This window comes from Telopea speciosissima, chromosome 1 (genome assembly GCF_018873765.1).
Source record: "Telopea speciosissima isolate NSW1024214 ecotype Mountain lineage chromosome 1, Tspe_v1, whole genome shotgun sequence".
In the NCBI taxonomy this organism is placed as follows: domain Eukaryota; kingdom Viridiplantae; phylum Streptophyta; class Magnoliopsida; order Proteales; family Proteaceae; genus Telopea; species Telopea speciosissima.
The window spans coordinates 32,709,117-32,968,525 of NC_057916.1; the positions used below are offsets into that span (position 1 = coordinate 32,709,117).

General features: G+C 40.9%; 10 protein-coding genes across 17 annotated transcripts in view; 1 reads left to right on the forward strand and 9 right to left on the reverse strand.

Moving 5' to 3' along the window:
• Window positions 1-30, reverse strand: part of LOC122669212 (protein OSB1, mitochondrial-like) — a 6,336-nt gene extending 6,306 nt beyond the window's left edge. Inside the window, exon 1 of the mRNA XM_043865917.1 lies at window positions 1-30. This exon is cut by the window's left edge and continues 371 nt beyond it. Coding sequence (XP_043721852.1) covers window positions 1-12 — 12 coding nt within the window. The 5' untranslated portion in view covers window positions 13-30.
• A 3,380-nt stretch (window positions 31-3,410) lies between these two features.
• Window positions 3,411-166,261, reverse strand: LOC122669976 (putative ion channel POLLUX-like 2). Of its 5 annotated transcripts, XM_043866903.1 has the most exons (25): window positions 166,117-166,261; window positions 150,502-150,578; window positions 133,402-133,571; window positions 131,658-131,660; window positions 128,240-128,535; window positions 120,631-120,702; window positions 111,426-111,501; window positions 111,201-111,299; window positions 110,949-111,103; window positions 110,724-110,828; window positions 109,057-109,143; window positions 101,059-101,143; window positions 100,815-100,962; window positions 64,471-64,547; window positions 64,300-64,380; window positions 23,559-23,750; window positions 23,353-23,466; window positions 10,512-10,604; window positions 10,295-10,415; window positions 10,156-10,232; window positions 5,774-5,821; window positions 5,580-5,649; window positions 5,420-5,493; window positions 3,797-3,907; window positions 3,411-3,727 (listed from the first exon to the last, which is right to left on the reverse strand). In XM_043866903.1, exons 1-25 carry the CDS (start codon window positions 166,206-166,208, stop codon window positions 3,626-3,628), a joined length of 2,625 nt encoding a protein of 874 aa, XP_043722838.1. In that variant the 5' UTR covers window positions 166,209-166,261; the 3' UTR covers window positions 3,411-3,625. The 5 variants fall into 5 exon arrangements, with proteins under 5 accessions (XP_043722838.1, XP_043722859.1, XP_043722853.1 ...); XM_043866924.1 differs by lacking the exon at window positions 131,658-131,660 and having other exon boundaries at window positions 128,240-128,526; XM_043866918.1 differs by lacking the exon at window positions 131,658-131,660.
• Window positions 166,262-176,072: 9,811 nt separating this feature from the next.
• Window positions 176,073-193,060, forward strand: LOC122662400 (NADH dehydrogenase [ubiquinone] flavoprotein 2, mitochondrial). Of its 3 annotated transcripts, none has more exons than XM_043858032.1 (10): window positions 176,075-176,247; window positions 176,336-176,364; window positions 176,465-176,530; window positions 184,744-184,860; window positions 191,698-191,775; window positions 191,941-192,046; window positions 192,209-192,255; window positions 192,470-192,547; window positions 192,644-192,709; window positions 192,793-193,060. In XM_043858032.1, the coding sequence occupies exons 1-10, from the start codon at window positions 176,172-176,174 to the stop codon at window positions 192,895-192,897; spliced, it is 768 nt and encodes a 255-aa protein (XP_043713967.1). In that variant the 5' UTR covers window positions 176,075-176,171; the 3' UTR covers window positions 192,898-193,060. The 3 variants fall into 3 exon arrangements, with proteins under 3 accessions (XP_043713975.1, XP_043713967.1, XP_043713962.1); XM_043858027.1 differs by having other exon boundaries at window positions 176,076-176,246; window positions 176,332-176,364; XM_043858040.1 differs by lacking the exon at window positions 191,698-191,775 and having other exon boundaries at window positions 176,073-176,246; window positions 176,332-176,364.
• A 1,830-nt stretch (window positions 193,061-194,890) lies between these two features.
• On the reverse strand, window positions 194,891-202,268 carry LOC122662392 (transcription factor UNE12). The gene is made up of 7 exons (XM_043858016.1): window positions 201,488-202,268; window positions 201,097-201,189; window positions 200,317-200,436; window positions 200,044-200,109; window positions 196,959-197,024; window positions 195,949-196,026; window positions 194,891-195,710 (listed from the first exon to the last, which is right to left on the reverse strand). The coding sequence occupies exons 1-7, from the start codon at window positions 201,827-201,829 to the stop codon at window positions 195,480-195,482; spliced, it is 996 nt and encodes a 331-aa protein (XP_043713951.1). The 5' UTR covers window positions 201,830-202,268; the 3' UTR covers window positions 194,891-195,479.
• Window positions 202,269-211,706: 9,438 nt separating this feature from the next.
• Window positions 211,707-223,936, reverse strand: LOC122648718 (sec-independent protein translocase protein TatB-like). Of its 2 annotated transcripts, none has more exons than XM_043841944.1 (9): window positions 223,903-223,936; window positions 223,807-223,868; window positions 223,479-223,600; window positions 222,423-222,558; window positions 222,216-222,274; window positions 221,927-222,125; window positions 218,699-218,810; window positions 211,863-211,872; window positions 211,707-211,814 (listed from the first exon to the last, which is right to left on the reverse strand). In XM_043841944.1, the coding sequence occupies exons 2-7, from the start codon at window positions 223,865-223,867 to the stop codon at window positions 218,701-218,703; spliced, it is 687 nt and encodes a 228-aa protein (XP_043697879.1). In that variant the 5' UTR covers window position 223,868; window positions 223,903-223,936; the 3' UTR covers window positions 211,707-211,814; window positions 211,863-211,872; window positions 218,699-218,700. The 2 variants fall into 2 exon arrangements, with proteins under 2 accessions (XP_043697879.1, XP_043697878.1); XM_043841943.1 differs by having other exon boundaries at window positions 222,210-222,274.
• A 9,846-nt stretch (window positions 223,937-233,782) lies between these two features.
• Window positions 233,783-235,706, reverse strand: LOC122648561 (serine/threonine receptor-like kinase NFP). Its single transcript, XM_043841776.1, has 2 exons — window positions 234,945-235,706; window positions 233,783-234,505 (listed from the first exon to the last, which is right to left on the reverse strand). The coding sequence occupies exons 1-2, from the start codon at window positions 235,704-235,706 to the stop codon at window positions 233,783-233,785; spliced, it is 1,485 nt and encodes a 494-aa protein (XP_043697711.1).
• A 415-nt stretch (window positions 235,707-236,121) lies between these two features.
• Window positions 236,122-237,954, reverse strand: LOC122648571 (putative pentatricopeptide repeat-containing protein At5g37570). The gene has a single exon (XM_043841789.1). It carries the CDS (start codon window positions 237,952-237,954, stop codon window positions 236,122-236,124), a length of 1,833 nt encoding a protein of 610 aa, XP_043697724.1.
• A 233-nt stretch (window positions 237,955-238,187) lies between these two features.
• Window positions 238,188-239,314, reverse strand: LOC122648719 (sec-independent protein translocase protein TatB-like). The gene is made up of 4 exons (XM_043841945.1): window positions 239,281-239,314; window positions 239,178-239,239; window positions 238,868-238,989; window positions 238,188-238,355 (listed from the first exon to the last, which is right to left on the reverse strand). The coding sequence occupies exons 2-4, from the start codon at window positions 239,236-239,238 to the stop codon at window positions 238,203-238,205; spliced, it is 336 nt and encodes a 111-aa protein (XP_043697880.1). The 5' UTR covers window position 239,239; window positions 239,281-239,314; the 3' UTR covers window positions 238,188-238,202.
• A 3,514-nt stretch (window positions 239,315-242,828) lies between these two features.
• On the reverse strand, window positions 242,829-245,238 carry LOC122648580 (serine/threonine receptor-like kinase NFP). Its single transcript, XM_043841800.1, has 2 exons — window positions 244,153-245,238; window positions 242,829-243,545 (listed from the first exon to the last, which is right to left on the reverse strand). Exons 1-2 carry the CDS (start codon window positions 245,236-245,238, stop codon window positions 242,829-242,831), a joined length of 1,803 nt encoding a protein of 600 aa, XP_043697735.1.
• Window positions 245,239-248,225: 2,987 nt separating this feature from the next.
• LOC122661230 (sec-independent protein translocase protein TATA, chloroplastic) lies at window positions 248,226-257,196 on the reverse strand. The gene is made up of 2 exons (XM_043856576.1): window positions 256,830-257,196; window positions 248,226-248,510 (listed from the first exon to the last, which is right to left on the reverse strand). Exons 1-2 carry the CDS (start codon window positions 257,139-257,141, stop codon window positions 248,370-248,372), a joined length of 453 nt encoding a protein of 150 aa, XP_043712511.1. The 5' UTR covers window positions 257,142-257,196; the 3' UTR covers window positions 248,226-248,369.
• Window positions 257,197-259,409: the final 2,213 nt, after the last annotated feature.

Sequence of the window (259,409 nt, forward strand, 5' to 3'; positions counted from 1 at the left end):
TAATACTTCCATCTTTTAGTTTCTCTCTGCGCTCCGGGAGTTACTAGCACCTCATCCGCTTCTCATCACAAAATTAAACAAAAATAGGTTTAAGTTTACCAAACTACCCATATTATCTTAGGTGTTACCTGAGCCGGAATTCGATGCCCCTTATGAGTCTGAGTTGTTTTTCCAGTCAAAGTCTGAGTCATCATCCCAATCTGTGTCCGAGTTAGAGTTAAGAGTCAGCATTTCCAATTTTTCCTGATTTACCTAAATCTAACCATCTAATGGCATCATGCCATGTCATCGGATCGTTATAATCTATTAATGACTAAAGGTCCATCGGGTCACACCCATACCCGCTTCAATGAGGAGTTCATTCATAAAACGGCGCAATCTGTCACGTCAGGGGATGGATCAATTCATGCTTGACACTAATTCACTCTTAAAAGGAAACTACAAGAGTATCGCCCACGGTCCCAACTAATTAAGGATCACTCTCCTACATGGATTCTACAATTGATTCTCCTATTATGAATAGAAAGTTGGTAGATTGGGACTCTCCTCCACTGCCTCTATTTGCTATGAACGCTATATATACTCAAGCATAATCCCTTGCAGAACCATCTTCACTATTCTTAACTGCTGTTACGGGAGATTTGACTTAAGCATCAGAGAGTCCCCTGTCGATTATCTTAGGTTTAACAAAATTATACAAAATAGATATCAGAATTACAAAAACTATCTAAACAGTGGACCAGAAGAGAGTGTAGCTGAGCCGGAATTCGATTCCCCTTATGAGTTATGAGTCTGAGTTGTTTTCCCAGTCAAAGTCTGAGTCATCATCCCAATCTGAGTCCGAGTCCGAGTTAGAGTTATATACAGAGTCAAGATTTCCAATTTCTTCCTAAGTTTTTGTTTCATTTCAGACGTCCATAAACAATTCAATTAATACAAGTGTTGATTCTACTAAAATTGACTATACTCTATCCCCTATCGATGAGGATGATTCCTTCAATGATCTTTCTCTAGATTACCTTATGGCCATTGAGCAATTAGAAGAAAAGAAAACTCAACTGACCAAACTTATAGGATCGAAAAAAACAGTCAGGGAGGTTAAAGCTTGGTTCAACCCTTACTCAAAAAGATGTGTTTGGTTGGTCATATGAGGACATGCCAAGTATAAGCATCGATATAGTGCAACATCGATTACCCTTGTATCAAGTACGAAATTGGTAAAACATAAGTTAAGGCAAATGATGTCTGAATGGATGTTAAAGATAAAAGAAGAAGTCACTAAGTAACTTAAAGTCGACTTCTTAGAAGTCACTAAATACCCCAAATGATTGTCCAAAATAGTGTCCGTCCCGAAGAAGGATGCACGAAAGAGAATATGTGTGAACTCTCTAAGAGGATTTGGATTGCAAGGCCATTGGGTCTTGCATTTAGTACCTGCGATATATCCTCTTCTATGAGAACTTTATTGCTTTCATTCCTTTTTTATCATATTTAACGAAGTATGAAAAGAAAGTTCTTTTTATTTCAGCGATTACATTTTATTTTATTTTATCAAAATCTCTATATATTTCCGCCATATTAATCATCAGCCCCTCAATATTGTTCTATTTATCCCAATTTGAGCTTAATGACTAATATTTTTATGATTGAACTTTCAGACAAAATGCCAAATTTTAATAGTACTCTTTCTTTAATTGATTACCAACAGTTATTATCTGTGGATTACCCAATTGTAATTTGTGTTGGCAGTCTTCATACTGAATTTTAAGTGGCTCCTTTATTCTGTAATCTACTTGTATAGTTTTTCAATGATGCTGATTTTTTGAAATATGATTTTAAAGTCTTTTTTAATGGGTTCTATCATTATGTTTTTCCTTCGGTTTGAAAGGAATTTAGTCCTTTTCCAATCCAAAAAACCTCCCCCTCACCATTTACTTTGGCTTATTTCAACTCGGATCCAGTCTCATTCTTTTCATGATATTGGGGAGAAGCATTGCGATTTACCTTTGCAAACCTCGGTCCATTTAACATCGACACCTAGTTATACTCTCTTGATTACTGATGGCAATTTTGTGAAGTCGATCCATGAAGCAGGTTGGACATCTTGTATATTCCTGGACAATGATCAAACTGTTGTGTTCTATAATTATGATCATCTAGGTTCAGCATCTGAAGCCGAAGGCAAAGCAATTGAGTAAGGTGTCAAAGCTACAACATCTAGAACTTTGGAGTGACTCGTAGGAAGTCCTGATTGGCTATTGGCCATCGTCTCTTTTCACCCCTTTATTTGATATTAAATCCTTACTTAATAGTTTCGATTTAATAATCATTAAGAAGGTTAGACACTCACATGTAAATAACTCATTACTATGCTGTCTCTGTTCTCTCAGATTGCTTTGTTGAGAGCAGTACTTCATGTACCTCTTAATTGCTCTTTAATGTTATGTTTTACTTCTTACCCTAAAAACAAAATATGTTACTACTGATGTACAAATGTTTTTATTTCCTTGAAGGGAATTTCATGCACAACTCATGAGAGGGAAAGGGTTTACAATGCGTAAATAGGGGTTTTGCCATTTCGACGGTCTCATGTGAGATGGAAGACAAGACCATGCACAAATGCCTTTTTCTTAACTTTTTTTCTTTTCCATAAAAGAAATATGGGAAAATGTTCTGGGGGGGGGGGGGGAGGGAAGCCCATGGGGGTGAAATAACCACTCCACCCCCTATAGAAGGTGGAATCCCACCCTTGAGATGCCAGTGTGAATGCTCTCATTGGTTGCTGCGTGGACGTGGTCCTTGCACTCCCCAATAGAGCACACTCCCCCAAGAAATATATATCAGGGAAGGGGAAAATAGCCGTTAAAATATAACCATTGGAAACGTCTTGAAATGAAAGCAATTGGAAAAAAAGAGTCATTACTTGAAAAATAAATTAGAAAAAAAGGGAGAATGTGGACTGAGCATTAAATGCTCATCATCATTATGGGTTTGTGTCTCTCTCTCTCTCTTCTTTTTAAAAAAATTTCAAATACTTAATTTCATTTCTTGCCAACCAAAAACACCTAGTGAAGGAAGTTTTTTCATTTTTTTTCTTTCATCTCAGGAAGCAACCAAGCCCTAAAGTTGCAACAGAAACAATATATATCATATAACAGAATTCTGTTGGATAAATAAGAAGGTCAGCAGTTAATTGTTAATGCGTAAAGAGATGAAGACCCAATCTGATTCCCAGTTTAGGTACATTCCCACAAACTTTTCCAGCAAAGCTCGCTGGCATATTTATCATACAACAATATTACTTTGGTTGACAGATATTCCCTATTGTCATCACCATTCCAATAATCACAAGGAAGCTATTCATTTCCTGAAATATTTCACAGGTTCAGACAGTTCCTAATGCTTGTTATAAAGCAACTTTACTTTGCTGAAAATTTTAGTAGTTGATTGGTTGACATCTCTGCAGATTTTATTAATAATCCTGGAAAAAACCTCTGTTTTTTAATCTAGGATCGTTCATGTGTTCACAAGAACACATCACCACACTGCCAAAAATGGAGAACAGGAAAAAGGCTTTTGAAAGTATGAAAAAGGAAAAGTGAACAATAATGAATAAAATGTATATCTATACAATTATGGGTTGTTCCCCCTCAAGTTCAGAGATTACAATTAGTGAGTCTGTCATTCCAAGAGAAAGAGGCTCTGATTTGGGATTTGGATTTATAACCTGCAATGAACAATGTATGGATGAGAAAAGAAACCATTTCAAAATGAGTTGAAAATGAAAATAGAATACCTTCTTATTATTTTTCACATAGCCAATTGCAACTTCTCGCCGCAAATTCGCTCTTTCAGAGAGTTCAGAAAATGATGGATTCTCCCCTTCTTTCATGTAAAGGCTAATATCCTAATCAGCAGAAACACGTATAAGGTTGTGCAGAGGTAAAACTTGTGGAAAATCCTGAGTTGCTTCTTATTTGGTTTAAAATGACATGCAAGTGATACAATGAAGTATTGATGATCATAATGACAACCATAGTAGCAATAGTAATAAGGGAGTGATTTCTTTGTCGGGTAGATAATGCACAATATAGCAGTTTGGTTTTTGTTGGAACTTCTTGGACACCTCGTCCATGTCATATTATAACCACATATCAGGTTTCTGCTTAGAGTCAAACTACATGTGGAAATGTTCGCAAAGGGGGTTGAAAAGTCAGTTTCGTCGAAGATATTTGGACCGCTGAGACACAAGTGGAAGAGCCCGACATAGTGTGGGCCATGCTATCGAGAGGGCCACTAAATTTGGCTAATGACCATATATATCCAATTGTCAAAATCACAAAATCAAGTCCCCACATGGCATCAGATAGCTGCTAGACAACCTTCCTCATTCAACGGAGAAAATAACCTTGTAGTAATTCAACAGCAAGATAACAACCAACGGATAAGACTGTAACCTAATAATTTGGTCATATGTGCTGAGAAGCAGAAGCAGGAGAAGCAATGGGATAATTCAGTTCCAAAGTAAGCCAGGGTATAGACTTCGGAGTGGCTCTAGGGTGCACGCATCAGAGGTGTATGTTGTACTTAGCATGAATGGAAAAATCTGAAATGGGGGGGGCAGCACCTTGTCATACACAATTAAAAGTGCTTCCCCATCACAATTATTGAAAGCATAATGATATGCTTTTTTATTTTTTCCAGCAACTATATAGTAGGAACAGATTATCTTACCTCTTTTTCCCCGTGTATATATATATATATAGGCCAAATTTACTATAACTGATCTGTACTAGTGATCTGAGTTTACTGGTTTCCTTATTCAAATAATGTTATATATTACACAAGGAATCCTTCTACTCCAACCCCCCCCCTCCCCAAACCGATGGTGATTTTGGATGGGAAAGGGACCAAAAGGTCTAACAGGTGAGAGGTCAGGATTCAAATCCCAGTCAGTCCATGAATCCTCAGCAGTCAGCACTGAAATTTCCTAAGCAGGGTAGGATGTTCTAGGAGATTGCAGTTTCAGATCGTATCTTATATCTTGCTTTAGGACTTCTCTAACATATTAATGAGAGATATATGGGGATTTCTTCTCCACTACAGAAACAAAGTGTCAGGAGATTGGAATGATACCCCCTCTTACATTGTGAAATCAAAATTTCAAGAGTAAGAGATGTGCTCAAATTCAGGGAAGTCCCCACACTATGACCAGATCAGGTTAATCTCTTTAAGATCATGCTTCTAAGTAAATCATATTTAATGTTGGGCCCAGGCCCCAGCATTTCTTCCTCCCATTTTCAACTGCAGTACAATTCTAAGTGGGTGAGAATATCGAAAATATCCTCAGCTATCATTTTCTTTACATCTTTCAGCACAGCAACAATCTGGAACAGTGAAATTATGGCAAGCCATTTACCTTTATATATATTTCATCTCCCTCTGCATTAAGAATGTCTTTCCATACTTCATTCAGTTCACCATTCTCTGCCACTGTCATTCACAAACTGACTCAATCAAAACTGATTTCTTCAGATATAAATTTTATAACAGCTAGCAGAAAGTATAAAACTCTAGACCTTGAGCAGTTACAAGGCTCATTACTTCCTCTGCTGCAATGTATGTTAGGGATGGCTTAATTCTTGCAATCTGTGAGCATAAAAAAATATTTATTACAATATTATCATAAAGGACAGATCCATTTAGCTAGTAAGTGTACACATTCACAATAAAAACAACATAGAAAAGTTCAGTCAGTGATAGGAAGCATTACTTGTTTGCCCAATTTCATGTCAACAATTTCTGCAACCAGGTTTTGCACCTGCAATTCATTTATTCTACAGCTTTTCAAAAAAAGGTTTGCTTAACAAAATAAAGAAGAATAATGAAGTCTCGGAGGTCTAAACAATAGGAAAAATGAAATATTCTAGTGGTTATAAACTTGGAGTTCTGAAATCTAATTTCTTCATCTTAATGACAAATCATAAATAAGATTACCAAGGAAAGACTATTTAAGAATATTAAAACTAGAGATGCTCCTGGGGTGAATAAAATTTCCCAAGCTGGTTGCCAGTTCTCAGGGATTACTATGGTTTAATTATCAGAAACTTGAACTCCAAGACTGTGTTTATGCACATGCTGCTGAATAATTGTGGAGAATATTGTACGAAGTATGAAGGGGTATTTCTGCCACATGTACAAGGGCACTTCTAAATCGATTTATTATATTAATAGGTGCAGTTAATTTTGGTGTGCGTCTTCCCCATTGATCTCCTTTTCCCCCATGATTGTTCTCTTCTCTTACTTTTCTCTTTCGCTTTTTTTTTCTTTCTTTATTTCAGGTTTTTGCTTGGAATGATCTGATTTAGTTACATGGGACCAGAGCCAAGATTTTGCAACTTTCCTTTTGCACAAAAGCAAACATGAAATACTTGTGGTCACAACGAATGGAACATATAATTAATGGAGGTGATTGAACATTAACATCGTCAGCTACAAGAACTTTTTTGTCTGACATTTTCAGACCAGCAAGATATCACCAAGAACAGGTAGACTGGTGTGGGCTGTGATAAGTCCAATGACTCTGAGGGCCAGAGACAGATATCAATTTACTTATCAGGCACAAAAAACCAATGGACAAACAATTAGCGCTAGGGAAGAAACTAAATGTAACAGCAGCACAGAGAGCACACTTCCACTTCAACACAACAATTCACGTCAAAAACAGCAGCAGAAAAGCATCACAGCCCACTAGAGCCAATTGTCACTGATCTGGAGAGACTGCTGAAAGACATTATTGTTGAATTATCCAACCCAAAAGCTTATGTGTTAGGTGGAGAGGCCCAACTTGTATATATATGAAGTCATCCCAAGGTCCCAGAGTTACTATGACCCTCTTTTTGGTGGCCGTACGGGCCTGGTGGCTTTGATACCATGTTGAGGTGTCCAACCCAAAAGCTTAAACTGTTTGGTGGAGAAGACAACTGATATATTAAGTAATGAAGGTCCTAGAGTTAGTCAATATGGGATTTTTCTCAACAATTATAAACCAAAGAATATCCTTCTATTCTTCAATCAACTTCAGCAGGTCAGGAAACCAGCTTGCGCAGTCAATTGTAACAGGCTAGCAGCACACAAGAACTCCACAGCATCTGATCCACCATCATTTCAAACTTCAGAATAACTAGGGAAGTAGTTTAGATGCTAACCACCACCACAAAAATTGCCACCAACATGGTTGCAACACTGAAACAATCAAATCATAGAGTTAAAAAGACCCTACTAATCAACAAGATTGAAGAACTTGATCTCTATTGGGAAAAATCAATAGCAGAAAATAAATGGGCAGAAAAATCATTGTTTGGAGAGTTCTGATACCATTCGAATATTGTATTAAGTACAGAGGAGTATTTCTGTCACTAATTGTCCGTACAAGGGTATCTCTGTAATCAATAGACTACATTGATTTATTATATTAATAGATGTGCAGAGTTGATTAGGTGTATCTTATCCCTATTGATCTCCTTTTTCCCTCCTCTTTCTTCTCTTCCTTCTCTTACTTTTCTGCTTCTCTTTTTAGTTCTTATTTCAAATTATTGTCAGGGATGTTCTGACTCCACAGTATAAGAATTAGACACCAAAATAGCAAAGAGTCACCGAAGGTGGTCAGGTCAATGCAATGCGGACTAGTGAGCAGTACAGAAGCACCTTTACTGGAGATCCGAAGCTCCTTAAGGAGTGGTGAAAGACTCAAAATGTGTAACAGAAAATATGCATAGATGTACTGGGAGAAATTTAAAAGCCAGACACTGTAGTGCAGGATATAAACATAAATATAATTGGATGAGGAAACGGGAACTATCTAGCTTAGCCTCAAGTAGTTGGGATGAAGCTCCTTTGATGATGATGGAGTTATCCTTTTTCCCTCTTTCATTCACCTTTTGATTATGAATATATGACCCAATCTCTAATAACAGATTATCTTTACTACCTCTAAACCTCAAATTTTTTTTTTCTTCCAAAGTTCAGTAAAATCCCACAGGAAAACATCTGGGTAATGCTTAAACTGGATCATATCTGTAGCCATGACAGGTCATATTACAGCAGGTAACATGGCGGGATCTTTAGGATCTGGATATGCATTTTTTTACATGCATTCCCACATCATTAATTCTTAAACAATTCATTGAGTTTTGAGGTCATTGAGAAATCCAGTTTAAAAAAATCATCCAGAACTCTCTTAAAGGTACACACTTCTTAATTGATCTTAATTTATACATTTGTTGAATTTCTTAAAGCCAAAGCATAGTTGTCACCTCAGCCAGGAACAGATAGATCACAAGTGTTGCTCGTTTTATTAATGCAATATTAGTGTTAAAAGCCATATGCATTGGATGTTGCAACCATAATCTGGGAATCATGCTTAGTTCAAAACTCTCGCCGAGATCTCAGTGAGATTTTGAATAATTCGAGGATCTCAAGCACCTTGAGATGAGATTATATACGAAACTTCAAACGTGCAGTGTTTCAAAAATTTCGGTACAAAATACCGCCTCACTGAAATATCAGAATACTGCTACATTCCACTATATAAAAGAGCCCCAACTCGAGCCAAGATTCAAAATTTCGAATTGTCTAGACAGAAAAAGGGTTTTTTGTGTAGAGAAGGGGGGAAACCCTTGTTTCTTGACTTTTTAGCCACATCATCACTCAATACAATTTATACACTATTGAGGGTTGCCTCATCACTACGAAGAGATCGATTGATTCCTATTGTGGAATATTTGGCTACATTAAGTTACTATTCACAAAAACTATTTTTTCGAAAAAAATATGATAAATACTTGCTGTATGGGAGTAGATTTTTTTATATGTTACACACCGGAGGCCGATCAATGAACTCACGGTGTCAAAAATTTTTTCTCTCTGTTTATAAATTTATTTTTTATTTTTCTGGTAAAATAATTGATTTTCCTAGGGTGTAAGACTAGGGTGTCCATCGGACCATGATAATCATAGTTCATATCAATAGGCAGTCACTTGTTGGGACTTGGGACTTGGGAGAATGGTGTCTACGACTTAGGTATTCACTATAGTTTGTAATAGAAACTTTAAGTCTTTAACTATTTCTTAGATAATTATTCAGTATTGTGTGTTCATCCATTATTGCATAATTTACTTATTTTACTTGCCAATTATGTCTCATATCACTCAAACAATGTGTAGAATACGCAAATATTGCATTAAGGGTTCGACGTTTACTGCCAATCACAGGTGCAAATCCAAAACACCAAATTCGGTGCTTTTTTTTTTTAATTTTGAAGATTCAAATATTTTATTAAGCCTAAAACAAGCTTCCCTTAAAGTTTCGGAGCCAACTATGGTCATTTGTCCTCCGAAACATCATTCCGAAACCCAAAAAAAAAAAATAAAAATGCACAAACTCGCGGAGATCTCGGCCTGGTCAAGACGAGTTTTTGAACCTTGGAATCATGACATATATATTTGCTACAGGTCATTTCCGATACTCATTTTGATCCCAAGTATACTAATATGTATAAAGTGTGAGACAGAAAGGTTGTAGGTTCTCCTATTATCCTCTAAATCCTCATTCTCTTCTTCTTCTTCTTCTCCCCCCAATAAAATCCTTAATAATTTTATGTTAAATAACTTGTTATCAGAGTTGATCTTGGAAGACCAGTTTCATCAACTCAAAATGTTATAGACCACTTCGGAGGTCTACATTACCAACCAACTGCAAAGCTGTGGTTCAAGGTCAATTGTATCATAAGTTGCCCAATACGGCAGTTATTCAACAAGATAATGATTTACTCATTGGATTTCCCATCATTATTCACTCAGAATAGAGGTCAGCCTCTATCATCTAGACTCTTCAAAATAGGATCTGTAACCGTGGAACACTACATTATTAAGTACCAAACACCATACACAAGTCATATCTCTTTGTTAACAAAAGAGATTGCCTCAAGATGACTACCTCATCTTGTTCAGTAGAACTGGAAGCATTTAATCCTTGTATCCTTTATACTTGTTTAATAAAAAATTGCATTGTATCAATTCAGATACTTAAAATGCTGTGTCCTTGCTGTATCTGGAAAACACAGCATGTCTTACTAATTCAAGAAAAATACTCACCTTAACACCATGTTTGTTGCAGATATTTTCAGCGAGAAGGAGAGAGTATGCAGACTGCTTGTCTGCTCTGGATGGATCTGCACGGAGAATAGTCAGTCAAAGGTAACTCTTAGACAACTCAATTGTCATACATTATTACCTCTAAGAAGCCACTCTCTATCTGATATTACAACAATTGAAAAATTCTCTCCATTTGGAAAAGAGTTTTGAATATTCAATATTTCTTCCTCCAAGGTTTCATAGTGCATGGGATTTCCCACCTGCAACATTAGAAATATATGGAATAATTAAAGAAACAAATCAGTTTTCTTGTAAGATAATATGAGATTATTCTAATAGAAAAAAGTATACATTACCCTATGAGAAACGCGGATGTGTTTCAGTTTACTGTAGCCAGAAACTTTAGGGGCCTTATTTCTCTCATCCAGAGGCACATCTGATAATATTTCCTGCAAAATTTAGTCAAACAAAATGAAGCATAAATTTATGACTCTGTATTTATGCAGGTTGAATATATATAACCATTCTGTGTAGTTTCCATAAATATGAAGATTTTAGTCTGATGCAAACAGTTAGAATTTAGGAGATGAATAAGAGAAAGGAAGAAGGAAGAAGGAAGAAGATGAGAGAAGAAGAGAGAGAAGTAGTAGAAGAAAAAGAACACAAAGAAATAGAGGAGACTGAGTTCAGTGGAATGTTGTGTGTTGGAGTATTGTCTCCACCACACCTATATTACTTCACTAATAATATGAAAGGAAATACATACACCTCCCTAGGGAGGTAAAAGGCCAAAAAGGAAAATTACAGTATAAGGCAACTAGACAACAATCTAGTTCCAAAAGTACCCTTATTACATAAACTCTAACACAAACATCTTGACAGTTATCTCAAAAATATCAGTTTCAACAAAATAGCTTAGGGTTGCGCCTACAAGTAAACCTGCAGCAGACCAAGCTCTTAAATTGTGAAATATAGTAGTTATCCTCAGGACAGCTTGGGCATTCAGGATTTTAAATTATCTTCTATTATCTCAACATTTGGTTGCCAACTCTGTACAGACACTGGTAAAGGAGTGGAGGACTGAAAGTGTGTGTGACATGAGACTGGAAGGTGGTGCTGCCATTATAGAAAAGACAATTCTTATATCCTCTGAAAGCTCTCAACACCATAATATGACAGTAGATATTTCTCACTTCTAACATTTATCAGTAAGGGAAGACACACTCAACTACACAATAGGACCGAACTAATTAAGGGTCTTTTTGGTATCATTTTTTATTTTAATTTTCTGACAATTTTTCTTTTTTTTCATGTGTTTGGAATCATTTTTGAAACTTGTTTTTATTTAAAATAAATGGAGACACCCCCAAAATGATAATGGACTCAAGAGTCTATTATGGATTATGGGCAAAAACCATTTTTTGTCAATTTTTCGGCAAACTTATGTGGGAGGTGCTTCTAATGGTACTTTTTTAGGGTAAAATGGTAAAACAACCTTTATTTTAGAAAACCTACTTGTTACCTCCCTCATCCTACAGTTTTTTGCCTCTCCAAGCTCATTCTACTGCTCTGTACTCACAAAACCTCATCCTGCGGCTCTCTCCCTCTCTTGTTCGCTCATTTCGCGACTCATTATTTCGTTGATCTGTAACTCCCTTCAGGTAACTCTCTCTCTCTCTCATTATTTCCTTTGGCTGTCGAAGGGAAAACACAGCAGATGCTTGATTTTCATTTGAAATGTTTCAAACTTCTCCACTTCTTGAGGCATAAGAATAGAGATAAGGAGGAGTGCTTACGGATGTCCCAAATCTTGTGGTAGTTTTTTTTTTTTAATATACTTTTTGTGCTTGTGCTCTCTCTCTCTCTCTCATTATTTCCTTTGGCTGTAGTAGGGAAAACACAGCAAATGGTGGCTGCAGTCCCAAATCCGATTTTCATTTGAAATGTTTCAAACTTTCTTCCTCTTTCCTGTTTGTTCGATCTTTCTAAGTTTATTTCTTTTGCTTTAGCTTTATTACCCCCTCAGATCATCATATATAATATGTAGTTTGGCGTTTAGATAGCTTTATTACCCCCTCAGATCATCATACAATGGTGGCTGCAGTGGCACAGATTGGTGGATTTTGCTTCAAAAATTGAATCTTAAATTGCCCTTTGAAATAGATAGTGTGAGGGGAAATGATTGAAAATGGGAGTACTCTCAAGAATGCCCCCTTGCAATATGATGCTTGTGCTCTCTCTTTCTCTCACTCATTAACCTTAGATTTCCGGTGAAGGTATTGCAGTTAGTTAATCAAACATACTAGTGACTTTTTGCGCCTTTTTCTTTCTCTTTTCCCAAGGATTTTATTTGGTTTTTGGTCTGATGTGTAGCTTTCTCTTTTTAATAAAAAATAGTTTACGTTTTTCTTATTGCATTTTGACTTTTTGCGCCTTTGTTTTTATTAGAATGTGTGTGGGTTTTTCTTTTATCATTTTGAATTTTAAAAGTTGAATTATTATGTATGATCAGTTGCTATGGATATTGACGACGAAATAATATTTCTCAATGAGGGCTCATTGTTGCCACTTATCATTGGTTGTGTACATCACCATTTGAAGCATAAGAAGAGAATTCATGACAACATTGATGACGACAATGCTGATGAGATCAGTTCCTGAATTACAAAACAACCAATGCACACACGGCAACTCACAGGACATGCTTAGATATTTGAAATGTTAAGCCTGGATAAACATCCTAAAAGGTTTCGAAGACTATTCCGTATCTCTAGGGAGCATTTCACTAGTTTGGTAAGTGCATTAAAAGAGAGGTGTTTAATGGCAAACACAAAGAACACCACAGTGAAGGAACAATTGTCACTCAATGGCAATATTTGTTATGGCTCAGAATATAAGAAATGATGTCATCCAAGAATGCTTTCAACATTCAGGTGAAACAGTGAGCCGTCACTTCCATAATGTATTGGCAGCACTACAAACATTTTCTAGAGAAATGGTACAACCACCCTCATTTGAGGAAACACCACCTCAAATCAAATCCAATCGAAAGTATTATCCATTTTTTGCCAATTGCATTGAAGTAATAGCTGGAACACACATAAGTGCAACAATTCCAGTTGCAAAACAAGTACCATATAGATCTGGTAGAAAAAATGAAGTTACCCAAAATGTATGTGCTGCATGTTCCTTTGATATGTGCTTCACCTTTCTTTGGGTTGGTTGGATGGGAACAATACATGACAATCGGATATTATGGGAAGCTATCTGCACTCCTCGTCTGAACTTCCCCCATCCGCCACCAGGTAACATTTCATATTTTTTATTGTATAGTTGTTATTAAGATTTTTAGTTCTAGGTGATTCGTTAAAATTTTAATTGTTAATCTTATTGTGTAGGAAAATACTATCTTGTTGATTCTGGATACACACATACGATTGGCTATATGGCTCCTATCAAGAATGTTCAATATCATCAACCAGATTTTAAGCGTAGACAACAAGGAGTAAATGAGCTATTTAATTTTACACATTCGTCATTAAGAACCGTTATTGAGAGATCATTTGGCGTCTTGAGGAAGCGCTTCCCTATTTTAAAGATAATGCCACCATATAAGTTCAAAACACAAGTTTTGATAGTGATTGCTTGTGTAGCTATACACAACTTTATTAGAAAGCAAGCGGCATCAGATTGGCTTTTTGAAAAAGTAGAGAGGGGAGAGTTTGATGATGAAAATGAAGACAGTGATAGTGATGGTGACGATGACGAGGTCTTGAACATTGCAAATGTGGAAGGTCACACGCAGCAACAACAATTGGTGACGATGACGAGGTCTTGGACATTGCAAATGTGGAAGATCACACGCAGCAACAACAATGGGAAGCATATCAGAAACACATTGCAAATCAGATCAAGGAAGCCTATCAGGATTGAAGATGAGCAGATTGTCTAATCCGTTATTTATTTTTCTAATAACTATTTGGTATGGTTTTATTAAATGTTATAATTGATAGAATTATATTTTTAATTTTTCATGCACTTTTCAGCATGACTTTATTAAAAACTATTATGGATGGAATATTTTATGCAATTTTTTGCTCACTTTAACAATCAGTAGGACCTGCTTTGTGTACTTTGGAGTATGTCCCAATCCGTGGTTTGTGTTCATTTCATTAAAAAAATGCTATAGATGGACGTCTTCTAAAAAAGTAATATATATCTGGGAAAAAGGTTGCTACATTGCCCTTGTACAGATTCCTTTGTACCCTCCTCATATAATAAACAATGGGACTCGCTATAACATTTCTCTCTCATATTCTGACCATGTGGGGCCCATGTAGGATCCATATAGATGATACCATTTTCCAACCTCTCATTGGTTGTAGTGTGCAGATTCCTTTCAAGAGAAGAATCCCCATCCCTTATGGTTTAGAGTTGATTTTGGGAAAGAAGATGGGTGATGGGCGAATTTCTTCACCTACCACTAAAATATATATGGGCTTTAGGCCAATTTCTCTAAAAAAAAAGCCTAATTTCAATGCTGAATTTCCATGACTTGGGTCCATTTGTTCAAAAATGTTATAAAAATTATTTACACCTAGGTAGTTACCAAACTTATTTTTCATTCTGCAATCTATTTTGTTTAGTAATTACCAAACAGTTTTTATTTTTTGATCAAAATGGTTTTCAGTAATGATTTTTTTAAAATATGCCAAAAACAAAATGAAAAATGATACCAAAAAGGCCCTAAGAGCAAACCAAAACACCCAATAATAGACTAATAGTACTAGTAAACTTACCAAACAGCAGAATGATCAGCTAAGAAAGAACTAAACACCAGGGAACCTAGCAAACTAATATCCTCCCATTATATGTAAGAAAACAAAATATCTGATCCCTCTAAATTACAAAAGGATTGCTGACCAAGCCAAAAGAAGATTTACATCCTCGTTCTCTTATGTTAAAATCAAGGCTACACTTATCCATCAAAATTTCTTGGTTTTTGAGAAACACTTAAAAATAGCCTGCCGCCCATTCTCAAAGAGTGACAGAGTAATATCTTGAATTTCTTTCAAAGCCTAACAATAGGAAATGAAGCATCTACATCTCTCTATAACATAAAATTCACCTAAATGTTAAATGTCCACTCAAGGTTTTGAGGATTGGGTACTAAATTGGCTCTAGATAATTGCAATTCAGATCAATCCCCCATGGTGCATGCCCTCTGGCAGAATCAAATGGAAGCAAATTCCAAACAAAACAGCATCTCCCATGAATGTTTTAAATGAAAACCTAGGAAATGGTTCAACAGTTTAGATGAGGAAAACCCAAGAGATATTCCAAATAAGAGGAAATGACTGCTTAAATATCTTGAGACAAAGGCTTTGTTTATCACACTCTCTAGCTGATGGTAGTGCCACTCTCTCCGGCCACCCCACCTCCCTCCACCACCTCTACCACCCCCTCCACTCAACCTCCCCCCGCCTCATCCACCATTACTACTGCCTCTCCTTCTGCCATTCCTTCTCATGCAAACAACTGGGCAAACCACCTCTTCCACCGTGACTCATCCTCCTCTGCAACTTCACTACACTTTGTCCCACCTTCTTCCGAGAATGGCGCCACTTTCGCCCACTGTCCAAACAGCCTGCTAGCCCCTGAAATCCACAAATGGAATGACTGTCTTGTAGGTCATTTCCTTGGGTCCAGACCCCCCTTCAATGTCGTCAAAGCTTCCCTCTCCAAGCAATGGAAAGCTCTTGGAGAATTAGTCCTCTTCCTTCTTGATAATGGAGTTTTCATCTTCAAACTTTACTCCTCCGATGTCAAAGCTCGAGCCCTTGCTGCTGCCCCTTGGATGGTTGGTCCTAAACCAATTTTCCTTCGCCAATGGACTCCTTTCATTCAGCTCCACAAGGTCGACCTCAGCACCATTCCCTTGTGGATCAGCTTCCCTGGTCTCCCGCTGCACTATTGGAGCCAAGAGTGTCTCAGCCAGCTTGGCTCGGTCATTGGTGTACCGCTTTATTCAGATGATCGCACTTCCAAGATGCTCCGACTATCATTCGCCCATATCTGCGTCGACATTTCTGCTGCTTGCCCCCCTCCCTCCTCCATCACCATCGTGGAGGATGATGGTTTCAGCTTCGAACAGCCTGTGAAATACGACTGGTTGCCGCCTCACTGCATTGATTGTAAAGTCATTGGCCACCTTTCCGTGCCCTGCTCAGGGAAAGCCCTTGAAGTTCCTCACGGTGATACCCCTGAAATTACTGTTCAGACTGAAGCTGCACCCACAGCTCCTGCTTTGACTGAAGTCTCGCACTCTCGCCTGATGATCCTACTGTCGTCTCGCACATCTCTGATGATCCCGCAATTCCGTAGCTTCCTCTTTCTGGAGACCATAATTCTCGGGGAAGATCCACCACCCGTCGATGCAAGTCCTCCCGCCGGCGCAAAAATTTTCGTCGACATGTAGCCCTGCCGGAGAAGACTACTGGAAGAGCTGACCTGACGTTAGCCTGCTCTGAGGAACCTGTTGCGCCCCTGAGCTCTATGTCGATCTGCGCTGCTTTCTCGAGAAAAAGAGCCGCTGCAGTCTGCTCCCCTGCCCTCTTTGCTGGCCTGCAAGCTATCCGGTCTGGCTAATTCCAGCTCTTCACCAACCCCTGCTAGCTCCTCGGCTGAAGCGATTTCCACTTTGATGTCTCTTGAGCCTGCCATGAGCTCCCAGGACTGTGAGGCCTTTTCTGTTGATCGTGGAAGATCTTCGTCAAGATCTGTCTCCATCACTAAACACCTGAACCAAGTCTTGCCGCTTCAAGCTTCCCCTGCTGCTGACGATGTCGCTGCCCTCGAAGTTTCGTTAAACGGTGCCTTCTTTGGAGCTGGAAGCTCGCCTCCAGAGCTTTCGTCAGGTTTGCTTTCCCCCCTACAACCCCTTTCCCCTTTTTGTAGATCCCCTCCCCTTCCACCTTTTCCTTATTCCCAATTACTCCCCTTGCTTCCTAATCCCCCTCCTTTCACCCCCCTGATCCCACTCTCTCATCCGCTGCCATGTGTCCTCTCAACTTAAGTTCCAGCCTTAAAACCACTTCCCCTTTGCTTCTTGGCCCACCAGCATCTGAGCCCTCAATTTCGTTGCAATCCCCTTTTTCACCCTTCGGGCCCATGCCCACTCAAGCCCATTCACCCTCTTCCACCATCCCCTCTCCTAGGCCCACCTGTCCCAAAGGCCTTTTATCCTCCACTAATACCTCCCCTTCTAGGCCCATCTGTCCCTATCCCCTCAAGCCCACCCGTTCCACCAAATCGACCAATCCCAAAGCCCTTAATACCTCCTCTAAACCCATACCTAGCAAGCCCAGCCTTTCGTCCAAAGCCAACTGTTCCAAAACCCTTAAAACCTCCTCTTACTCCTCTAAACCCATTCCCTTTAAGCCCACCCACTCCAACCTTCGTGCTTTCTTCCCTTCTCAACCGAACCCTTCTCCCCCCTTCAAATCCTATTTTGCCTACAATCTTCCCATCATTACCCCCTGCTCATCTCCTCTTAGCCCATCTCCTTGACTCAACTACCCGCCTCTCTTAACCCGGTCCACTTCTGACTCCCTCTTCCCCACCCTTCCTGATGACCCCCCTCTTGCTCCTCTAGTTATCTCGAAGCCTTTGCCTTTACCCGCTGCTCGCCCCCCAGCCCCTTGGTCTTTTTAGACCCTCCCCCCTTAGAGCCCTTATGTTCGTGACCCGGCTATTGTCTTCTCCTGTAGACAATACCGGAGTTTCCCCCCTAGGTCCTCCCTGCCCCCTACCCTTTAGTCATGTCCACTAGTTTCATTTGGAACGTTAGGGGCCTGAATTCCCTAGCCAAGCACCATGAAATTAGATCGCTCATCAATGCCTCTCACTCTTCTTTTTGCGCTCTCCTGGAAACCCGAGTCCTCCAAGAGAATTCCTCCCGTATAGCAGCTTCTATAGCCCCATCTTGGTCCTTGCTTTCTAACTACACCCACTCTCCTAATGGTCATATCTGGATTCTCCGGAATCCCTCCAAAATTCATATTTCCATCTCTCACTCCTCCTCCCAACTCCTTCACCTCCATCTCTCTTTCCCTAACTCCCCCTCCTCCATCTTCCTCACCGTGGTCTATGCTTGCAATTTGGCTGCTGATCGCTTAGCCCTTTGGAATGACCTCACTCTCCTCAAATCAGGGATTAACTCCCTCCCTTGGGGAGTGGGCGGTGATTTCAATGTGGTTAGATTCCAATCGGAAAAATTTGGAGGCCGCCCCATTGACCTCCCCTCTGTCAACTCCTTCAATGATTGCATTGAAGACCTCGGTCTTGACGACCTTCGGTGGTCAGGCTCTCCTCTTACTTGGCACAATAGAAGGATTGGCCCTGAGCGAGTTGCTTGTAAGCTTGACCGCCTCCTCATTAATGACGCCTGGCTCTCTACCTTTCCTCACTCCCATGCTACTTTCCACCCTCAGGGCTTATCCGACCACTGTCCTTGCCACATTCTCATCCAGCCCTATTCTTCTTTTGGCCCTAAGCCATTCAAATTTTTCGACATGTGGTCCTCCCATGCCGACTTCCATACCACCGTTCTTCAAGTCTGGCGCCCGCCCGTCCATTACCCCTCCCTTCCCCTCCTCGCCTTCTCCTTCACCTCCAAACTTCGTCGCACCAAAGCGGCCCTCAAGCGTTGGAATCTTGCCACTTTTGGCAACATTCCTTCCCGCCTCTCCTCCTGCCGATCAGAGTTAGCCCGTTTCCAGTCTTCCCTCCAACAAGATCCCTCTCTTCAGGATCTTGCTTTGGAGGAGAAAAAGCTTTCCGAGGAGCTCCCTTCTCTCTCCCTCCTCGAAGAAAGTTTTTTGCGCCAAAAATCCAGAATCAAGTGGCTCGAGTTGGGAGATTCGAACACTACCTTCTTCCATCGCTCTCTGCGAGCCAGGCTTAGCTCCAACTCTATGACCCAACTCATCTCTTCTGATGGGACCCCTATTTCATCCGTCTCCGGGATCAAGGCCGAAGCTATCTCCTTCTTCTCTTCTCTTTTTAATCCCTCTCCACACCCCGTCTCCACCCTTCCCCCTAATCTTATCAACAAATTTGTTCCCCCTTCTCTTTCTGATTTCCTTTTGTCTATCCCCTCGGATGACGAAATCTCCAATGCCATTCTCTCCCATAAAGCCAACAAAGCCCCTGGTCCTGATGGCTTTAGTATGGGTTTCTTTCTCAGTTGCTGGGACTCAATCAAAGGAGAACTCTTCAAAGCCATCCGCAGTTTCTTCTTCAAACCCAGTCAACTTGCTCAGATCAATCAAACTTTCCTCTGTCTCATCCCCAAGCTGGAAGGAGCCTCCTCCCTGTCTGATTTCCGTCCCATCTCATTGTGTAACCTTCTTTACAAGTTCATCGCCAATAGGATCCAGCGAGTCATCTCTGATCTGGTCAGCCCTAATCAATCCGCTTTCATCTCGGGCCAGAGCATCGCGGACAATATCATCCTCTGCTCTGAGATTGTTCATGGTTTTTATCGCAAATCCGATTCCCCTGCTGCTCTCATGAGGATTGACCTGGACAAAACTTTTGATTCCATCCGTTGGGACTTCATTTGCAACGTGCTCACCCATATGGAATTCCCTAATGCTTTTGTGCGCTGGATTCATGCCTACATCTCCTCCCCCTCCTACTCTGTTCTTGTCAACGGCTCCCCTACCGGGTACTTCAAGTCCTCGGTTGGCATCCACCAAGGATGCCCCCTCTCCCCCCTTCCTTTTTTCCCTCTCCCTTGAAGTCCTCTCTAGGAGCCTCCAATCCAAAACTGATCTCCATCTCATTTCCCCCATCCCCAAGTGTAAGCACATCAACCTTACCCACCTAGCCTTCGCTGATGATCTGATGATTTTCTCCAAGGCCACCCCCTCCTTAATTGCTGCCATCATGGCCTCTCTACGCCTTTTTGAGGACCTTTCTGGGCTCCGTATCAACCTCCTTAAATCCAAACTCTTCCTCGCTGGGATCCTTGAGACTGAGAGAGAAACCCTTCTCCGCCTCACTGGCTTCTCTCTCGGCTCCCTTCCTGTCAAATATCTTGGCCTGCCGCTCATCCCCGTCAGACTCTCCAACCATCATTGCACCCCCATGCTTGATAATATCCACAAGCGCCTCCAGCTCTGGAAAGGCAAACTCTTATCCTATGCGGGTAGGCTTGAATATATCAGATCGGTCCTCCAATCTTCCTACATTTACTGGTGTGGCATCTTCGCCATCCCTAAAGCCACCATCAAAGCTATTGAGAGCCTCTTCTGTGCTTTCCTTTGGAAAGGGAAAGAAACCTCTAAATTCTTGCATCCAATCAGCTGGAAATCCATCTGTCTTCCCAAGGCAGAAGGAGGCCTAGGCATTCACCGCATTCAGAACTCTAACATTGCCGAAATCCTCAAACTCATCTGGAAAATCTCTTCCAAGCACGACTCCATCTGGGTCAACTGAGTCTACTCCCATCTTCTTAAGAACGATTCTATTTGGACTGCTCCTCTTCGCCCTGATGCGTCTTGGGTTTGGCGTAAGATTCTCCTTCTCCGGCCTCTTGCTCTTACAGCCACCTCCACCACCATTGCTAATGGCTCCTCTACCTCTCTCTGGCTTGACCCCTGGCATCCCTTAGGCATCCTTTACAATGTCTTTGGCCCTAGAGCTGTCTACTCTTCTGGCATCCCCAAATCTGCCCCCTGTCCCTCATCATTTCGTTTGGTTCCTGGTCCCCTCCCTCTCCCCTACCCTCTATCCTTTCCCAAATTTGGCCTTCCCTCTATCCACCGCCATTGCTAATGGCTCCTCTACCTCTCTCTGGTTTGACCCTTGGCATCCCTTAGGCATCCTTTACAATGTCTTTGGCCCTAGAGCCGTCTACTCTTCTGGCATCCCCAAATCTGCCCCCTTGTCCCTCATCATTTCGTTTGGTTCCTGGTCCCCTCCCTCTCCCCTTCCCTCTATCCTTTCCCAAATTTGGCCTTCCCTCCCCGCCATTAACCTTCCCACTCCTGGCCTTAGGGACAAGAAAATTTGGCTTCCCTCCCCCTCTGGTCGCTTTACTACTAGATCAGCTTGGAACCTTGTCCGTAACCCTTCCGGTCCCGCCCCCTGGCATAACCTAGTCTGGTTCAAAGGCTCCATCCCTCGCCATAGCCTTACAACCTAGAGATCGCTTCACCTTTGCCTCCCTACTTAAGCCTTTCTCCTGCACCGTCACATCCCCGTCCATCTCTCTTGCACCTTTTGCTGGAACGGTTTTGAGGACACTACACATCTCTTCTTTGCTTGCCCCTTTTCTTCTACCATTTGGAAAAAAGCCCTTTCTTCCATCTAGTACCGTAGTAGGAGACACCTTCCATTTGACCAAGAATGCATCTGGTTGACCACAGCTTTTAAAGGCAGCACCATCTGTGACAGTATTGGCAAACTTGTTTTTGGCGCGATTGTTCATCATATTTGGATGGAGAGGAATCTTAGGAGATGGACTTCCAAATCTAGATCTTTCGACTTGATTTGGAAAGACATCTCCTTCGAAGTTTCCTCTAAGATCAGTACTATCCCTCACCGTTCCTTCATGGACACCCCAAGGAACAGGCACATTGTTGTTACCTAGGGTCTGGATAGCAGTTTGTTGCGGTCCCCTTCTAGTCTAAGGAGGACTTGACTTTTCTCTCCCCCCCCCCCCCCTTTTATCCCCTTGTACATCCCCCCCCCCCTTTCCCTTTTCCTCCTGCCCCCCTCCTGGGGTTTGGTAATATATACATATTCACCAAAAAAAAAATATCTTGAGAGGACGGAAAGATGAAAAGATCATCAGCCATCTCAGTGTTCTCTGCACCTGAACCTCCATTTTATGTTAATTTTATTCAAAGAGGCATATCATCCTAGCCTGTACCTACTATGTGGGCTTCACCACACTGAACTTGTTCAGCTTTTCCAATTCTATCAAGGTCTATCTCCTCATTAATGTGGATGGTTCCTCAATGATGTGATTACCATAGTTGTCACGGCATCACGGTGATCCAAGTCGGTGGAGGAGTGTCTGATCGATATATCGACACATCGCCCGCCATCGATCATGTCGACCATGGCAGAATTGTAATTGACTGGCAAACTAGTAGATAAATCAAGATTTATAAGAGCAATGGCAGAATTGTAATTAATCTGAAGTTGTAAAGGAGTGGCAGAACTGTAATTTAATGGAGTTAAAGAGAAAACTGAATGGGCTAAACAGAATAGCAATAGAGAATATAGGGGGTGTAAATAATATAAATTGTCGTTACTTGCAATTTTAAAGACTTAATATGCCTTCTTCAACCTTGCAATAACACGATAGAAAGAGAGGCGGTGAACTGGAGTAGTTCCAGCAGAGGAAAGGAAACTCCTTCTTTTGAAGATGATTCTCCCTGCAATTTCTGGAACAAAATCGCAGCGCCAAGGTCTGCCGATCCCAACAAGAAATAGCCCCAAAATTCTGCTGGCAACCGAATGGTGAGATCTGAAATCAGATCTGGCGGATGTCTTAGTTGCAGGTTATTTCGAAAATTTGAATCTCATAGAAAGAGAGACTTCTGGATATGAAACTTCCAGGTATGGATCGCCCAAGAGCAAAGAACTTATGGAACAAATCTCAGAACCAGTCGATGTGTGTGTAAGGATTCTATGATGGCTTTCCAGAATCTGGTAGTACCGCCCAGAAAGAAAAAACTCAAAAACCAAGGCTAAAATAGGAGATTTAGGGAAATAGGGACGCCATGGTGTTGGTTGATATGCACATTTCTCCAGCGCCAGGATGCCATGGCAGCGCCATGACAACTATGGTGATTACTAGCCTTTTCTACACGGCAAAACCATTCAAATGAACCCCTTTTACAGTCTATCAAATCCTTTCATGGATTCACTTGGATGTCCTAATATCTCACATTTCTTTCCCACTCTGTCTGCTGACCTGTCCCAATGTCCTCAACTTGGCACTCTACATGGTGCATCACCGGTGGAACAATTTAGAAGTTATATCTAGCAGATATGAAGAAACCGATTAATGGAAACCTCTAAAGTGAAAATGCATGCAGGGATGCACTAATACAATTGTGCTAAAAAATCACAAAGAAACAGTTTATGTGTCATTGCCAAAGAGATACTGCTGCATACCACTACGCTTCCAGGCCCAAGATAATTATCATATTCATGAATCATTTCACTAACATCTTGGCGCCACCCAAGCATTAGTATGCATTCTTTTGGTCCTAAACTCCAATCTGAAGCCTGCACGTGAAATGAAAACTTCGTATTCAGCGTGAAAAAATTCTTCCTAATTCTACTGGCATAGGAGTGATTATCACTGAGCAAAATCATACCTTGGAACCTGCTTTAGAAGGCCGCGGCACAGTATTCTCATGCCGTACCTTTTTTACTTCCAAGGCATAGTCTGTAGACTCACCAATGTTTACTGGAATTTCTAGTTTTTGAGGCGTCCGTTCTTCTTTGACAATATCTGAAAATACAGCCAGTGGTTTTCTTTTCCCATTGATAGGTGATATGAACAACACCTATATGAATAAAATGAAACCAAATTAGGAAGCATATGCATAAATCTAACATGGAGTGCATTTTTATGTTGTTTCACATCTAAGATTTTTCATAATTATAGAAAAGAGGCTCACATTTACACACACACACACACACACACACAACAAAAAAAAAGGAACTAATTAGTAGATATTTAAAACAGATACTTCAGAATTTAATGGTGACAATCTACCCTAATCACTGGAAAAATTTAACCTGATGATGATGCATTGAATGGTATTGACATCACAGCATTAGAATTCCAAATCACGAACTGGCCAAAATTAAACATTTGCGCTCATCGTATACAGTCTCTCCCTGCTAGCACAGCCTGTCTCCCAATTGGCAAACCCTAAAATGTACAGTACAGGCTCCTGATGGCTAGTGGCAACAATTTCCAGTGTAGGATGTTAGGATGTGATATTGTTGAAGCGTTGAAGATTGGTTGGTTTGGTTCTCTTCTGGTTTGTTTCTCTTGGTAAAGTGTGTAATGTAACTAGGTACATTGGAGTGTCTAAATTTATTATGCACATGTTTAATGTATTAATTGTGTGATTGTGCAATCATACCATATTTGTAATATTCTCAAGATTAGAAATAAAATGGAGGCCTCTGTCTCATCGACAAGCCAAATCATTTTCTCTTTTCTCTCTTTCTCTCAACTTGGTATCAGAGCGCAATCCCTTTAGAGAATTTTTTTTAGAGTCCGCCATTACCACCGCCGCCACCACCGCTGAGGCTTCGGCCTCTTGGTTCAGCATGGTTGACAGAACATGTGTTAATGCATGTTGCACCATGCTAACCATCACTGACCACTAACCACCATCATGCTACCCACCACTGCAGCCCTACCGTGTATCGTCGCTGCCACCACTGTGGCCCTTTTTGCCCTCCTTTAGGGCATCCTTTTTGTGCCGATCACGTCGGTCTGCCACTGCCACCGCCTGCCACCACCAGCCCCTCTGGCCATCTGCCAGCAGTCCTATGGCCATCGCCGACGGTTTCTATGGCCATCTTTCTGTGTCTGCTTATTATTCTTCTCTGGCGACATTATGGCGTCAATTGGACTTTTACCATCCTGTCACTATGACTAGCCCAGTTGATGCAGCTACATTTGCAGAGGAACGTGAAATGGAACGAGTTAATGCTTTCCTCACTAGCCTTAATCTAGAGTATGATCAGATACGCATTCAAGTTCTCAATAGGAGTACCTTTCCTACTTTACTTGAAGCCTATAATATGATTCAGCATGAGGATCACCGCCGTTCTGTCATGATGCCTCCTACTGCACCTCCTCGGTCTACTCTTGTTTCCACCATAGACTTCTGTACCTGTGGATAGTGCTGGTTCAGTCAGTAAGGCTAGTTCTACTCGTTCTCCAGTACAATGTGACTATTGTGGCCGTCCTCGTCATACTAGGGAGACTTACTGGAAATTACATGGCTGTCCCAAGGGGGGCGGAAAAGGAGGGAAAGCTGGTTCTGCTCGTCCTCAGGCTCAGCCTAATTTGACCAAAACTCCTGAGGTTACTGGTACTTCATCTATGTTTGCAGAACAACTTGTGACTCAGCTCCAACGTATGATGTCTCAAATGGATATTGCATCTTCTACCATGACACCTTCCACTTCACTTACCTCCCATCTTGCCCAGTCAGATATATTTCTGGCCTCCTCCCAATATAGCTCTTCATGGGTTCTTCATTCTGAAGCCTTCGACCATATGCCCGGCTCCTCGGACTTATATTCTTCTTATCTCCCTTGTTTGGGTAAGGACAAGGTCCGAGCGGCTGATGGTTCTCTCAGCTATTTCTGGTAAAGGCTCTATTTCTTGCACCCCAACCATTTCTCTATCCTCTGTTTTGCATGTCCCTAATCTCTATGCCAATTTACTTTCTATACATCATCTTACCACTGATCTTAATTGTTCTGTTAACTTTTTTTCTATCCATTGTGTTTTCAGGACCTAGCGACGGGAGCAACAATTGGATATGGTAGAGTGCGGGATGTTTTTACTATTTGAATCTTGGTCTCACTACAACTCCCTCACCAGTTTCAGCTCATATTACTCGAGAAGCCAATGCTTTCCGATGGTTGCATCATGAACACCGCCGTCTTGGTCATCCCTCTTTTATATTTTGTGTCGTTTGTTTCCTTCTTTGGTTAAACAATGTAACTTGGATCATTTTAATTGTGATTTTTGCGAACTTGCCAAGCATACACGCTCTTCCTATTTTCCAAGTAATAAGAAAAGTTTGATTCCATTTTCTATTATTCACTCTGACCTATAGGGTCCTTCTAGGACAATTGCTTGGGGTGGGTATAAATGGTTTATTACTTTTATTGATAATTGTACTAGACTAACCTGGGTCTACCTTCTTCGCACAAAGTCCGAGGCTTTCCTCCAGTACCTTGATATCCATGGCATCCACTCTCAGACCTCCTGTGTTCGCACACTGGAACAGAATGGTATTCTAGAATGCAAGAACCGCCATCTCCTAGAGGTCAAGCGCTCTCTAATGTTTACCATGCATGTCCTAAAGTATTGTTGGGGTGACATTGTTCTCATTGCTGTTTTTCTTATAAATCGGGTTCCTTCCAGTGTTCTGGACTTCAAGATTCCGGTGAGTCAGCATCCTGATCCCAATATTGCCTCTCACCTTCCTCCTTGTGTGTTTGGATGCGTTAGCTTTGCTCATAACTCAACTCCCTCCCGGTCAAAGCTTGACCCCCAGGCCTTCAAATGCATCTTCCTTGGGTATTCCACTTCTCCAAAGGGTTATAAGTGTTATCATCCTCCCTCTCGCAAGCTTTTTATTACCATAGATGTCACTTTCCACGAGGATGAACCTTATTACTAATCTTCCCTTCAGGGGGAGACTCTAGAAGAAGAGAATCCTTTATCTCTGTTCATTATAGACATTGTTTGACTTCAGGGGGAGCAAAAAGACACTGTTCAGGGGGAGCAAACTAATGAGATCGATGCTGCCACTAAACATAAGGATCTTATCACCTATCATAGAAAGGAAAAGACTATCCCTAACATACCATGTCCACCTATATTCCTTGAGCCGGTCCCACCAACTCAAGCACCAGGTAATAAATCTTCTTCCTCTAATGATCGTCCTATTGCCCTAGGAAAGGAGTCAGAACTTGCACCAAACGCCCTATTTCTAACTTTGTCTCTGTTGTAATATGGGTCCAGGGGTAAATCTGTCTATGGGGATATTCTTGTATGTGGGTTTTAGTCCCACATTGCTTAGTTGTAGTTTTGTCATATGATTTCAATATTATAAATAAAGGCTGGGCTATGATCACATTGATCAAGCCAGTATTCATGGAATTCCACATGGTATCAGAGCTAAAATTATTCCGGGGATATGGGAATTAGAATTTTTTTTCCTTTTTTTCTTTTTTCTCTCTCTTCTCCTTCGTGTTTCTGCCCTAAGGCCAGCAACCACCGCCAGCCCTCCGACCCCAACGGCAGCCTTCCGCCAGCCCTTCGCCATCACAGCAACCCTCTGCCACCTCCCGCCAGGCCCTCCCAACCCTTCTGCCACTACCGCCAGCCCTCCCAAGGCCTCCCCCCTTCTTCCGCCTCCACCGTAAGCCCCCCCACCTCTCGCCTTCCTTCCTTTCTCGTGAGAGGGTCTCCCTCACCTTGCCGTTAATTTTTTCCCACCCCTGGTGGTGAGTTGACTCTCGCTAAGGGTCCTTTTTTCTCTCCATATGTTTTAATTATTTTTGGAGGCCTTGTTTTTTGAGTTCTGTGATTTTTTTCCAGCAGCCATGCTTGACGCTTCGGAGTCTCGGAGATCACCTCTGCTTCTTCTGGTTTTGTTGGTTCGTCGCAACGTGATTTTGTTCCGTTTCCTGTGAACACCATTAAGTTGAATGGAAGCAATTATTTTATGTGGTTTCGTTCCTGTTTATTTGCGATTGGTTCCCGTGGCTTGTCTGGCTACATCACGGGCACCACGGTCAGGCCTACTGAGACTGGTTCTGCACAGGATCGCTGGATGAATTTTAATCTCTTGGTCATGTCATATCTGGTTAATTCAATGGACCACGACATTGCTGGGCGGTACCTTCGTCTTAACTCGGCTGCCAAAATATGAAAGAAAGCCAAAGATACTTATTCTCAAGTAGGGAAAGCTGCCTAATGCTATGAACTCCGTCAAAAAATTCATTCTACCAAACAGATGGAGTTAATACTTTCTCAGTATTACAATACCATGTGTATGATGTGGCAGCAGTCGGATTTTCTGGGCACCTTCACTGCCACCATTGATGTTGATGCCACGGCCTACCACAAGTGGGAAGATAGTTTACGCATCTTTGATTTCTTGGCAGGGCTGAATATTGAGTTTGATCATACCCGATCAAATATTTTGAATCGGGAACCTCTCCCAACTCTTGAACAGGCCTATGCGATCCTTTTGGCTGAGGACAGTCGACGAATGGCCATGGTTCACCCAGTTACTCAGGAGAGATCGGCTCTTATTTTTGGGTCACAGTCTGCCTGTGGGGGCTCTTCCCATTCTGCTAGCATTGATTGGTCATCTGGTGATCGCCCTCCCATTAAATGCGATCACTGTGGGAAGGAATGGCATACGAAGGACCGCTGTTGGGAACTTCATGGTCGCCCTGCAGATACTCGCGGGCATGTTAGGGGTGGTTCCAATCGGTCCAATAATACCCGTGCTCATCAGGCAACTACTGAGGATCAGCTTGATCATTCTCTGTCACAGGTTATGGCGGATTTGCAAAATTTGCGGGATATGGTGACTCGTTTGGACACGTCTTCTTTGACATCTGTATCTCCTTTCATGGCTGCCTCAGCTCTATCTTTGCCTACTAATCCCAATACACCTACCACAGGTATTTCATTTGGTGGGACTTAGATTCTTGGGTAATTGACTCAAGGGCAACCGACCATATGACCAGTTCATCTACTTTTTATTCCACTTATTTTCCTTTATCTGGTCATAGCAAGGTTTGTGTTGCTGATGGGTCTCTTTCTCCTATCTCGGGAAAGGGATCCGTGCAGTGTTCTTCATCTCTTACCCTTTCATCTGTGTTACATGTTCCGAAGTTCACTACTAATTTGCTTTCCATTAGTAGCAAAACTAAGGATTTAAACTGAGCATGTCGATTTGGTTCTGGTCAACTCATCAAGCATTCTCCCAACTACTTGAGGTCAACTACGTGAGATCACGATGGTCTTCTCCGAAGCCGGCTCCTCTGGTTGACTTAACCAATTTCAGCCCCTCTCCCCCCTTTTGCCATGTCCTCTCATTCCCCTCCTCCCTTATCTCCTTCTGCTCCCCTCCCTGATATCCCTGCTCAACCTTCACCTTCTTGAAAATCTCTCTTCTCCTCTGCTTCGGGCTCTCGCCCAGAGGGTCTCCCTCTCCACTTCGTTGCCCCTACTACTGTTGGTCCTTCCAAGGTAGCCCACTGCTCTCCGAAAATCCACAACGCTGAAGCCAAGCCGTGGGAGGACTGCCTTGTGGGTTACTTCTTGGGCTCTCGGCCCCCTTTCCATACTGTAAAAGCCTCCCTCTCCAAGCAGTGGCGTGCTCAGGGCTGTCTTGACATCTCCCTGCTCGACAATGGCTTCTTTAAGTTTAAGTTCTCCTCCTCCTCTAACAAAACTCGAGCCCTGGAGGGTGGACCATGGCTTGTGGGGAAAAAACCTATATTCCTGAGACAATGGCATCGCCATCTTCAGCTCTGGCGGGTCGACCCCTCATCAATTCCCCTCTGGATTTCCCTTCCAGGGTTGCCACTTCATTACTGGTGTTCGGAAGGTCTCAGCTCCGTCGGCTCTGTTCTTAGGCAGCCCCTGTTCTCTGATTTGCGCACCATGCGAAGGGACAGATTGGTTTACGCCAGAATCTGTGTCGAAGTCTCCGCCCATGATCCGTGAAGGAAGGGAATGACTACTTGTTTGAGCAGGAAGTGCACTACGAATGGTTGCCTCCACAGTGCTCTGTTTGCAAGACTTTTGGTCACAGCCTTTGCCTCTGCAAGTTGCTGGCTCAGCCGTCTGCTTCGCAAGAGATCCCTGCTGGCGATGTCATTGCTCCCTGCCGCAATGATCCTTCTTCTAGCCGCGATGTTGCTGCGCCTCTGCAACCCCAGATTGCTCGCTCTCTGTCTCGAGGCAGGACTCGCTCTCGGCTCCTTCACCGGAACCTTCGCCGGAACAAACCTCAACCGGCTTCGACCCTCTTGGACTTGCCTCGGTCGAATCAACCAGCTTTTTTTGGCGGACAGAACAGGTTCAGCCTCCTTGCAGCGTCTAATGACTCTGACCTCGAACCCTACCTCGAGAAGCTCCTCTTTTATATCCTTCCTCGTAGCAGGTCGAGGATGGCGGAACCTACTGCTATGGATCATTCCATTTTAAGCTCTCCTGGAGACCCACCTACTACCGAAGGCGCCCAGCAGAGGTTTGGCCAGGATACTGGCTCCCAGCTTTCGATTGAAGTGGTTTTTTTTTTTGGGTGAAAAATTCATTACTGTCTCTTCCCCTAGCTCCTTTTGAACAACGCTCATGTCCTTTTGCCCCTGTTGATGTGGCACCCCCCCTCTCCCTAGCCCCTTTGGACACTTCTACCCCTCACTTGTCCCCCTCTGTTCCCAACTCATCCATCCCTTTTCGTCCCTTGGGTACGTGGGCCTCCCCTCCAACCGGGTCCCCTTCTAACCCTACTGGCTCTCTTAACCCGCTTGACTCTTCTTCTCTACCCAATAATCTGACCCCTCTGGCTCTTAGCAAAGCTCGCCCATCACCTGCTATTCTCGGCCAGCCTTTTGATTGCCCCTACCATCGCAGGCACCCCAGCGTCCCTCACTCTAGGGCTGTTCTCTCCTGGCTCTGTGAGCCTTTGTTGCCCACCCCTTCCTTCACCAAATGAATCACGGCCTCATTTGGAACACTCGGGGCCTTAACTCCCCTTCCAAACATGCTGCTGTTCGCTTGCGCCTCCGTGACCTTCGTTTTAGCTTCTGTTGCCTTCTGGAGACTCACATCAAAGAGCCCAACTCTGCAAATATTATCCATTCCATTGCCCCAGGATAGTCTTTCCTCTCCAATTACCCCTTCCACCCAAATGGCCGCATCTGGTTTCTTTGGGACCAAGCAATCTTTTCAGTCTCTCTGATATCCTCCTCCTCTCAGTTTCTCCATCTCACCTTCTCCGATTGCTTGGGCCAATTCTCTTTCTTCCTCACTGTGATCTATGCCCACAACTGCCCTTCTCTTAGACTTTCCTTATGGGATGAGCTCCGTTCCATTGCTGCCCAAGTGGGGTCTTTGCCTTGGGGCTTGGCAGGAGATTTTAATGTAATCAGATACAGTCATGAGAAACAAGGAGGGGATCACTTTGATTTGGATGAAATTGCCTCTTTCAATGATTGCATAGAGGATATTGGAGCCAATGACCTTAGATGGACTGGCTTTCCTCTAACTTGGAGTAACAAAAGAGCTGCTGCCCAACGGATCTCTTGCAAGCTTGACAAAGTCCTTGTTAATGAAGCTTGGCTTTCATCTTTCCCAGCCTCCCATGCTACCTTCAATAATCCAGACATTTCTGACCACTCCCCCATCTCCCTTGCCATCCAACCTCTCACCTCCTTTGGCCCTAAGCCTTTCAAGTACTTTGACATGTGGTCCTCTCACCCCACTTTCCTCCCCACGGTTAAGGATGCTTGGGACAAGCCTGTTTACTCCTTCTCCACCCCTCTCGTTGCCTTCTCTAAAAAGCTTCGCAATGTCAAGGCTGCTCTTAAAACTTGGAACACCAATATCTTTGGCAATAGCACTGAGCAAGTTAAGGAATGCAAAGATAGGGTTTCCTCCATTCAGTTTCGGCTGTTGTCAGATAGCCTCAATGGCCCTTTTGCCGAAGAAGAGAAAGCTACTTCCCTTGAGCTCTCCACCCTACTCTCTCGGGAAGAAAGCTTCCTCAAGCAGAAATCCAGAATTAAATGGCTGGACTTGGGTGATTCAAATACAGCCTACTTTCATCGTTCAGTGAAAGCCAGAGTTAACTCCAACTCTATCCTCCAGCTCACATCTCATGATGGTTCTGTGGTCACCTCAGTTCAAGACATCAAAGGGTTGGTTGTCCAATACTTTAAGGACCTCTTCAGTGCTGTCCATACGGATACTTCTACAATCCCAGATTACTTACTCAACAAGGTCCTTCCTAATGATCACCTGGACTCTCTGCATTCCACCCTGAAGGAAGAGGAAATTTTGACTGCTATCCACTCCCTCAAGGTAAATGGTGCCCTGGGTCCTGATGGTTTTAGTATAGGATTCTTCCTAGTTGCTTGGGATATTATCAAAGTGGACCTAATTGCTGCCATTGAGAGCTTTTTCTTCAACCCTAGCCAGATCAAAAGTATCAACCACACCTTCCTTTGCGTAATCCCAAAAAAGGAGGGAGCTTCTTCTATGAAGGAATTCAGGCCTATTGCCCTCTGCAATCTGTTATACAAATTTATTGCCAAGATTCTTGCACGAAGGGTTAAAAGCGTTGTGGAGCTCCTGGTCAGTGACAACCAATCAGCTTTTATTCCTGGCAGGAACATTGCTGACAACATTCTTCTTTGCCATGATATTGTTAGAGGGTTTGACAGGAAGAACCACTCTCCCTCTCTTCTCCTGAAGATTGACCTACACAAGGCCTTTGACTCTCTCAGATGGGACTTTATAGTTCAAGTGATGATCAAGATGGGTTTCCCTTCGGCCTTTATCAACTGGATCCACTACTGCATTTCCTCCCCAATGTTCTCTGTTTTGGTTAATGGAAGCCCGACGGGGTATTTTGGGGCTTTGGTGGGCATTCGGCAAGGCTGCCCCCTATCTCCTTATTTGTTCGCTTTGGCTTTGGAGGTTCTCTCTTGGAAAATCCAACTGTGCACTGACCAACAGCTCATCTCTCCTATGCCAAAGTGCAGGGCTCTCAAGCTGACTCACTTGGCTTTTGCTGACAACCTTATGATCTTCTCTAAGGCCTCCATTAGTTCGCTTGAGTCTATATTGCTTTGCCTGCAACAATTTCATGAGCTTTCTGGCCTCTGCACCAATCTGGCCAAGTCTCTCTTATTTTTTGTTGGTGTCCCTGCATTGGATAAAGCAAATTTTCTTGACAAATCAGGCTTCCTTGAGGGTCATTTGCCAGTCAAATATCTGGGGCTGCCTTTGATTCCAGCCAGGCTTTCAGCTCACCATTGCACCCTAATGCTGGACCTTATCAGGAAAAGACTTCAGTTGTGGAAAGGCAAGTTACTCTCTTATGCAGGCAGGTTGGTTCTTATCAAATCAGTCTTGGAGGCCTCTTACATCTACTGGTCTGGTATCTATGGCCTCCCGCGCTCCACTATCAAGTCTTTGGAATCCCTCCTTGCCTCCTTTCTTTGGAAGGGCAACGACTCTTCTAGATTCCTCCATCCTCTAAGCTGGGCTTCGATTTGCTTACCCAAGAAGGAAGGTGGTTTGGGAATCAGAAGGATCAAAGATGTGAACACTGCAGGTATCATCAAGCTAATCTGGAAGCTAGTCACAAAAAAGAAGAGCATTTGGGTTGATTGGATTTACTCAGGGCCTCTCCGCCAAGATTCTATTTGGACTGCGTCAGCTCTGTCAGACTCCTCTTGGGTTTGGCGTAAGATCCTTGCCAATCGTCACTTGGTGATTCACTCCATTCGCTCTCAGATTGGCGACGGTCTCTCTTCTTTCCTTTGGTTGGATCACTGGCACCCAAGAGGGGTTCTCCTCCACTCTGTCACTCCCAGAATCATCTATGCATCAGGTCTCCACAGGCTCTCTCTGGTTGCTGAAATCATTGGTCAGGTTGGTTGGGCTCCTCCTTCTACATCCATTCCTGAGCTGAACCTCCTTTGGAATGGCCTTCATCTCATCTACAGAAGGCCTCCGAACAGAGGTGATTGCATTAGTTGGTCCTCAACCTCTTCCACTACCTTCTCTGCCAAAGCAGCCTGGAACTTAGCCCGTATGAGAGGCCCCTTCGCCCCTTGGAGGAAGCTTCTTTGGTTCAGACATCATATCCCCCGTCATTGCTTCACTGCCTGGAGGATCTTCTCGAATTACCTTCCCACTCAAGCCTTCCTCAGAAGCCGTTAGATTTCAGTTCCTCCCAACTGCTGCCTTTGTTGGAACAATCTGGAAGATCTGGATCACCTCTTCTTTGGTTGCCCTATAGCTTCTGCTATTTGGAAAGGCATCCTTGCCAAATGCTGGCCTTCTCCAAGAAGCATCCTCCCTTTTTCGCGTGAGTGGATATGGATTGATATGACTTTTGGAGGTTCCTCTATGTGTGACTCTATTGGCAAGATGGCTTTCTGTGCAGCCCTCAACCATATTCAAATGGAGCGTAATATCAGGAAATGGACCTCCAAATCTCGGTCCTACAACCAGATTTGGGAATCCATTTACTTCGAAATTAAAGCCAAGTTGTCTTTTGCTCCCCCTTCTTCTTGTATTGATTCCCCAAGGAACAGGCACATTGTTGTATCCTGGGGTCTCTCTTCTGTCTCTTTAGTTCCTTCTAGCCCTCCTTCTTGAGTAGACTGTTTTGTTTCTTCCCCTTTTAGGGGCCTTGTATATTCTTTCTCCTTCTTCAGTAATGAAATTTTTATTTACCCAAAAAAAGGATTTAAACTGCAAAGTAACATTTTTTCCAACCCATTGTTTATTTTAGGACTTGGAAACAGACAGTACGATTGCATGTGGTAAGGTGGTTGGTGGTCTGTACGTGTTTGACGGTTCCCGGGCAGCTTTGACATCTCAGCCTGCATCTTTTGATTTTGATTCTGCACTCTTTGAATTAAATAATTGGCATCGTCGTTTGGGCCATCCACCGTTTAGTGTTTTGTCTGCCTTATTTCCTAGTTTGGTGAAGAGATGTAATAAACATAATTTTTCTTATGATGCTTGCACTTTAGCTAAGCAAACTCGAAGCATTTTTCCAATTTTTGACAATAGAAGCTTGCATCCTTTTGGTTTGATACATTCTGATGTGTGGGGCCCTGCCCGTTGTGTGTCTAGCTCTGGATTTCGATAGTTTATCACTTTCATTGATTGTTTCAATCGGATGACTTGGGTATATTTGATGCATAGTAAGAGTGACGTTTTTACTTGTTTCACTTTATTTCATAAGATGGTTGAAACACAGTTCGATGCCAAGGTCAAGATTCTCAGGTCCGATAATGGGAAGGAGTATATGGACGGTGCCTTTCGGTCTTATTTGGACAGCCACGGGATCATTCACCAAACCTCTTGCGTTGACAATCCCGCTCAAAATGGGGTGGCTGAATGCAAGAACCGCCATCTTTTAGAGGTTGCTCATTCTCTTATGTTCACTATGGCTGTTCCTCCTCGCTTTTGGGGTGATGCTGTTCTTACAGCTACATATCTTATCAATCGGCTTCCCTATCGTGTTTTGGATGGTCGCTGCCCCTTGGATGAGCTCTGTGGGAAATCAACCTTTGTCGTGTTTGCTAGGAATCAACATGTACACGGAAAATTTGGTCCCAAGGGATTGCAATGCATATTTCTTGGTTATTTTGCTACCCAGAAAGGATATAAATGTTATCATCCTCCCACCCGGAAAGTGTTTGTCACTATGGATGTAGTGTTCCAAGAGTCTGAGGCTTACTTTAAACAGCCGGAACCTCTGCAGGGGGAGATTATAAGTGGTGAAGAGGTCCCGCTGATTGCTCCTCTAGACATTGAAATACCTACTATAGAGGATACCTCTGTTGAATTTGAAGAGGGGGTTACTAGTCAAGAACAAGAAGTGGGACAGCTACAACAAGAAAAAATTGTGTACACTCGGGGAACTGATTTTCCTCTGGACGGCCCTCTATACAAAGAGACCACCACCACTGATCCTACTCAATCGGCATCTGCTCCTGCGCCAAGTCTTGCTCCTAGTCAGATTTCTGGTAAGCCCCCTCTTGATCCCAGTCTTGATTTACCTATTGCTGTTCAAAAATCAAAGAGAAGTTGTACATTGCACCCTATTTCCAACTTTGTGTCATATAACTCACTAACTCCTGCTTTCCATGCCTTCATAGCTTCTTTATCCTCTATTTCCGTCCCTAACAACTGGCAGGAGGCTATAGCTGAACAAAAATGGAAGGATGCGATGAATGAAGAGATGCATGCCCTTGAAAAAAATCAGACCTGGGATTTGGTGAGTCCTCCACTTGGAAAAAGACCTGTTGGTTGCAAATGGGTCTTTGTAGTGAAGCACAAGGCTGATGGCTCAGTGGAGAGATACAAGGCGAGGCTTATTGCCAAAGGGTTTACTCAAATCCAAGGTATTGACTACCAAGAGACCTTTGCTCCTGTAGCAAAGATGAATACTAGACGGGTTATTATCTCTTGTGTTGTGAATCGAGGATGGGAACTCCAACAACTTGATGTGAAGAATGCCTTCTTGCATGAAGATCTGGAAGAAGATGTCTTCATGGAGATACCTCCTGGTTTTATTTCTTCAAAAGCTCAGGGAAAGGTATATAAACTGAAGAAGGCCCTGTATGGTCTGAAACAGTCACCGGTTCCATAAGGCTATGATTGCTTATGGGTACAAGCAGAGCAATGCTGATCATACATTGTTTGTGAAGAAGGTAGGATAGCAAGTGACAATGCTGATTGTCTATGTTGATGGCAAAGTGATCACAGGCAGTGATGCACAGGAAATACAGAAGTTGAAGACTTATTTGGGCACCGAGTTTGAAGTCAAGGAATTGAGTAGATTAAGGTATTTCTTAGGGATTGAGATTGCCTATTCAGCTAAGGGCATATCTCTCTCCCAAAGGAAATATACCTTAGATTTGTTACAAGAGACAGGGATGCTTGGGTGTAAACCAACAGATACCCCCTTGAGCCCAACACACATTTGAAGAGTACGGACGGCGACCCGGTGGACAAGGGCGTTATCAGAGGTTAGTTGGCCGATTGATCTACCTCTCACATACTCGGCCGGATATCACATTTGTTGTACCTTGTCAGTCAATACAGCATGATTCTCACTCTTCTCACTTGGAAGCAGCATATAGAATTCTCCGTTACCTTAAGTCATCTCCTGGAAAAGGAATCTTGTTCTCTCCTCATAGCCACCTCCGGATAGAAGCATACACTGATGCAAATTGGGCTGGCAATCCTGATGATAGGAAGTCCACATCCAGGTATTGCACATTTGTTGGAGGAAACCTAACTACTTGGAGAAGCAAAAAGCAAGCTGTTGTAGCTTGATCTAGTGCTGAAGTTGAGTTCCGAGCTATGGCCCAGGGTATTTATGAGCTTCTTTGGCTCAAAGGGCTTCTTCAAGATTTGGGGATGAGTGTTGATCTTCCTATGTGACTCTACTATGACAGCAAGTAAGCAATCAGCATTGCTCACAACCTGGTCCAACATGATCGGACCAAACATGTTGAGATTGATCGACACTTCATTAAAGAGAAGCTGGAACAAGGAATTATTTGTATTCCATTTATTCAGTCTAGTGAACAGTTGGCTGATATCCTTACCAAAGGAATCAATACAAAATTGTTCTTTCCTATTGTTAGCAAGTTTGGCATGTTTGATATGCATGCACCAACTTGAGGGGGAGTTTTTTTTTTTTGGGTGAATAAGAAATTCATTACCAAGGAGGAAAAAAGAATTACAGTGCCCTCAAAGGGGAGCAACAAAACAAAAAATAGTGACCCCAAGCCTCAGCTTTGCGGGCTAGGGGAAATAAGGGAGACAGAAGAGAGGCCCTAGGAGACAACAATGAGCCTGTTCCTTAGGGTGTCAGGGCAAAAAGGAGGAGCTAACGATAAATTTGCCTTTATATCAAAGGAAATGGAATCCTAAATCTACTAGTAAGATCTAGAATTGGGGGTCCATTTCCTAATATTGCGCTTCATCCAAATGTGGTTCACGGTGGCACAAAAAGCAAGCTTTCCAACAGTATCGCATAAAGAGTGGCCAGCAAAAGTCATGTCGATCCAAATCCATTCTCTGGGGAAAGGCAGAATTCTTCTCGAGGTAGGCCAACATTTAAGCAAGATGCCTTTCCAGATCGCTGCAGCAGTGGGGCACTCAAAGAAGAGGTGGTTAGTGTCTTCCCTATTGTTCCAGCAGAGGCAACAAGAGGGAGGGACAGGGATGTGGCGATGCAGAAGAAAGGCTTGAGTTGGGAGACAGTTGGTGAAGATCCTCCAAAGAGTGAAGCAGTGCCTAGGGATGTGATGCTTGAACCAAAGAAGTTTTCTCCACGAAGCTAAAGGACCCTTGTGTCGAATGATGTCCCAAGCCGATTTTGAGGAGAAGAGAGGAGGGTTGCTTGCTAGCCAGTTTACATAGTCTTGGCTGTCCAAAGGTCTTCTGGTGATGGAGGAGAGGTCATTCCAGATGATGGCAAGGTCCAGAGAGGAAGAAAGAGGGGGAGCCTAGCCAGGCTGATCTAAAATGTCAGCCACCAAAGAGAGCCTGTGGAGACCCGAAGCATAATGATCCGAGGGGTAATAAGGGGCAGAAGGATCCCCTTCGGATGCCAGTGATCCAGCCAAAGGTAGGAAGAGAGCCCATCTCCAATCTGAGATTTGATGACATGGATGACCAAGTGACGGGAATCTAAGATTTTGCTCCAAACCCAAGAAGAATCAGCCGACAGGGAAGTCGTCCAAATAGAATCATGCCGAAGAGGTCCTGAATATATCCAGTCAACCCAGATACTCTTTTGCTTTGAAGCAATCTTCCAAATCAACTTGCAGATACCAGCTAAGTTCATTTCTTTGATTCTTCTAATGCCCAAGCCGCCTTCATTTCGGCAGACACACAACAGACCAGGGAAGAGGGTGAAGAAATTTGGAGGTATCCTTACCCTTCCAAAGGAAAGAAGTCAAAAGAGATTCCAAGGACTTAATAGTATCTTGAGGCAGCCCGTAGATTCCAGACCAGTAGATATATGAAGATTCCAAAACAGATCTGATGAGAACCAACCTGCCAGCATAGGAGAGAAGCTTGCCATTCCATAATTGCAGCCTTTTCCTTATGAGATCAAGCATAGGGGTGCAGTGGTGAGGAGAAAGCCTGGTAGGTATCAAAGGAAGACTCAAATACTTGACCGGAAGGTGACCTTCAAAGGGGACTATTGTAATATGGGTCCAAGGGTAAATCTGTCCGTGGGGATATTCTTGTATGTGGGTTTTAGTCCCACATTGCTTAGTTGTAGTTTTGTCACATGATTTCAATATTATAAATAAAGGTTGGGCTATGATCACATTGATCTAGCCAGTATTCACGGAATTCCACAGTCTCCTATGAATCTTTATCTCTGTTGAATAATGTAAACCAGAATACCCCCACGGTATTCTGGTCTTTTGGGTGCTTTATTATTATGTTTTATAGTTGTTTAGGTACTGCCTAGCTATATCGGCTAGGCAGGGGTATTTTTGATCATGTAATTTCATATTCTAGCATTATAAATAAAGGTGCCTTGGTGATCACAATTGATCATTCAAGCTTTCTCAGTTCTGTTTTTAGTATTCTAGTTTTGAACATGGTATTAGAGCTAGGGTTTTAAGACCTGCTCGATTGTTCATAAAAAACCCTTCACCCCTTCCCTTGATTCCTCTCTTCTCTCCCTTCTCCTCTCCTTTCTCCCTTCTCTCTTCTCTTCCTTTGATCCATTCAACCCTTCTAGGGCAGCACCCATGAGGTGATCCATCTATGGTTCGAGTGCTGCCCTCCATCTCACCTCAATTTTAAAACCTAATTCAGATCGATAGCTGCTGCCATTATCTCTCTCTTTGACTCAGGATTGCTTCAGTTTTTTTGGAGATCGATCTCATAACAGTTGGGAGATCGATTGGTTTCTTTGGAGCATCAATGCAGGCCTACGACAGCATCTATCCTCTCTGATTTCACAGTGATTGAAGACCTCGAAGCAGCAGCCTCTTTCCCCTTCTTATCGATCTCAACCGTCAGGGTTTTGCAAAACCCTGACACTTTATTGATTTGGTTCTTCTAGGCTGCTGTTTGGGAAGATTTTTTGAGGGATTATTCCCTGGTTATATTGCTGTAATCGACACTGTTTCAACCTTGAATTCCTGCTGTTTTTTGAAGATCAGAATTCTGTCCAATTTTCAGATCGACTTCTGCAGAATTTTTGGAAATTCAGTTTTTTTCAAAAAAATCATTTTTTGCCTTGCTACATTATGGGTGACTCAGTGGTTACATCAGCTGCTACTGGAGGAGATCAGACTAGGAATGATTTCCTGCCCTATGCTGCTGCCATAAAACTAGATGATACCAATTATCTGATTTGGGCCAGATCCTTGTCTCTGACTGTGGCTGGCAGGGGACTCACTGGCCACCTTACTGGTACCACCAAACAGCCCACTGAAGAAGGGGCTGCCCGCACTAAATGGGCTGCCAATGATGCGATGGTGATGTCTTTTGTTCTGAATTCTATGACCACTGACATTTCTAGTCAATACCTTCTCCTTGACACTGCTACTCAGATATGGACTGTTGTCAAGGGTACTTATGGTCGTTCAGGGAGTGGGGCTCAGGTTTATGAGATCCGAAAGACTCTTCAAAACACTACCCAGAAGGAGATGACAGTCACCAAGTACTATGCTACCCTCAAGTGCTTATGGCAGCAATTGGATCACTATGCTCGATTCCAGCCTACTACTGCTGCAGATATTACAGCCTACCACACTTACGTGGATCAGTTTCGAGTCTATGACTTCCTAGCTGGACTTAATGATGATTATGACCCTATTCGGGTGCAGGTTCTTGGTCGGGTTCCTTTTCCCACTTTGGAGGAAACATTTTCATATGTTCACAGTGAAGAGAAGGAGGGCTGCTATAATGATTACTCCTAAGGTTGACAGATCAGCTTTACAGACTACTGGTTCCATCACTACTGACACTTCTGCTGATAATGTTGCTGCTACTGCTACTAGTAAAGAGCCTGTGAAGTGTGATTATTGCCACAAACCATATCACACTAAGGCTCAGTGTTGGAAACTTCATGGGAAGCCTGCTGATTTTGAGAGCAAACGTGGTCGTGCTAAATCTAAAAACAAGGCCAATCACACTGAAAGTGTAGCTCCAGCTCCCATTACTGACATTGGTTTCTCCCAGGAAGAAGTTCAAGCTCTCCGGCGTCTGTTGAACACATCTGCTTCCCCCACTACATCTGCTGCCAATTCAGGTTCCTTCTTTGCCCGTACAGGTATTTCCTTTGCTGGTCATTGTGCATCATTAGTCTCCATTCCTTGGATCATAGACTCTGGAGCTACTGATCACATGACAGGTTCCTCCAATCTTTTTAATACCTACTTCCCTGCTTTTGGTAAAGACAGAGTAAAAATTGCTGATGGGTCCCTCTCCTCTATATCTGGGAAGGGCTCCATTGGTTGTTCTCCTTCGTTGACTTTATCTTCTGTGTTACATATTCCCAAGTTTACTACTATACTAACCTTCTCTCCATTAGTAGTATCACTAAATCTTTAAACTGCAAAGTGACATTTTTTCCGACTCATTGTGTTTTTCAGGAACTGGACTCGGGGAAGACGATTGGATCGGGTAAAGTGCACGGTGGATTGTACCTGCTTGATGGAGATCCTGCATCTACACAGGCTTTACCTTCTAGGCTTTGTTCTCCAGCATCTTTTTCCTCTGAATTACACTTATGGCACTCTAGACTAGGACATCCACCTTTAGGAACCTTATCTACTTTATTTCCAGCATTAGGCAAAACTTGTCATAAAGAAGATTTTTTTTGTGAGCCTTGTGTCTTGGCCAAACAGACACGTTCCAACTATCCTATTTCTAATAAAAGGTCATCTTCTTTATTTCATGTTGTTCATTTTGATGTATGGGGTCCTAGTAGAAAAGTTGCTCTTTCGGGTCATCGGTGGTATGTCACATTTATTGATTGCTATTTTAGGTATACTTTGGTTTATCTGATGCACAACAAAAGTGAGGTTTTCTCCTGTTTTCAGCACTTTCACCAGCTGGTTCAAACTCAATTTCATACCACTATTCAAATTTTATGGAGTGATAATGCGTGAGAGTATATGGAAGGTCAGTTCAAAAATACTTGGCTGCCCATGGGATCCTCCATCAGACCAGCTGTGTTGATACTCCAGCCCAAAATGGTGTGGCTGAGAGGAAGAACCGCCACCTCTTAGAGGTCGCTCGGGCCCTTTTGTTTGCCTGGAACGTCCCCTCAGTTCATTGGGGGGATGCTGTCCTCACTGCCGCCTATTTAATTAATAGGCTACCTAGTCGGGTCCTTCACTCTAGACCCCCTGTTGAGCTACTACTTGGCTCTTCCTCCTTTATTGTTCCCCCTAAGGTGTTTGGCTGCGTGTGCTATGCCCGGGATTCCAGGTCCTCGGGCAAGCTTGAACCCCGTAGTCTTCGGTGCATTTTCTTGGGATACTCTGCCACTCAGAAGGGGTATAAATGCTATCACCATCCATCCCACCGGACTTTTGTCAGAATGGATGTTGTGTTTCATGAGAGTGTCTCCTACTATGTGTCCCACCTCTTCAGGGGGAGACTGTTCTCGAAGATGTGTTGACTGTTGAGCATCCTCCTCCACTCCAGTCTGTCTGTAATGAGTCTGTTCAGCTTACTTCTGGTCCTCCCCCCGAGTCAGGGGGAGAAGTTCTTGTTCAGGAGGAGCAGACCACTCTAGTCCAGACTGAGGTTCCTATTTAGGGGGAGCAGACCACTCAAGCCCAAACTCCTGTCCAGAGGACCATTAGTGAATTTCAGAGGAGGATTGATGCTAGCACTATGAAGACCTATGGAAGGAGACATAATCAGGTTCAATCCACTGTTGCTCCTGTACCCATCCAATTGCCGAACCTGGATCTAGAACCTGCCTCTCCACCTGGTAATGTTCCTTCTCCTGACTTGCCTATTGCCCTTCGCAAAGGTGTCAGGACTTGTTCTCAGCATCCTATATCTCATGTTGTCTCTTATGACTCCCTTTCCCCATCATTTCGTGCTTTTGTTACTTCTCTTTCTTCTGTTCGTGTTCCTAATAATTGGCAAGAAGCTTTATCAGATGGAAAGTGGAAGGCTGCCATGATGGAAGAAATGGAAGCCTTGAAAAAAAATAACACATGGGAGCTTGTTGTTCTTCCACCTAGGAAGAAAACAGTTGGATGTAAATGGGTGTTTGTGGTGAAACAGAAGGTGGATGGCACCGTGGATAGATTTAAGGCACGGCTCGTTGCCAAGGGTTTTACTCAGACATACGGCATAGACTACCAGGAGACCTTTGCACCTGTTGAAAAGTTGAATATAGTTCGTGTGTTGTTATCTTGTGCAGTCAACCTTGGTTGGGAGTTGCAATAGCTAGATGTTAAAAATGCCTTTCTGAATGGAGCACTGGAGGAGGAGGTATACATGGACATTCCACCAGGGTTCTCTTGTGACAGTAATAGAGGAAAAGTGTGCAGGCTGAAGCGTGCACTGTATGGGTTGAAACAGAGCACTGGAGGAGGAGGTATACATGGACATTCCAAAAGGCCATGATTTCTGTGGGCTATAAGCAGAGTAATGCTGATCACACACTCTTCATCAAGAGGGTTGGTGAAAAACTCACTGTTCTTATAGTCTACGTTGATGATATAGTGGTTACTGGCAATGATGGTGATGAGATCAGACAGTTGAAGACCTTCCTTGGCCAGGAATTTGAGATTAAAGATCTAGGCAAATTAAGATACTTTCTTGGGATTGAAGTGGCCAGATTTGCAAAAGGCATATTTCTCTCCCAAAGAAAGTATGTCCTAGACTTGTTGGCTGAAACCGGTTTGCTAAGCTGCCACCCTTCGGACACTCCTATGGATCCTACTGTTCGGCTTAAGGAAAATGGTGGTGAGCCTATTGATAAAGGCCGGTACCAAAGACTTGTAGGGAAGCTGATTTACCTTTCACACACTCGTCCAGACATTGCTGTTGCTGTGACTGCAGTGAGCCAATTTATGCATGATCCCTACACTTCTCATATGGAGGCTGTTCTTCGTATTCTACATTATTTGAAGTCAGCTCCTGGAAAGGGCATTCTTTTGTCCTCACATGGTCACCTACGGGTAGAGGCATACACCGATGCTGATTGGGCTGGTTCAGCAGATCGGAAGTCCATTTCTGGATATTGTTCTTTTGTAGGTGAAAATCTTGTTACCTGGCGTAGCAAGAAGCAGAATGTAGTTGCTCGTTCTAGTACCGAAGCTGAATTCAGAGCTATGGCACAAGGAATTTGTGAGTAACTTTGGCTTAAAGGGCTGCTACAAGATTTGGGTCTCCCTATTCGCCTTCCTATGATGCTGTACTGCGATAACAAGGCTGCAATCAGTATAGCACACAACCCGGTACAGCATGACTATACCAAACATGTTGAGATGGATAGGCATTTCATCAAGGAGAAATTAGAAGATGGGCAGATTTGTATTCCCTTTGTGCACATGTTAAATGTAATGTAACTAGACATACGAAAACCGAACTGGAATGAGAACCGGTCTATACTTCAACACTCCCCCTCAAGTTGGTGCATGGATATCTCACATGCCCAACTTGGAAACAATAGGATGGAAGGATTTCACCATTAAGCCTTTAGTGAAAATATCAGCTAGTTGGTTCTCAGTAGTAACAAACGGAGTGCATATCAGACCACCATCAATTTTCCCTTTGATGAAGTGTCGTGCAATTTCAATGTGTTTAGCCCTATCATGTTGAATTGGATTATGGGTTATATACAGATTGCAGCCTTATTATCGCAGTACAACGAATAAGACCTTTGTGAGTCACTCCCAAATCAGAAAGTAGTAACTTGAGCCAGATGAGTTCACAGACACCTTGTGCCATTGCTCTATATTTAACCTTTGCACTTGATCTTGACACAAGAGATTGCTTCTTACTGCGCCATGTGAACAGATTCCCTCCAAGGAAAGTACAATATCCTGATGTTGAGCGACAGTCGTCTATGGAACCTGCCCAATTGGCATCAGTAAAGGACTCCAACTTGAGGTTACCATTGTTGGAGAATAAGATACCTTTTCCTGGGGCAGATTTTAAGTATCTCAAAATTCTGTATACAGTCTCAAGATGAGCTGTCCTTGGATCATGCAAGAACTGGCTTACAACTCCTATTGCCTAGGCTACATCAAGACAAGTAAGTGAAGGTATATTAGTCTGCCCACAAGACGTTGATACCGCTCCTTGTCCACTGGGTTGCCCTCACTGTTCAGTTGGTGATTTACCTCAATAGGTGAGTCAACAGGCTTGCACCCAAGCATCCCGGTCTCTTCCAGAAGATCATATTTCCTTTGAGAAATGAAGATGCCTTTGTTACATCGAGCTACTTCAATTCCCAGGAAATATCTGAGAGGTCTTAAATCTTTAGTTTCAAACTCAGAACCACACAAATCTCTGAGTCATCATTGCCAGTTATGACTATATCATCAACATAGACTATGAGGGCAATGATCTTACCTTCCTTGTGTTTGATAAACAGGGTATGATCAGCATGACTCTGTTTATACCCAAATTTTTGCATTGCTTTCTGGAACCTGCCAAACCATGCCCAAGGAGGTTGTTTCAGGCCATAGAGGGATTTTTTTAGTCTACATACTTTCCCAACTATGGCTGGAGAGTCGAAGCCAGGAGGAATATCCATATATACTTCCTCTTCAAGATCTCCATTGAGGAAGGCATTCTTCACATCTAACTGTTGAAGATTCCATCCAAGATTAGCTGAACAGGATAGTAGAGCTCGAACAGAACTCATCTTTGCAACAGGAGCAAAGCTGTTCTGGTAGTCAATGCCATATGTCTGGGTAAAGCCCTTGGCTACCAGTCCTGCCCTGTATCTTTCAACAATTCCATCTGCTTTCTGCTTGATGGTAAACACCCACTTGCATCCTACTATTTTCTTTCCTTCGGGACGAGGAACAAGCTCTCAATTAATATTTTTCTTCAAGGCCCGCATTTCTTCCATCATAGCATTCTTCCATTTTTAATCTATTATAGCTTCTTTCCAGCCCTGTGGAATAGACATTGAAGAAAGGGAGGAAACAAAGACACGGTAGAAGGGAGACAAAGACTCATAAGAGATAAAGTTAGAAATAGGATGTTTAGGGCAAGCTCTAACTCCTTTCCTAACAGCAATGGGACGATCATCAAAAGGGGTAGGAGAGTGTCATTACTTGATGTTTGGGAAGGTGGAACCAGTTCAGGAAGCGTAGATGGACCTAGTATGTTTGGGACAGCCTTTTCTTTCTTTCGAAAGTAGGTAATCAGATCTTTTTGCTTGGTTACAAACTTACAATCTCATCTATCTGCCCCCCCCTGAGGTCGAACAGCATTAATGATAAAGGGATGTGAACTTGAAGTATTCTCTTCTTCTAGAGTCTCTCCTTGAGAGAAGACTGGTAATAGGGTTCATCCTCATGAAATGTAACATCCATGGTGACAAAAAGTTTGTGAGAGGGAGGATGATAACACCTATAACCCTTTTGGGAAGTAGAATAACCAAGGAAGATACAGTGGAAAGCCCGTGGGTCAAGTTTAGACTGAGAGGGAGAGGAATTGTGAGCAAAGCAAACACAACAAAAAACACGGGGAGGAAGGTGAGAAGCAATGGCAGGATCAGGAAGTTGACTTACTGGCATTTTGAAATTGAGAACGGAGGGCACCCAATTGATGAGAAATGTAATAGTAAGAACGGCATCACCGCAATAAAACTTCGGAACATGAGTGGTAAAACTTGCTCAAGAATACCATTTTGTTTATTAGTCCAAACACAAGAAATCTGAGAGAGAATACCATGTGACTCAAGGTATTGAAGGAAAGGACCATCAATATACTCAATCCCATTGTCACTCCGAAGAACCTTGACTTGGGCATTAAATTGAGTGTGAATCATGGTATGAAAGGACTTAAAACAAGCAAAGGCTTCAGACTTTGTTTGGAGACCCAAGTGAGATGGATACAATTGTCAATAAAAGTAATAAACCATTTAAAACCACCCCGGGCAACAACTCTAGAGGGCCCCCACAAGTCGGAGTGTATAATAGAAAAAGGAACAGTACTTTTATTGTCACTTGGATAATAAGAGGACCTAATGTGCTGTCCAGGACCCCAGGTTCACAAATATCACAATTAAACAGGTCCAGATTACAATGTTTAACTAGAGAAGGAAATAAACGACGTAAAATGTAAAAGAGGAGTGACCGAGACAACGATGTCATTGATGTAGCTGGCTAAGAGCATTGTCTTCCTGAGAAATGTGATCTGAAACGGGAGATGGACCAGTAGAGAGACTCGGATCCAAGTAATAAAGGCCTTCCCACACTCTACCATATTCAATCGTTGCCCCTGTCACTAGATCCTGAAAAACACAGTGGGTAGAAAAGAAGCGAACACTACAATTCAAATCAATAGTAAGGAAGTAGATAGAAAGTAGATTTGCACAAAGATTAGGGACAAGCAAAACAGAAGACAAAGATATAGTGGGAGTGCAAGAGATAGATTCTTTACCAGAAATGGCAGAGAGGGACCCATCAGCCACCCGAACACGAGGTATAGGTATGAAACAAGTCCAAGGAGCTGGTCATATGGTCAGAGGCTCCAAAATCAATAAGCCAGGAGGAGCCAGAGTGGGAGGAATCAAGGAATATACCTGACTAGGCAAGATAGGAAGCATGAGGAGTGGAAGAAGCCATGGTAGGAGGTGCAGCACCGAGCAGAGTTATCATACGTTGGAGAGCAGCCAACTGTTCAGATGTAAAAGACACAAGTGTGGTACCATCAATCGTCTCAAAATGGTGTGCCTGAGATCAAGTGGAGTTCTTTTTCCCACCATGCTCCCCCCCTTGAGGCAACCATGAAGTTTCCAACAGGTCTCTCTGGTGTGGCAAGGATGCCCACAATAATCACACTTAACAGGGACTTTGGTAGATGAACCTGGTTTAGTGACAGAACCAGCAGTATCAGCTGTAGAAGTAGCTTGAGGTGTAGTCACGAGAGCAGAGCGGGAAGGGGCAGCAGGTGGCATCATAATAGAGCGACGTCTGTCTTAATGTTGAACAATGTTGTAAGCTTGGAGAACTGTGGGAAAAGTGTCTCTGCCAAGGATTTGAACACGAATCTGATCGTTTTCTAGGTTGAGGCCAGTAAGAAAATCATAGACCCGTTCCAATTCATGCTCCTTCTGGAAGGTCTCAGCATCAGAGGTGCAGACCATGGGAACAAGGTGATAAAAGTCCAACTGCTGCCATAAAGTGGTGAGGGCAGAATAGTAGCCAGAAACAGATAGCTCCTTTGAAGCAGTTTAACGAACCAGACGGCAGAGTTCATAGATCTGTGCATAATTGCTAGTCTGGGCATTGGTATGTTTAACTGCGTCTCACAATTCTTTGGCACTCTCCATTATTTTGCCGAAGGAAAAACCACAAGAAGTGAATGAGAAATACCTTCACACAGGAAGATTTTAGCTTACCATCAAGGTACGGGCAGAGAGCATAATTGCTAGTCTGGGCATAGGTATGTTTAACTGCGTCTCACAATTCTTTGGCACTCTCCATTATTTTGCCGAAGGAAAAACCACAAGAAGTGAATGAGAAATACCTTCACACAGGAAGATTTTAGCATACCAGCAAGGTACGGGCAGAGAAAGAAAACCAGCAAGGCGGCTGCGAGCACAAGAAGTCAAATGGAAGGGCGTGGGGGCCTATTCCAATGCCAACAAAGATGCAAGGGGGCCTGCAGGGGCAGGCGAGAGATGCAGAGGGGCTGCCAAGGTCCTAACAAGGAACCTGGTGGAGGTGAATGCGCTAAATGGGAGGCAGAAGGCCTTGCAAGGGGCCATGGAGCTCGGCAGGGCAGCACAGGAGGTAGGGAGATAGTGCGAGAGGGCAAGAAGGCTTGGCAATGGTAGCACAAGGGCCAGGGAGGCCTGACCGCGGTGGTGCAAGGGCTAGGAAGGCTTGGCGGTGGCGGCGCAAGGGCCAAGGAGGCCTGGTGGTGGTAGGGTAAAGGGTCAGGAGCCCTTAGGAGGTGAGTAGTGCGGTGGCGATAGGCGGCAACGGTAGCAGTCATCGGTTAGGTGGGCTGTCAGTGGTGGTTAAGGTGAGCATGTTCAGTCAACCATGCTTACCATGGGAGGCCAAATTCTCAGCAATGGCAGTGATGGCGCAAGGGCTAGGGAGGGCTGGCGGTGGCGGCGCAAGGGCCAAGGAGGCCTGGCAGTGGTAGGGCTAAGGGCCAGGAGCCCTTAGGCAGTGAGTGGTGCGGTGGCGGCAATGGTAGCGGTCATCGGTTAGGTGAGCTGTCAGTGGTAAGGATATTAGCCAGCTGCTCATTGGACTGAATAAATGGAATACAAATTATTTCTTGCTCCAATTTCTCCTTGATAAAATGTCGGTCGATCTCAACAGGTTTGGTACGATCATGTTGGACCCGGTTGTGGGCAATGCTAATTGCAGACTTGTCACGGTAGAGTCGCATTGGAAGATCAGCATTCATACCCAGATCTTGAAGAAGTTCCTTGAGCCAGAGGAGTTCACAAAATACCTTGTGCCATAGCTTTAAATTAGGCTCCAATACTAGATCGAGCCACAACTGCCTATTTCTTGCTTCTCCAAGCAGTTAAGTTTCCTCCAACAAATGTGCAATATCTGGATGTTGACCTCCTATCATCAGGACTTCCAACCCAATCTGCATCAGTGTATGCTTCTAACCGGAGATGACTATGTGGAGAATAGAAGACTCCTTTTCGAGGAGATGACTTTAGGTACCGAAGTATTCTGTAGGCTGCCTCCAAGTACGAGGAGTGAGGATCATGTATGTATTGACTCACGACACTCACAGCAAATGTAATATCTGGTAGAGTACGTGAGAGGTATATTAACCTGCCAACTAACCTCTGATAGCTTCCCTTATCCACCGGGTTACCTTCCGTACTCTTTAAGTGTGTGTTGGGCTCAAGAGGAGTATTTGCCGGTTTACAACCAAGCATCCCTGTTTCACTCAATAAATCCAAGGTATATTTTTTCTGGGAGAGAGATATGCCCTTGGTTGAATAGGCAACCTCAATTCCCAAGAAATACCTTAACTTCCCCAAATCTTTGACTTCAAATTCGGTGCTTAGATAAGTCTCCAACTTCTGAATTTCCTGTGCATCACTGCCCGTGATTACTATATCATCAACATAGACAATCAAAATTGTCACTTGCTGTCCCACCCTTTTAACAAACAAGGTGTGATCTGCATTGCTCTGCCTATACCCATATGCAATCATGGCCTTATGGAAGCGATCAAACCAAGCCCTTGGTGACTGTTTCAAACCGTAGAAGGCCTTCTTTAACTTGCATATCTTTCCCTAAGTCTCTGAAGAAGCAAAACCAGGAGGTATCTCCATGTAAACATCCTCTTCCAAGTCTCCATGCAGGAAGGCATTCTTCACATAAAGTTGTTGGAGATCCTAACCTTGATTTACAGCACAAGAAATGATGACTCTCACGGTATTTATCTTTGCTACAGGAGCAAAGGTCTCTTGATAATCAATTCCTTGAGTTTGAGTGAACCCTTTGGCAACCAACCTTACTTTATATCTTTCCACTGAGACGTCTGACTTGTGCTTCACAACAAAGACCCATTTGCAGCCAACGGATTTCTTTCCTAGTGGAGGGATCATCAAATCCCAGGTCTGATTTTTCTCAAGGGCAAGCATTTCTTCATTCATCGCATCCTTCCATTTCTGTTCGGGTATTGCTCCCTGCCAATTGTTAGGGATGGTAACAGAGGATAACGAAGACACAAAGGCATGGAATGAAGGAGTTAGAGAGTTGTATGACACAAAATTGGAAATAGGGTGTTATGTACAACTCCGCTTTGGTTTCCGAATAGCAACGGGTAAATTAAGACTGGGATTAGGACGAAGCTTACCAGGAAGATGACTAGGAGTAGGACTTGGAGCAGGTGCCGATTGTGTAGGATCAGTGGTGGTGGTCTCTTTGTACCGAGGGCCATGAGAAGGACAATCAGTTCCACAAGAGTAAGTCTTCACATTATTCTCCCCCTGGATTGTTTGTTGCTGCCCCATTTCTTGTTCCTGACTTGTAATCCCATCCTCCAGTTCAATAGAAGTATCCTCTTTGGTAGGTATATCAACATCTAGAGGAGCAATCAGCGGGACCTCTTCATCACTTAGAATCTCCCCCTGCAGAGGTACTGGCTGTTTAAAGTAAGCTTCAGATTCTCGGAACACCACATCCATAGTGACAAACAATTTCCTTGTAGGAGGATGATAGCATTTATACCCCTTCTGGGTAGCCGAGTAACCGAGAAAAAGACACCGCAGCCTATTAGGATCGAACTTGCCGTGTACATGGTGATTCCAGGAAAACACCACACAGCCAAAACCTTGAGGGGCACAACAAACACGGAGGTCCCCAACAGAATCTCCAATGGGCAGCGACCTCCTAAGACTCGTGAGGGAAGCCGATTGATAAGGTAAGTAGCTGTAAGGACTGCATCACCCAAGAAACGAGGAGGAACAGCCATAGTAAATATAAGAGAACGAGAAACCTCCAACAGATGTCGATTCTTGTGTTCAACAACCCCATTTTGAGCAAGAGTATCCACACAAGAAGTCTGATAGATGATTCCACGGCTATCCAAATATGAGCGAAAGGCACCATCCATGTATTCTTTGCCATATCCGACCTGAGAATTTTCACCTTGGCATCGAACTGGGTCTGGACCATCTTATGAAATAGAGTGAAACAGGTGAAAACGTCACTCTTACTATGCATCAAGTAGACCCAACTGGTCCAACTGTAACAGTCAATGAAGGTAACAAACCATCGAAATCCAGAAGTAGAAACACACCGGGCAGGGCCCCACACATCAGAATGTATAAGACTAAATGGACTCATACTTCTATTATCAGAAATAGGATAAACACTTCTAGTTTGCTTTGCCAAAGTGCAAGCATCACAAGAAAAATTATTCGGATTACAACACTTTAACAAACTAGGAAATAAAACAAATTAAACACCCAATGGTGGATGACCCAAACGACGATGCTAATTATTCAACTCAAACAATGCAGAATCGGAATCAGAAGATGCAGGCTGGGATTTCAAAGCTATCGGAGAGCTCTCAAGCACGTACAAACCACCGACCACCTTACCACATGCAATCGTACTGCCCGTTGCCAAGCCTTGGAACAAACAATGGGTCGGAAAAAAAAGTCAGTTTATAATTTAAATCCCTAGTCAAGCTACTAATGGAAAGCAAATTAGTAGAAAATTTAGGGACATGCAACACAGAGGAAAGGTACAAAGAGAAAGTACACTACATAGATCCCTTTCCTGAGATAGGAGAGAGAGACCCATCAGCAACACGGACCTTATTATGACCAAATAAAGGGGAATATTTGATAAAAGAGATGAAGAACCTGTCATATGGTCAATTGCCCCTGAGTCAATAACCCAAGAATCGAGTATGACTAAGGTGCAATTCTTACCAAATGAAATACCTGTGGAAGAAGTGGCAGTGAGATTGGAAGGCAGAGAAATAGCCGAAGCAGCCACTGAAGGAGATACAGATGCCGAAGAAGAAGTATCCAATCGAGTCATCATATCCTGGAGATTCTGCAATTCAGCTACAACTTGGGAAAGAGATTGGTCGGGCTGCTCTTCAGTAGATGCCTAATTAGCATGGGTGTTAGTGGCCAATTGGAACCACCCTTCCCACACCCACGAGTATCAGCAAGGCGACTATGGAGCTTCCAACATCGGTCCTTTGTGTGCCATTCCTTCCCACAGTGATCACATTTAATAGGGGGCGTTCACCAGATGTCCGATCACCAATAACAGTACGGGAAGAATTTTCATGGGAAGATTGGGAACCAGAAATAAGGGCTGAGCGTTCCTGAGTAACAGGATGAACCATGGTTGTATGTCGACTATCTTCAGCCGAAATAATCGCATAGGCCTACTCAAGAGTTGGGAGAGGGTCCCAATTCAGAATATTGGCCCGGATCTGATCAAACTTAATATTGAGGCCAGCTCAGAAATAAAAAACACGCAAACCATCTTCCCACTTCCGGAAGGCCGTTGCACATGGTATTATAATATTAAGAAAGGGAAAACTCCAATTACTTGGTAGAGTAGATCTTGTGACGAAGCTCATAGCACGGGGCGGTATTCCCAACCTGAAAATAGGTGTCCTGGGCTGTCTTCCATATCTTGGCAGCCGTATCAAGAAGAAGGTAACGCTCGGCAATTTTTTGGTCCATGGAATTAACCAGATAGGACATGACCAAGAAATTAAAATTCATCCATCGATCCTGTACATGACCAGCCTTTATAGGCCTGACAATAGTACCCGTGATGTAGCCAAAGAGACTACGGGAACCAATTGCGAACAAGCAAGAACGAGACCACAAGAGATAGTTGCTTCCATTCAACTTGATAGGGTTCACCGGAAACGGAAGAAAGTCACGTTGGGACAAACCATCAAAACCAGAGGAAGCAAAAGTGATCTCTGAAACGTCAGGCATGGTGGCTGGAAAAAAATCGCAGGAATAGAAGAAAAAAAATATTCTAAAAATATCAGAACAGATGAGGGTAAAAAAGGCCCTTGGTGCTAGTCAACTCACCACCAAGGGTGCGAAAGAGACGGCAGCAAAGGGGAAGAGAGCTCACGCAAGAAGAAAAAAAAGGCCGAGAAAGGTCGTTGGAGGCTGGAAGGGGCGGAAAGGGGTTGGCGGTGGAGGTGGCGGAAAGGGTCGGCAGAAGCCTGGAGGGGTTGGGAAAGGTCAGCGGAGGTGTGGTGGTGGTGGCAAAAGGTTGGCGGAAGTTAGTGCTGGCCGGCGGTGGTTAGGTTAGGGTGATATCATGAAAGAAAGAAAGAGAGAGAGAGAGAGAGAGAGAGAAAAAAGGAAAAAAAATCATTGCCCATATTCCTAGATGATTTTTGGCTCTGACGCCATATTGAATTCCATGAATACTGGCTTAAGTCAGAGTGACTACAAACATCTTTATTTATAATGTAAAGAAGAACATTCTGGAATAAGTACAAGGACAAAATTACCCCTAGGACAATTCTACCCTTGAACCCATATCACAAGTTTACAACAAATACCAAGTTGAGAAGAAGATTTGGGAGAATAGATTGGCTTGTCCAGGAGACAGAGGCTACACCTTTTATTTATAACTTCAGAATATTACGAATTTGGAATGATTGACTCAATCCTTAGCTAGCACATTTAACATGTGCACAATGAACCTAGACACTATAATGAATCTAGTTACATTACATACTCCAATACGAGAACCAATACGAGAACCGAACCGGAGAATTTGGTGACATGGAGGAGCAAGAAAGAATCTATAGTTTCCAGATCCAGTGCTAAGGCAGAATACAAGGCGATGGCACAGGAGGTTTGTGAACTCATGTGGTTGAAGAAACTCCTCCAAGATCTAAAAATAGCTCCTGAAGGGCCTATGAAACTCTATTGTGACAACAAGGCTGCAATCAGTATAGCTCATAAACCTGTTCGGCATGATAGAACAAAACATGTTGAAATTGACTGTCACTTCATCAAGGAGAAGATTGAAGATGGTCTAATTTGCATTCCATTTGTTACTACTGAGAACCAACTGGCCGATGTGTTCACTAAATGCTTAACAGTTAAAACAATCCATCCTATTATTTCCGAGTTGGGCATGCGTGATATCGACTCACCAACTTGTGGGGGAGTATTGAAGTGTTGAAGTGTTGAAGTGTTGAAGATTAGTTTGGTTCAGTTCTCTTGTGGTTTGGTTCTCTTGGTAAAGTGTGCAATGTAACTAGGTACATTGGAGTGTCGAGACTCATTATGCATATGTTTAATGTGTCAATTGTGTGATTGTGCACTCATACCATATTTGTAATATTCTCAAGATCATAAATAAAGTGGTGGCCTCTGTCTCATCGACAAGCCAAATCATTCTCTCTTTTTTCTCTTTCTCTCAACTGATATCATGGTCCAACTGAAGCACTATGTACTTTGTAGCTAACTATCTCAGAGAAGTGACAGTATCAAGGCAAAATTTGATCTCTTCAAAAGTTGATGCAATATTCCTCCCACCACATGGTTTAATGATTTTCTTTCCTATGTTTCCCTCTCTGCAATGGTGCTTCTTTCTGGCAATTATACTTCCATTAAAAGTTAAAACTTGTTTCTAGCAATTGATGTTTAGTTCAGATCATAGTTTGAAAACTCGTTACGTTTCGGTGTTTTGGGTTGACCGAAATATCCAAAATATCCGAAATTTCGGATATTTCGGTCAAAATATTACATTTTTCTGTTATGTTTCGGTAGGTCATTTCGGTGGATTTTAGGCCAAGTTAAGGCCTGAAACTTCATGGAAACCCTATTTTAGGCTTTATAAACACATGTAAATGTTCAAATTGCAAAAATAGTCACCCAAAGTGGTGTTTTGGATTTGCACCATTGATTGGCAATATACGGTCGAATCCTAATGTATAACTTAGTTAATTACACATAAACATTGCTTAAGACTTTAACTCTTTAAGTAGTGGAGGACATAATAATTAATAAGGAATTTAAACAAGTAAATTCACTTGGAAGTTGGAAACATAAAGTGAATGACTCATAACTTAAGTCATAATATTAAGTTCAATAAGTCAATAAGTCAATAACAACTTAAGAAGATGATATCAATATGACAATATCCCCAATAGTCCAATACAAGTCAAGTAGTCATCAAGTGACTCAAATATTCTAATAATAATTACTCCGTCTTCTAGGATCTACCCCACTCATAGTCCGATGGAGCCGACGTGCATTGTTCTCCAACTGTAGGACAAATGAATGTCACGTCATAGTCGTGGAGAAGAAATATGTGTAGTCATCCATAGTGGCCATGTAAATTGCATCATCAACATGCTAAAGGTAACCTATCCTAGGATATGGGTCACCAAATTGTGAAGTACTACCCACTGATCTACTATGATATGAAGCCTCTGGGAGTGTGTACGGATACGGCTGGTGGTTTGGTAGGAAAAGATGTCATCCAAAAACGATGATCCACTACGTCCCTGTGACTAAGAGTCGTACTCAAAACTAGGAATGGATGGAGAAGATATATGCTGCCCCCAACCAAATTTTTGAGGCAGAAAAATAAAAAAATAATATATATATATATATATATATATATATATTTAAATATATAAAATTTCGACACCGTGAGGTTGTAGATCGGCCTCCGGTGTCTAACATATATTAATTTCATCACAAACAAACAAGTATTGATCATGCTTCTTTTAAAAAAACATTTTTGGAGAAATTGGTTTTACTTGAAATAGTGGAAAAGCTTCACAAATGTGCTAATGGTGTGTTCTCCAGCGTAGAGGAGGCGAAGATTCGAAGGCCGGTGCAAGAATCAGCAAAGAGAAGTAAAAGGATGAAGAACAAGGAGAAAAAAACTAAAAAAACAGCCTGTTAAGTCTCGGTCGAAATTTTGACCGAGACTAACGAGTTTTGGTATTTATAAAGGCACTTTTGAAAAGGAATCTCGATATCTTGCGAGATTTTGATTTTGTCTCGAGATATCACAAGATGGTCGAAATTTCGACCGAGTATTTGCATTTTTTTTATTTGAACTGCTGTTTCATTTCGGTCAGGTCAAGATACTCGAAATATTCGAGATCTCGACCGAGATTTCGCGAGATTTTGTACAATGGTTCAGATAACATCCGTTAAAAGGTTAAGGACAGCATCTCTTTAACTATCATCTGCAGACATTAAAATATTGATCATTATATTGAGGTTGAATTCATTGAAGAGACTAAATACCTATCAGGTAGCCAATATCCTCAGCTAAAGAAAATATAAAGGAAGGGATGGTAATAATATCAGGCCAAAATTATTTTTTGAAATTAAAAGGATGAACGGACTTAATGTGGAAGTACATGCAGATTAGAATGAGGGTATGAATAATAGTTGAAGTGTGAAAATGATGGTTACCTTTAGATTTGATCAAAGTAGGTTTGAAGGACCATAGAGTAAGCTGAATTGGGAGAGTAGAGGTCCGATTGAGGTTTTGGCCTAGAAGAAAAAACCTCCCACCTTGTGGTTGGGAGCTTTAGAGATTTATTGTTGACCATTGGCTAGGTTTGGGATGTTTGGAGTTAGGTTTGGTTAGCCAAAGGTGCAGTAATAGATTAAAATTGATGAGAGGGGAGGAAGTCATTATAGTTGACACGTATGTTACTGGAATCTCCCAAAGTTTCTTTTATCATTAGGCTACTACAGTAGACCCACAGACAAAGAGGCTACTGGCCTACTCCCCTTGGATCATCAACCTAAAACTCTCTTAAACTTAAAAGTTCAACTCAAATAATAGAAACTACTCAGTTTCATTGCTCTAACCCAACATAAACTAGGGGCAGACTATAAATTTACTTGGAAGTTGAAACCACTACTGGACCAAAGAACTGAGAATATAAACGAAAACTAGTCCCATGGCTTGGCCCAACCCATCCTGTAGCATAAATTCAGAGCTGCTACTAGACTTTAACAATTGATGGCCCATTAAATTATGCAGTTTCAGGCTTTCAGCACTCCATGACACTTGAATGCATGTCCCATCTTCTAGGTGAGCTTCCCATGTGGATCTAGTACCATTCTAACGATAAAAACTAAGCACAGTGGCCTTCGAATTGATGTCTCAATGCCCTTTTACCCATAGATATAAAGATAAAGTGGCTGTCCTCAGCGACATATTGCTCTAATTGGTTTCAGATGGACCCCTCCTTAGATTTGCTAGACAATATGAGAATATTTCTAATGCATCTAGAAGCAATCCATGAAAATCGTCTAAGATGGTTTAGACTTCAGAATTCAGAATATTCAAAGTGCTTCGATACCTCATAAAAAAAAACTTTGAGAACAGAAAGGGTGTTAGCAATACTATTCTTTATACCTGATATTCAAGTAAGCAGATATACTTTTTCCCACCTATTTCTTGAGAAGTAAGATTTATATAACTATCAGCAAAAAAGACTGTTGGAATATGGGTATTATTGTAACATGGGTCGACCCATGATATATGGTCGGCCCATGGGGTAGTTTCTATTCTAGTTGTTTTTCCTTATTTGAGTTATTTGGGGTATTATTGTAATTGTTATATTCTGGAATTTTCTCCAGACCTAATATAAATAAATCGTGGAGGGCTATCACATTGATAAGCCATTCCAATTATTTCTTCATGGTATGAGAGCCAATATCGATACCTAAGGAATAAATCCCCAAATTCAAAAATCGATCTCCCTCCTTGAGTTCGATCTCTGCCTTCTTCCATCTCTCTTCTTCTTCTCCTTCTTCAAGATCGATCTCTCTTAGATCGATTAACCTAGTTTTTCCTAAAACCCTAAACCTACTCTACAGCCGAGACTCTCTTCTCCTCAAGTCTCTACTTTCCCATGGGGGCGGTACTTTGAGGTGATCAAATAATGATCTAGTACCTGCCCTAGATTTTACCTCCTTTTTCTGCCATATTTTTTATGATCTCCATACAGATTGAGATCAGTTTTTGAAGATTGAAGATCTGCAGAATTTTTTGGACTCGAGATTCATCAGCCATGATAGTTCTGATTTTTTTTCTCTCAGAAACTCTGAGTTATTGAAGTTCTCGGTACACCAGGATCCTTATTGGTCTTCATCTTATTTTTCCCATCAGATTTCTGCACTCTAAGATCGAAACCACAGAGGATCAGGTCTTCTCCAACAGAGCTGAGAATATTTTTGCAGGAATTCATATCTGAATTTGATCGATAGTCTCATCAGCATGCCTGATTCAGAAGTGTCTACTATATCCACTGGCCCATCTGCTGCACAAGGGAATCATCATGATTATCCCTCTTTTCCTGTCAGTCCAGTGAAGCTCGATGGAACAAATTATTTACGCTGGTCTACATCAGTTTTTCTCTCCATTGATTCAAGGGGCTATAAGGGCTTTATATATGGGACTACTGTTAAGCCAAGTGATACTGGTCCATTACAAGATAAGTGGAGTTCAAATAACTCCCTGGTTATGTCCTTTCTTCTAAGTGCTATGACTCCATCCATTGCCCGTGGCTATGTACTGCTTGATACAGCCGCCAAAATTTGGAAGGCTGCTAAAGATACCTATTCCCAGGTAGGGAATGATGCACAAGTTTATGATATTCAAAGAAAAATCCATGCAACCAAACAAGGTGAACTTACTTTGTCACAATACTACTCTGAACTCCGTAGTCTATGGCAAGAGCTTGATTACTATGATAACTTTCAACTTGATTGTCCTTCCGATATTACAAAATTTCAGCAAAGGGAGGATAAATTCATAGTTTATACTTTTTTGACTGGACTTAATGTGGAATATGATCAGCTTCGGTCTCAAGTGCTGAATCGTTCCCGTTTTCCCAATTTGGAGCAAGCCTACTCTATGATATAGTTGGAGGATACTCATCGTTCCACTATGTTACCACCTGCACAGCCAGAGAGATCAGCTTTAACAACTTTTGGGGGTGGTTCTTCTAATACTGGTACACGTTCCTCGTCTGAGAAGGAACCTCTTAAATGTACCCATTGTGGAAAAGAACGACATACTGTGGATTTTTGCTGGAAATTGCATGGTCGGCCATCTGATTCATCTGATGGTCGTGGTGGTGGTGGTGGTGGTCGAGGCCGTGGCCGTGGTCGTGGTCGTGGTAATCGTGGTGGTGCCCAGGCCAACCTTTCTGAAACTACTGAAACAGCTCCTAATACCACTCTTTCTGCAGAGGAACTTGCTGTATTTCGTCGTATGATGACCAACTTTGGGTCTCTCACATCTCCATCTACATCTGCCTCTACCTCGACTGTGGTTCCCTCTTCTGAATCCAATCTTGTTTTCTCCCAACCAGGTATTTCTTTTGCTGGTCAGTGTGCTTCGGCATTATCTCATCCTTGGATAATCGATTCCGGAGCCACTGATCATATGACTGGTACATCCAATTTATTTTTTCGTTATTCTCCTTCTTCAGGTAAAGATAAAATCAAAATAGCCGATGGTTCTCTTTCCTCTGTATCAAGGAAGGGAGCTGTCCATTGTTCTCCTTCTTTATCCTTGTCCTCTGTTTTGCATGTCCCTAAGTTAACTTCTAACTTGCTTTCTATCAGTAGTTTAACATCTGATCTCAATTGTAAAGCTGTTTTTTATCCTTCCCATTGTGTCTTTCAGGACTTGGGTCCGGGAAAACGATTGGAGCTGGTAAAATGCGTGGTGGGCTTTATTTGCTTGACGATGATCTTATCTCTAGTACTGCTGCTGCCAAGTCTGGACAGGCTCTTACTGCTTCTTCCGCTGACCATCATCTATCTGAACTACATCGTTGGCATCGTCGATTGGGCCATCCACCTTTAGGAACACTAGCTAAAAATTTTCCTGGTTTATTTCAGCATTGTAATCCTCAAACTTTATTTTGTGAGGCTTGTGTTTTTGCAAAACAAACTCATTCTATTTATTCTAGTTCAAATAAAAGAGGTTCCAAACCTTTTTCTATGATTCATTCTGATGTTTGGGGTCCCTCACGCACATCCTCTATTTCTGGTTTTAAGTGGTTTGTCACATTTATTGATTGTCACACACTCACCACTTGGGTCTATTTATTGCGGCACAAAAGTGAAGTGTTTTCTTGTTTTAAGGTTTTTTATAGCATAATTAAAACTCAGTTTCAAGCCACCATTCAAACTCTTCAGAGTGACAATGGTCGTGAATATTTAGACGGGGCATTTCAATTATTTCTTGCTACTCCAGGTATTATTCATCAAACTAGTTGCGTTGACACTCCACCCCAAAATGGAGTGGCTGAACGCAAAAATAGACATCTTTTTGATGTAGCTCGCTCCATTATGTTTGAAATGTATGTTCCTTCTCATTTTTGGGGCGAGGTTGTTCTAACAGCAGCTTATCTTATTAATAGAATGCCCACTCGGATCCTTGACTTTAAATCTCCTCTTGATCTTTTAAAGGGGTCTTCTTCTTACATTATTCCTCCAAAGATTTTTGGGTGCGTTTGTTTTGTTCGTAACCACTATGCCCATGGTAAACTTGATCCTCGCGGTCTCCGCTGTATTTTTATTGGTTATTCTCTCACCCAAAAAGGGTATAAATGCTACCATCCTTCATCTCGTCGTGTTTTCATGTCAATGGATGTTTTTTTTCATGAGGGTGTGGCTTTCTTTCCTTCTTCGGCACCTCTTCAGGGGGAGTCTACACCTACTCTAGAAGATGTGCCGATTTCTATTCCTCCTTCCCTCCATGAGCCCATTGATGATTATCATGTACCTTTAGATGATGATGCTGTCCAGGGGGAGCAGCAGTAGGTTCAGCCAGAGAAAGACTTTAAGCAGCAGTATTATCGAAAGAACAAGGGGCAAAAACAGCCCACCACTGCAGTGTTACCGAACCAAGAGTTGTCCTCTGACCCAGGACCGAATGAGACTTCCTCTGGTAATATTTCTGATCCTTCATATTCCTCTCCTATTATTTCTGATCCATCACTTGATCTACCCATTGCCCTGAGGAAGGGAAAAAGATCTTGTACGCAACATCCAATTTCTCAGGTTGTTTCGTATGAATCTTTGTCCCCCTCATTTCATGCTTTTGTTTCCTCTTTATCTTCTGTTTCCATACCACAGACTTGGCAGGAGGCATTTGCAGATGCTAGGTGGAAAGAGGCAATGGTCGAAGAAATGCAAGCTCTTAAGAAGAATGGTACATGGGATCTTGTTACTCTTCCACAACAAAAGAAGACTGTGGGCTGCAAGTGGGTCTTCGTAGTTAGACAAAAAGCTGATGGAACTGTTGATCGCTTTAAAGCAAGGCTAGTAGCTCGCAGATTTACACAAACATATGGGATAGATTATTTGGAGACTTTTGCGCCTGTTGCCAAAATGAACACTATCAGGTTTATTCTCTCTTGTGCTGTGAACCTGGGCTGGAGTCTACAGCAGCTTGATGTTAGAAATGCCTTCCTCCATGGTGAATTAGAGGAGGAAGTATATATGGATGTTCCTCCTGGATTCTCATCTGCTGCAACTCAGGGCAAGGTGTGTAAACTTAAGCGGGCTTTGTATGGTCTGAAACAGTCACCACGTGCATGGTTTGGTCGCTTTCAGATGGCCATGGTGACATTTGGTTATAAACAAAGCAATGCAGATCACACATTGTTCATCAAGAAGACGGGCAGCATTATTACTCTTCTCATTGTATATGTTGATGATATAGTTGTAACTGGAAATAACCCTGCTGAAATTTCCAAGTTGAAGACTTATTTGGCCAAGGAATTTGAGATCAAGGATCTAGGCATACTTCGCTATTTTCTAGGGATTGAAGTAGCCCATTCTTCTCAGGGGCTATTCTTATCTCAACACAAGTATACTCTAGATCTTCTTTCGGAAACTGGATTGCTAGGCTGTTCTCCTGTGGATACTCCCATAGAGGCCAATGCGCGTTTTCGAGACACTGATGGTGAACCCGTGGACAAGGGGAGATATCAGCGGTTAGTCGGGCGTCTAATTTATTTCTCACACTAGACCTAACATTGCCTATGCTGTGAGCCTTATTAGTCAATTTATGCATGATCCTCGGTCTAACCATTTGAAAGCCGTATTCAGAATTTTGAGATACTTGAAGTCTGCCCCTGGTAAAGGAGTTTTGTTATCTTGTCATGATCATCTCCAGATTGAGGCCTACACTGACTCAGACTGGGCTGGTTCTCATGATCGAAAATCCACCACAGGTTACTGTACATTTGTGGGAGGAAATTGTGTTACATGGCGCAGCAAGAAGCAAACTGTGGTTGCCCGTTCCAGTGCAGAGGCTGAATTTAGAGCTATGGCTCTTGGCATTTGTGAGCTGTTGTGGCTTAAAACCTTGTTACAAGATTTGAGCATTCCTATTACTCTGCCTATGCGACTCTACTGCGACAGTACATCAGCAATAAGTATTGCCCATAATCCAGTGCAGCATGATAGGACGAAACACATTGAAATTGATCGTCATTTTATCAAAGAGAATCTGGATAATGGGACTGTTTGTGTTCCTTATGTTCAATCTGGTGAATAGTTGGCTGATGTGTTCACCAAAGGATTGAGTGGAAAGGTGTTTCAACCTCTAGTGTGCAAGTTGGGCATGACTGATATCTATGCACCAACTTGAGGGGGAGTGTTGGAATATGGGTATTATTGTAACATGGGTCGACCCATGGGGTAGTTTCTATTCTAGTTGTTTTTCCTTATTTGAGTTATTTGGGGTATTATTATAATTGTTATATTCTGGAATTTTCTCCAGACCTAATATAAATAAATCGTGGAGGGCTATCACATTGATAAGCCATTCCAATTATTTCTTCAAAGACCACTCTGCAGCCTACTAATCGTGCCCATTCTCTATGCTTTGATGACATAAACAGATTAAATAAGAATTTGTTTTCAAACACCAAGTATATAATGCAAAATTGTAATTTTCTCATTGCCCATTTCGATTAATAAAACTCATAAAAACTTGGAAACTAGATGAAATTCTTTTAATAGGAACCCCCTAAAGAAAAGATTAAAACTATTTAAAAGAAAAAGGAAAGACAATAAGATACAGTAGAGGGTGAATCATAAACACAAGTGCCACAGACACCAGTAAACAAAACAAAGTTACGCAAACGCCCACCCAAAGCATAACAGAGCCTTTACCCCAGACAACCAAAGATACGACAAATCCAACACCAACAAGGCATCCAAAACACATCCCAGCATAAATACAAATATGAGAGAATAGAGAGAAAGAGCCCTTATTTTTTATTATGCCACAGAACCCTTCCATGGCCATGGGTGTGCTGAAATCATTGCCTCACCTGAATCCCACCCATTCTCTAGGAGGCCACCCTTATATCCAATAACCATGCCCTACAGGCTCCCAGGCTTCCTGGGAAATCTCCATAACCACTTAGCCATAATGCATTTATTCCACTAGTGTAGAGAAGGTTCAAGTAAGTGGAATCGGCAACAGGATTGGCCTCTGCAGATTCTGATTCAGCAGGAATCGACTGGACCAAGAAATCCAGTACGAATCAGCCGGAATCGGAATCAGATCCAGCCGATTCCTATCTAATTCGATTGGAATCAGAGATCGTATTTAGTTTCCTTGAACCATTAGTGTATATTTCTCACAGTATGAACACCTTCGTGAATAAGATTTGCATACAATTTCCGGTTTCAAGAGTTGAACCCTTCCTTGTTGCCTGAGCCCAACAGAAGGTTCCTTTGTGGTTCCGCCCCAAAATACAATTCAGTTATTGGCAGGAGCCTTAGAGATAGAGAGTAAAGTCAACAAAATATGAAGAGAAGTTAGAAGTCCATTACTATAACATACCTTATCAGTTTCCTTCAGCACTTCATTGTCATTGGGGTGGAAGTATATCTTCCCATTCCGATAAAGACCACAAACAACTGCCTGCAAGGACACAGATATAGAGCAAAGAAAAATCAGCGCAACAAAGTAGTCTTTTTTCATACAATAGCTACAACTGGAGCAAAGTGTCACCTCTTGAAATCCACGCCTTATACGCTTATAGTCTACTCCTGATAGGTTAGGGAAGCTGCAAAGGTTAAATACATTTTCTGCAACAAAACACATTACATAATGAGTGGGGAAGGTAATGATGGCAAACAATTGAAACTTAGGTTGATCGTGAAATGAAATCTAAAAAAACACTATACAATTTTGTGAAAGGTCTAATATACAGTAAAACAGAAGTTACCACAATCAAATTACTAACCAACAGCTGTACTAAGTAACCAAAAAAAACCTATCGTGCATCTCACAAATCCCAGAAAGTTGTAAATAAAAACCTGGACCTTAGACAGTTCTGCAAACACAATATGGCTTGGAGATTGCAAAAGAAAAGTGATGGAAAAGAAATGGACCCACATGACTACAAACAATCAACTATCCATTAGAAAAAAGACGGAAAAGAAATGTTGATGACTATTCCAGGTCCACTTGGACCTTTTTGATGAAACAAAAGAGTGATGTTTATGTTGCTTTCAAAAATTTCTATCAGTTGATTTGTACTCAATTTGGTACTCACATTCAAATAGTTCATTCTGATAAGGGGGGAGAGTACATGTATGGGGGGCTCCAACAGTTTTTTACTAACAATGACATCATTCATCAAGTCACTTATGTTGACACTCCTCAACAAAATGGTTTGGCTGAGAGGAAAAATCGCCATTTGTTGGAAGTCACTAGGAATCTCCTCTTTGGCATGCATGTTCCTAAGACTTTTTGGTTTGATGCCCTTCTTGCTGCTGCCTTCCTAATCAATCGGATACCAATTCAGTTCCTTGGCTCTAAATCACCACTGGAAACTCTTTCACCTTAGACTCCGGCTTTTTCCTTTCATCCTAAAGTGTTTGGGTGTGTTTGTCATGTCCATGTCAATAAATCAGCCCGCATGATGCAGGTTTATCACCAAATTGGGCTTCCTTCCCTAGAAATAAGTCTAGGGTTGGGTTATGGACATGTTGGGCCTTTGATCCCATGGGTATTCTATGTAATAGGCCACTTTTATGGGCCTAAAATATGGGTAATTAGGTTGCATACGGGATTAGATGTTTTAGTCCTATACTTAATTTTATTTTCATGTTTTTAATGTTTTAAATTGAACTGGTCCAAAGCTGGTTTGAACCTGTGGTTCAATTTAAGTGATTTTAGTATTTTGTTTTTTAATTGTTTAGTTAGGCTGGATTAGGACTCTATTTTGAGTCAATTTCAGTTTCCTATTTCAGTTTCTTAGTCAGTTTAAATTACCTGATAGGTTAAGGATTGGGTTAGGCCTTTCCTTTTTAGTGTAGGAGTCTAATTTTGAGTCTTTTATATAAGGTTGTAAGGGGGCAAAGTATTGAACACGAATTTGATTAATTAAAAAACTCTTGTTTGCTGCCATTGCTGCTGCTGCTGCTGCTGCTGCACTGCTCTGTTGAGTGTTGCCTCGTGAGTCATATCAAGATGAAGGGATTGGTGGATCTCCAGTTAACTTCTTACGTCTTGTAGACCGGGAGGATCTGTTATTTGTCTTCAAGCTCCTGCCATTGAAGATCCGAAACTTCAAGTAAGTGTTTAATATCATCAATCATTCCCCTTCTTCTCCTAATCCTCTAAACCCAGCCCCATCGATCCCCATTGTCAACACTCAAACCATATATCCATTAGAACCCTAAAACCTGCAACCATTCTTCTTCCCTTCTAGAAAGTCACATGCAAGGTGATTTTCGCGAGAATTCTGTCCAGCCAAATCTAACTATTAGAACCTGCTAAAATTTTGATCGAATCTTCCTCAAACCCTAAGAGAAACTCAATCCAAATTTCAGTACCATCCATCGAGCTGATTGTCTGAAATTACATTTGTACCCCTCTCTCCTATCTCTACTAGGAAACCTCCATAACTCCAAATTTAACCATCTGATTTAGCTGTAACTTTCAGCATATATTCCCCTCCACCCTACCTACACTCGACCTAACTATTATTCCATTCAACCACCTGATTTCCTGTTATTATAAACCCTAGATTCCATCATCTTCCACCTTTCAAAACCCTAACCCTAGTTGCTGCCCAATTCCAGCTAATCTACTTCTACCCATCCAAAACCTATAAAACCTAGTTCATTAGACTCCCCTACACGTGCCAAGCTTTACCATATAAGATACATCCCCATTACCCAAACCCAACCCCTAAATTTGACCTAAAACCTCAATTCTGCCGCCCATCGAACCAACAGTTCTACAGGTCCAAGTTGTCTGGCTCCTAGTAGGTCTCCTACCTATCTAGGACTACATTATCGCACAAAGCTTGATCCCAAAGCACTCAAATGTCTTTTCCTTGGCTATGCCTCATCTACTAAAGGGTATAAATGCTAACACCCTTCTTCTCGAAGGTGACTTCTCTCCAAAGATGTAACCTTCTTTGAGTCTATTCCTTTCTTTTCTCCTCATCGGCATCCTCTTCAGGGGGAAACTAATGGAAGTGAACAGGCTACTGATGCCATCCCCTTTATGTCTCCTTTGCCAACCTCTACCTCCCCGGTCTTGGTTGACAGTGGGAAATACAAAGAAGTGGATGTTGTTGACATTGATAATCATTTAAGTGTTGCTGCTAGCAATGAAAATGAAAAAGAGTTAGTTGTGTACAAAAGAGGTGAATGCTTGAAGGGAAAGGAAAAGAAGACCTGCCAAGAGTCCTCTTTGGATCCACATCATGAGCTTCATCCTCCTCAATCAGGTGGCATCCCTTCTCTTCCTTCTGATTTAGACCTTCCTATTGTTGTTAGAAAAGGGAAGAGAGTTTGCACTAATCCTATTGCCCAGTTTGTTTCCTATGCTTCTCTCTCTCCTAAAGGTCTTGCTTTTACTCTTGCCCTCTCCTCTGTTTCCATTCCCAAGAATGTCACTAAGGCTATGTCTGACCCAAAGTGGAAGCAAGCTATGTCTGAGGAAATGATGGCTCTTGAAAAAAATGGTACTTGGAAATTCGTAGATCTTCCTATGGGGAGAGTTCCAGTTGGATGCAGGTGGGTCTACACAATAAAGTATCGGTCAGCTGGTGCTACGGAAAGATATAAGGCTTGGTTGGTGGCTAAAGGGTATAGTCAGGTGTATGGCATTGATTATCAGGAGACATTTGCTCTTGTGGCCAAACACAACTCGATCAAAGTCCTCCTATCAGTGGTGACTAATAAAGACTGGCCCTTGTATCAATTGGATGTGAAGAATGCCTTTCTCCATGGTGACCTAGAAGAGGAAGTATATATGCAACCTCCACCTGGTTTCAAGTTTCCCTCAGCTTATGGGAAAGTGTACCTCCTACAAAGAGCACTTTATGGCCTTAAACAGTCTCCTAAGGCTTGGTTTGAGCGATTTAGACAGGCCATTCTATGGAATGGATGCTCTCAGAAGCCGATCACACTTTATTTATCCGGTGAGACATTGTAGTGACTGGGAATGACAAAGCTGAGATAAGCAGATTGAAATCATACTTGGTCCAACAGTTTGAGATTAAAGATCTTGGACTTTTGAAGTACTTCTTGAAAATTGAAGTGGAAAGATCAAACGAGGGAATCAATATTTGCCAAAGGAAGTTTGTGCTGGATTTGTTGAAAGAAACAAGGATGTTGGGTTGTAAACCAGCAAACTCTCCAAAATCACAAGCTTCGTGAAGACTGTGGAGCCCCTCTTATAGATGCAAGAAAGTACAAGAGATTGGTTAGAAAACATCTACCTTTCTTTGACTCAGCCAGACATTACTTATGCAGTTGGAGTGGTGACCAATTTATGCATGCTCCCAATAGTAGGTACTTGGATGTTGTTTATCGCATCAACAGGTACTTGAAGTCTTCTCCAAGAAAAGGACTTCTATATGCCAGGCACAACCATTTGAGGATAGAGGGCTATACTGATGTTGATTGGGTTATTGGGCTGGTTCAGTTTTCGACAGATGATCTACATCAGGTTACTATACTTTTGTGGGTGGTAATGTGGTTATTGTTAAGAATAGGAGTTTAAGGGTATTCTTGTATATAACCACATGTATTTTATATTTCTTCTGTTATTTGTATAAGGCCAGGGGCCCCTGTGTAATTAGTTATTCTTTTTCAATATAAGGAAGTTTGTCTCTAGTTTGAGATAGGAGAGATTAAACACAACCGTATGTGCTCTTCTCTTTCCCTCTCTTTTCCTTCTTCTCCTTCCTCTCTAAAACTGAACATGGTATCGAGCGTACTCTTCCCCGGAGTTTGAAGGTGTTGAAGGGTGTTTAGTGGACCAAGAGGTGGTTTCCTCTGTTGGTTGTTCGGAGTTTGAGCTCCAACCTGCGGTTCTTCACAGATCTGTTTTCTCTCTCGGTTCTCATCCAAATGGAGAGCAACCAAGTGCTCTAGCTTCGTTTGGAGGTTACCTTTCTTCCCATGTGTCATCTCGAAGCCGCTTGGGAGCATCCAAGGGACGGAGTGAATCTCGGCCAGGACTGCTTCGCCCTGTTTCCGCCACCAGAGTGTGGGATTGGCAATAGCTCTTCACTAGAGCTTTGTTTGGGAGCTGTTTTGACTACTACCCACCGTCGTTTCTTGGTAAGGAAGACTTTTCTTTTCTACTCCGCTGCTGTTTTCTGCTTTGTGTGAGGCTCACAAGTTTTTTCAAGCTTTGTGGTCTAGGTTACTCTGCTTTTTCTTCTGTTACTTGGGAATCTATTGTTCTTGCTTGAAGTCTTGTTGATTGCTCCTCTCAAGTGTTTGTTTTAAAACCACAATGGGTGAAAAACTGTTGAGACATCCGAACTTCCCACATTACGAAGCCTTGCCAATCCCTCTATCATATGAGAATCCAAATGTTCGGCTCCCATTGTTAAGCGATAGTAACAATTACTTGGATTGGTCACGGTCAAGAAGCTTATCCTTAAGTAGGGGAAGTTGGGATATATATCCGGGAGCTTTAAGGCCCCTTCCATTGATGATCCGGGTTACTCTAAATGGGAAACCGAGAACTCCCTTGTGATGACTTCGCTCATTTTTTCAATGAAGCCGGAGATTGGAAGAAGGTTTATGAGCAAGGAGACAGCCAAAGATATTTGGGATAGTGTTGCTCGTATTTTTGATAGAGCGGGGACTCTACAAAGGTTTATCAACTTCTTCAATGTATTGTTAGCCTCAAGGCCAGGTGACAAAAGTATCTCCTGAGTACTATAGCCTTGTTGTGGGACTTGGGAGGAGTATGATCACTACAGAGATCTCCACTGTGTCCTCGTCTGATGAGCCTAAAGCGACACGCTTATTTGAGAAGGAGAGGGTCCTGCTCCTTCGAGGTCTTAACTCGAGTTTCGAACCCATACGGGTACGCATACTGGGCCGACCAAGCCTCCCCTGGAGGAGGTGCGGTGGTTATTTACAGAGCGAGGAGACGCTGTAGAAGCGCATGGAGACCACTCCCACCGTTGAGCGCCGCTTCTTGTTTCATCTACTCCACAGACCGCCCTCCCTTCACTAAGGGGGCGGTAGAGGCCGATTCTCCTGTGACTATTGTAGCAAGTCCGGGCATAAAAGGAGTTTTGTTGGGATCTTCAGGAAACCACCCTCTCCGCATCCGGAGGACAGAAAGGACCGAAGAAGAATGGGCCTAAAGCCCATGTTGGGGTTCATGAGTCCGATTCATCCTCCTCTCCAAAGAAGACATAGCAGCTTTTCGTCGGATTGTAGCACACTTGGATGGATCTCCTCATCGCACCCACTACTTCCATCGCTCTACTGAGGTCTCTACTTCATCCGCCACTACACCCGGGTAATTGACTGGGGGCCACGGATCACATGACGTGTAGGTCTCGACTTTTTAACTCCTACTCGGTTTGTTCTCGGAAAAGATAAGGTAAAAATTGCCGATGGTTCCCTTTCTTCCATCTCGGGTAAGGGAGATGTCCAAGTTACTCCACTTATCCCTTTCAAGTCCTGTCTTTCATGTTCCCAACTTTGCCACTAATCTTCTTTCCATTAGCCAATGACTAAATCTTTGAACTGCTTTGTCACATTTTTTCCTACCCATTGTCTTTTTCAGGATTGGTGGAAAGAGAGTGATTGGCGATGGACGTGAGATCGATGGATTATATGTTCGGACACTTGTGCTTCCCCGCGACGATAGCTCAATCTTATGTGTGGGGCAACATGGCGGACGTACAGGAGGACATTTTGCTTTGGCACCGGCGTTTGGACATCCTTCCTTTTTTATGAGAACAATGTTGCCACATTTATTTACCTCTTTTCTCGTCAATCATGTTTTTCATTGTGAACCTTGTCTTTTTCGCAAAAAGTTGTAAGACAGCTTTATCCATCTTCTAGCAATAGATCTATTTCACCTTTTCACATTGTTCATACTCGATGTTTGGGGCCCTTCCTGTTACTTCTTTACGTGGCTTCCGCTTACTTTGTCTCCTTTATTGATGACTTCTCTCGAGTTACTTGGGTTTATCTCTTGAAACAAAAGAGTGATGTCTATGTTGCATTTAAAAACTTTTATGAGTTGGTTTACACTCGTTTCAAACTCGTATTCGATTGTCCGTTCGATAAAGGTGGAGAGTATATGTATGGTGGTTGGAGTCCTTTTTTTTCGACCGTGGCATTATCCACCAGGTGGCTTGTGTTGATACCCTCAACAAAATGGGGTTCTGAAAGAAAAACCGCCACTCGGAAGTAGCCCGGTCTCTTTGGTTTACAATGCATGTTCCAAAACCTTTTGGTCCGATGCCTTACTCACTGCAGTCTTTCTTATCAATCATATGCCCTCCAGTGTCTTCAACTTCAATACCTCTTGCGGTCTTACCCTTACTTTCTTCTTCTTTTTCACTTCCCCACGGGTCTTTGGTTGCATCCTGCTATGTCCATCTTAGCAAATCTGCCCACACTAAATTGGATCCTAAGTCCTCGGCGCATCTTTCTTGGGTATTCCTCTACCTCTAAAGGCTACACATGTTATCACCCTCCTACCCGTCGGTGGCTTCTCTCCAAAGATGTTTCTTTCTTTCAACATCTCCCGTATTTTCAATCCACCTCTTCGGGGAGTGCCGTGGTAGTGAGGTCAAGAGGCTCCGAGTTTCTATCATTTCCTTCTCTCTCGTCCCTATTTCCCATTTCAAATTGACAAGGAAAAGAAAAGGTCCGAGGATACCGTTGTTGAGGGGAGTCTCCGAGCGCAGAGGAACAGAGAGCGGGGAGCTACTTGTGTACACAAAGGACAAGAGAGATCCTCCTTCATGGCTCCCCTATACGTAAGACCCGCCAAAATCCTCCTTCGTCTCCTCATCCCGAGACAGTATACCTTCCTCTACTCCTACACCCTCGGACTTAGATCTTCCTATTGCTCACCGCAAAGGAACTCGAGCTTGTACTAATCCCATTGCCAAGTTTGTCTCCTATGATTCTGTCTCCCCTACAGTATTGCTTTCACAGTGGCTATCTCCTCCATCTCTATTCCTAAGAATGTAGTAGAGGCCATGGCTGATCCAAAATGGAGAGAAGCAATGAATACCGAGATGGTGGCCCTTGAGAAGAACCACACTTGGGATCTTGTTGAACTCCCAAAGGGGAGAGTTCTGTTGGATGCAGATGGGTATTCACATCAAGTTCAAGTCCGATGGTATCTGTGAGAGATATAAGACAAGACGGTTGCTAAGGGCTATACCAGTGTATGGCACGATTATCGAAACCTTTGCTCCAGGTGGCCAAGCATAACTCCATTCGGGTACTCCTCTCAATGGCTGCAAACCTTGAGGCCATTATACCACTTGATGTAAAGAATGCTTTCTTACATGGTGACTTAGAAGAAGAAGTCTACATGCACTCCCCCCGGGTTCAAGCATCCTAGTGGCAATGGAAAAGTGTGTCGCCCTCAGAAAGCGCTTTATGGCCTTAAACAATCTCCTAAGGCTTGGTTTGAGAGGTTTAGGCAAGCTATTCTGAGAATGGATACATCCAAAGTCAAGCTGATCACACTTTGTTTATACAAAGGAAGGGCAACACTATTACAGCTCTTATTGTATATGTTGATGACATTGTGGTCACGGGAACAATAAACTGAAATCACAAAGCTTAAACTTTACTTGGCTCGGAGTTTGAGATCAAAGATCTTGGTCCATCAAGTATTTTCTCGGGATTGAAGTTTCAAGATCCAAGCAAGGATCGTGTTTGTCGAGGAAGTTTGTCTCGATCTACTTACAGAGACAGGTACTTAGGGTGTAAACCAACCTTCTCTCCTATTGATCGAATCACAAACTAGGAGAAGATTGTGGTGAGCCCTGTAGATGCTGAAAAATATCGAGATTAGTAGGCAAGCTAATCTATCTTTCCTTTACCCGACCGGACATAGCCTATCTTGTGGCGTGGTAAGTCGTTTATGCATGCACCCAAAATGGGACATCTTGAATGCATGTATAGGATCCTCGATACTTAAAGTCATGCCCTGGAAAAGGTCTTTCTTCTCTAGAAATGGTCACTGAGGATCGAAGCATACACCGATGCCGACTGGCTGGATCTATTTCCCGATCGAAGATCCACTTCGGGATATGTACTTTTGTTGGTGGGAATTTGGTTACTGAGAAGTAAGAAGCAACTCTGTGGTGGCTAGGTCAAGCGCCGAGGCGAATTTAGAGCTACGGCTCACTGAGTGTGTGAAGTCTTTGGTCAAGAGACTTGTTCAGAATTGGGATTTGAGGATCAAACCTATGAGTTTATATTGTGACAACAAGGCAGCTATAAGTATTGCCTGACAACCTGCAACATGATAGGACCAAGCATGTTGAGGTTGATAGACATTTTATCAAGGAAAGATTGAGTAAGACCATCCGTACCCCTTTTGTGAAGACGAATGAACAAGTGGCGACATCTTCACCAAAGGACTTAGCATTCATCACTTTGATCATGTTTATTAAACAAGCTGGGTATGTATGACATATACCACCCACAGGGGGAGTGTTAAGAATAGGAGTTTAAGGGTATTCTTGTATATAACCACATGTATTTTATATTTCTTCGTTATTTGTATAAGGCCAGGGGCCCCCGTGTAATTAGTTATTCTTTTTCAATATAAGGAAGTTTGTCTCTAGTTTGAGATAGGAGAGATTAAACACAACCGTATGTGCTCTTCTCTTTCCCTCTCTTTTCCTTCTTCTCCTTCCTCTCTAAAACTGAACAGTTATATGGAAAAAAAAAAATAAGTTATAGCTAGATCCAGTGCAGAGGCAGAATTTAGAGCAATGGCCCATCGAGTGTGTGAACTCATATGGTTCAAGCGGTTAGTCCAAGAGTTAGGATTTGACACTGAGGGACCTATGCGGCTCTATTGTGATAACAAGGTTGTTATAAGTATTGCTCATAATCCTGTGCAACATGATCGAACAAAGCACATTAAAGTAGACAGACACTTCATCAAAGAAAAGATTGACTCAGAATACATTTGTACGCCCTTTGTGAAGACCGGTGATCAATTGGCAAACACCTTCTCCAAAGGACTCATTCCTCACCAGTTCAATACTCTTCTGTGCAAGCTGGGAATGTACAACATTTATTCTCCAACTTGAGGGGGAGTGTTAGAGTTTATGTTTTGGGGGTATTTTTGTAATTGGTTTAATGTATTGTGCCTTAAGTTGTATTTTGTCTCTTTTTTCCTTTTTACCTTTTACCTCCCTAGGGAGGTGTATGTAATTATAGCAGTTGATTAATGAAGAATATAGGGGAGATAAATCGATTCTCTCTCCCATACAGTTGTGCTCATTTCTCTTCTCTTCTCTCCCCTTCTCTCTTCTTTACTTCTCCTCCTTCACTTCTCAGCCCTTACCTCCTTCACTTCTCAGCCCTTACCCTCTTACTTCTTCTCTTGAATCAATCCTAGCTCATTTCTAACTAAGAGAAGATTGACTCCAGCTATATATGCACTCCTTTCATAAGAACTGGTGATCAGTTAGTAGACATCTTCACCAAAGGCCTTATTCCTCATTAGTTCAGATTATCGAGAGGAACTCTCAAGCTCGCCAACGGTCGACTCCCTCCCCCATCTCCTCAGGTAGCGGTGGTCGGTGAGGTTCCTCACAGGTAAGTATACCCCTACTCTACCCCCACAGATCCTCTCGGCTCTCTCACTTATCTCTCCTACCAATACCCATTGTCGGATCCTCTGTCCAAACCGATTACTCCCAAAACCCACTGCTGGATTCTCTCTATGCATCCACCAACTATCTTTATAACCTAAATTCCATCAACTCTCTCTCTGACCTCATCACCGGACTCTACCCATCGATTTCCTTACCCATCAACTGTCTCTCTGACCCCACCGCCAGAACCCAAACCCAGCACCGAACACCTACAAGAATCGTGATCTCTCCTCCCCAAACCCACCGAATTTATTTCATTTTATTTTTTGTCTTTGTTGTATCCCTTTTTGATTTATCCACACCCAACTCCAAATTTTCTCTCCGCTACCCTAGTTCTTCCTCAACCATCAACTCTCTCTCTCTCTCTGATCTCACTTAGATCGAAACCCCTGCACTTGCTGCCGGCTCCCTGCTCCTCTAACCTATACTATTACGCTTCCTACTCTTCTAACCGATCTCACCCTCTGATTTTTCACTCTGTTTCGGCTCTGATTTTTCACTAATTTTACTCTGATTTATCACTGATTTCACCCTCTGAATTGGCTCCCTGCTCCTCTAACCTATCTGATTCGGCTCCTTCTCTAACCTACCTGTTTTTGTCACACCCTGAGTCGTGAGTGTGACAAGGTGACCAGGTAATACCAGACACTCTCTATACAGTCCCAACGATCGCCGCTAACTCACTGACCTGCGCGAGCTACACTGGCTGGACCCCCGGATGCTGGCTTCGGATTACCCTGAGTAGTAAGGGATATCTCTTGAACTCTTGGACTTGCACCACAGTTACACTAACATCTACTCTTTAATCCCCAATTTCACTTTCACATTCACTACCACTTCACAGTGACACTATCTTCTTTATTTCCTCAGTTTGCTGTCTATTTATTTCTTACACTGTACATCATACATCTGAATTTGTCAACTATTCCTTGTGGTGGAGATTAGAGATATCCTACTATACCTACACTTGCAATAATTCTCCTATTTTTCACAATAGTTATTTATCTACTTACACTTTGCTCTGCTAGATCCTAGCGCACATAGTATGGTGTGACTAACGATGTAGTCTGGTCTCTATTGCTACCCCCATTGAGTTGACTTTTATTTGTGTACGTTCCTCTATCTGTGTGTTTGAACTGCAAGCATATATATTGATTAATCTACTACTTAGTCACCTGCTTAATCACCTTGCTTATCTTGCTTATTTGTGTGTTTGAACTGCAAGCATTTATATTGTAATGTGTTATTTTTTCTTTTGGTTTGGGAGGCTACAGGATATTTATCCTTGGATCTGAATCACATGTTTATGCTTTCTAGCATTATTTGTGTAGTTATATGTGCTGTTATATCAGCTCGATATCTTGCTTTGTTTGTATATGCACCTTTTCTTGATTGGGTGAGTGTCTTTTAATGCATTAAGTACCCTTCTGGATATTCTTATTTTCCTATAGTGGTGCGTCAGGTAGGCCGCCGGCACTTTATGTATTCAGCCAATAACCTTTTTGCATGGATCCTCTTGTTTTCTGACTTCTTGTTCTTTTCTTGCTATCATGTCTTCTCGTCCTTACCTGGCTAGGGCGTCCCCCGTAAGCGACGCACCGCATTGAAGCCCGGATGCGGTGATAAGTGACAAGGGCAAGTGAGAGGAATTTTGCCAGCCTAGAAACGTAGGATTAGATTGGCTACCTGGAACATTGGATCCCTAATGGCTAAGAGCAGGGAGTTGATAGATGTTATGAGGAGACGAAGGATCAATATTGCTTGTATCCAAGAGACTAGATGGAAGGGTAACAAAGCTAAAGTGTTGGACGACTTTAAACTTTGGTATTCGGGAGACCAAATTAATAGAAACGGAGTGGGGATAATAGTGGTTAATGATCTAAAGAAAGATGTACTGGTGGTCAAAAGATTGGGCGATAGGATTATATCCATCAAGCTAGTGTTGGAGAATGATGTTGACAATATCGTTTCCGCTTACGCACCCCATAAAGGATTGGATGATAGTAGTAAGCGCCAGTTTTGGGACCACTTGGATGAGTTAGTGCAAGGTTTTGGTCAAGATGAATCGACTATCATTGGAGGTGACCTGAATGGTCACGTTGGGAGCGATTGTAGAGGCTATGATGGTGTCCATGGAGGGTTCGGAGTTGGAGAGAGGAATGAGGAGGAGGCCTCAATCCTAGACTTTGCAGTAGCTTATGATCTATCCATTGTGAACACTTTCTTTGAAAAAAGAAAGGAACACTTAGTAACCTACAAAAGTAGGATTCATACCAGTCAAGTAGATTTCTTCCTAATCAGAAGGGCAGACAGAATGTTGTGTAAGGATTGTATGGTCATTCCTGGTGAGAGTCTAGCCACCCAACATAGACTGATGGTCTTGGATATATACCTCAATGCATAGAAGCGTAAGAAGAGGGAACGTATAGACCCTAAGATAAGATAGTGGAGACTAAAAGGGGAGTCCCTAGGCACATTTACTGAAAATATAGTCAAACAAGGAAAGTGGGACTTTTGAGAGAAACACCTATGTGATGTGGAATGAGATGATGACTTGTCTTAAGAGGGGTGTTAAGATGTTCTAGGAGAAGCAAGTAGTAGGCATCAAGTCCCTAGGGAGACTCGGTGGTGCGATGAGGAGGTCTAAGCAGCCATCAAGGCCAAGAAAGAGAGGTTTATGACATGGCAACGAACTCAAGCAACAGACGATAAAAAGAAAATATAGAGGCCAGAAATGAGGCTAAGAAGAAGGTGGGGATGGCTAGGGCGAGGAAATATGAGGAGCTCTATATTAGTCTTAACACAAAGGAAGGGGAAAAAACTATTTATAAAATAGCTAAAATGAGAGAAAGGAAGGGTACAGATTTTTAGCACGTGAGATGTATAGAAGGGGAGGATGGAAGAATTTTAGTAAGAGATGAGGACACTATGAGGAGATGGGATGAGCATATTTGCGAACTTCTATATGGAGATAGTTCGAATATGACCGAACTAGATAACAATATTATTCATCAAGACATCACACATCATAGATATGTACGAAAGATTAGTGTGGCGGAAGTTAAAAAAACCTTAAGAAAGATGAAAGCAGGCAAGACACCAAGACCGGATGAGATCCCAATAGAAGTGTGGAAGGCCCTAGGAGTATGTGGGGTATGTGTTAAAGTTATGTAATAAGGGTAGTTTGGGTACTAGTCTAGTATCTTACTTTCTTATGTCGCATTTTTCTGTTTCACCTTTTACCTCCCTAGGGAGGTGTATGTAATTTCCTTTATCTCATTAGTGAAGTAGTATAGGTGTAGTGGAGACAATACTCCAACACACAACATTGCACCATATTCTCTTCTTCTCCTTCAACCTTCCACCTTCATCTTTCTCCTTGTTCTCTTACATTCCTTAACTTCCAACTTGGTATCAGAGCACATTTTGTTGGTTTGAGAGTCGAATTACCTTCTTGTTCCCTTTCTTTCCTCTCTTTGGAACCCTAGGTCACAAAGGGGTTCCAACGAAGGAACTATTATGTGAAATGTTTGAAGGAATCTTGCAAGGAGCATGAATGAAGACCATGGAGACACCAAAAGAGGGTCTTATTTGAAGAAATAGGCACTTGGAGGTCGAATCAAGCAAACCCAGCTTCGCATCAAGTCACCGCTCTGGAATGATGTTCTTCTTTCTCCTTCGTTTGAGATCTGTTGGACTCAACACTAGGTTCCTTAGGTTGTGTTTGGTTGAAGGATTCTCAGGAGTCGGCTTCGACGGAATCCGGATTCTAGATTTTAAAGCGTGTTTGGTTTCTCGGAACACGGTTCCATGTTGGAATCCAAGAATATACTAGAATCCAATTTTATGTGTAATTTTAGAATACACAAGAATTCACCCCTAGGGCGAATTCTAAAATGAGTCCAGGATTCTTGGCCTACGTATTTAAGATGAAGGATTCTTGTGGATTCTAAAAATCGAGCTAACCCTAAACGCTGAACTCTCTCATTCCTCTCTCACGTTGAACTATTTCTCCTTCCTCTCTCACGCTGAACTCTCTCTCCTTCCTCTCCATTGAAAGAAGCTCCTTCTCCGGCGGTGAAACGAGTCGTCCTTCTCCGGCTCAAGCTCAAGTTTCGGATCTGGTCCATACGGCAGTGAAATCTGCTTCTCCGGCTCAAGCTCTCGCGTTCCTCTCAGACGCAAGATATTTTCTTCTTCTTCTTCGTCGTCTTCATCTGTGACTGTGGCTGAGAAATCTGCTGCTGTTGTTCTGTATAATATCGTTTTCATTTTATTTCATGCGAAGCCCCTTTTATATTTATTGTGATAGGATTTTAGGTATACTCTTTTTGTTTAGCTGAAGTTGTATATAGATTTCTTCTGGAGCTGTTTATGAAAAATGATTGATTCGTGGGTTGCATATGTGTTTCTTCAGAAAAGACCATGATTTTCTGGTTTGCGGTTTCCCATGTGAAAAGAGATGTCCCGGATTCCTGTTTGATTTCTTGATCTCAGAATCGTGGTCTGTTTTTATTTATTTATATAATTTTTTAACATATCCTCTTTAGTTTTATTTGACAGTTATGGTTCTTAAATTTGTGCAATTGATTTATTTTTCCTGCATCAGTTTATAAATCGTTAGAGCTTATTTTATCAGTTTGGCTTCTGCCAGATAATGTTTTAGACTGAGTTATGTAAAACAATGTGCTTTACTTTGCTTTCTCGCTTCTACATTGTATTTGGATGAGAACATGCTTCAAAGAATCATATCTAAATTGGGGGGAACCATTTCAAATCAGAATCTGCCAATCTGGATTTGGACTAGAAACTCTTAACACGCTGATCTGCTGGTGATATCCCAAGTCAATATCAGCAAGATACAAATTACTGCCCCTAAATGGGATAGACTGCCAATAAGTTCATTTCAACCTTTCAAGCACCTAACATATAATAATAATACAGAGCATTGGGCACTGAAATGACCTGTACAAGCACACATGTCGAATATTGAAACAGACCAAGAATAATACCTTAATCAAAGGATTTATTTATAATATAATCTTGTTTAAAAGCTTCCTTCTAATATAATGATGCAATGGTACTGGTTATGTAATGAGAATGCTGAGTTGATACAAATCTCAGTCACTTTGCAGTGGCCAGAGGAGGTAGGGGATAACTCACTCTCCCTTCTCACAAGGCCTCAGTGACTCCTGCTTCTCCTTCAGATATTCTTGTTGCCTTGAAGGCCAAAGCTTTTAGACTTGAAGGTTTGTTAGAGTTGTTAGTAGATATGTAACAGAGGTAGTTTGGGAACTAGACTTGGGACTAGTTGCCTTATTATGTATTTTATCTTGTTTGTCCTTGTTTACCTTGTACCTCCCTAGGGAGGTGGATGTAATAACTCCATTAGTTCTATTCAAGTAATATAGAGTGTGGAGAAGTCTCTCCAACACACAAGATTCACAACCGAAATATCCCTCTCTATTCTCTTCTTGCTCTCCTTCTCATCTCCTTCTTCTTCAACCTCTCCTCCTCTCACTTACATCTCTAACCTAAAATCCAACTTGGTATCAGAGCTTTAGGTTTGAGAGTCGTATCAGTCCTCTTTCTCTTTTCTTTTCCTCTCCTTGAAATCCTAAGACACAAGGAACTTCAAGGAAGAGGCATCTATGTGAACAACTTGCTGTAGATAGATGAAATAGGTTCTTTGCAACCTGTTTAAGTGTTTGAAGATGATCCTTGAGCTGTATTGAAGCCCCATTGAAGTGTTTGAAGCCAACCAAGCTTCACCTAGGTTTTCCGCCAGCTCAAAGTTGCAGCTCCTGTCTTTTCTCCTCTCGGCATGGGTTTGGAGCTTGGAATAGCTCATTAGGATCGTACAAGGATGCTCTTTATGCCCCATGTGTGTCTCCTTGCTGAAGGGTTCTCTTGCTAGAGCATAGCTCATTTTCGTGGGGTTCCTTTTTCTGCCCAGGTATAAACCGTGACTGCTGCTTCCTCTTTTTCTTGCATTTGGAGTACCATGGACTCCTCCCTTGGTCGAGAAGTGTTTATGGATACCTTGTCTAAGGTCTTAGAACTTGTTTGAGTGGGTGTTTCTCCTTGGAAGGTGTTGGGTGAAGTTCTGTCCATATATTACCTGTTTTTTTTTCCTGCTGGAATTTATTTCTTGAGATTGGAATCTTTATTTGGGTTGAGTGTGTACTCCCCACCTTGTTTGGAGTTACTTGTGCATGGTTAAGTGCCTCTTTTATCCCCATAATATGGCTGAATCTGATGCCTCTGGGCTTGGCACGGCTGAATCACAACCTCCTCCGGCAGCCTCACAGTTTGTCTTTGATAACTCACACCCACAGATCTCCATTGTGAAATTAGACAACACCAATTATTTGGATTGGTCCCACTCAGTGAAGCTTTCCCTTAGGAGCAAAGGGAAACTTGGGTATATTACGGGTACCATTACTGCTCCAGCTCTTGGTTCCCCTACTTATGAGAAATGGGAGACCGAAAATTCCACAGTCATGACATGGCTCATCTTGTCCATGAAGCCCGAGATTAGGAGAAGATTTATGAGAAAGGAAACTGCCAAGGCTATTTGGAACAGTGTCTCCTAGACATTTGACAAGGTGGGTGACTCCGCCAAAGTTTATCAACTTCACCAAAAAATTAATGCAATCAAACAGGGTGACAAGACTATTTCTGAGTACTACAATGCCTCTATTAGTCTTTTGGAGGAGTATGATCATTACAGGGATCTCCAATTGACCAACCCAGCGGATGAGGCAAAGGTGTATCGTGCTCTTGAAAAGGAGCGTGTCTTTACTCTTCTTGGTGGCCTGAACCCTAAGTATGAACCCATCAGGCTCTAGATTTTGGGCAAGTCTCCTCTTCCATCTCTTGATGAGGTTTGCAGCTATTTACAGAGTGAGGAGACTCGGCGTGTTGCTATGGCACCCGCTCCCGCATCATCCCTTGAGAGATCAGCTCTCAATTCTTCCTCTTTCCGGGACACCCGTGGTGGTGGTAGAGGCCAGGGGCCTACTTATGGGGAGGACAGAGTAGTGGAGACAGGTGGTGCTAGTGGAGGTGGCAGAGACAGATTTAAATGTGATCATTGTGGGAGATCTGGGCACACCAAAGATAGATGTTGGACTCTTCATGGCCATCCTCCTGGTACACGTGGTAGGGCTCGTGGTGGCCGCCGAGGGGGAGCTCGAGGTGCCCACTCTGTTATGACTGAGACAGATGCTACACAGGATGACTCTACTTTGGCTGATGCAGTGTTTCGCAAGGTCATGTCACAACTGAGCACATCTCATACATCCACAGTGGCTAGCTCTTCTTCATCCTCCGCTTTGCAGGTTTCCACCTCAGCTTCTACTGCAGCCTAGTCTTGGGTCATTGACTCTGGTGCCACTGACCACATGGCTGGTGCGTCCCATTATTATGATTCCTCTACCATTTGCTCTGGTAAGGATAAGGTTCGGGTGGCCGATGGCTCCCTTTCCTCCATCTCTGGTAAAGGCAGTATCCCTGTTACCTCATCTATTTCTCTTACATCTGTCCTTTATGTTCCTAACCTTACCCTTAATCTTCTCTCTGTGAGTCATTTGACAAAATCTTTAAACTGTTGTGTCACTTTTTTTCCTTCTCATTGTCATTTTCAGGATTTGGTGACGAAGAGGATTATTGGTAGTGGACGTGAGGAGCAAGGCCTTTACCTTTTGGAGCCTTTTTTGCCCACAGCTCAGTCCTATGTGTGTGGACGTAATCATAGTAGTTGTGTGGAGTCTGTTATGTTATGGCATCATCGTCTTGGCCATCCATCTTTTGTTGCAATGAGGAATTAATTGCCTCACTTATTTTCTTCTGTTGCTTCTTCTCATGTTTTTCAATGTGAACCATGTATGTTTGCCAAACATTGTCGTTCCTCTTATCCATATCATGGTAATAGAACTGCTGCTCCTTTTCATATTGTGCACACTGATGTTTAGGGACCTTCCCCTACTACCTCTTTATTTGGCTATCGTTACTTTGTGTCCTTTGTTGATGATTTTTCTCGTGCTACTTGGACTGTTCTTATGAAGCATAAAAGTGATGTTTGTGATGCATTTAAAACCTTTTATCAAATGATTCTTACTCAGTTTGACACTCAGATCGAAATTGTTCGATTTGATAAAGGGGGGGAATACATGTTTGGTGGCCTCCAAACCTTCTTTACTAATAATGGCATTCTCCATCAGCTAGCGTGTATTGATACCCCCCCCCCAACAAAATGGGGTTGCTGAGAGGAAGAATCGCCATTTATTGGAGGTCACCCGTAGTCTCTTGTTTGGCATGCATGTCCCCAAGACCTTTTGGTCTGCTGCTCTCCTCACTGCCTCTTTTCTCATCAATCGCATGCCTACCAAACTTCTTGCTTTCCAATCTCCCTTGGACATCTTATCTCCCAAGGCTTCTGCTTCTCTCTTCCTCCTAAAGTCTTTGGGTGTGTTTGTTATGTGCATGTAAACAAATTTGCACATACTAAACTTGATCCCAAAGCCCTCAAGTGTCTCTTCCTTGAGTACTCTTCTACTACCAAGGGTTACAAGTGTTATCATCCTTCTTCTCGTCAGTGTCTTATTTCCAAGGATGTCACCTTCCTTGAATCTGTTCCTTTCTTTGCCCCTTCTCAGCATCCTCTTCAGGGGGAGAATTGTGGAAGTGAACAGGCTGCTGATTTCCTTCATCCTCTACCCATCTCTCTCCTTACACTTGACATTGGAAAGCACAGGGCTATGGATGTAAATGTGAATACAGATTTAGTTGCTGACAGTGGTACTGATAAGGAGAAGGATTACCATATTACCTACAAGAGAGGTGAAGGCTTACATAATGAAGGAAAGAAGACCGACCAAGAGTCCTCTTTGGATCCAGATCCACATCCTGAGATCCATCCTTCTCAGTCAAGTGACATCCCTTCTCCTCCATGTGATTTAGACCTTCCTATTGCTGTTAGAAAAGGGAAAAGAGCTTGTACTAATCCTATAGCCCAGTTTGTTTCCTATGATGCTCTTTCTCCTACAAGTATTACCTTTATTATTGCTCTCTCTACAGCTTCTATTCCCAGGAATGTCAATGATGCTATGCTTGACCCAAAGTGGAGACAAGCTATGTCTGAGGAGATGATGGCTCTTAAGAAGAATGATACTTGGCAATTGGTGGATCTTCCTAAGGGACGTGTCCTAGTTGGATGCAGATGGGTCTATACAATCAAGTACAAATCTGATGGTACTGTGGAGCGATACAAGGCAAGGTTGGTTGCCAAGGGGTACAGTCAAGTCTATGGGATTGACTATCAGGAGACATTCGCTCCTGTGCCTAAGCATAACTCTATAAGAGTTCTTTTATCACTGGCTGCCAATGTCAAGTGTACATGCCAGTTAGATGTGAAGAATGCCTTTCTCCATGGTGACTTGGAAGAGGAAGTGTACATGCAACCCCCACCAGGCTTCAAAATGCCTTCAGCTGAAGGGAAAGTGTGTCTCCTTAAGAAGGCACTATATGGTCTCAAACAGTCACCAAAGGCATGGTTTGAACGCTTTCGACAGGCTATTCTGAAGCATGGATATTCCCAAAGCCAAGCTGATCACACACTCTTTACCAAGCGGGGCAATGGTACCATCACTGCTCTCATTGTCTATATGGATGATATTGTTGTCACAGGAGATGATATAGCTGAGATTGGTACAGTAAAAAGCTACTTGGCACAACAGTTTAAGATCAAAGACCTGGGCCCCTTGAAGTACTTCCTAGGAATTGAAGTATCAAGGACTAAGAAAGGAATCAACATATGTCAACGGAAGTTTGTTCTTGATTTGTTGACAGAGACAGGGATGTTGGGTTGCAAACCAGCAAATTCTCCTATTGAGCAAAATCACAAACTAGGGGAAGATTGTGGTCCTTCTCTGGTTGATGCGGGAAAGTACCAAAGGCTTGTTGGGAAGCTTATCTGTCTCGCTATGACACGCCCAGATATCTCATATGCAGTGGGAGTGGTGAGCCAATTTATGCATGCTCCCAAAAGTGGCCACTTGGATGTCGTGTATCGCATTCTTAGGTATTTGAAGTCTTCCCCAGGGAAAGGACTGTTGTATGCCATACACAATCATTTGAGAGTAGAAGGTTTCACTGATGCAGATTGGGCTGGCTCTATTGCAAACAAGAGATCTACCTTCGGCTATTGTACCTTTATGGGAGGTAATTTGGTTACATGGAGGAGCAAAAAACAGCACGTTGTAGCTAGATCCAGTGCAGAGGTAGAATTTAGAGCTATGGCTCATGGAGTGTGTGAACTCATATGGTTGAAAAGACTTGTTCAGGAACTGGGATTTGACACTGAAGGCCCTATGAGACTCTATTGTGACAACAAGGCTGCCATCAGTATTGCCCATAACCCTGTTCAGTATGACAGAACTAAGCATATTAAGGTTGATAGACACTTCATCAAAGAGAAGATAGACTCTGGCTGCATTTGTACTCCTTTTGTGAAGACTGGTGATCAGCTGGCAGACATTCTCACCAAGGCCCTTGCCTCTCCTCAGTTTAGTTCTCTTCTAAGCAAGCTGGGAATGCATGATATATATTCTCCAGCTTGAGGGGGAGTGTTAGAGTTGTTAGTAGAAATGTAACAAGGGTAGTTTGGGAACTAGACTTTGGACTAGTTGCCTTATTATGTATTTTATCTTGTTTGTCCTTTTTTACCTTGTACCTCCCTAGGGAGGTGGATGTAATAACTCCATTAGTTCTATTCAAGTAATATAGAGTGTGGAGAAGTCTCTCCAACACACAAGATTCACAACCGAAATATCCCTCTCTATTCTCTTCTTGCTCTCCTTCTCATCTCTTTCTTCTTCAACCTCTCCTCCTCTCACTTACATCTCTAACCTAATATCCAACTAGGTTTTAGCACATGCTGCCCTTTGTAATCTGATGGGAAAAATTTAGAAAAAGAGGAACAAATGAAAATTTTCAAGACAATGCTGCATTAGCCACATGCTCTAATGAGAGAATATCCACAACTTTTGTTTGGGCTTCAGATAATGCTCCTTTCAAGAATATTAATAGATCCAATTTCAAGACAACTAGGAAGACTCGACTAATAATAGACTGTAACTTGTTTGAGGTCTCGTCTTCTTTTTATGACCCTCACTTACTCTTTTTTCCCCTTCCACACAACAGAGGCTGATACTTTTAATAAACTCTTACAAGTACAATTATCTACAATTATCTCAACCAATTAGACAAATAGAGCAAATGCTAGGAGGACCTAGGTAAGTTATCTATTAGACCACCCCCCCCCCCCCAAAAAAAAAAACATTGCACCATATGATATCCCAACCAATTAGACAAATAGAGCAAATGCTAGGAGGACCCAGGTAAGTTATCAAGTAGACCATCCCCCCACCCCCCCCCCCCCCAAAAAAAAAAATTCATTGCACCATATGATATCCCATAGTTCATTGCCTTTTGTTTAAGGAGGTTTTTATTCGATGAGGTCTAATGCCATTTGGGGTTCCTCTTGACAGTTCTCTTGTCAGTATTAGTGAAGAGTGACTTGCTGGAAGTTAAAGGTTCTAGAAGGACAAGGAAAATGCAAAAACGACAGAGTTGGAACTAATGTGAAAGATTCAAATACTTATTTAGTTATATCATTCATCCAGAAAAAGAAAAACGTGTTGTTTACACAAGATGAAACTAGATAGACAAGAACAGGAGAAGGGTATTCAAGTAGCTTTATCAAAATAGTTGAGAGGACATTGTGGTGATGATCCTCTGCCCCTAGTTACTTTTTCTAATAAAATTAAACCTCCATTTACTAATCATTTCACCAGATCCATTAGGTTTAATTTTCAAGTACAATACAAATATGATCTATACATGAGCAAGAAAGTGCAGGGGATCTAAGAAAGCAACTCATGTAATAGTGTCACCTTGATGTGGTCTAAATCATCAATTTGACCTGATTATCCCTAAACCTAGGGTAGTTTTTTCTATTTAAACTTGCTCCCCTGCTGTGATCCGATGAGAATAGATAAGAGGCTTGGAGGATTGAAATGAAGGAGCAACGACGGCTATATTTCTGGGAGCAAACTCCCGGTGAATATGAAGCATAACCTCTCTCTCACTCTTTAATTTAAGATTACAAAATAACTTTATTTTAAAGCAACAAGTACAGTACAAAGCATAGGATAAAAACCAAGAAATGGCTGAAGCCAAGAACCTTCATGGAGAACTCGGTGGGTTAAGGCCCTAAATACAAAAAATATCTATTGACCCATTCTTGGCCAAATCATTGGCTGTAGATAGCACACATTCTCCATAAGTAAGAGAAGTTCCCTTGATAGCACACTGACCTGGCTTTACCCATCAGTTACCATGCAAGCCTCTTTAGAGCTCCATGTGCATGTGGGGTCAATAAGATTAGTTCAAGTTTTCAGAGTCACAGTACACGGTTATTAGTAAAGGCTGGCTATTGTAGAGTTTCAACAAGATGATTTCTGATAGAATTGTTCACTTTTTACTATGATTCTTACATGCACACATCTATTTCTTATTACTAAGATAAAGACAAGTAGATAATTACTTGTTTTAAGTAAAGTCCCGGTTGAACTGGTGATTCAATGGTCCAGTTTAAGTATATATTTTGTTTTTTACCTTTTATTGTTTATGTTTGGGTCCACATCCTTTTATTGTCTATTTAGACTTTAAGGGGTAGTTCTGTCACTGTCTAGTTATAAGACATGACTAAGTTGTATTTTTACTTTCTTGTCTTATTTCCCTTTACCTCCCTAGGGAGGCTTGTGTAATTTGGAAGACTTAATTAATGAAGTTAATATGTGTGTTGAGAATCACTCAACACACATAATCGATTTCTCCCATTCTCTTCTCTTCCTCTTCTTCTTTCCTCTTCTCTCCCTCTTCTTCTTGCTACAAACTTCGCCTCTTACTAGATTTGATCCAACCTTAAGTCTCAACTTGGTATCAGAGCCAACATCTCTGGTTTGAGAGTCGGCTGAGCTCAGTGATCATCTTCTCCTCTCTTTGGAACCCTATAAATGTAAAGGGGGTTCCATTAGAGGCTGTATATGTGAGATACTATACTCCTCACAGTCTTGGGAGTGGTATTCTCTAAGTTGGAGAGAGTTTAGGAGCTACTGAGGGTGATTTAAAGCTATGAAAGAAGAATGCCAAGTTACCGCCAGCCTGTGAAGCTTCTTCTTGGTTCTCTTTCTCTTCTCCATATCTTGGCATGAGACCTATTGGAGTTGCATCGCCTAGGGGTGTTGTTTCAGACCCCACATCTCTTGTTTGTTGAAAGGGAATGCTACTTAGCTTCCAGATGTCTTGAAACCTTGGAAACAGTCTCTGTTTTTTCCGCCAGCCTTGGTCTGTCTCAGATTCGATCCTACCTTTGGCAGCTTGGCTGGCCTTGGAACTTGTCCCATTTATGTCGTATGGGAGTGTCTTTTTGAAGCCCTAAAATCCTGCTCTTGAAAGTGGAGGATCAGAGGACTGCTACTGCTCTTTTCCTGCTGCTATACAGGTATCGGCTGCTCTGTTTTTTGCTGTTTTTTGAGGCCTGCTGTATTGGATGACTGAATGTGATTGAGAATGGACTGCATTGTATCTTGATACACTTATTGGGTGCTATGAACTAAAGGTTGCTGGTTCTTGGGTTGAGTTATGCAGTTTCTTGCTCTTTATATGCTTGCTGGTTCTTAGGCTTGGTCTCAGCCTATTGGTGTGGTTGTTTGAGTACCATTTGTGTGTTGGTTTGCCTCCTTGGTTGGGTTGAGTATATTCCCCACTTGCGCAAACAACTTATATTGATTGTTGAAGTGTTTGCCTAGTATGTCCACTGTGTCTGGACAAGATTCTGAGGTCAGTGGCCCAATTACAGCCAGCAGCCCAAGTGGTGGTTTCCCAACCATGGCTTCCTTTGACAACCCCAACACCCAGATCTCGGTTGTGAAGTTGGACAATACCAACTATTTGGATTGGTCCCGTTCTGTGAAGTTGTCCCTACGCAGTAGGGGAAAGTTGGGGTACATTACTGGGTCTATCACAGCTCCTGCTACCACAGATCCAGGCTATCTCAAGTGGGAGACTGAGAACTCCACTGTCATGACTTGGTTGATATTCTCCATGAAACCTGAGATAGGTCGGAGATTTATGAGTAAGGAGACGGCAAAAGATATTTGGGACAGTGTATCCAGAGTTTTTGATAGAGTTGGAGATTCAACAAAAGTGTATCAAATTCTCCAAAAAATCATTCATATGAAACAGGGTGATAGGAGTATTTCTGAGTACTACAACTTTGTTATTAGCCTGTGGGAGGAATATGATCACTATAACAATCTCCAGTTGTCCAATTCTGATGATCAGGCAAAGGTCTACAGGAGCCAAGAAAAGGAAAGGATCCTTATTTTGCTTGGTGGTCTCAACCCTGAATATGAGCCTCTTCGCCTGCAAATCTTAGGGAGATCTCCCTTTCCATCTCTGAATGATGTGTGCAGTTATTTGCAAAGTGAGGAAAACCGGAGGACCACTATGGATATTGTACCCTCAACAGAGAGGTCTGCTCTTGTTTCTAGTTCCCACAGAGACTGGAAAAGTGGGGGGAAAGGCCAGGGGCCATCTCATGGAGATCACCGTGAGAGATACAAATGTGACCATTGTGGCAAGCTTGGACATACCAAGGACCGGTGCTGGGATCTTCATGGGCAGCCCCCTAGTATGCTTGGTGGTTCATCTAGTGCCCGTGGAGGCAAGCGAGGGGGAGCTAAGGCTCACTCTGTGACATCTGAGTCTGAGCCACCTGGACCGCAGCCGACTCCTAATTCCCTCTCACAAGATGATATTGCAGCCTTACGTCGGTTGATGTCTCACCTTGGAGGGTCAGCTACTGGTTCTACCTCTGGAGGGTCTACTACTTCTGCCTCAGCTCTGTAGGTCTCATCTGCTGCCCCTACTACACCCACTTGGATTATTGACTCTGGAGCCTCTGATCACATGACTGGTATGTCCCAGTATTATGATTCCTATTCCATTTGCTCTGGCTGGGACAAGGTAAGGGTTGCCAATGGTTCCCTTTCCTCTGTCTCTGGTAAGGGTAATGTGCGGGTTACTCCTTCTATTTCCCTTGAGTCTGTCCTTCATGTTCCTGACTTTGCTACTAACCTATTATCAGTGAGTCACCTAACCAAATCCTTACATTGCTGTGTCACTTTCTTTCCTTCTTATTGTGTTTTTCAGGATTTGGAGACAAAGAGGGTTATCGGCAGTGGGACTGAGAAAGGAGGACTCTATCTTCTTGAGCCACGGTTACCTGCTCAATCTACTGCTGCAGCTTATGTTTGTGGTCGGAATGACCATAGTACTTTGGAGTCTGTTATGCTTTGGCATCAACGTTTGGGCCATCCCTCTTTTGTTGTCATAAGAAGACAGTTACCCTACTTGTTTACTTCTTTTCCTGCATCTTATGTTTTTCAATGTGAATCTTGTATTTTTGCTAAACATTGTCGCACATCTTATCCTTATCGTGGTAGTAGATCTACTGCACCTTTTTCCCTTGTTCATACTGATGTTTGGGGGCCTTCTCCCACTACTTCTTTATCTAGATTTCGTTATTTTGCTTCATTTGTGGACGACTATTCTCGGTCTATTTGGACTGTTTTGTTGAAACAAAAGAGTGATGTTTGTGATGCTTTTAAAGATTGTTATCAACTTATCAGTATTCAGTTTGGTACTCACATCAAAATTGTTAGATCTGATAAGGGGGGTGAGTACATGTATGGGGGGCTCCAACAGTTCTTTTCTGATAATGGCATCATCCATCAACTGGCCTGTGTTGACACCCCACAGCAAAATGGGGTGGCTGAACGTAAAAACCGCTATTTGCTGGAAATCACCAGGCGTCTTCTCTTTGGTATGCACGTGCCTAAGACCTTCTGGTCTGATGCACTTCTTGCCGCTGCCTTTCTTATTAACCGGATGCCAAGTCCACTCCTTGGCTCCAAATCCCCCTTGGCTCTTCTTTCTCCTCAATCCTCAGCTTTTCCCTTGTCTCCACGAGTCTTTGATTGTGTTTGTTATGTACATGTCAACAAATCAGCCCGCACCAAGCTTGACCCCAAAGCTCTCAAGTGCATCTTCTTGGGCTACTCTGATTCCCAAAGGGTATAAGTGCTACCATCCTCCTTCCCGAAGGCGATTTCTCTCCAAAGATGTCACCTTCTTTGAGTCTATTCCTTTTTTTTCTTCTTCCTCTCGCCATTCTGTTCAGGGGGAGAGTACTAGCAGTGAACAGAATGCGGATGTAATTCTCTTCCTATCTCCCTTGCCTACCTCCACTTCCCCATTCCTATTTGATATTGGAAAGTACAAAGAAGTGGATGTTGTTGATATTGATGCTAGCAGGGAAACAGAATACAAGGGTACGAGATTCAAAGAAGATGTTGTATTCACAAGAGGTGAATCCTTGTTGAATGGAAAAGGGAAGCAACCATGGTACAAGCAACCCTGCCAAAATCCCTCTTTGGATCCACATCCTCAGTCTCATGCTCCTCTCTCAGGTAATTCCTCTCCTTCTGAACTAGATCTTCCCATTGCTATGAGAAAGGGGAAGAGAACCTGTACTAATCCCATAGCCCAGTTTGTTTCCTATGACTCCATTTCTCCTACAGGTGTTGCTTTTTCCACTGCTCTTGAGTCTTCTTCCATTCCCAAAAATGTCACAGAGGCCTTATCCAATCCAAAATGGATGCAAGCAATGACGAAGGAAATGGTGGCTCTAGAGAAGAACAATACTTGGACACTTGTTGATCTTCCCAGGGGGAGAACTCCAGTTGGATGCAGATGGGTTTATACAATCAAATATAGATCCGATGGTACAGTGGAAAGGTACAAAGCTCGTCTGGTTGCAAAAGGGTATAGTCAGGTGTATGGCATTGACTACCAGGAGACTTTTGCCCCTGTAGCCAACCATAACTCCATCAGGGTTCTTCTTTCAGTAGCAGCCAATAAAGATTGGTCAATGTACCAATTAGATGTGAAGAATGCATTTCTTCATAGAGATTTAGCAGAAGTAGTATACATGTAGCCTCCACCTGATTTTAAGTGTCCCTCGGCTGAAGGGAAAGTGTGTTTGTTGAAGAAAGCTCTCTCTGGCCTAAAGCAGTCCCCTAAGGCCTGGTTTGAGAGATTTCGACAAGCCATTCTGAAGAATGGGTATTATCAGAGTCAAGCTGACCACACCTTGTTTATCAAGAGAGGTAATGGTACAGTTACAGCCCTCATTGTCTATGTTGACGACATTGTGGTGACTGGGAATGATGTTGCTGAGATAAATAGATTGAAGTCTTATCTCGCTAAACAGTGATTTGTCTTGGATCTTAGTATCTAAAGAGGACGAAAGGATGATGGGATGCAAACCAGCTACTTCCCCATTGATCCGAATCATAAACTTGGTGATGAATGTGGTTCTTCTCTTATAAATGCAAGCAAGTACCAAAGGTTAGTTGGGAAACTAATCTATCTCTCCTTGACTTGACCACACATCTCTTATGCAGTTGGAGTGGTTAGTCAGTTCACGCACGCTCCCAAGAGTGGACATCTGGAAGCAGTGTATCGTATCATTAGATACTTGAAATCCTGTCCAGGAAAGGGTCTTCTATTTGCCAGGCATGACCATTTGCAGATTGAAGGCTACACAGATGCTGATTGGGCTGGTTCAGTCTCTGACAGGAGATCTACTTCTGGGTATTGTACCTTTGTGGGTGGTAATCTAGTTACCTGGAAGAGCAAGAAACAACCAGTTGTTGCTCGATCCAATGCTGAGGCCGAGTTTAGGGCCATGGCCCATGGAGTATGTGAGCTCATATGGCTGAAAAGACTACTTCAAGACTTGAGCTTTGAAACTAAAGGGCCAATGAGACTTTATTGTGACAACAAAGCTGCCATAAGCATTGCCCATAATCCGGTTCAACATGATCGAACCAAGCATATTGAGGTTGATCGCCACTTCATCAAAGAGAAGCTGGACTCTGGGTGCATTTGTACTCCCTTTGTGAAGACAGGTGATCAAGTAGCAGATATCTTCACCAAAGGTCTCTCTCCTAGTCTTTTTAGTACTCTATTGTGCAAGCTGGGAATGTATGACATTTATTCTCCAGCTTGAGGGGGAGTGTTAGAGTTGTTAGAATATCTTGTATAGGGGTAGTTCTGTCACTGTCTAGTTATAAGACATAACTAAGTTGTATTTTTACTTTCTTGTCTTATTTCCCTTTACCTCCCTAGGGAGGCTTGTGTAATTTGGAAGACTTAATTAATGAAGTTAATATGTGTGTTGAGAATCACTCAACACACATAATCGATTTCTCCCATTCTCTTCTCTTCCTCTTCTTCTTTCCTCTTCTCTCCCTCTTCTTCTTGTTACAAACTTCTCCTCTTACCAGATTCGATCCAACCTTAAGTCTCAACTCCCCCCTTTTCTTTTTTCTCTTTTAATGTAATTCTGAAGGGGTGATATTCTTTTTAGAGTGTAATATGGCATTTCACTGGTAGCTATGAACATTTAATCTTATTCACCTAGTAGCTGCTTAAATAAGAACCCAAAATTCGATAAAAGCAATAAAAAAGTGCAATGCAAGTGGCTGCTCTCTCTTCATTTCTGGACTTACTAGACCAATGGTTCTTGTGATTTGTGGGCTTCAATTCAGAATTGGAGAATTAACTTGGAAAGGCTTTGAATGAGTATGGTGGTAGCATAGGATTTGTTTTCTGTTAGTCTTTTCTTTTATTTTAGTTATTTGTAAATTCCAAGCTCCACTTGATGGGTCTTTAGCTCAAATTGGTAGAGCACTTGGAACATGAGCATGTTCCAGTGATGGTGGTTCGAATCCACCAAGGCCCTTTTTATTCAACTGTTCATAGCATAGTCAGTTATGACACTAATCCACACAAGAACCCAAATTTAATGGCATCTTTGAAATTTGACAAAAATTTTATATGTATGTACTTAAATTAAATGGATATGGATTTTTTACCATATGTAGAGATCTCTGTTGTTTGAAAATGCCTGTACTATGAGTTTTGCTTTGTTGAACATAACACCAATTAGTGCTAATTTTGTAATTTTTATGGACACATGAAAAATTGGGAAAGACTTTCTTTTGAGAATTTTAATCCAATTTTTTGATTATCTTATTTTTTATAAAGTCATATTAAATGTATGCATATGTTGTATAACAAAACAAGGTTAAAATATTTTTCCAGACAAAATTCAAGTAGAATCCAACTGACAGACTCCGGGTAACCAAACAGTCTTACATATGGATTCAGAAGGATTCCACCTGACAGACCCAGGGCAACCAAACAGTTTTTCAACGGGATTCCACCTGACAGACCCAGGGTAACCAAACAGGTTTTTTATCCGAATCCAATCCACATGAACCAGATTCTTAAGAAACTGATCCAATTTAAGAATCCGACTCGTCTGACACCTTCAACCAAACACAACCTTAGAGTTGCCTTGGAGTCTCCTTTCAAGCCTACATAGGATCAGCTGGTGATATCTGACCATATCTCTTTGTAACTCAGAACTAGACTGCACAAACAACGAGGCAAAACAGAGTATCGCCAGCTATGCATTTCAGCTCCTGTATTTTTCTCATTGGGATCCATTAGAGGTGAGTCCAAGCTCTTTGGATCGCCATGGGATGTGTTTGATTAACAGTTATAGGTTTTGGTAAACCGATTAACAGATAAAAGATGAAAGGGAAATCAAGCAAATAGAGAACTTAAGACAAAGAAAAAGAAGGTGTAACATGAACAGTGCCAGTACCAGTCACTTTAGCTAAGGAACCATCAGCTAAAGTAACACTAGATGAGAACTTTTGGAAGGAGGAAAGTATACCTAAAACACCAGTCATATGATCCGAAGCCCCTGAATCAATGATCCAGGGACGAGAGGTAGCAGTCGAAAGACATGCAACGGTATTACATGTCTGAACAAAGGTGGCAGTTGGAGGCTAGGCTGATTGAAAAATCTAGAACTGTGTAAAACGAGCATACTCCTCATCAGACAACTTCACAGTCTTACCTCAGGCTGTGGAGATGTAGAAACAGCAGACTCAGTAGTAGTAGCAGAGTTGGCAAACTGTTGTTGGGATGGTTTGCCATGAAGTTTCCAACAAAAAACGTTGGATATGTCCTGAGCGACCACAATGGTGACAAGTCTTCACCGAATTGGAACTATCAGAAGCACCCTGAGTACCCAAAGTAGGTGGTTTACCAGAACCAACCCCACGTCCACGACCACCACCATCATTACCATAACCACCATTATCAGCCCCACTATTGGGTCCACGGTTGGGTGGGAAAGAGGCCAAAACCGATGTATCAACTGAAGTAGTAGTTTCACAGGAGACACGCAGAACCCTGGAAAATGCTTCGGACAATGTGGCTACTTTATCGCCAACAAGAATTTGGGAACGGACGGAATCAAACTCCTTCCCAAGTCCTCCCAAAATCCCAAAACAGCGAGCTGCTCCCGCTGATTTTGCATTTGTTTCACATTTGAAGTAATAGGAAGTAGAGAATTCAGCTCCTCATACATCCTCTTGAAATCAGCAAAATATTGGGTCAAAGGGCGACCTTTCTGTCAACCCAATAGAACTCTTGAGACAGATTATAAATACGAGAAAGATTGTTTTGTCCAGGGTACAGAACATTAAGGTATTCCCACAGCTCCTTGACAGTGTCAACGTATGTCACCAAGTCAACAATTTGATGCTCCATAGAATTCAGCATCTGTCCCAAGATTCTAGCTTCAATAGTATCCCATAGTGGGTCATCATCAGGTTTAATTTTAAACAACTGATCCTGCTGATCATGTCCGGTCAGAACCAACTTAACAATTTTCTTCCATTGTTGAAAGTTGGTGATTCTTTCCAATTTCTTTTTGATAATACAGTTGGAGGAAGAAGAGAAAACTTCAGTCATCACAGTCTTCGAATTATCGCCCATAATTCACAACCCAACGGATGGAGTAAAATTGCAGAAAACAAGATGTGAAAATATTCTAGAAAAATCAATTGTCAAAACCCTGACAAAATCAATTTTGACAAACACCCTGACAAAAATCGATTTCAAAAAATAGGTACTTCAAGTAGAATTCTGCCACTACAGTAGCTTCCAAAGAAGGACAGCACACTCCAACAATTCCAACCAATAAAAAAGAGTCCAACAAACCAACAAAAACAAATTGATTTCTCTCACCTTGAAAAATCGATTTCAAAACCCTGACAATGCTGCCGATTTTTGTTCTTCAACTTCCAATGCAATATTCACTCCATCAATCATCCACAAACAGATATAGAGACCTAGTTCTTAATTTAAGACATGAACTAGTCTCTAAACAGCCTCAAAACACAGCATACGGTGCTGCACCCCTTCAACCAGAAAATTAGAGAAACCGCAAGTCTTCAACTATGCAAGAACACTTCAATTCAACTTGTAGGGTTTAAGAAAAGAGAAGAAGAGAACCTAACGGAACTGTAACAATGCCTATAGCTCTGATACCATGTCAGTTAGTGTAAAAAAAAAAAAGAGAGAAAAAGAGAGAGACGATGGGCAGAATTGGGAGTCACAAAACTATTATGATCTCCCTCTAACCCTTCATTAAATAAAATTAATAAGGGCAAAACAGGGAAATAACAAACTAATAAAATAGAAACAACTTCCTAAACTACCCTCTTCACCTCTCATCTCGGTATTAGCACTAGGCACTAATACCGAGAGCTATACAGTTCTCGCTAACAGGCTACATGGATCCTTGCCCTCCAATCAGCTCTATTCGAGGTCATACTTAATAAAAGGCCTATGCTATGCATGTTTTTCCTCACTTCTCCTAAGTTCATTTTAGGTCGGCCCTTGGCTCTTTTAGTTCCTTCAATCTGAATCAAATCACTCCTCCATACTAGAGCATCCAAAAGGCCTCCGTTGAACATGTCCATGCCACCTCAAACGACTTCCAAATACACTAGTACAACAATTATACTAAAATAGCATCCTCAACAGGACCTTCAGGCCATATTACTTTTGGGCTAGGTTGGATCTGAAATAATCCTGTCCACCTTAACCGTTATCAAAGAGTACCTTCATTTATAGCCAGGCCATACTATGTTCTATCAATCCTTACTGTCTGATCCCATAATAATATAAATGACCTGTACCACCTATACTGTAATGCTTTCAACTCTTCAGATATCCTTATCTTTCTCTTTCCATTGGTATCCACAATGTGGTAGCAGGATTTCAAAGCTGCTTCCAGCTACTTGTTCAGCCCATAAAACTATCAGATCTGTTCATGCTTAGTCCTTGGGTCAAATACAATGTTCGAAATTTTGATTGAAATGGTAGAAATTTGACAAAATATTTTGGTTTCGATGGACCTTGAACGGAATCACATGCAAAATACAAAGAATAAATATCTTGTCGAAATGTCGATATTTTGATCGAAATAATCAAAATGTGACATTCCTTCACACAAAATACCAACTTTCGAGTCGAAATTATCGAAATTAAGAAAATGAATCGGAATTGTAAGAAGCATTTCAAATTTTTTCAAGAACTTAAAAATCTTTGGAAATTCAAACCTTTCCCAAACTCATTCAAGCTCCCACAACAAGATTGCAAAGAGATATTTGGGTTGAAATTCTAAGAAAAAGGTAAGTCCCCTAAACCTTACCATCCTAGTTCAATTTTTGCTACATCTGAGTTAAGTTTGAGTGTCTGCACTAGAAAATTAGGGTGCGAAAATAAATTACCACTTTGAGTTTTATCCATTTAATTATTTTTACATCTAGTCATTCACTTCTGTGTATTTATGCTTAAATAAACAACCCCAAAGTTTCATTTCAAAATTCTTAGCACTTTCCTTATTTCCCCTAATTTCCCTTCAATTCCCAAAATTTTACCAAATTTCGACCATTTCAATAGATTTTGCCCATTTTGATAAAATATTCCAATTTCAACAAGGGTCAAAATGACCCATCTAGTCCAAATCTCAAGCCTTGGTCAAATCTAGACCAAGCCTGGCTCATGAGCAGATCTATACTCTTTCTCACCTCCCTTCATCTGGAAAATCTCCTCCCGTCAGGATTCCATCTGGGTCAATTGGGTCTACTCCCATCTTCTCAAGACGGACTCCATTTGGTCTGCTTCTATTCCCTCTTACTCCTCTTGGATTTGGCGAAAGATTCTCCTCCTCCGCCCCCTTGTCCTCGGAGGCACATCAACCTCTATTGTTTTTTTTTGGGTGAATAAAAAATTCATTACCAAAGGAGAAAAAGAATTACAAAGATCCCCAAATGGGGAAAAAGAAAAAGGAAAATAAAAAACAGCCAACCAAAGCGAAAGCTAAGGGGGGGGCTGGAGCAACAAAAGAGACATTAGAGAGACCCTAGGAGTCAACAATGAGCCTGTTCCTTGGGGTATCCAAACAAAAGGAGGGGGGAGCAAGCGATAACTTTGCTTTAATTTCAAAAGAAATGGAATCCCAAATCATCTGATAAGATCGAGAATTGGAGGTCCATTTCCTAATATTGCGTTCCATCCAAATATGGTCAAGGGCAACACAAAAAGCCATCTTTCCAACAGAGTCACAAATAGAGGAGCCAGCATAGGTCATATCAATCCAGATCCACTCTGTAGAGAAAGGGAGAATTCTTTTATGGGCTGGCCAACATTTGCTCAGAATGCCCTTCCAAATGGCAGCTGAAGTAGGGCAGTCAAAGAATAGGTGATTCATATCTTCAACATTATTCCAATAAAGGCAGCAAGCAGGGGGGACAGAAATCTGACGGCTGCAAAGGAAGGCCTAAGTTGGAAGGCAATTGATGAAGCCTCTCCAGGCCGTGAAGCAGTGTCGAGGAATGTGGAGCTTGAACCAAAGAAGCTTCTGCCAAGGAACCGAAGGGCCTTTTGTTCGAATGTAATTCCAAGCTGCCTTGGAGGAGAAGGAACTAGAGTTAAAAGACGACCAAGTAACACAATCGTCTCTAGCCGCAAACCTTCTTGGAATGGAGGGGAGCTCATTCCAAATAAGGTTCAGAGAAGTGGAGGAGGAGTGGGAAGGGGCCCAGCCAATGTGATCAAGGATATCAGCAACCAAGGAGAGCCTATGGAGGCCAGAAGCATAAATGATCCTCGAGGTGACCAAGTGGAGCAAAATCCTCTTTGGATGCCAGTGGTCCAACCAAAGGTAGGAGGAGAGGCCATCACCAATCTGAGTTCGAATAACCTGAAGAACTAGGTGACGGCTAGCAAGAATTTTGCGCCAAACCCAAGAAGCGTCAGACAAGGCTGAAGCAGTCCAAATTGAGTCATGCCGGAGGAGACCCAAATATATCCATTCAACCCAGATGCTTTTCTTATTAGAGACAATCTTCCAGATAAGTTTGATGATTCCAGCAGAGTTCACATCTTTGATTCTTCTGATGCCTAAGTCACCTTCCTTCTTAGGGAGACACACAGCAGCCCAGCTAAGGGGATGAAGGAATCTAGAGGATTCATTGCCCTTCCATAGAAAAGAGGCCAAGAGGGACTCCAGGGACCTAATAGTTGATTGAGGCAATCCATAAATGCCAGACCAGTAGATGTAAGATACCTCCAAGACTAATTTGATAAGAACCAACGTGCCTGCATAAGAGAGAAGCTTGCCTTTCCACAGTTGAATTCTTTTCCGTATAAGGTCCAACATTGGGGTGCAATGGTGAGCAGAAAGCCTTGCAGGAATCAAAGGGAGACCCAAATACTTGACTGGCAGCTGCCCCTCAAGGACCTCTATTGTTGATGGCTCCTCCACCTCTCTTTGGCTTGATCCTTGGCATCCTCTTGGGGTTCTTTACAATGTCTTTGGGCCCAGGTCGATTTATTCTTTTGGTCTTCCCAAAGCTACCTCTCTCTCCTCCCTCATTTCTCTAGGTTCTTGGACCCCCCACCCCTCTCTTAATCCCTCTATTCTCTCCCAGATCTGGCCGTCCCTCCCCCCCCCCTTCCACCCATCCTCCCCTCCTCATGCGGATAAGGTCCTTTGGCTCCCTTCCCCCAATGGCCTATTTAGCTCCAGCTCAGCCTGGAATTTTGTTCGAGACCCTAGTCCCAATGTCCCCTAGACCAAATTAGTTTGGTTCAAAGGACATATCCCTCGCCACAGCTTTACAGCTTGGAGAACCCTTAGACTTTGCCTCCCCACCCAATCCTTCCTGTTCCACCGCAATATCCCTGTCTCCCCATCTTGCACCCTTTGTTGGAATGGCCATGAGGACATAGCCCACCTCTTTTTTGTTTGCCCATTCACCTCCCTCATCTGGAAAAAAGCCCTCTCCACGATCTGGCCCCGCTGCAGAAGACCCCTTGCCTTTGATCGAGAATGGCTTTGGTTGGACATGACATTCTCAGGGACCACTATTTGTGACACTATGGAAAAGCTTGTTTTTGGTGCCGCTATTTACCATATCTAAATGGAAAGAAACCTCAGGAGATGGACTTCCAACTCTCAATCTTTTGATTTGATTTGGAAAGCCATCTCCTTCGACGTTTCCTCTAAGCTCAGTTTTATTCGCCACAGACACTTTTTGGATACCCTAACGAACAGACATATTGTTGTATCTTGGGGTCTTGATTCGTCTCTCTAGCAGTCTCCCACCTCTGCGTCGGTCGGGTTGCTTGTTCTTTGTTTGCCCCCCTTTTTCCCTTCTCTCTTGTATCTTCCCCTCCCCCCTCTTTCTCCCTGCCCCCTCCTAGGGTTTGGTAATATATTTATTCACCAAAAAATATTAAATGACAATTAGATAACAAGTATGAGAAAGAAAAATCTGTAGGAGATGATGCAACTGCAAGCCAGAGAACATCATACAAAAAATAGCTCCACAGTCACAGGTTGACCAAAATCAATGTAAAGACTCAAACTGATTGAGAAACAAAAATCTAGCTTGAAAAAATACTCAACTTTATCTTAAAAAGAGAGGACATGTATACATAAAAAAAGAAAAGTCTTATATATTCAGAAACTCCATGCGGTTTTACCTAACAATAAAAGTATATGCATAAATGTGTATAGCACACATAGTAGAGTAGGACCCTAATAATGTCTGATATGGAATAGGTAAAATACTCTGATAATTAAGCAAGTGCCTGTAGATCGTTATGAGGCCTTTTTGCCGAGAGCACTGAACAAACAATTTCGATGCAACATTTTCGACTGGCTCCACCTTCAACCCAGAAATTGATTTCAGAAGTTCACATGTACTGGAATTTGAAACCTGTATTTACATTGTGACACAAATACACTTCAACTATACACATGAGAAATGAAAACATGTTTTTGTTTCAACTGAAATAATCCAGAATTAATTTACCTCAACAATTGTGGGAACAGAAGCAATTTTTGGAAGGGGTTGGAGGGCTAATACAGAGAGAAATGCATCTGTATCAACTTCATACCTAATTGATTGTTCAAAACTCTCAAATTAATAAATCTAATAAAAATATAAAATGTTATCTCAGAGACAAATGAAGAAGGTCATAAGTTGAGAGTTGCAACACAACCAAGAATTGGCAAAAGATGATATAAGGTAATGTACTAGGCCCCCATTAGTATGAAAACTGATTTATGTATAGATATCATGGTCCCATTCGAATTGTCAACATTCAAATAGTTGTTTTTTTTCCCTTGGGGGAGGGGGAAGGCAGGATGCTGATTAAATGTCTGAAGCAATGTTTTTGGCAGTATCTTCGAAACCTATAGACTTTCTTGTGTATCCTCTTATCTATATTCCAGTGAAACATTAATGATTCAAATAAAAGCTTACATTATGAACTCCCCTCTTATGGGTCATCCAGACCAAAACCATGAGATCATAACAAGACTCATGGAGAGGAGGGAAAAGAAAGAATCACGGAGCAGAACAAGGCAATATCAATCCCAAAACATAGTTTATGTTTACGAATCTCACTACATCTTTTCCCTCCTTTGCCTGAAGTAAAGCTTTGAGCTACTACTATCAATTATCCAAGTTTCAACAAGATATACAGCCAAAAAAATGCAAACCTACATCAAATCATTAACTTCTATAACAGTGAAGGAAGAACATCATCTAGCAACTTGCCATTAGATTGATTCAGTGCTGCGCGTGTGTCTAGTGTATAAGCTGTTTTGTTAGTTGGGAGCATAGTTTGACTGTTTGAGAAACCCAGGTCGAAATCGAAATATTTCTCTTTTGGGGCGAAATTTGACCGAATATGGTACATTTTAGTTGGCCATTTCGGTGGACAACTGACCACATATTAGCCCGAAACTTTCTGGGTACCCTTGTAGTACCCAGGTGCCACTAAGAGGAGGGTGAATTAGTGGTTCAAAAAAATTTCTCTTGTAGTCTTCAATTGACAACACAATTGCAGCACTTCCACTCTTCCAATTTCAGATTGGACGCGGCAATCCCGTAATTACCAGTCACATAAACAAAGACACATCCACCTCATACCACAATGTGGCTGGGTCTACCAGGCAGTTCCCACCACTCTGCACAATATGCACTTCAAATATATGCTGAAAATAAAAGCAAGACAATAACACCAGATATACGTGGTTCGGCCAAAGTGCCTACATCCACAGAGGAATACCCGTATAGGATTTCGTACTTCCCCAATACACTGCTCAAATTCTGATCACCGCAACAATCCAGGTGCAACAACACCTGCTTCTCACTGTTCCTACACAATCTAGGACTACAACCCCAAAGCCAATCAAGCCCCATCTCGATTGGAATTCCAATGTCAAATAGGAAAATCAATTACAAGCACTTTTCCCAATACATGAACAAATTAGGGTTTTCTCAAACACGTAAGCAAACCCCAGATCAAAAATAAAACTTGTAGAATAAAAGAATACCTCTCTCCTGTGTATTCCAGTGATCACTCTACTATAGGAACCCTCCGAGAGTCGATGCACAGACCAATCAATTAATGTATTCTGTGCATAACACCTTCTTATCTGCATTTTCTGCCTCTGAAAGTGACTCCAATGGATTCCTCTCGAAAAAAACTAGTTTAAAAAAAAAGGGCTCCCTATTTGCACATAAAACGAAGTATTTATGGCCTCCTGCAGTTTGTATGTCCAAAACCCTGATCAAGGGGTGTTTTAGAACTTTTTCAGAAGGGGACGGGGTTTTCTGCAATAACTGAAAGTTCTTCGTGACAGGCACGCACGTAACTTATATGGCTTCACTTCTGTGTATGAGTATCGTACTGCCGCACTGTGTGCACAACCATTCACATTCAAGGCATGGGAATCTTTCCCGATTGCACCCTAAGCAACTCCTTCAGTTAACTAGAGCTCACGAAACAAAATCTTACTCATAAAACGCTCATTTCATACCAAAGTCGACCCAAACAAATTAGAAAATGGCCTCTGTAACCCCAAAAACGTGATTACATAATGTGTTGCAGGAAAAATTGGCAGAAACTCACTAAAAAGCTCGAACTTTTCACAAAGCACTCCCATTTTGATTCTTTTTCGCGTACTTCCATGGAAATCGTTGTATCTCCTTCGTTCGAACTCATAATGACACGATTCCAGTTGTGTTGGAACCACGACTCAACAAATTGCATTCCTAATGTAGAAACCTCTGACCAGATATGCCATCTGGCCCTCCAAAATTGGCGTCAAAGTGAACCCACCTGCGTGAATCTGTGATTTTTGGAACTTTTACTATATGGGGACTTAACCTGCTGCTTCCAACCACTGCCAAAGCCTTTTTAAGGTTGTAATATACTGCCAAATACCATCACACATGCCCGGATACATCAGTAACGCTGCCAAATTACCAAATTGCCCTTGGCACTCAAACTGACCTGTTTGCACTACCGGCTCACTGTTTGACACCTCTAGTACTGCCACATCATATAATACACTGAAATATATGTCTCAGACATATTCTCACTATTGCCAAACTAACAAATGACCAAACTGCCCTTATCAACTACATATTATATTGTTGACTTTTTGGCTTCCCCAGTACCACCAGATCACCTGTGCATCATCTGAAACTACTGTGCCAACAATGACAACCTACACTCAAGTGGACCAACAACCCTAATTCAGCATCTCTATTCATATTTGAACTTTTAGATTGTTAAAACAAAAAAAAAAAAACACCCCCATAATAGTAGTTTGGATTCAGACCCTAGATTGGTACCGTACACTATGTTTCGATACCCTTTTTATTATATAACTTATTTTACACATAATTTAGTACCAAAAATATAACATACAATAAAAGAAATTGAAATATGTATTAAGAATGAAGAAAAACCATTAATAGTACACCAATGTCAAAAAAGTGTCATCTTAGACAATTAATAGGGATTGCCTATTTAAGCATATTTACATATGTTTGAAGCATTACATTGGAAAAAAGAACACCCAAAGTGGTAGTTTGGCTTTGGACCCTACGACATATGGTGAACATGTTATCCTCTGCCTGAAGAATCTCTCTAAGTCCATCATAATAGCCCTATAGGTTGAAATTTTAATTTTGAGGAAATTCAGCCAAATGATGCTTCAAATCCACCCAAATGTTGAAGTAGATGCTCCACAGGACCATCAATTCTTGATTCAGTAATAAAATCAAGGGCTTTGCTGAAAAAAATTAAAGTTTTCTAGTAGTTCTGGAGTTCTCAGGCGAAAGGAGTGAAATCTCAAAATTTTGCCGAAATGACCAAAATTTCAGTCGAAATCTGGTATACCTGTAGAGTCTACCCCTGTTTCGTTTCGAGGCTTCTCAAAACTGAAATATTTCGCAAAATTTTTATCCTTTCAACCAAAATTTCAAACCATGGTTGCGAGTGGTGAATCTCCATGACACTTCTCAGCTTTTTTTACTAAAAAAAGGGAACAAGATTCACTGACCAAATATGGAATAAGAAAATCCAAACATTCTAGCAGGTAAGGAGAATTTAATTATGGAAAAAGCATGACGACGTGAAAGAGAAGAAACTGAAAAAACATCATAAACAGACAAAATTGGTGGCTGAAAGCCTGAAACCAATATTGTTTGAGTAGTTTTTGGTGTTAGAAGTAATTAGAAGTAGTTGCAGGTCTGGAGAAAGTTTAGCTGTTTCAAGTCAAGCCCTTAGCTGCTAAGGCCAGTTTTGGTATGATTTCAATTTCAATTTCGGATTGATTTCATGAAATAGTCAACAAATAGATTTTTGGTCAAAAAATTGAAATTATTTTAGTTGTATCAATATGAAATATTTCAAGAATAAAAAAATGCATTTGGTAGTTCAATTTCTGAGAACAGATTCTCTATATTTCTTTGGGAAGGGTGGTGGTGGTGGTGGTGGTGGTGGCGGTGGTGGTGGTGATGGTGAGACCATTAGGAGAAGAAGAAGAGTGATGTTTTATTTTTAACATGAAATTACTATTTTGCCCATCAAATTAACCATGTGCACATTAAAGAGTAAGAGTGATCAAATGAAATAAAAATTCTGAAACAGCTCCTCAGTTGTTTTAGAATTTCTATTCCGCTTGATTTCTATTTCACTGAAATAAGGTGCAAAAATCAAACCAAAAAATTTCCGAAATAGAAATCACCCCCTGAAATTGAAATAAAAATCATACCAAATCAGGCATAAGAGTTCCATCAGTTTTTTTCAGTCGCTTTTCTTGGACAAGCGTGTATTTATGGAATTCATAGACAGCACAAGTACCTGCGACATGGCAAGTCTTATGGGGCTGAAATTTTGTGGATGATCCCATGGACCCAACTCAGATGTTAATATTCAACCCAAACAGAGTTGGCCAAGGGGCAAAATTTTGCTTTGAAAATCCATGAGAAAATGAAACACATTGAAAAGAATTGACGGCTGAAAACACAAGGGAATATGCCAATAAATGGGAGGGTATAGTTTTTTAATTTGATTCTAAAATTTTACAAATGGCCAATCCAGACCATTTCGTAGACATCCAATGGTCGGATTGGCCACAATCACATCACTCTTCCACATGGAATAAATAGGTGCAGTCCAGAAAAACTTTCTCCTTATTTTGTTTATTTTTGGGTCCAGTTTAAGTCGTATTTTAAAGCATGGTTCAAGAACTTGGTTTCGGCGAGTTGGTGCATTTTTATTCTTTTTTTTTAACTCGAAGGCTGATTTCGGTGGGTTTTAGACCTAGTTTGGGCCTTAAACTTGGTACTCAGCCTATTTTAGGCCATTTAAACACAATGGCACTATCAAATTTTGCAAAAACGAAGTCAAAATAGGAGTTTCACTTCGGACCCTAGGTTGGTAGGCGATGACATACTAAAAATACCCTACTCTACACATAATTTTGTAATAGAAAGCAATCAAAGCATTCAATTAATATAAAACAACTTAAATAAGCATTAGAAATGTAAAGTAGGGTATTTTACATCAATCTTAACATATATGATATACCTGTATCCTTCCAAGCCATGTTTCTGAAGCCAGTAAGGCTCAGACTGTGACACATAGGATTCCCATGTCAAAGTGTTGCTGAAGAAATCGTGTAGTCTACCACACAGCCTAGATGAGTATTGTCATCAGCTATCCGAAGGTACCCTATCCTACTATATAGAAGAGGCGGTTGTGATGGGAATAATGGGATCGATCCACTGCTACTGCCATCAGGCATGTATGGCTGGGTTGGGACTATGAATAGGTCTCAACAAACCCTGACCCAGTGCTCCGAGTGTCGAAGTCATGGCCATAGTGTACTGACTGCGGCTGCCCATAGCCACTATATTCGAAACAAGGTAGCAAAAGCTCAAAAATCAGCTCACCACTGGTTTCCCTATCGAGTTCACCGAGACAGTCGAGTTTCTAACGAGATCTCGACTGTCTCGGTCAAGATCTTTCCCCTTTTAAACATGGGTTTGGTCCACATCTTGGTCGAACCAAGAACTTGACTCGACCAAGTCCGTGTAACTTTGTATTTCGCCTCCCATCTCGACTCGCTAATTGAAAAAAACGAGTTTTAAGCGAGATCTCGCCAAGTTCTTGAACCATGTTTTAAAGTACTGCCCCTGGAGTAGCTTTTATAAAGGATAATTTGTTGTCTTTTAATTCATCCAGTAGGGTTTTATGGCAAAACCGCTGTTTATATACTCTCTAAAACAGAGCGTTGTAATCAGTTTTATCCATTTTTTCAAGTCAGCAGCATAATGCTTGTTTCTCCCCTTAGTTTCTTGTGTTAACAAAAACCGGGAGCTTTACTATAATTTCCTTCCTATTTCTACTATTCTCACTTGGGGCTGCACTACAGAATCACTCAGTCAGTGGGGGCCTGGGGGGACACTGTCCACCCCTCCCAAAAAAAAAAACTGTACATGGGAGTTTCCCTTCATGCACTGGAATCACTCTCAGATGCCCCGAGATGCATCCTTTGCTTTCATGCGCAAAAAAATGAGTACCAGCCACAACAGGTTCCAGGAATACATGAATGCTCTTTTCTCTTGCCCAAGAACAGGTTATAAAGGTTTGTACTTCGGAGAATGCTACCAAATGGTGTTTTGCAGGAATGAAGGAAATCAAAGAATCTTTCGAAAGCAAGATTTTCCCAAGTCAGATTATTAGAAAACAAAATCGACGGGTGGAACAGATTCAACTTTGATGATAAGTACGAGCTTACCACAATTTGATTTGGAAGGGATGAATTTGTATATTTATATATTTTACATTTTTGTTTTTTCTATGCTTTTCACTTAATGTATTTTGCATCTTTCAAGTCTTTGTGGAAGGTTGTGTTTCATACACTTTTGTTTATATTTCATTTACTTATTGACATTTCAATGTCATTGCCTATTAAAAGAAAATCGTGAGAGAGCTTTTAGCCACTTGCCATCCATCCCATACATCCCTTCAATCCTAAATACAAAATAAGAAAAGAGAAGTAGAGAACAGAGAATAGAACCAAAAATAATCAAAAAAGATAGAGATACATAGAAAGTTTCTAATCCTATATACTCAAATTTAACACATCTAAGAGAGGCACAGTTCGAAATTTCAGTTGAAATACCAAAATTTCGACAGTTTATCCAGTTTCGACCCTGGTCGGAAAAAAACCCACCAGTGACTTGACAGGTTTACAAGGCTTCAATCAAAACTTCGGTGAAATGACCAAAATGGTCAAAATTTCGTTCGAAACGGAATGGAACTTTTTTATACTCTCAATGATAAATTGTCAACCTCTAGCAAAACATCCTTAGCCACCTTCGAAAAAGGAAATTGAATTCCCTCTCTTTAAGTCTTAAAAACTTCTTCCTCCTAAACTTCTCTAGCTTATTGTTGAACTAGGCATTGGAACAAAGTCAAAGGTAAAAAGGGGCAGAGTTGGAATGGTTGCCTAAAGCAGATACTTTCTCCTCCTTTTACAAATTACCAATTTTCCACGTTTTTTCCCAATTTCCCGGCAAAGGATTACATAAGGATTTTGATACTGTTATGTATATGGTAGCGCAGGGGTATTACTGTCAGACCCTGCGGTAATCAGTTTTAGTTTGTCTTAATCTAATTAGTCTTCTATTACCGCAAGGACTGAAGGGTATTGTAATTGTTCACCTAAATATAATGTGGTGAGAGGACTGCCGCACAGTACGGAGTGTTACTCTTTCTTGCGGCAGTCTCTTCTCTCCTTTCGTCCTCACTTCTTCTTCTTCTCTCTTCTTCTGCACTGTAGTTTCAAGCATGTGGCAATCTGGATGGTTAGTTGAGCTGCTGGGCAGCTGTGAGTATGGCAGTCAGTCATGGGAAGAGATGCTTGAGTTGTGTTGTCATTGTTGGCAACACCCTCTCCTAACAGTATCTGAGAGGTGTAGGCAGCCAACAACAACTCAGCCTTATCCCAACTAAATGGGGTCGGCTACATGGATCCTTGCCCTCCAATCAGCTCTATTCGAGGTCATACATGATACAAGGCCTAAGTTATTCATCTCTCAGAATGATCATTAAAATAAAAATTCAACCCTCAGGTTTATAACTAGGGAATCAAAGACAAATATGTCAAGGAACTTGGGGAGTTTGGGGGGGGGGCAAGGGGGGAAAAAAGCAAATGGGAGGAGATAACCGACAAGTCAGGTCAACTAGAAATCAACGTCTGACAGTCTGACACATATGTTTGTTAAGATGAATTTCAAGTGGCGTGATGCATGAATATCAAAGAGCAATAGTGTTATCTCAACTAGAAACAATCAAGCACCACCACCTCCCCCTAAGACAGCAGTCTGCAAATAAAATAGCAACTTCCATATATTCTAGATTTTAGTATATGATACTGCACATCACAGAGTCCTCAAATAAATGAAAAGAATTCCTGCAAGTTGAACAAATCTAACCTGTCTACCTTTGTTGGCAATATAATAATAGAACGTGCTTTATTGGCTGCTGCTCTTTCAAAGGATTTTGTCAGGCTTAGACTGCAACTGTAGAAGTAAATGTGCAAATCGTATGATATTGCAAAGAAGCCCAAATTTTTCCAAATCATAAAATAAATAAGTAACAATTGGAGAATGGAGTTTACACAAAGTAAAACCAAATTGCATTTCATATTCTTCATTGAGTTGAAACCACATTATACTAGAATTGTGATCACATACTCAAGTCATAACCCAGAATACTTAAAGATGAAACCACGGATGCATTTCTTGCTTTGCTAGGCTAGCTACAATGAATTATTTGATTAACTAATAGAGAAAGAGACCATGAGATGAGAGTATTAGTCAATCAGTTTGAATTTATACAAGGAAGACTGCCAATTGAAGCTTAAATTGATGGAAAATGTTGAAGAGAAGAAGAAAGATTTTCCAAGATCACAAAGCTAGAATATTACAAATTCAGTTTGGGTTTATGCCAAGAAGATTTACAACGATAGAATAGCTTAAAGAGAAGAGGAATTATCTTAGAATGGTCTTGACTGACTTAAAGAAAACATATTATAGGTGTCTAGAGTGGAGAGTTCATTTAGCTTGTTTTGGAAAAAGGTGGATTTCAAATAGATATATGATGTAACTAAATATATGTACGATAAAGCTATACTCAGATTAGATAAATTGTGAAAGAGAAATCACATTTTCAGTCATAGGAGGTCTTTAATCATTGTTAGAATTATGCTAATCATTTCCTATTCCCAAGCAGAGCTGGCAATAAGAGCTGCACAAGCATGGAAGTATACGTTAGAGAGTTCACTATGCAATCCAAAAAAAAGGGGTTTCATGAATATAGAAGTAATTAAGAGCTCTTCTTGCCCCAAGCACTCTTCATTTTCTTCCACTGGAGTACATTTAGTAGCAATTGGAGATGAGAATGTCTGGAGGTTTAGTCCTCTATCTGCCAAGAACCATCATATCAATTTTATTTTTATTTTTGCATTTTTTTAGTCATTATTTGGATGTATTTCCATCACTTTTCTTTGGTCACCGTCTGAGATTAGTACGATTTTGAATACATTTGAAAGCTTCGTTTTTTTTTGTAGCAATTTGAAAGCTTATTGAGTCACCTTCCTAGAAAGGCCAAGATGTTGCAAATTTGAGATGATTCAGGAAAGTTACGCCAGTCTGTGGGGAGGAATCCCTGTTTTAGGAATTTTAATTTAACTAGGAGTTTGAGCTTAATTCTAAAATTGTTATTTTCAATTGTGGGAAAGGGATTAAGCACCCATAAGAGCTGTTGAATTTTCATGAATCATCGACTAATTAAGTTTGAGTCTTCAGTTCGAAATTAGAAAGTCAATTTTAGCACATGATTGCAAATAGGATCATGGAAGTTCTTTGCGGTTCTCGAAGTGAATTTTTAGCAACCAGCTAAGGCTGGGATCGTTAATTCCCTGCCTTTTGAAAGAGACAAACCACCTTTCCTTACAGTTCCTAACCCCTTCAGTTCCATTGCTTTTCTTTTAGTTCAGGAGGAAAAAAAATTTGAATGGTCCAGTAGTACTGAAAAAGTGTTGTTTTTTAGAATAAGGTATTAACATAATTTGTGCAAAGAAATAGACTGGATATCTAACCTCTTTGTAAGGACATCAATATGGTTAAGATCTTTGGCAATATTGTCAGCAATCCTGTCCATCTGCTTCCTTGGAAGGTCAGACAAAAGAAGAATTCTCTGCCTCCTGTAAAATATACAAGCAAGGAACTAAAGAAGCCAAGACAATGAAAGTGCAGGAAATTTGAAAATTTTCAAACTCACTGTACTATTGAGGGCTCTAAATGATAGCTAAAGAAGCAGCTACCTAGCTGTAGCAGTACCAAGGCGGACTGCAAACTCATGATACTTATTCAACTGCTTCAGTATAAAGCTAAGATGGCTGTTTACACCACAAATGATAATATGATCGCTCTCCATAACTTGTACTTGTGCTCCTTCTCTGATCTTTTGCATATTACTCTGTTCAGATGTTAGTCATGACTCATGAGGATGTCATTCTCAAAAGATTAAGCTTTTAAAGTTTCTTTGTTTCAACAAATACATCAAATTAACTTACCCTAAATTGTTCTGTCATCGTACCCAATAAGCGCGAGTAAAATAATATACCCCATAAAGCAAGCACAAAACCAAGTACGCGTTCAACACGTGTTCTTTGCTGCAGTGCAACATGAGAATGGTTTTGGAATTGTGAATTGCATCATTATCCCACCATTACTTTATCAATACAAAAGCAATATCTTCATGGAGCATAAGCTTTAGTTAGTATGAGACAGAAACATACTCTTAAGTGAGTAGATGATGAACAAAGGCAAGCCCAGGCTTCCCAAAAGCACTCCTCTAGAGAATGTGTGTTACCCCTGAAATATCCAACACAAAATACATCTTAATAAGACAGTGAAAATTAAAACTAAGATATGATTCAAATAAGATAGTTCATTACAACAGGCAAATCATTCAACAAATTTTTGAATTGACAGCAAGAATGGGTGACAGAAGCATTTAAATTGTTGAATCATTAATGGAAATACTTATTAAGACAGAAAGTATGAAAAACTAGAGGTAATAGATCAAGAATTCAAGATAATTAACCTCAATAAGCAAAAGGGTAAATGACATCTGAGGTGGCCAATCTTTAACAAAAGGATGTAGTGGGCACCTCATGTTTCAAAACTGACGTTTGGGATGCCTTTTAAACTGGTTTTATTTAAAACTATTTTATTTTCCAATTTTTCCCTTCTATGTTTTTTTTTTTTTTTGTAGAAATAAGATCTATTGAGAAATACGGATTACACTCCTGCCGTCTACTACAAGGGGAGTAGCTAGACAGGGATCGGAATTGGACCACACAATCCTATCCGTAATGGATTGAGCCCTCTTGGCAAGGGTATCTGCAACTACATTTGCAACCCTTGAAATGTACTGAAATTGGCAGTCATCAAAGTATGAAACAAGATGTAAAATATCATCAATGATTGGGCAAACAGAAATTTTGCCCTTCTATGTTAGTGTTTAATTACTCGCATTATCTGCACTCTCTCTCACACACACACACATAGGGCTGTAAACGGATCGGATTCGGCTCGGATAGTGCTATATCCGCATCCGCATCCGATTAGCTATCGGACGGATTCGGGTTGTGCTAAATGGATACGGACACGGATACAGATTGGATATTTTATCCATTTACATGTAAATATAGCTTTTCGGATAGCTATAGCCTATCCGTATCTGTTTAGCTTTCGGACGGATACGGACACGGATACGGAAACGGATTTCGGCTATTCATTTACACCCTACACACACACATGTATTCAAGTTTTAACCTCTCACGCAATCAGGGTTTGAAAAGCAGAAATCGGGATCTGATTTGGATCAGTTTGGCCTATTTCAATCCTATTTGAATTGGGGTTGGCAAAATTCGTTCAAGAATTGGTGGAAATTGGCTAAAACACCCCTAAACCCTGGTTTTTATACAAAATAGATCCGATCCAGATCAACCAGAATTGGATTGACCTTGGCCAATTCTAATTCCCTGGTTAAAACACCCCTAAACCCTGGTTTTCATTTTTCAAACTCTGCTCTCAACTCAGCCATGGTTTGAGGTATCAATATCAGATCGCCCGTATCAGTAAATCAGGATTAGGGACAAACTTATCCAATATGGGCTGATCTGTGTTGATCCATAATTGGACACTAAAACCATGAACTCAACTATCTAAGTTCCTTCTCTTCACTCACAGGCCACTTCAGATAACATCCTTGGATCCAAACAAAAACCAATCTAACTGGCAGTTTCAATGCATTCTTAGGAAGAAAACGGAAAATATTTTAGATCCTTTGGATAAAGACGCTGAGGATGAACATTGGGTGGGATTCGGAGTGCTGTAGTGGGTGTGATTCTGCTTGGACAATGTACTTAGACCACTCTTCCCCCTCTGCTAATCCTTATCGCAAAGTAGGTGGCAGAATTGGTCACCCACTGGGTATCTATGGTAAAGCTGACACAGGAAAATTATACTCACGGCAAAACAAAACCATGGGTGGAGACAAGCACAGAAGGCCAAGGCCTTGGGGCAGGGGAGGGGGAGAGAGAAAGGGTGAGGGCAGATAATGTGAGTACCTAAACACTAACATAGAAGGGAAAAATTGAAAAATAAAATAGTTTTAAATAAAACCAGTTTAGAAGGCACCCCAAACGTCAGTTTTGACACATGAGGTGTACCCTTTACATCCTTTTGTTAAAGATTGGGCACCTCAGATGTCATTTACCCTGGTTTTAACATCAATTTCTGTCGTTCTGGTGTGCGCACGCTAAGCTCTGGTGGCGTTCGTTAAGTTTTGTCGTTTTCGTGGGCTAGATCATGGCTTCTTCCCCCTCTCGGGAGAAGCGCCCTCCTGATCCCCCAACTGGGGTTGTCGTGGGTGGAGCCCAGGCTTACTCTTTCGCTGCGGCAGTTTCCAAGTCTCTGGCGACCCCCCCTGTCGCAATCGAGGTGAAGAAGCCCTCTTCGTTTTTTGGAGCTCCGGCTGTCTTTTTCTCCAAGGAGGAGGTAGCACAGTCGGAGAGGGCCTTCTCGGCGGCGCTAATCGCGAAATGCAGCCACGGCAGGCCTTCCTTGTTTGCGATAAAGGAATACCTGCAGAAAGTGTTTTTCTTGCAAGGGGATGTCATAGTCTCCTCTTTGGACCCGAGGCATGTCCTCCTACGATTCTCGACCACGGCTGACTATGTGAAGGTATGGCTGAAGGCGCAAACCCACATCAAGGGATACCTGCTGAGGTTTATGAAATGGACCTCTAAGTTTGTTTCCGGTTGGGAATCTCCGTTCGCTCCGGTCTGGGTCTCCTTGCCGGGACTGCCTGTCAACTTCTACCAGGGCAATTTTCTAGTCTCAATTGCTGGTACTATAAGGCGCTTCTTGAAGGTTGACGGCGCCACGGCAAATTGCACTCGCACAGTCAAAGCTCGGTTCTGCATTGAAGCCGACTTGCGTGAGGCCCTCCCTTCAAAGGTGTGGATTGGTTGCGGTGCACAGGGTTTCTTCCAAAAGGTGTTCTACGACAGGGTCCCCTCTTATTGTGTGTCGTGCTCGAAGGTTAGTCATGCGGCAGAGGAGTGTAGAAAGGCTAAACAGGGTAGAGAGGTGGAGGGGCCTCTGGCTGCCGGAGACCAGACTACTCAGGTCAACACAGCCGCGGCGGGGGCTGAGGATAATGCCAGAACCAGTGATGGGGTCTTCATATCCAAAGGAGAGGGGCCCTCCAACGGTGGGCACAGGGTGGATGTTTCGACTGGGCAACAGGCTCCGGCTAAGCCAAGAAGAAGGGCGAGACGAAGGGGACGTTGGAGGACTATGGAGCAACTGGAATTGGGCCCTCAGGTGATTACGAAGGTTGCGCAGGGCATTTGCGATGCCGTTGGTGGGGATACCCAGGCTAATATTGGCCAATGCAGGGTTGTTGATCGATCTAAGGGTGATGTTGCGCTGGTGGAGCTTGATACCGAGGGGACCTCTCTGTGGCTAGAAGAGGAGGAAATTCCTCCAACGGCTACTGATGGTTTTCCCACGGTGGGGAGCGAGGCTATAGAAGGCAGATGCCTAGAGCTGGTGTTGCAATGCGGTCTGGGGGCAAACTCTGGTGGGGACGATGGCGCTGTGGGCGCTACTGTTCCCGTTGAGGAGAATGACTGTACGCAGTCTGTTGGTGACACTACAGTGCCTTATTTCGAAGACCTTGAGGTGACCATGAGAGGGAGGGACGATAGTCAGGTGCCAGACCAGGCTGCCCCGGCTGCGCCAAGCCGTGAAGCTGTGATGGAGAGCCTTAGGCGCTTTCATGCAACCATCGCAGGCCAGATGTGCAGGTCTCTTGCAAGGGGGGTGAAGACAACAGGGAAACAGGAGCCACAGGTGTCAACTCTGGGAGACGGCTGCCATCCTGGGCTGTGAGCCTCAGCGCTGCCCGTGTTTACAAGAGAAAGAAAATCAAGAAGACAAGGAGCCTGTTATTAAGGCCCCTTCTCGGCGTGTTACGAGATCAATGCGATCGCTGAACTCTTCCCCCCAGGATGCCAGATGAGTTGCCTCTTTTGGAATGCTCAGGGCATAGGGAATAAGCCTACGTCTAGGCGACTGAAAACTTTACTAAGTCTGCATAGAGTTGACATGGTTGCCATTGCGGAGCCCAAAGTACAGACTTCAAAGGCGCGGCTGGTTATGCGCCGGATAGGGATGGAGGTGTTGCACACGACCAATAGAATTTGGGTTTTCTGGAAGGCCTCTATAAAGGTTTGTGTGGTTAAGGACCACCCCCAGTTTGTTTCCATGGAATGCGTGGATGCCAATGCGGTACCCTTCATCCTCACCTTCGTTCATGGACCGTGCTCGGTTGTGGATCGAAGGGAGATGTGGGCGAGGTTGGAGCTTTTCTCAAGGGCAAACTCGTTACCTTGGGCTGTGGGAGGGGATTTTAATGCGGTGGTGTCACCCCTTGAGAAAGCAGGTGGAAGGCCGGCTTGTTCAACGTCGATTGAGGAGTTTGGGAGTTTTGTGAGCAGCTCTAGGCTTATTGATGCAGGTTATGCCGGTAATATTTTTACCTGGTCGAATAACCAGGCAGGAGCTGGAAGGGTGCTTGCCAGGATTGATCGCTTCTTGGTTAATGCTGAATGGGTTTGTGCTTTTCCTAAGTGTGAGGTTACCCATCTTAACAGGACGTGTTCTGATCACGCTCCCATCTGGCTATCGTTCTCTGCTGTAGCCAATAGGGTGGGCGCTGATTTTAAATTTCAGCAGATGTGGTTGCTACACCAAGAGTTTCAGGACATTGTGAAAGGGGAGTGGGCCAGACCGGTGGTGGGCTCACCCCTTTTTGTTTTGTACTTTAAGCACAAGGGGCTTCATGGCGCTCTCCGCAAATGGAACAAGGAGGTGTTTGGCAATGTGCACCAGAGGGTTAGGGATGCGGAGGATTCGGTGAGCAGGGCGGAGGCAAGGGTTGATATGGGGGATGGTGATGAGGCCAGGGCTGCCCTTGGGGTGGCCAGGGAAGCTTTGCAAGGTGTGCTACTTCAAGACCAAATTTTCTGGAAACAAAAATCCAAGGTTACCTGGCTAAAGGAGGGGGATTGCAACATGAAGTTTTTCCACTCCATGGTCAACATTAGGAGAAAGCAGGCTAGTGTGAATAAAATTAAAGGGAGAGATGGGGAGTGGATTACTGATTCTGAGGGGGTGCAGGCGGAGGTGGTGAAGCATATTTCCGAGGTCTTTTCTTCTCAGGGCTGCCAGGTTGACGATGATTTATTGGCTATGATTCCCAAGACTGTATCAGAGGCGGAAAACGTTGCCCTTCTACTACCCCCATCTCTAGAGGAGGTAAAGGGGGCGGTTTTCTCATTATCCTGCAATAGTGCATCGGGCCCAGACGAATTTTTAGGGTATTTCTTCACAGCTTGTTGGGAGGTGGTTGGTCAAGATGTCTGGGCGGCTATTGTGGATTTTTTTATGGGGGGTATCCTCCCTAGGAGCTTCACCTCTGCCAATCTTGTCCTTACTCCAAAGAAGGACAACCGTGAGGTAATGGCTGACTTTCGCCCTATTAGCCTTTGTAACTTTGCTTACAAGATTATTGCCAAGATTTTGGTTTCCAGGCTGGCAGGGCTTCTCCCGTCATTAGTGTCGGAGGAGCAGGGTGCTTTTGTGCAGGGCAGGTGTATCCACGACAACATCGCTATTGTGCAAGAAATAACTCACGACTTGAACAAAAAGACTCGAGGGGGCAATGTCATCCTCAAGCTGGACATGGCCAAAGCCTATGACTGACTGGAATGGGATTTCCTCTGGAGGGTCCTCTCTAGATTTGGTTTTTATGAGGCCTGGATCGCCTTGATCAGGAAGACAGTGGAGAATTGTTAGTTCTCAATTGTTCTGGGTAGCAACAAGTCGGGGTTTTTTAAGTCTTCCAGGGGTGTCAGGCAAGGGGACCCACTATCCCCAGCTTTATTTATTTTGGCAGAGGAGGTACTGAGCAGGGGCATCAAGAAATTATTTGAGGGTCATACGTCCTACTACAGGCTCCCGAGAGGGTGCCCAGGGATCTCACACTGTCTGTATGTTGATGACACCATTATCTTCACCAGGGGATTGAGGAGTTCGCTCAAACAGGTCATGGGATTTCTTTGCAAATACGAGGGGTCTTCGGGGCAGTTGGTGAACAGGCAGAAAAGCTGTTTCGTTTTGGGAGCAAAAGCCTCTATGGCTAGGGCCCTCATGGTTGGGGCGGTGACGGGGTTCCCCAGGAAGTCTCTTCCTATCACTTATTTGGGGGCCCCTCTCCACTTTGGTAGGCTCAGAATCGGTCTCTTTGACAACTTGGTGGAAAAGATAAGGAACAGAGTGGCAGGTTGGATGGGCAGGCTGCTGACCTCGGGAGGACGTGTCACGCTCTTAAAGCACGTCCTGGCTTCGATACCCATCCATGTACTCACGACACTGGACCCGCCCAAGGCAGTTATCCGGAGGCTGTATGGCATCTTTGCTGATTTCTTTTGGGGAAACTCAGAGTGGGGAAAGTGCAGGCACTGGGTTTGTTGGAAAAAGATCTGTAGGCCGCTTGATGAGGGGGGCTAGGAATCAGACTTCTAGAGGATGTTGGTATCGCTCTCAGACTCAAAGGTTTTTGGAGGGTGCTTGCAGGCCAGTCTCTATGGAGTGAGTTTTTCAGGGCCAACTTCTTTAGGAATCTCCATGTTTCTTTGGCGGGTCCTCTTAGGGCGGGCTCTAAATCATGGCATAATACGTTGTCCTATAAGGGGTTCATGCTGGACAGATCACGGTGGCTACTTGGCTGTGGCAGGGTTTCTTTCTGGCTCGATAACTGGACGGGAGCTGGATCTCTAATTGATTATGTGGATAATGGCCTTCTGGTTGACACGGAGTTGTGTGTGAAAGGCGCCCTTGGGGCGGATGGCAGCTGGAAACAGGAAATCATTAATCTCATTGACTCACCAGCCGTCAGGGAAAGCATTACTTCTGGAGGATTTGCGCTTTCTAATAGGGATGATGTTCTGGTCTGGGCCCCCTCGAGTGATGGGCGCTTCACCACCAAGTCTTCTTGGAATGAGGTACGAAGCTCCTCGCCTGTGGTGCCTTATGCGAAGTGGTTGTGGAACTCTTCAGTTCCGGTGAAGATAGCTTTCTTCTCGTGGCAGCTTCTTAATGGCAGGATCCCCACGGATGAGGCGCTTATGTCTTGTGGTATACCCTTGGTTTCAAAATGTAACTATTGTGGGAGTCCCCGATGTGAAACGACGGACCACTACCTGGTGTTTGGCGGAACAGCTTCTAAAGTGTGGGGGTACTTCACTCATTTATTTGACATGCCTTCTGTCACACAGGGTGTCAGAAGTCGAATCCTGCTCGGACAGAATTCGGCTAGTGGTAACAGCCTCAGCGCTTATATCTCAGGAGTTCTTCCATCTTTGGTGGTTTAGGAGTTATGGAAGGAGAGGAACAATAGAAGGCACGGGAAGGTAGGCGCACCGCGGGTTCAATAATTGCAAAAATAAAAGCCTGGGTGAAGGAAATCAATCTCCCCTCAGGGGTGGGTCGACAAGGATCCTTAAGGGACAGCCTTATTCTGCAGTGTTTTGGCCTTATACCTCCAACCCCTAAGCTGAAACGCCCTATTCCTGTTTACTGGTGCCCACCTTTTGTCTCTGTTATGCTGAATTTGGACGGTGCCAGCAGAAGTAATCCAGGCTTTGGTGGAGGAGGAGGGGTCATTAGAAATCAAGCAGGTGTGGTTTTGGCAGCCTTCACTAATTTCTATGGTGTCTGCACTAACTCGGTTGCTGAGCTTCGGGCCTTGAGAGATGGTTTGCTATTGTGCCAGGAACTGGGGTTCCTTGATGTGGTGGTTAACTCGGATTCAGCTTCAACTGTCAGAATGGTTAACCATAAGAGGTGTAATCTCTGGAAAAGGTGGTATTGCTTCCAGGAAATATTGGATTTGATATCCTCTACACAGGCCTGTGTGTCCTTTGCTTTTCGGGAGAGCAACAGGGCGGCTGATTGGTTAGCCAATTACGCCTGTGACACTAGGGCTTCAACTACTTTCCAACACGGCTGTATGCCTCAGGGTGCTTTTCAGGTGTTGCTTAGGGAAGACAAGGCGGGTCTGCCTGTTCTCAGAAATTAATGTAGGGGGCTGTTGCCTTCGGTCGGGGTTGGGTTAAGTCCTTGAGAGACCTTGAGTGGCCTTTGTCTTGGGATGGGGTAAGGCGGCATGTCCCCCCCGTGTATTCTTTAATTCTTTCATTCATTTTTAATAAAATTCTAGGGACTGGCCCGGTCCCAGGTAGGTTCGGGTTAAAAAAAGATGTCATTTACCCTAAGCAAAAATATTATTTGAAAGTTTCACCAATATGAAGAGTATGAAGAGTGACAAACTAAAATGAAAATATAGTCCTTCAGAGATGGGTATACTACACAGCAGCCAAACATATATAAAAACATTTTCCAAAGCTCCAATTGTGATTTTAAAGAAGAAGATGTGGAGACCACATGGCTGCTAGGACAGCAGCATGGACTACAACTGTACAACATGAAGCAAGGAAGTTATTGGGTGTCATACAGATGAGTGTTCCTTCCTTTCTCTCTTCTTTCCTCTTTTCATTTTTACCCTCTAGGGTAAGAAAAAAAAAATTGATTTATGTATCAAGGGCTTACATTTACAAGAATATGCGTCTGCAGTACTCTCTTGAGACATATATCGCCAACAGTGTGTTTTCTACTTCCCTCTACCTAAATTTCAAAGAAAAAAAAGTCCTCTATCTAATTTGGGTCTCATTGCTCTTTTGAAATGTTGTTGTATTGCTCTTTAGAGATACATGTCACTGAAAGTGTATAACCCCACTTCCCTCAACCTAATTTTGCCAAAAGGGGGGGGTGTTACATTTACAGATTGTTATAGGCTATAGCTTGGCATACAGAATATACAATAGTTACAAAAATAAACCAATTGTTGTCCAGTGAAGTTCTGTCAATTCGTTAAACTTCTTTGAACATGCAGGTCAAATTAATTAGAAAAGAACCAACGTTTGGAGAGATCCTGGGATGTCTCTTGACTTATCCTTAAGCAGCCTTTATTTTACTACACATCTCACGACCTTTTGTGAAAGCTTGTATAGATGGTCATGAAGTAAAGATCTTCCAGTCTTAGTACATTCTATCTTACAACTAAAAGTTCCAGAGGACACTGTATATATCTAAGGAGGAAAAAGGACACAAATCTGATATACAATACCACCAATCCACAACAGTCGGGGACCCCAAGTGGGGAAAAAAGACACAAGGCTGATAAACACCCCCACCACCATCAACCCACAATGGTCGGGGACCCCAAGAGGGACATCATATATTTTTCCACATTTTAAATTGTAAATACAAGATTATACTCCAGAAGTAGAGATTATATATTACCTGAACTTGAAGAATAAGAAACCTCCAATGATAACAAATGAGAAGCATGCTACAAAGAGTGCTACAAAGATCCTACAGAACACCAATTTAAAAAAATAATAAAAAAGTAGAGATTATAAGCATGTGAAACATTAATATTTTATGTTGTATGAACATTAAGAAAGTCCTTCCATGCCAAGAATATCATCTGTTAGCAGATACGAAATAGAAGAATAAGAAACAAAAGAAAGAGTACCCAGTGCACACTAAGGGCATACCCAGTGCACGAAGCTCCCGCCACTAAAGAAACAAAAAAAGGAATAGATAAAGAAAACTTGCACAGTATTAATACAACTCGACTCAATTCAACTAAGCCTTGTCCCAACTAAATGGAAAGAGTATACTCTTAATACTTGATTATTTTAATTATACGCAATCTTTAGAGAATATATCTCTGAAACAAAAGAAGAGATTAATTTGTGTATAATTTAGCATACACCAAAAACTAATAAGACAACATCAATGACAAACACCTATAATGTGAAAGCAAACGCAACAATGATAGACAATACAAGTTGCATGCTTTCTAACAAATTTATAGATTTGTTACAGTTTTCAATTTTGTAAATATTTAGTTGGGAGTATTGGAACTATTTGTGTTAGATTTGAGCAGTTGTTATAATGAATTGATTTGCGAATCAAATGTGAAATGTGAATTTCAGTGTGGTCATAACTAGTGATTTTTTGTTGCAACCAATTAACCTAATTTTTGCTTCTTCTTCCATCTCTTTTTCCTTTAAAAGCAACAACCTTACAAAGATAACAGGTCAAACCAACTCCTACTTGAGCTGGGCATTAATTGGACAAAACTAATTTCCTACAAAGGCAGATCTGTCATGTGTAGGAGGAAGTCGCATGGCATTCTTCTTCTACTTAGAATCTGAGGTCTGAAGTCTGAATCCTGTCTCAAAATACTCATGCAAAGCATTGAACAAGAAACTTACTCTCGAAAACAAGCAAATACATCAATCTAATCTATTAAATCTTGAAAGATAAAAGAACTATTCTAGGCTAAACACAAAACAAGTGTAGAACAACAGTATGGGGAGAATGATCAGAAAGTTGAGGAGTACCATACTATGATCTATTTATAACAAGATAACAAACAAGAATCAAATAAACGATATAAACAATATGCAAGATCTAAAAATTGTATCATTTCTCTAATGCTATAGAATATAATTCATATTTTTTTCTGAAAACAATGAAAAACATGATAAATAACAAACAAAAAACACAAAGCAAAGCAAAAGATATAAAATAATCCTAACTCATTATTTTAATAAAACCTACTAGAAAAGGGATGAAGGTCTTGTCGGTGGTCTATGTAGTCAAAGATTATTTTGGTGGACATATTCCCCACGGATCCAACCACATGGAAAAAAGTACAAGTAATCACCATATAGAGAAGTGGATAAATTAGTTATCAAAAAGTGCAGGGTATCTAAGTAATTTCCCTTAAGTAGATTGAGGGGCACAACTGCATTACAAAAGTATGTTTGATACATTGATTTATTGGACAGATTGAGAGGAATTTAACAGAAAGCTTTGACTTGTTATTTGTAAATAATAGGAGAAGAGAAAAAGAGAACAAAGAGAATCGAGTTCTGTGTAACCTTTGAGAGCAACAAAGGACATAACCGGAAAATAAGAAAAAAAGAAAATAAAAGACGATTCCTAAACTACCCATAACCATCTCGGTATTAGCGCATTAGCGAGACTTACATAGTCTCGATTTACACTCCCCCTCAAGCTGGAGCATAGATGTTAATCATGCCCAGTTTGTTACAAATATAATCCACTCTAGTACTCCCCAAAGACTATGTAAACAAATCTGCAAGTTGCTCCCTTGTACGAACATGATGAGGAGAAATAAGCCCTTGTTGCAGCTTCTCTTGACAAGTGACAATCTACTTCAATGTGTTTCATTCATTCATGAAACACAGGATTCGAAGCAATATGGACAGCAGCTTGATTATCACACCACAATTGCATAGGCAAATCATCTGTAAACCCAAGCTCAACCAATAACTATTTCACCCACATCAGCTCACACGTAACATGTGCCATAGCTAGATACTCTGACTCTGTACTGGATTGAGCCACAACTATCTGTTTCTTGCTTTTCCACGATACAAGGTTCCCTCCAACAAACATGCAATAACCTGTAGTTGACCTTCTGTCAACAGGAGAGCCAGCCCAGTCAGCATCTGAAAAACCCTCAACCCGTCCATGGCCATGATCAGTGTAAAGTAGACCATGTCCAGAAGCCTTCTTGAGGTATCGCAAGATGCGCATAACAGCATCCCAATGAGATGTCCGAGGAGCAGAAAAAGATTGACTCACAATACTGACAGGAAAGGCAATGTCAGGTCAAGTCACAATCAAATAATTTAGTTTCCCAACAAGCCTCCGATACTTCTCAGGATCACCAAGAATATCACCACAGTCAGCTGTAAGCTTTAAATTAGGATCCATGGGAGTATCTAGAGGTTTAGAACCTAACATTCCTGTCCCTGAAAGAAGATCAATAACATAATTTCATTGTGTGAAATTCCTATCCTTGACTGAGCCACTTCCACACCCAAAAAGTACTTCAACCTTCCCAAATCTTTAGTCTGAAATTTCTGTTTTAAATGCATCTTCAACCTCTCAATTCCTGAAGAATCATCTCCTATAATAACAATATCATCCACATACAATAAAAAAATATTTGTCCTGCATCAGAATGGTCACTACCACATCGTGTCAGTCCAAACTCCAAGACAACCTCACTGAACCGACCAAACCACGCCCGAGGCTACTGTTTCAGCCCATACAAATACTTTTTGAATAATGAATAATGCCATGTTGAACCATAAAAGTAGTAAAGGGATCAGAAAAGTATTCCTTAGCATTATCGCTACGAAGAATGCGCAAAGGAGTATTAAATTAAGTTTTAACCTCATGCAAAAATGTACAAAAAATATAGAACAGCTCTGAATGATTTTTCATTAAATAAATCCAGGTAACTCTGGAATAGTCATCAACAAAAGCAACAAAAAAACGAAAGCCTAACTTAGAAACAATTGGACAAGGACCCTAGACATCTGAATGAACTAAAAAAATTGGTTGGTCAGACCGTTTATTGACTTTAAGGGGATAACTTACACGGTGAAGCTTCCCAAACTGATAGAAATTACAATTTAAACTGGAAATAGACCGAAAACGAGTATCTAAAAGCTTTAAACTATCCAACGATGGATGACCCTAACCCCAATGGACTTGGTGAGGAAACGCCACAGATGAAGTGTCCTCGAGTAGATACAGCCCCCCCCCCCCGATTCACGATCTCTACCAATCATCTTCGTTGTAAGGTCCTGAAATACACAGGAATCAGAGAAAAGGCTATGGAACATTTATAGGTTTTTTTGGTAAACTTATTAACAGACAAAAGAGTAAAAAGGAATTCAAAAAAAAAAAGAAAAGGAACTCAGGTAAATAAAGAACAGAAGACAAGGATAAAGGAGTGGCATGAATGGTACCTGTACTAGTAACTTTAGCTAAAGAACCATCAGCTAAAGTAACACTAGAGGACGACGTATAAAAAGAAGAAAATATACCTAAGACCCCAATCATATGATCCGATACACTTGAATCAATAATCCAGGGGCGGGAAGCAGTCGAAAGACATGCAGTGGCATTACCTGTCTGAACAAATGTAGCAGTAGAAGGCTGGGATGACTAAGAAATCTGAAACTGGGTAAAGCGTTCATAATCCTCATCAGACATCTTCACTGTCTTACCCACAGACTGTGGAGATGATGTAGCAGCGAAATTAGCAAATTGTTGCTGAGGAGATTTTCCATGAACTTTCCAACAAAAGCGTTGGATATGTCCTGGGCAACCATAACTGTGACAAGTCTTCACTGAACCTAAAGTATCTGAAGAAGCCTGGGTCCTAGAAATAGGAGCGTTACCAAAACCAGCCCCATGACCACGACCACCACTACCACCATACGGCATTACCTATCTCACTATAGGCCCCACGGATAGGTGTAAAAGAAGCCAAGGCTGAATTATCAACTAGGGTGGAATCACAAGAATTCTCATGAGATACTCGTAGAACGCGTGAAAAAGTGTCCGAAAGCGAGGCTACCTTATCACAAGTTCACAACCGAGAATCTGAGAACGAACCGAATCAAACTCCTTCCCAATACCACCCAAAAATCCCATGACCGTGAGCTGCTCTCGCCGATTTTACATCTGTTGCACATCAAAAGTGATAGGAAGTAGAGAATTCAGCTCCTCTTACATCCTCTTGAAGTCAGCAAAATATTGGATTAAAGGGCAATCCTTTCGATCAGCCCTATAAAACTCCTGAAACAATATGAGAAAGGTTGTTCTGTCCTGAATACAGAAATTCAGATATTCGCATAGCTCCTTAACAGTATCAATATGGGTCACCAAGTCAACAATTTGATTCTCCATGGAATTCAGCATTAGTCCCAAAATACGTGCATCAATGGTATCCCATGACGCATCATCAGCAGGTTTAGTCTTCGTCAAGTGATCTTGTTGGTCACGACTAGTCAATAACAACTTAACAATTTTCTTCCATTGTTGAAAGTTGGCTAGCCCTTCTAACTTCTTTTTAGTAATATGGTTAGAGAATGAAGAGAGAACCTCAATAACTACATTCTTGGTTGCTCAGTCATTTTTCACACACACAAAAAATAGAGTGAAATTGCAATACGTACCAATATCGATTTCTCCAAAAAACCTGACAAAAATCGATTTCTCCAAAAACCGATTCCAAAACCTTGACAAAAATCGATTCCAAAACCCTGACAAGTTGGTGTCGATCTTTGAATCTGAAACTTCAACTGCAATCTTCACTCCATAAATCAATCACCATAAAAAGAGAGACGTAGTTCTTAATTTGAAACATGAACTAGTCTCTAAACAGTCCCAAAACACAGCACAGGGTGTTGCACTCCTTCAAACGAAAGACGAAAGAAACCGCAAAAGTAATCTGAGATGATCAATCAATAATGATTGAAACCTTGAAAGTAGGGTTGTAAATGGATAACCGAAAATCCGAATTCGATCTACATCCGTATCCATGTAGGGACATCCATATTCGGTTAGAGATATCTAGAAAAAAAAAACCCGTATACTCTGATAAAAATCCGTCTGGAAAAAAATCCATATACTTAATAATAAAAAATTAAGTAAATAATGATCTTGAGGGTTTTTTAAGATTCAATAGGCTCTAGAATATGACGAAAAGAGAATCATAATCTAAGAGATATGGATCGAGAGTGATCCGCCATAGTTGTCAAGGCGTCGCCAAGGCACCACCAAGGCGTCCCAGCCGTTTTGTTGGGGTCTAGGCGACAACCACCTTATTGCAAGGCGCCTTGCACTGGTTTTATTGGTCCTTATTTATGCGAGCGTTTTTTAAGATTCAATAGATTCTAGAATATGAGGAAAAGAGAATCATGATCTAAGAGATATGGATTGAGAGCAAATTGTATCTGCCATAGTTGTCAAGGCGTCGCCAAGGCGGTTTTGTTGGGGCCTAGGCAACAGCCGCCTTATTGCAAGGCGCCTTGCACCGGTTTTTATTGGTTCTTATTTATGCAGGCCTAGGTGACAACCACCTTATTGCAAGGCGCCTTGCACTAGTTTTTATTGGTCCTTATTTATGTTAAATATCATTTAAGTAAATGTTTTTATCATTTACTTACGATATTATTCATAAATAAGCAAATACCCCCTATTTGAATCCAATAAAAATAGTTAAAAGATCAAATTCCCAAAGGATAAAAAGTTAACCCCCCAGTTTAAGAACAAAAATGGATTTTCGACAGTAGGTGAAATTTTCAACTTTCAAATGCTGGGGTTTTTCTCAAATCTAAAAATTCTATAAATCTTAATATGGTAAAATATTGCTAAAAACCAAAAATGCGGTAAAATATTCATTTGTTTTGATATATAAAAAAATATTTTCATTCGAAGCGATTTTGACAGCATTTGTGCAGACCAAATAAGGTTTGACCGGAACATAACTTCTTTAATATAAATCAGATTTAAGCAATTTTGGATTTGTTCGAAAGTTGGTTTTGTGCTCTAACTAATACAAAAAGTCTCATGTAAAAAAAAAATCATTTGACTAGTCAATCTTCTTAGAGAACAAGAACATCTCTCTAAATCGAGAGCAATTTAATTACTTATAGATAAGATCATAATTTCCAAGAACAGTATAAACCAAATGTGAGACTAGTATAAACCAAATGTATGTTTTGATAGTTTCAAACTTCCAATAGCTTGCTTCTTCAATTCTGTTGTCTTCTAGTTCTATGCTGATTTTTTATGACTTGAAGAGGCTTAATATTGATTTTTGATGACTTGATGTGGCATAATGTTATTTTTGATGACTTGATGTGGCTTAATGTTCATTTTTTATAACTTGAGGTGATTTAATGTTGATTTTTGATTACTTGAGGAGGCTTAATGTTGATTTTTTATGATATAAGGTATATATTAAAGCATACTAAAATATTGTACCATACTAAATAATGTTAGAAAAGGGGGAAAATAAAAAATAACACTTGAGGGTTCCTTGGTCGCCTAGGCGGGCGCCTTGTCGCCTAAGCGCTTAGGCACCTTTTCACTGCCTTCCCGCCTTGACAACTATGGTATCTGCTGGAACTCTGGAAGGAGGAAGGTCCAGGTTACACAAGGCAGAGATGTAAATGGATGGTCAAAAATCCGAATTCGATCCGCATCCGAATCCATCCGAATCTGTTTAGAGTTATCCGTATTCGGCCAAGGAATATCCGGATCCGATCACATCCAATCCGTATCCGAGCCGAATCCAATCCGTTTACAGGCCTTCTTGAAAGAGAGGAGAACAAGATACTAGGAAAGTTGCAGCAGTGCCTAAGGATCTTGCTCCGGTACCATGTAAATAATAGGAGAAGAGAAAAAGAGAAGAAAGAGAACAAAGAGAATCAAGTTATGTGTAACCTTTGGGAGTTGCAACTTACAATGTTGAAACTCCCACTCCATTCAATATATAATAGCTAAGAGCAACAAAGGACATAACCAGAAAATAAGAAAAGGGAAAATAAAAGACAATTCCTAAACTATTTTTAACCATCTCGGTATTAGAGCTAGCTAGCGCTAATACCGAGACTTACATAGTCTCGATTTACATTATTGACATGCAAATTCAGAAAAGTGAGGGAGGTCTTAATTTTTGACTAAAAAGTGAGGGTTCTATAAGTAATTTTCCCAATGAGAAATATACACCTCTCATGGTTAAGTCGTCCAACTGTTAAGTTTCAATGGGCAGAAAAATTCAAATGCTTGGGCTGGGCTGTCCATTGACCATTCAACAGTTCTAGGACTACACTCCCCGGACTGGGATGGACCAGTTAGGCTTGTTGACAGTCTGAGCAGTGTAACCACCCAGTCAAATAGCCAGTGAAAACACTGCCATAATAACAACTAACAAGATCAATAGACACCAAATATAGCATATGCTCATGATTATGATGAACTGCACAGATATTTCACTTACGTGGCCACATTTCTCTCAAGTTGCAAGTTAAATAAATAAAGTAACCGTGCAAGGCTCCACTTAACATCTTGGAAAGATGGCAATGATACATCCAACTGCAGAGGTGTAGGTTTGTTGATAGAATTAGATATACAGGCAAATGGCGAGTTTGTTGCCTCAAAAGCTCGCGACAAATAGGGAAGCAAGCATTGGACCATCTTCATAAATGCATGGATGGGAGTTAACAAATTCTGTCTGAACAAGAGATATGATGATATAGATCCTATAAGGAGTTCAGCTCCGGAATACTGCACACACTGCCGAATAACAAGAGAGAAGCCATCAGTTAATATGAACTACTAAAAAAAAGGATGAAATATTACTTGTGGTTCTAGTGAAATGATATAAATAAAAATAAAAAAAAATTTCTTCTTTTTAATAGATGATAAAGTTATTAAGAAATAAGGGCATACCAAGAATATACAGTTGAGGGTAATCAAAAACCAGAGAAAGCCACAGGAGAGAAGAAGAAAACAGCAAACTTAAATTTCACCATTAACTACCCAGTGCACCTGATGCAGTTCCAAAGTTCACTCCAAAGTACATGCACTGGAGGAAGAACCAGACCTGAAGTCCCATACGGTTCAGCACTTTGGTCCAAGTTTTTGGACCAGTTTTTGGTCTTAAACTGCATAATATCAAGGTGACGCCTAGGCATCCAGGCTCCTTGGTCACCTTGGGCGCCTAGGCGGGTGCCTTGCTGCCTTGTTGGTGTCGCCTTTATTTTTGGACCCTCTCCAATGCCTTGCCGCCAACTGAACCCACGGTTCAGGCTTTGGTTCAGTTGCTTTAGTCTATCCGTGGGGTTTTTTTTTTTTTTTTTTTTGGGTGAATAAAAATCTATTACCAAAGCCCGAGGGGGGCAAGGTAAAAAAGGGGGGGAAAGAAATAGACCCCAAACCCAGCTAAGGGGGGGGGGGTATGGGACCACAAAAGAGCAATATCTAAGCCCCAGCAGACAACAATATGCCTGTTCCTTGGGGAATCCAAAAAGGTCTTAAGCGGTAAAATGCTAATCATAGAGGAGACATCCGAAAAGATGGCTTTCCAAATCAAGTCAAAGGAACGAGAGTTGGAGGTCCATCTCCTAAGGTTCCTCTCCATCCCAATGTGGTAAAGGGCAGCGCCAAACACAAGCTTGCCAATAGTGTCGCAGATAGAGCAACCAGGGTAAGTCATGATCAGCCAGAGCCACTCTCGAGCGAAAGGGAGGGGTCTCCTGTTGCGAGGCCAAAAAAAACGAGAGGGCTTTTTTCCAGATGGTAGAGGAAAGCAAAGAAGAGGTGGTCAATGTCTTCGGAACCACTCCAACAGAAGATACAAGAAGGGGGGACAGGGATTCTTCGGTAGACGAGGAAGGCTTGGGTTGGAAGGAAAAGGGTAAGGGTTCTCCAGGCCAGGAAGCTATGGCGAGGGATGTGACCTCAGAACCAAACAATCTTGTGCCAAAGGACAGTGGGGGCTTGGTTCCTAACAAGGTTCCAGGCAGAACTAAAGCTAAAAAGGCCGTTTGTGGAGGGGAGTCAAATAACCTTGCCCGCAAGAGCTGCGGGGGGGAGGAGGGAGGGAAGGGGGGACAGATCTGGGATAGGATGAGGGGGAGGGGGGATGGGGGGTCTAAGATCCAAGCGAGATGATGGTGGAAAGGGGGGCTGACTTGGGAATGCCAGAGGAGCAGATTGCTCTGGCCCCAAAGTAGTTATAGAGGACTCCATTGGGGTGCCAGTGGTCAAGCCAGAGAGAGGTGGAAGACCCATCAACAATAGTACAGGAAGTGGCTCTAAGCGCCAAGGAACGAAGGAGGAGGATCTTACGCCAGACCCAGGAGGAATCCGAAGGGAGGGAGACGGTCCAAATGGAGTAATTTTTAGGAGATGGGAGTAAACCCAATGAACCCAAATGGAGTCATGTTTGGAAGATATTTTCCAAATAAGCTTTAGGATTCCCGCAGTATTGGAGTCATTGATACGGCGAATGCCAAGGCCTCCTTCAGATTTGTGAAAGCAGATGGATTTCCAGCTGAGAGGATAAGGGAATTTGGAGAGTTCCTTCCCTTTCTAGAGGAAAGCACAAAATAGGGTTTCCATTGCTTTGATAGTGGCTTTATGAAGGCCAAATATTCCACACCAATAAATGTAGGAAGATTGGAGGACCGATCTAATGCATTCAAGCCTACCCGCGTAGGAAAGAAGTCTGCCTTTCCAGAGCTGAAGACGCCTGTGGATATTGTGAAGCATGGGGGTGCAATGGTGACTGGAGAGCCTAGCAGGGATAAGGGGAAGGCCCAGGTATTTCACTGGGAGGGAGCCTAAGGAGAAGCCCGTAAGGCGGAGGAGGGTGTCCTTGGAGAAGCCCGTGAGGTTTGTTTTAAGTTGTACTTCTTTTTACTTTCTTGTTTCTAGAAGGCTAGACATGTGTCTTTAATTCTAGCCCTTTGTTAATTTCTTCTAGACAGTATCTGTTACAACCTCTTATCTTGAAAGCTCAAGTTGTTAAGGGCAACAACAATATATATCAGCACACAACACCCCTCAGCATGTGCAGGCTCACACACATACACACACACACACACACAAAACTCCGCACATGACACCATCACATGGTGGCACTATCATGTGGCACCGAGGGGTACAAGATGTAGGGGCACAAAAATACACCATACCAACCCCTCAAATTTACTAGTTACTAGGGATTGAATACCCAACATCTTCTGATGCCATTTTACAACCGATTATCTCAAAAGCTCGAGCTGTTGGGTAGGGTTACAACAATGTATATCAACATACAACAACAGTTTCTATTTCTGAAGTCTCTATTTTAAGAGAACATTGGTTGTAAGGAACCCCTCCACACATGGGATGATCCCTATTATTTTATTTTCTTAAAGTTAAAAATAAGAGAAGGTGCAGCCCTCCTCCCCCACGACTTTGATATTCAATACAGCCTATGCTGGTAATTTCTATGAGATGCAATAGCAGCCTTGGTGGGATGCCAAGATGAACTTGTGAGATGCTGGTCAAGTTATAGGTAAGGGACCTAGTTCATATCCTTCTTCCTTGTTCATTGAAGGACAGATCTCTACCTCCTGTTCATCCTGTGCAACTCAGTTTTCAGTTCTGTTTTGTCACCTGAAGTTACCATTGCTGTTCACTATTAACTTCTTTCCCAGTTTCAGATCAGGTTCTAGCGCTGGTTTAGCAAACAACTCCTTCCATCAATTTGAAGTTATGTTGGAAATTCATTGCTAATCCCTATGTGCTGTTACAGCAAGGCTTCCATCCATACTTTCTATTTTCTGCATGTTACTAATTCTGATTCACTTATTATCTCTGTCATCCGTAATTACTAAGCCTGTTCTATGTTTCTATTTTGGTTTCACTTGCTATTCCTTGGTTTTAGTTGCTATTTTTCTGTAACTGCAATATCTGAGTTTCTAATTTCAACTACCTGCTATTTCAGTAACTCTTGATTTTTCCAGATCCAACCGTTGTATTAGTTTAAAACTTTATTGAGATATCCCTCACCCCATCTAGACCAATTGACCTATACTTGCACCAAATCTGATCCTTGTTAGATTGGTTACTAATTTTCTCCAGTTTTGGCCCTAATTCCTTGCTTTTGGTTCTAGATATTTTATTGGTTTTCATACCCCAGCTTTTGGGTGATTATATAGCCATTAGCAGCAAAAATCCACCCATCATAACAAGTCACTAAGGACAAGAGTAACTTACAATTCCTCAAAAACCACTACATAGCAAAACCGAAATCCCCCACCCACTCAACTCCCCTACAGAAAACCAGAACCATTTCTTCACACTTTTTTTCCCAGCAAAAAATCAATACAATCACCTGAGATGCAAATTCAAGTGGATTATGTTCTAGTGTCTGTATCTGAGTTTTCATATAAGAAACACAAATAAAAAATAAATTTTGAATAATGTGCTAACCAATAATCGCACAAAATGGCATTAAGGTCTTCCATAGACATGTTAGGACTATTGACATGGGTTGCTTAAGAAAGTTCGTTGTTTTAGTACATAGAAAATAAAAGAGAAACAAGTGAACAGAAAAGTCCATGTAAGGGCTAAGGAATGTCCATATATATAACATAAGTGTCTCTCATATGGTCTCATGGATCAAGAACAAGGATCAGATTGGTCCCCCACCATAACTAATGCAGTTTGAGATGACTCACCCAAATTGATAACAGGATGAGACGGTTTGATGTGGATTGATGACGATAGAGATGCATTTTAACAGAATCTCCCAATTCAAGGCTCATGACCATCCCATTGTGTGTTTCATTCAGGTCAGGCCATTTCCAGTACAGGTAGGGCTATTAAGAATTTAAGATGACTCATTGAATCCTTGAAATCATGGTCTCCTAAACAAGCATCAGTTATCTTAGTAATTTTTTAAGAGTAGGTATTATGTCATTCTTTCTTTGTTCCTATTTCCTTCTGGGAGCGTGTGGTGTCTGGTGGTAAAGGAAACATGGGCTTATGGCCATAATAACTTGCCATCTGTTTCATTTTCAACAGATCAGAACCGACAACAAGATAAAACATTGCATGCATCAAAACACAGCTTGATTAGATGTTTTAACCATTGGATTCCTGCATCATCTGATGATTTCAAGCAGCTAGAAGGTTGACTCCATATAAACTTTATTCATATTCCCTAGATATAAACCATTTCTTTTTTAGTTTTTAGTCATTAATTTCAGATTCTACATACTGGAAGTCATAATAAAGTACTCATCCCCCCCCCCTCCTTTTGTTCTAGTTCAAGATCACTAATATATTACCTTCACTAAATGAACTTAGACATATTGCTACATCAAATCATTAACCTTATCAGACAGAGATAAAAACTTTCATTTGCGAGTCCATCATTAATTAATGCTCCAATTTCTTGAACTGATATGTTGGATAAGTAAGAATATCAGTGATGTATTATAAAATTGTTGATGTTAATAAATTTATATGAAAAACTAGTGTACAAACTTGTAACCAAAAGAGGATATAATACAAAGTCTGCAAAATCTGTTTAAATGGAGAAATAATAAAATCCAACTCATGTTCTTATATGTAAAAGCAGTATGCATAAATAGATATCCATACAGGATGCCTCAATTTAGAACTCTTGATTGTTGCAAGTGTCTTTCCTTCTTTCCTCTCCCTTTGTGTACTACCTTCGAGGTCCTTTTTAAAGAACCTGAAATCCAAAGAAGTTGACGATGTAGGAGTACCTAACTTAGCCCATATTCTTTGAGAACTGGACTCCTGTTTCCCTGGAAAAAATTAGCCATTCAATAAAATGATTTGGAAGAATGAAAAGAAAAGTCATAACTTATCCTCTTGTGATTGACTAGGCCAGGGCAGCATTAAATGCCCGCAGAAAAAAATATTTTGAGAAAAGATGGGGTCATAGGGAAGTAGTATATTGATGTTGTAAGGGAAAAAAAAGGCAACCTTGTATTAAGGAGGGTGTCTCAGAACCCAAAGTTCTAAGATAACCCAGTATCCAAACTAATATTAACAAGTGCAATTTTAGTAGAAATAGGAGCAGCAAAAAGCAAGACTAGGATGGCAGCTGGTTGGAATTGGTATGGGTTTTGCCTAACACAAGCTCGACAAACTTCCCCAAGCATCAAGTAGGAGGACAAGATTCAGAGAAACAAGGCAGCACATAATTTGGAGAAAATCGATGAAAATGACACTACGATTTTAAAAAGAAAATAGAAGAGAGGAAAGATAGGCATAAATGCTTAGAGCACTTCACAAAATTTATACAACATAACCTCAACACAACCAAAGCCACCATGAGCTCACCAAATGGAACTTGAACCTCCCTCCTCTATTTTTTCCTTTGGGGGGTGTGTACCCATTTAATCGACCTCATTTCCGCCATCCTAAAGGGCAAAGAAATTGAAAATGCTGTACATGGGATTCCAGCAGGCTGAATGAAGTGGAGAGGCAAATATGGAGTGTTCTGATGGGTGCATGCCATTAAAATTGAAGGGGAGAATTTTTAAGGCAACAATAACACTAAACGCATTTTGGGGAATACCGTTTGAAAGCTTAAGAAACAGCAAACAGAGAAATTGAATAAACCTGAGTTAAAGAAATTGAGATGGATGAGTCACAAGAATTAAAAGAATAGAATTAGGGAATGGAAAAAAGAACAAGTACTTATGAATTAATGAAAGAGATGGTCCTAGACAGTGGAATGACAAAACAAGATGCATGTAGTCAACACCAAGTAATTTGGAGAAGGCTTCTTCGAGCTGAATAAAGAGGGACTTTATAAAGAAGAACCAGAAAGGAAACAGCATTGGGCTTGGAACAGCCTAAGAATCGTTAAAATGTGTTAGTACTTAGTATAAATAATAAAAGGAAAAAGAAGAAAAGAGGAGACGAGAGAAGAAGAATAATGTGGCTGCAATCCTTGGGGAGTACAACCGTTAGGTTAGAACTGTGAAAACCATAGTAAATTTAAACTTTGGAACTTGTGTGATTGCAGGTTCCAATTCTGTGTCCATGGTTGCTTCGATGCTATGGGCTACAACTGTCGAGGACGTAGATCAATCCCTCGACACACCTATGGAGGATTCCAGGGAGTCTTCCCAACTTGCCCTTCTGGAGTCAGAGGACCCTGATGGAACCCCGCACCAAAGCTACCTGTGTCGGATCTACTGGCTGGACAGCATGCAGAACCTCTCCATCAATTAAAGCTATTGTAAGTATGAATTGCTAGTATTTTATAACGTACTGTATTGACCAATTAGAGTTTATAGGGGCAATTTAGTCATTTATCTCTATGGGACCCACGTCCCCAGTGGGGAATCCTATTTCCAGTAGTTACCCGTACTTGGATTACCCCTGATGTCATATGACATCATTTTATATTTAAAAGAACCTAATTAGATACGAAATTCTAATAAAAATCAGATTTTAGAAGTACTTTAGAAAAAACAGATTTTTGCCTAAACTAAACAAACAGCCCCTTAACTTAACCACTATATATATTGTTGAAGTATTGTTCATGTGACACTGTTCACGTGAACAGTGATTTGGTTGATATGTGTATCTTCTATTTTCCTAGTCCTAGTTGGAGTCCTAGTTTCTAATTATGTTAAGTCCTAATTCTACTGTGAGTTGTTAGTCTTAGTTTCAGTTTGAGTTGTTAGTTCTAGTTCTTTTCCTATTGTAACTTGGAATCCTATCATGATTAGGAATTCCTAATCTGATTAAGAGTTCCCCTTTCTATTGTAATTTGAGATCATAAACACAAGCATTATGAGGGAGACTGATAAGAAAAACAGTTCTCTCCTCTTCCTCATCTTCTTCTCTTTCTCTTTTCTTCTCTCTAGAGTTACTGGTTACAGGTCCTAGGTTTTCTACATGGTATCAGAGCTGTTGTAACCAGTGATTGATTCTCTCCAAGATCTGCAATTTTGAGAGTCGTTTCAAGGTTCTCCGATTTATGGAGAAACCCTAGTTCATAGAAAGAAAAGAAGAACTAGGGTTTCCTGCTTGTTTCATCCTTGTAATTTTATTTTTTTGGAAATCATAGGGTTATACATTGAAGGCTTGTGGTTTCCAGTTTTGGAAAATTTTCTGCAGTTTTGTTGCTGTTTTTTCCTTTCAATGAAGGTTGGAGATCATCATCTGCTGCCTCTGTTTGAGAGTCGTGATCTACATTGAAGATCAATTCTTCCCCTTTGAGGAGATTAAAAGCTGCATCGATTCTTTCTTTTTTTCCAGATTCAATCTGAATTTTTTTCATTGAAGATACAGGATCTGTTTATTGCAGATCTGTTTCTGATTGGAGACTTATTTATCTGCTGGCCAGCCAATATGAAGATCGATGAACGCAAGTTTTTTGAAGATTATTCTGCCTTATCAAGAATCGATTCTTCCCTCTAGAAGATCGACTTCTGCAGATCATCTCAAGTTGCTGATCATGGTTGTTCAGATTTAAAGTTTTTTTTCAGTTTGTGGAGATCGATTCTGGTCATCATTCTACAGATCAGATTTTTTATCTTCGATTGCAGAAATCGATGGTGCCTCTCTTTATTTTTTGAAGCCCTTCCTTGGCCTACGATCCTATAAAGTCCTTCCCTGGTATCAATCAACCTCAAGGAGGAGATGCTGTTTCTGCCTCTGGTTCTACATCTCCGGCTGCCGCTGCTATGGCTCTGGTATTTCCTGGCTTGAAGGATTGGTTGATGGCTACTACTGATGATTTGGTTTCAAGGGTTGATTCTTGTTGGCTTCGATTCCCTCAACACTTACTACTTTGGTTACCGCCCCCAATCTTACTGCCGTGGTGTTCAAGCCTCTGTTACAGCAAAGTGTTTGGGTTTGCCTTGGGTGTTATGTCGTGGAGAAGAAGGGTACTTCAGCATAATGACAAGTATGCCCATATTCACTATGAGTAGAGTCCTATTCACCCTCTTATGGTATTAAATTTACGTAGTTAACCACTAGTCCTTCAGTTATTTGGTTTCCCCTTTACTGTTTGGTTAATTACAACTATGCCATCCCTTTTTAACTGTGCTATTTACAATTCTGCCATCTTCCCTTATCCTCCCTTGTCCTTATTTTACTTTTCATTCACAGTTTACCCTTTTGCCTAGTTGGGTTTATAATTGGATTTCAATTTAATTGCAATTCTGCCATTCCCCAACCAATAAATGTTAATTCCCTTCATGTCCCCTTGCTTCATTATTTTCCAATAACCCCTTGAAAATTCTGGTTATTTACCAGATTGCCACTCTCCATAGCCATTATTTTACTTATTGCATCCCATTGCTTTTTGTTTACCAAAAAGGCCCTTGCAAAATTCTGGAACTGCCATACATTCCCCTATTTGACTACCCAATTGACCCTTGAAAATTCTGGTTTATTACCAGTTTACCCTTTGGCTTGGATTGTATTTAAAAATAGATTTCCACCGAATTACAGCCATGCCATCCTTTTTTTTTCCCAACACCGTTCCCTTTTAATAATTCTAATTCCCTTCATATCCCATACCTTTGGCATATACCCATAACTACTTTGGACGATAATGGTATTCTCTAATTTGCCATTTCTTCCTTTTTCATTACCCTTAGCACCTCTTGGAAAATTTTGGAATATTATGTTTTTGCCCTATCTCTTACATCATCTCTGTTATGTCCACGTGTACTACATGTGAGGGGGGGATTATGTACAATACACCTGCAGACATTGCAGAACGCAAAACTTGCAAGAACATTGGTGCAAAACATAGAAGATCAGTTTTCTCCACCATTGCCATTGGGTATCCTTCGTTTTTGGGTTGAGTTTGCCGTAAGGGAGAGATTGAAGTATTGAAGAATATTGAAGATATTGGTTGTTGCCTATTTGAGGACTTTCAGTTGGGTTGATACAGTGTTTTTCCGCTGCCTAATTCAGCTCATTTCCGCTACTTGTTGCTCTAGTTATTTAACTTCAAGATTTTATGTCATTATGACAATCTGAGATTCATCACTGGTTAGCTATTGAAGATCGTTAAAAGCTGCCTTTTTTTGGAAGAAATTCTAGTCCCGGTTTGTTGATCATGCCTGTCCAGGTTTTGAAGATCAATTATTTCAAGTTCTTGAAGGTTTATTTGGGAGCTACATTCATCTATCAAGCTGGATTCTGCTGCAACTTAGTTTCTTCTCATTTGTTCAAGTTGGGCATTAATACCTTGTATGCGCCAACTTGAGGGGGAGTGTTTGTATTATTATGGAGTTCTTTTTTTTTCCTTTTAGTTCAAGCTGGATCTTCTTTCTTTACTTATTTGTATAATCCAGCTTGAAGGGGAGTGTTGAAGTACTGTTCATGTGACACTGTTCATGTGAACAGTGATTTGGTTGATATGTGTATCTTCTATTTTCCTAGTCCTAGTTTCTAATTATGTTAAGTCCTAATTCTACTGTGAGTTGTTAGTCTTAGTTTCAGTTTGAGTTGTTAGTTCTAGTTCTTTTTCTATTGTAACTTGGAATCCTATCATGATTAGGAATTCCTAATCTGATTAGGAGTTCCCCTTTCTATTGTAATTTGAGATTATAAATACAAGCATTATGAGGGAGACTGATAAGAAAAACAGTTCTCTCCTCTTCCTCATCTTCTTCTCTTTCTCTTTTCTTCTCTCTAGAGTTACTGGTTACAGGTCCTAGGTTTTCTACATATATAAAACCAAACTTCAGTATGCACACATCCTAAGCTAAAGGAATCAAAAATCGATCCAGCTCTTAGAACCTTAGAGAAGAGAGAAGAAGGGAAACAGAGGGCTTTACATAGGTCTTTGATTCTACATCTGAAATTGAAGTCTTGGAGTTCAATTGGACACTTTGCTACATAGCTCAAGGCTGTCTACATACTAAATTCACTGTTGTACTCAGGTAGGCCCTAATTCCTCTCATTCCCATCTTGTTCTTCTTCAATTTCAGTCCTAAACCAAATTCTGCCATTAAAGCTTTATTAACCAAATTCTGCCTATTTAAACCCTGTTTTGGACCAATTAATGGTTCAGGTATGGCTGTGACCTAAATTTCCATCTTATGAACTCAACCCCTAACTGAATTGCTCAATTGACAAACCCTAAAATAGTTAATTTGGGATTAATTGTTAAACCCCCAAAATTGAGATTAGTTTTTAAAATTAAACAATTAAATTGGACTGACCCACCTTCGAATAGGGTTAGAATACAAAATTGGGGCCATGCATGCCAAGATCTGGGGGTTACAAGCAAAACCTCCAATTCTGACTTTTGAATCGGATGCAGTTGCAGGTATTGAACCGGTCGACCGTACGGTCTAGCCCCTGAATCCGGTTCAGCCATTTTGGACCGAAATGCCCCCTAATACTTTAGTTTGACCTTGGCTTGTTTCCTGACCCTAATAATTGATATTTTCTGTTGTTTTAGGACTGTTTTTGCCTGTTCTTGACTGTTCTTGTCTAGGTTGCTGGAGTTGTACTACCCTAGGCTAGTCAATCACATCAGGTAAGGGAATTTGACTTAATTTCTGCGCATTTATTGCCTTAATTATTTCTTGTTCAGTATGCCATGTCATGCATCATTAATACTACTCAGATCATGTAGTTTATTAGCTTTATATTCTTCGCACTAGACTGCATGTGAATTAGGTTGCATTGGCATACTGCATTGCATTGATATTTACTTAATATTGTACAATTGATGATAATGGTGCACTGTTTACTTTACAATTGATCTATACATGTACCATCATGAAAGACTGCATTGGGTTAGGCTGCTTCATTACCCGGTAATACGTCCCTTACCAACAAGGGAAGAGGTGTTGGATAACCCGTGGTAGGTCCAAAGGGTAAATTCCGGAATGCCATTCACTGTCCCATGTTAGTGTGTGTACTCCGCTGTGGGAACAAACAGTAGGGTTAGTCACTGGGGGTCCGTTAGCGTCAGATGTATGATGCCAGGGCTGTCGGGTCTCCACCGTAGTAGAATGCTTTCGCTCGGGTGACCGACGTCTGGTTATGTGTTTCCAGGACCGAGGCTAGTATTCTATTACAGTAGTACTTATACCTCATATGACTTAGTATCCATGTTAGGAACATGCTTGATTAGGACATTCAACATGGATTGTTGCGTTATGTTTGCATACATTTCCTTACTGGGCTCAGTGGAGCTCACCCCCGTGGATATCCCTATTTTTCAGATGATACTGCTCTTTCTGGTGCTTCGGTGGGAGTCTCCTCTGCACAGAACTCCCCTTCAGTTTATGGAGTTAACACTCCTCTAGCGGTGGAGCACGATGCTTCGTGCTCGTGCGACGACCGCGCATTCTCCTGAGCGACTGCTAGATCAGGCTTCTTCCCCCCCTTTTTTTGTTATACACTTTTGTATAGTTACTGTAGATAAGTCTTTTGTTTTACTTTACTGCTTATGGAACAAACACTGAAACTCAGTTCTTTATATATATATATATATATATATATATCACAGTTCATCTTTAGTCTTCTTTTATTACTGCCTTATTTATATATTTAATTGCTTCCACTGCATTTAATTCTGTATTTGTGGATATGATTGTGAATCGAGTACAGCACTTGCGATCCTGGTGGTTTGGTTGGATGTCAAAGACATCCAGTCAGACTTGGCCCTTATAAACCGGGCCGGGGTGTGACAAGAACTCCCCACATCAATTCAATATATAATAGATAACAATGGCAACAAGAAAAAGATAACCAAAAGCCCCAAAATACGTTCGATAAGTAGATCCCCAGTGGTTGTAAGGGTTGTCCAAAATCATTGAAGCAACTGGCCGAGCCTCACCATGACGACTATCAGCTGGGCCGGTCGAGAAGTAGTTAGATAGGCCGATGCCACCCATCTACCCCAATCCCTTTCCGTTCATTTTTCTGTTCTCTTTCTCGCCTCCGAAACAATCATAAAGTCATGAAACGTTACCTTATTCCCTAGTTTCCATCTCTTTATGACCAGAAAAACATACCATTCTCAGAATTAGCGCTAGCGCTGATCCCTAGAATACATCTCGTAACACTCCCCCTTAAGTTGGAGCATTGATGTTAATCATGCCCAGCTTGTTACAAATATAGTCAATCCTCCCAATTCCTAGAGACTTGGTAAACACATCTGCAAGTTGTTCTCCTATGCGAACATGTTGTGGAGAAATAAGTCTTTGTTGCAGCTTCTCTCGAACAAAGTAGCAATCAACTTCAATGTGCATTGTTCTCTCATGGAACATTGGATTTGAAGCAATATGGACAGCAACTTGATTATCACAGCACAACTGCATTGGAGACATATCAACAAACCCAAGTTCAGCCAACAACTTTTTCACCCACATCAATTCACATGTAACATGTGCCATAGCTCGATACTCTAACTCTGCACTTACCTAGCCACAACTGTCTGTTTCTTACTCTTCCATGACACAAGATTTCCAACCACAAAAGTACAATAATCAGAAGTTGATCTCCTATCAATGGGAGATCCAACCCAATCAGCGTCCGAAAATCCTTCCACACATCTATGATCATGGTAGTACAACAGACCACGACCTAGAGCCTTCTTGAGAATATTGCAAAATCCGAATGACAGCATCCCAATGAAATGTGCTAGGAGAGGACAGAAACTGACTCACAACACTGACTGGAAAAGCAATGTCAGGCCGAGTAACAGTCAAATACTTCAACTTTCCAACAAGCCTCCGCTATTTCTTAGGATCACCTAGAACATCACCACCATCAGCAATATACATTTGGTTTATACTGTTCCTAGGCGCCCAGGCGGTTTTGTTGGGGCCTAGGCGACCTCCGCCTTATGGCACGGCACCTTGTACTGTTTTTTATTGGTATCGAACCCGTTATTGGCCCTTATTTATGTCAAATATCATTTAAGTAAATGAATCATTTACTTAAGATATTATTCATAAATAAGCAAATACCCCCTATTTGAATCCAATAAAAATAGTTAAAAAATAAAATTCCAAAAGGATAAAAAAGTCAACGCCCCCAGTTCAAGAACAAAAACTAGATTTTCGATGGTAGGTAAAATTTTCAACTTTCTATTGCTGGGTTTTTTCTCAAATAAAAAAATTCTATAAATCTTAATATGGTAAAACATTGCTAAAAACCAAAAGTGCGGTAAAATATTCATTTGTTTTGATATCTAAAAAAATATTTTTTTCATTCAGAGCGATTTTGACAGCATTCACGCATACAAAATAAGGTTTGACCGGAACATAACTTCTTCAATATAAATCAGGTTTAAGCAATTTTGGATTTGTTGAAAGCTGGTTTTGTGCTCTACCTAAACTAAAAGTCTCATGTAAAAATAAAATCATCTGACTAGTCAAACTTCTTAGAGAACAAGAACATTTCTCTAAATCAAGAACAATTTAATTACTTATAGATAATTAATATTTTCTAAGAATAGTATAAACCAAATGTATGTTTGATTGATTCAAACTTCCAATAGCTTGCTTCTTCAGTTCTGTTGTCTTCTAGTTCAACATTGATTTTTGATGACTTGATGTGGCTTAATATTGACTTTTGATGACTTGATGTGACTTAATGTGGCTCAATGTGGCTCAATGTTGATTTTTGATGACTTGAGAAGGCTTAATGTTGATTTTTGATGATATAAGGTATATATTGTAGCATATTAAAATATTGTGCCATACTAAATAATGTTAGAAAAGGGGGAAATAAAAAAAGTAACACTTGGGGCACCTTGATCGCCTAGGTGGACACCTTGTCGCCTAAGCGCTTGACGCCTCAAACGCCTAGGTCGCTTGCCGCCAACTATGTCGGATCTTAACATACTCGTCTTTGTGAGCAAATTAAAACATATTTCGCTAAGAAACATAGTTGTCATGGCGCGCCAGGCGACGCCATGGCGCTCTGGCCTTGGAGAGGCTGCATGGCGACCTACGCCCGTGCGACCCTCTTTGATTTCTTCTTCCGACTCTCTTTCCCTCTTCGATTTCTTCTTCCTGTCTTCGATTTCTTCTTCCCTCTTCGATTTCTTCTTTCCCTCTTCAATTTCTTTCGATTTCTTCTTCGATTTCTTCTTGTCTTCTTTCCCTCTTCGATTTCTTTGATTTCTTCTTTCCCTCTTCGATTTCTTCTTCGATTTCTGAATTTTCTTCTTAAAACTTGAGAAACAATAGAGAAAAAATAAAACATGGCTTAGTATACATCTATTAACACATTAAAATAGAGAAAAAACATAAAAATCAAAACATATTTCCGCTAAGAAAGCTAAATACCTTTACTTGACTGAGCCACTTCAACACCCAAAAAATATTTTAAAAACCTTCCTAGATCCTTCGTTTAAAATTTGTGTTGTAAGTGCACCTTCAACTGCTTGATGCCTTCAACATCATCACCTATGATCACAATATCATCCACATATACTACAAGAAATATTCTGCCTATCTTGGAATGATGATAAAATACCGAATGATCACTTTCACAACGCAACAATCCAAACTTAAGAACAACATCATTGAACCTACCAAACCACGCCCGAGGAGACTACTTCAAACCATATAAAGACCTTGAGCTTGCACACCAGACCAGACTCCCCCTAAGCAACAAACCTAGGAGGTTGCTCCATGTAGACTTCCTCATGGAGATCACTATGGAGGGAGGCATTCTTCACATCCGACTAGTATAACGGCCAATGATGAAAAGCTGCAAGAGAGATCAAAATACAAACAGAAGCAAGTTTGGCAACAGGAGAAAAAGCATCTAAATAATCAACGCCATAAACCTAAGTATAGCCCTTTCCTACCAAACGAGCCTTTAATCGAGCAAGAGAATCATCAAGGTTCACCTTAACAACATACACCCACCGACAACCAACAGCAGACTTAGCCGCAGGTAACGGAACAGGATCCCAAGTTTGATTATCCTCCAAAGCCGATAATTCCTCCTTGTTGACCCGTGACCCAAACGCGGATACACTAGAGTGTCCAGGTTCATTATGCACATGTTGCACATGTGATTATTTGCTAGGATTTTATTTCCATTCTTGTAATAATCTTTGATTATAAATAAAGTATGGTGGCCTCTGTCTCTTGACAAGCCAATCTATTCTCTCATCTCAACTTGGTATCAAAACAAATTCTCTTTTCTTTTTTCTTTTTTACAAAAAGGGTACTTGCCGCCTCCACCGCCGAGGCTTTGACCTCTTGGTTCAACATGGTTGACTGAACATGTGATCATGCATGTCGCACCATGCTAACCATCCCTGACCATTGACCACCATACACCTCCATTAACCACTGCCCCACTGCCGCCATGGTGTTGCTTGTCGCTGCCACCCCTGCAGCCTATGTCACCCTCATCTAGGGCATCTTTTTTTGCACCGCCCTTGTCGGCCACCACCTGCTGGCCTCCTTTTCTTGTACCGCCAGCCACTGCCGAACTCTCCAGGGGTCACCCCTGATATTGCCGCCACTTGCTAGCCCTCCCAGGGCTTTGTTTGCCTTTGCCGGACCTTACAAGATCCTTCCCTGCCCGTGTCTTCCTGCTAGGCTCTTCAATTGCCCCTGCTGGTGTCTCTAAGCTCTCTATAAGCTCTGCCAACCCTGCCAGTGCCTTGCTGGACCACTATCGGTTCTCCCAGTCTTCTCTAAGCAACCTGTTGGCCCTCCCAGCCACTGCTGCTGACTGCACAGCAATATTTTTTCTTGTTGCTGACTTCCTTGCTGGCTGCCTTGGTGATTATTGGCCTCTCTCCAGCCTTTTTTGTGCCACTGCTGCTTCTCCCTTATAGTGAGTTCTATCTCCTTCAACTATAGTGTTTTTGGTTGGTTTTAATGGGGGATTCTATTACATCTACTGTTGCTGGGAGTGGTGATCTAAGTCACCCTGTTGCTCCTCAACAACGTCCTACTCTACAACCTGGCTCCATTAAGTTGAATGGATCGAATTACTTAGCATGGTCTCATGTCTACCTCCTTACCATCGGTGGAAATCATTTTTTGGGCTATATGAATGGTGATACCCCTATGCCCACTGACTCTCTAGCCAAGGACAATTGGTTAGCTAATGACGTCTTGATCATGTCATTCTTGTTGAACTCCATGGAATCCTCCATTAGTTCCACATTTGTCCTTCTCAACTCAGCCAAGGAGTTATGGGATGCTGTAAAGAATACTTATGGACAAGCTAGCAATTATGCCCAAATCTATGAAATCCGTCGTCAAGCTCAAGAAACTAAATAGAAGGATCTCTTTGTGTCTGCCTATTATTCTGCCTTGATGACTTTATGGCAACAATTGGATTTCTATCATCTTGTTACCATGACCAGCCCTACTGATGCTGCCACGTTTGCAAAGGAACGTGAAATGGAACAAGTCTATGCTTTCCTCACTGGCCTTAATCCAGAGTATGATCAGATAAGGATTCAAGTTCTCAACAGGATTACTTTTCCTACTCTACTTAAAGCCTACAATATGATTCAACATGAGGATCACCGTCGTTCTATCATGATGCCTTCTACTACACCTCCTCGGTCTACTCTTGTTACTACACCACCGACCTCTTTACCCATGGAGGGTGCTGGAACGGTCAATAAACCTGGTTCTCTACTCGTGCCCTAGTGCAATGTGACTACTATGGCCGCCCCCATCCCACTAGGGAGACCTGCTGGAAATTATATGGCCGTCCTAAGGGGGCGGAAAAAGGAGGAAAGGTGGGTTCTACTGGTTCTACTCATCCTCAGGCTCAGGCTCAGGCTCACCTACCTAAAACTCCGAAAGTCGTTACTGGTACTTCGTCTATGTCTACAGAACAACTTAGGCACCAGCTCCAGCGTATGGTAACTCAGCTTGGTTCTACCTCTTCTACCATGGCTTCCTCATCATCCCCTACTTCCCATCTAGCCCACTCAGGTTTTCTTGCGTCCTCTCAAACTAGTTCTTCATGGCTTATTGATTCAGGAGCCTCGGACTATACGACCAGCTCCTCGGACTTGTTTGCCTCTTCTTTTTTTTTGGGTGAATAGCAAAATTCATTACCAAAGAGAAGAAGAAAACAACTGCCCTAGAAAAAGGGGAAGAAAAAAGAATAAAAGACAACAAAAGACCAAGCCTCAAACAGAGGAGGTAGAGGCTCGAAGAGAGATAAAAGAGATACCCCAGGAAGCAACAATGATCCTATTCCTTGGGGTGTCGGTACAAATAGATGGGGCAGCCAAAGAGAGCTTGACTTTAATTTCAAAAGAAATGGAATCACAAATCTGGGCCAAAGTCCTGGAGTTGGAAGTCCTTTTACTAATATTACGCTCCATCCAAATATGATTGATAGCCGCACAAAAAGCCAACTTGCCAACTGAGTCGCAAAGAGTAGAACCGGCAAAAGTCATATCAACCCAAATCCGTTCTCTATTGAAAGAGAGAATTCTCCTACTTCTAGGCCAGCATTTTGAGAGGTTGATTATAAATAAAGTGTGGTGGCCTCTATCTCTTGACAAGCCAATCTATTCTCCTATTCTCTCCTATTCTCTCTTCTCAACTCTCCTCCATAGTTGTCCTCCAGCCAAAACTAGACAATGCCTCTATAACAGACTTAGGAATAGAATGAGATGCAATAGTGGAAAGATAGGAATGAAAAGAGGAAGACAAACTAGAGTAAAACATAAAATTGGTCAAAGGATATTGAGTACAGCTCCTAACACCCTCACGAAAAACAATAGAAAAATCAAAATCAGAAGAAGGAATACTTATCTCGGGATTAAGATCAGGAGACGAAAGCGATAAGGTGGGTGCTATATTGACATGAGAATGACGAAAGAAAGTAAACCAAATAGGTGGTGGAGGCGATGGTGCTGGTGGAGGAGAAGGTGTAGCACCTTACGGAACCTATGGAACAGAATGTTGTACAGCGATCATCTAATTCAGACAAAACAAAGGAGTCATCATTATAAGACGTGGACTCAAAGAAAAAGACATTGGTGGTGACAAATATTTTTGTAAGACCGGAGAATAACACTAATACCCTTTTTGGGTACACAAATATCCCAGGAAAATACACTTGATTGTCTTAGGATCCAACTTCGATAAACCTGGACAATTATCACAAATAAAACAAACACACCCAAAAATGCATAGAGGTAAAGCAAATTGGGATTCAGATGGAAAAAGGAAATAATGAGGAATATCAACCATTTAACACAGAAGAAGGCATGCGATTAATAAGAAAGCATGCACTCAAAACAACATCAGCCCAAAAAATCTTTGAGACTTTCATTTCAAAAAAAAAGGGAACGAGTAACTTCCATCAAATGTCTATTCTTCCGTTCAGGCACATTGTTTTGTTGTGGGGTGTTTGAACAAGAAGACTAGTGAATCATACCAAGTTCAACCATAGAAGAAGAGAAGGGAGCCAAAAAATATTCTTTGGCATTGTCACTGCGCAAAGCATGAATAGACATATTAAACTGGGTCTGAATTTCAATAACAAATGCACAAAAAATAGAAAATGATTCAGAACAATTTTTCATTAAATAAAGCCATGTGACTCTTGAATAGTCATCAACAAATGTAACAAAATATATGTATCCCAATTTTGATGCAACAGGAAAAGGACCCCATACATCAAAATGTACTAAAGCAAAAGGGTGCGCAGACCATTTATTGACTCTAGGGGAATAGCTCACACAGTGGAGCTTTCCAAACTGACACGGCTCACAATCTAAACTAGAAAGAGAACTAAAACAAGAATCTAACTTTTTCAAGCTCAGTAATGACGGGTATCCCAAATGACAGTGAACTTGATGTGGAGACAAAACACTGGAGCATGAAACCGATGGAGAGTCCTAACCCCCCTTTTTCACGCCCCCTACCAATCATCTTCTTCGTCTTAAGATCCTTAAAAACATAAGAGTCAAGATAAAAGGTTACTGAACAATTGTAAGTGTTAGTGAGTTTACTAATAGATAATAAATTAAACGAAAAATCAGGTAAATGAAGAACAGAAGATAAGGACAACGAAAAATTGGGACGAACAGTATCGGTGCCATTAACATTTGCTAAAGAGTCATCGGCTAATATAAACATTAGAGGCAGAAGGACGAAAAGAAGAGAAATAACCTGAAACTCCAGACATATCGGATGCACCTGAATCAATGATCCAGGGACGAGAAGAAGATAGACATGCAATGACATTACCTGTCTGGATAAAAGTAGCAGTGGAGGATGTCGAAGGCTGAGAGAGCTGAAATTGTGTAAATCGTGCATAACCCTCATCAAACATCTTCACCACCTTACCCTTAGATAATGGAGCAGAAGGCTCTGTACTTGTAGCAAAGTTGGCAAACTGTTGTTGAGGTGGATTGCCATGAAGTTTCCAACAAAAACGTTGGATATGACCTGGTCGACCGCAATGGTGACAAGTCTTCACAGAAACCAAATTCATCTAAATTACCTTGTAGACCAAAATTGAGAACCTTTCCCAAGCCACTTCCATTCCCACGACCGCGAGCTCCACCATTACTAGATCCACTGTTATTCCCATGATTAGAAGTTGTTAGGGCTGAACTATCAACAGTAACAAGTGTAGGATCATGAGAATTCTCACGGGATACTCGAAGAACCCGTGAAAAAGTATTTGCAAGGGAGGCTATCTTATCACCACTAAGAATGTTGGATCAAACAGAGTCATACTCCTTACCAAGGCCTCCCAAAAATCCCATAACCGTGAGCTGCTCTCACTGAGTCTGCATCTGGTTCACATCAGATATGATAGGAAGTAAAGCATTCAATTCTCCATACATCCTCTTGAAGTCAGCAAAATACTAGGTCAACGGACGACCCTTTTTATCTGCAAGATAGAACTCCTGTGATAATTCATAAATTCGAGAAAGATTGTTTTGACCTAAATATAGCACATTCAGGTATTCCCATAACTCCTTAACAGTGTCAATATGAGTGACTAAATCGACAAATTGATTATCCATATAATTCAGCATCTGTCCCAAAATGCGTGCATCCACGGTGTCCCACGATGCATCATCAGCAAGCTTAGTCTGTGTCAAGTGCTTTTGTTGATCACGACCAGTCAACACTAACCGAACTATCTTCTTCCATTGCTGAAAATTATTGACACCTTCCAACTTCTTTTCTGTGATCCAGTTAGAGGAAAAAGATAGAACCTCAGCCACTACAACCTTTGTATCATTATTTGGATTAGCCATTGAATCCAAAAATAACTCACCAGAAATTCTTCACCAAAAAATCGATCTCAATCAATCTATATCAAGAACTCTACTCCAACCAGGATCAATTCAAGAGAAATCGATCTCCAAACAACCAACAAAAAGTCGATCACCAAAAAGATAGCCGACCACAAATCAATTCAGTAAACAAATTCCCAATAACCAAAAAAATGATGAGAGAAGAACCCAGAAAGAATCGAAAATCTGAAACTTGTACCCAAAGCAATTTGAAACCTGAATCGATGTTGAATCACCAACCACCAAAAGAAGAGACTTAGTTCTTTCGTTTAATCATGAACTAGTCTCTAAAAATATCCAAAACACAGCATAGGATGTTGCACCCCTTCAACCTGAAACCTTGAAAAGTCGCAAACTAGATATCCTTGAGAAACCGTAAATCCTTGATTGAGAACTGAGAAGTGAACAAGATCCTACGATAGTAGTGTAACAATACCTAAGTACCTCGCTCTGATACCATGTAAGAATAAAAGGAAAAAGAAGAAAAGAGGAGAAGAGAGAAGAAGAATAATGTGGCTGCACACCTTGGGGAGTACAATCGTTAAATTAGAACTCCCCACATCAATTCAATATATAATAGATAACAAGGGCAACAAGAACAAGACAACCAAAAGCCCCAAAATACCCTTCTCGGTATTAGCGCTAGAGCTAATCCCAAGATTACATGTCTTGTAACACTTAGCATTAGAAAATTTTGTATGCATGTACCAATGTCTATAAGACAAAAAAAAAAGTCAGCTCTTGGGATTAGACCACCAAAAATTAAGCAGCCATATTTGTTGATTTATGTTAAGCAATGACAGATAATAAGGTACACTGAAACAACATATATAAATATAAAAATAAATAAATGGACAAATATGCAGGAGGAATTTTAAGAACAAAAAATGAATAATAAAATTATAATGGAACTAGAACTTTATCATTTGGTAATAGAAAAGAATGTCACTACATACTCTGAACAACCTTCATTTATGGTTGCAATACTTTTGATGCAACCCAAGAGTGCTAGATTGTTTATGGATTTAAGTAAATCAGCGAGACACAATAATCAAGCTCTAAACTTGCCAAGTGGATCACAGTTTGGTCCTTGAAGTCCATACTTCATCTGACACTTAATAATTGAATAATCACCTACTGCATTTGTTACTTATCTCATTACATAAATATTACGTCAAAATTTTCCAATAACAAGAACTGTTTGTATCATCTTCAGAAAGACATCATAGTTCATGAATATGTTTTAAGTTTTTTAAATTAATAGCTCATAATGAAAGTAGAAGAGCTTGGTACTTAGGATCAGGTTGCAAGGTCCGTCAAACTTCAACTCAGGAAGTCTAACCTACAATATGTTCAAAAAGGGAAAAAAGAAAAAGAAACATGATATCAAGCATAGACTGCTACTATGCATGAGTAATCATTTTAGATTTTTCAAGGAAAACAGCATGTACTCTCACCTTCAAATTGTCTCCAAAAGGAGTATACATGTAATGCTGCACTTTGGATCCACCGACATTGTAATGTCACAAAATTTCTGGAAGGAAGATATCTTGTCAATATAAAAGAGAAACACTAATTGTCCAGCGGAAGTCAAGAACCAAAATTGCAGTCCAATTTTTGAAAGAACTCTCGTCTAAGTTAAATAGCTGCTAAAATCTTTAAAGCTTAAGCATACCATCCAGTAACAATTTTATCAGAAGTTCATGAACCTACAGCATTTTAAAAGTTCATTACAGTGTTCAAAATAAATATTAGGGGGAATTGCCTAGATCTACTACATAGTAAAAAGAATTACAAAACTGACAGGTATAAATTATGTTTTACAATCACAAGCTACAATGTTAAAAAAATTTACCAAATCCCCATGTGGGTAAAAAAGCTAAACAAACTACCCAAAATACCCCTAACACATCCTTCTCCCCGCTCTTTTTTTTTTTTTTTTAATATCATCTTCTTCTTCCTCGACGGGGACACCACTCCCTCCTAGTTTCCACGAAATTTTAGAGGAAAAGAAAAGAAGATATTTACCAATGCACAATCTATCAAACAAGAATTTTAAGGGAAAAGAAAAGAAGAAGAAGAAGATAAGACACAGAGAACAAACAAAGTGAAATTTCTAAAGAGGGCTCATACACCTGGTTTCCATGAAATCTCAGTCAAATCCAAAAAAATCCATTCATCCATGGGACCTCTCTCTCTCTTTTGTATGTGCGGCTTTCTCTCAAAGAAGTAAACAAAATAACTTTTTTAATGAATTTGCTAAAATGGAGGAAGAAGAAGGGATAGCCTGAGAAATTATCCATTTTCTCCCACTCCGTAACGCCTAAAAGCCCAATGTTGTCCAATCACAGTTCTCTTGTTCACACTTCGCAGAACTACTCTCTTACATAATTTCACCAATGCCCTCTTTGTTTCATTTGGAAATTTATTGTAAATTTTGTGGTAATTTTTTTATCAGGAAACAGAGGAGATGACTGCAGATGTTCTTGATGGAGGGAGTTATGTGCCTTCTCCAAGAGAGGTGGATTAGCATGAAACAGAACCCTTCCAACAATTCATGCTCGACATGCATTTTAGTGGTGCTTTGACTAATCACTATGAAAACCTCCGTTAGAGCAGGTTCACCCCCATACATCCATTGAAGACTAGGGTCAGCTTTTGACTCTCCTTCAAGTTCCTCTGGTGGTTGGGTGATCAAGGTAGTGAAGTCATTGCAGGGGAGCATGGTGGGGCGGGGGGGCGGGTTTGCAGGGAAAGGAGGGGGTGGATGGTGGTGCTGGGCAGCTTTGTTAGGGAGGTAGGATTGGTGTTCATTCATCCGAGGAAGAAAGAAGGGGAGAGAACGATATTGGGGGTATTTTAGGTTCTTTCTTAGACTGATTTTACTATTAAGGGGATTTGGTAAATCTTTTCAACATTGTAACTTGTTATTGTAAAACATAATTTATACCTACTAATTTTGTAAAACTTTTTTCTAGTTAGTAGATCTAGGCAATTCTCCCTAAATATTATGATAATGATAGGTTTAAGTCTGATAGCCTAAACCAGTAAAAAGTCTCTACTTGGATCCATGTAGCCCGACCCCATTAAATTGGGATAAGGCTGAGCATAAACCGGCAAAATTTTAAATTATAATGAGGGTAGAAATTTTTCTGGTAATGATACAAGCAAACACCGCCAGCCTTTGCTGCCGTCCCCAAGCCCAGATAAAGGAGGAGGGTTGGTGCGTCAGGACGGCTGCTGACACCGAAAAAACCCTAGCCTTGGTGTGTCAGGTCAGCAGCTGGCAGCGGAAAAAACCCTAGCCAAACTCTTTTACATGGATTCTACAACTTATATTATCAACATTATGTTAGAGCGTTTCCAGCTAGAATAAGGGACGCACTACACTATGACCCAAGTGTAGAGAAAAGTGAGCAAAGGTTAGCTAGGGTGTCCCCTATAAGCAATGCACCACGTCGACGCCCAGATGCGGTGACAAGTAAGCAAGGGTTCACGCACCATGGACAAGTGCAGGTAAAGAAACTAGTCCAAAAACATAGGATTAGATTAGCATCTTGGAACCTTGGATCTTTAAAAGGTAAGAGTCTAGAATTGATAGATGTTATGAGGAGAAGAAGGATTAACATGGTTATACTCAAGAAGGCTAGATGGAAGGGTAAAAAAGCTAAGGAATTGGAAGACTTTAAGCTTTGGTATTCGGGAGATAAAAGTAATAGAAGTGGAGTTGGCATAGTAGTTGATAAAGATTTAAAGAATGACGTGGTGGATGTTAAAAGATTTGAAGAAAGCTTCTCCCTCCCCTCTCTGGAAGAAAGCTTCCTCGGCCAGAAAGCCAGTATCAAGTGGCTTGAGCTTGGGGACTCCAACTTTGCTTTCTTCCACCGCTCTCTGAAAGCCAGATTGAACTTCAACTCCATCACCCTGCTCACCGCTAGGGACGGTTCCCCTCTGACCACATTAAGGCTGAGGCGGCCTCCTTCTTCTCTTCCCTCTTCAATCCCCCTCTCCCCCCTTCCTCCCCCATCCCTCCTGGGCTCATCAATAAATTTGTCCCCTCTTCCATGTCCAACCTTCTCCTTGCCATCCCCTCTGATGATGAGATTACCAAGGCCATCTTGTCCCACAAGTCCAATAAGGCCCCTGGCCCTGACGGATTCAGCATGGGGTTCTTCCTTGCCTACTAGGATCACATCAAGGGCGACCTCATCAAAGCCATCCGAAGCTTTTTCTTAAACCCCAACCAGCTTACCCAGGTCAATCAGACTTTCCTTTGCCTCATCCCCAAAAAAGACAGACATCCTCTCTCTCTAATTTCAGACCTATCTCCCTCTGCAACCTTCTCTACAAGTTCACTGCCAAAATTCTGGCCAACAGAATCCAGTTTGTCATTCCCTCCTTAGTCAGCCCCAATCAATCAGCTTTCATCTCTGGCAGGAGCATCGCGGATAACATTATCCTTTGCTCTAAAATTGTTCGTGGCTTTGACTGCAAATCCCATTCCCCAACTGCCCTTATGAAAATTGATCTCCACAAAGCTTTTGACTCCCTCAGATGGGACTTCATCTGCAATGTGCTCTCTCTGATGGGCTTTCCCCCTCCTTTCATCCGTTGGATCTTTGCTTGCATCTCCACCCCTTCCTTCTCGGTTATCGTCAACAGATCCCCCGCTGGTTTCTTCCACTCTAAAGCTGGGATTCGTCAGGGATGCCCTCTCTCCCCCTTCCTCTTCTCCCTAGCCTTGGAAGTCCTCTCTAGGAGCATCCAAGCCAAAACTGATCTCCACCTTATCTCCCCCCTCCCCAAGTGCAAGCAGCTCAACTTAACTCACCTGACCTTTGCGGATGATCTCATGATCTTCTCCAAAGCCTCCCCCTCCTCCATCTCTGCCATCATGGCCTCCCTTAACCTCTTCGAGAGCCTTCCTGGCCTCCGCATTAATCTCCTTAAATCCAAACTCTTCCTCTCTGGTGTTTTGGATCTTGAGAAGAATGCTCTCCTCCATCTCATTGGCTTCTCCCTGGGTTCCCTCCTAGTGAAATATCTGGGCCTCCCTCTTATCCCTGCTAGGCTCTCCAGACACCATTGCTCCCCCATGCTTGACATTATTCGCAAGCGTCCTCAACTCTGGAAAGGCAGACTTCTCTCCTATGCGGGAAGGCTCGAATGCATAAGATCCGTGCTCCAATCTTCTTACATTTATTGGTGCGGTATCTTTGTCATTCCTAAAGCCACCATCAAAGCTATGGAGTCCATTTTTGCTGCCTTCCTCTGGAAAGGGAAGGAGTCCTCCAAGTTCCTCCACCCGATCAGCTGGAAATCCATCTGCCTTCCCAAATCTGAAGACGGTCTTGGCATTCACCGCATCCGCGATTCCAACACTGTCGGAGTTTTGAAGCTTATCTGGAAAATCTCTTCCAAGCATAACTCCATTTGGGTTCAGTGGGTCTACTCCCACCTCCTCAAAAACGATTCAATCTGGACCGTCCCCACCCCTAAAGATTGCTCCTGGATCTGGCGGAAAATTCTTCTCCTCCACCCTCTGGCTCTCTCTGCCACTTCCTCTGCCATTTCTGATGGGTCCTCCACTTCCTTGTGGCTCGACCCTTGGCATCCTATTGGAGTTCTCTATAACTTCTTTGGCCCTAGGGTAATATACTCTTCCAGGATTCCAAAATCTGCCCCCCTTTCTTCCATCATCTCCAATGGTAATTGGTCCCCCCTCCCCCCTTGGTCTTGCGGACAAGGTCTGTTGGCTTCCCTCCAACAATGGCCTTTTTAGCTTCAAATCTGCCTGAAACCTTGTTAAACCTCGTGCTCCCCCGGTCCTTTGGCACAAGCTAGTCTGGTTTAAAGGTCACATCCCCCGCCATAGCTTCCTTGTTTGGAGAACCCTAAACCAATGCCTCCCGACCCAAGCCTTCCTTGCCCACCGAAGAATCCCCGCCCCAACCTCTTGCATTCTCTGTTGGAATGGCTCTGAAGATATTGACCACCTCTTTTTCGCCTGCACCTTTTCTTCCACCATCTGGAAAAAAGCCCTGTCGTTCATCTGGCCTCGCTGCAGGAGCATTCTTCCTTTCGCTCGAGAGTGGTCTTGGATGGCCTTGACCTTCCCTGGATGTACCTCCTCTGACACCATTGACAAGCTAGTGCTCGGCGCTACTATCTATCACATTTGGATGGAGAGGAACCTTAGGAGATGGACTTCGAAATCTCGTTCTTTTGACTTGATTTGGAAAGCCATCTCTTGGGATGTATCCTCTAAGCTTAGTCTTTTGCCTCACAAGGCCTTTAGAGATACCCCAAGGAACAGGCACATTGTTGTATCCTGGGGTCTAGATAGAGCTTTGTTACGCCCTAGCACTTCCCCTTAGCAGGGCTCGGGGCTCCCCCCCCTCTTCTCCCTCTCGCCCTTCTCGGGCTTCAGTAATATATTTTTTTTTAACCACCAAAAAAAAAAAAAAAGATTTCAAGAAAGGATTGTATCTGTCAAGCTTGTGTTGGAGAAAGAGGTCATCAATATAATTAGTACTTACGCACCTTAAGTAGGATTGGATGAAAGTATTAAGTTACAATTTAGGGAACACACTGATGGTCAGTGCAAGGTTTTAGTCAAGGAGAAAAGATTAGTATAGGGGTTGATCTGAATGGACATGTTGGGAAAGATCATTGAGGTTATGAAGCCATGAAGGTGTACATGGAGGATATGGTTTTTGAGAGGGGAATGAGGAGGGGATCTCAGTCTTAGATTTTGATGTGGCTTATGGTCTATCAATTGTAAACACTTACCTTGAAAAGAGAAAGGAGCACTTAATTACCTTCAAAGTGGACGTCATAGTAGCCAAACAGATTTCTTCCTAACGAGAAGGTCTAATAGATTGTCATGTACAAACTGTAAGCTTATACCTAGGGAGTGTCTAACCATACAACATAGATTAGTGGTCATGGATATGTGCCTCACTATGTAGAATCGTAAGAAAAGTAAGCTTATTTTCCCTAAAAGAAGGTAGTGGTCCTTAAAAGGAGATACTTTGAAATCATTTACTGATAAAGTGGACAAACAAGGAAAGTGGGACTATAACATCCCGAACCTAGACAGGGTTCTAGGCACTGCTCTCGCAAGCAACAACCTAGAAGGTCACAAATAAACATGTAAAGTAGTAGCAAAAATCCCAGTATTGCATACAACACAGCGGAAGCATAAAGGTTAAGTTACATTTTAAGAGTCAATTTATGCACTGATGGCAAATAGCTACATTTATGCATATACAAAAGTTTAAATCAAACATACCAATGTGTTATTTACAATTCAAAAAGTCAACTGTTCTTAACATCACGAAATGTCTTTTGGGCCCTACGCCCTAACCTTTGGTTCTCAACTCACATACACTAGAGTTGTACAAGACTCCTCACCAGTGTCCTTATCTGAAAATTTTCATCATATATAGGGTGAGCTAACGCCCCAATAAGGTATACATGAATCTATACACACAAGCATCCAAAGATACAATAATTGATACAAAGACATAAATGACCAACCATAGAAATTCATTATTTAATTAATTAGGTCAGGTCTTAGCCAATTAGTGAACTATCATAGTGCACAATCTGTTGAGGGTAGGCATGGCCATGTTTAACAGAGGCCTTTGGAGGCAATAGTACGGAGGAGTGATTTGATTCAGATTGAAGGAACTAAAAGAGCCAGGAACAGACCTAAAATGACCTTAGGAGAGGAAAGACATGCATGGCTTAGGCCTTGTATAAGTATGACCTCAAATAGAGCTGATCGGTGGGCAAGGATCCATGTAGCTGACCCCATTTAATTGGGATAAGGCTGAGTTGTTGTTGTTTTTGTTGTTGTTGTATAGAAAAATAAATCTCTTTGGGATCGGCAACAGAAATGCATCAAGTATAATGTACCACAAAGCTACACTTTTTTTCCCCTTTGGTAAAGTAAGAGAGCAATAAAATTCAAGGGGAGCCCCAACTTCAATGAGAAGAAAGGAAAAAGAGCAGAGATAGGGAGTAAAGAAAAAACAGGGAAGACAACTGCCATCACAATGTTTAAGTAGGTGATATTAACACAACCTGAGAACAAATTAAAAGGTTATATTGACGTTAAGGGTGATAAAACTTCCATTAATTTTCACTCTTTCCAAATAGATTAGGCCTTCCATTAATGATCAACAAAGGTAACTGGTAAAGCCAACAAAGCCCCTGGCCCGGATGGCTTTAGTATGGGCTTCTTTCTCAGTTGCTGGGATTCAATCAAAGGAGAGCTCTTCAAAGCATCCGTAGTTTTTTCTTCAAACCCAGTCAACTTGCCCAGATCAATCAAACCTTCCTCTGTCTCATTCCCAAGCTGGATGGTGCCTCCTCCTTGTCTGATTTCAAACCCATCTCGTTGTGCAACCTCCTCTACAAATTCATCGCAAAGATCCTCGCTAACAGGATCAAGCGAGTCATCCCTGATCTGGTCAGGCCTAATCAATCCGCCTTCATCTCGGGCCGCAGCATCGTGGACAACATCATCCTCTGCTCTGAGATAGTTCGCGGATTTGATCGTAAATCCCACTCCCCTGCTGCTCTCATGAAGATTGATTTGCACAAAGCTTTTGATTCGATCCGTTGGGACTTCATCTACAACATGCTCACCCAAATGGGTTTTCCTAATGCATTTGTGCGCTGGATTCATGCCTGCGTCTCCTCTCCCTCCTACTCTGTTCTGGTTAATGGCTCCCCTGTCAGGTACTTCAAGTCTTCGGTTGGTATCCGCCAAGGATGTCCCCTTTCCCCCTTCCTCTTCTCCCTTGGCCTTGAAGTCCTCTCTAGGAGCCTTCAATCCAAAACTGATCTCCATCTCATCTCCCCCATCCCCAAATGCAAGCACATCAACCTTACCCACCTAGCCTTCGCTGACGATTTGATGATTTTCTCGAAGGCTTCACCCTCCTCTATAGCTGCCATCATGTCCTCCCTCCATCTTTTTTAAGACCTCTCTGGGGCTCCGTATCAACCTCCTTAAATCCAAACTTTTCCTTGCTGGGATCCCTGAGTCTGACAAAGACACCCTTCTCCGTCTCACTGGCTTCTCTCTCGGCTCCCTTCCTGTCAAGTATCTGGGTCTGCCTCTCATCCCCGCCAGGCTTTCCAGCCATCATTGCACCCCCATGCTTGATAATATCCGCAAGCGCCTTCAGCTCTGGAAAGGCAGACTTCTCTCCTATGCGAGCAGGCTTGAATGTATCAGATCGGTCCTCCAATCTTCTTACATTTATTGGTGTGGCATCTTCGCCATCCCTAAAGCCACCATCAAAGCTATTGAGGGTCTCTTTTGTGCTTTCCTTTGGAAAGGGAAAGAAACCTCAAAATTCTTGCACCCAATCAGCTGGAAAGCCGTCGGTCTTCCAAAGGCAGAAGGAGGCCTCGGCATTCGCCGCATTCAGGACTCCAACATTGCGGGAATCCTCAAGCTCATCTGGAAAATCTCTTCCAAGCACGACTCCATTTGGGTCAAATGGGCTACTCCCATCGTCTTAAGAAAGATTCCATTTGGACTGCTCCTCTTCGTCCAGATGCGTCTTGGGTTTGGCGCAAGATTCTCCTTCTCCGACCTCTTGCCCTTACAGCCACCTCCTCCGCCATTGTCAATGGCTCCTCTACCTCTCTTTGGCTAGACCCCTGGCATCCCTTACGCATCCTTTACAATGTCTTTGGTCCTAGAGCCGTCTACTCTTCGGGCATTCCCAAATCTGCCCCTCTGTCCCTCATCATATCACTTGGTTCCTGGTCCCCTCCCTCTCCCCTTCCCCCTATCCTATCCCAGATTTGGCCTACCCTCCCCCCCCCCCCCCCATTAACCTTGCCAATCCTACCCTTAGGGATAAGGCTATTTCGCTCCCATTCCCCTCTGGTTGTTTTACCACTAGATCAGCTTGGAACCTAGTCCGCAACCCTTCCGGCCCCGTCCCCTGGCACAACCTAATCTGGTTCAAAGGATCCATCCCCCGTCATAGCCTTACAGCCTGGAGATCGCTTCATCTTTACCTTCCTACCCAAGCCTTTCTCCTGCACCGTCACATCCCTGTCCATCCCTCTTGCATCCTTTGCTGGAACGGTTTTGAGGACACAGCTCATCTCTTCTTTGCTTGCCCCTTTTCTTCTACCATCTGGAACAAAGCCCTCCCCTCCATCTGGCACCGAAGCAGAAGGCTCCTTCCATTTGATCGCGAATGCATCTGGTTGACCAAAGCCTGTAAAGGCAGCACCATATGTGACAGTATTGGCAAACTTGTTTTTGGCTCTGTTGTCTATCAGATTTGGATGGAGAGGAATCTTAGGAGATGGACTTCCAAATCTAGATCTTTCGACTTCATTTGGAAAAACATCTCCTTAGAAGTTTCTTCTAAGATCAGCACCATCCCTCACCGCTCCTTCATGGATACCCCAAGGAACAGGCACATTGTTGTTACCTGGGGTCTGGATAGCAATTTGTTACAGTCCCCTTCTAGTTTAAGGAGGACTTTACTCCCCCCCCCCCCCTGTTTCCCCTTGTACATTCCCTCCCCCTTCTCCCCCTTCTTCTTCTTCCAGCCCCTTCCTGGGGCTTGGTAATATATACTTATTCACCAAAAAAAAAAAATTATCAAAGCAAACTAGGGAATAATGTAGAAAAGGTTCAGCTAAGAAACACTCTACAGTAGGATCGATAATAAATGCAGCAGATCATCAATAAGGGTAGCAAATCAGAATTAGAAACAAAGGCAGATTTAGAAGGTTAGGGATTCAAACCAAACCAGCCGTGGGAATGCAACCAAACTTGGATCGATTGAAGCTTTTATGGAGGGATAGCACTGCTGAAAGTTTCACTCAATTCTGATGATGGAGTTGGGAGATATGGGGATAGCACCAAAATAGAAGGGTAGGTTCTGCAGATCAAACCAGCCAGCAGACTGGGCTGGAATTGGGATCGAGTGGGCCTCTTGTGTGGTTGATTCAACCCTCCAAAGTTCTATTGGATCAGGGCTCAGGCTTCAGAGAAAAGCTAGTTCGATTGTTGCATGCAGCAGGACAGAAAACAGATCTGCAGAGGTGAGCATCAATTCTTCTTCTGGTGATGATTAGCAGCAGCAGTTGTTTGCTCACAATAGAAGTCACAGAACACAGCAGTAATATGGTTCGGTTGGGTGTAGAAGACAGTGAGAAGAAGAGGATAGGAAAATAGAAGGGAAATGATAAGGAGATTTGGCTCTCACCAGCCCTAAGGTTTCGGCTCTCTCAGTCAGGCCCTCTGCGGCTCTGCCCTTCATCCTCACAATTGGGACAATAAAACTTGCATAAGCAATCTTAACTCTTCATTCAAATCGTGGGGGGCTTCTAAAAGCCATTAAAAATATATGGAGGGCAAAGCTTGATCCTCAAGAAAGAAGAAAATAGAAACTTCACTAATTAACTTCAATCTCAAAAAATAGAAACTTTCCTAATTAACTTGACTGAAATAAAATAGTAACTAGGATTGACATGAAAATAAAAACCAGTAAATACTAATTGATTCTAAAGCCCTCAAATCTCTTCAACTGAATCATGTGGACCCCACTTTAGCTGACTTAATAGGTGCAGCCGAACTCCATAGTCTGTGGTCCCCACCCTTTAAGTTGTCTCCATCAGTTCAGTTTAAAAGACTTTAAGACATTGACAAAACTGCCCCCACGGTTTCTTCTAGTAATTATCTCACCAAGCCAAATTAAGGGACTGTGACACTGTTCACGTGAACAGTGTTTTGGCCTCTTCTTCAGGTTTTGATCTACATCAGATGTTCCTGGAGTGAAAAGAAGAACCAATTAAGGAATTTCATTATATCCCTTCTGAGATCTGGTACCTTGTATAGATAAATGAGGCGCAGATACAGTGCAGAATATATTCCTTTCCACTATTTACTCTTATTCAAACTAATACATACTCAGTTGTAAAGGGTTTTAATCCTATGAAGGACCTTTGAGTACAGGACATCCAAATTTTCTCAATAGGATGCAAAGAGTAGGTGTATTTATCTGTCAGTACTACAGAATTTGGTTTCTCCACGTGTATTCTTTCTCAACTGGAGAGGGGACTATTACAGTCCCTGTTCGCTACCATTTCACCTAAAAGCTCGAACTGTTAGGAAAGGGCAGTGCCAATGTATACATCAGCAGTCCACTCCACTTACTCTAGTGTGAAAAAATGGGAGCAAAAGCACTTGGCATTGCCCCCACAAACTGAATCATATGGGCCCATCAAGTAGGCCTTGGTGGGCCACTTTGTTCTGGAATCATTGCAATCGGTGAGACCTGATTTATTGATGTTGGGTTGGTCATTTCACAACCCTATGGGCATGGGCCCCACTTATAGATCCAAGGAATTAAGGCTTTATGGACATGGAGGCCATCTTGTGAAGGCAAGAGCAATTTAAGAATTTTGTAGTGGACAATTTTTAATTCTACAGTAATACATCCAATAGAAACCCTCAAGCCTCTCTCAGAAATTTATCCCTACAATTTCATAAAGATAATGTAAAGTTTTACCATACCTGGGACCCAGGCCAGCCCCTAGAATTTTATTGATAATCAAAAATAATAAAGAATACATGGGGGGGACATACCACCTTACCCCAACCCAAGGAGAAATCACACTCTTGGCCTCACCGCAACTCCTTACCCCTACAAAGGGAACAAAAGCAGAAGTGCTATTTCTTGAGAATCGGCAGACCAGCCTTGTCCTCCCGAAGAATACCCTGAAGCCTCCCGGAAGGGAGAAAACCCTGTTGGAAGATGTTAGACAACCCAGAGTCGCAAGCTAGGTTTGCCAACCAATCAGCCGCCTTGTTGCTTTCACGAAACGCAAAGGTCACGAAAGCCCGGGCTGAAGAAACCAAATCCAGCACCTCCCGGAACCAGTACCAACCCTTCCACAAGGTACACCTCTTTTGGTTAACCATTCTGACTGCGGACTCGGAGTCCGAATTAACCACCATGTCGAAAAGACCTATGTCCTGGCAAAGAGCCAAACCATCCCTCAATGCTCTTAGTTCAGCTATCGAATTAGTGCAGGCACCATAAAATTTTGAAAAGGCTGCCAGGACTACACCATTCGAGTCCCTGATGACCCCTCCACCCCCTCCATAGCCCAGATTGCCCCGACAAGCACCATCCACATTAAGCTTTACCGAAGCAAAGGGAGGACACCCATAAACTGGTAAAGGGCGCGTCAACTTGGGTGTTGGGGCCAAGAGCCCAAAACACTGTAGAATCAACCTGTCCCTTACCGACCCCAACCGGCCAACCTTGGAGGGTAGCTGAACCTCCTTCCCCTAGGCTTTAATACACTCAACTATTGATCCAGCAGTGCGGCACCTTTCCCCGTGCCTTCTAAAGTTTCTCTCCTTCCAGAGCTCCCAAACGATCAACGAAGGCAATATTCGTGTGGTATAAGCACTAAGGCTACCATACCTATTCATTAGCTTCTGCAGCTTTACAGATCATTGGGATAAATGAAGCAAACTGTAATAAGTCTAGGCATACACGCCTAACAAGGCACTAGATAATAGTCAAGTCATCCGCGTATCTTTCTGATAAATGTCAAAAATTGATATTATTCATTGGGTCAATTATAAACATATCAAGTTAAGACTAAAAGGGCATACCCAGTGCACAAGGCTCCCACCACTGCGGGGTCTGAGGAGGGTCATAATGTACGCAGCCTTACCCCTGCTTTTGCAGAGAACTGTTTCCAGACTCGAACCGTGACCTCTTGGTCATATAGTTGTCAAAGCGTCGACTAGGTGTCCAGGTGCCTTGGTCGCCTAGTTGGTGTCGACTTGATTTTTTACCCTCTCCATCACCTTGGGTCCCCTAGACGCCGTGACAACTATGTTGGTTACAATGGAGCAATCTTACTGTTGCATCAAGACCTGCCCTCTAAGATCCAAACACCATGATGACAATTATCTAATTAATGACACCCCATCCACTGCTGGATATTACACAGCCCCACGAAATCGTATTTAAATAATATCCAAACATCATGATGACAGAAGGTATTCAGAGACGAATACAAAAATATCAACCAATAAAAGAACCATTGGGTATGAATGTATGATTGTACGAAATTTGTGACACAGATATACAGGTCCCCATCCAATATGATTCGCTTGCCCAGGCCTACTGGTACAATAAGAAAATGAGGGAGCTAATCTGCTTGCTTGTGCAATACAATTCTCCAAACGCTAGACCTCAACAACAACAACTCAGCCTTATCCCAAATTAATGGGGTCGGCTACATGGATCCTTACCCTCCAATCAGCTCTATTTGGGGTCATACTTGACACAAGACCTAAGCTATGCATGTCTTTTCTCACCACTTCTCCTAAGGTCATATTAGATCTGCCTCTGGCTCTTTTAGTACCGAAGCCTTTTCTTGGTTTTTAGTTTACCCTCTAAAAATGTTGCTGCCTTTCACTATGATGGGTCATTATCTCAAGATAGAGCTTCGTATGAGGGTTCGGTTTGGAATGATGATGGTGTCCCTATCTTTTCTTTTGCAGGTGTTGTTGGCACTGATGTGTGTGTATTGAGCATGGAGATGCTCACGATTTATAGGGGTCTTCTTTTGTGTATTGAAAAGAATCTGTCCAAGCTCTTTATAAAAATGGATTCCAAGTTAGCCATCAATATTTTGACTAAGAAGATTGTTGGACCTTGGAAGGTGAACTCTTTGAGGAGCTCAATCCTGGTCCTTCTTGAGAAGCTTCGTTGGTATGGGTTTCAACATGTTTGAAGGGAGCAAAACCAAGCGGCGGATTATATAACTTCTTCGGTTTCAGGCTCTTTGGAAGTCATTTTTTACCCTCATGATTTCTCAGAGAAGCTGTTTAAGTTGCTAAGAATGATGTGGACATGTGTATTTACTTTAGATTGTAGTCCAGATCATCTGTTTTTGTTTTGTTGGCAGGGGATCCCTTGCTTTAGGGGTCTTCCTTGTTTCCTTGAGGACCTGTCTAAAGGAAGCTCGGTCGGCTGCCTTTCTTTGTATATTGATTTACCAAACAAAAAAAAAAAATCTCTCGTAAATACCAGAGCATCCAAAGGCCTCCGTTGAACAGGTCATGCCACCTCAAACAACTTTCTCATAGCTTATCATATTACTCCCAAATGAGCTCTAATATGATCATTCTTTACATTATCCTTCCTAGTTTTGCCACTCATCCATCTCAACATCTCCATCTCTGCTACACTGAGTTTATCTATATGATGCTTCTTAACTATCCAACATTCCGCACCATACATCATAGCCGGGCATATGACTGTCCTATAAATTTTGCTTTCAAGTTTTAAAGGAATACGTCGATCACACAACACTTCGGACACAACTGTCCACTTTATCCATCCTATTTTAATTCTCTATGAAATATCATCCTCTATATCACCTTCTTTATTTATGATTGAGCCTCGATACTTCAAATAATCACTTTGTGGAATCTCCCTCATCAATTTTCACCACCTCATTATCCATCCTAGTTGATACGGATAAAATATCTCCACCACTCACAATGTGACACGTGGATATATGAAATTGGAAACATGACCCAGAATCATCTTTCCCAATATAGAAACCTTCTATAAACCAGGCACCAAATATGGAAATCATACTCAAGGTAGGAAACTAAGGAACCCCGCACCACGGTGCCTGAAGAGATCTACTATAACAAGAATCCAGCTTCCTAGTAAGGGAAGGAATCCTCACACAGCCACGGAAATTAGAAGCTTTCCATAACCGGACTCTCCAAGCTTAACCCGTCTCCCAAAAGCTTGGGAAGACGACTTATCCAAGAGGGACTCTCATCACCGCCTCAGACTACCAGACACTCCAGTATAAATAAAGCCTCCCCCAGGGAGCAAGGTATGTTCAATAACCCAATTACTCTAGACTCTGGTAATCTTGCTTTGTTGATTCCTTCAAGTTGCCAGAAAGCTGACTTAGGTATCAGAAAGTCCTCGCCGGAGTCCGCTCCGGCCCTCTCACGGTGTTTTGTTCTTTGAGTTTCACAGATTCCTTAACCAGCGCAGCTCTTGTCAGCCAAGGGATAGTTTTCTGCAGCAAAACTAATGTAACTAAAGTTACACACCATATACTCAATCTTCGTTCTACTTATCTTAAAAACTTTTGACTCCAAGGTTAATCTCCATAACTCCAAATTGGCATTAATCCCAGCTTTTGTTTCATCCACCAAAACAAACGGTTGACCTTAAGATATTCTATTTAATTTAGTATTTACATTATATCAATTCTAGTGCAATATATAATGTCAAAACTTCCTTAAATTAAAGTTATTAAACGAACCAATTGATGAAGCCTTTATCCTAAGTTTTTATGTCAGCTACAAAACTCCTGTTTGCAATTCCACTCTATGATGATAAGCTTTGTTAGAGAATAGTTCACAAACCATTAGGCTTTAGATGTAAACACAATATGAATAAGTTTTGAACAAACTACACCAACTTGACCCCAAATATGGTGACTGCCTTAAAACACTTTTGAGCCTCGTCAGAGAAGCACTTGGAATCTTGGATCATGGGTCTGTGCTCTGAAAGCTGAAAATCAAGTAACCATCAGAAGGAGGGCATTTCTCCGGGTAAATTAGAACTGGAGACATAATTAAAAGTACACACATCCTATCTGTACTGAATATAAAACACTTCAAAAAATCCCGGAGAGAATATAACAGTAGCTCACATGCAAGTGAGCAACCATCCTCCGTGATTAAAAGAATTTAGGAATTAACGCTTTAACTCTGCACCAACTCATCCAGATTGAAACTAGCATCTAAAGCCATACCAACCATCCTTATTCGAATTGCAAGCAGAACCAGAAAAGTATTACCAAAGATTAAAGTCTCCCTAACTCGAAACGGCAACAATTAAACAATGCTGAAAATCTCCGTCTGTCCAACCTAAAATCAAATAGATAGAAGGAAAAATGGAAAAAGCAAATATGAAACCAAGCAAAGTAGTATAGGAAGAAAACCATGACCTCACCTCTTCGAAGTAGAAGAAGAAGAGAAAGTTCTGTTGAACCTCGAAATGCGAGGTGAAGTCCAAGAATTTAAGCATTGCAACTGATTGCTCATCTTTCCGAGAGTCTCTGTATGCCTGCGTGTTGTTGTTGGGTGGGGTGGTGTGGGGAGGCGGGCGGGGAGGGAGAATGAAGGATTCTGACTTCTTACAAAAAGGATAAAGAGAAAGTGACGTTCCATTTCCAGTGCAATGAGGTGGAAATTAGAAAAAATAGAGCCAAAATCTTCTCTGACTTTCATGTCACAGGGTCCAAGTCTGTGCTGTCTGCCATTAGGTATCAGGGTCTCACACGTTGTACATGCGGATCCAAACCCTTTAGGGCGCAGTGCCCGCAGTGGCCTGAGCGGCATATACTGAGTCGAGTGCAAAGACCGCCTTATTTCTGTCCAAATGCCTTGCCCGAGTGGGGGTAAGGTGGTCATTGTGCATGCAACTCAATTTGCATCGGATAGGCCGCTACGGGCACCTGCACCATAGAGGATACGAATTGTATACATGCTCATGGCATCGACACTCCTCCACCACGGTGGGGGTGGAATTCGTTTACTGAAAATTACACATTTAAACTTGGATGAATCTTCTTGTCACAAAGATGTTGTAGTGAGAAATTGTAATATTCTTTTGATTACCTTTGTCTTATTTATAAATATTATTTAATGCAATATTTATGGATTCCTATAGGAAATCCAAAATTTTAGAGGTGATGTGTTTGGTTCGCTAATTCTGTTGGTGCTTGTATTGATTTTGACCATAATTCCATAGAGATTTTCTGTGGATTCGTTTTCGTGTCAGATTAATTGTTTGGTTACCTTGATTCTATGACCTCAATCTTCCTAAAAAACTATTTGGTTACCCTAAGTCAGTCAGTTGGATTCATCTTGAATCCGACTGAAAAATTGTTCGGTTCTCATGTTTATATCGTTCATGACATCAATTTCAGCCCAACATATGAAAAAAAAAAATCATTGGGTCACCAATCATGAGAAAAGAGCTTGTCTCCATCTCATTAGATCCTCAACAGCGTATACCTTCAGTATATACCTACAGTGTCATGACATTGCATCATAGGGGAGACCAGGTCCTTATTCAAATGCCTACCTAAAATAATATTAACAACTTTAACATCCACATTAAAACCGACATCAAAATTCAAACGACATGCATTACAAAAGTAAAATTGTTCAACATCAACATAAAGTACAAGTAGACAACATTGAGTCATGAGCTTTTAGCTCATTGAAGCCTACATTCAAGCAAAGTTGACAGAACAGAATTGAATACAACTTTGACCATATATTCCAAGCCTATCAGGAAACAGATTATAGAACTCACTCATGTCACAAATTATACTCTATAACTCATTCAAAGATAGGTTTATATAATGTTATCATGTTCAACCATTCAACAGAGATGTCAAGAAAACCTAAGCTCATACACCGTTCTTGAAAAACGATATCTCACTTCTTGCACAACAAAACAAGCTCTGTCAAGAGGTTTAAGAGCACGACTTCTTGCGCAACAATATTACATGGATAGAAAGTAATTACTTTCAATGGCTTCTCTTTTTCTTTCTTTTTTTTTTTTGGGGGGGGGGGGGGGGTTACAATTTCAATGATTTATAGGCTATTAGATTTGTTACATAGGATTGCAACAACAACAAAAAAACCACTAATCCTATAAAAATGAAGCTTGGTCTTGATCACTTCTTTCCTATAATGTTTGTAGTTCCTTCTAAGTCATTGGTATTCATTAATTCTTGAGTAATTGGGGCTTGGTGAAACTTGTATGTAGTGATCCTCAGATTCAATGTTGTTCTTCAAATGATGTTTGCTTGGTAGATCATGTTTAATTATGGCTTGATGCTTGCTATTGTAGTTGTTGTTAGCTTGTGGGGATATATGAGGCTTCCACACTCAACAAATTATTAGTGTTCCCAAAATCACTATTACTACAAGGTCATCACAACTGTGTATGTACAGTTTACCAGCATGGCACATAGATGTTCATATTTTATCATCACCAAAACACATTTATACATTATGGAGTATTGGGCACAATCCAATATGCCAACTTTTATCCAGGATAGAAGTGTCCAATTTGTAGACATATAAAGAGATTGTGTATATGAAAGCATTGCATAATACCAATCCTTGTTTTGGGTTCAATTTGTAGGTATACAAAGGGGTAGTGTATATGAAAGTTCTGTCTCAATAATTTTGTAATTTTTGCTTTGGATACATTAGCTAGAATAGAGATTAGGTGGTTAATTTGGTAAATTATGTGTAATTCAATCAAATATCTTCCCATATGTTGGCATGCATTCCATGTATGCCCACACATGCTTACGATACTTCAACAACTATAGTACACTCTTTCATAGCCCTCGATTTTCAAAAGAGTATTTTAACAGTAATAAACAAATGTTCATTTATAATTAATTATGACTTGCAGATTATTCACTTGCATGATTCTTGAATAATCAATATTGTTTAATATTAATATAAGAGTTAATAGAAAAAATATATCAATGTTGTGTTGGTCACCCTCTCCAAATGAGGTCAAGTATAGTTTTATTTTGTTATAGGGCAGAAGTTCTCTGTGCAGCAGCGTAGGTTGCACCCAAACACATGGGCTGCCCATTCAGGGGGGCAGAGTGGTCATTTCACCCACCCTCATGTGTCTGGGTGCAGTCTGCGCTGCTACACAGAGAACATTTGGCTTTTGTTATATTATTTTTGAGTGAGTGTTATTTGCTTGGGAGTGGAAGATGCGCTAACACCTCTTGCTCTTTGTGAACATTGTCTCCTTATTTTTTAGGGGAGTGGAGAGGGGAGGAAAGGAGAAACCACATCCAATCGAATGTCTCACAACAACAATAATCTATCTAGGCATTGCGCATGAGTTCCAACCATCAAATTACAATAAACAAAGGTATAAAAATTAAACTATGAGAATTTTTTTAGGGTAGAATACAGCTATGAGGATATGTCCTCGATTCCCTGTGGACCACCAAATTTCTTGTCTCATCTAAATAAAATTCCATTTAAAATTTATTCCCAATAAATTCCATATATAAATTTAAAAAAAAAATTTGATAATTGTGAAAGTCACACAATCAAGAACTCAAACCACGGTAAGAGACAACAATCCCACCCCCTACTACTCACTCCCACTATAAAATATTGAAAAAAAAGAAGCTTTAACCTAGTTTAAGCATTACTGTCACATGGTTAACCTAGTCTATGCGTTACTGTGACGTGGTTAATTTATTCCAAGAAAAAGTCACATGGTTTGTTGTCAATTAAAATAGTTGGTGCATGTGATTCATTCAATGCGGAATTGACCCCATCTAAATTCTAAACCACTTGGAAACTTTTTTGTGTTTTTTTTTTCATTTTTCAATAAACAGGGAAACCCCACCCAATAACCTCCTTCTTTTCATTTACATAAACATTAAATTAGTTTTAATAAGGGTTTTCCACGATGTCAATGTAAGAAGGAATCTACTCAACATGTATATATAGGTCTAGAGAATTATATCATCAAACTGGGGTTCACATAAGACCCACATGATCAGAATAAGAGAGAGAAAGAGAGAATCAATGTGGACCTTATGACTCATTATGTGAGTGGTGTATGCTTTTATTTTTAATTTTTTTTTTTTACTTTTAAAGTGTAGTTAAATATTTACTTAGTCAATTTAAATATTTTTATTTTTATTTTTGTCACAAATTTTTTATATTAACATTTGAAATGATTTTTTTTTTTTTTGGGGTAACTCAATAGAAAGGATATGACCACACTGGAGACTACTTATAAACAGTGTGTGGTTGGAGATAGAGAGGATGGGGGGTTAAGATTGCTATTAGGCTGCAAGAACCCTGACAAACGCAAGACTAGTGAGAATACCCGTTGGGACATCACTTGGGGTGGGGTGTTTTTTCATTTCAAAGGGCAGAGACGTCATTTTATGCGGTTTTATGTTTGGGCTCAGGCTGCACACAGCTTGACAGGGGATCTTTTTCCCATAAAAAATAAATAAATGCGTTCAACTAACAAGTTACACAATGAAATTTTTACTAATATATTTATTTTAAACCTGTTTAACTCATTATTATTGTTAATTAATGAAGACTTTTACTCATTTCTTATGTTCCCATATTGAGTGGTACTCCGTATCAATTTTTTTAAGCTACAAAATACGTTGGGACCATGGGATCCATTATATAGCTTTAGTACAATTCCAACTTAAAATGAGTACAAAAAGTAGTTAAAATTATAAAAGATGTCATTTTGAATTTTATATTCATCTCTATTTAATAGTCTTTTAATAATTTTACCAAAACTTTAGAAAAGAGTTTGAGTTTACTTTGCACTAAAATTTGATCATTGAGATGTACAAGAGGTCGTCTATCACATTGACTAACCAATGCACGATTAAGTGGCAAATAGTAAAGCGTTATACTTTATATATATATATATTGGTAGGCCGTAAACAGAATTGAACACATGACATTTTAATTGTGAGAATGAAGTACTATACTTCACTAGGTACAATGACACAACTCAATACCAATTCCTCAAACCATTATCATAGCCAATGATAATGTGAATAGAATTAAAACATTTTCATCAACGAATTTTCATTGAAAATAAGGGAAAAGGAATGCTAACTTGAAAGATCAGGGGGCGTGGTAGTCTTTTTGCATCAAACTGTGTCTAGGCACAGATACACGCCCACACACAACATCGGTTAGCGTTCTTTCTCCCTTAATTAAATTTAAATTTGAAATTTTAACACATAAATAATCCATGAAATGTACAACTAATCCAACAATTAGTTGGCGAAACCTAAGTGGAATGTAAGTTAGTATGATGGATCCATCTAAATGAACTGTTTATGTTGTGTAACAGATTTGTTTGTGGAAGACAGCTACTGTATCTATATCATCCTCATTTCTCAATGCTACCTAATAGGACTAAATAAGATACATTTTCTAGACCTTCTCACAAAATTGATTTTTAATATATGAGAGGTATAAAAAACTCCTTATGGGCTTGAATCATGCTTTCCAAATGAATTTCAAGATCAAAGACATTTGGAGTGCCAACAATGAAGTTCTTAATCTTTTTTCCTCGCCAGACGCGATACTTTGGTCATGGCTTCTTATACCTTCACTCTTATATCTTTCCACTAACTCCATTAGAATTTTATTCAAATAACTGATTGATACCAACATTTTATCTTTTTTGCAATACTTTGCTTTAGTAGCCATGAGATATCAGCGTGGTTCTCTATCTTAAGAGGATCAATTAACTATACTTTTGTTTCTTTTTATCCAAAAACAAAAAAAAAAAAAACTATCCAATTTGTAGGGTATCCTTAATGTCCACAGTCCAAACAATATATATGGATTGAGAATGCACGAGTGTATAAGTGGTCCCTTCTCAATCATGGAATGTGAGAAAAAAAATTTTAGGGCCAAACCCATATAAAGTTAGGTGGTCACTCCAGGCACTAAGAAAAAGTGTTAATTGGTGGCATTAATGATCATACAGTTCCAGCTTCAATTGCTTGCCCAGTCAATAGTCACTTAGCAGTTTTTTTTATTTATAAATTTGGGTAGAGAATTTTAGCAGGTGATTCATGAGGTTACATATCTGGGATGTAATTTGGGCTGGGCCAGCTTGATGGCCAACTAACTTGATCTTGAAATTACAACGGATAGGGTTCAATGGGCCAGGTACTGACAAGCCCATATTAAGCCAAGACCCAGATGGCCCAGCCCATGAAGATTATGTATTGTTACTAGAATTGTCGCACCACTAGGCCCAATAAAGTTTTTTGGAAGTTGTCAAAAGGGTTATGAGATTGGGTTCCAAGATTTTCCTTTTTCTGGCACCAAAGGCCAGAAATATTCTGCAAAGTTTCCAACAGGCAATGAGAGAAGGATTCTAGGAAGTAGAGATCTGGATAGATAATGCTAAGCTGGTTGAGTGGTTGTCTCTCAAGGGAATCAGGCTGGATGACCATGGGAGTTATTTTGAATTCTGTGGAATATTTCTGAATTATCTTCTAAGCTAGTTATATCACTTATCTTAAAGGATTCTATTTTAGTTTCGATAGCTATGAAATGAACAAGTAGTGCAAGGATAGCTAAGTTATCTTATGTAGTTTTGGACCGAGTTTCTCCTATTCACCGTGGAACGGTAGAGGGTGAGAAAGGGTATAGGGAGGGTATTTTGAAACATACAAAAACCTTAAGAGGGGTATACGAACCCTAGAATGGTGGGTGAACCGTCCTCTATGGGTAGAGGGAAACTTAGTCCAATGTTTTTTGCTTTCTTATTATTATTAATTTTTTTTTTTCATTTTCCTTTTTGTACAGTGTTGCATCCCAAACTACCATATAAGGAATTATTATGATTCATTAAAATCCAAACCTCAAAATCCTCAAGGTCAGATGAGTTAGATTAGAAATTTAAAGCATGCAATGCAAAAATATATGTCTGAGTGAAATTTGGGATTTGTAATCCTTAGAGGATTATGAATCCATATAAAGTCAATATGTGGTGGCTTCCTTCAATGACAAGTGTGATTATCATTAGCAAGTATCTGTGTTTGCTACAAAGTGGGGAGAGGTAGAAATTAATAGTATGTGGATATTAATAGATAAGTTTGTATCATTATCTCCCCCAAAGAAAAATTAATTCATAATTTAGTCCTATTAATTGCATATCAATTTGTCCAGTAAAACAATATAACATAATGCACTATACAACATTTAATTTAATTATTATCAAACCCTATTCCATAGAACTTGTCAATAGAGAAATTCTATGTCAATGATTGGATGAAAACATTTTGTTAAAACACTAATAAAATAATATTAATTTAAAAAACAATTTGTAAACACTTTACAAAAGCGTTATCGAATCTGGATTTCTGTCCAATCATACACAGTCATTCTCTCTTCTCGGTATTCTCCAGTAGGGTACTGGAGTCCATGTTGAGCGACTCCTTTGTTCATGGTTAAACACCATGAATCCAATACACCAATGTATAGTTAGATAAAGACGTCAACCATTGGTACGCCAAAATCCATGATGTGCAACCACAACAACAAGATCTCTCAGATCAAGGGACTAATCGAATTCGTTAAATGAGAATCATATTTTTTTATCAATTGGTAGTAAGACATGTAAGATTCTTGTATGATCTAGAACTATGCGCACACACCATATATATGCACTCACATTTGTGTGTTGGAATATCATCATTCCACATAACACAATGTGACGATGATATGAATAAGATGTCTAGTCAAGTCCCTCGTCGAGTACGTTTTAGGTGAAAACCTAAGGATAACCATAGCCCGCCAATTATCTTGCATATTAAATGAAAATTATATTAATTAAAATAATCCAAATTTGATGTGGACACATATCCAACAATCGTTGTACATTTATTATTTTAGTACGAATACCACGACTCTGCCAATATTAAGGTTGAGCATTTCTCTTCCAAATAGTAAATGATTTTAACATTGTTAAATGAAATTTATCTAACTAATATTTTGAATAATGAAGACTACTTAAATATTATATTACTTTAAATAATCCAATATTCCAATGTACAATAGAGTAGTTGGTATAAGAAAGAAAAGAATGATGATATAAGGACATTAATTGATAAAATTTGTATACTAAATATTTAGATTTATCATTTTCAAGGAATAATAAATGGAGGATACACATGTAACTTATTTTGGTAAAGTTGGAGGAAAATATTATGTCAATTTCCGTAAGAGTTTTTTATTTTCTTAAGGAGGAAAGTAATTTAAGATTTGAAATCCATCTTGAAACATTATACAACACGGCTACATGATTTGGGTTAAAGTTTTGAAATGCAACCTGATTTCGATGATTCCATATGAAATAAAGAGTAACAACAACCCCAAAAAACCGTGACTATCTATCATGGGGGAAAAAATCAGAAAAGGGTAAAATTAAGAATAGAATCGTTGGTTCATAACTCAGTTCTGGCACGTTCCCAGAATCTCAACAACTCAGATTCTTTTAGTACTGACACAAGAAAAACACACGCCGTACATATTTTGGCTATCTCATGCAAAAATAACAAAGGTCATCACCAGGTAACCATTTAGATATTCTAACCTTTGTAGAAACCCCATTATGCAACAGTCTCCATACAAACATTTTAAGCTTAAGATGAATATTAAGATTCATCCAAAGCTTCATTATTTTTTTTATAGAAGTATTATTTTCATGGGAGAAAGAACGCTACATGGTTGGGTGCAACGTCTGGCCCATGCGCCTAGACATAGACCACACAAAATGACCGTCGTGCCCCCATGGAGAGGCGGAAATACCTAAGGGCATGACGGTCATTTCACGTGGCTCTGTACCTGGATGCAGGGGCCGCATGCTGCACGCAACCCAATAGCGCTCTCTTTCCATATTTTCATTTTAAGATAATAAACCTAACTCCTTAGATTAAAAAATAAGTGAAGGAGATAATTTTCCGATTCGACTTATTGGTAGTTGGACTAAGGCTAGATTTGGTATGATTTCTATTTCAATTTTGGATTCATTCAATAAAATAGTCAACAAATGGAATTTGGTCAAGAAATTGACATTATTTTGATTGCATCAACCTGAAATATTTCCAGGATAAGAATCTGTTGGTAGTCCAATTTTTGAGAATAAATTCTCTATATTTATTTGGGAGAGAGTGGTGGTGGCGGGAGGCAGAGGTGAGGGCGGGGGTGGGGCCAAGAAGGGGTACATGGTAGCGGCGGTGGTGGTGACAACATGGTGGTGGAGGGATGGTGGTCACAGGGTGGTGGAGGTCGTGGGGTGGAGGTGGTGGCAAGGTGGGGGGTGGCGGCGGTGGTGATGATGACATGGAGGTGGCAGGATGGTGGTCGCAGGGTGGTGGAGGTGATGGCAGGGTGGTGGGGTGGTGGTGAAACAAATAGGAGAAGAAGGGAGTTAAAATTACTACTTTGCCTATCAAATTAATCATGTGCCCATTAGAGCAAGAGAGGAATCAATTTCAATTTCAAAATTGAAACAACTCCTTAGTCATTTCAGAATTTTTATTCCATCTGATTTCTCTTTCACTGAAATAAGATGTAAAAATCAATCCAAACAATTTCCAAAATAGAAATCACCCCATGAAATTAAAATAGAAATTAGACCAAACAAGGCCTAAGCTCTAGGGATGTAAATAGATTGAATAAGGATCAGATCTCTTCTGATCGGATACGGATACCCCTAAGTGGAAACAGTTGCAAATCGAATTCAGCTTTTCAACTATCCGTTTACATCCCTGACTTTTGTAATCTAGACCTTCCTCCCCTAGCAAATATGATTTGCTCTCAATCCATGTCTCTTAGTCGTCTCAATTATTTTCCTCATTCTTTAGAACCTGTCGAACCTTCAAGAACCCTCAATATCATTAGATATTTAATTTTTTATTATTAATTGATATTGATTCGGATTGGATATATTTTGTTCCGGATTATTCTAATTCGATCTGGATACTCTCTGACGAATACTGATACCCATACACAGACACAAATCGAATTTGGATTTTTTGACTATCCATTTACATAATTACATCCCTACTAAGCTCTGCCCTTGGGGTTCTACTGAACTTGGGCCCAGACCCATCCCAAGCCCGACCATTTCAGAACGGGCCTGAGTTTGGGCTGGTATGGTGGCGTTTCGATCGTTAATTCAATAGGACCCACAGAAAGTAACGAAGGCCGTAGGATTCGGATTTCCAGGCTCTCTTCCAGTATGAGTCTTAAACGTGGCACCGTAGTAGTGAATGCCAGCGTGTGGTCATCAGACGGCTCTGTGTAGGAGGAACTAATGAATGCCAAGTGCGTTATACGCACCACCTGCAAACTCAAAGTGCAATAGCCTGTTAAGTTCGACGACTTTCTTCCATTTCTACCCCCATCTCTGCTCAGCGATACGTGACCATGTTCGCGCCAGCAGCTCGTCTTGCGAGCAAGAGACTGCTCGAGATCCGTCAATTATTTCGTCAATCTCAACAGGTCATCAATTGATCACTTATTAACTCTCTTTTTCCCTCTGATTTTATTTGATCTCACATTTTTGTTCCGTTGTTTTCATTTGCAGACCTCTCGCTCTTTCTCCACTGCTCTGAATTACGTGAGTTTTTCCTTACCCTATTCAATTTCTTGATCCCCTCTGGAATCCATTTTGATTTATTTAATTTTCCCTTTCGTTGTCATTATTTGGTCTTCCAAAGCATATTGATTCACCGGATAACAATCCCGAGATCCCGTGGGAGTTCAGCGATGTGAATAAGGAAAAGGTCAGTGAGTGATGCAACTCTGAGTTATCTCTCTATTATCTATTATTTATTGATCTGAAAATATTTGCCACGTTTATATCTACTATCTGTGCTATCTAGTTTTTTGTTTTCACAATGTGGGTGGCCAATTACTTTGTATGGTTGTAGTTGAAATGTGGTATAATTTTGGAAGTAAAATAGATCTGATGTGATAAACAACGACAATTTACTAGCTTTGTTGGATTTATGAGGCCTAGTACTTATCAATGGATCCCTGGGGGAGGTGTTTTGGTGTCCTCAAGCAGGATGGACAAGGAGACTCTCTCTCCAGTTACCTCTATTTTTGTAGGATAGGCATCGAGCACACTGCTTTTATTTCAGGAGCTAATGGAAATGATAGAGAGAATGAAAATGCACTGTTAATTTCACACTTGCAATAAGTAGATGACACCTTGGCCTTTTGGACCCGTATTAGGATTAAACAACTCATTTGGTTGTGACGTTGAAAAACCTTGGAGTTGTCTCCAGTTTTGAGGTTAACTAAAAGTAGAGTGTCTTGATCAGGATTAGTAAAATAGACATGGAGACATAGTTGTCACGGCGTCACGGCGATCCAAGTCGGTGGAGGGGTGTCACGTCGATATATCGACATGTTGCCTGCCATGGCGTTGCCATGGCGAGCATGTCGTTGCCATGGCGAGCATGTCGACCATGTTTTATTTTTTATTTTCTCTATTTTTAATGTGTTAATAGATGTATACTCAAGCCATGTTTTATTTTTTCTCTATTGTTTCTCAAGTTTTAAGAAGAAAATTCAGAAATCGAAGAGGGAAAGAAGACAGGAAGAAGAAATCGAAAGAAATTGAAGAGGGAAAGAAGAAATCGAAGAGGGAAGAAGAAATCGAAGACAGGAAGAAGAAATCGAAGAGGTAAAGAGAGACAGGAAGAAGAAATCAAAGAGGGTCGCCATGGCGTAGGTCGCCATGCAACCCTCTCCAGCGCCAGGACGCCATGGCGTCGCCATGACAACTATGCATGGAGATAATAGTTAATGGGGTAGACGATTGGATTTGTGCAACAAATAGGGTATTTGGGTCACCAAGTGGCTCGAATCACAGATCTACTATGATGTGGATCCCCCGTTGGAGAGAATAGAAAAAAGCCAATGGGTAAGGAAAGGAAGATGCAATACTCATCAACCAGTTGTTGCATAACCCTCATTAAAAGCGCCTTCAGTCATATCTGGAATGTGGTATGCCTAGGTTGTCAATATTGCCTCCCCACATTGTTTTCAAAGAAGAGAGAGAAGTTAATGTGAGGCTTGTTACGAGATGGAATGGATGGCCAAGAGGAAAATAACTTCCACTTGGTGAGATGGAATTGATTTGTTAGCCAAAAAAGATAGATGATGGAGAATTTGTTTATTTTGAATGATAAAAAAAAACTTTTGCCAAATGATTATTGCACCCTTTTCCAGCTTGTTTGTACTATCTCTCTTCTTTCAATAGGCAACACTCTATAGAAAGATCGGATAGCATGTTAAAGCTCTCCAATTCAATACCAAGATAACCTTAGCAGCCAAAAGTAGACTTAGAGCAAGGGAAAAATATGACATATAATCACAGAAACACTACTTTAAACAAACCACACCACCAAACTCCACTAGCTACAACGACAATCTCTGGTACCTACATTCTCCTATTTCACCCAAACCTACAATATACCAAGAAGATTAGGGAATGAAAATGGAAGTAGCTTCATGAGTGCCTCCTCCCTGATGAAGGAGCACTTCCTTGGATCGGTCAAAACCTGTTGTGGATCCCAGATGGAGATGAACAGGGTCCAGATTTAGTTTTGGTCTAGTAGGATATGTAGGGATTTATCTATTTACTTGGGATATTATTGTAATTTGCACTTTAATATTATATAGGGAAACTTGTAGATTGGGTTAGGTAATTAGGAGATAGAATTAGATTTTACTTCTACTTTAGTTTTAGGTTACAATTAGGGAACTTTCAAAATTTTTTTTTGGAAGAAAGTTTTTGCTACCATTTCACCTAAAAGCTCAAACTGTTAGGGAAGGGCAGCGTCAATGTATACATCAACACTCCCCCTCACTTGCAGGCCAAGATCTCATGGTTCCTTGCACGTGAGCTCACGTGGCATTTCCTTTGTGCAGCACCAAGGGAGAAGAAATGCTGGGAAAACTCTTCCGATGAATTTCCCAGGAGTCGAACACTTGACCTCCCTCTGAAACCATGTTTGCTACTGTTTCACCTAAAAGCTTGAACTGTTAAGGAAGGGCAGCGCCAATGTATACATCAATAGAAAGTTTTTTTGTGGACGAATGTGGCCTTGCCCCTAGACACAGAAGGGGGCGAAATGACTGCCCCACCCCCTTGAATGACGATAATGGCTATCCTGTTGATGCTTTTGCATGCGCTCCCATTGGCCGTGGACACACACAAGGGCCACTCTCCCCCATAGAGAACTCTTCCCCCCCCCTCCCTTTTTTATTATAAAATATACCTGTAATCTCAATCACGGGAGTAGAATTGAAGAATGAGTTGAGTTGTTTCTTGGTTGAAGCCTATGTGGCCAGTGCTTGTGTGACTCCCCTCTCTTCTCTCTCTTCCCTTCCTTCCCTTGCGAGATCCTTCTCTCCTTCTTCCTTTCTCCCTTTCCTTTTGTTCTTCTTCTTCCTTCTTCCTCTTTCTTTCTCTTCTTCCTTATTGATATTCTTCTCCTTCAACAATCTTGTGTTTTCTTATCTCCTTCCCTGCTATTACTCTCTGCATGTTATCGTTTTCCTGCTGTAAATAAAGAGAGAAAGGGAGAACGAGAGAGGAGAGGAAGAAAGAGAGATTGAGAGAGCAAGAGAATGGCTGCTCACACTTAATGTGAGAGAGTCCAATGAATATATATATACCACAAGAGAAAAAAAGGAAGAAAAGACACAAAGGCTAGCCGCCTTAGGATTAGCGTCAATCCCTCATACGCTAATCCCGAGAGGGATATATTCTAACACTCCCTCTCAAGTTGGAGCATATATATCTATCATGCCCAGCTTGTTACAAATATAGTCAACCCTTCCACTCCCTAGGGACTTGGTAAAGATATCTGCAAGTTGCTCTCTTGGCTTGACACGTTTTGTAGAAATTAATCCCTGTTGAAGTTTTTCCCGAACAAAGTGACAGTCCACCTCAATGTGTTTAGTCCTCTCATGATATACTGGATTTGAGGCAATGTGTATCGCTGCCTGGTTATCACACCATAGCTGCATTGGGGATGAATCCTCAAATCCAAGTTCAGCTAATAGCATCTTCATCCATACCAGTTCACAAGTTGCATGTGCCATGGCTCGATATTCTGACTCTGCACTGGACGTAGCCACTATACTCTGTTTCTTACTTTTCCATGATACAAGGTGCCCTCCAACAAATATGCAATAACCTATAGTTGATCTCCTATCAATAGGTGACCCAGCCCAGTCTGTATTTGAAAAATCTTCAACTCGTCTATGTCCATGATCAGTATATGTCCTGGAGCTTTTTTAAGATACCTCAAAATCCGGATAACATCCCAATGAGAAGTTCGAGGGGACGATAAGAATTGACTTACAACACTCATTGGAATGGTAATATTAGATCGAGTGAAAGTCAAATAATTCAGCTTACCCACCAATCTTTGTTATCTCTCTGGATTATTAAGAGCATCTCCCCCTTCAGCAACAAGCTTGACATTGGGATCCATAGGATTATCAAGAGGTTTACACCCTAGCATCCCGATTTCTGTGAGCAAATCAAGAATATACTTTTGCTGTGTGAGGGATATCCCCTTCCTTGACTGAGCCACTTCAACACCTAGGAAATAATTTAATTTCCTCAAATCCTTAGTCTGAAACCTCTGCTGTAGATGAGCTTTCAAACTCTTAATACCTTCGGAGTCATCTCCAGTAATCACAATGTCATCCACGTATACAGTAAGGAAGATCCTACTCGTACTGGACTGACGATAAAAAGCGTAGTCACTATTACAGTGTGATAACCTGAACTCAATTACCACTTTTGTAAAATGGCCAAACCAGGCCCGAGGAGATTGTTTCAGACCATACAATGACTTCTTCAATTTACGTACCATACCCGACTCCCTCTGAGCAACAAACCCAGGTATAGGCGACACCTAGGCATCCAGGCTCCTTGGTTGCCTAGGCGGTCGCCTTGCCGCCTTAATTTAGACTCTCTCCAATGCCATGGTCGCCTTCCCGCCTTGATAACTATGAACCCAGGAGGTTGCTCCATATATATCTCCTCCTGCAGGTCACCATGGAGAAAGACATTCTTGACATCCAGTTGATGCATTGTTCAATGGAGAGAGGCTGCTAGAGAGATTAAAACACGAATAGAGGAAAGTTTGGCAACCGGGAGAAAAGGTGTCCAAATAATCTACCCCATATAACTGAGCATAGCCTTTCGCCACCAATCTGGCCTTTAAGCGTGCAAGAGAGCCATCAACATTAACTTTAACAACATACACCCACTGACAACCAATAGCAGACTTCCCAACTGGCAAGGGAACAAGGTCTCATGTCTGATTATGTCCCAAAACCAGCAATTCTTCTTCCATAGCTATCCTCCAGCCAGAACTAGATAATGCCTCTACAATGGTCTTAGGAATAGGATAAGATGCAACAGTAGAAAGACATGTCCGAAAAGTTCCAGAATAAGATACATGGGATGAAAGAGGATGTTGAACACAACGACGTGTACCTTTACGATGAGCAATGGGAAAGTCCAAGTCAGAAGGAGGGAGACTAGGCACAGGGGCAAGATCTGCAGACGACGATGACGTGGTGTCGAGCGTAGGATCAAGGGGTGCAGTAGCTGCTTTTGAACGACAACTGTAAACATGCTGAATTGCAGGAGGAGCAGACACATGAGGTTGAATAATATATGTAGGAATATCATCATCCAAAATAGGCTCCATAATAAACTCATCGTGATAGGACTGAGACTCAAAGAAAGACACATCAGCAGTGATAAAATATTTACGAAGAACAGGAGAGTAACACCAATATCCCTTCTAAAGACGGGAGTATCCCACAAAATATATATAATAGCTTTAGGGGTCTAACTTTAATAACCTAGACGATGGTCCCGAATGAAGCAGACATACCCAAACACACGTAGTGGCAAATGAAAGAGAGGATCAAAAGGAAAGAGTATGAGGAATGCCACCACTTAAAATAGAAGAAGGCATGTGATTGATAAGATAACATGCGGTCAAAACAGCATCAGCCCAAAAATATTTGGCTACCTTCATTTCAAAAAGAAGGGACTGAGTAACTTCCATAAAGTGGCGGTTCTTCTGTTCTGCAACACCGTTCTGTTGGGGTGTGTCAGGACAGGAAGGCTGATGAACAATGCCATGTGCAGCCATAAATTCAGAAAAAGGGGCAGAGAAATATTCTCTAGCATTATCACTATGTAAAATACGAACATAGCAACCAAACTGATTTTTAATTTCAACAATAAATGCAGAGAATATGGAGAACAGTTCAGACCGGCATGTCATTAAATAAAGCCAAGTAACACGAGAGTAGTCATCAACAAATGTAACAAAATATTTAAAACCAAGTGTGGACGTTACAGGACAAGGATTCCACACATCAGAATGAACTAAAGAGAAAGGACGTGTAGCCCGTTTGTTGACTATAGGTGGGTAACTCACATGGTGGAGCTTCCCAAACTGACATGATTCACAATCTAAAACGGAAAGGGAACGGAAATTAGGATAAAGTTTCTGCAAAGTGTGTAATGAAGGATGACCCAATCGACAATGTATCTGATGAGGGGATAGTGTACTCAAACATGTAATAGATGGCGTGTCCTCAAGAAGATATAGCCCCCCCCCCCCGTGCGATACTCTACCTCTACCAATCGTCTTCTTCGTCTGAAGATCCTGAAAGACACAAGATTCAGGGTAAAAGGTTATTGAACAATTATATGCCTTGGTAATTTGACTAACAGACAATAGGTTGAAAGGAAATTTAGGTAAATACAGTACGGAAGACAAAGATAAGGTGGATGTGGGCTGAACAGTACCAGTGCCTTTGACTGCTGCAAAGGAACCATCAGCCAAAGTAACACTGAAGGAGGTAGTCTGTAAGGAGGAAAAACCCAGACATGTGATCTGATGCCCTTGAATCAATAATCCAGGGCTTAGAAGTGGATAGACACACAGTGGCATTACCTATTTGAACAAAAGTAGTAGTAGAAGGAGACTCCTGAGAAGCCTTTTGCTGATTATATCGAGCATACTCCTCCTCTGTCATAGTCAAGGTCACATGACGCTCCTCAAAAGGCAAGAACGGGGAGGCTGGTTCATTGTTAACAGTATTGGCAACCTTTGGTTGAGAAGGTTTGCCATGAAGCTTCCAACAGAAACGTTGGATATGACCAGGTTTGCCACAGTGATGACACGTTTTTGCAGGGCCAGATTTATCAGATTTGTCAGATTTGTCAGATGAGACCTGTGCACCAGGTGCACCAGGCGCAGTAGATGTATGACTTTTGCCAGTGCCACAACTTCCTCCATGACCACTACCAACAATGGCAGTACTATCACCAGAATTAGAATCACGCGAAGTTTCTCGGGATACACATAGGACCCAAGAGAAAGTGTCTGCAAGAGAAGGAACCTTGTCGCCACCAAGGATCTGAGAACAGACAGAATCAAATTCTGGTCCTAAGCTACCCAGAAAACTCATTACTGCCAACTGCTCATGTTGGTTCTGCATCTGTGTCACATTAGATGTAATGGGGAGCAGAGATTTTAGCTCCTCATACATCCGTTTAAAATCAGCAAAGTGTTGTGTAAGAGGACGTCCCTTCCGATCTACATGATAAAACTCTAGGGATAACTCATAGTTCCTTTATGGCCGGAATACAACACAGCCAAGTAATCCCACAGTTCCTTTATGGTGTTAATATGAGTCACAAGATCAACTATATTGCTATCCATTGAATTCAGCATCTGGCCCAAAATACGGGCATCAACAGTCTCCCATGTTGTCTCATCAGTACCCACAGGTTTCATCCCTGTCAAGTGATGTTTATCACCTCTACCTGTGAGAACTAGAGATACAATTTTCTGCCATTGCTGAAATTGTTACTACCTTCCAACTTCTTGGAAGAAGATAAGTGGATGAAGAGGACACTACCTCAGTCACAAACTTCGCCTTTTTGAGGAATAGGGTGTTGAGTGCAAGTCCTTTTTCCCTTGCAGATAGCAATAGGTAAATCAAGAGAAGTAGCATCAAGAGAAGAATCATGATCACTAGGAGGAAATGGATTACCTGATGGAGAGGATCCTGGATCATAGGATGGAGATTGACTGGGTAGAATAGGCACGGTGGTGGTGGTATCTACTTGCTTTCTTCGAGTACGATCATAAACCTGTAGTGGTCTAGGTTCTCCCTGAAGTGGTCTAGTCTCACCCTGAATTGGAAGATCCTCCGTCGCAACATACAAATCCTCATGAAACATCGGACCATCAGGAGGAACAACCATCGACACATCTTCACTAGGTATAGCACTCTCGCCCTAAAGAGGTGGCAACAGAGGAATGAGTTGTCTGGATGACTGTGATTTAACAAGAGTTTAACAAGTTTGCTTCAAATGTGCCTATGCCGTTGACTGCCTTTACATAGGAAATTATATTTATATACAAAATGTTAAGGTTGTGGGATGCAAAGTAGTTAATGTTTATGTGACATATAGGATTATTTCACTAATTCCTAAAAAAAATGGTGTTGCACTGATAAAGGATTTGGATTCATCCTTTTGGATCTATGGGCCATTTAAACAATTATAAAATTTCTATTAAAATCTGAAAATGTTGCTTTATGGACACCACTATTTAGTCCTTATATTCTCAAGGTAAAGTTTAATTTGGAAATGGGCCTGGGTTATGAACTTAAGATGTGATAAAAAGTCGATTTCATGACTAGAAGTTCATTCCATGATGGGTTGACTGGAATAAGCTGTGATATGTAGTTCATTCTGGCGTATCTACCTTTAGATCAATTACTTGATCAAGACGTATCGTCTCACCTGTCACCGTTCATTGACCAACTAGCTTATTTTAAGCATTAGATTTTTCGGTATATATACCATTATAAAATTATGGTTTGTTGGTAGATTGACTAGTCAGGCTGGTTTACGTATCTGTAGGCCAAAGAAATAATGTCCCACTACCCATCCAACTACAAGCAATCTGCTGTCATCCCCCTACTGGATCTTGCACAGCAACAACATGGAGGGTGGCTTCCAGTTTCAGCAATGAATGCGGTATGTTAGCATGTCCGATTTATTTCAAGTTGGTTTTTTTTGTATGATACATTTATTACAAATTGGCTTGCATGTGTATTTTAAGTTCTTATCTGAAAGATTTTTTGTCCAGTAAAACATGGTAGATACTTGATACCCCCCCCCCCCCCGCCCCCAAAAAAAAAAAAAAAAAAAAAGTGGATGCCTGATATTCTAATATTAAGTCAATGTATTGATAAGTTATCAATCACAATGAGCTTTAGTCTAGTATGAGATGATTTTGATTATATCTGATCGTGCTTTAGCTTTCCCTATGCATATCTTTTTTGGTAATGATTTTATTGATTAAGGGAGTGTTACATGCTATTGGTACAAAAATAACATCATAAAAGAGACAAAGTGATGAAGTATGGTAGGTTGAAACAAATCAATGCTAACTGAAACAGAATTGCAGTAGTCCAAAACACAGCAGAAACTTTGACTAAATAGAACTCTAAAACGATGAACCTGATGAAGGTGAAAATAAGATATATCCTAGTGAACCTATGAGGGTGCTTAAGTGGTAAAAGTATTAAAGGAAGTTAATGGTTTGATGATGAGAAACTGACAAGGACAGAAAATAGAAACTAAGAAAATATAATTAGAAACTCAGAAGTGAAGAGCTATAACTCTCAATTGACTGACTTAGTGACTGGACATCCACCAAATTATGGTCGAAGGTAGAGAAGAAGGATGAGCTTTAACATATCAAAAGTGAGTTCCATCCGACGGCTGAATTGGGAGAAACAAAGGACTGAAGTTCCGCAACTCAGAATATATAAAACCGAAAATCTCAGGTCAGTAGACTTAAAGGAAACCTGCAGAACATTAAGTGAGTGATACTAGCAATGATAGATAGGAAATAAACACAAAAGCAAAGGTCAGAAATTACCCGTGTTAGGCCTCTGTTGGAGATATAAGCTTGCTGGAATTTCTGCTGAACGGTTAAGGAAGAAGAAGAAAGAGAAACAGAGAAAAATGGAAGAAGAAGAAGAAAGAGGGAAAAGGGGGATATGACCTGGCTTCACTACCAAGGCCTATGTGAGGCTTTACCATCACCCAAGCTAGGCTTCACCACCTAGAGTTGCTGCTGCTTCACCACAGTACCATGCATCTCCATAGAGAACACACTTTTTTTCAATAGCCAAAACTGTTGGCTCTTGTGGTCCTTCATCTTTATTTATAATGAGCATAACACCATTAAAAGAATAGAAACTCCCCGTAGGGGATTAACTTGGCTGCCAAGAAAGTTTAAAAAGGAAACTGAACAATGAAAATAGAAAGTACATGGAAATAGAAACTCCTACTTAGCCTAGATTTTAACCAAGTAGTATCACAAGGAAATTGAAACTAATAGAAGTAGCAACTAGATAATTAGAAACTCTAAGCTCTTGGCAGCTTCCATCTTTCCCACACCACCTGTTCACATGGGGCCCATAAATCTGTTAAAAGATCTTCCTTTAGTGCTGCTGGTCGATAGCTATATGGCCAGAATATGGGCTTAAGTTGAACTTGATAGATGGGCCTGATACAGGCTTAAGTGACTCAACACACATGAGCCCAAACAAGCTGAAATAAAAGAACTTAAGGACCTAACATGGGGCTGTTTAAAACCATTGATTTTGGGCCTGATTTTAGCCAACCTGTGGGGCTAGTTGGGCGGCCCTTTCTCTATTGAAGCTGGTCTTGCACTGCATCACAAAGTAGACCGAAGTCCCCAAGGTCCTCATAGCCCAATAGTGACAGAACTACGAAGCCCAATTGAAAACGAAGATCATCCCCAAGACATAATCTTAGTCTACAATCTGTTCTTTTGCCAATTCATTTGCCATCTTATTTGCTGTCCTCGGATTCTTCCACTGGAAATAATTTGTAAAGGTGCAGCCATCGTCTGAAGGGCGTAGCTGTAACAGCCAGACCTGGTTGCAGAGTGACAGATCACAACAGTGGATGTCCTAGGAGGCAGACAATGTAGTTCGAGTCGCATATGAAAGGGCAATCTGTACCCAAAAGATCTGGACAAACCAATCACTCATGAAGGAGATTGATTGACTCCTTAGCAGTACGGTAGAAAGACAGCAGTGGAGATAAAAGAAGAAACTGGAAATGATAGGCAAGAAAGAAGGAGATGATTGAAGAATTACAAGGTTTAATGGAAGGGAATGAAGGTGAGAATGTGGAGAGATCGTACCTGAAATGAGACAAAAGGTCAGAGGGGAGGAGATTAGAGCATCCACAGCCGTGAGGTAACTCCTTCAAATGTCATTCAATATTCAACTCTCATAGAAGACGGGCCTCGGAGCAACGGTAAGGTTGCTCTGTTGCTAACTGTTGGTCACGGGTTCGAATCAGAAAACAGCCTCTCCGCAAAGTGGGGGTTAAGGCTGCATACATATACCCCTCCCCAGACTCTGCAGTAGCGGGAGCTTCATGCACTGGGTACGTGATGCAGTTAGACGTTGGGTTAAATAGGGTTATTGTAATTTTTTTTTTTTGATATGACTTAGTAGGTAGTTGAGTTTGAGTTATTCTCCCTTATTGCTGTTGATGGAGTTGTAGTTTGAGTTAAACTTTACTTTCAGTATCCGAGTAGGATTAGGATTCTTTTGTTTAAACTCTTTAAATAGCAGCTTGTAGTCTATGGTTGGATAGATCTGAATTTTAGAAAGTTGAATGAAATTGGGTTGATATGTTTGCTGCCAAGAGCTGCTTATCTTTCTCTCCTGTGAAATCCCTCTCGCATCTCATCTCTTCTCTTCTCTTTTTTTCTCCCTACCTTGCTGCCGCTATGTTCGTACCCAGTCCCTGCTCTGTTCTAACGTGGTTTACAGCCCCAGTCATTGCCATCGATCTCTACTGATACTCATCAGATCAGTTTGAGATTCTTAGGAGTCAATCCTGTGATAGAAACGGCTCACCCGACAGTGATTCAAGTAGAGATTTGATCTCCACTGGAAGAACTTCAAATCTGGTTCTGTCCTTGTACTAGATCTGAGTTGCAGTAATTTTCCTTTGAGCTTCGACCTCCGTTTGAAGTGGTGCTTTGTAGAATTTATTGGCCCTGGTGTTACGATAGATGATCCAAAATTTCAGGCTGAACCATGCGTGAAAGAGGGAAGAGTTTGATTGATTGAAGCATGTTGGGCTTCCACTGGATTTGGTGATTCGTGGTTCATGAAAGGAAGAAGTCTTCTTCAAGACTTACTTCCCCTTTTGAAATTCCAATTATGCCCTTATACTTTAGGTTAATTCATACATTAGACATATTTTATCTTTGGTTCCAAGATTACCCCTTCCATATCATACGCTCTGTTCCACTTTGGTTTGTTAATTTATTAGTTTGAGTTCCATTATTTACAATTTTGCCATCCACTTGACTATTAAGTTGTGTATTACCCGGGTGGGCCTATAAGCGATCCGAACTGGGCTATTGTAACCCCGGATCCGCATCAATTTGGTATCAGAGCCAAAATATTTAGCAATTACTAATCATGATAGGTCACATCACCAATACCGAGTTGTACAAGTTATCAGGAACTGGCTGAGAATCAACAAGACTGAGGCCAGGCTTGAGAGGAATGAGGTGTCTAACAAGTTCATGGGAGAAACTTAAAGCGTTCTCACTGAGATTTGTGCCCTTATGAAGAGGGCCGAAAAACGAGATGAAGTAGGGCCGTCTATACTAGCTCCTCAGTTTCATAGCTTACGGATCGAAGACACACCTCAGAGGCAGCAACTTGATCCAGCCATTCCCCAGGATGTTACTTGACAATTTTCAAACAGGGACTATGATATTAAGGTTGAGGTTCCGGAGTTTGGCGGCGAGGAGGGACCCGAAGATTTTCTTGACTGGGTTACTAAAGTCGAGAGGATTTTCACTTACAAGTCCTTCCTAGATGAAAAGAAGTGCGAGCTCATCCACACTAAATTTACTGAGTATGCATGTTCATGGTGAGATGACGTACTATATTCGAAGCTTGTTAGACAACTTGGACCCATTACTAATTGGGAGATCATGAAGCAGATTCTGAACGAGAAGTTTGTTCCTCCTAATTACGAGAAGGTACTAGATCACAAATTGCTCAATTTTCAGTAAGGCAACAAGGATGTCAATACCTACACGATAGAGTTCCACAAATTATCTGAGGTGTCGACTTCAAGAACAAACCAACAACGGGTTCTAAGATATATCAGCAGGCTGAGTACTAAGATTCAACTAGAGTTGACTAACATTGATTTCAGGTCTGTTGATGTGGCAGCTGCTTATGCCAAGACAGTTGAAGAGAAGTACATTTATCTGAAGAATATGCTCAAGACTCCTTCAACTTATAGACCTCGAGATTTGATCTCCGATGGAAGTTTTAACCTGAATTTCAAATCTGGTTCTGTCCTTGCGCTAGACCTGAGTTGCGGTAATTTTCTTTTGAGCTTTAACCTCTGTTTGAAGTGTTTCTTGGTAGGAGTCGATAGGCCCTGGTGTCACGATAGAGCATCCGAAATTTCAGGCTAAACCATGTGTGAAAGAGGGAGTTCGATCGACTGAAGTGTGTTGGGCTTCCGCTTGATATTGGGATTCCTGGTTCACGACAAGAAGAAGAAAATTCTTCTTCAAGATACTTACTCCCCCTTTTGAAATTTCAATTATACCCTTAAACTTTAGGTTAAGTCATCCATCAGACATATTTTATCTTTGTTTCTAAGATTACCCCTTCCCTATCATACACTCTATTCCACTTTGGTTTGTTTCTTTGTTAGTTTGAGTTCCATTATTTACAGTTTTGCCCTCCACTTGACTATTTGAGGTGTGTCTTATCTGGGTGGGTCCATAAGTGATCCGAATTGGGTTACTGTAACCCCGGATCCACATCAATTTGGTACGCCCTTTTTATTCAACTCTATTCTAATCCAAAATTCTCTCCATCATATCAATGGGTACATGCTTATTATATAGATGATGAAATGAAACAAAGGCTCCTAATTTCAAATTTGAAACTGTAGTAATTAGTTAACAACTACCAAATCCCCTATGCATATCCAACTTTCCTAATATAAAAATATTGCAAAATTTAGAGGATAATCCCAAATCTCCTATGTGTAACTACATCAGTTGGGTCTGTAGTTTACCCATCGTCAATGAGTCCAAAACGGCTAGGAATTATCCTATCACCTGTATTATAACATGTAGGAAAAAAAACTGTACCATTCATATTGTAATCTGATGTTAATGCCTCCATCTATGTCTGTGTTCTATCTGCATATGTTACATTTTTTTTAAAACTTGTGCATTCCACCCCAATGATGCTGACAATCTTCAACCCCTCCCCCAAAAAATGAAAAAGTGAAAAATCATAAAAAAACGAAAGCCGTTCTCTTTGTTCTATTGTGAAATTCTCTTTTTCGTGGAGACTGAGATCTGTCAATTCTATGGCTGATGAGTTGCGCGCGCAGGGGGGTATAAGAAATTTTTGTATTTGGGTCGTTCTTCCCCTGCTGGTCTTTCCCTTTTAGGTTTCCCCCCTATTGCTTAGACCTGTCTCTACATTCCATTTTTATTGCCAAAAAAAGAAAAAGGAATGCAGTAAAAGTTCATCATTGGGTACCCCTTCCCCCCCCACCTCCTCCCATCAATGAATTTAGCTCTATTTATTTGATGATTGATGTGTCCATAGCTGTCAAGGCGGCAAGACGACCCAAGGCGTTGGAGGGGTGTCTAAGCATTTAGGCAACAAGGCGCCCGCCTAGGCAACTAAAGCGCCCCAAGTGTTATTTTTTATTTTTCCCCTTTTTTAACATTATTTAGTATGCTACAATATATATCTTATATCATAAAAAATCAACATTATGCCTCCTCAAGTCATCAAAAATCAACATTAAGCAACCTCAAGTCATCATAAATCAACATTAAGTCACATCAAGTCATCAAGAATCATTATTAAGCCACATCAAGTCATCAAAAATCAACATAGAACTAGAAGACAACAAAACATACATTTGGTTTATATTGTTCCTAGAAAATATTATCTTATCTATAAGTAATTAAATTGCTCTCGATTTAGAAAAATGTTCTTGTTCTCTAAGTTTGACCAGTCAAATGAATTTTTTTTTTACTTGAGACTTTTAGTATTAGGTAGAGCATAAAATCCACTTTCCAACAAATCCAAAATTGCTTAAATCTGATTTATATTGAAGAAATTATATTCCGGTCAAACCTTATTTGGTATGCAGGCGAATGCTGTCAAAATCGCTATGAATGAAAATAATTTTTTAGATATCAAAACAAATGAATATTTTACCGCATTTTTGGTTTTTAACAATGTTTTACCATATTAAGATTTATAGAATTTTTAGATTTGAGAAAAACCCCAACATTAGAAAGTTGAAAATTTAACCCACCGTAGAAAATCCAGTTTTTGTTCTTGAACTTGGGGGTACTTTTTATCCTTTTGGAAATTGATTTTCTAACTATTTTAATTGGATTCAAATAGGGGGTATTTGCTTATTTATGAATAATATCTTAAGTAATTGAAATACCAAATATAAAAACATTTACTTAAGTGATATTTGGCATAAATAAGTGCCAGAACCGGGTTCTATACCAATCAAACCAGTGTAAGGCGCCTTGCAATAAGACGACAGTCGCGTAGACCCCTACAAAACCGCCTGGACGCCAAGGCGACGCCTTGACAACTATGGATGTGTCTAAGCTTAATTCTTTCCTATTAGGATAAGTATAATCTATAGGTTGACCTGCCATGAATTGAAGTCCCATCCTCATGCTTACATTACTTGTGTTAATTTGGTCTACTATGGATGGTACAGGTGGCTAAGGTTATAGAAGTTGCTCCAATTCGTGTATATGAAGTTGCAACATTTTATTCAATGTTCAACCGGACAAAGGTGAGTACTTGGGTCTGTTTTCTTTTATTTTATTTGCTTTTTTTTTTAAATCTTTTCTTCTTGAGATTTGAATTGTCTTTGATAAATTGGATATGTAATTGCAGACTTTGATGCTTGAACCTAGATACTAATTGTATTGTGCAATTTTTTGTAATGGGCTTTTAGGTTGGCAAACATCATCTGTTGGTCTGTGGCACATCACCTTGTATGATACGTGGATCTCGTGAAATAGAAGAGGCCTTACTGAATCACCTGGGAGTGAAGCGCAATGGTGAAGTCTGATGAGACATGTTTTGTTTCTCTTATAGCCTCATATTGCTTTACAAGTATTTATAACTCTTTAAGACCATGGCCTGTAGAATTGGAACCTAGAATTGCAGAGTGAAATTTGACATCCTCACTGACAGATGTCTGTTATTTTGATTTTCTGCAGAGGTAACAAAGGATGGCATGTTTTCTGTTGGGGAAATGGAATGCATGGTGAGAATCTCCTTGTAAACTACTCGAGAACCCATGTTTGGTTTCATTTCAGGCCTACTTGCTCTTTGTTGGGGTGACTCTAGATGGTACCTGAGAGATTTAAAATACACGTTGATCCATTTGCCCTGATTTACTTGTTCCCAAAAAAAAATTATTTAAATTTTTTTTTAATGATCAATGCACAGTGGGATGTAACTCTGGTGGTTTTCTGCAGGGTTGTTGTGTTAATGCTCCCATGATTGCTGTGGCTGACTACTCCAACGGTTCAGAAGGATACACTTACAATTACTATGTGTGTACAATATGATCCCCTTCTCACATTTGTGTCTTTTGAGGTCTCCATTGACTTAACTGTGGAATTATATCTGTTTTCTCTTTTTTTTATTAGGAGGATGTCACTCCAAAGCGAGTTGTTGAGATTGTTGAGATGTTGAGAAGGGGGGAAAAACCACCGGTATGACTATTTAGCATGCATGGGCCATTGATTTCCTTATGTGTAATCTAGATATTGCTTTTAATATCTGTTCTATGTTGCAGGTTGGCACTCAGAATCCACGTCGTATAAGAAGTGGACCTGAAGGAGGGAACACGACTTTGCTAAGTGAGCCAAACCCTCCCCCTTGCCGGGACCTTGATGCCTGATAATTTTAAAATAGATAATGTTGTTCCCAATAATGCAAATATTGCATATTTGATTGATCTCCCTTCATCGGAGGCTCTGTTATTGTTATTTGCTCAACCATTTGGGTTGATCTGCCTGCATGTTTTTCGATTAGCAATTAATATATCCGAGTTTCCTCATAAATTTTGAATTTTGGCCATCCACTTGTTACAGATAATCTACTATAATTGCTGTTGAATGACTTCCACCATGGATCCATGAATTGTTAAATGATTGTTTGCACTTGTAGCAGTGGGGATGTGCTGCTTCTTGTTATTGTAAATTTTCTTGGGAGATAAGAATGTGTCACACTGTCCTCAAAAGTCCGTTTTTTTTCTGAGTTTTATTCTTTTACATGGAAAAAGATGTCTCAACCGAAGATGGGAGTAGTGGAGTCATGCCTTGGTTCCATTCTGTTAGTGGCAAGAGCAGGAAAGTACTTGGGGTTTTAGTAAATCCCAATCATATTGTTGTCTCCATTAACCTTCTGCTGACATTGAATTTCTGGATATTTAACCAAAAGTTTGTACTACCATTGCGCCTCTTGTGGTTGTCACCATCACTTGTAATGCAATACTTGTTTAATCCAATTGCTTTGCAAGATATTGTCATAACAAACTGATTCGGGTAGACTTTTGGGGTGTCATTGTCACTGTGGCATACGCGACACTAAACCTTTTCGGTATACCTTGATAATAAAATCTGTCCGAAAATCAAAACTGGATCTAGTGGATTTACATGTTCATGGGTACCGAGCAGGCAAAGTTTGATTACTCCATCACTCCCAAATGATCAGATACATACCGTGTATAAAAATTGCACTGCCATCATTGTTTCCTTTTCTGGGTAAACTCAGACAGTGAGTAATCTTACACAGTTTAAGCAATCTCTTGGATCACCAAAAACCTTCTCTGATTGACAGAACGTCCCACTATTGACACTTGAAAAAGCAGCTTTCAAGGTTTAGTCACTTCGGTGAATCGCTTGGGCCCAGGTATATTTTTGGTGCCATGGAACTAGACCAGTGAGCTTTGAATGCTGCTCTAAAAGTATGCCCAGTTATTAACTTTTAACTTGGAAGTATGAATATGAATATTACCATTAAAAAATAACTTGAATGTATGAATTCATTGAATCCTTCTTATCCTAAGTGCTTGAAGGAAAAAAACTTGGAAGTACGAATTCTAGGCCCCATTAGGTTAGAAGTGGAGGGAAAGAGTGACGTGGAATACCCTCTTCACCTGAAGAGGGAGGGGAGTGAAACTGTTCATTTGCATAATAAAGGATGGGGGCCATGGGGCACCGGAGGGAAATAGAGTGAAGTGGAATGAGTAACTGAAAGGGGTGGGGGAAAGTTAAACTTTTCATTAGCAAAATAAAGGATGGATACTCTGGTTGGCGTATCATACAAATCAATAGTTAGTTGGGGGTTGTGGGGTGGGGAGTGGGGTTGTATTTGGCCATTGATTGCTCTGTGGAGTAGAAAAATTCTCCAAGAAGTAATAGGGATATTGGGAAGAAAACCACGGCCTGGACATGTGGCCCCCGTACTGGGGAGCGCAAGGGCATCCAACAGGATGGTTGGAGTGGTCAATGGATATAACCGGGCACTGGTTTGATTGGTATAGAACCCGGTTCTGGCACTTATTTATGCTAGTGTGTGGGCGTAACCGGGCAGCAGTCCTGCACAACTAACTAAACAGGCCCTAGTTATTTATAGTACATCACTGAATCTTGTGAAAAGGGTATCGTACCAGACCACACCAAAAAAATATTATGGTGGATGCAACCAACTGGTTAAGGCATGTACGGCAACTAAGAGTGCCGTTCCTTTTGTGATTGAGGGTTTGACTCTAAACCTTCTCCCACATCTCTCCAATGATTCAACCTCCAATAATGATACAGGAGATTGGAAAAAAGTGGCCAATGGATATAAATGAATATACAAACACATCCAACCAAGCCCACAAACAAAAACCAACCGAGAAGCACAATCAATTCTCTCAAGACTACAACCTTTCAACATAACTTTTTCAAAACGACCAACCACTATCCATTTTCAACTTCCTTTCTCCGAATACATTATATGTGTACCCATCCAACCCTTTTAGAAGTTCCCACCACCCACTACATAAGGGAAAAAAAGAGAGGGAAAGAAACAGAAGAAAAAGAAGGGTCCCCACTGCAAAAGTGTTTTGGTCATCCACCACTAACCCCCACTGATAACCAAGGTGGGAAAAGCTAGGAAAAAAGAAACATAGCATGAGAGAGCTTTGACAATCTCACTTGGCTTGAACCCAGCATACAATGAGGATTCCCTGTAATTTTTTTTCCCACTCTTCCAGTGCAACATCAGAGCCTGTTTAACGAAACAGGGAACAAAAAAGGCAATAGTGATATTATGGTATCTGACTTCGATTGCATTGTCCCGGACGAGAGGTGTTAGTAACCATCCCTGGTAGTAACTACAATTTGGTGTGGTTGGAGTAAGACCATTAAGGGGAGGTGGGCCACCAGAGAATGTAGGGAGTCGTCGATGGGCACGTGCAACTGCGTTGCAAGTCTATGAAGGGGTGTTCGACTCCGGCTTCACCAGTGTGGAGGTGTCTGGTTCATGTGTGTGGTAGATAGCAGAAGCAAGCGATATCGGCATGATGCAAAGTGCCTTGGACTGCAGGAATTGCATGGCCGCCCCAACATCTTCTTCCATAAGCTTTGCTACTTGCCGTTCTGTGCCATCGTTTGACCACTTCTCCCATGCTCGCTGGTTGCTTCCACCTTCACTGCCTTCCCCCTTTGAATTCGAGAGAAAAAAAAGCATGTCACAATGCCAAAGGAAACTTGATATACCAAAGACAGTTAAATAAGAAATCAAGGTAGAGTCAATTGCTGGCCATGTTGGATTGGTGGAATCGGGAGCAATCAATCCGAATCAGCCGATTCACCAACCAGTACCATATTAAGCTGATGAATGCACATAAACATGAGCTATAAATACAACATTGAGTACAGAATCCTACTCATTCTATTACCTCAGCCGAGTTTAATGGGATGTCAGCCACAAGCTGTGCCACGGCACCAGCTCCCCCAAGTCTACTCATGCTCAGGACCTGTAAATATGTTTGGAAATGGGAACCAAATTCATCAATTATTAGAAAATGGAACACATTCAATGGAAGAATGCAAAAGTTTATCTTTAATAGCCATGTTTCTGATTCAAAGAGAAGATGGGGGCTCAAATTCTAGGCCAGGTACTACGTTGGAGATTCAGACAGCAGAGATGGGGTTTTATAGGTATGCAACCTCTCTCGATTTTCATTTAGAAACTTCTTACAGATCCTGAAGGTGACAAACTTGTCTGACACCAAGGATTTTAAACACGAAATTGGGGATCAAATCGGTCCCTGCTGGACAGAATCTACCGGAATGAATCCCAAAAACCCTAAAATCAGCCCCTAAGATCGGAAACCCAGAGATCCAGTCAACCCTAGAATCGACCACTGCGGAACGGCCAGATTCGGAATCGGTCATGGCCAATTCTGACCTGATACGATTTGACCAATCCAATTCAGATTTTTAAAACGTTGTCTGACAAGAACGGGTCCTCCTTCACAGATAGACAAGTCTAAGTTTCTGGAGATTGCAGAGCAATATACAAAGAGTGTACACTTTTAGATCGATCCAAAGTGGACTTAAAGGAGATTAAAACACATCTCTATTATGGGTAGGAAAGAGCAATCAGTTTAGCCAAGAACAAAAACATGCATAGAGTAGTTAAAGCTTCCTAGCAACAATGATAGTTCACTGAATGCTTAGGATGGACCATGCAAAAAATACAAGGCCTGAAAGGAGCTTGAAAGCCAAAAACCAAGTGGACTGAAATTGCGGGATATGGCTCTGAATAAAATGGAAAAGAGATGGCTTTACATAAAAAATAACACAAAGTGGTTGGAAGAAGGAAATAATTATTGATCCCTATGATATGAGAATATATTTTATTTAGCTAAATAATAGCTCAATTCCAAAAGTAGAACCATTTTACCTTGACTTGGAGCCTGAGGAACTTTACATAATCCACGATCTCATCAAGCATGGCTGCTCTGTCTGTCTGCATAACTAAAGGCAGAATGTTAATACACTGGACATGGACAGATAGTGATGTTCATCATAATAAGATGTATGATCCCTCTCACATACTACACAAGGACAAAGTACCTAATAATCATAATTCTCTTAATTTCCCAAATATGGCCTCATAAAGTATGGATCTTCTCAGTTTTACCTATTTTCTTATATTTGATCATAAGGTGGAACTTGGGCCATCAGAACCATGCACAACATGTTGATGAAACCTGTTTAGGCAGAATCACTGCTATTAAATATTAATTTCTCGTTAAAATACTAGAACCTCAGAAAAACACAGAAGTTCCTTTGGTCTTTTAGCTGCAGGACCACACAGGAACAGCACCAGCAGTGATTTTCCCTAAGCAAATCAAAGCGGCCATTGAACCATCTAATCCTACAATTCAGATTATATTACTAGACGAGATAGAAATAGAATAACAGCAACAACCATCACCTCCACCACCAACCAACCTCATCGAATAGGATGTCAGAAGTTCTCTAGTTGGATTCTTTCATGAATGCTTTAAGTAAAAAAGCCTCCATAATATCAGAATCATCTAACATCGACCACAGTGATTTGTTTTCTTACCCAATATCTTGACATTCAACCATCATTTGGCATGAATCTACTTATACTCCCCCATGATCTTGAGAATATTTTCTTTGGGATCTTCAATTAGGTATGCTTCAAAGAGATCTCATCTGAACCTCATCATCCTTCAGAACTCACCAATATCAGATTCTTCTCCAACCCCAAAAAAATTAAAGAACCCTTTAAGTCTTTTCCCCCCACCCTAAAAATGAATAAATACAGGGACCTTTGGATACTGAATCTCCATAATTAACTCCATCAATAAGTTTTATGCACATGTTATGTGCCTAGCACCTGAAAATGTTCTCTTCCTATCCTTTGACCAAAAACTCATTACAGTAGACATAAGAAAGATTTGGTTACACTGCACATGTCCTCATTCGGCTACAAAGATGCATTCCTACAAAACAAGCCATAAGCTAGTGGTGCAATGGGTAACTCAAATTCATAGTTTATGCCTGAAATCCATTCAATAACCTAAACCAACTGACAACTGGATGGGATATATTGCAGTAACTTCCTTTAAAAAGAAGAGGAAAAAAGAAAGCAAGAGAAGAAAAAGTAAAGGAAAAGCGAAGCCCAGTGAAAATCTTCATTTTCCACTGGATGGAGGGAAACTTCCAGCCCCTGCTCAATACAGTTTCACAACTGAGTCCTCACATTACTCAACTGACCTATATACTACCTAGAATTCAAAAACCATTGTTCAGAAGGATGTGCATGCCTAGAGCACGATTCTTTAATTGTCACATATGATGACCAAATTAAAAATTCTATGCTTTTATCGAAAACATTTGGTAGGAAACACCGCCCCAATCCCAGAAGAGGGGGGGGGGTCACTTCCTCATTAAGGAAATCACAGCTACAACTGGACTAAAATAAAATATTTGTTGCACATATGCCTTCATTTCTCAGCTTAGCAATTATGATATGGATGCAAAGCCACTTGGCAATTATGATGTGGACTCCAAGGATTTGAAGCCACATGTGTGTCTCCGAAACCTCCAAATGGAGGAAGATAAAAATTGTTAATGGAGTGTGAAACATCTTTTGGAAGTACAACTAAGCACTCTATATTATCTCATCGCTAAAATTCTACTAGTCAGGAAGTATTGCCTCAAGAGTTGAGAGAGGCAATGCCAAAACAAAGGGTTATTATTATTATTTACAGCCGACCAGTTACTTTGGAAAGAAAAGATTAATATCGTAAACTTTTGTTCAGTTAGTGAAATTTCAATGTCACATGCTCTGAGGCCCTTTTCGGGTGGCAGCCTGACACTGCTGCAAGCATGTTTTCAATAAGCTACTATGTTGCACCAAAATCGGTGGAAAATCATCAGTTGCTTTTATGTAAAGGCCAGAAGCAATCCCAGAACTATTTACCGATTTAAGAGAAGAATCTGAGAGCTTGTTACTGATAATCTCAAGTTCTTAGAAGGCCTATTGAGAATAACAGTTTCCCCATCACTATAATTCTCAGTGGCATAGTAGTTCACTTTATGGCAATTTATGAAATAAGTACCTCTTAGATAATTTGATCTTTGCATGGGAACTTTTGGGGAGGGATCTTTACAATTGCATTTGTTTACAGCCTCAAATACATAAGGCTGATTTGTCCAACACCTAATCGAGTATTTGCAGCAGACGTTGTAGGCCTTCAAATCTTTGTTGTGATCATACCGTCTTTCAAAATCATCAACTTGCATTCAATTTGAGTAGTATGAATTTGAGTTAAATCAGGCACAAACATAATGAATTCGGTGGTAATGGATCTAATTTAATAACAAGCAGTGTTCCTTCCAGATTGGTATCACTCTGCTTTACCAGGCCTTGATGGTGTTCAGACCTCAATCTTGACCACCATGACAGAAGGGAGTCTCCCAACACAATCAACTGGTTAGGTTTTAGCAACAGATCCAGAAGACTGGCTAAACTTATTTTGAAACCTTGACTTCCTATACATATTAAGGTGGTCTCGACACCATATCACAAAGGTATAAAACACGTAGTGATAAGAAGGCTACAAGGGACTCAGATTTGGACAAATGCAGGATTACATACCTGACTGAAAATGTTTTGCTTTCTGCTTCTGAGATTGGATCATGTAAAAATGTGTTTAAACACACACACACACAAACTTTGTTCTTTAATTTGTAGGAAAGCAAGTGTGTCAAGTCACGTATATTAGTTTATATATGGGTAAGCAAAACAATTGGGTGTGGAATGGAAAATATCTCGATTCTTCCTCTTAAGCAAGAATTTTCCTAACCTTCTTCAAACAAACAATTTGGTCATAAATAATGAACAGAAAAGCCTAAAACAATTAACTGAATGGAAAGAAGAAGAATAAACTAACTTCTAATAAGGGAAACAACAAAATAGCTCATTGGGGGGGGGGGGGGTTAATGACCTTATTGGAGCTAGGTACAAGTTCCTGCAACGCCTTCATTCTTTCTGCTATTCTCTCCCTGCGTAACTGCATAAAAAGGAGAAAATGAAGTGGTGCCATGCTTTAACAATCAAATCAAAACATAACACAGTTTTATTTTACAACTCTGCTCATGCTAAAACTGGTTAACTTTTTTATACGGAGCTGCCCCCTTAACAGTTCTTCAATAGGAAATTAGCCACCCAAACATAAAAAAGTATTCCGTCCCCTTATTTATCATGCATAGGAGCTTACCCGCTCAGCAATACTGTGGGGATCAGTGGCTTGTCCTCGTCTGGCCCGCACTCTTGGTCGGATGGCTGGTGGATGAGGTGCAGTAGGGACTGCAGTCTGTGTAGATTGACTATGGAAAGGCTGCATGAAATTAAACAAGAAAAAAATGGGAATTACGGCAGTTTCATCACCCTGAATTACAACACGTCAAAACTCAAAACACCAGAACACAATGTGTTCACAGGAAATAATTATGTCACAAAAATACCAGGCTTACTTAAAAGCGTTCATTTCACATCAGAGTAACCCTTTTGACACTAGGCCACTGCAATCATAATTGAATTAAACAACCCAACTAAGCTTCCCTGTTTCATCTACCATTCATTCTAAACCGTTAGGTAGTTAAATCTCCCTCTAATGTAACACTGAGGCTACCTGGTGGCTTGTGAATGCACAACATGCTACAACACTGAAGCAAGTAGGGACCATGATAACCTGACGATAAGGTTAACCGTGCCACTCTACGAGTAGGTGTACAAAGTCAATAGCGCCATTGGGTTATTGGAAAATTTTCAATTTTTGCCCCTCAACGCATATCAGAAGATCTTCCGCTGAGGAGGTTCACCGACGGGAGGTTAAACTGGGCAGATTTCGGAAAGTTATAAACAAAAAAGGTTACATGATTAGGATTAATAAATACCATTGTCGGTCCTTAGGATATTAATTACCAGATTAAGCACTAATTAAATGAAAAGGAGAAACTTAAAAAAGGAAATTTGGGATTTATTACAAATGAAGCACCTGATGGACCTGAGGTGCAGCAGGCCGGACCGGGTGCGTCTGACTCTGTACATGTCCAAACCCCGGGAACATCAACTGCACTGAGTCTCTGTCCTGCAAAAAAAAACACAAGCAAACCAAAGATATAAATACAAAATACCCCCTCACTTTCACTAAATTCACAAACATGCCCCTCCATCATTTCAAGCAATAACTTGTCGCCGCTGTTCTCCGGGAATTCCGCGTGAATAAATAATCAACTGGAAGAAAAAAAATTCCATGGATTCTGAAATTCTTCCACTTCTTAACACAGTTTTCCGATAACCAAGCCGGAAACGGCAAATGTATTCAACCCACCTAACATGCATGAGAGTTCCCTGAAACTACAAGGGAGAAAGATGAGAGGACTTACGTTCTTTCCCGAAGAAAGCTTTGCATCAACGCCTTCCCGGAACCGTTTACCGCTCCCAGAAGCTTCCTCCGGTTTCACAAAACCAGTTTTCCCTTGTTCCAAGCTCAATCCCAAGGGAAACACTGTAGTTGTTCCCTGATAGCCACCTCCACCAGCACTGCGCATGTGAGCAGTGCCTTCACCTGAGCTCAGCTGCAGAACCATCGACGATGCCCCACCTGCCGTTCCCGCCAAATTCCCTTCATTTCCCGCCAAAGATGATTCGTTACCCGGGTAACTTGGAATCGCCAAGATTTGATCGAAGAAATCGTCGCCTAAACCTTCCGGCGGGTTGTTCGCCATACCGGAGATGTTCTACGACAATAATCAAGTGTTACAGAAGATGGAAGTTTGGTTTCTTGTGCGGTACTAGGGTTTATAAAGAGCATCTACTGTCTACAGAGTTGAGAGAGAGAGAGTGTATGTGACTGTGTGTGGACAGTAAAGGGTTTGAAAGAAACCCAAAAGCGAGGTTGTCGGCGGAACGTGTTACAGTTCCATCGCCCGATAAACCGGCGAGCTTCGTTTGCTTCGAGGGATTACTGTCTAATTACATATATTAACTACTCTAAAGAGAGGATGAGAAGACAGAGAAGAGAGAGAAGAGAGAGTAGCAGTGACTGAAGTGTTGAGAGAGAGAGAAAGAGAGAACAAAAGCGTATGCTCGCTATTGCACGGTCGCCTTCGAAAGTCTCTCCTTTCGCTCAGCTTTGTTCTGACATCGTTTCTCGCGCTTTTTAAGGGAGAGAGAGAGAGAGAGAGTGAGAGTGGGGATGTAAAAGCGGATATATTTTTTGAGAGTTAAAAAAAAAATGCGATGATTTATAATGAATATTTAAAAGAAAAGGTCATTGATGCCTTTAGGAGAAATTACGAATCTTGCCATTACCTTCAATTTTAAAAAAGCGGGATGCCTCTCTCTCTTTTAATTGTTTGAAATTATTCAATGTGGGATGGGTTCATTGTCGTCGATGGTATTTATGCCTTTATTCATGTTTATCCACTTTCTTTTCAAGTACAACGGAAGATCATGGCATCTGACGGTTGAAACTGAGTATAGAGGCCCTATCTGACATGTACAGTTGGCACCGAAGGTTGGTCTAATCAGATCCGAATCGCTCACAACAAGGGCCAACCTGGAACCGATGGCCGAACTCGAACCAAATCCAACACACTCACTAGTCAATTCGGAAACTTAGATTAATTTTAAAATTCTGGTTGAGGTAGACTGAGTCTACCTGACTCGGGTCCGATTCAGATCGGATTATATAGAAATCGATTTATACCCGATTCCTGGTTTTAGAACCATATTGCTGATAGTTCTAGTCTTCTAGAGATATTGTTCCAACCTCCTTAACAGATTTCATATCGGAATTTTAGAATTGTTTTTTTATGCAATTGTAGAAAGCGATAATCTGTTGGTGATCAACCGGCCTCTTTATTCAGGTTTTTCATGGTCCCCTTGGCTTATAAGTACTAAAAATAGTTTAAACCTCATTTAAGTAGAAAAAACTTTGGCTGGATTGAGAAAGACATCTCAAACCCTTATTGATCTTATTTTGATCGATCCAATATTCATTGGATCTGGACGAGTTTGATGCCAAATCTCGTTATGTGAGGAGAAAGTCTATGGAAAGATAGGAGCGGATGAGAAGCATCGCTAGGTTTTATAAATGTATAGGTGTGGAAGAAAGAATGCTGTCAACTTTTGTTGCATACACTAGCACCTCCTTGTGTCTATCTCTCTTCTCCCACAAGTCTTCTTTTTTTCTTTTAATTATATTGTTCATGCTGGTAGATAATTTTGACTATTTATTTGGCATATGGTTGGGAAAAAAATATTTAATTGATAGTTTACCCATCTCAATGTTTATTTGCTGGGTAGTGGGATCTTACTCATAGGTGTGCAAGTTTGCCCCAGCAAGCCCGAATCTACTAAATTTTTTTCAAGGCTTAGGCTAGGCTCTTCAGCATGCGGCTTAGGCCAGAGTTGGGATTTCCAGGCCCAAGGTCGGGCCGAGCTTGGCCTAGATTGAAGCATTGGTTTTTATGGGTCATAGACTAAGGATCATAATTTATATTTAATATATACAATTGATTTATTATCCTAAATATATAAATAATTAAGTTAAAAATTTATTTTTATTATTAATCTAAAACAAAAATGATTAAAAAAAATAAAGTCAACCCGGCCCACCTTGAACCCGATAGTGCTAGCCTGAGTTGAGATATCCCAACCCAGACCGATTGAACCCATACTTACCCGTAAAGTTGTATGATAAAGGTAAGCTTAAATCCTGACCCGACCTTTCCAAACTAGTATAGTGAGAAGGAGGAAGTAACCATATAATGTTAATAGTATGGAAAAAAGAACTCTGTCCGGGAGTGTGGCCTCCTACATCAGCACTCCCATGAGTCTATCTCTCTCCTCCCCATATAAAAAGACATCTCTGCCACCTTGTTTTGAGGAGGAGAGAGATAGACACATGGAAGTGCTGGTGTACACCACACTCCCGGCTAGAAAACTACTTCCCTAATAATATATAGGGAGAATGTTTTCTGTGTCGTAGTGCAGGCTACGCCCAGGCACATGGGCAGCCTGTGCAGGGGGCGGGGTGGTCATTGCACACACCCCCATGTGCCTGGGCACAGCCTGCGCTGCGAACAGAGAACAACGCCCCTAATATATATGCTAGAACTTGATATGGGAACAGATGGGAAGTAATACTTTGCAAACAACTGTTTGGAAATCACAATAGGTTGAGTGATGTAGCATTCATGTCTATAGTAGGCATTATTGAATGCTATCCAAAGATTCCAAATAGTATTAGCTATTAAAGCAAGAAACTATTTCTTCAATGAAGTATCCAATCTCAAAGCAAAAATTAATAAAATCCATGATTGAATGGAAGAAGGATTATCAATAAGATGGCCAAAACATATATACCATATAGGAGATCTTGATGAGGAACTCAATCTTACAGAATTTTCCATACTTTTAATTCTAACTTATGAAGCTGTGGGAAGATGCCACACATGTTGCCAAATGGGAGTAATTGGAGGGGATTATCCATGAAGGGATAATTTGTAAGCTTAAGACCCCAAATGATAGTGTCTTCAACATTGGAAATGGAAATGAGGATTGATAATATAGAATGGACTATATTCTGTGGCTTCCATGTACTGAGAAGGTGAGAGTTCCAAGTGAGAGAGAAATGATCAATAAAATCTGAAATAATAGATGGAACATTTCAAGGTAGAGGATAGGGAGCCATAGAAGGAGAAATCCATGGGAGCCAAGGATCAGTCAAGGGATTGATAGAGTGACCATGGCCAACTCTAATGAAGAGACCTTTGGTAATCAGGCTTCTAGCTTGATATATCTATTTATATCCCCAAGAGGATTAGGGGGACAAGAGGCATGAAGAAAGCTATAATGTGGAAAACATTTGCCTTCCTCAAATGTCCCCGTAAACTAGTATTCAGCTGAAGAAGCTACCAAGCTTTTTGGCTAGAAGGGTATTGTTTATATTGTCTGACAATTTAAGATTCATCCTCTCAATTTTTTCGATTTGCAAATAGACTTCCAACTAACCGTAGGAATAAGAGATTTATTCCCATTGGACAATTTTTTTTCCCTTCTAGATATCCCATCAAGATCCTTGTGAATTGTTGTAGCCAGTTGAAAGTAGGACATATAATATAGAGGTATAGTTGAATTTTGACTTCCATGATCGAAGCTTGGAATTGTTACGATCAATAAGATCTTGACAAATGTTCCTAGTCAATTGTTTCCTAATGGAAGGTATTCTTAGATAATGTTTAAGATTAAGAGTTGGGATGATTTGGAAACGATTATATAGAATTTGGCTTGGGTTTTGAAAATGTTTAAATCTTGAATAATAAATTTGAAATATAGATTACAGTTTGTGAGATTCTTGAGAAGCAGCCCTTCCAAATAATATGATGTCATATGTAAATGTCATATGTAAAATAGCTTCATAGCCTCTAACAAGACGAATATCGTGAATTTTCTAGCTATTCAAAACAATGCTCAAATGACAAGATAAAAGTTCAGAAGATAGAACGAACAGATAGGAAGAGAGTGGATCCCTTTGTCGAAGACCTCTTGATGGAAAGAAATATTGAGGGAACCATTAAGAAGGATGGCCAATTCATTAAAGCATTACACACTGAATCCAATCATTATGAAAGCTATAAACTAAGAGAGCTTTTAGAATGAAATTTTATTTTAAGCTGTCATATGTTTTACTCATGTCAATCTTAACAGCCATATATCCGAACTTGCCTTTCATCTTTTAAGAATGGATGATAATAATTCATGGCTGATAAGGATGTTGTCCTGAATATGATGCGTTTTTATGAACTTTTTTTTATTGAAACTGATTAGCTTTTGTAGGATGGGACAAAATCTATTAGCAATAATTTTAGTAATAATTTTGTACATAAAGTTACACAAACTAGTAGGCCTATACTCTTAATTGAAACTAGATGAGTATACCATAAAAATAGAATTAGAACCTTTTGCAGTTCAAAGATCAGTCCAATTTAATAAAGTTATGTGGGAGGTTCTGCATACATGATTCATTTGTTCTTCAAAACTGGATCGTTGGGTAAAATGAACTGGAACTTGCCTAGTTCATGTTTCCATAAATTAGTTGTTGGCTTTCGTAAAAATAATGAATTAAACCAAGAAAATTAGGACTTGACTAGTTAAATCTCATGTCTGATACTTTCATGTTGATTTATTACAAAAAAGTTTCAAAATACCTTTGTGCTATTTTATACAGATTTTTTAGTTGTGTGTGACTTCCTCAATGTTGCTTATATTAAAACAAAGAAATGAGAATTCTTTAGTCCCACATTGCTCATGGAAGAGAGTAGAGTACAATTCATATTGTACAATGGAGACTACATGGATAGGGTTCTTGGGAATAAATACTCTCTATGCTCTCTTGTCTTCGGGAGTTCAGCGCTTGTTTTCATATGCGCACAAGTGCCAAGTGGGGTAAGACATTTGTCTAGTTAAATCTCATTTCTGATTCCTTCATGTTGAATTTATTATAAATGAAGTTTCAAAACAACTCTATATCATTTTCAAAAGGGTTTTTAGTTGTGTGTCTCCCACGAGGTTTGAACCCATGATAGAGATGTTGCTTATAGTAAAACAAAGACTCAGAATTCTTAGTCCCCCATTGTTTATGAAAGAGAGTAGAATAGTTCATTTTGTATAATGGGGGATATAGGTGTAGGGTTCTTGGGAATAAAGACTCCCTATGCTCTCTTGTCTTTAGGGGTTCGGCTTCACATGCACACAAATATCAAGCGGATTACAACATTTGTGTGTGCGAAGTTTCTTGTCTCTGGGAGTTCGGGGTTTGTTTCCACATGTGCATGCATTGAGGCGAGGTCGGTCGGTTGTGGCAAGGAGAGGCAAGGCATAGTTCAGACAAGACTTGTATTCGGGCTTTCCATTGCTGGTGTGGGATTCATTTTTTCAGATGTTATCTCAAGGGGCTTCAGGGTTTTGTTTTCACACAAACAAGCACCAAGCTGGGTTGAGTTAGAGTCTAGAGAGGCGAGGCAAGGCGAGGCCTTGGTGTGTATAAAGTTTCTTTTTGCTTTGGATTGAACCCGTATCCAGTTGCCAATGTCAGATTTTGTATGTTGAGCATTAGCCAGAATGTGTTCAAAGTTGAGGCTTGTTAGGAACCTAACCAACATACACTACATTTTGTTCAAATTTGAGCGGAGCTTTTCTGTCGTCGAATGAGTGTCATCCGACGCGCCATCGACGTCGCAATATATCATTGTGTGCCATCTAGAATAATTTGAATGCCAATAACCACTAGTTTTCTGTGTCTTTTCTCTTAAAGAGATATCATTTTGGACCTCCTTGAATAGGTGTTTCCAAGGGGCATCTCTCCTCAAAAAATAGAGGACGTCCCTGACACTTTAGATATTGATTCTAAGCGTTCTAATCTCTCTCTCACATTCTTACAACCTCTTTCAAACTCCTACTCTAGTTTTTTACTCTAGTTCTCATTGTTTTGAGAAGTATTCTTGTTCTCTTGTCCTAGTTGATTGAGCACAATCCGAGTGTGTATCAACGTGGCCTAGTAAGTGAGTGCAACAGTTACTGAAGGGGCTTATTGGGGTTGTTTCATCTTGGAGGCTGATTCACATTATTAGGATTGCACTGTAGGGGAATCTTTAATCTTAAGGAGAGTGACCAGTGGCACGATTCAGACCCACTATTTTCTCTTAACATATCCAATTTTGATTGTTGTTGTAAACGTGTTCATGATTGTTCGTGAAGCACCACAATTCTAAAGTGTATTTGTTTGGTACCAATTTGGTTAAAGACAAGTATGTCTCTCATTTCATTTCTATATTACATTTCATCATTCATGGTTCATGCTTAATGTTAAGCTACTTCTTGATCCATATGGGGTGTTTAGCAATAGAAATAACAAAGATTCTTTAGTACATTCCATCAAAGGCATCTTTGAATGTCCAGATTAGCTATAAGTGGAATCTGATAACAAAGAGTTTATTGATCGAGTCAACAATCCATTGAAGCTTGCCCCGTTGGAAGTTTTTCCTATCATTCATGATATTCTACATTTGATACCTTTCTTCGTTGACAGTTCTTTTTGTCATATCAATAGGAGTTTAACAATATTGTTAATTTCCTAGCCCGAAAGGTCCTATCATTTTCGTGTAAGACAGATTAGTTATCTTTTACTCGTTGGTTCCAAGATTTACGCCACTTGAATGTTTCGATTAGGTCACGATCAAATCCTCATTAAAATTTTTTCTTATCCCCCCCTGAAAAAAAAAAGAGATTCTCTTGTGCATTCACAACATTGTGCCCCAAAAATTTACTATCACCGATCTATTTAACATTAATGACCAAGCGGTTCCCCATCTAGATTTCAATTATAGTTAAATAGAAAAACAAATTTCACATAACTAATCTCATGTAACTGAGATAAAACTTAGGATTTGATTATAATGCAAGAGTTCAATATGTTTGGGTATGTGTGTGTGTCTTGCAAGTTAAATAAATTGGATTAAGTTTTTATCCATTCCTACATTAAGAGAATCTCGATAGAGAAGAAAGAATATCTCCTCCATTGGTGATGTAACTGCATGATTGGATTTTTGTGTCATCATTAACTCCCAACCCCTATTGTAAAAATACCTTTACCCATTCTAATCAAGGGGTTCATATCTCCATGCATGGGTGATAATCATATCAATAACCCATTGATTATATTTATGATTCCTTATTATAGATCATAGAAGAGTATATAAAGGTATTGGGTGGGCCAAAGTGTCTCCTTCTATCCATGCTCTGATACCAATTTACCTAAACAAAAAGAGTATTGAAAAAAATATATATAATAGAAAGGGAATAAGAGAAAAAATTGTATGAAGATAAGATTATATTAACATTGGAATACAAGAGAACTATTACAATAGTAAAGAGAGAATAAAGGACTACATAAGAGAATAGACTTAACAATTACAAAGGACTGAAAAACTTACTTTCCAAAACTTACTTAAGAATCTCATACAATGACCTTTTATAACATGAGAAGACAAGAGAAGAAAGTTGAAGAAGTAGTAGAGAGGTAGTGGAGATGGAGGTGGAAGAAGTGGAGCACTTAAGAAGAAATGAAGGAAGTTGGATGAACACTAAAAAAGACTCTTAAGACTATTACACGAGACACTTGGACTTATAGGCAATGAATGAATCGATATCTTGTAAATGAAACTAACTTCCTTCTATAGACCAAGGGATTATAGTTTTAAAAAAAAAATGTATAGTAAAAAGTAAATGAATAGTGAACAACTTCTAGAACAAAATGAGAAGTAGCAACCAACTTCTAGAAGAGGCATAATTGACCGCAATGATCTCGATAGCTACGTCACATATATAGTGAACCATATAGTTAAAACGTGCTAACGATTTTGATATAACCTATTTAAAGGTCTTTAGGCCCTACCAAAGTGATCAAATCATCTCTCATTGTAAAGCAAATAACTGCTATGCAATAGCACAAAAAGTTTCCAAGGTAAAACTGTGTAATAGGCAAAAAAAAAAAAAAAAAAAACAAACAATTTACACAACCCACGTAGGGAAGGCTTCCTCAATAACCCATATTGTTGTGGAACATGGAGTGCCAATGTGATAACTCTAAAAATTGGGCAGAGAATACATGGTTTGGATTGGGGATGTACCAAATTTTCGGAGCCTCCAACGATACTCCAACCACCACTTTGTACTCACCTAGTCTTGAATTTTCAACATTCTTCACTTGCTAAATCCATTTAGGTTGAAATTTCATATGTGAGCAAAGGACTCTGGGGTGTTCATGTCCACAAATTTTGGCCCCATTAAAGTTGCCACATGATAGATATTTAGATCATACAAGAAATCCTTCCTCTGTGATTTATGCTGGAAACCTTCACAGGATTCAGATTGATCATGAGAAATGAGACAACAAAATGTTCAATCTTTGGCTGTGTTTGGTATGCATGATCAAATAGATTGTAGGTCCCAAACGTATTTTGAAACCCGATTTTTCTGTATTTTTTTATTTCAGAACATAGTTGGAAAATCGGGTTTCGATTGGGGCGTGTCACCCGAGTCAAGTCAAAATTTTGAAAACCTGATCAAGAGTCGTGTAGACTAGACCAGGATAAAAAATGACGAAACTGGGTCATAAATGGTCCGAGTCAAATGAGACTCGATATTTTTACCCGAGTCATGACAAAAATCGACGAGTTTAGTCATTTTAAAAAAAAAATCATAAATCAATTCACTTAGAAACTGAGTTAACTAAATAGTAAATCCATAATCTAAAACAATAAGAAAGCCTCAACTCCTCGACTCCCTTCTCTTGTTCAATGGTGTAAACTCAAAATGCATTGATATGTGATTACTTGATTCCCCCCCTCCATTCTGTATTTTTTACTAATTTATATATATTTATTGCATTATAAAATTAAAAAACGTGACTCGTCTTGACCAGATTTGACAAGGCCGAGTAACCAGGGTTTTATAGAAGACGAGTTGAGTCAGAAAACCTGGTCTTCCAACAATGCTTCAGAATCCATTCTAACAAAAAATCTATTTCAAGAATGCATACCCAACACAAGCTTGATTCATGCTTGAAAAGCCGTGAAGAACACATAAGTAGGCTCTGAAAAAAAATTTAAAAACCATACAAATATTACCTACAACCAAGTTAAGATCTCTGTAACAATGCTTACTTCCTTCAAGATTGACGATATCATCACCCAATATAATGTCAATTCTGAAATCTTTGCACGCGTTAGAATTTTTACATTTTCACCATTCAACTCGCCAGAGTTTGGGGTTGCAACATTATATGTAAGTTGGATCTGAAATTCAGGTTTTAAGGCTCTGCAGTGAGGTGGCTAGGAAGTATCTCCATTAATCTTGCAATCTTACTCACCAGGATCGTATGAGTTTTCATGCTCCGTATTGTTGTGCCGTTGCCACATAGGGTTTCAGTAACCATGGTGCATTCTGGTGAATTATGAAATTCGAAGATACTCTGGTGCCAGAATCAGTAATCCTCCAATGGCAACATCATACTCCTCAGAAACCTTTTTTTTTTTTTTCTGAAAAACTCAATTTGTCACACTATCCAGAGGCAAGATCTAGGCAGCAATATCCTCTCCTCACGTCAATGACGAACGACTGTATGACTGATTTCAAACCTGCTTCTTTCATTAACCCTCAAAACGTGTATTGAGGGTAATCAGATCTTTGGCAAACAATCCCACTCGTCAACTACCGAATTCTAACCTACAACATTGCTGAAGCTCACTGGAGTGTTGAAAGTACCTGTGCAATATAGCTATCCACGAGATTTACATTTCTCTGAATGGTTGGTGCAGAGAATAATTTTGGAAATGGTGCAGCAGCAATCAACACCAAAATGAAATGGCCAAGCCAGTGTAATGGTAAAAAACTCATCTATTCTAATAACATACCAATGTAAACCCAGGATGGATTTTAATCCAATAAATACAGCAGATTGTGTAACATACTAGCGACTGATATGACTGCGACATCCTTAATAGCAATGGGCCCGACAACACTTTCCCTAACAGTTTCAATGAACAAGGCAAATCGAAATCACAGGCCTATCAGCATGGATGCGTATGGAAAATGACTAGCCTCTCCAATGAAAAATCATTTGTAACAACATTCTTGAAGAGGTTGGTGGACGACAAAGAAAGAAATCTGCAAAGCTGGAAAATATCAAGGTGGTTCTTCATCCGTAAACATCCAATTCTTAGAGAATGATAAAGATAAGAAAGCTAATAATAGTAATGTCATTGTAACTACTATTTTACTAAACTATGATCTTGTAAATGTGAATACACAATTTAACAGAAAGATGTTAAACCTGCCATAGTAGATGGATGTACTTAAAAACAGAAATGCATATGCATACATGACACTACATGGACAACGCCCAACATTTTAATTACAACCAAGTCCACTAAGATAGACCATGAACATGTTGAAATCACCCGGCGACAGGTGAGCTTGGCCTTGCAGGAGCTTTGCAGCCGTGGCCAAAGGGGGGAGAAGAAGAAGAAGGAAACAGAAGGTGTGAACAAGGAAAGAGAGAAGAGAGGGAAGTGGGGAGAAACAGAGGCTGTCCAGGGTTGTCGATCACAGGTGCTTGAAGTTTAAGAATAATCTGGTCCAATTACTACAGTCTGTCTAAATTACCATTTGGAAACCTATTATATACACAGATGATAGATCCCAACACAATGCCAACCTAAAATCAAACTATAATAACACGCCAAATAGTATTTTCCAAACCATGGAGATCCATACACAGAAAACCTTAACAGCCGTTTTTAATCCAGACTTAGCTAATTTGAATCATATGTTATACCACCAAGAGTGAAAAAATGGCATATATGCCCAGATTATAACTGAAGGCACACCACATGCAAATGATCTGACATATGATCGCATCCAGACTTCCCAAAAGAACTTACAATGAGAAGACCCAACAAACTGAAGCTCAAAAGAAAATTTTGCGCTGGTTCAGATGCCAGAACTAATTAACACGCTACCATGGATAGGCAGTACATAACATTTAGCTTCAAGCTATGCCCATGGTAATGTAGTGATGCAGAAGAATATGCCTTTCCATAGGGTCATGATTTAGCCTCGCACCGTATACCCACGGGTGATGCAGTGATACAGAAGCAAGCACATGTTTTTTTTGTCTGTTAAAGCATATACAGATAACACTACAATGATGTTCTGAACAGCACATGCATTAATGCATACAAGTGTTTCCACTGTTGATCCATTGGCAGTGCTTGTAGTGTGTTGTCATTGTTGGCAACCAAGTGTAGATCAGTTATGACAGTGTACTGGGTGTCACAGTGGTGAAGTGGCATTGATGGCAGCAAGATGTAGCAGCAGCTTCGTTAGCAGTCTTCTAATCAGAATCTTGAGGAACTCAAAACATGAGAAGTTAAGATCTGTGAGTCAGCTTTCCGAGAAAATTAGAATTAGGTCAAACAGATTTCAGAGCTGGAAGTTATGGCATGATCTTCATGTGTAGTGTGATAGTTGAAGACAGTTGTGGTTGCACATCAGTCAGGTTCAATCTAATTTTTGGGAACACACTCCACCTGGTTGAAGATGTCTTCATATAAAATGTAGATCTTAGAGTCTTCTTTCAAATGCCGCTAGAATCGGGTCATTTGAAGTTCGGTGGAAGAAGATATGACAATTTTAGTAAGCAGAGGTCAGGCTGCCAGACTGGATCTGAAGTGAGCACTAGATCCGAAGTGAGCAGACTGGATTGGAGCTGAGCATCTGAGCAGAGCAGCTGAGCAGACTGGATCCAAGCTGATCTCATGAGGATGAGCATTCGAGGAGAATCACACAAGGCTGAGCTCACGAAGCAGAGCACATGAGGCTGAGCTCCTAAGGACAAGCTCAATATGGTCGAACTCAAAATGGACGAGCTCAAAGAGGAAATTGCAGATCACCTGTCCTTGGATCGAATTTTGAGCATGATCCAAGCAGAATTTGGGGAAGTCTATTTGTACTTAAAAGTTCTGTTTTTGAGTCCTCTTTCGGATGCAAAAATCAAGTCATTTTCATTTTTACACAGAAAGTTATGCTGGTCGGAGCAAAGGTCAATCTACCAGACTGATTCCAGTCCAATTTGAGCTGTTGAACCAAGCACGAGTTTGGGTTGTTTTTTGGGCTTTTTAAGTGAAACTTAGGGTTCATTTCCAGCATCTCTTCCAGAAACGAAAAGGAGGAGAAAAAAAAAAAAGAAAAGGAGGAAAGGAAGAGAGGAGTGATTGTGAGCATTGAATATACTCATCTACCACCATCATCAATGGGATTGAAGCAATATTGAAAGTCTTGAAGGGTAGTTGTACCATCATTGAAGACTTGATGCATTGCAAATAGTGAGAAGAAACATGGGAAGAAAATTGTGTATGAGAGATCATCAAGAGCATTGAACCCTTCAACTACCTTTGGAAGAATTTTTTAAAGCACATTCAAGTGAGAAATGTTGTGGTTGTGCTCCATTGAAAAAGAACTCAACATCACTTGTGGTTATGCATTGATAAAGCTTTCAAGCATTTTATTGCTCAAGTGAAGACAAAAAAAAAAAAAAAAATGGAGTCATTGTGTCAGTGTACTTGAAGATTCAAGTCTCCCGTTTCTTGGGCTTAGTTGAAGATTCCAGTACCACCTAAAGATTTCTACAAAGCCACTGAGCAAGACTATCAAGGGAGGTAACTTTAAGATTAGCAAGTCCATGTATTTAGCCTAGATTGAAATATGTTGAAGAATCTATGGCATGTATTGAAAGAGGGTGGGACTTGCATTTACTTCGAATCTGATTTATTCACATTGTAAATAGTTAAGTGGGTGCTTAATTGTAAAGGGGTAGGTAACCTAGCCTGAGTGGGTGCTTAGGTGGAAGCAGGTGTTGCATCACCTGAACTGTAGTTGCAGTTGAATATGCAGTCAGTATTGAGTAAATACAAAACCCTGGGTAACGTATTACTCTGTGGATGTAGGCACGTATATCTTGTGTATTGTTCTTGTATTTGTTTAAAAGTGTTGTGTGCTGCAGGATGGGTGCGCACAACCTGGTATGCCTGGTCACATGGTGGTTGCAGTGTGGGTGTGCATGTGAATAGTGGGTGATTGATTATGCAAGCTGGCTCTGTGACAAACCGTTGTGTGTTGAGAGCGACAGATCATCACTTAAACCTAGTGCAATATAATTGGGAGCTAAAATTGGAAAGAATTTTTAGTAACTGATTCAACTCCCCCCTCGGCCCCCCCTCATAGTGTCTATCTGGGATCTACACCCACCAATACAAGCATTCATGCATCTGAACTAACAAGATAATTTTTTTCCCAAAATGTTTGTGAAACTTAGCTAATCGTCATAGTTGTCAAGGGTCACCTAGGCGTCCCGGCAGATTTCTAGGGTTCTAGGCGGTTGTCGCCTTAGTGGTATTAAGTGTCCTGACCCTTATTTATGCCAAATGTTATTTAAGTAAATTTAAGATATTATTCATAAATAAGTAAATACCCCCTATTTGAAATTAATAAAAATAATTAAAAAATCAAATTCCAAAAGCATAAAAGTCATCCCCCCCCCCCCCCCAGTTCAAGCACAAAAACTGGATTTTTTGCGGAGGGTGAAATTTTCAACTTTCTAATGTTGGGGTTTTTCTCAAATCTAAAAATTCCATAAATCTTAATATGGTAAAACATTGCTAAAAACCAAAAGCGCGGTAAAATATTCATTTAATTTAATATCTAAAAAGTATTTTCATTCAAAACGATTTTGATAGCATTCGCACACACCAAATAAGGTCTGACCGGAACATAAAGGACACACCCAATGCACGAGGCTCCTGCCACTGCAGGGTCTGTGGCAAGTCATAATGTACGCAGCCTTAACCCAGCTTTTGCAGAGAGGTTGTTTCTAGACTTGAACCCGTGACCACTTGGTCACAATCAAGGTACTAAAACTCAGGTCTCGGTACCAACTCGGCTCTTGGGAAAACCGAGTCGAGTCGAGATCTCGCCGAATTGGTGCATTTTTTTTTCTGTTGAGTTAGGTAAATACATAGTAGATGAGTCATTTCCATGGGTCAACCCAAGATCTGGACTCGAGATCCGAGATCTCGCCGAGATATGTCGAGTTGTATCGAGCTAGGTGAGGTATTTAAGTAGTAGGTGGGTTGGGCCAAAACTGAGGCCTGAACCGAGATCCGGGATCTCGGCGAAATATTGCACTTTTGAGACTCGCAGGCAATATCATCTCGATTTTTTCAAAAACCGAGAAACTCGGTGAGATCTTGCGAGTTCTCGAACTATGATCACAATGGAGCAACCTTACCGTTGCACCAAGGCCTGCCTTCTGTGACCAGAACATAACTCCTTCAATATAAATCAAATTTAAGCAATCTTGGATTTGTAAGAAAGCTGGTTTTGTGATCTACCTAGTACAAAAAATCTCATGCAAAAATAAAATCATTTGACCAGTCAAACTTCTTAGAGAACAACTACATTTCTCTAAATCGGGAGCAGTTTAATTAATTATAGATAAGATCATATTTTCTAAGAAATAAACCAAATGTGAGACTAAGTAATGTAGCCTAGGTGAAATAAATCTCACTTAGGACCAGGTTCTGTTTTAGGGTTGGCCGAATGGGCAGTTTAGGGTAACTAGGGCAAAATTAGGGTTAGGAATGGGAGATTGAGTTAGGGTTTTATTGGGTAATGGTCTGCAGAATTTTAGGAGTCTATTAGAATAGGTTTTAATGAGGTTTGAATAAGAAATAGAAATTCAGAAATATTAGGGTTAGGGTTTTGGGTTTCCAGATTTAGGATCTAAGTGAAACTAGGGTTAGGAGCAGATTTAGGGGCTGGGCTTTAGGTCGAGTTTTCCTAGCAGAGAGGGGGTGGTTCGGCTGGACTTTGGTGGGGTTTTGATGGCTGGTTAGGCCTAGGCAGATCTTAGGGTTTCTGGGTTTTTATGTTGAGGGAGGGAATTAGGGTTTGTAGTGGATAGGTGAGGCTGCAACCGAGATCGAGTGGGAGGGTTACTGTGATGGACCTGTGGTTAGGTTTTGAGTGTAATCGATGAGGGAATAGGGCTGTGATGAATGTAGATGAAGCTAGGGTTTGGGGAAGTCGATTAGGTTAGATGGAAGTAAGAAGAAGAGATGATAAAGTTGCAGGAAATTGTAACTCTTATCGGAATTGCAGAATTTCAGCAGCAGCAACCTTGAAGAACTTGAAGGAAGAAGAAGACGAACCTCCCGATCCGCAAGATGCAAGGAGTCGCCGGATTACTCCAGCCCTAGCCCTTGATATTACTCACAAGGGGCCTTGATATGACACACAAGACAGAGAAGCAAAGTAGTCATGGCGGCAAAGAAAGCAAGAAGAAACAAAATTTCAAACATAATAGGTGGGGAGCCTCCCACGATTCTACTATTTATAATAATAAAGGGGGCCTAAAGGCCTTACAAATAATCAATCTAAAGCAATCCTAATCAGATTAGGAGTTGGGATTCCTAATCTGAATCCTAATTATAAAACATAGAATAGACTTATACTCTAAATAGGAGTATAAGTGTAAACAACTAAAACAAATAAAATAAAATACTAATCCATCTAAAATCGTGGAGGGGAACTAAGAAGATAAACCATGAAAAAGACTGTTTTAACCCTAGGCTAAAAGAACAAACAAATAAAAAGGCTCCAACGAAAAAATCAAAGAACAGCCAAATTAATCATGGTTTCGGCTTCTGCATCACTAAGTATACCATGACAATGACCAATTCCAAGAACAGTACAAACTAACTGTATGTTTTGATTGTTTCAAACTTCCAATAGCTTGCTACTTCTTCTATGTTGTTTTTTGATGACTTGATGTGCTTAATATTGCTATTTGATGACTTAATGTTGATTTTTTATGATGTAAGGTATATATTGTAACATATTAAATAAGGTTAGAAAAGAAGGGACATAAAAAATAACACTTGGGTACCTAGGTGAGCGCCTTGTCACCTAAGCGCTTACACACCCCTCCACCGCCTTGGGTCACCTTTCTGCCTTGACAACTATGCTAATCGCCAGTTTTTCTATTTCATTCTCTAAGAAATTGCTATTCAGTTTTATGAACCTTAAAATCAAACCAAATCAAATAACACCTTTCGAACTATCCAATAAAAAGGAGAAAAAAAAATCCATACCCAAATTTCTCAGAGGGGTAAGTTCTACCAATTGACATCCATCTCAGTTATGGTTTCCTGTCTCATGTCTTAAAATATTATTACTTAATCAGCTTTTAACATTAGGTTGTATCCAATGAGCTTCTCTACTTGTAAAGGTAAATGTTAGTACGTAAAAGATTTTAGAAAGTTAAACCTATATAAAGAAGCATGTTGATAGAAATTTTAGAATTAGGATTCATTCATATTATGTGTTTCTTATTCTTAAAGTTGCTTTAAGAAAGTCTGTTGTAATTAGAAAGCACCTGCACTTGTTGACTGTTCTTTCGTATGAACGAGATTGGAAATTGATACTCTACAGGAGGAAGCAAGGCCAAATTGTCTTTGGGTTTTGTTATGGTCTTGAAAATTTTGAATAATAATTTTTTTTTAAAATTTCTGGACATGAATAGCAAATTAAAAGTTTAAAACCCCATCTAGGGTTTTTCTTAAGCTCATTTATTCTTTGGGAGAGGAATAGTCCATCTTCTTAAATTAGCAAATTTACCTACTAATCTAAGCAGCTTTTGGGTTTGGGGCTTTATTCTTGTTGTTTAGCACAGCAATGAATTTATAATGAAGATTCCACATGATCTTACATTTAAACAAACTCCCAAACTTAGCCTTCTTAACCAAAGAACTGGACCTCAGTTCAAAAAAGAGGTCACTTTTATTTTATTTTTTTGGTTTTGGCTAGTTTTCTAGCAGTTTTGACTCTTTTGACCGAACCGAAAAAAGAGGGTTGTTCCATTTTTTTTACTAGTATTGAAAGTTGAAACACTAAAACAAAGAATGTCACCTTTTCATTCACTTGGTAACTGATTTTGAGGCTGTGAAAAAAAGTGCTTAGCATTGTGAGCCACCTCTGCTTCTATTATTGCTTCCAGTACAATGTCTGATCCTTTTGTACCATCTGTTGGGACATTTATGGCAAGTAAGCAAATATGCACAAGAGGAAACACAAATGAAAATTTACTTTACTTCTTCAGAACCAAGCAATATGCATGCAACAGAAAACTCAGAACACGAGAAATGGTCGTAGGCATTCGCTCTCATGTAAATCTCAGTCCATTATGAAGTAACCCTTCAACAATCACAAAGGAACATGAATCATTAACGGGAGCTACCTTGTAGCCACAAGTATAAAAGTCTGCAGATTATATTTGATTGCAGACTATTCACCGAAAACAACAAAGCCTTAGTAACTTTTTTATTGGTAAGATAATAAGGGTCTGTATGGCAATGTTTCTGTTCTAAATTACTGTTTCTGAGTTTCTGATATTTTGGAGTACTTCTGTACCAATAATGTTATATGGTACAACTGGAAAAAAATGTCACTATAAAAAAACAAAAACTTGTATGGAATGCAACTTAACGGAAGCATTTCTTCTGGTGGCAGTGGCGGTGCTGGTGGTGGTTGTGATGGTGGCGGTGGTAGCAGCGGCGACAGTGGTGGTTTCATGCATGTTTTTGTTCCAGCTTTTTGTTTTAGTTTTTTGGGAGCTTCTTTTAGTTGTTTCTCAAAACTGTTCCAAATGTGTGTTTTGTACCCGGCTCGTTTAAAAAAACAACCAAACAACATAACAGACCGGACGACACATACAAGTTTTGTTCCATTTCTGTTCCAAAAAACTACAAAAACACTAGAAACAGTTTTTTGAACATTGCCATACAAACACTTTATTGCAACATTCAAAAGAAATAGTTCTAGTGTTTTTGTGCTTTTATAGAATAAATTTGGAATAGAACATGTATGTGACGTCTGATATGTTTTTGTGTTTATTTGGAATGAACCGGTTGAAAAAAAAAAAACACATTTGTGGGTAATTGGAGAAACATATTTGATGTCATTTATAAAAAACAAAAACACAAATTTGTAATAAAAACCAATCCAATAAACTCAAGTCTCGAGCTCAACTCTCTCTACCGCCACCACACCACCACCACCACCATTGCCACCTCCACCAGTGCCATCCCTCCACCACCACCGCCACCACCATAGGCAGAAGATATACTTCTGTTAATATACATTCCATATGCGTTTCTGTTTTTTTTTTTTAAGTGGCAGGAATACGTTTTTTTTCCCCAGTTTTACCATAAGACATTTTTTTTTTGTACAGAAGAATTCCAAATGAACAGAAACACAAAAAAGTATTTCTGACTCAAAAATACTAATTTGGAATAGAAACGTTACCATACACACCCTAGATCTCTATGAACGAACATATAAAAGTGGGAATATTTTTAGAAATTCAAAAAAATGTGCCAGATATTCTTTTTTCAGTATAATCACAACAGTCCATGTATAAGATTTAATTAGCAAAGTGTTATTATGAAGGACGACATAACGAACAAAATCACATTAAATAGGCTTTTCTGAATTTCATTGCATAATTTTTAGCAAAACTAACAAAAATCTTTGTAGCTTTTTGATTGATATGCCAGTAAATCTGTTACTAGTCTACCAATTTTTCGATTCCCTCCATAATCAAAAAAATCCCTGCATGGGTTTTTAATGTGCAAAGTGATTGTACACAATACATTTCAAATCATATCTTTCACAGAATGAATTTAAATGAAAAAATAGAATCACAATGATATAGGCTCTTGATGATGCTATAGCAGCTGTAAGTTTAGAATCAGATTACAAAATGGAATGCAATTTAGATATCAGAAACAAAAAGATTGTGAATATTTATATGCAGACAAATAGTAGTAGAAGTGCCATAAAAATAGGATTGAGACTATATGAAATGGTCAAGAAGAAACATACCCCCAACCCACTCCCCAGGTGAAGATGGGATTTAATCTGAAGACCTAGCTACAGCCAGCCAAGGCCCTTACCAGCTGTGCTGCTGGTAACTTCAAGCATTACTTAAAGGTTGGAGGTCAAAACCTAGTTGCAAGCATATGGACCAAAATTTTGGTGCACATATGTACACACTACAAGGAAGGCTAATGCCAGGCTGAAACAGTTCAATCAGTTTTGGCCGAATTTTTAACCTGCCATACCAGACAGGTGTGTTGATTATTCAATGGTTTATAATAACAGCAGATACCAGGGTTGATCCACCAATTTCAGGTGCCAGGTAGTGGCTCGACCAGTTTGACTGAAGTTGGGCCAGGTCTCAAAACATTGATTCAAATAGCACAAGCAAATACAAATTAGATTGTAGTAAACTATGGACAAAATGCATCTATGTGGAACATGGGATTGTTATTGGCAGTTTACTCGAGTCATTGCATTAAAGAAAAAGAATGCCAAAGGATCATAGGGTTTCATTTTTTTGTTGAAGGAACAGAGGACCTCAGTTTCAATAAAATTTGCTTATAATTCGGGGTAGGATGATCTTCCCCCGTAAGTTTAATTGAAACCACCAAGATTAAAATACAATGAAAAATGGATGTTATACTAAACATTAACCAAATCCAACTCGTTATTTTCATCTGACACAGGTGTTACCAATAATCTGGAAACAGCCCATCTGTAAAAACAGAGGTACGGCTGCGTACATGATGACCCTCCACAGACCCCTCAGTGGCGGGAGCCTTGTGCACTAGGTAAGCCCTTTTTTTCTTTTTACAGGTGTTGCCAAGAACCATGTTTTAACCAATGCAACCTGTTAAGTTATGTGCATGTATGGCAGAGGTGTTGTTGTCCAATACCCTGTGGTACTTTATTCGCATTAGGCCTGTTGTTGTTGATCACGATAGGGGGAGTGTCCCTATCGTGATGTGGTTATATTTCCTTATTAGTTTCATGACTCCTTATTAGTTTATAACTGGGATTGTACTCCGAGTAGGAATCCTACTTAGAGTACAATTTTAGTTACAAACTAATAAGGAAACATAACCACATCACAATAAGGACACTCACCCTATCGTGATCAACAACAACATGCCTAATTACAATAGAGTACCGCAGGATACTGGACAACAATACCTCTGGGGTACATGCACATAACTTAACTCAACCAATTATGAAGTCTAAAATATTACATAGTTAGAAGATATAACACAGGTCATTACCCTTGTGGCTTGGTAGCAAACCAGCACTTTCAGCAGAGACTGGAAGAATGTTAAAATGACTAACTTCATCATTAATCTTTTCAGCATCTCCACCACTATTAAAAGAGCCAGTTCTTAGAGCTGGGGAGGCAGCCAATCTATCATAAATAGTTGCTTGGCTGTGAAGATCAGCTGAAACTGAGGTTTTTGAACCATAATCCTGAGAAGTGATGAATACAATAAAACAAGGCAGAAAATTTCTACAGAAAGAAATGACATAATTAATAATAATGAGCTTCCGAACCAAAACCTTTGAGATGGTATGTGTTGACCTATTCTCTACATCAAGCTTCTCAGGCACACCGTCACCTAGTAACCAGTAAATGTATAGAAAACTTATACACATGACCAACAAAAGTTCTTTGCAGAATACACCTCAGTGAAAAGAAGCAGCAGCAGTAAAAAAAGAGAATCATTGAAATACATAAGAATGTAGACATCTAAAGAGTGGTAATACCACTGCCAGGTGAAGTAGGCTCTGGATTTTCCATTAGCCTACGAGTCAATGGACCTGGATTCATGATAGATATGCTTCGGATTTCATAACGAATTGCTTCTAGTTGTTCCATTGTTTCTTTGAGTTCTTTGTGTACCTACAAGGTAGAAAAGAACATGAACAACTATATTTTCAGAGATATGATGGTCCTCTAAAACATAGTCAAAATTTATCATGTAAAAGAGATATTAGGACATTATAAAATGAAAGACAGAAGAACCCAGCATTGTAGAAGATGCTACTAGTGCACGGTTGTTCATTGATAGGAAAATCCAAATTCGATCCGCATCCGTATCCGTTTAGGGGCATCCGTATTCGATTAGATTATCCGGAAAAAAATACAAATACTCTGATAAAAATCCGAATCCGAATACTTAATAATAAAAAATTAAATAACGATCTTGAGGGTTTTTGAAGATTCAACAGATTCTAGAATATGAGGAAAAGAGAATCATGATCTAAAACTATGGATTGAGAGTGAATTGTATCCACTAGGGGGAGGAAGGTTCGGGTTACACAAGGCAGAGGTGTAAACGGATGGTCGAAAATCCGATTTCGATCCGCATCCAAATCCATCCGAATCTGTTTAGAGGTATCCGTATTCGACCAGGAAATATCCGAATCCAATTACATCCGATCCGTATCCGAGCCGAATCCGATCCGTTTACAGGCCTAGGAAAGACCCCAGGGCCGTGCTATGGCTAAACTGCCAAAGGATGATATTTGAATAAGGGGTTTGCATCTGTGCCCAGAGCATGAGATACCATGTCATGGGGCTTTCACACAACTTTCTCAAACAGAAGCCAGCCTCGATACAACATAAAATTTGGAGTAAACAATTGGTTCCTCTCAGGTAGGCAGTGGGAATACCCAACATTATAATCCCAGGTTTTACAGAAATTCTTTTATTAATGTCGATTCCGTTAATTTAAGGACCCAATGGCATTGATCAGTGACAGTGTAAGCCAGCTTAGGCCAAAATTATCTTACTTGCTAATTCAAAAATAAATACAATACCTGGCTAGCTTGAGACTCCTGCAGAACATTTTCAAGCTGACCACGAGCAAGTTGAACGTACCCGATTGCTCTGCCAGCTAACCTCCCTGCTGTTCTAGCGATGATTGGGAGATCCTTGGGACCTAAAATCAACGAGAAAATAAAATCCAATTCATTCCTCGGGAAATGAATACGAAGGAACAGAAATCCAGAAACAGAACTGGATAAAAGAGGTTCAGGAAAAACATTAGAAATAAATTAGAGACGTGAAATGAAATGCTTTAAATTGAATCGGAGAGTGACCGCTGATTAAACTGAAAAAAGATTGAACAAATTGAGAGAGACTCACCGATCAGAGCAGCGGCCGCTCCAACAATGAGGAAGAGCTCACCGTACGAAATCCCAAACATTTATGCTGCCAAGCAATCAATGGCACCACACTCTTATACTTTTACGGTGTTTGCACACTCATGGTAGTTCCAGAATGGCACCAGCCGTCCACAAGATTGGCATCGCAGGAATCTCTGCTTTTATCTCCCTTTGTTTCTCAAGGAACTTCACTTCCTCTAATGGCAATCTGAAATCAAAATACAGAGTAGACAAAAAGACGAGACAAACTTTCTGAATATTCGTTGAGTTACAAGAACGTAAACGAGTTCCCAAAGAAACTAAGAACCCTAAAATATGCTACTCAGCATAAAGGAGACATCAGCAGCGAAAGTAACAAACGACATACCTACTACTCCTCTCTCTTTTTCTTCGGTTAATCGTTTATTACTTCGACCTGTCTTTCTGGAAACTGGAATTCTTCATTTGCATTTGATGGGTATCTGAATTCTAAGCGTTTCTTTGATATTTGGTCGGATTAAGATGATTTAGATCAATTATCAAATAGTGTATACAATTGCACAGTCCTCCCGCGTGTTCCCAAGTCAAAAACCGGGTCTGCCCAGACCAGATTTTCAGCCGACGGTCCAATGGTTCGGACCGTTAAAACATTGGATCAATGGATTTGGATGGGAGGTCGAAAGACTCTGAACCAATGCAGGCAGGAACCAAACGTATGAAAAAGGAATTTTTTGTTTCAAAAGTTGGGCCACATTAGTAGGCCCGATCTGAAACCGGGTTGAAGTCCAAGACTGGCCTGATTAATTACTACACATGTCGGGCTCAAGTACTGATCTGATCGATTAATAATCGAGTATTCTTGGTGCAAGGTAGTGGCCCAACAGTTGTTCGATCGAGACCGACCAATAATTGACCATTTATAGTTTGATTAACCCGTTTAAGCTCATTTACCCTATTTAACGATCATTTGTGGCCCATTTAAAAACCACCTATAGCCCAATTAGTCAATTAACCTGATTATGGACCGATTATTAACCGAACGAATAGAAACGTGTCTATGCTCTACAAGGCCTGCTTACCTAAACGGAAGGAAAGGGTACAAGGGCCTTAAATTGGTGGGGACTGATTAGACCTGACTGAAATCAGTTTGGCCCCGACGGATTGACACCCTGGCTGAGATGTGGTGTGTTTGTACAATGGTAGTGAATGGTGAAAATCATTTTTGTGAACAACAAATTCCTATCATTTGTTGCATGTGTAGCTTTTGACATAAGAAAGATGAAAAATCTCATCCTTTCTTTTGGCTTGAAGGAATATCCCATTTCGGTTTGACTGAGGAAGGATATTTTCGACAGATAATTTATTGATTGATTATGGACCAATAATTGACCAGTCGGATAGAAACGTGTCCATGCCCCGGCCTACAAGGTGTGATTACCTAAACGGAAAGTAAGGACACAAGGGCCTTAAATTGGTGGGGGGCGATTAGGCTTGACCGAAACTGATCCAGCCCAACCGATTGACATCAAGACTGAGATGTGTTGTGTTTGTACATGACAGTGAATGATGAGCTAATCATTTATGTGAGGTAATCAAATTCCTATAATTTTTTGCATGAATTATGTGTAGCTTTTCAGCTTTTGACATAAGAACGATGAAAAGTCTCATCATAAACCCCCTCTCCAAAAAATAAATAAATAAATAAACAAATAATTTCTTCTCCTTTCATTGTTTATGCATAGCTTAATTCTTTTGGTTTGTAGAGATCCTCCATTGTTGGTTTGAGGAAGGATATTTTCGATAGAAGAGATTTATTGTTTCAAACGTTCAATTATAATATCAAATCATCATGGATAAAGAGATTCTCTCTTCACTTTTTGGTGATGACAAACTTTTGCCAAAGAAAAATCTTGCCTTGCCTAGCCTTGAAATTAAAGAGAGATATGGTTAGGAGTCAAATATAATAACATAAATAAAATATGAGGTTTTACCTCATCACAAGTGTGGGAAGAATTTCCAATTGCAGCTAACCATGGCAAGAGAAACAACTTTGTCTAATAGTGGGTCCACATAGTCAGGGAGGAGAAAGAGTGTTAGTATGGATCCACATGGTCAAAATGTGAGAGAGCATAAAAAAGGTCCCCCACAGTATCAACGTGGAGATCTTTTTTCCATAATATAATAAGGAATTAATTAAACCCCACATCCTCTAATGATAATAATAATAATTTCATTTCCAACCAATTACCTCATAGTTTTCATTTAATTAGTGACATAATCATGTGGTGTAATGATGACAAAAATTCCATTTTTATGTTGAAAATTTACACTTTCTTTTAATTTCCCTTGTAAACCATTAGAGCAAGGAAAAAGAACACAACACCATCCCTTTCAACACATTAATATTAAAACACCTTTTGTCACCGTCATGGACGACTCTACTAAATTTTTCTTCCTCCAGTGTGAGTGCGATTTTCTTCCTCCGGTGTGAGTGTGTTTTTCTTCCTCCAGCGTGAGTGCGTCTCCCTTTCTCCGGAGTGAGCGTCCTGATCTGCAGCCATGGCTTACTTCCACGACACCTTCATTGAGGCCTTTGTAGACCCTCTAGTGTGTCACCTCCTCATAACCACGCTCTTGTTCGCTCACTATTGTTTGGAGCTTTTTGGAGCACTGGTTTTCCTGGTCGAGTACTTACTCCAGTCACCTTTCCCCTTGTCCCCTTCTTTTTTAATCCCCTCCTCCTTCTGTTTTGCTTCCTGTATTCCGTGTTGTTTTTTCCCCCTTCCCTATTGGGCAGTTCATTTCTCCTTGCCTCATGGATAGGGGTGAATCCTCTCGACCTCCCCCACCTGCTAAAGGTAAGGCACCTCTATACACAACCTCCTCGCCTGACTCGGAGGAGGATAACTCGCTACTCCTTGACGATGAAGTAGAAGACCTTATCAACTCTCATTCTGAACTCATACTCGTCGAAAAAGTTCTCGACGGTAAACACTTCTGCCAACAGGCAGTTCATGAAGCCCTTATTGCAGCCTGGAATCTCCTCCATGACGTTCACGTCACCCCGATGGATTCTCACCGCTTTCTCTTTCATTTCAGCCATAGCATCGATGTGCGAAATGTTCTTGAAGGTAGCCCTTGGTCAGTTTCTGGCAATCTGCTGCTCCTAGAGCAAGGCAGTGACCCTAGCCAGTGGTCCTTTACCACCGTCGAGTTTTGGGTCCAGCTACACGGTATTCCAAGTGAACTACTGCACCTGGACTTTGGTCTTCAACTATCCTCAAAGTTAGCGAGCCCTTACAAATCGATGTTGATCTCGGGAGGTCGTGGGGGTCAGTGTGCTTCTTATTTTTGATCGAGAATCCGAGTAGACATCCACAAGCCCCTGAAGAGGGAACTGATGATAAAGCGTCGAAATGGCTCCCAAATCCCAGTTCAGGTCCATTATGAGAAGCTTCCAATATTCTGCTATTACTGCGGGTGTTTGGGTCACGACGAGAAGCGCTGTGAACGTTTTTTCGTTGCACAACAGCAATATCAGAGTAGCCATGGATGCAGAAACGTGACCAGGTGTTGCCATGCCCCCCCTCTCCCTTTTGGCCCGCTACTTTGAGCCTCGATTCCTGAACCATGGCTGCTAGACGAGGCCCCCCTTATCCTGGCCGAGGGCCCAACTGAGTATGGGCAACAACCGAGGGTCACTAAGCTTCCATCACCTTATCATCCCCCTGCCGGTGTCGGAGAAGAAACTCAGCCTTCTGAGAGCCTCACAAGTAAGGGCATGCGTGATCTCTCCCCAACTTCCACCACGACATGCGTCAGGTACGGGCATTACCCGGCACACCCTGCCACCTTGCAGCTCTGTCACCCTAATTCCCAAAATCAGTCTGTCTCTGTCACACCATCAGACCCCAGCTGTCTGTCCAACGAAGCAATGATTTTTGCTTTGGATTACTCCCATTTTCAAATCCCATCCATTAATCTCTCTCCAATCAATACCCTGACCCCAACCGTTAACATTGAGGATTCTTCCAACACCCTGATCGTTGCTCTCCAGTCCCACCTGAGTCATTTTCCTGGGGACGTTAACCCCCTTTTAAGCCTTCTTCCAATGTTATCCGGTTTCTCTATATCCCCACTTGGGCCACTTCCAAAAGCCCCTAACCCCATCGTGACCTACAAGAGTCCAAATCCCAATGGGCCTGGACCTAGTACTGCTGTCCCCTCCCCTCTATCAGGTACAACAGAATCCCTTTCCCCTGAACTAATGCCTGGGCCCAACCTCACACCAACCTACCAGCTGCCCTCATCACCCCTTCCTGCACCCACAGTTCCCATCCTCCCTTCACTTCTGCTCAAGAAGCTGGCCAGAGAGAACCAACCCAGACTTATTGATCGTCTGAAACCGTTTGATAAATGAGCTTTCAAACCAAAACCCAAAAGAGCTAGAGTCTTACAGCAGGAGGTTGCTGATTCTCTTGAGACCCCATCCTCTCAGGTTAATTTTTTAACGGATGGCCCCTCGGTGGTTGGGGGATATCAACCCCCAATGGATCTATGAAGCTCATCTCTTGGAATTGTCAAGGACTAGGGAGACCCCTGACCTAGTCCCTGACGGTCCAATCTCTGTGCCACCTCTCCCAAGCCGTTCACCCTGACATCCTTTTTCTTATGGAGACCCGTAGTTCACGGAAGAAGATCTCGGCTATTGAGCGGCGACTAAAGTTGATGAATCAGTTCTCGGTGGATCCTATTGGCACATCAGGTGGTCTGAGCCTTCTTTGGAGTAGTATGATCTCCATTGATATTCTATATTTGGATCATAATATTATTGATGCCAAGGTGACTTCTAAATCAAACCCCCCTTTCTTTCTGACTTATGTTTATGGTGATCCAGTGAGATCTAACAGGCATTTTGTTTGGGAGCGTATCATCCAATTTGGAGCAGATAGACATGAAAATTGGATGGCTATGGGGGACTTCAATTCCCACTTATCGTGGCACGAGAAGTTGGGGGGAAACTCTAAGGCTAGCAGGGACATCTCCATCTTCAGGGGCTTCCTCGACTCCTGTAGTCTTTTTGACATAGGGTCCCACGGTCCTTCATATACATGGAATAACAAAAAAGAAGGTGCTGCCAATATCAGAATTCGCCTCGATCGAGTTCTTTCTAACCAGGCCTGGAGGACTTCGTTTTCAAATGCCATTGCTGTGGTGCGGTCTATAATCGGATCTGATCACTTTCCTATAGTCATCGACACTGAGGGTGGTAGATCTACTGGAAAGAAGCCATTTCGTTTCTAGGCAATCTGGTTCTCCCATGCTGAGTGTTAAAATGTGGGCTCGGATGCGACTGGGAGGGGGAGATGATGTCTTCCAGGTGGTCTTTGAGACGGTTAGCTGTGATCTTAGTGACAATCTTGATAATGACATTACATAGGCTGATCGGGCGATACTGATCGATATTCTCAGGCTGGTCCACCTTAGGAATGAAACAAATGAATGTTTTATTAGAAATCTTAGGAAGAACACCAGACTGGAAAACCTCAACCACAAAGTTGCAAATGTCTGATCCAACAATGTCCCAATATTTCTGAAAAAACGTCGGGGAAAGACCATCAAGACCAGGGGATTTCAGTGGTAGCATAGCAAAGAGAGCAGCCTTAATTTCAATGATATCTGGGGTTCTCAGAAGGAAGTCATTTACAGCATCCGACACCGAAGGTTTGACACATTGAAGAACCTGAAATAGGGCTGTGTCATCAATCCCTTCAGATGCAAATATGTTTTGGTATCGAGACACAACTTCTGAGAAAACCTCGTCTTCAGACTTGGACCACTGGCCATTTCCCAATCTAAGCTGCAAAATTTTATTCCTCTGTTGACGAATAATAGTAGACGTATGAAAGAAGCAAGTATTCCTGTCCCCGCAGGTCAGCCAGTGTGCTCGAGACTTCTGATGCCACAATGTCTCCTCACGTTGAAGCTCTATTTCGAGAAGTTTTGCAATATCACGGCCTCTAGCTTGGGAGATCTCAGATGGGTCATCTTGAATCTTTTCCAATTCCCGCATGTAACCTTTGATCTTGCGTTGCACATTGCCGAACACTTCGAGATTCCATTTGGAGAAGCTATCTTTGCAATTCAGAGCCTTCAGGTGAATTTGATTAGAAGCAGAACCGATAACTTGAAGAAAGGCAAAAAGTGTTTCATGGCTCTCAAATTAGATATGGCAAAGGCGTATGATTGACTGGAGTGGGCTTTCATGGAAGGTGTTCTATTGCGCCTAGGTTCTGTAGCAAATGGGTCTCTTTGATCTTGTCTTGTATTACATTGGTTTCCTACAATCTTCTAATCAATGGGACGGTTTGAGGTGCCATTACTTATTCTCGGGGTATTCCGCAGGGCGATCCCCTCTCGCCGGCACTCTTTGTTCTTTGCACCCAGGCTTTGAGTTCGGTCCTTGAGCAAGCCCAAAACCAGGGGTCCATCAGTGGCATGAGGGTACGCAATAGAACTTCCCCCCTTTCCCACCTATTTTTTGCTGACGACAGTCTGTTGTTCTCCACAGTTTCTCTTACGGAGATTCAAAATTTGAAAGACTGTTTGGATCTCTATTGTAAAGCTAGTGGTCAGGCTATCAATTGCCATAAGTCCTCTCTCACTTTCAGCCCCAACACGCCTCCAAAGTTCAAGAGGTGGTTTTCTCGGATCCTCAAAATGCCATATGGGGAGGGTCCGAAGAAATACTTGGGTCTTCCAAGCGAGTTTGGTGCTTCTAAGGTGGGGTTGTTTAGAGATATTTCGGAGAAGTCTTTGGCTCGGCTTCAAGGGTGGAAGCAGCAGTTCCTTTCTCAAGCTGGTAAAGAGGTTTTGATCAAGTCAGTAGCCTTATCCATGAACACTTCCGCGGCTTCCCACTTTAAGCTACCGGCATCTCATCACTCAAAATTGAATAGGGCTGCCTCTCATTTCTTTTGGGGCAAAAAGGAAGGACGTAACAAGATGAGATGGCTATCATGGAAGCGCCTGTGTAGATCGAAAGACAAACGAGGGTTGGGCTTTAGGGATTCGGCTATCCACAACAAAGCCCTCCTGGGCAAGCTAGCTTGGAAGCTTTGGCAATGCCCTTCCTCTCCTTGGGCTATGTTTATGAAACAGGTTTATTTTCCTCACTGTGACTTTCTTCATGTTGGGCTTGGCTCCAATCCTTCTTGGGCGTGGAGGGGGATTATAGAAGGTCAAAAATGCATCTTGGATGGCTTGCTTTGGGTTGTCGGTACTGGGGAACAGATTAATGTGTGGAGTGATCAGTGGATACCCACCTCAAGTAATTTTAAAATCCAACATGCCCCTAGGCCCAATGCTCCTAATGCCGTTTTGGTTTCTGATGTCATCGACTCGGAGAACAGAGTGTGGAAGTAAGATTGGCTAAGTCAGATTTTTCACCCTCAAGATGTCGAGGGTATCTTGGATATTAAACTTGGACTCTTCCCTTCCTCTGATAAGCAAGTGTGGGGAGGCGCAAAATTTGGAGTTTATTCTATCAAGTCGGGATACCATTTCCTCTGCAATCAGAGAGATCGTCGTGAGCTTGTGGCATCCCCTCCCTCTACTACCTCCAGTTCACCTCTCCTTGTTCCTAAGTCGTTCTGGAGGAAGATTTGGTCCTGTAACACTATGCCTAAAATCCGGAATTTTTTGTGGAGGGCGTGCAGTAATGGGCTGGCTACTGGGGCAGCTCTTTTGCAAAGACGCACAACCATTGATCCTTTTTGTCCTCGTTGCGGTGCCCTGTCTGAGATGATCGACCATATCTTATTGGATTGCCCATTCGCTCGAGCTATCTGGTTTGGATCTTCGTTGTCTTATAGTCCTTCTAGCCTATCACCTTCCCTGGTTACTTTCATCAACCATTGGGGGGACTTTGATAAGCAGGGGAAACAAGCTTACAAGGATGTGATTTGCAAGATCTCCTTCTTGTGCTGGAGCATTTGGTGCCCTCGCAACCGGCTTATCTTTGATGGATCGCGGTCTACCCCTCAAGAAGTCCTTCATCAGGTGGAGAACCTTTCCCTGGAATTTCTTATGACTACCACTCCTCAGCAGCGCCCCTCTGATCTCTTAGACTCAGCGGATCCCACCCCCCTGGGTAGGGAGTTTGGTCTCCACCTCATCCTTCGTTCTTTAAACTCAATACTGATGCAGCCTCCAAGGATGGGAAGCAGGGAATCGGATTTGTGATTCGTTCCTCTCGACAAAGGATTATTTCAGCTGTGTCCAAGCCTATGCCTTTCTCTTCAGTGCTCCAAGGGGAAGCCATCGCGGTGCGTGAAGGACTGCTTTATTGTATCTCGGAGTGTATCCATCGACGATGTCCTTGAGGAATCAGATTGTAGGGAGCTCATATTATACCTCATCGATCCTAGTCTACCCCCCCCCCCCCCCAATTGAGCTGATCAACATCATGCAGGACATTCGCTGTTTGAGTCCTTGCTTTAATGCATATAGTTTCCACCATGTTCCAAGAGAGATTAACAGCGTGGCTAACTCTCTTGCTAGGAAAGCCTTGTCTATAGCGTATGAGACAGTCTGGCCACCTTCCACTCCTTGGATTTCGGACTTATGTCATTCGGATTCCTCGTGCTGGACACGGTTCAATGAATAAGTTTACTTCCTACCAAAAAAAAAAAAAGAAAGGGAGGTAATTCAATCACTCTAACTTTTGCCATGTGGAATGCACAATAGACAAATCTCGGCTATTGAACATGTTATGTGTCTTGAATTCTTGAACCAATTCCGAAGTTTGGCCCACTCTTCCTATCACTCATCTCGTTTGGGGGTGCGGTGGTGAAGCCCAGACGGTACAGTATAACCCAACCTAATGGATTGACCCAACTTGGAGGAGTATTTCTTTGTTTTATCATCTTGTTATTTAAGCAAGAGAGAAGAGTGAAATTTGAGGATTTTCGAGTTAGGATTTTCCTGTAGAGAGATCTTACTATGACCTTTGGGTGCTTTTGAGAGATCTCCATTGTATTTTCTTCCATTACATTGTGAATCATCTTCATCTTCGCTCTTGGATGTAGTACACTAGTACATCATATTGGTATATAAACAACGTTAAATCTGTGTCATCTGTGCTTTGTTTTTGTTTTTCCGTGTTTCTTGGTGTTTGCGTTAACAGAAAAACTACATATTTCCTCTCACAATCCTAAGTTCAAGGGTGAGTGGTTTTACTACTTTTCTTTGCTTTTATTCCATGTAAGCCCAAATTTCTCACTCGATTGATGGTATTTATTTTTACCATCATGTCACATTACACATACAAAGCCTGTATTGCCATGGTTTGCGGTTACTGCCTTGCAAACATGGTTTCAAATATCAGTATTGGATTGGGTGTATCAGTTGATTCGTATCGATATCAGCCTTTTAGGGGACATGCGCATAAAATTCAGTGTCTACAGTTGTGCCCAATATTGATACATGTCCAATCTACTATCACTGAAATGATTCTTATTAAGGATAAAATTGTATAAAACTGAAATTTTTATTGACATTGAGGGCAAAACCATCCAATACGACCTGATACGATTGATACATATCGATATCAATATCGACTGAAATTAATAGATCTAAACCATGCTTATAATGCATGCAGGGTTTATTTTCTTTCACTTTCCCTGCCAATATATATGCTTTAACTTTATAAAAGAAAATATTGTTCCTTCAACTAGTTGTGTTCGAGGATCAATGGAAATTGAAATGAAATGGAAGTTTTAAACTCTTTCTCTTCTCATCAACATGAATTTTCATTTATTTTAGACAAAATGCATCCAAAAAAAAGGAAAAAAGAAAAATAATATTACATTTGATGCCTTCATTATAATATGATCTGTGCTACATAACTCCTCTAGGCAGTGCATCTTGAAACTAAGTTAAGGGAAAATGGCCATGCTTTTAGTGCTATTGTGTTTTTAGGTATATGACTCAGAGTAGTCCAAACACAAAGCTTCACTCTTTGATAGATTATAAACAGTATCATCCATGGTTGGTCTCTTAGAAGGGTCTCTCTGTACACAGGCAATGGCAACATTCATAACATTCATGATACTCTCTATTGGGCATGGAATCTCTTCCAGAAGAAACTTATCCACCCATTCCTTCAACTTCTCATCCTTCTCATCTTCCTCTTCCTCTTCCTCTGAAACTTTTTCTATATTCATCCAAAGTAACTTCCCTTCCTCATTAATGGCTTCCTTTCCAGAAACTAGCTCAAGCAAAACCACCCCAAAAGCAAAAACACCCATTTTCGTCGTTAAAACTCCATCTGCTAGATACTCTGGTGCAATATAACCATGAGTGCCAACAATTCTCATGGTTACAGCATTACAACCAGATTTTGCTAGTCCAAAATTCACAATCTTGGCTCTCATGCTTCCATCTAATAGAATGTTACTAGTCTTGATATCTTTATGTACCACCCTTGGCCTCGTGTGTTCATGTATGTATTGAAGACCATTAGCAACATCAATGGTGATACGTAACCTTGTCTTCCAATCCAACTTCATTGTTCTGTTTTCCTCATGAAGCCATGAATAAAGAGATCCATTCTCAACATAATCATACACTAGATAGCAGCTTCCAACCTCAGGGTGTATGCAGAAACCTTCAAGCCTCACTAGGTTACCATGGTTTACCTATAAACAGGAACTCAAATGAAACTTTAGGAAGATATACAAGTTGCTCAACAAGTAAATGTTAATCAATTAATTTAAGAGATGAAGACTGAAAATATGGATCTTAAAACACTGTAAGTCTAGGGCATGGTGCATGCCATTTTGGGGTCAAGGCCTTAGGCCTGCTTAATACCATGGCAAGTCAACTGGGTTCAAGTTCTGCCGATCACAGAAAAACATTCCATGAACAACTAATCCCATGTCTCTTCTAAATTATTCTCACCCATTCTTTTTAATTTGATCCTTGAAACCATTATAAACTAGACCAGATTGAACAGTTAACTCAACAAACATTCTTCGATTTTAAGGGAAATAAGACATTTCCAACAGTGGAACCTTTCTAACTGTCATTTTAACTGGAATTTAAAACAACAGTGGAAGGGGAGGAGTGATCACTTACCTTTTTTAAGATCTTCAGCTCTTCACAGGCGTTCCATTTCATCCTCTTAATGGCATAGAACACTCCACCGATGCGCCCTTTATAAACAGAGCCTTGAATTAAACAGCTTTGGTTGAATCCAGCAGTTGCTCGTCTCAAATCTTGAATCTCATACACTCCATACTTATCCAAGGATTGTGAAACATCAGTTATGAAATTCTTCCTCAGTGCCCGCAGCTGTTTCTCCTGGTCATCTCTTGTTCCTTTGAAAAGCTTCAAGAGAATCTCCCGTTTATAAAAGAAACCCATAAGCAAAATCAATATTGCTAATAGAAAGCACGAAAGTCCCAACCCGATTTCCAACCCCAAAACATAATGATCTTCATCCTCCGTAGTCGATTTAGATTTTCGAGGAATATAAGGTTGATCTAGAGGAGGAATTTGAGAGACTGGAAGAAAGATGACACTCGATGGAACGATGTTCTGCCCATTTACATCAATTATAGATTGTGTATTGAGTCCAAATTTCGCAGCAATGGAAGCTATGGTATCAGATGGATGGTAAACATAGCTAATGAAATATTTTATTCCAGACTGCATTTGGGTTTGGTTGGGACGGTTGCAGAACACTGGAAAAACAACGTCGATTCCAACTTGGAGTTTGGTGGGATCAAGAGAAGGGTTAACAAATTCCACACTTTGATAATTTGTCAATTCTTGGAACTGATTGTTGGAAAGGTCAAAGTAGGTGTTACCTTGTTGGATTGTAAATGGGATTGCCATCAGTGACGTTGTGTAGTAGAGAAAGCAAGGCCCTGGAGGGTGTTCTTATGGTCTGCAAGGTAGGGGGACTGAGTTCACATGGAACAAAGTGGAGCCGAACATGGAACCTCTCCCTGGCCTCAGGCCAGCACTCTACCACACTGGCAGCCACCACCACGCCAGGAGGTCATTCAATTGACAGAGAAAATTAATCTTTCACAAGAGTTAGGGAAGGGCATTTTAGGTGTAGAGCCTAGCAAGCATAGGCTATTTGCGCCTATCTTAAGAGGATGGCGGGACTTCAAGCAAATATTAGGGCGCTTCACAGTAGCTGTATTGAAGAAAGGATCTGAGATTGGCAGTTATTAAGGTTATGGTGATAGTTAGACCAATTCTAACCAGTGTGCTCTGTCCTCCTCACTCAATGAACTCATACTCAGTCCTCATGGTCCATGCCAGGAAGGTACCCCTGAGCCTTCAACTCCAAGGCCAAAACTTGCATAATAATTTCCATGTGATGATCCTGAACATCACTAGTCAGGAATTTGTGGGTCTTGCCATTGAATTCAATCCAGCTAGCACCTGGAGGCTTCTTCATTCCACGTTCCCTCATGAGGGCTCTCACCTTGGCCACTTCATCCCACATATGTGCCTTCGCATAGATATTTGAAAGCAGGACATAGTTACCGGCATTGTTTGGTTCTATCTCTAGCAAATGTTTCCCAGCTACCTCGCCAATCTCAACGTTGTTATAGACTCTACATGCACTGAGTAAGGAACCCCATACACCAGCATGAGGTTTAACCGGTGGCATGACATCGACAATGATTCCGTAAGCCTCCAAGATGTGGCCGGCACGGCCTAGCAGGTCAACCAAGCACATGTAGTGATCCGCAGTTGGGGTAATTGAGTAATCATTTTGCATGGACTTGAAGTATTGTTTTCCCTCGTCTATCAAACCTGCATGGCTACAAGCAGACAAGACCACAATGAAGCAAACACTGTCAGGATTCAACCCGTCTTCCTTCAGCTGAGAAAAGATCTTTAGAGCCTCCATGCCACGCCCGTGCATACCGAAACCTGATATCATGGAGCTGTAACAAACTACATCTTTGTCCTTCCAGCTCTTGAATACTTCGTAGGCCATGTCTGGATCGCCACACTTGGCATGCATGTCTATGAGTGCCGTCACTGTGTGGGTATTCAATAGCTCGCTCCCTCGGCTGTTGATGTAGTCTTTGATCCATTGTGCCAATTTGATTGAGCCCGATTGAGCACATGCAGCCACTACGCTAGCAATTGTCGTATGGTTAGGTTTCACATCTCTTCCCATCTTTAACATGAGACGGAAGAGATCCACAGCTTCATCAAAGAACCCCACCTTAGAGTAAGCAGAGATCATTGCATTCCATGTAGCTGCATCCCTCTCTACCATCCCATCAAACAAAGATCTTGCAGCCAAAACGTCACCACATTTTGCATAGCCTGTGATCATGGCCGTGTAGATAACAACATTGACGCTCATCTGCAATCGACACGAGCACATGTCATCGAAGAGTTCCCTAGCATAATCCATCTCATCCACTTTGGCATAACCGGTGAGCATCACCTCCCATGTGAAAAGGTTTCTCTCCGGCATTACTTGGAATAAAGACCCCGCAGCATCCATGTTTCCAACAAATGCATACCCAGCAATCATGGTATTCCAAGCCTGAATGTCCCTAATAGTCATTCTATCGAATACCTGTCGTGCTTCTTTCGCAAGTCCACATTTAGCATAGAAATCAATGAGCGATGTCTGGATGCGAATTTCCTCATCACAACCGTATTTGACAACATTGTTGTGGATCTGCATTCCCTGCTTCAAGGTCACTAATAAAGTGCATGCCTTCAACACAGACGACAAAGCAAAGGTGAGGGCCTGGTCTCTAGCCATAGCAGAACCAATGCGGCGGTGCATCTGAGCGTATATCACCACTGCTTCTCTGCAACATGATTGGGAGTTGGACTGTTTCGAGTAGCCCCTGATCATGGCTGTCCACAAGTACACATTTGGGCACTGAATACTGTCAATGACAGCACGGGCGTGTCTTAAATCGCCAAAAGCTGTGAATTCACGGATAAACTTGGTGTTCAAGAAACTGTTCTGAGATTGTCCATTCACAACTACATGAGCGTGAATTTGCTTCAGTTGCCTTGCATCCTTGCATTTGCTTACTAATCGAATAATTCGATCCTCCTCTATCCTACCCCAACTGCGACCACCCATATGGTTGGGCTTCCAAGACTGAGATTCCTCTCGCTCTTGCAGCGAGGGGTGATGGGCATACACCAATTAAAGCTGATTCATTCCCGAATGATCATCACCGATCTTAGTCGTTGTAGAGCAGCTTATATTGTGTGATCTCAGCTCCAGAGGGCATGGACTACGCCCGTTTCACTGCAGAATACACTTCAGTGAAAAGAAGCAGCAGCAGTAAAAAAGAGAATCATTGAAATACATAAGAATGTAGATATCTAAAGGGTGGTAATACCACTGCCAGGTGAAGTAGGCTCTGGATTTTCCATTAGCCTACGAGTCAATGGACCCGGATTCATGGTAGATATGCTTCGGATTTCATAACGAATTGCTTCTAGTTGTTCCATTGTTTCTTTGAGTTCTTTGTGTACCTACAAGGTAGAAAAGAACATGTATAACTATATTTTCAGAGATATGATGGTCCTCTAAAACATAGTCAAAAATTTTATCATGTAAAAGAGACATTAGAACATTATAAAACGAAAGACAGAAGAACCCAGCATTGTAGAAGATGCTACTAGTGCATGCTTGTTCATTGACAGGAAAGACCTCCAGGGTCGTGCTATGGCTAAACTGCCAATGGATGATATTTGAATAAGGGGTTTGCATCTGTGCCCAGAGCATCAGATATCATGTCATGGTGCTTTCACTCAACTTTCTCAAACAGAGGCCAGCCTCGATACAACATAAAATGTGGAGTAAACAATTGGTTCCTCTCGAGTAGGCAGTGGGAATACCCAACATTATAATCCCAGGTTTGCAGAAATTCTTTTATTAATATCGATTCCGCTAATTTAAGGACCCAATGGCATTGATCAGTGACAGTTTCAGCCTGCTTAGGCCAAAATTATCTTACTTGCTAATTCAAAAATAAAGACACTACCTGGCTAGCTTGAGACTCCTGCAGAACATTTTCAAGCTGACCACGAGCAAGTTGAACGTACCCGATTGCTGTGCCAGCTAACCTTCCTGCTGTTCTAGCGATGATTGGGAGATCCTTGGGACCTAAAATCAACGAGAACATAAAATCCAATTCACTACTCGGGAAATGAATACGAAGGAACAGAAATCCAGAAACAGAACTGGATAAAAGAGGTTCAGGAAAAACATTAGAAATAAAATGCTCTAAATTGGATCAGAGAGTGACCGCTGATTAAACTGAAGAAAGATTGAACAAATTGAGAGAGACCCACCGATTAGACCAGCGGCCGCTCCAACAATGAGGAAGAGCTCACCGTACGAAATCCCAAACATTTATGCTGCCAAGCAAACCAAAATATCAATGGCACCACTCTTATACTTTTACGGTGTTTGCACACTCATGGTAGTTCCAGAATGGCACCATCCGTCCGCAAGATTGGAATCGCAGAAATCTCTGCTTTTACCTCCCTTTGTTTCTCAAGGAACTTCACTTCCTCTCATGGCTATCTGACATCAAAATACAGAGTAGACAAAAAGACAAGACAAACTTTCCGAATATTCGTTGAGTTACAAGGACGTAAACGAGTTCCCAAAGAAACTAAGAACCCTAAAATGTGCTACTCAGCATAACATTATTTCAACCACAAAGGAACATCAGCAGCGAAAATAACACACGACATACCTAGTACTCCTCTCTCTTCTTCTTCGGTTATTCGTTTATTACTTCGACCTGTCTTTCTGGAAACTGGAATTCGTCATTTGCAGTTGATGGGTATCTGAATTCTGAGCGTTTCTTTGATATTTAATCGGATTAGATGATTTAGATCAATTATCAAATAGTGTATACAATTGCACAGTCCTCCCTCGCGTTCCCAAGTCGAAAACCGGGTCTGGCCAGATCAGATTTTCAGCCGACGGTCCAATGGTTCGGACCGTTAAAACATTGGATCATTGGATTGGATTGGAGGTCGAAAGACTCCGAACCAATGCAGGCAGGAACCAAACGTATGAAAAAAGAATTTTTTGTTTCAAAAGTTGGTCCGCATTAGTAGGCCAGACCTGAACCGACGGGTTGAAGCCCAAGACTAGCCCGATTGATTACTAAACGTGTCGATCTCAAATATTGATCGATTAATAAGTGCAAAGTAGTGGGCCAACAGTTATTCGACCGAGACCAACCAATAACTGACCATTTATATTTTGATTAACCCATTTAAGCTCATTTGCCTTATTTACCGATCATTTGTGGCTCATTTAAAAACCTCATATAGCCCAATTAGTCAATTAGCCCGATTAGTCTAATTAGCTTGAGCCTGATTATGAACTGATTACTAACCAACTGAATAGAAACATGTCAATGCTCTACAAGGCCTGATTACCTAAACAGAAGGAAAGGGTACAAGGGCCTTAAATTGGTGGGGACTGATTAGGTCTGACTGAAATCAGTCTGGCCTCGACGGATTGACACCTTGACTGAGATGTGTTGTGTTTGTACAATGATAGTGAATGGTGAAAATCATTTTTGTGAGCTAAGCAAATTCCTATATTTTTTGCATGTGTAGCTTTTGACATAAGAAAGATGAAAAATCTCGTCCTTTCGTTGATCATGCTTAGCTCATTTCTTTTAGCTTGAAGGAGTATCCCATTTCGGTTTAACTGAGGAAGGATATTTTCGACAAATGAGATTTATTGACTGATAATTGATCAGCTGAATAGAAACGTGTCCATGCCTTGGCCTACAAGGTGTGATTACCTAAACTGAAAGTAAGGATACAAGGGCCTTAAATTGGTGGGGGGTGATTAGGCTTGACCGAAACTGATCCTGCCCAACCGATTGACACAGAGACTGAGATGTGTTGTGTTTGTACATGGCAGTGAATGGTGAGCTAATCATTTATGTGAGGTAATCAAATTCCTATATTTTTTGCATGAATTATGTGTGCTTTTGACATAAGAATGATGAAAAATCTCATCAAACCCCCCCCCAAAAAAAGAGATAAAAAATCTCTTCCTTTCATCGCTTATGCATAGTTTAATTCTTTTGGCTTGTAGAGAACCTCAATTTTCGGTGGATTGAGGAAGGATATTTTCGATAGATGAGATTTACTGTTTGAAACGTTCAATCATAATATTAAATCATCATGAATAAAGAGATTCTATCTTCACTTTTTAGTGACGACAAACTTTTCCCAAAGAAAAACCTTGCCTTGCCTTGAAATTAAAGAGAGGTATAGTTAGGAGTCAACTATAATAACATAAATAAAATGTGAGGTTTTCCCTCATCACAAGTGTGGGAAGAATCTCCAATTGCAGCTAACCATGGCAAGAAAAACGACTTCGTTTAATAGCGGGTCCACATAGTCAGGAAAGAGAAAGAGTGTTAGTATGGATCCACATGGTCAAAATGTGAGAGCATAAAAAAGGTCCCCCACAGTATCAATGTGGAGATCTTTTTCCCATAATATAATAAGGAATTAACTAAATCTAATCATAATAATAATAATTTCATTTCCAACCAATTACCTCATAGTTTTCATTTAATTAGTGACATAATCATGTGGTGTAATGATGACAAAAATTACATTTTATGTTGAAAATTTTCACTTTCCTTTAATTTCCCTTGCAAATAAACGGAGCAAGGAAAAAGAACACAACACCATCGAATTAGAAAGTGAGGTAATTCAATCACTCTAACTTTTGCCATGTGGAATGCACAGTAGACAAATCTGGGCTTTTGAACATGTTATGTGTTTTAAATTCTTGTACCAGTTTCGAATTTTGGCCCGCTCTGCCTATCCCTGATCTCGTTTGGGGGTGCGGCGGTGAAGCTCAGACTGTCCAATGTAACCCGACCTAATGGATTGACCCAACTTGGAGGAGTATTTCTTTGTTTTTCATCTTGTTATGTAAGCAAGAGAGAAGAGTGAGATTTGAGGATTTTCGAATTAGGGTTTTCCTGTAGAGAGTTCTTACTACGACCTTTGGGTGTTTATGAGAGATCTCCAGTTTATTTTCTTCCATCACATAGTGAGTCATCTTCAGCTTCGCTCTTGGATGTAGTACACTAGTACATCATATTGGTATATGAACCATGTTAAATCTGTATCATTTGTGCTTTGTTTTTGTTTTTTCGTGATTCTTGGTGTTTGCGTTAACAAAAAAATTACATATTTCCTCTCACAATCCTAAGTTCAAGGGTGAGTGGTTTTACTACTTCAAATTTCTCACTCGATTGATGGTATTTATTTTTACCATCATGTCACATTACACATACTAAGCCTGTATTGCCATGGTTTGTGGTTACTGCCTTGCAAACATGGTTTCAAATATCAGTATTGGATTGGGTGCATCGGTTGATTCGTATCGATATCAGCCTTTTAGGGGACATGTGCATAAAATTCAGTGTCTACAGTTGTGCCCAATATTGATACATGTCCAATCTACTATCACTGAAATGATTCTTATTAAGGATAAAATTGTCTAAAACTGAAATTTTTATTGACATTGAGGGCAAAACCATCCAATACGACCTGATACGATTGATACATATCGATATCAATATCGACTGAAATTAATAGATCTAAACCATGCTTATAATGCATGCAGGGTTTATTTTCTTTCACTTTCCCTGCCAATATATATGCTTTAACTTTATAAAAGAAAATATTGTTCCTTCAACTAGTTGTGTTGGAGGATCAATGGAAATTGAAATGAAATGGAAGTTTTAAACTCTTTCTCTTCTCATCAACATGAATTTTCATTTATTTTAGACAAAATGCATCCAAAAAAAAAAAAAAACAAGAAAAAAAAATTACATTTAATGCGTTCATTATAATATGATCTGTGCTACATAACTCCTCTAGGCAGTGCATCTTGAAACTAAGTTAAGGGAAAATGGTCATGCTTTTAGTGCTATTGTGTTTTTAGGCATATGACTCAGAGTAGTCAAAACACAAAGCCTCACTCTTTGATAGATTATAAACAGTATCAACCATGGTTGGTCTCTTAGAAGGGTCTCTCTGTACACAGGCAATGGCAACATTCATAACATTCATGATACTCTCTATTGGGCATGGAATCTCTTCCAGAAGAAACTTGTCCACCCATTCCTTCAACTTCTCATCCTTCACATCTTCCTCTTCCTCTGAAATTCTTTCTATATTCATCCAAAGTAACTTCCCTTCCTCATTAATGGCTTCCTTTCCAGAAACTAGCTCAAGCAGAACCACCCCAAAAGCAAAAACATCCATTTTCGTCGTTACAACTCCATCTGCTAGATACTCTGGTGCAATATAACCATGAGTGCCAACAATTCTCATGGTTACAGCATTACAACCAGATTTTGCTAGTCCAAAATTCGCAATCTTGGCTCTCATGCTTCCATCTAATAGAATGTTACTAGTCTTGATATCTTTATGTACCACCCTTGGCCTTGTGTGTTCATGTATGTATTGAAGACCATTAGCAACATCGATGGCGATACGTAACCTTGTCTTCCAATCCAACTTCATTGTTCTGTTCTCCTCATGAAGCCATGAATAAAGAGACCCATTCTCAACATACTCATACACTAGATAGCAGCTTCCAACCTCAGGGTGTATGCAGAAACCTTCAAGCCTCACTAGGTTACCATGGTTTACCTATAAACAGGAACTCAAATGAAACTTTAGGAAGATCTACAAGTTGCTCAACAAGTAAATGTTAATCAATTAATTTAAGAGATGAAGACTGAAAATATGGATCTTAAAACACTGTAAGTCTAGGGCATGGTGCATGCCATTTTGGGGTCAAGGCCTTAGGCCTGCTTAATACCATGGCAAGTCAACTGGGTTCAAGTTCTACTGATCACAGAAAAACATTCCATGAACACCTAATCCCATGTCTCTTCTAAATTCTTCTCACCTACTATGATATTTCTTAAAAAATAATATAAGAATAAGAAATGATATGGCATTGCTGAACATCTATTCCTTTGTTGCTTACTTCTTTTATATTTGAATGGAATGTATTTAGTTTTGAGCAATAGGTACCGTCCACATGACTCCACCCTCCCATTCTTTTTAATTTGATCCTTGAAACTATTATAAACTAGACCAGATTAAACAGTTAACTCAACAAACATTCTTTGATTGTAAGGGAAATAAGACATTTCCAACAGTGGAACCTTTCTAACTGTCATTTTAACTGTTTCTGTCTTATTTAACTGAAATTTAAAACAACAGTGGAAGGGGAGGAGTGATCAGTTACCTTTTTTAAGATCTTCAGCTCTTCACAGGCATTCCATTTCATCCTCTTAATGGCATAGAACACTCCACCGATGCGCCCTTTATAAACAGAGCCTTGAATTAAACAGCTTTGGTTGAATCCAGCAGTTGCTCGTCTCAAATCTTGAATCTCATACACTCCATACTTATCCAAGGATTGTGAAACATCAGTTATGAAATTCTTCCTCAGTGCCCGCAGCTGTTTCTCTTGGTCATCTCTTGTTCCTTTGAAAAGCTTCAAGAGAATCTCCCGTCTATAAAAGAAACCCATAAGCAAAATCAATATTGCTAATAGAAAGCACGAAAGTCCCAACCCAATTTCCAACCCCAAAACATATTGATCTTCGTCCTCCGTAGTCGATTTAGATTTTCGAGGAATATAAGGTTGGTCTAGTGGAGGAATTTGAGAGACTGGAAGAAAGATGACACTCGATGGAACGATGTTCTGCCCATTTACATCAATAATAGATTGTGTATTCAGTCCAAATTTTGCAGCAATGGAAGCTATGGTATCAGATGGATGGTAAACATAGCTAATGAAATAATTTATGCCAGACTGCATTTGGGTTTGGTTGGGACAGTTGCAGAACACTGGAAAAACGACGTCGATTCCAATTTGGAGTTTGGTGGGATCAAGAGAAGGGTTAACAAATTCCACACTTTGATAATTTGTCAATTCTTGGAACTGATTGTTGGCAAGGTCAAAGTAGGTGTTACCCGGTTGGATTGCGTAGGGGATGTTGGCATAGAAGAGATTGTTGGAGTTGCAAGAGCATGTCACAGGGACAAAAAGGCTCTGGTTTGGGAGGAGATGAGAGGCTGGAAAGGAGATGTTGCTGGGACTTGATATCATTATTCGGCTTACACCAAAGAGATCACCAATTTTGGCGAGGGTCAGAAAGTCTGGAGCCATGGCTTTGTAGAATACATAGGCTTGACATGGAAAGTTGGATTGGTCCTCTGAGCACTGGTAGTTTGTGATGTTTTGTTGGGCTTGGATTGGATAAAACCAACAGAAGAGGAGGACCAGGATGGGAGAGAAGCAGAGATTCACTCTTTTCAAACTCATTTTGTATTATCTCTATCTCCAAAATTTGCAGGGTAGTGGTATCTGTATAAAAGCTAATTGTCACTGGTCTTCAATGAGTGAGATTTCTCCCTTGTATGAAATATACTCCTTGCCTCATGCTGCTCTTCTGATGTCATTCCTTAAGCAATGGTCTGGACCCACTATGTGTTGAATGCCACCAATGATATCTACTAGAACTACAACAGGATTTGAACCGGATGGATGAATCATGAACTTTAGTAAACTGAAAACCACACTCCACACCCCCCCCCCCCCAAAAAAAAAAAAAATTTTAACTCGAAAGAGAATATAATCCTCTGTATAGAATCCAATGTGGCCAATTTGGAAGGAAGTAGCAAAATTGAAAACACCCATTAACTATCAAGTAAAAAGGCTATAGAACTGTTAGACAAAGTATTCACTAATTAAAAGACACTTCTGCCCACTTGTTTTGAGGAGGTGAGAGAGAGACACATGTGAATGCTGGTGTAGGCCACACACCCGGACAGAAAACTACTTCCCATATGCTAAATATCAAGTTTTCTACTTTATAAAAAAAAAAAAAAAGGGTAAATATCAGAAGCTTTCGCTAGTTAAAGTCAAACAAGCCACCCATTTTCATATTAATATCGCAGTTGTCAGTTGTCCCTCATTGTTAAGGACTGCTATTTCTGATTATGGTAGTGTTTTATGTTCTCATTGGAATCCCTCAGTTGGAAGGTTTTGATAGGTCAACAATACCTGTGTCTTATATCATGCAATGCTAACTTCACAGGTCATGTTTGATGGCATTCTGGGATGATACATCTCAAAGAAAGCTGCTTAGACTGTCATCATTGTCCTCTTTTTCATTATGATTATTATTTTTAATGGTTGTGTTTCTAGATCATTTCTTTAGTAGATTAAAGAATGTCCAAAATTACTATTAATTACAAACTTGCTTTCAAGATTGGATATTTCCATTAAGAAATAAACAAAAATGTACTATGATGCCAATAACTCATCATATTATTTTGCATGTTATGCCAATACGTATATGAGAAGGCATTTATATGAAAAGTGAAGTCCCAATTAACACTTCCATGATCTCAGACTCTGTTGCTATGCACTTCTTGTCATCTCCATACTGTCTTGCATAATTTTCTCAGAAGACCCCAAAAATTAAGCAACAATGACTAGTTCATCCACAGTTAATAGCATTTCTTGCTGTCAACATCATTTTATACTTTTGCTTCTTCTTCTTCTTCCTTCATGATTATCACAATTTCCCCTCAGCTCTGCATATTACAGGGGGAAAAAAAGGGACTGAAATTGAAAGAAGAAAAACTAGTGGAAGGTATAGAAGGAAAAAAGATTTACTTGTCACGAGCTCCCCTCTCCATATTGTAGATCTGGGGCTCAAAGTTATGAGGTTTATCTGGGGGAAGATTAGTCCTGTCAGGGGCACTCGTTGGTTGAGCTTAAGCCAACCTCAGCCCTATTGATACCAACCTGATGTTTTAAACTAGATGGGCTGGAGAAGGGATTGGAACCGCCAATCCTTGCTTGAGCTGGATCACAGTTGGGCTAGACTGTGTTTAGCACCAATCCGACCCAGATTTGCATCTCAGTATACTACTATACTGTATAAATATACTTTCGGTGGATTCCCTTCCCAAGCATGGTTTTTTTTTTTTTTTTTGGTTAAACTTCCCAAGCATGGTTTGAGGAGTCGAAATCGGATCAAACGAATTGACCGATACTGATTCCTGGCCGATCCCATATCAGTGTATTGGTACGAATCAAAGGTTAAAAAAAAAAATGATTTATTAAAGAAAAACAGGAGTAAATTCATCTGTTCCGGACCGATCTGATCCCAATTACTAAATCCATGATCCCAAGGGGGCCAATTATAGACAAGAACCCGGCTATATCAGCCTATATTGTTCTCAACATAGAGAACCAGTGAACAGTGGAGCTAGCAGAGTTTGGAATCTGGGGAGAGACAATGTAGGCCAGCCCCTTTTTGGTCCTTTCGAGTACATTCAAATCCATAAGTGTTCTTCGAGCGGAGATATATGACAGAAATCCCCCTTCATTACATCATTAGGCTAAACAGGATCCATGTAGCTAATCCCATTTAATTGAATGCCACCATGCACCAGAAATTTTTTCAAGTTGATGCATGACACCATTTACTCTATGTTTACTCTGCATATATGTATGTGTGGATCAATGGATAAATGTTTTTTTTTAACACAATTCTTCCCATATAATTATAATTACTTATAGGGCAAAGGTTCTCTGAGCACACCGCCGGAGTCTCTCTCTCACATATGAAATGACCTCTCTGCCCCCTCTTTTACAAAACCCTTCTGTTGCCCCTCGTTGATGCACTACACTATGCCGATGACTTCTCTCCCTGGCCACTCTTTACAAAACCATTCTGTTGCCCCTCATTGATGCATTTCCCTATGCCGCTTACTCAGAAAACCCTCTCCCTTATAATATAAAGAGTAGCACTCCCGTACCTTTCAGATCTCCCACAGGCCACAACAGCCCCTCGGGGTTCCTGCAATATAGGCTGAACCGCTGAAGTCCTATAAAGAACCAAGCTAGGAATAACTAAGTCATTTCACACAGGACCACCAAATGCAGTTAATTCATTCTAATATGACAAATCAAATTACAAAATAGTAACCCACTACTAGATATTGTCGAGAGAGAACAACCATAACATCACTACAACAAAAACAAAGTTATGCTTAATTTAGTAATTTCATAGAGGATAATCAAATTTGCTTTTTTTCTTGGTGTGGTAATAATCAAATTTGCTTTTAGGAGTACCAGAATAAGTATGGTGTCATAAGTCATAACACGAATTGTACTGCTGAACACTAGCCCAGAACAATCTGCCCTCTGTTGAGGCAAGAAATAGAGACACGATGGAGCCAGGGATCTTCAGAAAATCACCATATCATTCACCAAGCTTCAAAACATCTCATTCACAAGTGACCAAAACCTCTCATTACAATAAATATAGCCGATGTACATGAGAAACAGAAACCATTCTACTACAGATGGAAAACTAAAGCATGAACAAATGCCAAGTAGTCAAATGGAGTGCTCACTAAGTTACACATCACCCAATCTCAAGAACTCTCAGTTGTGTTTGAGACCTTTACATCTTTTTTCTCATCCTCACCCACTGCAGAAGCTGTAGGTTTCTCTATGGCAGAGTCCATTGTAGATCCAGGTTCCTTTTTCAACTCTGACTCAAACTCCTTGGCTGCCTGCACCAATAGACATACAATGCTCAAATACGTTAAACTTAACATCAAATAAAAATCATGTACCAACATATTCTTTCTGGAGCATTTGATTATAATGTTGGGCCACCAAATTCAAGCTCTAGACCATGAAAAAGCAACCAGTGTAGTAAGCTTAGAAAGAGTAAATCATGCCAAATCTAAATGGATAGTTCAGATGGTACCAAGGGCATAAAATGTTTAAAACAACTTAGTAGTGCCATTTTAGTAAGTGAATGAACAAAACAAAACCATCTAGCTTCACCAGAGAAACTGTTAAGGGGGTTAGAGTCCACTTTATAGGAAAGACTGGTAACAATGTGTTTTGCTTTTCTTTACACAGGAGCCAAGATGTTTCATCACTGGAGGAGATAATAAATCAAAATGATATTTCCAATACATCCATATTTGAGAGTGAACAGCTATACCAATTTCCCATGTGTACATTTAAATTTAAGCACAGTATACCAAGGGCAAGGTGAAAGCTAGACAATTTCTCACTGTAGACAGTGTTATGTCCATAAATACGAGTGGGACAATATCTTGAGGAAGAAATGAGAACTGCCATCCTAGAATATCATTTATCTAAAAACCTAGAACACCTCAGTAAAATTTGCTTGGGGAGAAAGAGAAGTTCATGCCCTTGCAAATCTACAAACAACTAACTAAAAGAAAAAACAAACAAGAAGAAATGAGAGACGCACTCCAGCCTGTTCTCAGACTACAAGTTGGATTCTTTTCTGCTAATAGGGCATATTTGGTTAAGCTTCTAGGGTTCTGCTTCTAAGGCCTCTAGAAAACAGCTTCTAATGATTATCGGGTTAGAAGGGCGGTCTAGTATTGAACATTCATTTGGAATATTTACCACCAGAAGGTGGAGAAGAAGCCCAAAAACCGAGAGGAGTGCTTCTCAGGCTTCTACAATTTATGGTGGTACAGATTCTAAATGAAATGTTCTTATTGGATCCACCTTTTTTAATCCTCATAATCACTAGAAGTTGGGACTCTAGAAACCAAAAAGCTTAGCCAAACAAGCACCTACTCACAAATTAAGATTTCGATAAATACAACAGGCACTATAGCTAACCAACCAGCTACATTACACCTAATCAACATGTTCATGAAGAATAGCTGGACAAATTTTCATTGTTCAGTGACTTCAGTCTAAGTTCCTCTAGGTCAGTGGTATTACTTGCCATTATTATATTAGGGTTTTTTTCACTTGGACCAAGTAAAAGGCAATAAAAAGGAGGATTTTTGTTTATAACCGTTTCCTAGTTCTTTGTCTAAAACTCTGACTGCCACATTTCTAATGCATAAATGTGGAGTTCCTCTGGAAAAACCACCAATTAAACACCAAAATTTAACACAAGCGATCCCAGACCAAAGCCCATGCACAATAGTACGGAGGCATTTCCTATCAATTCCATTATCAAGTCAAAGCTCTTGACATCAAGAGAAATTACATATGAATACTTCTCAGATTAGAACCAATCTCTACCTAATATAATCAAAGTTAAACCCACAACAGAGGACATAGGGGAACCAATTAGCATAAATCCACATGACCAATATAATAACGGTCCACCAATGACAGATACTTGGCCTCTCTTCTCTAATCTGACAGCTGAAATTGGTTCCCCTCAAAATTTTACTGACATGTTTCAATCAGCTTGGTGCCATGTGGGGTGCATATAATTGCCAATTTGCCATGATTGCACAAGCACAGCTACTATAACACATTCAGTATATCAGAATTCCTGAGCTGTTCATTCATGATATATCTAAGAATCAGTTAGTTATAAAAGTAACAATGGACGCTACCTGTTATGTGTACATCATGTGCACAACATCATACATAGGATATCTACATTATCGATGATTTGGATTATTTTAAGATAGTATTGTACGCAAGGTTCGTAATCTCGGATCTGATTGGCTGATTTTGGCCGGATCGGATCAGGATCGACCGAGACCAATCCATCTGTACGGACAAGGGTAAAAATGTTTTTAAAAAATTGGATTTTTTACAAAAAAGTGTCCTATTTGCCCAAGTTTGGGCGGTCCCGATCCGATCCAATACCGAGATTACGAACCTTGATTGTACGTGAGTAAATAGGTGGGTTATTATGGTTATGTAACTAATAGAGTTTGGGAGTAGTGGGTAACAATGGTTATGTAACAGCTATGCTGCCTATTAATTAGTGATTTGGAAATGAAGAGGTACGCTGCATTTAAACTACAATTTCTCTTTGAGAGAATGGGGATTGGTGACCTCCTAATTACACTAAATTATTTATAATAACTCTCCATTTTTAACTTCTATTATCCTCTCCAAAATAAGTAAGCGCGTGCATGTACCAGCTTGGTATCAGAGCAAGGGTAGAATGGACAAGCATGTAGATGGGCTAGAAGGAGAGGTTAGTTTGCTCAACGAGGGTAGAGGCTAATTCTGTCCAAACCTGATGGGCAACAACAAATCCTCACCAAACTCTCTGAAATCTTTGAGAGAATGATTTTGTTGGGCCCACATGTTGTGGAACCCAAGTTGGGTGAAACATATCTTCTTGGAATGGTTCGTCCTTCTTTCCAAAACCCTTCCTTACATACTACTATGTCCCAATAATCCTTCACCCCCAAATTGGTAAAATTGGATTTTCCCCTTACAACGGTGACAAAGATACAACTAGTTGGACGTGCAAGGTCGAGCAGTTCTTCCGATTCCATTAAACCCCCGAAGCAGAAAAGGTGGCATTGACATCCTTTCACCTCGATGGAGATGCTTAGTTATGGTATCAACTGTACAAACAAGTGAGGATGACATGTCCTCGCAGGGGTTTTGTGAGGGGCCATACGCTCGGTTTGATCTCACACAATTCTAGGATTCTGTTTTTTTGGACGAACTTGCAAAATTACAATAGACCGCTTCAATCCGGGAGTACCGGTTGAAGTTTGAAAAGACATTGGCGAAATTAGGAGCCTTATCTGCAAGCAGACAGGTAAACAGCTTTGTCAGCGGTTTGAAAGATAATATTAAAGCAAACGTCCTTGGTACCATCGCCCCACAACCTTATTTGTAGCTATCGAATTGGCCCAATTGTACGAGGCCTTTGACCACTCACTTGAGAAAAATAGAATTCCCCCTAACATAGAACCTCTTCCCATTCACCGACTCACTTCAACAGAGATGCAAGAAAGGCGGGTTAAGGGACTTGGTTACAATTGTAACAAGCGATTCATGCCTGGACATTGATGCAAGAAATTATTCTTAATCGAAGGTTGTTATGAAGCGGAGGAGGCCACGTGGTAAGATTAACGTGTTATTCAACAATGAGTTCCATCCTATAGTCTTGAGGACAAGGCCAGTCTAGCAGGAGGAGTTGTTACGTGGACACCATCATACATGGGATATCTACATTAGTGATGAGTCTACAACTCTACAATACTGATGATTAGGATTATTTTAAGATAGTATTGTACGTGAATTAATTAGGTGGGTTACTGTGATTATATAACTAATAGTGTTATAGGAGTTGGGTAACAACGGTTATGAAACAACTATGATGCCTATTAATTAGTGATTTAGAAATGAAGAGGTACGCTGGATTTAAACTACAATTTTTCTTTGCGAGAACGAGAATTGGCGACCTCCTAATTACGCTAAATTATTCCTAAAAACTCTCCATTATTATCTTCTCTTACCCTCTCCAAAATAGGTAAGCATGTGCATGTACCAGTTTGGTATCAGAGCCAGGCACCACGTCATGGTTTTGAGTCACAGAAGGGCTACCTGGATTAGAGTGAAAGCTGTTAACAAAGGGCTACCTGCTGCCAGACAGAAACCCTGAGGCAGAGTGGAGCCGCTTGGAAAGGGCTACCTACCACCAGGGTGAGAGCTACTTAGAGTGAGAGCCACCGAGGACAACGGTTGCAGAAGCATGGTGGTCTGTTATGTGCCTATCTAATGGGGCTCGATCTAGTGTATGGGCGCTAGATTGGGCCAGCCTAGTATGGATTTAACGCATTCCATTAGCTTTGGAGGTTTTGGCGTATGAGTCAAGTACCTAACATTTGGTATCGGCTCCATTGTGCCCCAGGGTTTCTGCTTGGCATCAGGTAGCCCTTTCTTGATAGTGACTAGAATTTGTGATGTGGTGCCCGACTTTGAAACCAAAATGGTACATGCACGGGCTTACCTATTTTGGAGAGGATAAGAGAAGATAATAATGGAAAGTTTTTAGGAATAATTTAGCGTAATTAGGAGGTCACTAATCCTTGTAATGTAATCCTAGAATAGGAGATAATCCCACTAGGAGCCAGGTGAAATCAGATTCTGATCAAGTCTGCTGTTTGGGGCATATTTGGGGCTGTTTTGGGCAAATCTAGGGTTTACGCTAGGGTTCTGGATGAAAGTAATATAGGGTAATGATCAGCAGGTCTAGGGACTATTATGATATAAAAAAAATAGGATTTGGATCAATTTAAAATTCCTGCAGAATTAGGGTTAGGGTTTCGGGTTTTAGAAATTAGGGAAATCACTAAAGCTAGGGTTTAGATGGATGGATGGATAGGGCTGGGCTTGGGATTGAGTTTAGGGGACTGTGAGAGGGAGGTTCGATCCAAATATGGGAGGGATTTGATGGTTAGAAGTGTGGAATCTGTAATTTTTAGGGTTTAATGATTAATGGAGTTTTTACAGAAATTAGGGTTTTAACTAGGGATGGGGGCAGCAGTCAGGATCGAGTATAGACAATGCTGAGGGGAGGCTGTGGTCAAAGTTTGGATGATTTCTGATGGGTAACAGATCTGGACAGAACTGAGATCTTCCTAGGGTTTATGAAAATAAAACAGAAAAAGAAACGGGGATCGAATGGGGAAGGGAAGGAAAGATAACAACAGAAAATTAAAATTCAAACTCACACTGGAATCCACCGGCAGTAGCTTGAATGTTTGAAGGATGAAACCACCTTCAAAGAGAGATCCTCTCAGCCGTCACGGCGTAAAGAGTCGCAAGAATCCACCCACCCTTCCACCTTGAAATCCACAAGGATGCATACACTGACAAGGGAGCAAGGAACAACAGCAAGCAGCCACGATATCTGTTTTTTTTTAAATTCAAAATTCTGTGTGGGAGCCTCTCACGATTTCTCCTTTTTTAAATAAAGGCCAAAGGCCAAGTCCTAATACAATCTAACTACCTCCTCACTTAAAATCGTGGAAGGGTCCTAATTGAAATAAAATTACTAATTTTAAATAAAAGAATCTACTTAAAACAACTAATTTAAAGAAGATTCCATGTTAGCCAATAAGATATAAGGACCTATTGACCAATAGGAACACTTCACTTAAATTAGACCAATTGAACCAATTCTAAACCGGTTCAATCTAAAAACAGGAAAATAACTAAGTATTGGGCTAATCCCGTATGCAACTTATATACCCCTAGTTTAGGCTCATTAAAATGGCCTAATACAAAAAAAAACCCTTGGAAACAAAGGCCCAACATGTATATAACCCAACCCTAGGCCTATTTCTAAAGAAATAAGCCCTATTTGGTGATTATTCTGCATCACCTTGTTCTCTCAAAGAGAAAATTGTAGTTTAAATCCAGCAAACCTTTTCACTTTCAAATCACTAATTAATAGGCAGCATAGCCATATTATATAACCACTATATACAACCACTGTTACCCACTACTCCCATAACATTATTAGTTACATAACCACAGCAACCCACCAAATTAACTCACGTATGATACTATCTTAAAATAATCCTAATCATCACTAATGTAGATATCTCATGTATGATGTTGTGCATGTAACAACTCTTCCCCGCCAGAATTTGGTCTTGTCCTCAAGACTGTAGAATGGAACTTGTTGTTGAATAACACTTTGATCTTCCCACGTGGCTTCCTCCTTTTCATAACAACTTTCGATCAAGAATAATTTCTTCCATCGATGTCCAGACACGAATCACTCGTTACAATTATAACAAAGTCCCTTACCATGCCTTTCTTACATCTCTGTTGATGTCAGTTGACGAACGGAAAGAGGTTCTATTTCAGGGGGAATTCTATTTTTCTCAAGTGAGTGGTCGCGGGCCTCGTATAGTTGGACCATCCGATAGTTGTACATAAGATTGTGGGGGCAACTAGCAAGGACGCCCGCTTTAATATTATCTTTCAAGCCGCTGACAAAGCAGTTTACCTGTCCGCTAGCAGATAAGGCTCCTAATTTCACCAGTGTCTTTTCAAACTTCAACCAGTACTTCGGATTGACCCGGTCTATTGTAATTTTGCAAGTTCGTAAAAAAAAAAAAATCCTAGAATTGTGTGGGACCAAACCGAGTATATAGCCGCTCACAAAACCCCTGCCAAGACATGTCATCCTCATCTTGTTTGTATAGTTGATACCATAACTGAGCATCTCCATCGAGGTGAAAGGACATCAATGCCACCCTTTCTGTTTCGGGGGTTTAATGGAATTGAAAGGATTACTCGACCCTGCACGTCCAATTAGTTGTATCTTCGTCACCATTGTAAGGGGAAAATCCAATTTTACCAATTTGAGGGTGAAGGATTGTTGGGTTGTAATAGTATGAAGGGAAGGAAAGAAGGACAAGCCATTCCAAAAAGCTACGTGGTGGATCGGGATGTTTCACCCAACTCGGACATAGTTCGAGAACTTGTGAGATCTCGTTGAGATCACGGCGAGTTTCTCGGTTTTTTGAGAAACCAAGACGAGTTGGCATACGAGTTGCGAAAGTGCAACAACTCGACCGAGATCTCGAGATCTCGGCAAGATCGATCTCGATGATCTCGAGAATCTCGACCCAAACTCCTTTATATGAGTGCCAGATCTCGAGATCTTGGTGGAAAATCTTGGTATACAGACACCTATCTATGCAAACCTTGGTATACAGACACTTATTTAGGCCAGGAACTAAGACAGACACTTATTTATTTAGGTCAGGAACTAAGACAAACACCTATCTATGCAAGCCTTGTATTTCATTTACTTAAGATATTATTCATAAAAAACAAATACCCCACCTATTTGAATCCAATAAAAATAGTTAAAAAATAAAATTCCAAAAGGAAAAAAAATCAACCCCCCAGTTCAAGAACAAAAACTGGATTTTCGGCGATAGGTGCAATTTTCAACTTTTTAAAGCTGGGGTTTTTCTCAAATCTAAAAATTCCATAAATCTTAATATGATAAAACATTGCTAAAACCCAAAAGTGCGGTAAAATATTCATTTGTTTTGATGTCCAAGAGAATATTTTCATTCAGAACGATTTTGACAGCATTCGTGCACACCAAATTAAGTTTGACTGGTACATAACTCCTATTTGGACTTTGTTTTTGCAAAACCTGATAGTGCCATTGTGTTTAGATGGCCTAAAATAGACTGAATATCAAGTTTCAGACCCAAACTGGATCTAAAACCCACCGAGTTGAGGCTTCAAGTCGAAAAAAAAAATGCACCAACTCGGCCAGATCTCGACTCGACTCGATTTTTCAAGGGACCGAGTTGGTACCGAGTTCCGAGTTTTAGTACCTTGAACTCGGGTTCCACAACATATGGGTCTAGCGAACTCATTCTCTCAAAGCTTTCGGAGAGTTTGGTGAGGATTTGTTGTTGCCCATCAAGTTTGAATAGACTTTTCCTCTAACCCTCGTTGAGCGAACTTACCTCTCCTTCTAGCCAATGTACACACTCGTCCATATGTAAAATTTAGTAACAGAATTGGACACCATGTTACGAGTTCGAGTCACGGAAAGGGCTACCTAGGAGAGGGCAACCTAGAGTAGAGTGAGAGCGGTCAACAAAGGGGTACCTGCTGCCAGGCAGAAACCCTGGGATAGACGACTGCGGAAGCATGGTGGTACCTAACACTAACCCTATATATGAACTGGCCTATTCAATCAAAATAAGTTACCTCATGAATGGGGAATGAGAAATAGAAATTCCAATTATGTCCTAACACCTAGCTAGTCATTTCCTATAATGGATCACACATTACGGTAAACAGTTGGAGGACAAAGTTCATATTTCAGGCAATTTCCCAATTTCCTGATATTATATATATATATATATATATATATATATTTTTAAAATCTCCGTGGTCACACTCTCACCTGTATTTCAACGTATTATAACTCCACCACTCGTGCAATTCAAATGCAAAATGTTTAAGCATGATCTCCAAGAGTAACATAACAAACTAATTCAAAACCACTGAACACAAATTAACCAACCAATTAAATTGATTAAAAACCAAATAAAATAAATAAATAAAACCTGTTGAAAGCTCTTCACTGTTTTCCCGATACTCCGCCCGACCTCGGGCAACTTCTTCGGTCCGAAAACTAAAGCTGCAACTCCGGCGATTACAGCCAGCTCCGGCACGCCAAGACCAAACAAGCATGTGCAGTTGAGACCCCTTCGAGCTCTGCTTCTGCTCAAGACCAGGCAACTGGTCGTATTCTTCTTCTTCTTCTTCAAGATATCGGCTCTACCATTGCTGAAGAAGACAGAGTTGCATGAAGCGAATGATAGGACTGGAGAAGTTCTGGGAACCGAAGGTACCGCGAGAGTTGCAGATATCTCCATTTCCCCGATTAGGTTCTAGCAATCGTCTCTCTCATGTTTGTCTTTGATTTTGTGCCCCAGATTAAATGTTGTAGATAACAGAATTGTGAACAGCTACCAACTAAAATGCGCCTGGTACGTAAGTGTTTTACTTCACGGGTTGTTATCAATTTCTTGTCGGGGTAGATCGGTTCTGGTCCGGGTTTTGAACCAGTTTCAGTTCGATGTCGGGCTCTTTCGGTTTCTGGGGTAGTTCAGTACGTTTCGAGGTCGTAATACCCCAATCCGAAACCTGCCCAATAAAACCTCGATTCGATTTGGGCAGCCCATTTCGATTCGGTTTGGACCAGTTTACCGGTTTCAGTCCCGATTTTGACACCCCTACCATCTATTATAAGACCATACGAAACTCAGATCACCCCTTGGTTTTTGAAAAAAAACTGAAATTACCCCCTCTACAGTAACGGTGTTAGTTATTGGTATGAAATGACTATTTTACCCTTATACTAAAACATTAAAATTAAATTTACAATACTATCCTTCCTTCATCTTCAACATTGGTCAAGGGTATTTTAGGGATTTAAATTTATTTAATTGACTGACATCATCACTTAACAGCATAAAACTAACGGTAGGGACTAATTTGTCATATTGGGGTCTAAATCAGGGGATGATTTGAGTTTTTTCGAAAACCAGGGGGTGATCTGAGTTTCTTTTGAAAACCAGGGGGTGACGTGTAATTTACCCTAATATTTATTCTCACTTAGAGATGGGAGCTTGCATAGTAATGTCAAGAGTACTAGTACACATGCATGGATATACACAGGATGTGCCAACAAAAGTAGAGGTATTTGACTCAATTAGACTCTAAAATTTGAGGTGTGGCAAATCCATACCATGTCCTCTCTATCCAATGGTTTGAATGGACACATTATCTGCCTACAAAGCAAAATAGATGTATCGTGATGTTTGAGCAAATAAGAGCATAGTTGGAAAATCGGGTTTTGACTAGGGCGAGTCACCCAGAGTCGAGTCAAAATTTTGGAAAACCTAGTCAAGAGTCGTGTAGACTAGGCCAGGGTAAAAAATGATGAGACTGGGTCATAAATCGTCTGAGTCAAATAAGACTCCGTATTTTTACCCAAGTCATGATAAACACGACGAGTTTAGTCGTTTTTATAAAAATCATAAAGTCAGTTTACATTGAAATTGAGTTGAGTAAAATAATAAATCCGTATTCTAAAACTGTAAGAAACTCTCAACTCCTTGAATCTCTTCTATTGTTCATTGGTATAAACTCAAAATGCGTTTTTTTTGCATTTTTTATTTTTATTAATTTATATATATTTATTGCGTTAAAATTTTAAAATATGTGACTCAACTTGATTGGGTTTGACAAGGCCAAGTCACCAGGTTTTTCTGAAAGACAAGTTCAATTAGAAAACTTGGTTTTCCAACTATTGGATAAGAGAACCTTGTGAGCTATGACAATGACAATTCACCTTAATTTTTTTATGGGAAAATGATGTACACACTACCGATAATACACATGGTTCTAAGTATTGATACCATATCGATGTATCGATCGATACGTATTGGTGTAGTTGGAGTCTGATATGGCACCGATACTGATACTTATAACTATGGTAGTGCATGCCCTCACATTCTTTGATACTCTCTCTCTCCTCCCTGACAATGTGAACCCATATGTATGAATCGTGAAACACTCCCTCTTGTACGACCATTGACTTGGCGTGGGAGATATCAATACCTTTCCTTTTATAGTTTTTTCTATGTTTTTTTCCTAAACGGAAATCCTTTCTTTGGCTATTAAAGCCATGGTTTTATGTGTAATATCCGTGTCCAAAAGGCAGGGCTAATTAGGGGATTCCGCGAGCCAGGAGCTTAGCGTTCACATTTCCATTTCGGTTAGGTAAGAGGACCGGGGGGTGAGGCAAGAGCATGCTTTTAAGGAGTGTGGCTTTGCCTCCATAGGAGCCTATTACCGGTTCTATGAGCTAAGAGCCTAAGTTCTCTTCCCACTGATTATGTTTTATGATATGATGATATGTTGATCTTTAGCAGTACCACTATATGGACCTCGCTGAAATGGATAATGAAACTTCTGTTTTGTGAACTTCTGAATTTTATAGCATGATTTGAATGGTTTTGAAATGTGTTCATTTTATGTATATGAAACTACATATCAAACATGTTTTGAAATGTTTACTGATATTCGATAGTTAATACGATTTATCGACATTATAGTTTTGTTTCCCCTCTACTCTC

Coding starts and splice junctions, on each gene's coding strand:
- LOC122669976 (XM_043866909.1), bottom strand. CDS start 166,208: ATGAGCAATCAGTTGCAATGCTTAAATTCTTGGACTTCACCTCGCATT. Junction 120,703..128,239: donor CTTGAGAGAAATGTGGCCAC/GTAAGTGAAATA, acceptor GGTGTTCTGTAG/GATCTTTGTAGCACTCTTTG. Junction 64,381..64,470: donor TAAGGCGTGGATTTCAAGAG/GTGACACTTTGC, acceptor GTGTCCTTGCAG/GCAGTTGTTTGTGGTCTTTA.
- LOC122662400 (XM_043858027.1), top strand. CDS start 176,172: ATGTTCGCGCCAGCAGCTCGTCTTGCGAGCAAGAGACTGCTCGAGATC. Junction 176,365..176,464: donor TCTCCACTGCTCTGAATTAC/GTGAGTTTTTCC, acceptor GGTCTTCCAAAG/CATATTGATTCACCGGATAA. Junction 176,531..184,743: donor GCGATGTGAATAAGGAAAAG/GTCAGTGAGTGA, acceptor ACGTATCTGTAG/GCCAAAGAAATAATGTCCCA.
- LOC122662392 (XM_043858016.1), bottom strand. CDS start 201,829: ATGGCGAACAACCCGCCGGAAGGTTTAGGCGACGATTTCTTCGATCAA. Junction 200,110..200,316: donor CCCACAGTATTGCTGAGCGG/GTAAGCTCCTAT, acceptor CTTTTTATGCAG/TTACGCAGGGAGAGAATAGC. Junction 197,025..200,043: donor TTGTACCTAGCTCCAATAAG/GTCATTAACCCC, acceptor TTAGTTATGCAG/ACAGACAGAGCAGCCATGCT.
- LOC122648718 (XM_043841943.1), bottom strand. CDS start 223,867: ATGTTTGGGATTTCGTACGGTGAGCTCTTCCTCATTGTTGGAGCGGCC. Junction 223,601..223,806: donor AGCGGCCGCTGCTCTGATCG/GTGAGTCTCTCT, acceptor CGTTGATTTTAG/GTCCCAAGGATCTCCCAATC. Junction 222,126..222,209: donor ATACCATCTCAAAGGTTTTG/GTTCGGAAGCTC, acceptor ATCACTTCTCAG/GATTATGGTTCAAAAACCTC.
- LOC122648561 (XM_043841776.1), bottom strand. CDS start 235,706: ATGGCAATCCCATTTACAATCCAACAAGGTAACACCTACTTTGACCTT. Junction 234,506..234,944: donor AGCTGAAGATCTTAAAAAAG/GTAAGTGATCAC, acceptor TCCTGTTTATAG/GTAAACCATGGTAACCTAGT.
- LOC122648571 (XM_043841789.1), bottom strand. CDS start 237,954: ATGGGTGGTCGCAGTTGGGGTAGGATAGAGGAGGATCGAATTATTCGA.
- LOC122648719 (XM_043841945.1), bottom strand. CDS start 239,238: ATGTTTGGGATTTCGTACGGTGAGCTCTTCCTCATTGTTGGAGCGGCC. Junction 238,990..239,177: donor AGCGGCCGCTGGTCTAATCG/GTGGGTCTCTCT, acceptor CGTTGATTTTAG/GTCCCAAGGATCTCCCAATC. Junction 238,356..238,867: donor AGGAGTCTCAAGCTAGCCAG/GTAGTGTCTTTA, acceptor TCTACCTTGTAG/GTACACAAAGAACTCAAAGA.
- LOC122648580 (XM_043841800.1), bottom strand. CDS start 245,238: ATGAGTTTGAAAAGAGTGAATCTCTGCTTCTCTCCCATCCTGGTCCTC. Junction 243,546..244,152: donor AGCTGAAGATCTTAAAAAAG/GTAACTGATCAC, acceptor TCCTGTTTATAG/GTAAACCATGGTAACCTAGT.
- LOC122661230 (XM_043856576.1), bottom strand. CDS start 257,141: ATGGAGATATCTGCAACTCTCGCGGTACCTTCGGTTCCCAGAACTTCT. Junction 248,511..256,829: donor CAGTGAAGAGCTTTCAACAG/GTTTTATTTATT, acceptor CTATTGGTGCAG/GCAGCCAAGGAGTTTGAGTC.